Below are 253,511 nucleotides of genomic sequence, written 5' to 3'. Positions count from 1 at the left end.
TAGAAAAAAATAATACATTTTCTCATGAACATTCCATTAAAAACAGGATATTTTTTTTGATGTTTTCTCAGGGATGACGCCGGGATGAGAAACCAGTAAGGAAAGGCAAAAGTCGGGCGGTGCCGACTTTATAATACCCTACACCTACACTTTAAATACAAAAGGGGGTCCATATTTTATTCTGAACCAATGCTGATGGACCTCAGGGGATGTATTCAGATGGGTTAGATAAATTCCTATATCAAATTTCGAGCAAAGCAAATATGTCCAAAATGTAATAACAACGGTTGACATATGACAACAAATTACCCAGAATCTGACGATAATATAAATGGAAGCTACATCAAAATCTAACTCGATTTCGATCAAATTTCTTAGATATTGTGGTAGTCATTGAGGACAATTTTGGTAAGATTGGTCATAAATGCGTTTGCAATGGCTTTAGAAGTGAAAATCGGGCGATACACATAAATGACAGCTATATCTAAATCTGATACAATTTCTATGAAATACACCAGTAATGTTAAGAGTCATAAGAAAACCTTCGTGCCAAATTTCGAGAGAATCGGTTAACAAATGAGAACTTTGTTGCAATATTTCTCAAAATCGGACGAACATATACATGGGAGCTCTATCCAAATCAGAAAGGATTTCAACCAAACTTTATGGATATTGTGGAAGTCATCGAGGAAAGCGTTGTACAAAATGTTGGGAAGATTGGTCAATCAATGCGCTTGCAGTGGGTCTAGGAGTGAAAATCAGGCGATATGAGAGCTATATCTAAATCTGAACCGATTTCTATGAAATTCACCAGTTCTATCGAGAGTCATAAGAAAATACTTCCTGCCAAATTTCGAGAGAATCGGTTTACAAATGATCATTTTATTGCTGTATTACTGCAAATCGGGCGAACATATATATGAGAGCTATATCTAAATCTGAACCGATTTCTATGAAATTCACCAGTTCTATTGAGAGTCATAAGAAAATCCGTCCTGGCAAATTTCGAGAGAAACGGGTAACAAATGACAATTTTATTACTGTATTACTGAAAATCGGACGAACATATATATGGGAGCTATATCTAAATCTGAACCGATTTCTATGAAATTCACCAGTTCCATCGAGAGTCATAAGAAATTTCTTTCTGCCAAATTTCGAGACAATCGGTTAACAAATGACCATTTATTGCTGTATTACTGCAAATCGAAGGAACATATATATGGGAGCTATATCCAAATCTGAACCGATTTCTATGAAATTCACCAGTCTTAAGAAAATCCTTCCTGCCAAATTTCGAGAGAAACTGGTAACAAATGACAATTTTATTACTGTGTTACTGCAAATCGGACGAACATATATATGGGAGCTTTATCCGAAGTTGAACCGATTTTTTCCAATTTCAATAGGCTTTGTCTCTAGGCCGAAAAAATTTGACCGGATGAAAATTGCGACCTGTAGTTTGTACACAAATTAACATGGGCAGACAAACGGACAGACTGACAGACGGGCATAGCTAAATCGAATTAGAAAGTGATTCTGAGTCGATCGGTATACATATCAATTGGTCCATCTCTCTTCCTTTTGGGTGTTACAAACAAATGCACAAAGTTATAATACCCTGTAGTGTAGAAATGTATAACCGTAACCGTATACTTCCACCTGCTCGATGCAATCCCATGATTGTACGCGCCGGATTGAGGCGATAGAATCCTCTATCGGCAAGAGCTGCCTCCTCCGTGTACATGTTCGCCCTTTTTTCGTCATGGGAGAGGCACATCCGGAGTGCCTTCTCCGCACGCTTCTGGTCCGTGCGGGAATTGAAAAACACCTCGGACCTAGGTGCTGTTCGGTTGGCCAGAACCGCCTCCACCATCGGTCGGTGTTGGTGAGGTGTAACCGTTGCATGGAGTAGGTACATTTCCGATCTCCCTCTGGACTTACATCACCACGGAAGTATAGTTAGACTGAATATGTTGCAAGGTTCTGTGCGAACATAGACATCAGTGGGTGACAAACGTCGTCGTCAACGCCTTCTGCCTACACGTCGTCGGATATGGGACCCCCCGACCTCTCCCGTGCGGAAATATACGCAACTGCAGCAACCCAGCCTCAATATTGCCAGGCCAGTGCCCGGAAGTGTATCATTTTTTGCAATTGGCAAGATCGACAAGATTGTGGATTTTATGAGCCGGAAGAAGATATTGGTTGCAGTGATCCAGAAGACAAAGATGACCAACACCTGTAGCTTGCACAGTTGTCACGAATACAATGTGCTACGTAAGGATCGCTCAAGGAATGGAGGTGGGGGATTGGGGTTAGTGATACACAATTCCGTGCAGTATAGACCTATCTCGCCTGCGCCTGGTGCTAGTGATCCCTACATGGAGTGTATGGGGATAACAGTCAGGTCCGGTACAGCCGAGATAGAGCTATACATCCTGTATATACCGCCGGTTGGAAGTTGTGTCTCAATTAACGGCCAGGCTTACAAGCCCGACATAAGTGGGCTACTATCTGGCCATAATCGTCTTGTTCTAGGAGACTTTAACGAGCAGTGGGGCTTAGCTTTGGCAGAGCAGATTGAAGGCTCCACGTTTTGCACGGTGAATGGGGATTCCCCTACTAGGATTGTGAGGAGGTGCTGCAGCTCGCCAGACATTTCCGTTATTTCTTTGGGATCAGACCACCTCCCCATAATACTCACCATCGAACGACCACCCGAATTCAGTACCTTTGGAGGAGGAGAGCTATTCGGCGTATCCGTGGTCTCCGAGCCGAAGAGCAGCCATCACAATTTACCTTGGACGAAGAAACCTTGTTGACAACGTACAAAGCAATTGGCCGGTCTGTGGTAAGTGTGGTCCCGTCAGCTATAATATACAGATCCTGAAGAAATTGACCTCCCCCGGCAAACCAGAGTAGTTCTAGCTTAATTACGATCCGGCAAATACAGCCGCCTCCTACAGAGAAAGGATTGATGCCAACGTGGAGAATGTATGTCCCGATTGTGACCAGGGACCACACGACTCAGACCCAGATACCTCAGGACGCACCTTATCTTAGTCGCAGAGTTCCTTTATCTGGACACCAACAGAATCAAGCAGACGAAAAATAGAACACAACACACTGCTATAACAACAACCTGCCCGTCCTCTCCTGTAAAAGGATGCTGATAGGAAGAGGGAGCTTACCCCAAGATGGTTAATTGGAAGTATACGGCCATTTTGAAAACTGTACTGACGTATGGGACACTGGTATGGTGGAAGACCTTGGATAAGACGACTCGAATAAGGATAATCGAGAGATCAGTTTATATGGGTGCTACACAGGTTAAAGATTGATTTGCACTGTACTTGGTATAGTTGTTGGAGGTCGTAACAGAACAGAACCACGTGCAAAATTTTAGCCAAACTGGACAAAAATTGTGCCTTTCAGGGGATCCAGACGTGAAATCGAGACCCCGGTTTATATGGGAGCTATATAGGTTATAGATCGATTTCAACAGTACTTGGCACAGTTTTTGGAAGTCGTAACAGAGCACTAATACCAAATCGGACAAAAATTGCAGACGGAAGGGGCTCAATGTTTCAAATTAAGATATCGGGTTATATGGTGGCTATATCAGGTTATGGACCGATTTCAACCGTACTTGGCACGGTTATTGGACTCGTAACAGAACCGTACATGCAAAATTTTAGCCAAATCGGATATAAATTGCGGCTTCCAGAGGCCCAAAATGTCAAATCGGGAGATCGGGTTATGTGGGAGCTATATCCAAATCTGAACGGATATGGTTGATTTGCAATCCCCAACGACCTACATCAATAAGAAGTATCTATGCAAAATTTTGTGCAGCTGTACGCGTTCGAACACTATCGTGATTTCCACAGACGGACGGACGGACATAGCTAAATCACCAGTTTGGACCAGTTTGTGTTAATAGCATAGATAAACGCATCAAAATACAAAGGTTGCCTTGGCTAGGTAATTTTGTCAGAATGGATGAAGAAGCCCCAGCAAAGAAGTCTTTCTAAGGCGATCACGGTGGTACACTCAAACCGGGACGACCCGATGGAAAGATCAACTGATGTGAGATACCTCGAAACTTGGTGTCGGAGATTTCAGAAGGAATTCGGCTAATGAGACAAATCTGTCCAAGCCGATTCAAAAAAAAAAAAAGAAAAAAAATATTGTCCGTACCTAATGCTTGACCGAAGATAAAGCTTCTTTAACCTCAAAGCAGAGGTCGCAGAAGATTGTCAAAAGTCCATAGACATTAAGTGTACCATTAGACTCAGTGCATCGGATGGTGTAGTCCTTAGTATGTCTATAATGCACAGACAAGTCATCTTTTGTACCTGATAAAGTTTTAAAGAGTTGGTAGATTTTTAGAATATCATCCACCAGACCCCAACATCATATGAAATTAAAGATCTGACAATTGCGGTCTATTGTCAATGCGTGACACACACCTTTGAAACTCCGAACAATTTAAAGTAGGCTTCACGCAGGTGTAAGTGCAAGAGTTGCCTTTTCCTCTATGTTAAATTTGAGGTACAATTTCCTGTAGACAGGGGCCACCGTGAGTATCTTATAGACTAACAAGAACCTCATTCATTTAAAAGTTATTTACGCCTAAGATATTTTTGGGGGCTCGGGCCCAATGTCCACCCACTATCTGCGTCCCTGATGGCATCTACGCGATCCTCATTATATTCGGTGCATGTCAACGGGTCTAAAAAAATCGATTAATAAATTCACTTTATATGGACCTATTGGCCGCATTAAGCGGGGATGTCGAGGGTCCTAACATAACTAACTGTCCCAAGTTTCAGCACAATCAAACAATAAATGCGATTTTATTAAACAGGGATGTCGAGGGGCCTAACACCACTCACTGCCCCAAATTTTACCGAAATCAGATAATAAATGTGGCTATAATAGGCCTAAGACCTTAAATCGGCCGATCGGTCTAATGGCAGCTACATCAAGATATAGTCCAATAGAGCTCATATTCGAACTTAACTTGCCTATGGACAAAAAAGAATCTGTGCAAATTTTCAGCTCAATATCTCTATTATTAAACATTTTAACATGATTTCAACGGACAGACGGGCACATTTGCTGGTGTGCGTAATATTTCCAAGCCGATTGGCTTATGCTCTTGTACACGTACACAAAAATGTGCAATAGTGTGTGTGTATTTGCCCGCCTCTGTTTTTGAATTTTACGACGATCTAGCCTATAAAGTATATGTACTCTGGAATGGCAATAAGAATATACCCCCTTCATTCGGTGGTGGATATAAAAAAAATTTAAATACAGGGTAGCCCATCTATATGTCGCACAACATTTCTTAGGACACCATACAAAAGTCTTAAGAAACTTTTCGTTTTGTGAAGTCTAAGGACGTCATTATTGCAATATCTTGTGCTTTACAGATGTTCCATAAAAGTTGATCGAACCTGGTTATTTAGAGCAAGTAATACCAAACAACTTTCATGTGGGCCTTCCCATTCCTGGAGGTTTTTGTGATTTTTTCCCATCTTAAAGAAATTATACAACTTGTTCTGCTTTTGGAGGCCACCGTAGCGCAGAGGTTAGCATATCCGCCTATGACGCTGAACGCCTGGGTTCCAATCCTGGCGAGACCATCAGCAAAAATTTTCAGCGGTGGTTTTTCCTTCCTAATGCTGGCAACATTCGCGAGGTACTATGCCATGTAAAACTTCTCTCCAAAGAGGTGTCACACTGCGGCACACCGTGCGGACTCGGCTATAAAAAGGAGGCCCCTTATCATTGAGCTTAAACTTGAATCGGACTGCACTCATTGATATATGAGAAGTTTCGTGGCCAAAATTTGCAATTTTGTTTTGCTTTTGGTCTTTTTTATACAGTCGGTTACAGTTAGAATGTTACAGTAGACAAAAATAAATTAATTTTCGTCGAAATTAATTCAGTTGCTGTCCTTGCTCTCTGAACGGCTGATTAACGTACGATAAAGACGTTTTTTTCCAAAGTTGTCTTCTATGCATGTTTTCTGATAGTACAGAGCAAAGCAACTGTAGTCACTGTTGTTGTTGTTGCTGTCACTTCATCAGCTGCCCATTTTAATGGGCTGCCATCGCACGTTTAATAGCAAAATTTTGTACAATTTCCCCAATATATTTTCCATGGCTGCTAGAGAGTCATCCTTGTGTGTTCTCCTCCTCCAAATCCCACCATACCCGCCGACACCATACAACATTAACAGTGTTGTCTATTTGTCTATGACTTTTTGTTTTGTCTGACTTTTGTGTTGTAGGCTTATTGCTGTTGTTATTGTTGTCATTTGAAAGGGTCTGACACTGCCACCGCTATGCGATGAGCGCCAGCAAGAGTGCATAGGTGTCATTGTGTGTGTGTGTGCCTGTGTTGGCGAGAGTTTGTTTGCAACTCTTTTACAAAAATCATTTAATTATAAATGCTGCGCGCGCATAATTTGAGTGTTTGTGATTTGTTTTTTGTTTTTGTTTTCATTATTGCTCTTCTCATTTTGCATTTGGCCATAACAAATCAAATGGAAAAAGAGGAAAACCTGTAAAGAATATTTGGCCTCCTCGTTCATGCAAACATTGGCGGCGTAGTAGCCACATTCAAGCGAGCAGCAGCTAAAGGAAAACAGATGCAAATTCCATTGCACATGCAGCGCTATGAACAATGTGTAGAAAAGAGCGGTAAATTCGGAAAATGTGGCAAATAACATATAAAGTTGCCAGATTGTTTAAATGCTCGAAGCAAAAGGAATTTTGTTTTTAACACACACTATGGGGGTATATTAACATAGAATGGGGTTTTATTAATTTCGTCATTCATTGTACACATAATTGTTGAAAAAATCCGAGGCGATGTGTATGTCTTATCATCTGTCTGTTTTTTTATTATAAAGTGTTCGCGTACTCAAAAATTTGTGCAAATTTGTATAAATTTTAGTGAAAATCATAGTCGGTTTTTTCTTAGCCGCAATTTGCAGCAACAGGTGTTTTTTGAAAGCCAGCTGTTTATACCCTACACCACCACTGTAGTACAGGGTATTATAGATTTGTGCATTTGTTTGCAACGCTAAGAAGGAAAAGAGCTAGACCCATGGAAAAGTATACGGATCGGCTTAGAATCACTTCCTGATTCGTTTAAGCTATGTCCGTCTGTCTGTCCATGTGTTTTTGTAATCAAGGTACAGGTCGCATTTGTTGTCCGATTTTCACAAAATTTTGCACAAGTCTCTTTTTTGGTCCAAGGACGAACGCATTTGATTTTGAAAAAATCGGTCCAGATTTATATATAGCTCCCATGTATATCTTTTACCCGGTATGCACTTTTAAAGCTGTAGTAGCCACAATTTTGGTCTGATCTTTACCAAACAGAATGTTTTCTTTGACGTCACGATATGTATGCAAAATGTCATTGAAATCGGTTTAGATTTAGATATAGCTCACTTATTTATCTTTCATTCGATGTGGCTGCACAATTCTGGTTCGTTCTTTATAAAATTTGTCATGGGGTGTTTTTTTCAACGTCCTCATATGTGTGCAAAATTTCATAAAAATCGGTTCATATATAGATATAGCTCCCATATATAACTTTCATCCGATTTGATCTATTAAGGTTGTAGAAGGCACAATTTTGGTCCGATCTTTACCGAATTTTTTTTGACGTCCTAGTATGTGTGCTAAATTTCATCAGAATTGTATCAAATTTATATATAGCTCCCATGTATATCTTTCATCCGATATGGTCTGTTAAGGCTGTAGAAGGCACAATTTTGGTCCGATCTTTACCACATTTGGCACGAACAGTTTTTTTTAACGTCCTAGTATGTGTGCTAAATTTCATCAGAATCGTATCAAATTTATATATAGCTCCTATGTATTTCTTTAATTAATATTGGTCACATCCTTACAAAATTTTGCAGGAGATGTTTTATTTGACGTCGCACTACATGCAAAAAAATGTCATCAAAATCGATTATCAGATTAAGATAAAACTCCCATATATATCTGTTATGCGTTTCGACTTTTAAGGCTGTAGACATTTCACTAGGCATGTAAAAATTAAAGTCTGGATATAAGTGCTATATATTAAAAGTAATAAGTAGACTCGGTGGTGTAGAGTATTATATAGTCGGCTCCACTCGACTTTTGTCTTTCCTTACTGGTTTATTGTAATAAATTGCCAAAGAGACTAAGGGATGTTCTAACTCTACAGAAAATTTTTACTGGCAAATTTCTACTTTATTTTATTGAGTAAAAGTTGGCAGATATTTTTATACCCTTCTCCATAAGATGGGGGGTATACTAATTTCGTCATTCTGATTGTAACTACTCGAAATATTCGTCTTAGACCCCATAAAGTATATATATTCTTGATCGTCGTGAAATTTTATGTCGATCTAGCCATGTCCGTCCGTCTGTCTGTCCGTCCGTCCGTCTGTCTGTCGAAAGCACGCTAACTTCCGAAGGAGTAAAGCTAGCCGCTTGAAATTTTGCACAAATACTTCTTATTAGTGTAGGTCGGTTGGTATTGTAAATGGGCCATATCGGTCCAAGTTTTGATATAGCTGCCATATAAACCGATCTTGGGTCTTGACTTCTTGAGCCTCTAGAGTGCGCAATTCTTATCCGATTGGGATGAAATTTTGAACTACGTGTTTTGTTATGATATCCAACAACTGTGTTAAGTATGGTTCAAATCGGTCCATAACCTTATATAGCTGTCATATAAACCGATCTTGGGTCTTGACTTCTTGAGCCTCTAGACGGCGCAATTCTTATCCAATTTGAATGAATTTTGAACTACGTGTTTTGTTATGATATCCAACAACTGTGTTAAGTATGGTTCAAATCGGTCCATAACCTTATATAGCTGTCATATAAACCGATCTTGGGTCTTGACTTCTTGAGCCTCTAGAAGGCGCATTTCTTATCCGATTGGAATGAAATTTTGTACGACGTGTTTCGTTATTATTTCCAACAACTGTGCCAAGTATGGTTCAAATCGGTCCATAACCTGATATAACTGCCATATAAACCGATCTGGGATCTTGACTTCTTGAGCCTCCAGAGGTCGCAATTATTATCCGATTTGCCTGAAATTTTGTACGACGGATTCTCTCATGACCATTAACATACGTGTTTATTATGGTCTGAATCGGTCTATAGCCCGATACAGCTCCCATATAAATCGATCTCTCTATTTTACTTCTTGAGCCCACAAAGAGCGCAATTCTTATTCGAATTGGCTGACATTTTACACAGGTCTGCAACACAAATATAATTTAATTGTGGTCCAAACCGGACCATATCTTAATATCTTTTCTTATATCCTTTTTTTTGCCTAAGAAGAGATGCCGGGAAAAGAACTCGACAAATGCGATCCACGGTGGAGGGTATATAAGATTCGGCCCGGCCGAACTTAGCACGCTTTTACTTGTTTTTTCTTATTTTTAGTATTTTTGATTTACAATACTAGGTTAGGTTGGGTAACGTTTAAGTAGCAGTCTATACGTAGACTTTGTTATGGTTTGTTTGTTGATCTGGAAGTCAAACTTTCGTTAAACTTAAGAGTTTCTTTTAATGGCAATTCGAGTAAAACAGGAAGTACTTCGAAAAAGATTTCTCAATGTCAAAAGAGCTCAAAACCAATCGAAAATGAATACTAAAAATCGTCTAAATAGAAGAATCTGGACCAAAGCCCAGATCCCCCAATTAGGCACATATTTATTCTACTTCATATGTCCCCTAATCCCATGCAACAACTTTTTTCAACTAAACATGTTTTTAGCCTCCCCAGCAAATTTAATGAAATGGCGATTTCAAAACCATCTTTGCCAGAAAGGGGTATTTTGGGGAATTTTGTAAAAAAATTCGGGCAGAATTCTTTGGTTTTTCTTTAAAGGACACTTTTATCTGCAAAATTTGAAACGAATTGCTAAGATATCTCTATTCGCTTTTTATTAGAAGTTTTTTAATCTTATGTTAAATGGCCTTGAAATTTTGTACACAATCTCGATTACACCTCAGCTCTAATGCAATTTTACAGAGGCATCCCTACCCGTTCTCACACGGCGTGTTTTGTACTTGCTTTTTTCGATTTTCTCCCATTGGTCGTCTTATGGTTTTTCTATTTTTTTAAATTTTTGATCGGTTATAGGCATACAAAGATATGTTCCATTGTAACACTCCAGAACGGAGATACAGTAACCCTGTTGTAGATAAGGCCGTAGAAGCCGATGGATTACCAGCTAAGTTATTCAAGAAAACATGTGCCTGGCTGGCTTACCCATGATTGAAAACTTCTCATTGCACACACAATTTCATTAACCCTATTGTGTTGAAATTTGATAAGTTGGCTAGATATTTGGCCTCTATAAGTCTGACCATATACGTATTAAATTCAGCATCGTCCGAACACTTACAAGAAAAACTGGAAGACCGGTCGTTGTATGTTATTTTTAGCATCCTGCTATGACAAGTTATTTACTTAAATTATTGATCTATACTTCTATTTAAAATTCTACGAAATCAAATTGTTTAACATTTTTTGTTCTTTGAATGTGGCTGCTCTTTAAACTTTGGTTTTGATTTTCCTCTTTCGTCCCGCCTCCCTAACTTTTGTAGTGTTGCCTGTGAACACAATAAACACGAAAGCAATGAAGTGAAAATAGCGTGAAAGCATAAATAACTTTATGACAAAAAGAAAACGTTTTTAGAGATTATAAAACGAAGATGTGGGAGAATATATTTGGTATTTTTTATTAGCCAGCTTCATTGCATAGCAAGTCCTAGCTCTACTTCGATGCACATTTTGCGGATAAATTAAGGAATTCATCCTTAAAATGTGTTTAATTCAAATGCAATGGCTTGGAAAAAATGTGAAATAAAAAGAAATACATTTTGAAAATGGCTTTTTAATATAATTGAGCATAATATATATAAATAAATATAACGAATGTTTTGGCAACTTATTTTTGAAATTGAAAATAAAGAATAATATACAGTCCCACCAGGACGAATTGGGTCATAGAAAGATAAACTCTGCTTGCATTAGCATGTCGTATATTTAAGATACTTGCACAAAAGAGGATCACAAGGATCCAAAAGCAAGTAACGGTTCTACACGCATACAAACGATTTTCGTCTATTTAGTCTCTCATCCTTTATGCCAACAAAATAGAAAGGTTGATAGAAACATACATTTGTTATCGGATGGTTCCAAACTAGACGTTCAGGTGGCCTTTAGGGTGTACTCTAAAGATCCAGAACTGGTCATATCGAAAAGGTTACCCAACCGCTGCAGTGCGTATCAAGCGGAGATCCTTGCAATTAAGGAAGTGGTGGAATGGCTAAGAGAAGATGTCATAACGACAAGTGGCATAAGTATCTTTTCAGACAGCCAGGCAGACATTACATCCCTGGAGAACGTATTTCTGAACACAAAAATCGCCCTCGACTGTCGCAGATCTTTCAACGAGATAGCTGAACAGTTCAAAATTCACTTTTTCTGGGTGCCGGTCCGCAAAGATATCCCAGGGAATTGTAAAGCGGTCGAGCTTGCGAGACTAGGACTACCCTACACTTTCCAGGGGTGCTGGAATCTGTGGATATGCCTCTACCGACATGTAAGCTAAGTTTTCAGGACCAGGCCCGAAGGACAACGAATGATAGATGGTCACAAAGAGGGATCTGTGAGCATTCCAAAACTATATGGCCTAATCTTGACTGGAAGAGGTCTACCGCTTTGCTGTCATTGGCTAGAACAGATGTCTCAGTCATTGTGTCCATCAGGACAAATCTCTGTTAAATCGGAAATCGTGCCCACAACGACTTTTGCAGAAGCTGTGAGGACATCAGGACAAATCTTTGTTAAATCGAAAATCGTGCCCCCAACGACTTTTGCAGAAGCTGTGAGGACATCGAAGAAGAAGAAACCATAGAACACCTTCTGTATGTGTGTCCTGCACTGGCAGTCAGAAGGAGTTCCATTTTAGGTTCTCATTTCTTTAAGAATGTGTATGATTTAACGAATGTGAACATTCGCAAGATGTTGGGCTTTTTAAAGCGATGTGGAAGGTTCAACGGTAGGAACTAGAAGGCATCTTCCTTCCTCTGTTTTTGTGGTACAATGGACGAAAACGTATAAGTAAGTTTGATGCAGACTGCCACTTAAATCTAACTTAACCTAACCTAAACCGTTGGCTCCTCCTGCTTTGTTGTTATTCAGTCGGGTCACTGTTACTTGGACTTCATTCTGACTAGAAGGTTAACATTCTATACCATCACCAGGGATTGGTTCTGTGATATCCTCTTCGCCGCTATCGTCGGACACCAGCAGTTGGGTAAAGTGTTCTTTCCATATCCTAAGCACGCTATCCGTATCTGTTACCTTATTTTCTTGTTTGTCTATGCAGGAGGATGAGCTTGTACCAAAGTCATTGGTTTGAAGCATGATTCTTTGATAAAATTCCCGGATTTCATTCTGACTTCTGTACATCTCAATTCGCTCACACTCTGTTCTTCATATTTCCTTTTCCTTTATGTGTAATAGACGTTTCTTTACTCTCCTCTATACATCTTCTATGCCTGGTGCATTGCTACTGATTGCAGCAGGTTTGCTCTCTATGCGGCATTTTTGGCTACAGTGGCATTTCGAAACTGTTGACCGTACCATGACATTCTTGATAGTGGTGTCTTCTGGTACCCAAGTAGAGGGTTCGCGGGAATTTCCATGGCGAGGGCAATGGTTTGCCATTGCGCCGTTATATCATCGTGACAAGGACTGATTTCATCAAGTAGTTGGGCCAGTCCAATGAAGTATGCCTTTGCAGCATTTCCAAGTCAGTGTTTCATCACACCATTCATACCACGCTTAGACGGGTGCGAAGCTTTGCTGCCAAAAGGTAATGATGCGGTTCTATGTTCGCTCCTCAGATCAATCGTACATCTAACACGCTTAATGAATGTCTTTTCTGTATTACAACGTGTTCAATTTGGTTCATAACTTCTTGACTTCGCGATCGCGGGATGAGAGAGGTGGTGTGGTTTAAAGCAAGGACGACGAGTGTGAACATCTTTGGCCATCATGGCAAAAATAACCAGGACGATAAGGTCACGAAAAGTCTCGGAGTGTAAGAAGGAGATTAACGCCTTTCCTGAGGATGGCACGATCAGCATTGTATTGTAAGTTGATGAGACGTTGCACAGTGGGAGAAAATCGAAAAAACTAGTAAAAAATATGCCGGTAGAGATATCTCCTTGAAATTTGAAATGGTTAGAGCTGTGGTATTAGCGAGGCCATTGGTGATCCGGGCGCCTTTTGGTAGGCCCCTAAAGTTAGTCATCTCGGTATTTCGAAATGTAGTTGGGGCTGCTAAATCTTCATTTGCGATCCGATTTTTAAAATTCTTTTTTTCTGGGTACTGCTCAAAAATCCCTACAGTCTTTAAAAATAGAGTTATTGAGCTGAAACTTTGTACAGATTATTTTTTCGTCCATAAGCAGGTTAAGTTCGAAGATGGGCTATATCGGACTATATCTTGATAAAGCCCCCAAATAGACCCATCCGCCGATTCGGGGTCTTAGGTCCATAAAAGCCACATTTATTATCCGATTTTGCTGAAATTCGGGACAGTGAGTTGTGTTAGGCCACTCGACATCCATCTTTAATTTGGCCCAGGTCGGTCTAGATTTGTATATAGCTGCCATAATGACCGATCTCTCGATTAAAGGTTTTAGGCCCATAAAAGGCGCATTTATTATCCGATTTCGTCGAAATTGTGTTAGGCCCTTCGACATCCTTCTTCTATTTGGCCCATATCGGTTCAGATTTGGATTTATCTGCCGTATAGACCAATCTCTCGATTTAAAGTCTTGGCAACACAAAATGTGCATTTATAATCCGATTTCGTTGAAATTTGACACAGTGACTTATGTTAGGCTTTCCGACATCCGTATTGTATATGGTTCAGATCGGTCTATATTTGGATATAGCTATCAAAAAAAAAAACCAATAAATTGTTTTTTTGTGTGTTTTTTAAGGAAACTTCAAAGAATTACTAAGATATATTTATTCGTTTTAGTTTAGAATTTTTTAGTTTTTTTCATGTGAAAAAGGGTAGAGATATATCTGCTACCTGTTCTCGCCTCGGCATGTACTTTACTAGATTTTTTTCGATTTTCTCTTACTGTGCGTTGCACAGTGGTGCCGTTGATCTTTTTTGTTGCAAAAATCTAATCTTCTGAACCGAAGAAGATAATTTGAATAATTGAATCGAATTGAATAATGCCTCGAAGAAACCTGTTATATAAAATAGAAATGTGGATTTTTAGTGCCAAACAAAAATCGGCAACAGTTCTCTGAATCCAAGATACATATATATATATGTATTGATAATTGTTATTGTCTTATAATAATACGATATACATATAAATACCAAGGATATGACATGCATGCTTAAAGAGAATACGGTGTTATCGGCTTGCAACAACTTGTAATTTGTTGGCGATAAAGTCTAGTAAACATGTTTCAAATGTAAACCAAAACAAAAAAATTTAAGAAAATGGATGCTGATTGAAACAATTCACATTGTTCTTCAAATAGTCTTTTGCGGGAATCCAAACTAACGACTACAGCATACGGAAAAGTATTCAATTGCAAAATGTTTTATCTAAGATTTCTTTTCTTCGTAATACTGTTGACAGTTTTCAATGTGTGTGTAAAGTGTGATATTTCGATTACCGGCTAACAAAAAATTCAAATTAGTGGAAGACTAAAGGAAACGGAAATGTTGTGAATAGCATCTGCATTAGGACATTAATTAAGTGAATAACTAAATAAATGATAGTAATGAGTTCTCAAAGCGAGTGAATAAGTAAATGACGGTGAAAATAAATCTTCAAGAGTTTATAAGCTGAGGGAAACTAAATAAAATCTTAACTAGCTATTAAGAGAATACCGATATTCGATGTAAAAGTTTGCCCCTGTTCATGGACAAGTTTGATATTCGATATATGAGGTGGCATAAAACTAGAGGAAAGTCTACATGAAGAATGAAAAAAAAATATTAGCAGCTTGAATTGGCAAAACGATTCCACAGCCTGAAGTTCGATTCAAAAAGCCACAACTTCAATTGACCAGTGTAATATTTAATTGCTTCCTGAAATACAAAAGGATTATTTAAGCCTCATAGGTAAGCGAAATGTTAAAAGGGTCCCCAGTGAAGGACATAATTAATTTTTAACCAAGCAATTTAAAAATGCCTGACCAAGTGGCATCGCAAGTTTTTTTTTTTTAATCAGCCATTTCCTAATTATCTTTTAATTGGATCATAAAACATTTTGCGAATAATTAAAAAACCCATATAATTTGATAACGATAAACTGGGTGACAAGATTATGAATTATATTTTAATTGCTTTAGGGCGAAGCATAGTAAACAAGATTTTCATTTAAAATAAATTAAGGATAATAAGGGGAAGTAAGAGATATAGTAAAATAATGTTTAAAACAAAGATGGAAAATTTATTCAGCAAAGCTGAATTGAAGATCTGCTATAAAAAACCATATTCGGCCAGGCTGAATTGAAGGTTTCCAATAGAAAACCTTATTCAGCCAGGCTGAATTGAAGGTTTCCTATAGAAAACCTTATTCAGCCAGGCTGAATTGAAGGTTTCCTATAGAAAACCTTATTCAGCCAGGCTGAATTGAAGGTTTCCTATAGAAAACCTTATTCAGCCAGGCTGAATTGAAGGTTTCCTATAGAAAACCTTATTCAGCCAGGCTGAATTGAAGGTTTCCTATAGAAAACCTTATTCAGCCAGGCTGAATTGAAGGTTTCCTATAGAAAACCTTATTCAGCCAGGCTGAATTGAAGGTTTCCTATAGAAAACCTTATTCAGCCAGGCTGAATTGAAGGTTTCCTATAGAAAACCTTATTCAGCCAGGCTGAATTGAAGGTTTCCTACAGAAAACCTTATTCAGCCAGGCTGAATTGAAGGTTTCCTATAGAAAACCTTATTCAGCCAGGCTGAATTGAAGGTTTCCTATAGAAAACCTTATTCAGCCAGGCTGAATTGAAGGTTTCCTATAGAAAACCTTATTCAGCCAGGCTGAATTGAAGGTTTCCTATAGAAAACCTTATTCAGCCAGGCTGAATTGAAGGTTTCCTATAGAAAACCTTATTCAGCCAGGCTGAATTGAAGGTTTCCTATAGAAAACCTTATTCAGCCAGGCTGAATTGAAGGTTTCCTATAGAAAACCTTATTCAGCCAGGCTGAATTGAAGGTTTCCTATAGAAAACCTTATTCAGCCAGGCTGAATTGAAGGTTTCCTATAGAAAACCTTATTCAGCCAGGCTGAATTGAAGGTTTCCTATAGAAAACCTTATTCAGCCATGCTGAATTGAAGGTTTCCTATAGAAAACCTTATTTAGCCAGGCTGAATGAAAGATTATTTTATCTTTTTTGCTACATTATTCTCTGAATATATGCAATTACCTGATGTTCAAAAGTTGGACAAAATTCCTAAAAGTTTTTATTTCAATGTCGCTCGATTTAGTTGGGATTTCAAGTAAGAAATAGAGAGGCAAGTTCTCCTGCCTTATGAAAAAATAATTGAGTGATCCTTAACACAAACTCCACTATTTTATTAAGCAAAGTCGTGTATGTTATGGCCGAACTCCTATGGCAGTTATGTTTCTTTGCGTGACCCCATAAAAACAACTACACAATTTAGGACTATAGTTTATGTTGTCCCACAGGCAAACATAACCATCCCCTTTTAGTTGATAATATGTGAAACTAAATAAACTAAGGACGTGTAAACTTGCAATAATACCAAATTGACTAACTCCTGTGAAGCACATGATGCCTATGCCAATTAAAATAGTTCTCCATGGTGCCAGTTAAACTTATTCAAACTGAAGCTACCGGAAATGTAGGTATCATCATATGGTTAACTTGAGGAAATTTCATAAAAATATGAAAAAGTTTGTTAGTTTTTAGTTTCCTACCCATTGAAATGAAATACTGATAATTTATTATGCTTTACGCATTTGCATGGGATTATGCAGTATCCTAAGTGTTGCAATATAAACAAGCTCAAGCTTATGTTCAGGTATTAAAGTTGAAACTAAAATCCCTACGTAATGTTTAAGCGTCTACATCAACAGGTTGTGAATGAATTTCAAACAGATTTGCATTAAACTTCTTTAATCAAAAAGCATATCACAGCAGTATGCAAAAGTTTTCTTTCTTATTAAACGCCTTGAGGAAGACGCCAAATGGATAGAAGCAATTTTTTCAGAAACCAATTATAAAGTTTTGCGTTGGTGTATGTAAGCAATATAGAATTTGAATAAAAAAAAATTGTGTTTAGTATCAAATATGCAACAGGTTGATGATATTGGTTTGGCAAATATGCGAGTGGAAAAATTGTTGTTAAGAATTTTTTGTGGAACTGTTACCAATCAGAGAAAAAGATGTCATTTCCTTTGGGAAATCCGGGGAAGGGACAAATTTAAATGTATATAAAATATTTTTGAAATTTTCAATGTTAAAGTAAGTGGAGATATAGACATTCGATGTTATCATAAAAGTGGGTAAATACGAACACATGAAACAAGTGGATACTCGCTGTTGATGAAAGCTACTATCGAAGATAAGGTTGGCTACAAGGTAATTTTTGAAGACTGGCATAAAGTACATTGTGATATCACAGCATCAAGTGAAGTATACCAACATGCCGTGCGAATTCGTAATAATACTATTCCCATAATGATCAGTAGTTGTCACCTTTCCGTGGAGGAACCATAATCAGTGCATCACGTGGAAAAATTTTAAATTTGATATTGAGTTGCGAAGTTATCGCTAATCAGTAGTTTTTTATACCCACCACCGAAGGATGGGGGTATATTCATTTTGTCATTCCGTTTGCAACACATCGAAATATCCATATCCGACCCTATAATATTCTTGATCAGCGTAAAAATCTATTTAAAACGATCTAGCCATGTCCGTCCGTCTGTCTGTTGAAATCACGCTACAGTCTTTAGAAATAGAGATATTGAGCTGAAACTATGCACAGATTCTTTTTTTGTCCATAAGCAGGTTATGTTCGAAGATGGGCTATATCGGACTATATCTTGATATAGCCCCCATATAGACCGATCCGCTGATTTTAGGTCTTAGGCCCATAAAGGCCACATTTATTATCCGATTTTGCTGAAATTTGGGACAGTGAGTTATGTTAGGCCATTCGACACCCTTCTTCAATGTGGCCCAGATCTGTCCAGATTTGGATATAGCTGCCATATAGACCGATCTCTTGATTTAAGGTTTTAAGCCCATAAAAGGCGCATTTATTGTCCGATTTTGCCAAAATTTGGGACAGTGAGTTGTTTTAGGCTCGTCGACATTTTTCTGTATCTTGGCCCATATCGGTCCAGATTTGGATATAGCTGCCGTATAGACCGATATCTCGATTTAAAGTCTTGGCCCCATAAATAGCGCATTTATAATCTGATTTCATTGAAGTTTGACACAGTGACTTATGTTAGGCTTTCCAAAAGTCCATATGGTTCAGCTCGATTTATTTTTAGATATAGCTACTAAAAAAAACAATAGTTTGTAATTGGCAATTGAGCAAAGACTTATTAGTATTTGGTTCAAATCGGAACACATTTGGTTACAGCTGCTATAGGGCCTAAGTTATGCATTTTTCGCCGGTTTTTGACAAAAGGTGGTTTACATATATACCCTTTATATATAACGCCATTTTACTTGTTAATTGTTCGGATACAAACTTTAGGAAAAGCGTTAAAGTTGATAAGTTAATCTTATATATAAAAGATTAATATAAATATAAATTTTTTTCCAATTTCAATAGGCTTCGTCTCTAGGCCGAAAAACGTGTCTATTCCAAATTTGAAGACGATCGGATGAAAATTGCGACCTGTAGATTGTACACAAATTAACATGGACAGACAGACATAGCGAAATTGAATCAGAAAGTGATTCTGTGTCGATCGGTATACTTATCAATGGGTCTATCTCTCTTCCTTTTTACAAACAAATGCACTAAGTTATAATACCCTGTACCACAGCAGTGGTGTAGGGTATAAATATGTTTTTGTAACGTAATGTTATTGCTGATCGTTTATCTTCGAATAACGGATGGGCTAATAAAAGAACAATAATAGATAAATTCCTTAGAGATTGTAAATATTATTTTCATTTTCAACGTTATAGAAAATTTAATTTTCAAAATTTAATTTTCAAATTCTCCATAACAGTTTTTCATTACAAATAAATATTTTTCAGAGTTTGCAATTGTAATTTAGTTTATAATCTAAGCAATTTTAGCTTACTATAAGCATTCGGCAAGCCCCTTAGCAATTATTTTTCTCCATACCAAAAAATCGATAAAACCCACTTATTGGGGAAATAAACCAAACCCATAATTTCCTCTTCGTGTGTGTTTACTTTTTCCTATTAACACATTTCTATAGCTGTCAATTTTTTGGGACTCAAGAAACCCAGCAATTGGTTCTGTCCATACCATGTTACCACTTACATCAACTATCACTTCGAGTTTTCATTTCAATCGAAATAAATTGAAACTTATAGGAAGTGGTTGTTGAAGTATTTGGAAAACTTTTCGATTTTTCACCATACATAGGTTTTTTTCTCATTTTTATTGTCATTATATCTCAATTCTGTTCTTACCACATCCTTTTCATGTCCATCACTTCACTTGCATCGTAGCAAGAAAAAGGAAAGTTTTAAAATAGCATACATCATATGTGGATTTGAAAATTTAATATAAGAGTTGGTAGAAATGATGGTAGATGGTAAAGAAAGTCATATATCATAACAATTCCAAAATGGAAGGGTGGAGAAAATTCATAATTTTTACATGAGTTTTAATTTTTGTGTATTTCGAAATTTGTGTATTTGTACTGATCTACTTGATGTACATAATTTTGAAAAATAAACTTAAAATGTTTGTATCTCCAACACAATTGGTGCATTGGTTTGGTCATGTATGAGATGGTAAAAATATGATGATGTTCCAGCCAGAAAGTTAGTTGTAGAATCCATGGTGATGCGTTTGATGGATGGTGGACTCAAACTTTGTGAAAATTAGGAGATTCAGTAGGATTAGTGGCGGTTTGGTTACGTTAGGTTTAAGTGTCAGTCTGCCATCAGACTTATTTAGACGTTTTCATCCATTGTGATACCACAGGAACAGAAGAAGGAAGTAGCCTTCTAGTTCCTACCGTTGAACCATCTAGATCGCTTTAAAAAGCCCAATAACTTGCGAACGTTTACATCCGCTAAATCAGATATTTTCTCAAAGAAATGAGAACCTAAAGTGGAACTCCTTCTGACTGCTAGTGCTAGACACACACACAGAAAGTGTTCGATATCTCTTCTTCTTCGATTTCTTCACAGCTTCTGCAAAAGTCGTTGCTGGGAACTTTCAGTCTGTCAGCATGTTTTCCCATCAGACACTGACCTGTCATGACGGACACAATGACTGAGACGTCTGTTGTAGCCAATGAAAGCAAGGCAGTAGACCTCTTCAAGTCTAGATTAGGCCACATAGTTTTGAAATGCTCACAGCTTCTTTTTTGTGACCATCTATCATTTGTTGTTTTTCGGGCCTCGTCCTGAAAACTTAGCTTACATGTCGTTAGAGGCATACCCACAGATTCCAGTATCCCTGGTATGTCTAGGGTAGTTCCTGGTCTCGCAAGCTCGTTCGCTTTAGAATTTCCTGGAATATCTCTGTGGTTCGGCACCCAGAACAGGTGAATTTTTAACTGTTCAGCCATCTCGTTGAGAGAGGGCGGTTTTTGTGTTCAGAAATACGTTCTCCAGCTGTCTGAGAAGATATTTATGCCAATCGTCGCAATGACATTATATCTTAGCCATTCCATCACTTCCTTAATTGCAAGGATCTCCGCTTGTTAAACACTGCAGTGGTCAGGTAACCTTTTCTGTATGACCAGTTCTAGATCTTTAGAGTACACCCCAAAGCCTACCTGGTCGTTAAGTGTGGAACATTCATATAGAAGTCTATGTAACTTCTGTTACCTGGGATATCGTAGTTCCAATTGGTTCTATCACGAATAGTACAGTACTTTTTATCAAAAAGCGACTCAGGTAGGGTGTAATCCACACTGCCTGGAACATCGAATATTGTATCAAGGATAAAACAGTGTCCGTAGCCACCACATGGCCAATGAGGAAGCACCCTTAACTTCACGGCAGTGGTCGCTGCAATTTGGGTAGCCACGATGTACAGAGGCTGAAGATGTAGCATTAAACTCAGAGCATCAGATGGTGTCGTCGTCAGTGCAGCTGTGATGCACATACAAGCTATCCTTTGGATCCGGTTAAGTATTGAGTCCTATATAGCACTATAGGTCTGAGAATTGCAGTATATGACGCAATGCATGTCGAGCGGTCTAAACCCCAAATTTTGCCAATGGCTCTCTTGCAGGTGTATATGGCAAGAGTTGCCTTCTTTGACTTTTCCAAAATGTTGGATTTGAAGTTCAATTTCCTGTCCAGCAAAACACCTAGGAATTTTGCGCTTTCTGTATATGGAACATTCTCTCCAAACAAGGAGACAGCTTCCATATAGGCAACTTGTATCTCCTTCTGAAAAGAACTACTTCTGTCTTGCTCGGATTTATTCCTAGACCATTTTCGGTAGCCCGGAGGCCACCGTAGCGCAGAGGTGAGCATGTCCGCCTATGACGATGAACGTCTGGGTTCGAATCCTAGCGAGACCACAAGAAAATAAATTTCAGCGGAGGTTTTCCCCTCCTAATGCTGGCAACATTTGTGAGGTACTATGCCATGTAAAACTTCTCTCCAAAGAGGTGTCGCATTGCGGCACGCCGTTCGGACTCGGCGATAAAAAGGAGGCCCCTTATCATTGAGCTTTAACTTGAATCGGACTGTACTCATTGGTATGTGAGAAGTTTGCTCTGTTCCTTAGTGGAATGTTTATGGGCAAAATATGCAATATATGCCCTTTCGGTAGCCCACTTTGCTGTTGCACGTAGAGCTTCCTGAAGTATATCTCTTAGAGTGCTGGGAAACTTTCCTCTAACCGCAATTGCCACGTCATCAGCATACGCGACCACTTTTACACCTTTTCCTTGCAGAGAACTATATATTGTTAATGGCTATATTCCAAAGTAGAGGAGACAGCACACCTCCTTGAGGTATTCCTCTGCTGACCAATCTTTTTAGATCCACAGATCCCAAGCCTGCCGTAATGCATCTTTTAGTAAGCAAGTTATTAATAAACTCTCTTACGGTAGAGTTGATGCCTAGAAACTCCAACTCCTCCATGATTGACGTTGGTTTAACATTATTGAAAGTACCTTAAATGTGAAGAAATGCTACCATTGTTTATTCCTTGACAGCGATAGAACCCTCTATGTAGCCGACTAGGGCTATGGGCTGAAGGGCTATTTCAGTGAATTTGTCTTTACTATAAGCATGCTGCTATTGCCGAAACAGTCGATCTCCAATGATCTTTGCCCTAAGAGATAACGTCTCAAGAGTTTTCAGCATAACGGATGACAGACTTATAGGGCGAAAATCTTTAGCTTTCGTATAGTAGGGTTTTCCTGCTTTCGAAATAAAAATGACCTTCGTGTTCCACCATCCCACAAGCAGAGTATTTCTTCCTAAGCCAGGGAGCCAGTCTATCAGACGCATCTTGTAATTCAGCCGGTGATACATCATAAGGGCCTTCCGACTTAAAGTAGTCGAAACTTCTAATCGCCCCAGGGATTTCGGCTTAGACACAAAAAAAAAGCCTCCGATGAATGCATACCAGTGACAACATCTTCTGGCGCTACGTTGTCCGTCGGATAACTTCCCGGGAAATGTGTATCAATGAGTGGTTCTAGTGTTTCCTCACTAGACATTGCCCATATATTCGGTGGGGTATATTCTGAAGTCATATACCCCACCGTAATGGGTCTCGAGTACAGAATCTTCCTTAGCCTAGAGGCCTTAGCTGTATCCTTCATGGAGCTGCAGAATTCTTTCCAGGATTTGTTCTAAGCCTTTCTCAGCCTGCCCCTATATTTTCTTAGCTCAGCCGTATAGATGTCCCAATCGTGTGGTGCTCTTGTGGCTTTTGCTCTGTTGAAGAGTTTTCTGCAGCCCTTCCTTAGACCCACCAGCTCTGGGGTCCACCATATTTAGCCGAGGTACCACTTCTGCAGTATTTTCTCCACGGCTGAAACTAATATAACGATGATCAGAGAAGCTGTGGTCATCCAATACAACCCAGTCGCATATTCTTCCTCTCATATAATTCCGTTACAAGGGTAATATCCAGTACCTTCTGCCTGTTCGTGGTAATAAAGTTCGGTTTATCCCCTTTATTACAAATAACAAGATTGCAACTTATAATATATTCGATAAGCAGCTCACCCCATTCGTTGACATCCGAACTTCCCCATATCTAGTGATGTGCCTTAGCATCACTTCCTCCAATGGGGCGACTTAAGGTTTGAAGGTTTTCTATTTATTCCTGGCCGTTGTGGTTAGCAACGAATGTTTGTTTGTGAGTTAAAAGTTTGGAACCATCCTTCTGCTATAGAAATACCATGTTTCAGGTACAAGTCCGAGTTTATAAAATACTTCGATGCCTCAATTACTTTTGCCGGTCTAATGGTTTTAGTCATATAGTCATGACAATACTTCATACGACGTTTAAGATGTAACTGGACTACGTGAGCTTGAGCGAATGTTTTGCTAGGGCTCTGACAGTCTCACTGACAGAAATTGGCACATGCACCACAGCTCCCCATATAGCACTTTGTCTTTCAAAGCCAAGTGCCACAATTGTCATGAATGATAATCTGGCCATTACCAATTTTTCCTCTACAGATGTTAATTTTTTAAGAGCATTTGGGATCTCTGGGAAATATTTTTGGCTTCGTCCTTTTTTAACAGATCTAATACATGTCTTACAGACAGTGTTATTATCGTCAGGCGAACGAAATTTGTCAGAAAGATAAAATATTTCATTAATATTATTTAAGTTTGACGTTTTAATGAAAACCCTTTCTTGTGCTAAAAATAATTGTCTCTGAAATCAGTAAGGTGGCCGCTATTATTTGAAGGTCACCGTGGGACATGTCGCCTATGACACCGAACGCCCGGGATGACCATCAACAAATTTTCAGCAGTGAATATTGATACTGATTATTTGTAAAATATCCTGCCATGTTAAAACTTCTCTACCAAGTGGTGTCGCTATGCGGCACGCCGTTCGGACTCGGCATAAACGTAGGCCCCTTATCATTGAGCTTAAACTTTAATCGGATTGCACTCATTGACATGAGAGAAGTATCCCTTGTTCCTTAGTGGAATGTTCATGAGAAATTTAGTTAGTAGACCGTTGTTTTAATTGGTCCTAATTTATTTTTTGGAACTTTTTCTAAGTTCAAATTTTAAATTCATTGTAGGGGAAAATAGTTTGCCTTACGTTCACTGATAATGCTCAACCATATGTAACACTTAAAGTTTAACGCAAATAATTCATCTTCATCATCAGAACTTTAGGCAAAATGTGTGGGATGTGGTTGTTACTTTGCCTTGCATGTATGGAAATATGCATGTGTGATTATTTTAAAATTGCTTTTCTTGTGTGGGCATCATTTTGCACATCCTCTATGAACCACAACAACAAATAGATTGGGACGAAGAACTAATAATAACTATCGATTATGTAAGTAAATTGGCAACTGGTTATATTTAGCAGTGTAAAATATTTAGAATATGATAATTAAATGGAAAAGTACCATGTAATTTTTTTAATCGCTACATATTAAAAATTAATTTTGTTTAAAGAATGTTGTCAACTTTGTGGTTATAAAATTAATGGAAAAGTTTTTATGTAAGCCCACTTTTCCATTCATTCCATTTGTTTAAAGGTAATGTGTTCCTTCAAGGAGGCAGAATTGAACGTTCTTTCACCAAGAATACTTTAATGTTTCAACCCCAAAGTTGTTATAAAGTTAACTATATTCCACTAAATACCAAACTCCATAAAACTGCTTCCATAGGCTTTCAATAATATTTTTCTTTCGGTATCTGTTCCGAACTCATTCAAGCAGTCGATTCCAAGAAAGGTGATCCAAATGTGGTTACGAACTATAGAGGACTTTCCCTTATAGGTTCCGCTTGTAAGATTTTTAACAGTTTATTGCTGAACTATGTGGTTGAATGGATTTCGAAGAATAGTATAATGAATGAGTTTCAGTCTGGTTTTCGCAAGGATTATTCGACGATTGATAATATATTCATTCTCGTTAATATTATCAGTATTAGAAAATTTGGTAATAAACGGAGCTACGTTTTTTTTGTAGATTTTTCTTGTGCTTTCGACTTAATACCAAGGAACAGTTTTTTTACAAACTTTCCTGTATTGGTCTGCAAAGATAATACGACTTTTTATGCATCACGATGATGACAGTGAGAGCAAAACATGGGATGGAACTTCATTCTCTGAAACGTTCCCAGTGGAAACTGAAGTGAATCAGGGATGTTCTATGTTGTTCTCTCTGTATGTTAATGATCTTTCAGATGTCCTTTCATGTGGAGTGAATGTAGCTTATACTAATATTAAAGTCCTGCTTTATGCAGATGATATTTTTTTTGTTGTCTGACTGTCCTGAGGATCTTCAGAAATTGATCGATGCGTTGTATAGGTATTGCTTACTGTGGGACTTGAAGGTGAAAGTCCAAGATTGTGATCTTGGGGTTGAACTATCATTCAATCTCTCCTTTATGAAACATATTCATAAGAAACTGTATGCCTCAAAAATGGCTATAAATTCTTATTAGGGGCAGTTTTTTAATCATCCTGGAATTTCGAAGAAAATAAGATAAGGATATTTGACGCTTGTTCTCGATCCATTATGTGCTACGCTAGCTAGATCTGGGGATATGAGAGGTATGAAGATGCTGAAAGGTAATTGCGGTTTTTTGTCAAAAGAATACTCCAAACTACGTTTTACATCTAGAAATGGGCTACGGTACGATGTACTCATCGACTTTAAAGTCACACTTTAGATATATCGATAGAGCACTGAAGCTTGGCTCACCACCACATGTTCTTGCCGAGAGAGATTTTAAATTTAATATTTATAAGGCTAGAGAGTGGTCTAGTATTTGTCAGTCAGTTGTCAGTTCCGAATCCTGCAGTTTTAACATGTGTGTGCTGGGGGGATATAATTACGTCATTGAAGTCTTAAGACTTTCAAAACTTCTGTGTCGATGCCTTTCTTGCTCAATTTCATGATCTCTGTTTACAATTGAGTTACAGTATCTCATCAACAACTTTCACATTTTTTCATGTCGAGCTACTGGGTTAATAGTTTGTGCAAGACGTGGTCTGTTGGACCTTAAAGCAAAATGTTTCAAAAACAATACTGAAGGAATTTGTACCTTATGTAAAACGCATGCGTCTGAAAACACGGTCCATTTTATCGGTGCATGTCCAATATATCGTCATTTTAGAACACAATATTTCGGTCAAACTATACTTAGTGTGAATGAGGTTTTTACTATATTAAATGACACAAATTTTAATTCCCTCATAGATTTTTAGAACCAAGAACTAAGTACAGAAAACTAATTATAAATGAATTCAATGTATAAATCTCTCTGCTATTGAATAACAACAATGTACAATAACAAATATTAGAATTTAAAATTGCCAATATGGCATACAGCAATCTTGCAACGCAAGTTATAACAAAAACTTACGTCCAAAGAATTAAATCTATTAATAAATTTTTTTTTGTCATTATATCATCATGAACTATGTCCGTCCGTCTGACCGACCTACAGTTCACAGACTGTTGTTCGTAGTACTTATAGTTGAGATCATAAGTACAAATCCTATGTGAAATCTACTACTACTACCTACCGGACTGTTCGCTGTAAGCTTTTTCACTGAGCAATATCTCTTCAAACAAACTCCAACTCCGCTCTATGGCTTTTGCATTCATTTTATTCCCTTGTCAACGTGGCAACCTGCCGACGTCAACATGACCACCACACATGTGGTGGATTTTGTTTTGTTGACGAGTTTTTCATCTTCCATTTAGAAACAACAACATTGAAAGCTGTTTTTCTAAGATCTCCGTGCTCAGGGTGTAGCATCATCTTTTTCCATCTGTTTGGCTTTTAACGGTCGGTCATGCGAGTCAATTTTGTTTTTGTTTTATTGTCTTTCAAGTCGAGCTTAATGACCAAGCGAATGCAACATCCAAAGGAGAGATTGATAATTGAGTCTTGAAGAAAAGAAATTGCCAGTTCCTCAGACAAGGCAGGACACATGTCACCCCTCTGGTGGACGCGTTTCGATAATTGGGTCTCATTGTCTCATCGGTACCATCGTGAACTATGTTCGTCCGTCTGACCGGCCTACAGTTCACAGACTGTTGTTCGTAGTACTTATAGTTGAGATCATAAGCACAAATCCTATGTGAAATCTCAACTACTACTACCAGACTGTTCGCTGTAAGCTTTTTCACTGAGCAATATCTTTTCAAACAAACTCCAACTCCCCTCTATGGCTTTTGAATTCATTTTATTCCCTTGGCAAGCTCCACCTGCCGATTAATAAATAATATAATAGTTTTCCACTAAATACCCATTTATTATAATCTTCTTAATGCTTCAAATTGAAGCCTTTAACATACCTCTAAAATATAATAATAATTTTAAATTTTGCCTAAATTTAGTTTAGTTTAGACTCTTCACCATTTTAAACTCTATGTTACAATTACCTCTATTTTCTTGCTTAAAAATGAATTTTTTAATCCACTCATTGCAAGCACGTAAATAAACAATCATTAAAAACTCGTAAAAATAGTTGACCTTAAGTTCTCTTAGCTTTTTTAGGTCACTTTTGAAAAGGGTTTAACTAGGTGTGCTTCCTTAATAAGCTGAATATTTTAATCCTTTCACTGACGTTTTATATGGTTTAAGAGTCTTAATTTTGTTGGGGGCCATTTTCGAAGGCCAAAGAATAAGCCTTTACCTAAACACGTGTAAAAAGATAGTAAAATAAAGAAGACATTTAGCCCAAAAATCATTGAGAAGGATGGTAATAAATCATAAAGTACACTCAGAGAAATTTGTTAGTAAAAACAGCAGAAAGTCCGCCACTAAAAATGGGACTGCAGTAATTTTTTGCTAAAACAGCTAATATTTTCTGTTGTTTTCATATGGTAACAAAGAAAACAAAAACTGAAAAATTTCATAAATTGACTTCTTTAGCCTCTAGAGGGCGCAATTCTAATCTGATTCGGCTACAATTTTGCACTATGTGTTTTGTTATAACTTGCAACAACTGTGCAGTATAAGGGTCAATAGGTTCACAACCTGATATAGCTGCCATATAAACTGATCTGGGATCTTGATTTCTTGATCCTCTAGAGGGCATAATTATTATCCGATTTTTGTGAAATTTTGTACAAAGACTTCTCCCATGTCCTTTAACATATGTGTCAAATATGGTCTGAATTTGTCTATAACCATATACAGCTCCCATTTATCCGATCTCCTGATTTTGCTTTTTGAGCCCCTAATTCGAATTAGCTGACAATTTACAAAATTAATTCTTCTAGTTCTCCAACATTCATTTTAATTATGATATAGATCTAACAGCATAGCAATATCGGTAAAAAAAACTCGACATATGCGATCCATGGTGGAGGGTATATAAGATTCGGGGTCCTCATTGCCTATGCCAATACAATATGTATCCTTCTATTGTAAGGATAAAACAATCTCAGTCCACCAAACTACTGAGAGGTAAGTAAGTACTCGTATAATCACGATTCTGTAGAGTCAGTGAGCTATTCTCGGATTCAGGCCCCATTTCGAACCTACGGCCCGTCTACATAGCGCCCAACATCTGTGAGCCTTATCAGTACGCTCCTGAATGTGACACTTCTAATCCACTTTCATGTCCAAGATCACTCCTAAATATTTGGCCTTGTCAAACATATATCAATATCGTCTTCTTCGTGAACAGGCAGATTTCAGTCTTCTCTAGGTTAATATTGAGATCCCTAGGTCTTGGCCATTCCATGCCACCCTACCGGCCCTTCTGCATAGCTGGTTAAAATCCTTACCTCTTAGAAGTTTTATAACATCATGTGGTACGCAAACGGGTTCAAATCCCTCCTCAGTCAGCATCTGTAATTTATGGTGGTCGCCCATAAAAGTGGCGATAAAATTTCCCCCTGTGGCATGCCTTGTGCCACTTTCTGCCTTTTCTTATATCATGGGACCCACAATATATCCACCGGTCAGCACATTGTTAAAAGACCCCTCGATGTCAATGCTTAACGCCAATGTGTGAGTCTTGGCATCGAAGGGCTTATAGGCCTGTAGGCCTTTGGTATTACATATTTTGCCTTGCCGGGCTTGGTTATAAAAACCGCCCTTGCCTCATGCCAGGCTTTCGGAGTATATGCAAATCCCAGGCGCGCTGTGAAAATAGTGGCCAGATGAGGCGCCAGATAATCGGCCTCCTTTCTTAGTAACGCCGGATATATTCCATCAGATCCGTGTGACCTTAATGGTTCCTTGACCATGAATTCCGTTATGATAAACCTTCGATCAACCTCATTATTCCAAGATTCCGGTGTCTCCGGAAGTCTCAACATGCCCTTCGTTGTCTCTGCTCCCAACCCCATGTCGTCGAATAACGTTTCAGTTTGGACATGGTTTTTTGTCAATGGCGCCCCAAAGATGAAAAATTTGGGGCGCCATTGACGCTTTTGGTGTGTTCGCAGAAAAGCTCCAGGAGTCACGTTTTGCCGTTCTAATCATCTTATTGTATACCTTGAGCCGTGTGCAATACATTTCAAAAGTCCAACTATTTTTCAGTACTCAGCCCTATTCAAAGGACGGGTTATTTGTGCATCACAGCCGCACCATCTGAGGCCAATTTGCTGCGACCTCTGCTGTGAGACTAAGGGAACTTTCTCTTTGGCTATGTGGCGGTGGTGATACAATGCCCGATGTTCAAGGCAGTGTGGATTATACATCGCTTTTTGACAACAAGTTTGTGCCACTAATCCTGACTGTACCGATAGGAAGTATGATATCTCTGGTAGTGGAAGTTATATAGACTTTTGTACAGATAGTTTACTATGAAGAACTGGGACTGGTCACATCGAGAAGCTTAACCGAGCACTGTAGAAATTGTGGAAAGACTAAGATGTAATGTCATTACTAAATGGCATAGCAGCTATTAAATCTCTGGGGAACATATTCCCGAATCTGAACTGTTAAGTCATTTCTCCAGAATGTATCTGTTCTGGTTGCCAGGCCACACAGATACTCAAGGTAATTGTAAAACAGACGAGCTTGCTAGACTAGGAACCATCTTAAAAAAATTCCAGGGGACTCAATTTAAGCTTGAAGAGGTTTAACTCTTTGTTGTGGTATCACAATGGACGTAAACGTTAGTTTACGTCACTTAAGCGTAACCTTACCTACCTAACCATGCTAACGTTATCATACAGTTGATTTGTCAGATTTGTCAAATTTTACATAGAATCTGCCTATAAAACACGTCAAAGATCTTTCTTCATCTATGCGGATTGAGGGTCTTAAAGGTCCAAATTTGGATATATATTTGTCCCCTAATAAAGTACACCAATTATTTCAACGTTTTGGAATAATATTTGTTTATTATTAATTTTTAATTATTTCTTGTACACATACATGTATTATTGTTTACATCTCAACAATGTATACAAACATCTTAGCCACATCATCAAATTCATGTGTTTGTAACTCAGCATCATGTTCCTAATCCAACCAACAGGCACAATAAACTCTAACATGTTCTCTCATGCATAGTCTCATGGGGAACATGAAGTCATTTGCCACACACACGTCCATTGTGGCAGATGTTAAAGACGGTGCTTTGGCAAAGTCCATACTAAATTAATAAGTCCCTTGCGACGGTGAAAGACGGTTGTGAATCAACAGGAAACGGAAATACGGTCTAACCATTCATTTCATTTAAGCGAAGCAATAAAGTAAACAAGCGCATAGTGAAAGTGTTTTCCAGCAACTTTAAGCAAGAGATACAAAAGTATCAGTTTGAAGTTGTCTTCAAGTGTTTTACCAAGATTTAAAGTGGTTTTTGCATGACAAGCAAATGTATCTGGGTTATGTGAAAAATTCTGAAAATTGGTGCGAAGCTAAGAAACAAGTGCTCAATTAAAAAAGATTTTGGCATAGGTTCTTTAGAAATTCTAAAAGGAACACCCAAGGACATTTATGCTTGTTGGTAAACGTTTTGGAGAAATGAAAAAAAGTCAATGTGTTTGAAAGAGTATAGAGGATGTAAATGAATCTTCTAGTTCCTAAGTGGATTGTGCATAGCATAAACGTAAACACTACAAATGAGTCAACTTTTTTAATTAGTGGATGTTTGTTTTCTTTTTCAAAGAGGTAAACATTGCTGAATAAAGATTGCTGCTACTATTGATAGGTGAATTGTGAACTGTAATCAGGTAATTTATTATTGGCAACAAAAATAAAAATTGAAACATGTAAGGAAAGTGGAGGACAGTCGAGCACTTAAAACCCTGTACTAGTGGCACAGAGATTATCATGTCTACGTTTGCCACGCTGAAATTCTGGGTTCGAATCCTGGTGAGAGCATCAGAAAAATCTGTCAGCGGTGGTTGCTACTTCCTAATTCTGGTGATATTTGTGAGCTATTAAGGCATGCAAAAACAATCTAACAGCACTCAAACATTACTTTTAAAAAGGAAGCCTTTTATCACTAGAGTCCGTATTTTTATGCAAAATCGAAATTTTGTATTCATTTATTTGTGATATGCGTTGGTATTTGGCATATATACACGCAGAATCGAAGTTCAGAAGCCATTATATGTTTACAAAATTAAATTTTATTACAAAATACCACCGCATTTGGAAAATAATGGATATCAAAATTTCGATTTGCATAAAAATCCGGACTCTTATCACTGAGCTTAAATCGGACACACATCATTGATATGTGAGAAGTTTGCCCCGTCTGCTTAATTGAATGTTCGAGGTCAAATTTGCAGTTTAAACCACATGTATTAAGTCGTAATTAAGACTTAATACATGTATGAGGGGTGTTTGTTAAGTTTCTGGCTTAATAATGAAAATGCAATTTTTTTATTAAAAAGGCCGAATCTTGGGAATCATGGATTCTGCTAAAAATTTCTACCAAATTAGGTATTTGTCGCGATTGTTGGAAGTCGTAACGAAACACTCCAGAAAAGAAAGTGGGAACTACGGAGGATATAGACATAGTGGTAAAGCGGAGATCCTGAATGACTCGCGTGTGTCAGCATGTCCTAGTGCATGTATGGACAATGTCTAGTGACGAAACACTAGAACTTCTCGTTGATACACATTTCTCGGGAAATTCTCCAACGGACAACGTGGCGCCAGAAGAGGTTGCCACTGGTGTGCATCGTCGGAAGCTATTAATTGTGTCTGAGCCGAAAATTCTTTGAGCGACTTATTGACTCCTTTAAATCGCCTGGCCCTGAAGATGTATCACCGGTTGAATTACAAGCTGTGTCTGATAGACTGGTTCCTTGGTTTAGGGAGATATACTCTGCTTGTATCAGAATATCATATATACCTGTGGGATGGAGGGACACGAAGGTCATTTTCATTTCTAGACATCAACTCTACCGTAAGAAAGTTTATTAATAACTTACTTACTAAAAGATGCATTACGGCAGGCTTGGAATCTGTGGATCTAAAAAGATGGGAGAGCAGAGGAACACCTCAGGGAGGTGTACTGTCTCCTCTACTTTGGAATATGGTCATTAATAAAAAAAGTGTCGCGTATTCCGATGACGTGGCAATTGCGGTTAGGGGAAAGTTTCCCAACACTCTAAGCTATATACTTCAGGATGCTCTACGTGCAACAGCAAAGTGGGCTACCGAAAGTGGTCTAGATATAAATCTGTGCACAACAGAAGGAGTTCTTTTTAGCAGGAGATTCAAGTTGCCTACAGTGGAAACCTTCTCCTTGGGAAGAGAGAATGTTCCATTAACAGAAAAAACAAAATACCTGGGTGTTTTGCTGGGCAGGAAATTGAACTTCAAATTCATGCATTGGATGTATACTGGAGTTGTCAGACCTATAATGCTATATGGTGTTGTGCTGCTCAATATTTAACCGGATCCAAAGCATGCTTGGTTGTACATCGCGACATTAACTGACGCTATGAATTTAATGCTACTTCTTGTGCCTCTGGACATTATGGCTACCCAAATTGCAGCGACCACTGCCGTGAGGTCAAGGGAGCTTTCTCTATGGTCATGAAGCGGGGACTGTTTGTGGGTATGCCTCTAGCGACATGTAAGCAAAGTTTTCAGGACCAGGTCCGAAGGACAACGAATGATAGATGGTCATAAAGAGGGGGCTGTGAGTATTCCAAAACTAAGTGGCCTAAGCTGGACTTGAAGCTGTCTACCGCTTTGCTATCATTGGCTAGAACAGACGTCTCGGGCATTGTGTCCATCATGAGAGACCACTGTCTAATCGAAAACATGTTGATAAACTGAAGGGTGCCAGTAACAACTTTTGCCCAAGCTGTGAGGACATCGAAGAAGAAGAGACTACAGAACACCTTCTGTGTCTGTGTCCCGGATTAGCAGTCAGAAGGAGTTCCCTTTTAGATGTTTTGCTGCCCATCTCTTAATGAAGACTGTCGGCTTTTTGAGCTGGCGACCCATATTTCTCACCAGGTCGACCTTTGTGCCCACCCAGGTAGTATGGATACTTCCAACGAGCTTTTTGACGGTATAAATGTTGTATATTCTGCTGTTCAAAGGGCCGTGTATCTGTCCGTCTGACGGTTGTCTGTTGTAATCACTCTACTGCCTTAAAAAATTGAGAGACTATGCTGAAATCAGGTACAGATACGTCTTTTTGCCGCACGCAGGTAAATTTTTTGAACGGACTAAATTGGACCATATTTGGATATAGCTCCCATATAGACCGATCTGCCGATAAAGGATCTAAAGTAAATAAAAGCTGCATATATTATCCGATTTCGCTGAAATTTAAAACATTGAGTTTCATTAAGACTGCCGACGTCAGATCCAAATATGCTTCAGATTGGACTATGTCTATGTACAGCTGCCATATAGATAGGTCTACCGATTAAGGGTCTGAAGCCCTTAATCGGTACATTGAAATTTAAAACATTGAGTTTCATTAAGACTGCCGACGTCAGATCCAAATATGCTTCAGATTGGACTATGTCCATGTACAGCTGCCATATAGATAGGTCTACCGATTAAGGGTCTGAAGCCAATAAAAGCTTTATTAATTACCCAATTTCGCTGAAATTTGAGATAGTGCGTTGTTTTAAACCTCCCGACATCCGATCCAAAAATGGTTCAGATTGGACTATATCTAGGTATAGCTGCCATAAAGAGCGTTACACCAATTAAGGGTCCGAATCCTTTAAAAACTTTATTTATTATTCGATTTATGTTCTCCGAACCTGTTGTATGGTCCTTTCGCTTCACTTTTTCTCCATCGCCGTCCTCCAAACTAATTAGGCGTAAGTAAGTATGGGTCTAATCACGCTCCTATAGAGCCAGTGAACTATCCTCGGATTCCATATCTGTGAGCCTTTTCAGTATACTCCTAAATGTGACACTTCCTATTAAGCTTCCTACCCAATCCACCGGTGGGCTAGTTCCTGCACCCAGTAGCGACCACTATTTTCAAAAAAGTTTGAGGGATCTTACCAATTTCACAGTAAGAGAAGAATTTTGATAATTTTAGATTTTAAAAAAATGTGGGGTGGGCCCGCCAAAATAAAATCCTGGCTACGTCCCTGGTGACTCGTATTATGCCTCCTGTCATCCGACCAATATACGATCCAGATCAGACTTAATTTAGATATAGCTGTCTTAAAGACCGATCTTCTACTCTAGGGTCTTAATCGCATAAAAAGCGGATTTATTGCCTGATTTCGCTTAAACTGTGACTTGTATAAGATTTCTCGGGACCTGAATCAAATATGATTTAGATCAGCCCCTATTTAGATTTAACTACGGATATGGTGGTGGAGTTATAATAAAATAGGATGATAAATATATTCATGGTGGCGGGTATCCAAAGTTCGGCACGGCCGAACTTAACACATTTTTATGCCATCCACCATAGGATGGGGGTATACTAATTTCGTCATTCTGTTTATAACACCTCAAAATATGCGTCTAAGACCCCATAAAGTATATATATTCTTGATCGTCCTGATATTTTAAGTAGAACTAGCCATATCCGTTCGTCCGTCTGTCTTTCGAAAGCACGCTAACTTTGGAAGGAGTAAAGCTAGCCACTTGAAATTTTGCACAAATACTTCTTACTAGTGTAGGTCAGTTGGGATTGTAAAGGGGGCCAAATCGGTCCATATTTTGATATAGCTGCTATATAAACCAATCTTGGGTCTTGACTTCTTGAGCCTCCAGAGGGCGCAATTCTCGTCCGATTTTACTGCAATTTTGCACGTAGTGTTTTGATATCACTTCCAACAACTGTGCTAAGTATGGTTAAAATCAGCTCATAACCTGATATAGCTGCCATATAAACCGATCTTGGATCTTGACTTCTTGAGCTTTTAGAAGGCGCAATTCTTATCCGATTTGGCTGTAATTTTGCACGTGATGTTTTGGTATCACTGCCAACATTTGTGCGAAGTATGGTCTAAATCGGTCCATAACCTGATATAGGTGCCATGTAAACCGATCTTAACTTATTGAGCCGATAGAGAGCGCAATTCTCATCCGATTTGGCTAAATTTTTGCACGAGGTTTTTTGATATGACTTCCAAAAACTGTGATAAGTATGGCGCAAATCGGTACATAACCTGATATAGCTGCCATATAAACTGATCTGGGATCTTGACTTCTTGAGTCTTTAGAGATCGCAATTATCATCCGATTTGGCATAAATTTTGTGCAACGGCTTCTCTCATGGCCTTCAACATTCGTGTGCATTATGGTCTGAATCGATCTATAGCTTGATATAGCTCTCCTATAAACCGATCTCTCGATTTTCTTCTTGAGCCCCGAATCGGTCTATAACTTGATATATTGGGTTGCCTAAAAAGTAATTGCGGATTATTTAAAAGAAAGTAGATGCATTTTTAATTAAACTTAGAATGAACTTTAATCAAATATATAATTGCCATTTTGTTCGATAACCTTTTGCCATATTCCTGGCAAATTGAGTATTCCACGCTCATAGAACTTCTGGCCTTTATCTGCAAAAAACTGAACCAAGTGCTATTTTATAACCTCATCATTGCCGAAAGTTTTTCCATTTAAGGAGTTCTACAAAGATCGAAATAAATGGTAGTCTGATGATGCAAGGTCAGGGCTATATGGTGGATGCATCAAAAGTTCCCAGCCAAGCTCACTCAGTTTTTGACGAGTGACCAAAGATGTGTGCGGTCTAGCGTTGTCCTGGTGGAATATGACACCTTTACGATTGACCAATTCTGGTCGCTTCTCCTTGATGACCATGCTTGGACCATGATCGTTTTCGACTTACGTTGTTGTAAACAATCCATTTTTCATCTCCAGTTATGATTCGTTTTAAAAACGGATCGAATTCATTGCGTTTAAGGAGCATATCACAAGCGTTGATTCGGTTTGTTAAATTAATTTCTTTCAATACATGTGGTACCCATATTAAAATTGACGCCAAACAAACAAATGTAAACAAAATTTCGCGCACTTTTTTTCTAAAGCAAGCTAAAAGTAACAGCTGATAACTGACAGAAGAACGAATGCAATTACAGAGTTTACTACTATATTACCGACAATTACTTTTTGGGCAACCCAATAGGTCCTCCTTCTTCATCCTTATTCATTATTTTTGTTTGCCTAAAAAGAGATACTGCGCAAAGAACTAGACATACCCTCAACAGATGTATTTGTGGAGGGTATATAAGATTCGGCCCGGCCGAACTTAGTACGCTCTTACTTGTCTACTTTTTGTTTCTGCAAGAGGATATGCCTGTGCCAATGCCAATTATTAATGCCTACTGAATATTTCGATTTTTTCAGTCTCACATCTTAAATTTCTCTTTTTGTTCGTTAAGAATAGCCGCTTCTCCTATTCCCCCATACCTCTTTTCGCCTTAAGCCCTTAGAAACATAATCCGTACGCCGATTTGATTTCTTCATATAATCAACGTTCATAATGGAGAATTTGTGAAAACTTTTAAAAGTATCCATAGTGGAGGTTACCCAAGGTACATCAAGTTTGAATTTTTTTCTTTAAAATACCACATGTTTCAATGCTTCAAAGGATTTCTACGCACTGACAACTACAATTGACTAGCCTACTGGTACATATCACGCATTTGGGTGGCTTTTTGTAGCCTTCTTTGTTTTGGAAATCATTCACAAGTGATTTTTTTCTGATAAATTGAAACGAATTGAAAATTTTATGTAAACAAACTATTTTGCAAAACGATGGCTTTTATCATGTGTTGCTGATGAGCATCGATATAATCAAAGACCATTTCCTTTATGATGTTGATGATGTGCACCTGCCGTTTTAGGTGCTAATTCACTGATTTCAGACTACATGATACGGCGAAAAACATATTGATAACGAACAATCAATTACGTATTTTATTACATATTTAGTATGAGTATTTTTGTTTTTTTTTTTTTTGTTATTGTTCTGTTTTTTTGTTTTGCTTGAATTTGGGAAAGTTTTAATAATTGTATTTTGTTTACTAGATAGGCTTTCTTTGGCAGCGTAATCAAAAAATAATTGAGTTGGTCAAATGATGGAAATGTGATTCATTTGATAGGAAAATTAAAAATTCGTAGGCAATGCAAGGAGAAATTGTATTTGTGGCCAAAAAGTTAGGGTATGGTGGAGAATTTTCGTTACCTTGGCCAGCTACGCCCCAATTTAATGACTTTTTCATTTTTTTTGTGAACTTTTAATATAAACAACTTAATAACAACATATTGCCCACAAAATTGAAGCTTGCATTTTTTTTTGCTTTTAGTATTTCATGCATGAATGGATTTGATTTTAATTAGTTTTTCATTCTTGAAGTGAACACTGCTCAGATTAACCACCGGATTAACCGAATAGTAAAATTAGTTTTTCAGCCATTTCAATTAATATCAGCTCACATTCTTGTTTAATCTTTATGGGTAAAGGCTTCGCTTTAATTAATTTTTTTATGCGGGTTTTTTTCCCAATCCTAGCACCACAGTTTCCATGCCCCTTTTTCGATTGGCTGCTTTGCTCTTTAATTTTTAATAGAGCGTAAACACAGAGATACAACTTTTTTTTATGAATTATGTTTTATTTGGATAAACTTCTCGTGAAGCTTTTCTAGTGTCCTAGAAAAAAAGAGGTAAGCGAGAACATGTCATTTGCATATGCGATATAATCTCCGGTGAAACTTTGATGATTGTTGTATGACGGAGAAAAATCTTCTTTTGCTTTAGAAAATAAGAAGGACAAGTGGATTGCTCGAGGGCATGCAATGCAGTATGCAATATCAAGGCTAAAGTAAATGTGAGATAAGAAAATTAAGGGGCAAGCGAAATTTAAATTTAAAGTAGCAAAAAAGGCATTGCTTTTGCACTGAGGTCTGAAGTAAATGCGAGTTACGGAAGAAATAGAGGTCAGGACTTAGTATCGATGAGTGGAGTAGACGTCTTTTAATTTGGCTCCTCAAAAATATCTGTACCTCGGACTAGGTACTACCTATTGCGCAAAAGTTTTAAAGCCTTTAAAGAGTAGGCTCAAATTCGACTCCAAAAATGCAAAAGCTGCAGTGGTGGTTTCAGGCCGTAGCATGTCATTTGTCCCTCCTATAGATGGCACCTGTAGTTAAGAGTAATGTTTCAAGTGCACAACCTGTCGTCAGACTGACAAATGAGGAAGAGACAAATAAACCGAGGGATCTTCAGTTGGCAGAATGAATTCCATAAATAATAGTAAAGAATTTGACATCAAACTGTTAGCTTTGGTGCAGGAAAGTCCTCCTGCAGAAACAAACAAGTAAAAAGGCGTTGAGTTCGGCCGGGCCGAACTTTGGATACCCATCACCTCGGCTATATATGTAAACCACCTTTCGTCAAAATCCGGTGCAAAACTCATAACTTATGTCCTAAAGCAGAAAGATGTGGAGGGGCTTAACTTAACTCTTTGTCCCAAATTTCGGCAACATCGGACAATAAATGCGCTTTTTATAGCCCCAAAACCTAAAACCGAGAGATCGGTCTATATGGCAGCTATATCCAAATCTGGACCGATCAGTGCGATAATGCAGAAGTATGTCAAGGGGTTTAACTTTATTCACTGTCCCAAATTTCGGCGACATCGGACAATAAATGCGTGTTTTATGGGCCTAAGACCCCAAATCGGAGGATCGGTCTATATGGCAGCTATATCCAAATCTGGACCGATCTGAGCCAAATTCACAGAGGACGTCGGAGGGCCTAAGACAACGCACTGTCCCAAATTTAAGCAAAATCGGATAATTAATGTAGCTTTTATGGGCATATAACCCTAAATCGGAGGATCGGTCTATATGGCAGCTATATCCAAATGTGAACCGATCTGAGCCAAATTGACGAAGAACGTTGTAGGGCCTAACACAACTTTCTGTCTCAAATCATAGCAAAATCGGCTAATAAATGTGGCTTTTATGGGCCTAAGACCTTAAATCGGAGGATCGGTCTATATGGCAGCTATATCCAAATCTGAATTGATCTAATTGACGAAAAATGTCGAAGGGCCTAACACAGCTCACTGTCCCAAATTTCAGCAAAATCGGATAATAAATGTGGCTTTTAGGGGCCTAAGACCTTAAATCGGAGGATCGGTCTATATGGCAGCTATATCCAAATCTGAATTGATCTAATTGACGAAAAATGTCGAAGGGCCTAACACAGCTCACTGTCCCAAATTTCAGCAAAATCGGATAATAAATGTGGCTTTTAGGGGCGTAAGACCCTAAATCGGAGGATCGGTCTATATGGCAGCTATATCCAAATCTAAATCGATCAGGGCCAAATTGAAGAAAGAAGTCGATGGGCCTAAGACAACCCAATGTCCCAAATTTCAGCAAAATCGGATAATAAATGTGGCTTTTATGGGCCTAAGACCCTAAATCGGCCGATCGGTCTATATGGGGGCTATATCAAGATATAGTCCGATATAGCCCATCTTCGAACTTAACCTGCTTATGGACAAAAAAATAGTCTGTACATAATTTCAGCTCAATATCTCTAGTTTTGAAGACTGTAGCGTGATTTCAACAGACAGACGGGCAGACGGACGGACATGCCTAGATCGTCTTAGATTTTTACGCTGATCAAGAATATATATATTTTATAGGGTCGGAAATGGATATTTCGATGTGTTGCAAAAGGAATGACAAAATGAATATACCCCCATCTTTCGGTGGTGTGTATTCAAATTAAGGGGCAAGCGAAATTTAAATTGAAAGCAGCAAAAAAGGCATTGCTTTTGCACTGAGGTCTGAAGTAAATGCGAGCTACTGAAGAAACAGAGGGCAGGACTTAGTATCGATGAGTGGAGTGGACGTCTTTTAATTTGACTCCTTAAAAATATCTGTATCTCGGAATAGGTACTATCTATTGCGCAAAAATGTTAAAGCCTTTCAAGTGTAGCCTCAAACTAGCCTCTAAAAATGCAAAAGTTGCGGTGGTGGTTTCAGGCCGTTGCATGTTGCTCGCCCCTCCTATAGATGGCACCGGTAGTCAAGAGTAATGTTTCAAGTGCACAACCATCCGTCAGACTGACAAATGAGGAAGAGACGTATAAACCGAGGGATCTTCAGTTGGCAGAATGAATTCCATAAATAATATCATAGAATTTGGCATCAAACCGTTCGCTTTGGTACAAGCAAGTCCTCCTCCAGAAACAAAATATAAATCTAGAAATGGATACAGAAAGTGTGTTCAGGATGTGAGAAGACCATGTTTCCCAACTGCCACAGAACCAATCTTTTAAAGCGGTATAGAGTGTATAAAACATTGTCCAAATGGGGTTAGCGCCGCCGCAGTATCCTGCATAAGGTACCTCAAGGCGCCAGGTACCCATGAGTTACCAGCTGAACTATTTAATATGGGAGGCAACACATTGATCCTTGGACCAGTATAGTGTGGGCCCTTGGGGACTGGATAAACTGTGTTAAGGAATTGATGGATAAATTGTGCACAGGGGACATTTTATCGCCGCACCTTCATTCATACCATACGTAACAGTTGAGTGGAGCAGACGTGTTTTAGTTTGGCTCCTCAAGAAATATCTGTATCTCAGAATAGGTATTACCTATTACGCAAAGATCTTCAGGATTAGGCTCAAAATGAATTAAAATAAACCCAAAGACCCAAAAGCTACGGTGGTGGCATCAGCCCGCAGCATGTTGTTCGTCCCCAGCCTTTAAGTAAAATGATGTGTTTCCGATTCAGATTCAGACAGCGACAGTGTCAATAAACAGATATCTCAGCCTCATAGAGAGATGAGGGATGTAAGCAATAGTGAACGAGAGCTTTGCTAAGCCCTCAAGAAGACCGAGAAAACAAACTGGAACACGACCAAGGAGACTGTGGAGTATGCACCGGCAGCGTATTCGGGCGAAGGTACAGGATGCTGGAAGGTATAGAACTGACCAGGCTCTTTTACGAAATCTGGCGAGAGTATCAGATCTCCCAAAGAGCAAAAAACTGCTAAAACACTGAAAAAGAAAAAAATAGCTCTCCGCTTTCAAGTATTCTGGGGAGCCCAAGCCAGGCTTCCTTCAATGGAGACTCCAGACAGTGTCCTGCGGAGGGAGACAAAGTCGGAACAGGAACAAAAGAAGCGCGTCTTCATGGAGGAATATGACTTCCAAACGGAGGCCAAAGTCATCACGGAAGGGGGAATATGTTCCCTGAAAAAGATAAGTAGCCGCCCGCTTACACCAGAGTGGCAAGGAAGTACAAAAGAGAAGAGCTGGCGTATGTAGTCAACGATATCAGCAGTGCATGCGGTAGGATTTCATCAGATCATCGGTCCCGAGTGAAGGATCTGGTTAACGAGTGGATTTTCAAATATATGTGGAACTCTGAATAGGGTCCACTCATACAAACTATGAGCTGCGAGTATAGAGGGGATATATTGGTGCTGCGTTTTGCGTCAATTTTATTTTTTTTTTTTGAGAATGTATTAATGACGTCAAAAAGCTTCTTGGAAGTACCCACATTTTCGGAGAGGACGCAAAGCTCGATCTGATGAGAAAGATGGACATCCTTCAGCCCACAAAGGCAACGGTTTTCATGAAGGGATGGTCTTCATTAAGGAAAGGTGATGGTCTTCATCATTTTGCGACGGAACGTTATAACGACGATTTTACCTCTAGTTGCTGTTGGGTACAGCTCACCGGGGGCAGGGTCAGTCAAAGAAATTTGTTTGTGTCAATGATAGAGGGCGAAATGGCGATTTATATTTGTTTTAATAGGATTTATTTTGTTAGTAGTACTTAATCTAGGCGTTATCAGACCAGACATAAATTCTAGTCGTAGATCTGCATAGCCAGCCCTATGCGAATCCCGAAGAAGTGATTTACTTGCGGCGTGAATATAGTCCTAAGTCACAGTGTGGTGGTCGCAGGCCGATAGCATGAGTGTATGTTCGTGGGCCCAGCGGGTCTTATGTCTGAAGGACAAAGGCGCAGTGCTGGCTACGGGTATCTCGGGGACGTGGGGGTCACGCTCAGTCACGGGATAGGGGCTAGTAATCTGATGTCACCAGTGCGTGTTCGCGGGCTCAACGGCTCTTATGTTGGGAGGACGAAAGCGAGGTGCTGGCTTCAGGTATCTCTGTATCTCACTCAATCACGGGGTAGGGGTCGTAAACAGATGTCAGCAGTGGCTCTAATGTCAGATGTCAGCAGTGGCTCGTGTTCAGTGGCTCTAATGTCGGGAGACCAAAGAAACGTGGTTCACTCACAGCGTGGATATGACATTAAATCACTGGATGCTGGTCGTGGCCAAATATCATTTGGGTGTATTCGCGGGACTACGCGGTTTTTATGTCAGAAGGATAAAGGCCTTCGCCTACGTTGGTCTCTGTGTCATGGTTCACTAACGGCGTGGATACGGCACTAAACCACAAGTTGATGGTCGTGGACAAATGGCACATGGTTGTATTTGCGGGCTCAGCGGCTCGTATATCTGCAGAAAAACGGCGAGGTACTAGGTACGTTGGTCTTGGGAACGTGTGCGTCGGCTCGGCGGCTCCTATGTCTAGTGAACACCGGGCAAAATGCTGGAGACTATGTTACTTTAAAGGCTCTGACACTCAGGTTCAGCACACTAAAGTTATTAACTCCACTTAACTAGCCATCAGGGCAATAACAACCAGGACGGTAAGGTCACAAACAGTCTTAGAATGTAAGAAGGAGTTTAACGCCTTCTTTGAAAATCGCACGATCCGCATCGTTTAGGTGCCGGCCCATAGCGGAGTAAAGGCAAATGAAAAAGCAGACGATTTGGCAGTGGAGGTCAGAGGACTGCCGCCAATAAACTTAATTAACCCGAGTTAAGGGCATGGGCGACGAATGTGCATGTAACTCTGTAGAACAGCGAAACGGTTGGTAGGATGGCGAAACCCCTATGGGGGATCCAGATCGTGAAAAGACGAGGCTATTACTCAAAGGAAGTAAGTAGGTCAGTAAAGCTTTCGGTATCATAACAGGACACATAGGACTACGAGCTCACTTATGCAAAATCGGTGCTGCAAGTGACAGCATTTGAAGGGCATGTGAGGAAGGTGATGAGACGTTGGGGCATTTCCTTTTTCATTGCCCGGCTTTCACGGCTAACAGACACCGGCACTTAGTTGGGGACACAAAACCAGACATGAACCAAATTAGTTGCGTGGTATGGGAAAAAAATATAGGATTTTGTAAGTAGCACGGGATTCCTGACTTATATTTTCTTTTCCGAGGTTACTTTTTGTAAGTTTGAGCGCACAACAAGCCAATTTCTGGCTTAGGTGTATGTCCATAGTGGCATGGGGCGGATAATTATCCACAACTTCTTTTCAACCTAACCTAACCTTGCATTGAGCTTAAACTTGAATTGGACAGAACTCATTGATATGTGAGAATTCTTAAGGGAACGTTCATGGGCAAATTTCCATTTGAAATTCATTAAAAACAGACAAGAGAATCATGGTTTCAGATGTTACTGTGTTAAGAGATATGGGGCTCCAATTGGAATCCAGTATGTTTTCAATTCAATAAAATTCAGATTGTTCTGCTATACCAGCATCACCAAAATACAAAGCGAATACTATGCCCATATTTATGACCTACTGATGATTTGACCGCCATATAAACCAATCCCTGATTTATTGTCAACATAAGGTGCCAGGGTGAACTACGTTGTGTGTAATACAGAAATATCGCATGCCTAAATTCATGCCATTTTTATTTGTTCTTTTCATTGAACTTTTTGTTTTGATTAAATTTAACAAAAAATAGACTATAAACTATGATTCAATACGAACTACGTAGATACAAGAACAAGTTCTAGTTTTCCAAAGAAAACATCTACCATAAACATTTGTTAATAAACAATAACCACTGATTATTGGCGAATTACACAAACCAGAGGGTATCTAAACTAAATCGACTGTGATATCAAACCAAAATTATAGATGCTATGCACTAACACTTTTTTACTCATAGAATATGCAAATCAATAGTCTGTAAACGCACAATTCGTGAATATTAGCTTTTGATTGGGATTTCATAGAAACTCATTTTTGAATTTGATGAAATCCATAGACATACTTGTTAAATATGTTGTTGTTTATATTGATTTTAATTTGATGGATTCATGTGTGAATGAAAATTCACTTTAGATAACCAAATAAAAATGGTATTCAATTCGATTGGGCAGTTGTTTGTTTAGCAAGCAAAACAACAGGGGTTTGATGAATAAGGGTTTTTGCTAGATCGGAGTGGTTTTTATTGAGTACTAGCTGAACCGGGCCCGCTCCGCTGCTCCTTCTTTTGGTTTATATGGAAGAAAATTATTCTTGAACATTTATTTTCGACAATTAAAGAGATTTTAGTGAAAACCATGCTACGAAAATAGTAAATGTATATCGCTTGACTAACAGTATAGCGATATAAATGCTTTCATTTGACTATGAATTCGCTCGGAAGGTTTAGGGTCATTTAAGCTTTAGTGTAAGATGTACTCTATTCTTAAAAGACTTTATTTGAGCCGAATATTCTCATGAGTCGGATTTAGAAGTGTTTTCAGGGGTGAGATGGTCCTCCAGACACTTGGCCCTAAAAAAAATATCGGCATCATGTTATTCTCTCAAATGCCATATTTCCATTGATTTAAGGAGAGTTTATGGGATGAGCCATCCTCCAAGCTCTTGTGCCCAAAATTGGTTATCACATTCGCCACATATTGCCATGGTCGGTAAATTGGTGCTCTTTGGGGGATGTTTTGGGGAAGGGGCGAGGCGCCAAATACATGGTCCCATATTTGTATGTCAGATTCGCATTCGTATTGCATTGGTCAGTAAATAATTGCTGTTCATAGGGTGTTTTGGGGAAGGGTTGGATTAAATTTCGTGTTCTACTCCCCAGGGGAAGGGGCGATGCGCCAAATACATGGTCCCATATTTGTATGTCAGATTCGCATTCGTATTGCATTGTAAGTAAATAATTGCTGTTCGTAGGGTGTTTTGGGAAGGGTTAGATTAAAATTTCGTGTTCTACTCCCCTATATCTTTCATTTGAGCCCCACATGGTCGGTAAATATGCCCGATTTAGGTGTGATTGGAGAGTGGGGTGGTCCCCAAGCACTTAACCATAAAACCAATAAGGAAGGGCAAAAGTCTGGCGGTGGCGACTGTATAATGCCCTACACCTACCCTATATGTACAATGTGGGAGCTATATCCAATTCGGAACAAATTTTTATTGATCTCGGGATATGTTTTCATATGGGTTATTAAACAATCCGTATCAAATATCGAGCAAATATGTTCAAACTGTAAAAACTACGGTTGGCAAAAGACAACATTATCGCAAATTACCCAAAATCTTAATAATACGTTCTTTTATGGGAGCTATATCTAAATCTTAACCATATATATGTTCGTCCGATTTGCAGGAAAAATGGTCATGTGTTAACCGATTCTCTTGAAATTTAGTAAGAAGGATTTTCTCTTGACTTTCGACATCACTGGTGAATTTCATAGAAATCGGTTCAGATTTAGATATATATGAAAAATTGGTCGATATGCATATATGACAGCTATATCTAAATCTGAACCAATATCTATGAAATTCACCAGTAATATTAACAGTCAGAAGAAAATTCCATCTGCCAAATTTCAAAAGAATCTGTTAGCAAGTGAAAGTGTCCATTTGCAATATTTCTCGAAATCGGACGAACACATATATGGGAGCTATATTCAAATCTAAACCGATTTCGACTAAATTTTGTAGATATCGTAGAAGTTGTCAAAGAAAGCTTTGTACAAAGTTTTGGCAAGATCGGTCTATAAATGCGCTTGCAGTGGCTCTAGGAGTGAAAATCGGGAGATGTATATATATGAGAGCTATATCTTAATTTGAACCAATTTCGATCGAACTTTATGGATATTGTGGAAATCATCGAGGAAGGTTAGGTTAGGTTAGGTAAGAGTGGCAGTACTTTACAGACTCACTTAGACAATTTTAAGTCCTGCGTGATACCACAGTAGCGACAGACCAAGGCTTCTAGCGGGAATCGAAAGCGTTGAACAAAGTTTTGGGAAGATTAGTCAATAAATACGCTTGCAGTGGCACTAGGAGTGAAAAAAAAAGTGGCGCTATATCTAAATCTGAACCGATTTCCTCGAAATTCACCAGTATTGTCAACAGAATCGGTTAACAAATGACCATTTAATTGCATTATTACTGCAAATCAGACGTACATATATATGGAAGCTATATCCAACTCTGAAACGATTTCTATGAAATTCCCCAGTATGTCGAGAGTCACAAGAAAATCCTTCTTGCCAAATTTCAAGAGAATCGGTTAGCAAATGAACATTTTATTGCAGTTTTACTGCAAATCGGACGAGCATATATATGTGAGCTATATCTAAATTTGAATCGATTTTTTCCAATTTCAATAGGCTTCGTCTCTAGGCCGAAAAACATGCCCATACCAAATTTGAAGATGATCGAATGAAAAGTACGACCTGTAGTTTGTACACAAATTGACATGGATTGACGGACAGACAGACAGACGGACACAGCTAAATCTAATCAGAATCAGTGATTCTGAGTCGATCGGTATACTTATCAATGGGTCTATCTCTCTTCCTTCTGGGTGTTACAAACAAATTCACTAATTTATAATACCCTGTACCACAGTAGTTGTGTAGGGTATAAAGATATCAGTATCCTGCTCTACTCTCAATTATCATTTAGTTAAACCCCATATTGCCATTGGCCTCAAAATTGAGTATAAAATTCGTCTTCTAATCTCAAATACCTTTCATTTAAACCTCTTATTGCAAAAGTCAGCAAATATATCCTGTTTGGGGTATGGGCCCTAAAAACTAAATATCAATATCGAGCTCCACTCTCTTTAAGACCCAAATTGTCATGGAGAACAAATATGTCCTATTTGGTGGTTGTTGGGAGGGACGTCCCCTATACAGTTGGTCCCGAATGTTGATATTAGATTCGTTGTCTACTCCCAAATACCTTTCATTGGAGCTCCATATTTCTATAGTCGCCAAACATGACAGGTTTGTGGGTTGTTTTCGGGGATGGGTCGCCCACTCAGATTCGTGTTCTTCTCTTAAATTCTTCTTATTTGAACCCCATATTGCAATGGTCAGCAAATACGTTCTATTTGGGTGGTGTTATGGGGGTGAGGTGGCCCCATAGACACTTTTTCCCAAAAATTTATATCAGATTAATTCATTTGAGCCCCATATTGCTGTGGTCGCAAACTTGTTCTCTTTAGGGTTTTTTGGGGAGGTGCGGCTCTCCCAACACTTGGTCCCACATTTGGATATCAGATTTGTATTATACACTCAAATACCTTTTATTTGAGCCCCATGTTGATATGGTCGTAAAGTTGTTCTCATTTGGGCATGCTTTTGCGGAGGTGTGGTCCCCCAAAAACTTGGTCCCACATTTGGATATCAAATTCTACACTCAAATACCTTTTATTTGAGCCTCATATTGCTATGGTCAGTAAATTTGTCCTGTTTGGAGGGTGTTTTGGGGAAAGGAATGGGCCCCCAGAAACTTCGTCCCACATTTAGATACCAGATTCGTATTCTTATCGCAAATACCTTTCCTTGTAGTCCCATATTGTCATGGTCGGTAAATATGTCCGATTTAGGGGTGTTTTGGGGGTAGGGGTGGTCCCCCGACAAATGGATGTCAGATTCGGTTTCTAATCTTAAAAACCTTTCATTTGAGTCCCTTATTGTCGTGATTGGTCTATTTATATATTTGGTAGGTTTTGGGAGTGGGGCGGCCTCTTTAGATACTCCATCATTTTAGGTTTCTATAAGAGAGCACACAAAATTCGCTTGAATCGCACCGGCCATCTCCGAGATCTGGCGTTTCTGAAAATTAGGGTAAGGGAGTGGGTCCGCCCCCTTCAGATATCAAAAAATTTAGTACCCTATTTTGACCACGAGATCATTATGCACCATCTGTGAAAATTTTAAGAAAATCGGTTCAGCCGAACATACATACAAACAAATGAACACAAATATATATATAACATATATATTATAAGATGAAATATAAATAGGGAATGTTGTATGTGTAGAAGGAAAGAGTTTTTGTAGGTGATTCGAAAATTATTTTTCGTTTAAAATTATTTGCAAATTGTTTCCAAGAAATATTTACGTATTGGGTAACACTAAAGGCTTAAGACATACAAAGGCTTTTAAAAATTCTTAACTAAGAAATTTCAAGACAGCAAAATATATCTTTTTAAGTTAGAAGACCTTATCTGTAGAAAATCTTGAGATATTTTGAATTTTAGACTAATGTTAGCCTCGGAGGATGTAAAGATTGATGAGCTGAAAAGCTAAATTAAAACAAATGACTCTCCTATTAACAAAATGTTGTTCAAATTTCCTTATCTCCCTCTCAATTTATCGCACACAATTAAAAGAACAGCCCGGTCATTTGTTAAACTTTCAACTTTCTTTTAAATTACAATATTATGTTTTCTTCAAATATGTACTGTAGTAATTTGTTCCACTTTGTTCTTTTTTGTATATCTTGCCTAAATAAATCGCAAATAACCTTAATATAAAATTTAAATTTTATTTTAGAATAGACAGGGGACAAATGAACGAGTATTTGTCTAGCACACACGACTATTTGCAATTTGTCAAGGCCGAAATGACACGACGTTTCGTTTTTTGTCATTGCTTCGCTCTTTTGAAAAAAAAAAAATCACTTGACCCTTTTCAAATGCAACCCAAAATACCTAAACAAACACAACGATAAATGTCCGTAACGAGTTCCTAATGATGATTGTAGACGGTTTCTCACTTGGCCAAATGTTGAGTTTCAAAGATTAATTGTCGATTTTGGTTGAAGAATTTGTAAACATTTTTATATACCAACCATTATGGAGGAAACAAACAAATAAAATTGATCTATGGTAAGAAAGAAATTTAAACCATTAAGAGCATGCCATGCTCTTATCGCATGGATCGCATTTGTCGCTCTGTTTGCTCGATATCTCTTTTTAGACAAACAAAGAATAATGGATAGGAATAGTTATGCTATTGGATCTATATCAATTTATAGTCCGATTCGGACCATAAATGGAATGAATGTTGAAGACCATAGCAGAAGTGATTGGGTAATATTTCAGTCCATTCGGATAAGAATTGTGCCTTGTAGGGGCTTAAAAAGCACAATCGGGAGATCATTTTATATGGGAGCTGTATCAGCCTATAGATCGATTTAGACCAAATTGAACACGTATGTTGAAGGTCATGGGAGAACCCGTTGTACAAAATTTCAGCCAGATCGAGTAAGAATTGCGCCCCCATAACAAAACGCTTCATGCACAATTTCCACCAAATCGGATAAGAATTGCGCCCCTTAGTGGCTCTAGAAGTCAAGATCCAAGATCGGTTTTTATGGCAGTTATATCAGGCGATGTACCGATTTGAACCATGCTTAATACAGTTATTGGAGGTCAGAAATAAAAAAAAACACTTTATGCACAATTTCAGCTACATCGGATGAAAATTGCGCCCTCTAGCGGCTTAAGAAGTCAAGACTCATGATCGGTTTATATGGCAGCTATATCAGGTTATAATCTGATAGAAACCAAACTTAGCATAGATGTTTGAAGTTATGACAAAACATCTTGTGCCAAATTTCAGCCAAACTGTATAAGAATTACTCAATTTACAGGCTTAATAAGTCAAGATCCCAAATCGGTATATTTGGCAGCTATATCAGGTTATGGACCGATTTGAACCATACTTCGAACAATTATCAAGATCCAAGATCGGTTTAAATGGCAGGTATACCAGGTTATGAACCGATTTGAACCATACTTAGTATAGTTGTTGGAAGTCATAACAAAACACCTTGTTCCAAATTTCAGCCCAGTCGGATAAAAATTGCGCCCTCTAGTGGTTCAAGAAGTCAAGATCTAAGATCGGTTTATATGGCAGCTATATCAAGTTATAGACCGATTTGAACCATACTTAGCAGGGCCTTGAAAGTTATAATAAAACACTTCGTGCAAAATTTCAGCGAAATCGGATAAGAATTGCGGCATCTAGTGGCTCAAGAAGTCAAGATTCAAGATAGATTTATATGGCACTTATATCAAAACATGGACCTATATGGCCCATTTACAATTCCAACTGACCTACACTTATAAGAAGTAGTTTTACTCCTTCGAAAGTTAGCGTGCTTTCGACTAACAGACGGACGGACAGGCGGACGGACAGACTGACGGTCAGACGGACGGACAGACGGACGGACAGACGGACGGACATGTCTAGATCGACTTAAAATGTCATTATGATCAAGTGTATATATAGGTTATGACAGAATTAGTATACCGCCATCCTGTGGGGGATGGTATACAAATTAAAAGTCACCTATTTTCCGATGATCGTGCCGCTGCCTACTTTCCAGAGTTATGAAAGAAACAAAAGCTGGTACTCATAAGCAAGGGCATGGAACCATTCCTCTAGGCCGATTATCCTTTTTGTTTTTTTTTTGTCCACACTGTATGTCAAGAACGCATTCAATAACCTCGAGCAGGCGCAGACTAGAGCAGAGACGCTCCTCTATGGAAGATAAATGTGGGTCGAGACATTGCAGGCAGCATGCCGAGCGAAAAATCTGCTCTTGGTGCAGATGACGGCGGCTCATAGGGTCATATCATGTTGTTGTTGTAGCAGTGTGCTGTTTTCCATCTTTCATCTGATTAATTCTGTTGAAAATGCCGATCCAGAAATTCCGCGACTAAGGTGGGGATCGTCCAGAGGGATCTGTGTCTGAGTCGAGTGAATCTGGCTGGCCAGTTAAACCGGTGACGTATGTCGTGTGGTTCGAGGCCACAATTAGAACACAGATTCTACACGTTGCTATCAATCCAGTTGGAGTTGAGGCGGCTGCATCTATTGGATCTAAATCTAGCCAAAATCACTCTGGTTCGCCGGAGGAAGTCAATCTCTTCAGGTGCAATGGGAGGCGGTCGTTCTCCAAGAACCACATTCAACCGATAGCTTTTGACCGCATCTGCTACCGTGCCTGCATGATTGTTGTCTAGGTCCGCTTGATATACCGCTTAATCCAGAGGTTCTCTCTTGTATTGATAAATCTCACAGAAGCAGTTTTTTCCGCAGGAGATACAAGTTACCTACAGTGGCACCTGTTTCCTTGGGAGGAGAGAAAGTTCCAAGAAAGGCAACTCTTGCCCTATACACCTGCAAGAGAGCAATTGGCACAAGTAGGGGGTTTAAACAGTGCGTCACGCACTGGGTATACTCTGCAGTTGCCAGGCATATAATGGTATATGGTGTTGTGGTCTGCTGGACGCCGCTTCAAAAGTCCATCTACTGTTCAACAGTCAACCGGATTCAAAGGATGGCTTGCTTGTGCATCACAGCCGTACTGAGGTGCATTTAAAGCCATACAAAGTGCACAGCCATATAAAGTGCATTTTTTCCCTTGTAAAAGTTGGAATTACTCAGGCCATGAAGGGGGCCAGGTTCTGCACTGCGAGGCTACTAAGGAATGGCAACAAAGGTGGACGAATGAGAGTCGGGGTGATGCGATAACTTAGGTGATGCGATGACTTATCCCCGTTGTATAGATGTGGAGAGATGGAAACACGGCGACGGGAAATATTATGCTATACTTACACATTTGTTGGTAGACCATGGTTATTAACGGAAATACCTACATGGGCAAATTGTTTTTTTTAAAGCTAGAAGTTGAAGACGATTTAGAACACACATTTTTCCACTACAAGCGCTGCACAGTGCAAAAAAATCAAAAAAAAAAGAAAAAACTATTAAAAAATATGCCGTGAGAGAACGGCTAGAGATATCACTTTGAAATTGTTAGAGCTGAGGTGAAATATGCCGATTTTAAAACCATTTTTGAAAGGGGTACTTTGGGGACTTTTGTAAAAAAAATTCGGGGTGATTTTATTTTTGGTTTTTTAAGGACATTTTTATATTAAAAAATCCATATAAAAAAGTCTTTTTTAAGAACTATTCAGCAAAAAAATCCGAATTTAGAAAATCGGACCACAAATGAAAAAATGCCAAAGTGACCAACTTTAGGGGCCTGCTAAGAGGCGGCCGGACCACATATTGCCTTGAAATTTTGCACTCAATCTCGCTAACACTTCAGCTTTAACTATTTCGAATTTATACCCGTTCCCACACGGCATATTTTTTACTAGCTTTTTTCGATATTCTCCCACTGTGCGCTGGGTCGAAGAACATGGGGACTGGAAACAGCGATTGGCGACGTTTAGCCTGGGACAATAGTCCAGAGGATGCCGGATAACGAGTGGAACTGGTAGGCGATGATAAGAAACGCCGCAAAACTACTACGCAGAAAGAAGATAGACCGTTTTTAGCCGGTACCGTTGATAGCCACTGAGTCTGGCGTCAGGCAAGAGACGTACTCGTCTCATGCGTAAAACATATTCCCATCCTGACCCTTTAAAAGTCTTACACAGTTCAGTTTCCCTGGAATATATGAAGTAGTTTCTAGTTTTGAAAGCTCGTTTGCTATGTAAAGCACGGGCAATGTATCAAGGTGGCACAGTGTTCGCAGTCGCTGTGTGGCCAAAAGTACGCACCCTTCAACTCGTTCTTTTAATATTTAATATTTTAAATATTTAATGAAAATACGATATGGCAAGACTTATAAATTAGAAGCCAAAAAATATTTTTCGTTTAATAAATTCGAAAACAAGAACATGGGGAACTTTTTCTATTTCGATATCTACACTTATATTATTGTAACATATTTATACACGAGGGACAATCTCTAATATATTCTCACCTATTAAAATCTAATTTGAATTTTTTAATTAAATTATAAGTTATCTGCATTCCGCTATGCATTTATCACACCATGTTTTATGTCCGCAAAATATAAAACTCCAGTTAACGTTGGCTTCATGATTTCATCAAAAATCCATCAAATGTTATGCATTGGAGTCACGTTTTTGTGATGTCTCGCACAGGAAAATGCTCACATTTGACACACTTGCGAAACGCCATCTCCCTGGGGGACGCACATCAATATGATGATCTGTGATGAGCACATAAAGGATAGGGATATGGATGTGTGATGGCTAGATGATTGTGGTGACTCCACACAGCATATTTTGATGAGGGTTCGCCAACTAAAAAGGTAATTGGATGTGTAATGACTTGTTTGCAGCTCTTTTTTCCGAAATTCGTTCGTTCTTATATTATTTGCAGTTGTTATTATTTTTTTGTGTTTGTTTGTGTGTATTAATTTTTTTGGTTGTATAGTTGATTTATGACTTGTTCTGTATCAGGATTAAAAGTGACAGCTTTTTTAATTTTTTGTCAAGAATTGAATGATGTCTTTGGGGTTTTTCTTCTTTTTTTGCTCTATTTTATTGATTTTATAACAAAATATTTGTGGCAGTTTCATTGGTGCGTGAGGAGTTTTGTAAAGGAAAATAATGGAGATATATTTTATTAATAACTAGCTGACCCGCCCCCCCCCCCCCCCCCTTTTTTTATAAGCTATATGGAAAATATGAAATATGGAAAAATTTTTCCATAAATTTATGTATATTCGACAAGTGATATATTCAACGAAAGGGTGATAGGTGTCGACTTGACCCTCTAGGTTTTTTTCAATGCTTGGAGCAGATTAAATATCTGGTCTAGGATGAATCTATCAGGTCTAAAGCCGCACTGATAGGGCCCATTTATTTCGTTGATTTTAGATATCAATTTTTCACACAGTACGCTCGGTAGTATTTTGAATGCGATGGGGAGAGACCTATTTGTTTGCAGTTATCACATTCTGTCTTGTCCCCTTTCTTGAGTATAGCACATAGTATGGTGAGGTGCCTATCATCGGGTATGCGTTCTCCTAACCACATTGCGCAGACCAGCTGATGCATACGCCTTATCGGCGTGTCACCCCCGGTCTTAAACAGTTCAGGCGGCAAGCCATCGGCACCTGCCGCCTCATTGTTTTTTAGCCGGATTACTGCTACGTAGACCTAGTTTTGACTTCTAACCAGATTGCGCAGACAACCTGATTCAAACGCCTTATCAGCGCGTCGCCTCCGGTTTTAAACATTTCAGCCGGCAACCCATCGGAACCAGATGACTTATCGTTTTTCAGCCGGATTACTACTACGTTGACCGTTGTGACTCGGTGGTAAACAATCAGGGATTGGTTCTGTGGTATACTTATGGACACCATCATCAGATGCCAGCAGCAGGGAAAATACTTCTTTCTTTATCCTCAGCACATTCTCTGTATCTGTTAGCAGATTTCCTTCTTTGTCTCCATAGTAGGATGTGCCTGAAACCAAGCCACGATGTCGCGACATTTTCCGTGGACTGAAAAATGATTTGCCATTGCGCTGCTATACTATCGTGCCGTGTGAATCCGTCGATGTTGGAATCTGGTGCTGCTAACTACCATCTTCTTTGCCGCAGCGAAATCTATTTGCCTCAAACCATTATCGGTAGAGTTTACTCGTGTTAAAACTTCTCTCCAAAGAGGTGTCGCACTGTGGCACGCCGTTCGGACTCGGCTATAAAAAGGAGGCCCCTTATCATTAAACTTGAATCGGACTGCACTCATTGATATGTGAGAGTTTGCCTCTGTTCCTTAGTGGAATGTTAATGGGCAAATTTTGCATTTTTACTCGTGTAGGCTAAAATTTTCGACTATTGAGTGGGATAGTGGGCGGGATAGTGGTTATATTCTCCTTCTAGGCGCTCGTAGAAAATATCCTTGGTCTGTTCATCCTGGTCTTTCGTCGGGGAATTGGCGCAAATAAGTCAGATGCAAAGTGCTAAGTACTTAACAAATGCCATCCATGGTGGAGGTAGTATAAGATTCGGGTGATGGACTAACTTATATTTTTATCGTTCTACCGGTGGACTCGTGGCGCATTTTAGCTCACTACCTTTAACTGATGTTCAACTGGCGACCACACAGATAATTCGTAACCCAGCGTTTCTGGCTTGGCTGGTGGGACGTGTTGGCGATATTCTCAAATAGTTTGGCATGGCTGACCGTGTCGAATGCCTTCGATAAGTCGAGTGCCACGAGGACCGTCCTATCACATGGCCTGGGCTGATTAAAGCCACGGAAAATGTGTGCGGTGATGCAAAGCAGTTGTTGTGTTATGCAGTCTTGGCTACTGGTGAGAGAAGGGAGATGGGTCTGTACGACTCCCCCAAACTCGGGTCCTTTTCAGGCTTCAGTAGCGGGATCACTCTGCCCATTTTCCAGACATCTGGAACTATTGGGTTGCCCAAAAAGTAATTGCGGATTTTTCATATAGTCGACGTTGACAAATTTTTTCAACGGCTTGTAACTCTGTAATTGCATTCTTTCTTCTGTCAGTTATCAGCTGTTACTTTTAGCTTGCTTTGAAAAAAAGTGTAACAAAAGTATATTTGATTCAAGTTCATTCTAACAAAAGTATATTTGATTCAAGTTCATTCTAAGTTTTATTAAAAATGCATTTACTTTCTTTTAAAAAATTCGCAATTACTTTTTGGGCATCCCAATATAAGAGTGTTCAAAGACAGGTTGAGGAGGGTAGTAAGGTACTCAAGTCCAGATAGATCCAGTTTCTTCAGCATCAGTGTAGAGATTCCGTCGGGGCCCAACACCATGGATGATTTGGCGCTATGGATGAAATTCGTAACTTCGTCCACGGTAAATTGTGATAGCTGTCCATCGGCGTAATAGTGTAAATGCGTGGGTGTGTATGGCTACTACTGACGACTCCATAGCCCTTATGGTGGATATCATTCGCCATGAATTGATCATGCTTAACAGCATAAAGATGTGCATTGTTCATATTTGCAATTTTATTGCATATTTTTAAAAAAAACAAGAATTTCAATCTAATTATAGTTACACAAAATTTTCAAGCCAAATGAATTGCTCTTCCAGTGCTGCTTGTTTTTATTACCAAAAATATTAACAAATTGCAATAAATTTCTATTTTGAAATGTTGTTAGCCGCTATCTTGCTTTACAGATCTGAGAATTTAAAACTATAAAACACAAAACGGTATTATCGGTCAGCAGCATTTTTAATCTAATCAAAGAGCATGAATGTTGCCAGCAACATGTTTCCATTTTGCTCATTCTTTTGTCTAGATACATAATATGAGGAGTTTAGGAAATGTTTATATACATCTAAATCGATATTTATCTCAACATTGCCTTTAATAACAATTTGCTGGCATAAAGCAAGCTATCTTGTATATGTGGGAATAAGGAATATCATCACTCGCCATCATTACGGCAAACATGACGGAAGTTGATAACGGAACCACGGAAACCTTTTAAAATTGAAATATTTCAAGTTAAGCGGTCAAACAGTAACAATTATTCGGAAACGGAAATACCGGATATAAAATAAAAAAAAAAATACATAGAATTGTAACCATTAAAAAAATATGAATTTTAAAGTGGCACGAAATAGATGGATGAAATGATGAAAATATTTGTTTTTAAGCAAAATTGTGCCATATAAATGAAATTCCTTAAGCCAAAGCATTTACCGGTTTATGTTACCAGTTTAATGTTCACAATGCTTATCAATTGAATCTTTAGTGTGTGTGCAACCGGAAATTCTTGATAAGCTTTGTTGTGTATTATGTGAGAGAGGTTGTGTGTACGTAGTGCACCAACAGGTTGAATAGAAATATGTTCAGGATATGTTTGCAATGCTTAAAGTAGCCAGGAAGCATACATATATCCCATGTGTATTAAACTTTTATTAGTTATGTATTGAAAAAGAGTTTTCAAAAGGGGCGGGGAATGTGTTGAAAAAAAAAATATTAAAGTTTTTATTTCAAGGCAAAATAAATGTGTGTGACAAATATACAACTAACTGGATTAGATTGCGAAACCAGAAAGGAAAATGTTTTAAACAAGTGAAAGGTAGTAAGTGGATTGGAAAAAATTCAATAAAAAACGATTCAAATTTATTGGATAAAAAACTTTAAGGTGAGTCGATCAACAATTTTTTTAAGTTCAATTTAGGTATTAGTTGAAATACATATATGGAAGCTATATTTCAATCTGAACCGATTTTTTACCAATATTCATACCGTTCGTTTAGGCTTAAACAGTATTATGTTGAAAATTTCGTGAGGGTTGGCGACCTCCACCTTGATTACAAAAAGAAGGAAAAAAAAGAAGGAAAAACAAGTAAAAGCGTGCTAAGTTCGGCCGGGCCGAATCTTATATACCCTCCACCATGGATCGCATTTGTCGAGTTCTCTTCCCGGCATCTCTTCTTAGGCAAAACAGGATATAAGAAAAGATTTGCTCTGCTATTAGAGCGATATCAAGATATGGTCCTGTTTGGACCACAATTAAATTATATGTTTGAGACCTGTGTAAAATGTCAGCCAATTCGAATAAGAATTGCGCTCTTTGTGAGTTCAAAAAGTAAAATAGAGAGATCGATTTATATGGGAGCTGTATCGGGCTTTGGTCCGATTATGATCATAATAAACACGTATGTTGATGGTCATGAGAGAATCCGTCGTACAAAATTTCAGGCAAATCGGATAATAATTGCGACCTCTAGAGGCTCAAGAAGTCAAGACCCAAGATCGGTTTATATGGCAGCTATATCAGGTTATGAACCGACTTGTACTTTATTTGCCATAGTTGTTGAAAGTAACAATAAAAAACGTCTTGCGAAATTTCAGCCAAATCGGATAGGAATTACGCCCTCTAGAAGCTCAAGAAGTCAAGTCCCCAGATCTGTTTATATGGCAGCTATATCAGGTTATGGACCGATTTGAACCATACTTGGCACAGTTGTTGGATATCATAACAAAACACGTCGTGCAAAATTTCATTCCAATCGGATAAGAATTGCGCCTTCTAGAGGCTCAAGAAGTCAAGACCCAAGATCGGTTTATATGACAGCTATATCAGGTTATGGATCGATTTGATTCATACTTAGCACAGTTGTTGGATATCATAACAAAACACGTCGTGCAAAATTTCATTCCAATCGGATAAGAATTGCGCCTTCTAGAGGCTCAAGAAGTCAAGACCCAAGATCGGTTTATATGACAGCTATATCAGGTTATGGACCGATTTGAACCATACTTAGCACAGTTGTTGGATATTATAATAAAACACGTCGTGCAATATTTCATCCCAATCGGATAAGAATTGCGCACGCTAGAGGCTCAAGAAGTCAAGACCCAAGATCGGTTTATATGGCAGCTATATCAGGTTATAGACCGATTTGAACCATACTTGGCACAGTTGTTGGATATCATAACAAAACACGTCGTGCAAAATTTCATTCCAATCGGATAAGAATTGCGCCTTCTAGAGGCTCAAGAAGTCAAGACCCAAGATCGGTTTATATGACAGCTATATCAGGTTATGGATCGATTTGATTCATACTTAGCACAGTTGTTGGATATCATAACAAAACACGTCGTGCAAAATTTCATTCCAATCGGATAAGAATTGCGCCTTCTAGAGGCTCAAGAAGTCAAGACCCAAGATCGGTTTATATGACAGCTATATCAGGTTATGGACCGATTTGAACCATACTTAGCACAGTTGTTGGATATTATAATAAAACACGTCGTGCAATATTTCATCCCAATCGGATAAGAATTGCGCACGCTAGAGGCTCAAGAAGTCAAGACCCAAGATCGGTTTATATGGCAGCTATATCAGGTTATGGACCGATTTGAACCATACTTGGCACAGTTGTTGGATATCATAACAAAACACGTCGTGCAAAATTTCATTCCAATCGGATAAGAATTGCGCCTTCTAGAGGCTCAAGAAGTCAAGACCCAAGATCGGTTTATATGACAGCTATATCAGGTTATGGACCGATTTGAACCATACTTAGCACAGTTGTTGGATATTATAACAAAACACGTCGTGCAAAATTTCATCCCAATCGGATAAGAATTGCGCACGCTAGAGGCTCAAGAAGTCAAGACCCAAGATCGGTTTATATGGCAGCTATATCAAAACATGGACCGATATGGCCCATTTACAATACCAACCGACCTACACTAATAAGAAGTATTTGTGCAAAATTTCAAGCGGCTAGCTTTACTCCTTCGGAAGTTAGCGTGCTTTCGACAGACAGACGGACGGACGGACGGACGGACAGACGGACGGACATGGCTAGATCGACATAAAATTTCACGACGATCAAGAATATATACAGCGGTCAAAAAAAGTATTCATCATTCAATGTTTTTTTTTTTAATAAGTCTACAAAAGACAATTGGAATAAAAACATATCAAACTAATGATGCAGTAGTGCTTGTGTGATATATATGTACACAATTTCATTGTTTTTAAAGAAAATAAAGGCGTGCTAAGTTCGGCCGGGCCGAATCTTATATACCCTCCACCATGGAGCGCAGTTGTCGAGTTCTTTTCCCGACATCTCTTCTTAGGCAAAAAGTGATATAAGAAAAGATTTGCTCTGCTATTGGAGCGATATAAAGATATGATCCGGTTTAGACCACAATTAAATTATATGTTGGAGACCTGTGTAGAATGTCAGCCAATTCGAGTAAGAATTGCGCCCTTTGGGGGCTCAAAAAGTAAAATAGAGAGATCGATTTATATGGGAGCTGTATCGGGCTATAAACAGATTTAGACCATAACAAAAACGTATGTTGATGGTCAAGAGAGGATCCATCGTACAAAATTTCAGGCAAATCGGATAATAATTGCGACTTCTAGAGGCTCAAGAAGTCAAGATCCCAGATCGGTTTATATGGCAGCTATATCAGGTTATGAACCGATTTAAACCTTATTTGACACAGTGGTTGAAAGAAAAAATAAAAAATAAAAATAAAAAACGTCATGCAAAATTTCAGCCAAATCAGGTAGGAATTGCGCCCTCTAGAAGCTCAAGAAGTCAAGTCCCCAGATCTGTTTATATGACAGCTATATCAGTTTATGAGCCGATTTGAACCATTTTTGGCACACTTGTTGGATATCATAAAAAAAAACATGTCGTGCAAAATTTCATTCCAATCTGATAAGAATTGCGCACTTTAGAGGCTTAAGAAGTCAAGACCCAAGATCGGTTTATATGGCAGCTATATCAGGTTATAGACCGATTAGGACCATACTTGGCACAGTTGTTAAATATCATAACAAAACAAGTCGTGCAAAATTTCATTATAATCGGGTAAGAATTGCGCACTCTAGAGGCTTAAGAAGTCAAGACCCAAGATCGGTTTAAATGGCAGCTATATCAGGTTATGGACCGATTAGGACCAAACTTGGCACAGTTGTTGAATATCATAACAAAACACGTCGTGCAAAATTTCATGCCAATCGGATAAGAATTGCGCACTTTAGAGGTTCAAGAATTCAAGACCCAAGATCGGTTTATATGGCAGCTATATCAGATTATGGACCGATTTGAACCATATTTAGCACAGTTGTTGGATATCATAACAAAACACGTCGTGCCAAAATTCATTCAAATCGGATAAGAATTGGGCTCTCTAGAGGCTCAAGAAGTCAAGACCCAAGATCGGTTTATATGGCAGCTATATCAGATTATGGACCGATTTGAACCATACTTAGCACAGTTGTTGGACATCATAACAAAACACGTCGTGCAAAATTTCGTGCCAATCGGATAAGAATTGGGCACTTTAGAGGCTCAAGAAGTCAAGACCCAAGATCGGTTTATATGGCAGCTATATCAAAACATGGACCGATATGGCCCATTTACAATACCAACCGACCTACACCAATAAGAAGTATTTGTGCAAAATTTCAAGCGGCTAGCTTTACTCCTTCGGAAGTTAGCGTGCTTTCGACAGACAGACGGACGGACGGACGGACGGACAGACGGACGGACATGGCTAGATCGACATAAAATTTCACGACGATCAAGAATATATATACTTTATGGGGTCTCAGACGAATATTTCGAGTAGTTACAAACAGAATGACGAAATTAGTATACCCCCCATCTTATGGTGGAGGGTATAAAAATAGTATTTATTGGAACAAAAAGGGCCATTTTACAGCTGAACACAAAAAATTAAACAAAAAAAGTATTCATCATTGCAAAAAAACAAAAAAATAAATAACATAATTTAAAAAAATTAATACTTTGTTATTCGACCACCGCGTCTTATAACTTCTTTTAAACGGTTTGACATCGATTGGACTAATTTAGCGGTTATATTTTGGTCTATATTAGTCCATTCCTCCATTATCACCTGTTGCATTTGACTCTTGCTCGAAAAATTGCGCGTTCTCAATTTGCGTTCGAGATGTTCCCAAAGATGTTCAATTGGGTTCAAGTCGGGACTTTGAGGAGGAGTTTTAATGACTTTGGGGCAGTTATACAGCATCCACATCTTGGTATTTAAAGCAGAATGTTTGGGGTCATTATCTTGATAATATTGAAAGTTATTACCAAGCCCAAGTTTTACAGCACTATCTTTTAAATTCCTCTTTAAAATGTCAATGTAATACTTATGATCCATTACTCCATTAATAATTTCAAGATTTCCCGCTCCTGAAGCCGCCATACACCCCCAAACCATTAAACCACCTCCACCATGTTTTACAGTAGCAACTGTGTTTCGTTCTTCAAGCTCTTTATTTGGTTTTCTGTACACTATGACCTTTCCATCGCACCCAAAAAGATTAAACTTGCTCTCGTCTGCAAAAATGACTGTTTTCCAAAATGATTCGGGCTGTTTTACATACATTTTTGCGAAGTTTAGCCTTTTCACTCGGTTTATTTTATTTATAAAGGGCTTCTTACGTGCAGTTCTTCCTCTGTAACTATGCCTTTTGAGTGTATTTCGAATTGTTTGTGTAGTAACTTCCTTCCCTAAATATTCCATAGTGTTTTTACGAAGAATGGTCGCATTTGTCTTCGGAGTTTTCTGAACTTGCCGCACTAGCCAACGCACATCTCCAACTGAAAGTGCTTTTGGTCGACCAGATCTTGGTTTATTGTCAACAGTTTTCGTTTCTGTCCACTTTCTGATGATGGATTGTATAGTAGATCGTGGTCTATTTAATATTTCACTGATAGTTTTTTGAGTTAAACCATTCCTGTGGTGTTTTATTATCAAAACTTTTACCTCATCAGATTCCTCGTTTTGCTTACGACCCATTTTGACAAAAACTATATTTTCAATGAAATTAAATATTTGCTGTCAAGGGCAAAGCCTCCTTTACTAAATAAAACAGAAAAGGGGGATTCCCAAATAATATTTGAATTTGACTTTGATGATAGCGCATCAATGATGAATACTTTTTTTGTTCTGTTTTTGGTGTTATTATATAAAATTGCATTTTTTGCGCTAATTAAATTTATTTTTTGAATTTATTTTAAAACATATTACGAAAAATAAACTATTGCATAAAACTGCATTATTTGTTTACTTTAAATTTTCTTCAATTACCCAAAATAAGTGAATTTATTATCAATTTTGCTAATGATGAATACTTTTTTTGACCGCTGTATACTTTATGGGGTCTCAGACGAATATTTCGAGTAGTTACAAATAGAATGACGAAATTAGTATACCCCCCATCTTATGGTGGAGGGTATAAAAAGTAGGGTAAGTTCAGCCGGGCCGAATCTTGGGAATCCACCACCATGGATACTGCTAAAAATTTATACAAAATAAATTTGATTGGAGGGCATAATTTTATTCTGCATACCAAACTTAGGTCAAATCATCAAAAATTGAAGCTTCTGGGAACCGAACATCGAGAAACCGCTTTACAAGGAAGTTATATCAGGTTATAGACCGATTTGAACTTGGCACGGTTGTTAAAAGTAATAATAAAACCATGCATGCTCAATTTCATCCAAATCGAACAAAAATTGCGGCTTGTATGGACTCAATAAGTAAAGTCTGGATATCTGTTTATATAAGAGCTATATCAGGTTATAGACCGATTCGGACCGTACTTGCCACAGTTATTAAAAGTCATAATAAAACACTACATGCTCAATTTCAGCCAAATCGGACAAAAATTGCGGCTTGTAAGGACTAATGAAATAATGTCTGGAGATTTGTTTATATGAGAGCTATATCAGGTTATAGATCAATTTGGACCGTACTAGGTACAGTTGTTGGAAGTCATCAAGAAACAATACATGCAAAATTCTAGCCAAATGGGATGAAAATTGAGGCCACCAGGGGCTCAAGAAGTCAACTAGCGGGATCGGTTTATATGGGAGCTGTATCAGGTTATAGACCGATTCGGTCCGTAATTGGCTGAGTTGTTATAAGTCATAACAGAACATTATGTGCAAAATTTCAGCCATATCAGATGAAACTTGAGGCTTCCATGGGCTCAAAAATCAAATCGGGAGATCGGTTTGTATGGAGCTATATCAGGTTCTTGAGCGATTTTGACCGTACTTGGCACAGTTGTCGGAACTCATAACAAAACACTATGTGCAAAATTTCAGCCAAATCGGACAAAAATTGCGTCTTTTGGGGACTCAAGGAGTCAAATTAGGAGATCGGTTTATATGGGAGCTATATCCAAATCTGATCCGACATGGCCCATTTGCAATGCCCTACGACCTACGTCAATATTAAGTATCTGTGCAAAATTTCAAGCGATTAGCTTTACGTGTTCGACCACTATCGTGATTTCGACAGACGAACGGACATGGCTAGTTCGACCCAGAATGTCGAAACGATCAAGAATATATAAACTTTGTGGGGTCCTAGATCAATATTTCGAGGTGTTACAAACGGAATGACTAGATTAGTATACCTCCATCCTATGGTGCTGGGTATAAAAAACGACAGACGGACAAAGTGTACACAAATAATATGAGGACATGGATAAACCAAATCAGGAAAAATTTCAGAGTCGCACCATACACTGCATCCCAGCTATAGTAGTGGCGCAGGGTATAGTGCATGTTCATACCCTACACCACTACTGTGGTACATGGTATTTTAGTTAAGTGCATTTGTTTACAACACCCAGAAGGAAGAGCGATAGACCCATTGAACCGATCGACTCAGAATCAGTTTCTGAATCGATTTAGCTATGTCCGTCTCTCTATCAGTCTGTCTGTCCGTCTGTTCATGTCTATTTGTGTACAAACTACAGGTCGCAATTTGTATCCCATCGTCTTCAAATTTGGCACATATATTTATTTTTTGCATAGAGAGGAAGCCTATTGAAATTGGAAAAAATCAACCGTAGTTATCGCAGTTTGAACATATTTGCTTTGCTCGAAATTTGATACGGGTTGTTTGATAACCCATCTGAAAACATTCGCCGAGGTTCATCAAAATTGGTTCAGAGTTGGATATAACTCCCAAATTGTACCTAAAGTGTAGGTGTAGGGTATTATAAAGTCGGCACCGATCAACTTTTGCCTTTCATTGCTGTTTTAATCATTAACTACATAAAAATGTGTACTTTGTAGGCCCGGGCTATCGTTAACCGTTCGCCATTATATTTCCTATTGCTTATTGGGATCAAAATAAAGAAATAAAGGTTATGCGTCTCATGTACTATTGGTTTTTTTGGGAGACTCTAATGTATGTAAATACAATTTAAAAGTTATTTTATTTTACTTTCTTGGAATTTATTTTTCTATTCAACAGGATATTGTCCTATCCTTGACCATGACCAAACGGCAATCGATGATTGTCCGAGTAAGTTGGTTTGGCATGTTTGCTTGTTAGGTTAGGTTAGGTTTAAGCGGCAGTCTGCCATCAGACTCACTTAGACGTTTTCGTCCATTGTGATACCACAGGAACAGAAGAAGGAAGATGTCTTCTAGTTCCTACCATTGAACCATCCAGATCGCTTTAAAAAGCCCAATAACCTGCGAATGTTCACATCCGCTAAATTAGACAGGTTCTCAAAGAAATGAGAACCTAAAGTGGAACTCTCTCCGACTGCTAGTGCGGAGCACACACACAGAAGGTGTTCTATAGTCTCTTCTTCTAAGATGTCCCTACAGCTTCTGCAAAAGTCGTTGCTGGCAACTTTCAGTCTGTCAGCATGTTTTTCTATTAGACAGTGACCTGTCATGACGGACACAATGACTGAGACATCTGTTCTAGCCAATGACAACAGAGCAGTTGACCTCTTCAAGTCTGCTTGTTGCTGCTGTAGGTTTGCTTGTTGCTGCTTTAAGCTTTTGTGACTGACCGTATCAAGTGCTTTTGAAAGATCAATGGCCAGGAGGAAGATTCGTTTACAGGACCTTTCTGGTTTCAGGCCGTGGCTGATATGTGTGGTGATAGCGATAAGTGCTGTTATCATGCTGTTCATCTTCTTGAGTTCATGCTGGTGGTCTGCTGTAAGCAGAGATGAAGTAGTAATGCCTCTAGTGTCTTTGCAAAAGAGGGAAATAGACTGCTCGGCCTGCATCCTTGTTCTGCATGTTTTCCTGTTTTGACAATAAGGACCACCTGACACATTTTCCATGCTTCAGGCATCACTAGGTTGATGATAGATAGATTGATGGTGTCCCTCTGGTATTGAACTGAAAACTCGCCCAGATTTTGATGGATTGTCCCTCTTTAGGTCTTCTGCTACATCTTCAGCTCCGAATACCTGTTTTTTTTTGTAGACTGGTAGCTTCCTTGCCCTCCGTAGAAAGCTGCTTTTCCGTCTTGTCACTAAATGGGTGCCCGACAAATTGTCTACTATAATGGGCTGCAAACCGTTTCGAGTCTGGGATCTGATTTTCGTTGATGGTTATAGCGACTTAGCTTGACAGAATTAATTGTTGACCACAGTTTATTGATACTTGAGCCTGTGTTGCAGCCAACGATATGCTTTAACGATGCACGATAAGATAGAACTGAAAAAAAAAAACATCAAAATAAAATCGAACCATAATTGCCTTCGTAAACTGCAAAATAATAATCTTGTGTCGGCTAAAATTCCCGAAACAAAAAAATAAAAGTCGAAAACCCTTAAAACAGAAGAGATATTAACCACCTCAAGCGGACTTTTGGAAATCGGACCACAAATCAAGATTTGGCAGCCTAAACAAATTTTCGAAATGCTGAACTTCGAATGCCAAGCGGCACCCCGACTATAAGCCTTTGAATTTTGCACATGATCTAGTTAACACCTCAGCTTTAACCATTCAAAGAGTTATCCCTACCCGTTTTCAAACAACAGATTGTACATTTTTTTTGATTACATCCCATTGTACGATGTTTTCGCTTGTGTTCACCAACTAACGTTCTAATCTCTTGCTCAATGTCAGTTTTCCTCGTGCTGCTAAGATTGGTTTGGCAAAACTCATCAAGTTCATGCGTTTGTTTCGCTGCATCGCACAGTGGAGTAGAATCTAAAAAGGCCCTTGGTGGTCGGAACGTCTCTTCCCAGGGCCCAAGGTTTGCTTAGGTTCTCCCGCCTCTTGTGACTATAGGCTATGGACATACACCTAAGCCACTAGTTGGCTGGTTGTGCGCTCTAAGTACTAAAAAGTAATCCTGAAAAACAATCTAAGTTAGGAATTCCGCGCTACCATGCCCCCAATTTGGTTCAAATCTGTTATTGTGTCCCCACCAAAGTACCGGTATCGACGCAGTTCTAGAACACTGTGGAACAGCGAAACGATCGGCAGGACGACGAAAATCCTATGGGGTGATTCGCATTGTGGGATGAAGAGACTCTTGTTGTTGTTGTTGTATCCACATTTGCATGTGGAGGTGGCGATCCTCGTCAGGCTTTTGTGTTCACTGAGACTCTTCGCCACCGAACTGTGGTTTATGAATGCGACACCTACGCCATTGCTTCCTTAGGCCAAACATTTTTTAATGGTGATTTCGATTGTGAAAAAAAGTGCAGCATTTTTTCGACATGTTGCACTGAGATCGAAATTTTGTGTTCGATTCTCCAAAAAAGTGTAACCCCACCACCGGGTAAATGTTCGTTTGTAATGGTGTTGCCCACTGAAAGTGAAAAAATGCTGCATTTTCTACACCGTGGCTAGGCTAGGATGGAGAATGCCGCACTTTAAATCAGCTGCTATCATCTCATGTGCATGCCACCGTTCAAGAAAATTTTGGTTGAAAAGAAGAAGAAGAAAACAATTTGTAGAATGTTTGGCAAAATATTAAAAAGAAATACATAAAAAAAGGAAAAAGTAATCGCGTTTTATTTAGCTAACGACATATTAGATGCATTGCTACATTTTACAGCATTATTTGGTTGAAATTACAATATACGGGCATATTAACATGTTCGATTGAAAATGTAAAAAGTGTAAAACTATGAGAGGGATAAGGCAGCATTCCCAAAATGTTGTCCCGTATAAGTGCAACATTAGTGTAACATTTTTTTTCAGAATCGAAATCACCATAAGTTTGACTTCTAAAAAAACTACTTAACGTAAGGCAATACAGAATGAGACTTAATTTCAGTCATCAAAGTTGAAAATTCTTTAGCTTTTGCATGTTGCTTTTGTGGGATTTATTTGCATTGTTGAATTTTTTAACGCAACGCTTGTGCCCTTACGAGTCCTTTATGAGGTGATGTGTGTTGTAGTGATTGTTGGGTAAATGGTGTAAAAGGATGAGTTGGTGTAGTTGGTCTTCGGGGACGAGGTAGTAATCAGTGGACGTTGGGTTAGTCGAGGTGATTTATGTTGTCTTGACTGTGAAGCAGAACGATTGGGAAGTGTGATCGGTACAGAATCAAAGATGTTGACATATTTGCTATGCTAGAAGTGCAACACGCCCCAGATATAATAGCTGCTCAGGCCAGAGCATTTGGCTTCCTGCGCATGTGGCATTGGCCACTGCAGATATTATATTTGATCTAGGTGGAGTGGATAGCAAAGCGGATGCAACCCGTGCACATATGCAGCTATCTTCACAAGGCGGTTTGCTTTAAATGCTTGGAAAGCTGGTGCTTTACCTATTGGGTGTTTACTGACTGCGGTTGTTGTTGCTGTCGTTGTCGGCAGGTTGGTTGATTTCGGAGTCGCTCGACACTTAATGGTCGTTGCGCTTGACCTAGTGATAGACGAGGGAAAGCGAGGATAGGACTGTCTGATTCGAGCAGCAAGGGTCTTGCACTCTCTGCCCCAGTCATTCTCGCTTCTAAGGCCTAGGCAATTGTTGGCTTTCCGTGTGTGTCACCAGCGGTTATATCCATTACACTTTGCTAACGTTGAGCGGATGTGGATGTAACAGACTGAAATATTTTATCTCTGTTTCGCACGGAAGACACCTGGGGCCATTGTTGGAGCTTCGGGTGAGTTGGTCTATCCGGGTTTCTCTGCCTGCGGTTGGTGATGTGTGGCGGGTATCTAGACGCAGATGTGGATTGTTTTGCGCAAATATTCCTACATTATTTTCATTCCTGTTACTAGATCTGGGAAGGCCTGAATTGTCATTTCTTCGGTGGTGTAACCAGCTAGTACTTGCGTTAAATTTTGAGTGATGATGAGCGTATCCTCCAGGCGCAATCAGTACAGGGATTGATCTCAACTGTGGTTCAGGCCAGTGAAATTCGGAGCAGAAAACAGTACTAAAACAGAAAAAAAATATTGAATATTAAATACTGGGTTGGATGCTATTGTAGCGCAGAGGTTAGCATGACCGACTATGGCGCTGAATGCCTGGGTTCGAATACTGGTTAGATCAAAACAGAAAACAGCACCAAAACAGAAAAATATTGAATCTTGAATACTGGGCTAGAGGCCATCGTAGCGCAGAGGTAAGCATGTCCGATTATGACGCTGAATGCCTGGGTTCGAATGCTAGCGTGAATATCAGAAAAAAATGTTCAGCGGTTGATTTCCTCTCCTAATGCTGGCGACATTTGTGAGGCAGTATGCCATGCATAGAAACCATCTTAAAACTTCTTCCAAAAGAGGTGCTGCAGTACGACGCGCCATTCGAACATTGTCAATTTTGTAATAATGGGCTGGGTAGACTAAAATGGACACATTGACTACAGCTGTCCTTATCCTTCAATAAAATGTATTAGCCATTTTTTTGCCAGCATTTTCAATGTATTTTCTCTTTTTTATTAAGTTTTTTACACAACATGTCTATAAATTTCAATGAACACCATTTTAATATTCGCCATTCAAAGTGTCCACCATATTAGTCAAGTTTATGTGTGGGTCACAATTTGTTGGACAAGGATAACAACTCAACTCATTTGTTTGGTACTGTAAATAAGATACAGCTAAAGGAAAAAGGTTTTATCCTTGCAAAGACATAACTTTGAGTTATGCCTTTCATTTATATTAAATCGTTTATTTTTTGCTATTTAATCTCTTGCTTGCTTGCTAAAAATGGCTTTGCTAAGACCATACAACAGGAGCATTTTCTCCCAAATAACTTCGTCTAACACTGAAATTAAATTTTAATGCTTTCGACTTTGCACATTTTAAATCGTTTTCATGTTTGTTAAGGTGTTTTGGACTGTTTGGTGTTAGTTGAATAATTAAAGAGGCTTTTGTGGTGGCATAAATATTCAGATGACTAGTCATTCATATTCCCTGGGGTTAAATTAAATAAAATAGAATTAAAATGGTGCAAACATTTAATAATTCATGCAGAATTGAAAAACATAAAATTTATGTCCCACAATGACAGAAATTTGTGCAAATTGAATGGCTAGATAATATTCAAATTCTAAACTGAGTTATATATGCAGAAATATTTGAATTTTTAATAATTTTGTTGACAAAGGAAATAAACATGTTTTGTGAGAAAAAATGTTCTAAAGTGAAATTTGGTGGTAACTGTCAAGTTTCTATGGACATAGCTTGCTGGGACATACTGAAAATTATTCTTGAACTCCTTAAAAAACCTGAAGGACCAGATTCTAATGAAACTTTTTCAATATATTTTTTCATTTCAGCTTTTGACGAGTTATGACAATCTTGTGGATTTTTTCGTTTCTAAATTAATGACAATGATTTAAACTCAATATTGTGGGAGATAAAGGTAAGTTATAGGCAAAGAATTCTAATTTTGTTCCCTATCTGTCTACAAAAATATTGACTCTAAAAAATACAACAAATGATGGTGAAATTAAATAAAGTTCTAACGAATTTGCTTGCGTATGAGTTATATTAATACGAATTTCATTGGAGCGTATGATTATTAAAAATACATGGTTTCATCATTACAACACAAAAAATATGCATAGGAAAAAGAGCAGCTAGTGTGACAAGGTGTCGAATTTGGTTAGTGACATACTTACACTGTAAAAAAGTTCTAGCAATAAATTCGATATAAGTATCACACACCAATTTACGGCCCTTGAAGCCTTCAAAGCTTAAGGTATCCGACGATGACCTCCTTAACCAAGTTGAAACAAGTCATACCATGGTTGATGTTGCAGAAATTTTGCAAAAATTTTTTGATCACAAAGCTCGCGATTTATAGTCGATCTGGAACATTTGCTCGGTTGGTGTAATCTCGACGGTGAGGGCTTCGCTAGTTAAAGCCCCTGTTGGTGGTTTTCGGCAGTCGATTTATAGTTAATCGGGAACTTTTGGTAGGCGTTGAGGTGGGCTCGGTTGGTGTAATCTCGACGGTGAGGTCTTCGCAAGTTCAAGGTCCCTTGTTGGTGCTTTTGGTCGGTGGGGCCAACGACGGCAGTCGCCTTATGGTTGATCGAAAACTTTCGGTGGGCTTGGTGGAAGGCGTCGGTTGTCGGTGTGAGCTTCGGATGGAATCCTGTTGTGAGCAAATTGAGCGCTGGCTTGGCTGACCTCAGGAACGTCGTATTCGGCTGAAGTTGAAGAATTGGTTGGCGGATATGATGACGACGAATTATGGTTCGGTGGCAAGGAAAGGCAGATGCGCTCTTTACCTATATCGCTACTTCAAAGTCTACGGGATAAAACGATCTTAGGAGAACTTTCGTGACAACAATTCCCGGCAATTCTATCTAGAGCTACAACTAGGTGTGTATGCGAGTCAGGCGTGGATGCAACTAGGTGCGGATGAGAGCTAGTTGCGAATGAGATATGTACAATTAAATTATGCCCTTCAACTAAATTTATTTTGTATAAATTTTTTAGCAGAATCCATGGTGGTGGGTTCCCAAGATTCGGCCCGGCCGAACTTAGTACGCTTTTACTTGTTATTTTTTGGATGTTGCCAGTGGGATAGTAAAAATTCTGCTGTTTAAGAACTGATACAGGTTTCTCTTTGATATTTTGAATGGTTAGAGAGGAGGTGTTAGCGAGATATGTTTTTCAAGGCCCTGCGTGGTCTCTAACCATCCAAATTTCGAAGTTGTAGCCCTACCAGTTCTCAAACGATAGGTTTTTTTACCAATTTTTTTTTCGATTCTATCCCTTTATGTAACATCTTATCATTTTCCCCACATGCCTTACACACGGTGTCACTTGCCGCATCTATTCTGCATAAGTCCTTCCATAGGCCTAGGTACGGGTCACCTAGGCCTATGAAAGCACTATTGCCATAAAGTCTGCCTTCTTACTCCCTCTCAGTAATAACCTCGAACTCTCGTGATTCGGATCTCACCATAGGACTTTCGTCGTCTTATCAACCGACTCACAGTTTCACACCTTTGAATGGGCGTTCGTCGCCAACGTGCTTATCTTCTTCGCCCCGAAAGGTTTCGCTTTCGCAAAGTTTATCGATGACAGTCTTTTGAACACTATGTTCACTCCGGCCAATAGTGCCATTTCGGGGTAGGCGTTCATCTCCCTCTTACACTTATATATTGTACGTGATCTTACCGTGCTGGTTGTTAAAGACCTGATGGACTGTTTGATGTCCTTAATAATGTTCACACCACCGTAGCACAGAGGTGTGAACGTTTCCGCCTATGACGCTGAAAACCTGTGTTCGAATCCTGGCGAGAACATCGCAACAAATTTTCAGCGGTGGTTATCTCCTCCTATTGCTGGCAAGATTTGTGAGGTAGTTTGCCATGTTAAACAATTTTTCCCCAAAGAAGTGTCGCACTGCTGCACAATGTTTGGACTAGGCTTTAAAAATGAGGCCCCTTGCCATTGAGCTTAAAATTTGAATCGGATAGCAGTCATTGATATGTGAGAAGTTTGCCCCTTTCTTTAATGTAATGTTCATAGAATGTTTGCGATGCTGTTCACACTCGACGTCCTCGCGTTAATACCATTCCACCTCGTGCTTTTTCAGATTTCCGCTTGCAGGACCGTATTATGGTCAGGCAGTTGAAAACAGATCTCAACCCCTATGTCCCCAATGTAAAGCCGCAGTCCCACTCTGTTCTCTAACTTTGATCCATCCTTGTAGCATTAAAATCCAGATAGCAATACCAGGTTTCGTCAACCAAGACCTTGCAACTGAGTAGTGTCTCATACTCGATCTGAAGTTACGTCTCAGCCATCTGATCAAAAACCTCGACCAATTAATACAGTTTTCCTGTAGTTGCTTCGATTTTACAGCGATGGTATTATCTGCCCCTATCATCTATCTATTTTCCGATCGTCTTAAATCTCATTTATCTACAGTGGCCTCATACTTAATCTGTATGTCTATGGACCGGATATCAAGCATAATTTCCTGTATCCTAGTAGGCACCCCGCCTATGCCAAGACAACATATTATCAAAATCATTTGTGATGTCCTTATGTTGCTCTTTAATTCCATCGACGTAAAACATACTACTGAGGCGAAGGCTAGTATTGATCTGATCATACTGCTGTTGACCCGATTGAATATCCCCGGATGAAGACCCCAATTCAAGCCTATGGCTCGTCTACATTGTAACCAACACCTGTGAGCTTTCTAATTATGCTCCCGATTTTGCCTCTTGCAGTTCAGTATCCTATTCAATACATTTTCTAAGTATTTAGACTTGTCGCAGGGACGTAGCCAGGGAGGGGGGCTGTGGGGCCCTCTCTCCTTACCCCACAAATTGCTATTCTTCGGATGTTAGAGCGTATAAGTACCTGTTATTGTTTTGTATTTGTAATATGGGGCATAAAAAATCCTCCCTACGTCCATGCCTGGTCGGATACCGACATCTTAGAAGTCGGTATCCCACCGAGATGTTTACACGTTCGATTAGCTAAGGCAAAAATCTCACAAGTGTCGCTAGAATTTGGAAGGCATAACCAACGCTGACAAGTTTGATGTTCTCGACGGAATGCGTATCCAGGAATATGCTTACCTCTAATCTACTGTGGCCCCAATGTGAGGCAAGAACGGTTTTCATATTCAGAGGATGTATGCGATGTATCGAATATCTTGAACCTCTTAGTCATAACGACTTGTCACCTTGACTAACTCGAATAAATTTTGCAAATTACCTTTTCTTGTTTCCAACATATCCCAAACTGATTTATAGTTATATTGTCTCTATATATGCCTCAATGATGTACAATCAAAATTGTTAGCAAAAGTCTTAAGAGGTGATGAATATCTAAAATGAGTTTGTGACAGAATGAGATTTCTGTCACAAACAGCCATAAATATTAAAGTAAATAACTATCATACGCACTATTGTACGCCGCATTAATATAACTCATACGCAAGTGGATTTTGTTTGGTTGGTACAATAGTAAGGCTTGGGTTTGTTTGTAAATAGTTATTGTGTATTATTTGATCTTAGTTGACGTCAATATTTCAACAGCGGCGATGTTTCAGGGAAATAAATGTGTGGAATAACATTGTTAACTGCATATTGTAATTATGTGTTATTATACACTAGTAAACATAACGCACGTCAACATTTTCTTCATCAATTATGTAATAATTTCATATACTCATACGCCTACCTTTTTTTACTTTTCCATTGTGCTATTTCTTTACGGCTTTGATTGAGACTTTCCCTGTCTCTTACTGATTGGGCTAAGTGAGGAAATATTAAACGCTTTTAATGACACAATGAAAGATTGACATCTTGGTATTGTGGTTGATAGGTACTGTGAGTTTCTGACATGTTCTATAATAGAATATGTCAATCACTAAAGCAACTCAAAGATGAAACTTATCTCACATTAAATATGACAAAAGTTTGGCTTAATACCGTTAGACATTTATGTATTGAATGAGAATTGGATACATTATGAAGGCAAGCGATGTAAATGTTAATTGTTAAGGGTATTGCCATGAAAACATCTTTAAGGAGCATGTGCGAAAACTTTTCTGATAATAATGAGTACTGCACAAAAGACAAATTTACATGAAATTTTATCTAAGCAAAATTTTCCTAAAATACAAAATTTCCATGAAATTTTCTCTAAAGACAAAATTTTCTTTAAGACAAAATTTCCATGAAATTTTCTCTAAAGACAAAATTTTCTCTGAAGACAAAATTTCCATAAAATTTTCCCTAAAGATAAGGTTAGGTTAGATTAGGTTGAGTGGGTTGCGCACCACAGGTGAGTTACTTGGAAGGCAGTTTGGCCCATTGTGGTATTCTAGAAAGAAAGGGAAGAGAAAGAAGAGGAATGGAATGGAAAAGAAAAAAAACAGGAGGAATGGAGAACCCGAGCGGAGTCCCGGAGCTTATGGCAACCTTCGTTGGAAACATCCTTAAAAAAATCTCATGAGACCTACCAGAGGTATGTTCGCAAGTTCACCCAAATCACAGAAGAAATAGCTTCCCAGAATGGAGAGCCTACGTCCCTGCAGACCAAGACATGAACACAGCAAGTGCTCAATAGTCTCCTTTTCATCCTCATCGAGGCAATTCCTACAGAAGCCTACATAGTGCACGGTTATGACCCCTATTAAGGTACTCATCGACCTCTTATCGAACGCCAGCAACTCCCTCGTCGTCCTCCGGTTGATGACAGGCCAAAGCGGCTTTGCGTCCCATCACGCAACCAATGCCGCCCCGACCATACCCCCTACTTTGTTCAGTAACTCGACAAATGGTATTTAGACAAGACCGGTGACTGGTCCGCCCGGCGCAGACGAACCGCTCCTGGCGCACTCGCGTGCTGTATCATATCCTGGAATCCCCTCATGCCTAGGAACCCATATCAGCGTCCCATCATGGGCCCGGAGCCTATCCAGGGACTCCAAAAAATTCGCCACGCATCTCGACCCCAAGGCCTTGAGCACCGCCATACTGTCCACAAAAATTCCGCCATACTGTCCACAAAAATTCTGAGTGGTGTTAAATCCCTTACCAGAATTTCCCTTGCGGCCACTGCAATGACGCAGACCTCTGCCTGAAAGACCATACACTCGTCCGGCAGTCTCAGAGACATACCGATTTTAAGTGAGTGAGAGTAGACCCCCAATCCAGTCCCTGACTCCATCTTGGAGCCATCGGTCTAGATCGAGGTCTCATCCTCCCCAATTACAGCATTTGCCCCTCATTCATCCCTCCCAGAAAAACGAAACGTGAATGCCCTCACTCCAGTCGGCACTGGTGCCAGGTAGTCGAAGATTGTCCTCAGTCTATCCTTCACATCCATAATACCCAGAATAGAAATGTAGCCGCAACCATGCTCCTTCAGCATCCCGAGCTCCCTCAGCCTTAGCGTGACCTTGGTGACACAGCATTGCCTCCAGGTCTGCCTGCGGTGCGGATCTCAGTGCTCCCGTGACCTCGACGCAGGCCAGTCTCTGGACCTTCTCGAACTTCCTCGCATGCGTCCTCTTCTCTACTGCATTCCACTATACCAGTGCTTCATAGGTCAGCAATGGTCTCACGATGGCCGCATACATCCAATAAATAATCTTGGGAGTTACCCCCCACTTCCTACTGAACATCTTACTGCACGAGTAAACAATATTGTTTGTCCACTGGAAGATTATGGGGTGAATTCCCGTGCGGTCCAGTGCGGCGATTATCGATCCTATCTCCACATTATTGAAGGCTCCTGCAATATCCAAGAAGGCCGCCAAAGCCTACTCCTTCTGTCGGAGAGACCCCTCGACCTCCTGTACCACCTCGTGAAGGGCCGTCTCCAACGACCTGCCTTTGAGGTATGCGTGTTGTGCCCCATGAAGTTTTCCGGCGTCAGTCACCCCCTCAGGTCAATCAATCTATCCATTGTTTTCAGCAAAAACGATAACAGAAAATCCGCTCAAGCCAGGGCAGGGTGACTCCAAGGGACTCTGCAGCAGTGCCGGGATAATTACATCAGATCCGGCCGACGTAAATGGTCGGAAAGTGCTGTTTTAGTCGGCAACGATGTCCCTAATGAGGTCATCCGTTAAGGCCACATATGTAGGTATTGCGATATCTTGATCGCCGATCTCTTCGTGGCCACCTAGGAAATGAACCTCCATCAAAAGCTTCACCGTCTCTTGTCCACTCTCGGTGTAAGTCCCGTCCTCAGTGAGCTAGGCGTGTTGGGATTGTTCGAGAGCACTTTGATCAACCTAGATGCTTCACTTGTGCTTTCCATTTCCTCACAGAATTTCGCCTAGGAACTCCTCTTCATCTTCCTCGTCTCCTTCTTGAACTTGCCAAGGTCGTCGCTATACTCGTCGCAGCCCACTGCCGTGTTCTCTCTCTTGGCCTTATTAATTTCCAAAAGCAACATTTCCATGAAATTTTCTCTAAAGACAAAATTTTCGTGAAATTTTTTCTAAAGGAAAAAATTTCCTTGATTTCTCTAATTTCTCCAAGAAAAAATTCTATAAAATTTCCAAAGACAAAAATTCCATGAAATTTCCAAAGACAACATTTCCATATAAGTTTCTCAGAAGACAAAATTTCCATGAAATTTTCTACGAAACAAAATTTCCAAGAAATTTTCTTTATAGACAAAATTTTAATGAAGTTTTCTATACATCAAAATTTCTATGAAATTTTCTCTAAATACAAAATTTTCATGAAAGTTTCTGTCAAGACAAAATTTCCATGAAATTTTCTGTTAAATCAAGCTTTCCATGAAATTTTCTGTTAAGACAAAATTTCTTTGAGTTTTTTTTCTAAAAATACATATTTCCAAGAAATTTTCTCTAAACACAAAATTTTCATGAAATTTTCCCACAAGACAAAATTTCTATGAAAGTTTCTGTCAAAACAAAATTGCCATTAAATTTTCTGTTAAGTAAAGATTTCCATGAAAGCTTCTCTTAAGACAAAATTTCCTTGAGGAAATTTCCAAGAAATTTTCGCTAAAGACAAAATTTACATGTAAATTAAGATACCATAATATCAGAGATTATCTTTTTTTTAATAACATCACGCAACCTCTTTACATTGGCATACCAAAAATGGAAAATGACACCAACACTTAAACCCACAAGTGCTGTGTCATTAGATGACACAAAAAAACATTTTTTGTATTTCTCCGCCCAAAGTGTAATGCTGCTTGAGATTTAACGTCAACTTCATGTCAAAACCAAAGTATGTTTTCACGCATTCAATATATCCTACTCAGTGCAAGATAATGTTGGGAGATGTATGTACAACATAATGGAGAATAATAAAAGGGACATCTCGCAAATGATACCTTCAATAGAGCTAATGAAATTTCACATTTTGTTGATGGTTGCCATTAAAAACATACTTGGAAATGGTATAAAACCGAAAATACTGTTTTCTTAATAGAAGACCTGACCTGATAAATGAGATAGATTTGCTTTCCACGAATTTAATTGGTAATTTAGAGGATGAAGTTAGTGGAGTACATTACAATGACCAAAATGGGACATCTCAATGTAATTTAAATGAATTTTTGAAATGCACAGTGGGTTCGTGTTCTCAGGAAATCCAAATGTAGGATCGATTTTTATGACTGTATCCAAATCTGAATCGATATTACCCATTTCCAAGTCCCAGCAACTTAAACCAGTAAGAATATTCTGAATAAAATTTTCCAGCGTATAACTTCATTGATTCGAACGGTGTCATTTCAAAGATGGACAGGAAAAACTATTTACGGGGGGATATGAGGATTGCAATTTGATATTTTAAGGTGTTGTAAATTGAATGACTAGATTAGTATACTCCTAAAGTAAGGCGGTGGTGAGTATAAAAGCAGGCTCCTTTCGATATTCAACAACACCACTATATATTTATTATAGGCCTCTTAGTCGCTTAATACTTACTTAAAACACCGGAAAGACTGATCGATTTGAAGGTGAGGGAACGAGTGTTGCCAGAGAACTTCGGTGGGGTACAACCCATAGACCTCAAAGGTAGGTCGTTGGAGAAGGTCTTGCACGAAGCGATACAAGAGGTCAAGACATCTCTTAGACTGAAGTAGTACGTCATGATGGTCTTCCTGTATGTTGAGGGACCAATGTGGAGATAGCATGAGTTCAATAGTTGTCGCCCTGTATTTAATGATGGTCCATCAGAATATTTCTCAATGGACAAAAAATGTGCTTCAATAAAGGTTATAATTAACCGGATTTTAGACTTCTGCAGAGGATATTTGATTTACAGAATGCACATTGCAAATTTGTCCATGAACATTCCGTTAAGGAACAGGGGCAAACATTTCGCATATCAATGAGTGCTGTCCGATTCAAGTTTAAGCTCAATGATAAGGGGCTGCCCTTTTTATAGTCGAGTCCAAACGATGTGCCGCAGTGCGTCACCTCTTTAGGGAATAGTTTGTATAGGCATAGTACCTCACCAATATCGCCAGCATTTGAGGGAATAACCACCGCTGAAATTTTTTTCTGGTGTTCTCGCCAGGATTCGAATCCATGTGTGCAGCGTCATAGGCGGACATGTTAACCTCTGTGCTACGGTGGCCTCCTATTTCAAATTGCAAATTTTGCCCATGAACATTCCACTGAGGAACAGGGCAAACTTCTCACATATCAATGAATGCAGTCCGATTCAAGTTTTAAGCTCAATGATAAGGGGCCTCCTCTTTTATAGCCCAGACCGAACGGCGTGTGACATTGCGTCACCTCTTTAGGGAGAAGTTTGTGTAAGGCATAGTACCTCACAAATGTCGCCAGCATTTGGAGGGAATAACCACCGCTGAAAATTTTTTTCTGATGTTCTCGCCAGAATACGAATCCATGTATGCAGCGTCATAGGCGGACATGTTAACCTCTCCGCTACGGTGGGCTCCTACTGGGTGATCATTAGGGTGAGTACATTTTTGGGGGTTGTCAAAATCATAATCTACGACGTATTCTTAGAACATCAAATCAAAATTAAGTTCCCGAATTTTCACGAAAAAATGGTTTGGTAGCTGACGTTCTGCAAAAGTGGGGTCTTTCGCAGATAGTTGTCCTCTTCGAGAAAGGAAATCAGCCTGAGAAAAGCCCTGGATGACCGGGGATATTAAGGGACAAATGTGGAGATAGCATGAGGTCAACGGTTGTCGCCCTGTATTTAACGAAGGTCAATCAGAATAATTCTCGATGGACGAATAATGCGCTTTGAAGCAGGCTTTTCAACTTAAAATTCGGTATGGTCGGAAGACGGCAAACAAGGGGGCGCCTTATGAATGTGTGCTCTTGTTGGTGTTTTTCACTAAAAGATATAATTAACCGGATTTAAGACTTCTGCAGGAGATATTTCATTTACTGGATGCGCATTGCAAATTCTATTAAGGAACATAGGCAAACTTTTCACATATCGATGAGTGCTATCCGAATAAAATTGTTTTAAGCTCAACCCTAAGGGGCCTCCTTTTTATGGACGAGACCGAACGAAGTGCCGCAGTGCGACACCTCTTTAGGGAGAAGTTTTTACATGGCATAGTCCTCACAAATGTCGGCAGCAATTGGAGGGAATAACCACCGCTGAAATTTTTTTTCTGATGTTCTCGCCAGGTTTCGAACCCAGATGTGCAGCGTCATAGCCGGACATGTTAACCTCTGCATGCGACGGTGGCCTCCTTTTACGAAGTGGTCTACCTAGGACATGCATATGCTTGGAAAGCCTGGCAGGAGGCAAGGGTGGTATTTATACCCAAGCCGGGCAAGTTATGAGCCTTAGGTCCTTTCTACACAAAACCATTTAACGTATTTTGAATACCATGATAAATAGTAGCACATCCAGCGAGATATACAAATAGCTTGCCTATGTCAAGGGAAGGTCTGTGGAGACAGCTCCGCACGAGGTTGTGCATAAAATAGAAGAATCCTTCGACACCAAAATGTTCACACTGGCGATATGCATTGACATCAAGGGGGCTTTTAACCTTAGACCAGTATCGGGTGGACCGAGTCCTTAGAGACTGGATAAACCATATGCCTAGGAACGGGTCCTTAGGGACTGGAGTAACCATATGCTAAGGAGTAGGTCGATAAACTATGGGTATCATGAGATAAATATAAGGGAGAAAGTGATACAGGATATGCCACAGGAGGGCATTTTATTGCCACCGTTAAGTACTTATTATGGATGCTGACTGAGGAGGGATTTGAAACTGTCTGCAAGGCAAACGATGTTATATTACATCTAAGGGGTAAGGATCAGAACCGGCTATGCAGAAGGGCCAAAATGGCCTTGCGTATGGCATACGACTGGGTTGCACCTAGGGGATCTCAATCTTAATCCAGAGAAGACCAAAATCTGCCTGTTCACGAGGAAGACAACGGTGGATTTAACGCAACTCGTTTCGATATCTGACAAAGTCAACTACTTAGGAGTGTTTTTGGAAATTAAAGTGAATTGGAAGTGTCACAATCAGAAGCGTACCGAGAAGGTTTACAGATGTTGGGCCGCTGACGCCCCGTAGGCTCGAAATGGGGTCTAAATCCGAGGATATACCAATAATTAATTACGTCTTATTAGATTGCCGGACTGCGATGGAGAAAAATTGCATCGTATGTATAATTAAACAGGTTCAGAGAACATGTTGTCTTGGCATAGGCGGATCGATGAGGACCACGCTTACTAAAGCACTAAAGACCATCCTAGATGTCCGACCCATAGACATTGAGATTAAGTGTGAGGCAGCTACTGCGGCTATGAGACTTAAAGCGAAGGGATAATGGATAGGGTATAGGAGTATATCATACCGTAGCGGTACAGTCCCGGCTACGATAGGTAGCCGGGAAGGAATAGAAGAGGTTTCCATTCGGATACCTAAGTCGTCACTTGAGGTCGAGTGCGATTTTGGATTGACGGAACCCTGGTATTGACATCAGATCTTGCTATTGGGTTGCCCAAAAAGTAATTGCGGATTTTTAAAAAAAAAAGAAAATGCATTTTTAATAAAACTTAGAATGAACTTTAATCAAATATACTTTTTTTACACTTTTTTTCTAAAGCAAGCTAAAAGTAACAGCTGATAACTGACAGAAGAAAGAATGCAATTACAGAGTCACAAGCAGTGAAAAAATTTGTCAACGCCGACTATATGAAAAATTCGCAATTACTTTTTGGGCAACCTAATACAAAGATGGATCAAAGTTGGGTGTCTACATTTAGAACCAAGGTATTGAAATCATTTTTAGACTGCCTGACCAAAATGCGGTCCTGCAAGTGGAGATCTGGGCGATAACGGAATGCGTGAGGTAGTGTAGTGTTAACGCGAGGTCATCGAGTATAAACTTTTATGAATCGAGTATGAATCTTTACGGACAGTAAACTGGCCACCAGGGCAATCATAAACACCGCGGTAGGGTTGTAACTACAGGCTTCCCCTTCGTGTGCTGGGGTATAACTCGCGGAGGAAGGGTCCTTCACAGGATATTTATATTCGCAATGACTAGAGTAGGGAACACGGAGTTTGTTTCAGTTTTCAAAATCTGTTTATTTTAGGATAGGCTGCAAAGTGGTTAGTATCTAAAGGAGAGTACTTATTGCCAAAGCCTGGAACATCATTTGAGAATACGGGTCAAAACGGGCAAAGGTCGGGTGATGTGGGTGGAGACCTGGAACGGTACACCAACCTCCAAGATGGATTGCACAATAGCTGTGCAGCGTGAGTGAAGACCTAGTACAGTACTTCTAACATAGCTACCAGTCCGCGGTTGGAACTTGGCTATGCAGCGGTTATTGTCTACGGCAGGGTCAAGCTATGGATGCCGGAAACGGCACTCTCAGGGCTGTGGCTAAGGTAAGATTAGCAGGTCGGTTGCTGGGCGTTACACAATGACGAAGTTGAAGACATGGTACAGAACTTTCACTTTACGCACTGGCTGGGCTTATCAGTCAGTGACTTGATGGCGGTGTAGGCCTGGAACATCACTCTTAAGTACGGGGGTACCGCGGCGGGGAAGTTATGGGGCGATGAAGTCGAGGTCAGGATACGTCGGTCATCGAGTCTGATTGCGAAAGTACGGAAAATGTCTCAGGATGTTACGGTGCAGTGATCACGGAAATACCCTGTTCTGAGAAGGAGAAATAGGCGGTGACACTACGCGATGACCACGTAAGAACATTGGGGCTGGGATACATTTGGCGGGGTTACATGAAGAAGTGACCTCGAAAGTACGCTGTTGATAGGGAATATGACAGGCGTTGGTGCAGTGACCACGAACTTACATTATAGCTTTCGGGACACATAGGACTACGAGCTCACACATGCAAAATCGGAGGATGATGAGACACTGAAGCATTTTCTTTGCCTTTGCGGGGCTTTCGCGGCTAACTGACACAAGCAATTAGGTGGGGACACAATATCAGACATGAACCGAGAATTACTCAAACATTCCAGTGAAAATCTTACCATTTAATTGATTTAGACTCATTTAGAGAGTGATGATTTTTTCAAAAATTTTTGACGATATTTTTACTCAACTTTGATGATTTTTTGGGTATGGAAGACAATTAGGGATTTTGTAAGTAGCACGGAATTCCTGAATTAGATTTTCTTTTTCGAGGTTACTTTTTATGGAGGGTATGCTAATTTCGTCATTGCGTTTGTAACACATCGAAATATTGATCTAAGACTTTGACCGTCTTGACTTTCTAAGTCGATTTAGCCCTTTCCGTCTGTCCGTCTGCCTGTCGAAAGCACGCTAACTTTCAAGGAATAATGCTAGACGCTTGATATCTTGCTTGAATACTACCTATTAGTGTAGGTCAGTTGGGTTTGTTAATGGGCTATATTTGTCCATGTTTTGATATAGCTGCCATATAAACCGATCCCTGATCTTGACTTCTTGAGTCATTAGAGGCCGCAATTCTTATCCGATTTGGCTGAAATTTAGCATGAAGTGTTTTGTTTTTACTTTTAACAACTGTGCCAAGTATGGTTCAAGACAGTAAATAACATGTTATAGCTCCCATATAAACCGATCTCTTGATTATACTTTTATAGCCTCCAGAGGGTGCGCCCGATTTGGCTCAAATTTTATTTAACGACTTTTTCTATGACTTTCAACATATTTGCCAAATATAGTCGGAATCGGTCCATAACCTGATATAGCTCCCATATAAACAGCTCTCCCGATTTTGCTGGAATTTTGCACAATGACTTTTACCTTGGGTTCTAATAGCCACATCAAATATGGGCTCCATATATTCAAAGCTTGGTATAGCTCCAATAGCATAGCAATTCTTATACATTATCTTTTGTCTGCCTATAAAAAGATATCGAGCAAAGAACTTTAAAATGCGATCAATGGTGGAGGGTATATAAGATTCGACCAGACCGAACTTAGCACTCTTTTACTTGTTATTGTTGGCTTAGCTTATATCCATAGTTACATTAAAATCCACTCCCTCTTTTCAACTAGTAGAACCTAATGCTCGGTTTCGCTGAAATTTGGCACAATGAATTGTGTATGACCCTCGATAACCGTATGGAATATGGTTCAGATTGCACAATTTCTTGGTAGGATCCTTATTTAGAGCGATCTCCCGGTGTAAGGTCTAAGTGCCATAGAAGCCGCAATTATTACTCATTTTGGCTGACATTTGGAGCTTAGAGCTGTCGTCGTTTCGTCGTCAGTATTGCTCAGATGAGATACAGCTCCCATATACACCGATCCCTCGGTTTACGGTCGTTCACCCACAATTGGCTTATTTATTATCTGATTTTGCTGAATTGCGGAACAGTGAGTTGCGTAAGACCCACTACGTTCGAGCAGGATTTTACCTAGCTCAGACTATGGGTAATGGAACGGGTGATAGGTAGTCAATTTGTCCTCAATATTTCTTTCGAGTCATCTTGATAAGCTACAGTTTCAATCTAAAACAAAACATAGACCTTTCTGTGCAAAGTCAGATAAAACAGTATGACTATGATAATTACTTCACGTACAATATTCTCAGCCTGAGAGTTACTAGATATATAGTTTCAATGTTTTCTCATTAGACATCGTCGGTATATTCTATACTGTACAAGGTATGAACGCCAGAAGCTTCCCCTGCCTTAAAATTGCCTGTGTATCTTCAAAACAGCAACATATGTTAATTCAGAATATGTTTTAAGACTTGTTCTACCAACTCAATCTAAGGGAAAAGAATGTTTGTAGAGAATTTTTCATTGCTAAAATACTCTAAAACAAATACAAAAATGTAAAAACTTCATTTCCCTCTACCACAGAAAAGGTAAAATTATGCCTATTTTAGTAATAGAAACAAGTAAGAAGGCGTTAAGTTCGGCCGGGCCGAACTTTGGATACCCACCACCTCGGGTATATATGTAAACCACCTTTCATCAAAATCGAGTGAAAATTGCATACCTTATGTCCCACAGCAGTTATATTAAAATATAATCCGATTTGGACCAAATACTAATAAGTACAAGTCATTGTTCAATTATGTATAACAAAATATTGGTCTTTTTAGTAGCTATATCTAAAAATAAACCGATCTGAACCATATACAACATGAATCGGAAATCGGATTATAAATACGTCTTTTTTGGGGCCAAGACTTTAAATCGAGATATCGGTCTATATGGCAGCTATATCCAAATCTTGATCGGTCTGAGTGAAATTGAAAGAAGATGTCGGAGCCCAACACAACTCATTGTCCCAAATTGCGGCGACATCGGACAGCTATATCCAAATCTGGACCGATCTGGACCAAATTGACGAAGGATGGAGAGGAGCCTAACATAATTCACTGTCCCAAATTTCAGCAAAATCGGATAATAAATGTGGCTTTTATGGGCCTACGACCCAAAATCGGAGGATCGGACTATATGTCAGCTATATCCAAATCTGGACCGATCTAGACCAAATTGACGAAGGATATCGAGGGGCCTTACGCAACTCACTGTCTTAAATTGCAGCAAAATCGGATAATAAATGTGGCTTTTATGGGCCTTAGACCCAAAATCGGAGGATCGGTCTATATGGCAGCTATATCCAAATCTGGACCGATCTGGACCAACGAAGGATGTCGAGGGGCCTAACGCAACTCACTGTCTTAAATTTTAGCAAAATCGGATAATAAATGTGGCTTTTATGGGCCTTAGACCCAAAATCGGAGGATCGGTCTATATGGCAGCTATATCCAAATCTTGACCGATCTGGACCAAATTGACGAAGGATGTCGAGGGGCCTAACGCAACTCACTGTCCCAAAAATCAGCAAAATCAGATAATAAATGTGGCTTTTATGGGCCTAAGACCCTAAATCTGAGGATCGGTCTAAAGGCAGCTATATCCAAATCTTGACCGATTTGGGCCAAATTGACGAAGAATGTCGAAGGGCCTAACACAACTCACTGTCCCAAATTTGAGCAAAATCGGATAAAAAATGTGGCTTTTATGGGCCAAAGACCCTAAATCGGCGGATCGGTCTATATGGGGGCTATATCAAGATATAGTCCGATATAGCTCATCTTCGAACTTAACCTGCTTATGGACAAAAAAATACTCTGTGCGAAATTTCAGCTCAATATCTCTATTTTTGAAGACTGTAGTGTGATTTCAACAGACAGACGGACGGACATGTCTAGATCGTCTTAGATTTTTACGCTGATCAAGAATATATATACTTTATAGGGTCGGAAATGGATATTTCGATGTGTTGCAAACGGAATGACAAAATGAATATACCCCCATCCTTCGGTGGTGGGTATAAAAATAAACTTGTTTTGAAATTTTGCACAAATTGCATATTCTAATTCCTTAAAGCTCTATTTAAATGGAAAGTCTCTTCCTCGTGTTGTTTGAAAAAGGGAAACTAATTTAATTCATATAAAGCTTCAATAAATTCCCACACTGAATTGTACATTCCACATTTGCTCAAAAATATTCAATTGGGTGTTGTAACTAACTAACCGCAACAACACAAATTTTGGCTATTTTTAAAATTTTGGGACAGAATGTGGCATATGAATGTCAACACCACAACACGAGTCTTAAAACCACAAAGCCCGGAGTAGATAGTGTTTGCCGCAAGCAATAAAACCCTCAGAATATAGAACTCAAATGTTACGCTATTCAATGAAGTCAAGCGAGACCATACAGCTGCTAAGGCTTTAATGTTGAATTGTTGTCAAACACAGCATAACTGAAAAATTATTTAATATCTTAGTTTTTTTTTTATCTGAAGAGCAGGGAAAGGAAAAAGGACACTTGATCCCTTAGAGAGTTGAAATACGAAATTGCTCTAAGATTACAATTAAATAGGATATGTGGTTACAGCAATAGTTCTTTGGGGATTGTCTAAAGTATTATGATAAAACTGACATATAAAAAGCATCACTGCTGGAAATATTGTTTATTTACACACATAGCTGAAGAGATTTTTGTAACATTCATGTAATTATACCCTCCACCATAGGATGGGGGTATACTAATTTTGTCATGCTGTTTGTAACACCACGAAGTATGCGCCTGAGACCCCATAAAGTACATATATTCTTGATCGTCATGTCATTTTAAGTCGATCTAGCCATGGCCGTCCGTCTGTCCGTCCGTATGTCCGTCTGTATGTCCGTCCGTCTTTCCGTCCGCCTGTCCGTCCGTCTGTCTGTCCGTCCGTCTGTCCGTCCGTCTGTCCGTCCGTCTGTCCGTCCGTCTGTCTGTCCGTCCGTCTGTCCGTCCGTCCATCCGTCTGTCCGTCCGTCCGTCCATCCGTCTGTCCGTCCGTCCCTCCGTCCGTCCCTCCGTCCGTCCTTTCGTCCATCTGTCTGTCGAAAGCGCGCTAACTTTCGAAGGTGTTAAGCAACGGCTTGAAATTTTGCACAAATACTTTTTATACCCTCCACCATAAGATGGGGGGTATACTAATTTCGTCATTCTGTTTGTAACTACTCGAAATATTCGTCTGAGACCCCATAAAGTATATATATTCTTGATCGTCGCGACATTTTATGTCGATCTAGCCATGTCCGTCCGTCTGTCCGTCCGTCCGTCTGTCTGTCGAAAGCACGCTAACTTCCGAAGGAGTAAAGCTAGCCGCTTGAAATTTTGCAAAAATACTTCTTATTAGTGTAGGTCGGTTGGTATTGTAAATGGTATTGTAAATGCCATATAAACCGATCTAGGGTCTTGACTTCTTGAGCCTCTAGAGTGCGCAATTCTTATCCGATTGGAATGAAATTTTGCACGACGTGTTTTCTTATAATATCCAACAACTGTGCCAAGTATGGTTGAAATCGGTCCATAACCTGATATACCTGCCATATAAACCGATCTTGGGTCTTGACTTCTTGAGCCTCTAGCGTACGCAATTCTTATCCGATCAGAATGAAATTTTGCACGACGTGTTTTGTTATGATATCCAACAACTGTGCCAAGTATGGTTCAAATCGGCCCATAACCTGATATAGCTGCCATATAAACCGATCTTGGGTCTTGACTTTTTGAGCCTCTAGAGTGCGCAATTCTTATCCGATTGAAATGGAATTTCGCACGACGTGTTTTGTTATGATACCCAACAACTGTGTCAAATAAGGTTCAAATCGGTTCATAACCTGATATAGCTGTCATATAAACCGATCTTGGGTCTTGACTTCTTGAGACTCTAGAGGGCACAATCCTTATCCGATTTGAATGAGTTTTTGCACAAAGTATTTCGTCATGATATCCAACAACTGTGCCAAGTATGGTTGAAATCGGTCCATAACCTGATATAGCTGTCATATAAACAGATCTGGGGATTTGACTTCTTGAGCTTTTAGAGGGCGCAATTCCTATCCGATTTGGCTGAAATTTTGCATGACGTATTTTATTTTCACTTTCAACAACTGTGTCAAATAAGGTTCAAATCGGTTCATAACCTGATATAGCTGCCATATAAACCGATCTGGGATCTTGACTTCTTGACCCCTAGAGGTCGCAATTATTATCCGATATGCCTGAACTTTTGTACGACGGATCCTCTCATGACCATCAACAAACGTGTTTATTATGGTCTGAATCGGTCTATAGCCCGATACAGATCCCATATAAATCGTTCTCTCTATTTTACTTCGTGAGCCCAATGGGCGCAATTCTTATACGAATTGGCTGAAATTTTACACAGGTCTCCAACATATAATTTAATTGTGGTCCGAACCGGACCATATCTTGATATCGTTTTAATAGCAGAGCAACTCTTTTCTTATATCCTTTTTAGCCTAAGAAGAGATGCCGGGAAAAGAACTCGACAAATGCGATCCATGGTGGAGGGTATATAAGATTCGGCCCGGCCGAACTTAGCACGCTTTTACTTGTTATTGTGTAGGTCGGTTGGGATTGTAAATGGGCCAAATCGTTCCATATTTTTATATAGCTGCTATATAAACTGATCTCGAGTCTTGACTTCTTGAGCCTCTATAGGGCGCAATTCTCGTCCGATTTGACTGAAATTCTGGACGTGGTGCTTTGGTATCACTTCCAACAACTGCGCTAAGTATGGTTCAAATCGGTGTATGTGTTGATATAGCTGCCATATAAACCGATCTTGGGTCTTGACTTCTTGAGCCTCTAGAGGGAGCAATTCTTATCCGATTTGACTGAAATTGTGCACGTGGTGTTTTGGTATCACTTCCAATAACTGCGCTAAGTATGGTTCAAATCGGTCTGCGTTTTGATATAGCTGCCATATAAACCGATCTTGGGTCTTGATTTCTTGAGCCTCTAGAGGGAGCAATTCTCGTCCGATTTGACTGAAATTCTGCACATGGTTTTTTGGTATAACTTCCATAACTGTGTTTAGTATGACTCAAATCGGTTCATAATCTGGTATAGCTGTCATACAAACCGATCTTGGATCTTGACTTCTTGAGCCTCTAGAGGGCGCAATTATTATCCTATTTGGCTGAAATTTTGCTTGAGTAGTTTTGTTATGACTTCCAATAACTGTGCTAAGTATGGCGCAAATCGGTACATAATCTGATATAGCTGCCATATAAACCGATTTGGGATCTTGAGCCTCTTATATGGTCTGAATCGATCAATAGCTTGATACAGCTCCCATATAAACAGATCTCCCGATTTTGCTTCTTGAACTCCTACACGGCGCAATTCTTATCCGAATGAACTGAAATATTACACAATAGCATATTCTTTGTTTGCCAAAAAAATTATACTGCGCATAAAACTCGACAAATGCGATCCATGGTGGAGGGTATATAAGATTCGGCCCGGCCGAACTTAGCACGCTCTTACTTGTTTTGTTTTAACTTTTTTACACCATTGTGGTATGCAATTTTTGTTTTAGTTGGCAATGCACAGTGGTCGCTGCCATTGAACAAAATTCAAAAAATTAAAGTCTTATATTTGGACCCATATATGTTATGCATGTCGAAAGTATACCTATGGTTGACTCATTCTAACTGTACTCTTGAAGAATAGCACCGAGAAGCGAGAAGAATTAATTAGTTGGTTTCAGACGTGAGTTACGTAGTAAAAATCTAAGACTATCAGCTATGTGCGTCATTCTGTCTGTTGAAATCACGCTACAGTCTTTAAGAATAGAGATATTAAGAAAGTTTCAAGCGATTCTTTTTTTGTCTATAGGCAGGTTAAGTTCGAAGATGGGCTATATCGAACTATATCACGATGTAGCCCCCATATAGAACGATCCGCCGATTTAAGGTCTTGCAAATGAAAATTTGCCCATGAACATTTCATTAAGGAACAGGAGCAAACTTCTCACATATCACCGAGTGCTGTCCTATTCAAGTTTTAAGCTCAATCATAAGGGACCTTCTCACATATCACCGAGTGCTGTCCGATTAAAGTTTTAAGCTCAATGGTAAGGGGCCTCCTTTTTATAGACGAGTCCAAACGGCGTGGCGCAGTGCGACACCTCTTTTGAGAAGAAGTTTTTACATGGCATAGTACCTCACAAATGTCGCCAGCATTAGGAGGGAATAACCACCACTGAGAACTTTTTTATGAAGGTCTCGCCGGGATTAGAACCCAGGCGTTCGGCGTCATAGACTGACATGCTAACCTTTGCGCTACGGTGGCCTCCCATAAAACCACATTTATTGTCAGATATTGCCGAAATTTGGGACAGTGAGTTGCGTAAGGCCACTCAACATCATTCTTCAATTTGTCTCCGATTGATCCAGATTTGGATATAGCTGCCATATATACCGATCTCTTTATTTAAGGTTTCGGCCCCATTAAAGGTGCATTTATTGTCCAATTTTGCCAAAATATGGGACAGTAAGTTAAATAAGCAGATATTGTTCGTTTTTTAGGGATATTACGAATACGGATGTACAAGTTTGCCTCCGTAATAAAATCAGTTCAAGTAGGTTCAATAATTTATATAGCAACCTTATAAAAGAAACTTTTTACATATCCTATAGCAGTGAGCCACATATAGATTCTATATAAATTCTATTGTTATGACTTTCCCTTTTCAACAACCATTCTAATACTTCTTTACTTTTAATTGGCTCACATTTTCCCAAACCTTTGCAAGCCCTTTCCTGCCAATTTTCTTACCTCAATGTTAGCCAGTGTCTGGTTATTCCATTCCTTCCCATTTCCTTCAATCATTTACACAATTTACTTACAGCAATAAGTCTAAAACATCTGCAGACGATGGCTATCCCAATGACCTTTAACATCTGCTATCCAATCATCAACTAAAATCTCCTCCTAGTCATTTGTCCTATATGAGACACTTTTATTTATTTTTCTCAAACGACCAAATTCAGATAATTTGTGGGAGACGTCATCAATTTTCCATTAGATGGTAAAGGCGATTAGAGATGTGTTCCCTTAACTATACGAGTATGTACAATCGACATTACATATAATATCGATAGTCTGTGAAATGACTATGACCAACATTTAGTAGCAAAACAATGAGTTGTCCTTTTTCTGTCACGTTTATGTTTTACTCCTTACATATACCATCGGGCGCCAAAAACATCTGTAAAACCAAATAATTTGTTCATTGTATAATAGAAGGGCCATTCCGAAAGGGTTGCCATGTGGCTTCATATAAACAAATAAATAAAAACGAGCTAAATTTAGCTGACCCTAGTCTTGAATACTCATCATTATGATGAGCCCAGTTTATCGGCAGATAGTCATCTGGCGTCTATGGCCTGAAGAAGTTAAATTTTGGGGATTTTTTAAAAAAAAAAAAAATTACAACTTTTCAGCTGTTTTTGGCTTAAAGGACAAGAAATAGTAAACCAATCATGATATTTTTATAAAAATCATCCAAAACTTCTCTTTACGAGCTATCTTCATGCGAACCCGGTTCTAGGCAAATAGGCGGCTTGTTAAAACGTTTTTCTCAATAAAAGAATAGGGCGGACCGGGAAGAAATTCGCACCGCTGAGAGTATAGTTTTGTCGGCCAATTAAGGCCTCTGCAGAACTTCAGAATGGCAAAAGAACGAATTACTTAGAGGAAATCCTTCAATCTCATGGCGATCTTTGTTGCCGTTCATCCAACATATAGGATCGAGAATGGTATTCAACGACTCTGTCGGGGCACTTATCCTTGCCTCATAGATTGGCACTTCTGTGGTACCCTGTACCTTCTCTATCATCCTGCGAAGGGCATAGTTGTCCAGAGCTGTGTGCCACACCCGACAACTATAGCTAAGAATAGGCCGAACGACCGTCGTAAAAATCCAGTGCACCATCCCCATACTCAGCCTTAGCCAACAACTCCTTTCAATTGAGTTGCGACAGGGGTAGAGCGCACTCAGTGCTCTTTTTCGACATTTCTTCTCCAACTTGATTTTTAATTAAAAATCAGAATCAATTACTTGGCTTTCGAGAGAGCGGTAGCTCCGTCCCACCCAAGTCTCTAAAAAACACCCATCTTTCTTCTCCTGGTGAAAAGGAGCGGTTCTGTCTTTCTGGGTTTTACGCTAAGCTGGTTGGCCTCGTTCATCTCAGCAACTTCCTCAAAACTCCCTGAACAAGATCCTCAATAGTAAAGAGAAAACTGCCACCACAACGACGAAGTTGTCCTCGTAGACAAAAATTGTCGTCTAATTCCTATCGAAAGACCTCCGAATCTCATTGATTACCAAAAGCCACAATAGAGGATAAAAGACCCCTACTTGGGCAGTTCCTATGGTCACAATCTTCCTTTTCGAGCCCTTTGCCAGTGAAGTGTTGATAACTCGGCCTTTCAGCATCGTGTCAATTTACCCCTCATGTCAATCAGACGGCCATGTATGGACTACAACTTCACATTATTCAAAGCCCCTTCTATGTCGAAGAAAGCCGCCAGTGTAGTAGCCCACACCCAAATTCCCCTCCATGTAGCCCACGACATCATGAGGGGCACTGTCAAGTGACCTACCTTTAGTGAACGCATGGTGATTGGCGCGTACCAATGAAGAGTCGAGACTGTCCCTAATACATGTGCCAATTAGTCTCTCTGAAGTCTGCAAAATAAAGAATGAAAGACTTTTTGGCCTGTAGTCCTTGAGTAGAGATTTGCTCGTGTTTTCCACATTCGGGATAAAAACCACCCTAAACTCCAGCCAACCAGTCGGCACATAGTCGAGCAGAACTCAACTCCTAAAAATTATCTCAAGAAGTTTTATGACAATAGGTCCAGCCATTTGCAGCATAGCAGGCAATACGCCATCTGGTCCCATTGACTTGTAGGGTTTAAAAGAATTCACCCTCTAACACCCGCCATTTAGTCGGTACATAGTCCAGCAAAACGCAGCTTTTAAAAATCATTTCAAGAAGTCGTATGACAATTGGTCCTGCCCTTTGCATCATAGCAGGCAGTATGCTTTAGGTTCTGACTTTTAGGGTTCAAATGATTTCACTACCCAGATTATCTCCCTTCCATTATCGTGTCCTCAACCACGGACAGTGACTCGGCACTGTCTTATATGGGAGGACAATCAATACCATCCGGGTTAATTGACCCACCGACCACGTCCCGGCACCCAAGGAGATGTGTAGCAGCCAGTAGCTCGAGCGTCTTAGAGCTATATTCCGCCCAGGATCCATCACCTTTTAGAATGATTTCAGATCCTTAAAAAGTAATCTGCGGAACGTGGAGGATTCATTCACTTCCTCTATCGGCTCGCACAACACGCCCATGTGTTCCTCATGGACGATTCCACCTCGCTCTTGTACGTGTTTACGGACTCCTTACGATTTTAACAAATACTGCATATTTTAACCATCTGAAAAAACAGCGGACAATGTTTGCTGTTTTACTAAATATTACTGCTATCCCAATTTCAGCAGACTTTCTGTTGTTACAGGAAACTTTTTGGTGTTTTTGCACCCTCCACCATAGTATGGGGCCATAGTTATTTCGTCATTAAGTTTGTAACACCTCAAAATATTCGTTTAAGACCCCATTAAGTATGTTTATTTTTTATCGTCATGACATTTTAAGTCGATCCATGTCCGTCCTTCCGTCTGTAGAAAGCACGGTAACTTTCGAAGGAATGAAGCTAAGCGTTCGAAATTATACACAAATACTTATAGGTCGGTTGGGATTGTAAATGGGCCATATCGGTCCATGTTTTGATATATAGCTGCCATACAAACCGATCTTGGATCTTGATTTCTCGAGCCAATAGAGAGCGCAATTCTTATCCAATTTGGCTGAAATTTGGTAAAAGGTGCTTTGATATGATTTCCAACAACTGTGTTAAGTGTAGTTCAAATCGGTCCATAACCTGCTTTAGCTGCCATATAAATCGATTGTGGATTTTGACTTCTTGAGCCACTAGAGGGCGCTTCTCATCCGATTTGGCTGAAATTTTGGATGAAGTGTTTTGTTATTTCTTCGATAATGAACCCATCTTGGATCTTGACTTCTTACAGCACTAGAGGGCGCACTTATCATCCAATATGGCAGATATTTTGCATGAGTGGTTTTGTTATTACTTCGAACTACTGTGCTTAGTATGGTTCAAATCGGTACTTAACCTTATATTGCTCTCATATAAACCGACATTGAATCTTGACTTCTTGAGCCACTATATGGCCCAATTCCCATCCGATTGGGCTGAAATTTGGCACGAAGTGTTTTGTTATGACTTCCAATTACTGTGCTTAGTATGGTAATAATCAGTCCATAACCTGATATAGCTGCCATATAAACCGATCTTGGATCTTGATTTCTTGAGCCACAACAGGGTGCGCCCTTCTCATTCGATTGGGCTGAAATTTTTCATGAAGTGTTTTGTTATGACTTCCGAAAACTGTGCTAAGTATGGTTGAAATCGGTCTATAACCTGATATAGCTGTCATATAAACCGGTCTTGGATATTTACTTGTTGAGCCACTAGAAGGTGCAATTCTAAACTGATTTGGCTGAAATTGTGCACGAAGTGTTTTGTTATGGCTTCCAACTACTGTGCTACGTATGGTTGAAATCGGTTCATAACCTGATATAGCTCCCATATAAACCGATCATGAAGCTTGACTTCTTAAGCCATTAGCGGCCGCAATTCTCATCTGATTTGGCTGAAATTGTGCATGAAGTGTTTTGTTATGACTTCCAATAAATATGCTAAGTATGATTCAAATCGGTACATAACTTGACATAGCTGTCATAAAGGGTGATTTTTTTGAGGTTAGGATTTTCATGCATTAGTATTTGACAGATCACGTGGGATTTCAGACATGGTGTCAAAGAGAAAGATGCTCAGTATGCTTTGACATTTCATCATGAATAGACTTACTAACGAGCAACGCTTGCAAATCATTGAATTTTATTACCAAAATCAGTGTTCGGTTCGAAATGTGTTCAAATTTTGACAAATTTTGTTCAGCGATGAGGCTCATTTCTGGTTGAATGGCTACGTAAATAAGCAAAATTGCCGCATTTGGAGTGAAGAGCAACCAGAAGCCGTTCAAGAACTGCCCATGCATCCCGAAAAATGCACTGTTTGGTGTGGTTTGTACGCTGGTGGAATCGTTGGACCGTATTTTTTCAAAGATGCTGTTGGACGCAACGTTACGGTGAATGAACACATTTCGAACCGAACACTGATTTTGGTAATAAAATTCAATGATTTGCAAGCGTTGCTCGTTAGTAAGTCTATTCATGATGAAATGTCAAAGCATACTGAGCATCTTTCTCTTTGACACCATGTCTGAAATCCCACGTGATCTGTCAAATACTAATGCATGAAAATTCTAACCTCAAAAAAATCACCCTTTATAAACCGATCTGTTATTTTGACTTCTTAAGCCTATAGAGGGCGCAATTCTTATCCGATTCGACTGAAATTTTGTACAACGGCTTCCCTCATGACCTTTAACATACGTGTCCAATATGGTCCGAATCAATCTAAGGCCTGATACAGCTCCCATTTAAACCGATCTTCTCATATGCTTCTTCAGCCTCTACAAGAGGCAATTCTATCCGAATGGACTGAAATATTACCCAATGCCTTCTACGATGGTCTTCAACATTCAATTAATTTATGGTCAAAATCAGACTATAATTTGATATAGTTCCAATAGCATAACAATTCTTATCTATTATTCTTTGTTCGCCCAAAAAGAGGTACCGCGCAAAGAACTAGACAAATGCGATCCATGGTGGAGGGTATAAAAGATTCAGCCAGACTGAACTTAGCAAGAGCGTGGTAACTAGCTATTTACAAATTTCTCTGTACAAAAATTATGAGCATTCTGCTTATGTAAAAGATCACGCAAGAAACCACTTTACTGATCAGTTTTCTGGTGAACTACTTTAACTAATCCAAGTGCAAACCTCTTTGTGGTTGTTACATTCTTCGTTATACTCGTCTATGCTTTGCCTGCCAAAGACGATGTTACATTCGCCATCAAGTGTGGATGATATTCTGTATGAAATAGGCTTTTTTTCACTATGCAATCAAAATTGCATATTTTCTGAAGACTTAGTGCTTCAAGTATTGTATGTTTACGTGATAGTGTCATGACTTCAACATGATTGGAATTTTCCACAACATGATAAGATTTTTCCACAAATCAACATGGAAATAAATTCTGACTTGTGGCAACATTGATTGTCAAGCATTAGGTTCTTATTTGTGGGGTGTGTTTATTTGTTATCACGCTTTAAGAATGAGTTGACACAAGCAAGGAAACTTCTTCCCAACTTAGCACATATTTGTTTTATACAATATGTGTTACTATTTATATACACACTTAGATTTTGATGTTGACCCATTAGACAATAGCTGAGAATTGTTTTATTAGGGATAAATGCTATCAACATATTTGCTTAATTTAGAGAAATACTTTCTCTATTTTTCGAATTTGAGGGGTGTTGTTGTTTTGTTTAAAATGTGTGCAAAGAAATCCTTAGTGTAAACAAAAGCCAATATATTTGAAATGTATATATAAACAATTTGAATTCTGAGACATTGTTTTGCAAGGGAACTTGAAAGATTTCGTAGTTTTTTGTTTGGTTTTCTGAACAATTTGTTTTCCTTATACAGCTAATTTATGTATGTTTTCTTAGTAAACCACTATATTATGCCGGAGTTGGGATCAATGATTTATTCAGTAGCTTTAATTCTGCCGAATGGAGACAATATATGTGGCCTTTAGAATAACATTTTCCTGCAGATGAGACTATTGTTATACTTTCATTAGAATTAATTACCCAAGAGCAATTTGTTGCAAGTTTCCAAAATTTACCTTCCTGTTGGCCCTTTCTTTTATTCATTATACGGTGATGGGTATGACAAATCATATTCATATTTAATTTTTTTATCCAAAGTTTCAGCTACATTGCCACTGTTCAACAAACAACAAGAATTACCAACTTTCAAATCTCTACTTTGCTTGACATATTGTGTTGGTTTTTCTTTGCAACCAAGTTACAAGTTTCGTTGATAATGCGTTACGAACGAATAAAAATTCATATGTTGCTAAAAACTTAACTTTATGGGACCTGCTTCAGTACTTTTATCATGAAACTTGGAAAAAAGTCCTAAGTAGTTGCTTATTAAATTCCTGGCATCATTAATGAGAAGACACACAGTGTGGGTAATTGTATCATATTTGATTGTGTATATTGTTGGACAACGTAAGGCCATGCATACTAAATGAACAATTTATATTTTGCCTTATATAAAGAAATATTGCCTCCAATAAGTAGTAAGAAGAGGAAAAATTGTCATGGCTGAGGTTGAACAAATTTTCATTGATTTTAAATATTGAAAGCACATAAGTTAGGTTATGAACGGGGACCAGAATCCCATTCATCTCATGCCTTAGGAATTACATGTAAACCTATTATTGGCTTAATAGAAAGTCGCAGAAGTCGGTGCAAGGAATTTCTTAATTCTTACACATTCCTCAATCCTGTTCCCATTCATAGCCCTTTGGGTACTATGATTCATCCCCGGTACACAGAAAAAATCGGTTTCTATCACAAAATAAATTCATCCAAAAAATTTGTTAATTGAAACTGCCTCAATCACGAATATGATAATATCAATCACAGTTCTTGAAAAAGGTGATTGAAAAATTTTTCAATTAAAAAAATTATAAAAAATTTATGAAATTTCCAATTAATTTTTTAATGTTACAATTAAAAAAGTGATTAAATTTTTATAAATTTTTAATTAATTCTTTAATTGATACAATTAAAAAAATTATTGAAATTTTCAAAATGATTTTGAAATATTTAAATTTTGAAAAAAAACGCGCATTATGGGGCGCCCCCATTTGCAACATAGTTATGTATGGGTCCATGACCACTCCTTAGAAACAAAGCTCCTACGGGTGTTTTTCCAAAAATGAAACGGTAAATATCGTTCTCCGAATTAAAAAAGAAAGAGTATCGGGGCAGTAACTTTAAAAAATTACATGCATTGGGGAAGTAAACCCAACAGCTACAGCAGAACATTTATTTAGGATATATGTTATAATAATATCGATGGTAAAGAAGCGGTTATGCCATTAATATGCATATTTTCATCATTCATAAGATTAGAATTGTGTCTAGATTTTTTTGTGGAGTTTTATCATCTATTTATAAAGACTACTTGTCAAAATATCGAGCTGATATACTTTTTCAAAACGAACAGTTTTAACAGTGATATAGGGTCAAAAAAATTTCCGATTCCATTAAAAAATTATTGAAAAAAACTTACTGCGTAGACCACAAAATTATTTTTCTTTTTTTTTCACTCATTTCTTTCACGAATTCAATGAAAGCAGCTGTTTTTCGTTTGTAAAATCAGCTGTTTCCAATGAATTGGCGAACGAATTTGGTGACAAAAAAAGTTTGTGGTCTTGGTAGTTATTGTTCAATTAAAAAAGACTACATTTTCAATTTCCTTTTATATATAAAACTTTTTAAGATTCAATTAAAAATTTATTGAATCAATTAACTTTTGAATTGAAAATTTAAAAAATTTCAATCACGATCATAATTGAAACAAGTAAAAAGGCATTAAGTTCGTCCGGGCCGAACTTTGGATACCCACCACCTCGAATATATATGTAAAATACCTTTCGTCATAATCCGGCGAAAAATGCATAATTTATGCCCTCGTAGCAGCTATATCGAAATATGGTCACATTTGGACCGAATCGAAACCAATTGGACGGATATAGAAAAGCCTAACGAATGATCTGACCGTAATTGCAGAAAGATGTAGAGGGGCCTAACACAACTGACTGTGCCAAATTTCGGCGAAATCTGACAATAAATGAGCCTTTTATGGGCCCAAGACCTTAAATCGAGAGATCGGTCTATATGGCAGCTATATCCAAATCTGGACCCATTAGGGTCAAATTGAAGAGGAATGCCGAAGGGCCTAACACAACTCACTGTAACATTGCGAGATTTAACGTCTGTAGACTATTTTTAGTGGGGCTATGTTAAAGCTCATGGCTATACAGACAAGCCCGCGTTCGAATCCTGGCGAGAACATCGAACAAAATTTAAAGCGATGGTGATGCTCTCTTAATGCTGGCGACATTTGCGAGGTACCATGCCATGGATGGTCATGTAAAAAATTCTCCACAAAGAGGTGTCCACTGCGGCATGCCATTCGGACTAAAAAAAGTCCTTTATCATTGAGTTTAAACTTGAATCGGAAAGCTTTCATTGCCCCTTCTCGGTTCCTGAGTAAATTTTTACTCCACTCCCAAATGCCTTTCTTTTGAGTCCTATATTATCGTATTGGTAAATATTTCCGGTTTATGGGGTAGTTCGGGGGTGGGGTGGCCACCTGGACACTTGGCCTTTAAAGTAAATATACGCTTCATGCTCTATTTTCAAATACATTCCATAATGGCATGATCGGTAAATAAGTTCTATTGAGGATGGAGTGGACCCCATGGTCTTTGTCCAGAAAATCAATCAATTTCCACACATGGGGCAGTTCCACAACCACAGGACTTTTCAATTGGATATCAAAATTATTTTTTTCTCCCAAGCATTTTCCTTTGAGCTCTATATTGTCGTGATTTGTCTCTATACCCATTTGGTGGGTTTTGGACGGCTCCCGAGTCACCTGATCCCAACAATAAAAAACATGTTTTGTTTTGCCTGTGAGAGTGCAAAAAAAATTTTCGAACGAATCGCATTACCAATCTCCGACGATTTGGTGTTTTTGAAAATTAGGGTAATGAGGAGTGCTTTTTAGAGGAGGGATTGTACCTCAGACATTTCAAATCAAATATGGATATCTAATTCATGGATATCAAATTCGTGCTCCACTCCCAAATCCCTATAATTTTAGCGACATATTGCCATGGTCGGTAAATATGAACCGTTTGGAGGTTGTTTTTGGGCTGGGGCGACCACCGGCCCTTTGTCCTGAAAATAGATATCAAATTCGTTCTTTACTCCCAAATACGGTTGATTTGAGCTCCATATAGCCATACTCGGAAATGTGTTGCTTTTGGGCGTACCCCCAAATACTTGGCTCACAAATTGGATATCAAATTCGTTTTCTACTCCCAAATACCTTTCATTTGAGTCCCATATTGTCATAATAGGTCATTCAATCTATTTGACTTATTTTTGGAAGGAAAAGCGCCACCTAGATTTGAACGCAAATTTTAATGTAATATTCGTAATCTTCCATATAGACAATGTCGGATAATATGCCCATTTGGGGGTAATTAGGGGTGGGGCGACCTTCCAATACTTGGATCAAATTTTTAATGCCATATTTGTAGTCTACTGTCGAATACTTTTCATTTGAGACCCATATAGAATATATCCATATATAAATATATCGAATATATCTGTTTAGAGGAGTTTTTGGTTTAGGGCGGCTCGCTGGGTACTTGGAGCCAAATTTTAATACGATATTCGTTTTCTAGTCTCCAATAACCTTCATTTGATACCCATATTGTGCCTATGGTCCACTTTTGGTTTCGGATGGCGTTTTTGGGGTAAAGGGGCGGGACCGCCCCATCCGATATCTTAAAATTATATAGCCTATGTTTCCATCCAGACGAACTTACACAACCTATGAAAATTAAAAAAATATGTTTTTGGCCGTTTTTGATCCTACGGAACAAACAAACAAACAAATCGAATCCCATAAGTCGTGATGGGTGATATGACCATTTTTCGGAGGTAGAGTGACCCCCTATAATTCGATCTGATTTTTTATGCCAGATTAGTAATCCACTCCCGAATACCTTTCATTTGAGCCCCTTATTGACATTGAACCTCCAATATGTCTGTTTGGGGGAATTTTGGGGTTGGGGCGGACCGATGGGTACTTAAACCCAAATTTTAATATTATATTCGTATTCTACACTTCAATACCTTTCATTTGATACCCATATTTTCCCGATCGGTCCACTTTTGATTTTTGATGGCCGGCCCCTTCCGAAATCAACCAATTGCCTACTCACGAATACCTTTCATTTGAGTCTCATATGGTCATGATCGTCCAATAAACCTATTTTAGGGGGTTTGGGCTGCCCCCCATTTGTATCCTATTTTTAATATAACATTCGTACTCTACTCCTGAACACTTCCGATATCAAAAAATGTATAGCCTATGTTTTTAAGTTTCGTTATCATTCTTCAATTATCTAACTAGACATGTTGTAACTACGATATTGTACACTTTTACGTGAAAAAGTATTGCAAAAAAGGTTTTTTTGCTGCTATTAATTTAATGAAATACTTTTTATTATTTAGTTCTTTTATTTTTTTATAGCAACAAAGGTCTAAAAAACAGGGTATTCATGGTAATATGCAAATATATTCAAATGAATTTTTTTCATCCCAACTCAAGTTGAATACAACTACGTTACAGCATCATATCGTTGCTATTCGTTGTCCCTTTTATTGAATTTTATGCATAGAACCAAATCAAAAGCCTTCAAGTATAAATTGAATGTGTTGTTTGTTATTTGTTAAAGGAGCTTTTTTACCTTGTTAATGTATGGCACTGTAAGGTAAGCAAGTGACTCTATTACCTTAATGACTCGGAGGAATACTAGCAATGGTTTCTATTCTTTACCTTCTTAAAGGATTTAATATTCTTATCATAGATACATGTAGGTGTAGGAATTTAAATAGAAATATAACTAGAGACAACCTTTAGCTAGTGTGACCTTTTATACTCACACTTGTAGGATGGTGGCTACATTAATCTAGTCATTCCGTTTGTAATATATATAAATATTGATGCGGGATCTCAAAGTCGATTCAGCCATGTCCGTCCGCCTGTGGAAATCACGATTGCGGTCGAACGCGTTAAGACAGCCGCTTGAGATTTTGTACAGATACTTCTTATTTGATGTAGTTCGTTGATGGTTGCAAACGATTGCAGACTTCTTTAGCCTCTAGAAGCTGGTGTATAACCTGATGTAGCTCCAATTTTAAACGACCCCCGATTAGCCTTCTATTGCTTTTAGAAGCTTCAATTTTTCCTGTCTTGGTAGAAACTTGGTACGTAAAGTAAAATTATGACCTGCAACTACATTTTTTTAGCAAGATCCATGGGGATGGATTCCCAAGATTCGGCCTGGGCGAAATTAACACGTTTTTTCATGTTATACCCACCGTTTATCTAAGACCCCATAAAGTATATATATACTTGATCGTCTCGACAGTCTGAGGCGATCTAGCCATGTCCGTCCGTCTGTCAAAATCACGATAGAGGTCGAACGCGTAAAGCTAGCTGCTCGAAATTTTGCACAGCTACTCTATATTGATGTAGGTCGTTGGGAATTGCAAATGGGCCATATCTATTCAGATTTAGATAAAGCTTCCATATAAACCGATCTCCAGATTTGACTTCTTGAGTCCCTGGAAGCCGCAATTTTTGTCCGATTTAGCTGAAATTTTGCACATAGTGTTCTGTTATCACTTCCAACAACTGTGCCAAGTTCGGTTCATATCAGTCAAGGACATGATATAGCTCCCATATAAACCGATCTCTCGATTTGACTTTTTGAGCCCCTGGAAGCCGCAATTTCCGATTTGGCTGACATTTTGCATGTGGTGTTCTGTTATGACTTCCAACAACTGTACTAAGTATGGTTCAAATGGGTCTATAACCTGATATAGCTCCCATATAAACCGATCTCCCGATTTTACTTCTTGAGTCCTTACAAGCCTCAATTTTTGGCTGATTAGGCTGACATTTTGCATGCGATGTTTTGTTACGACTTCCAACAACTGTGCCAAATACGGCCAAAATCAGTATATAACCTAATATAGCTCCCATGTAAGCCGGTCTCTCGATCATCCGTGTTCGGTTTCTAGAAGCTTTAATGTTTGCTGGTTTGACAGAAGTTTGATATATACAATTAAATTATGCCCTACAACTTAAGTTTTTTTTGTATAAATTTTTAGCAAAATCCATGGTGGTGGGTTCCCAAAATTCGGCCCGCATGTCGTTAAACGCATAACCACAGATTCCAGTTCACCTGGAATGTGTAAGGTGGTTCGTAGGCTCGCAAGCTCGTCTGCTCTACAATTCCTTGAGATTTCTCTTTTTCTTCCAGATACAATAATAAAGGGTAATTTTTCTAGAGCTATAGGAACGTTTTCCAAAGAAAAATAAAACACATTGAATTCAGAAAAATGAATGACATCTTTGTTTGAATCGATAGTACGGTCCATATAATTTAATGTATGAAGATTATTTCATGCAAATGTTGACCGTGACTGCGCCTCAAATGGTCCATCCGCTTAGTCCAATTTTGGCATACTCTTTACAAGATTTTGGCCGGTATCTCACGAATAAATGCTTCAATGTTGTTTTCCAATATGTCAATTGAAGAGGGCTTGTCTGTATAGACACGAGGTTTAACATAGTCCCACGAAAAATAGTCTAAAGGCGTTAAATCACACGATCTTGGTGGCCAATTGACCGGCCCTGAACGTAAAATAAAATGTTTACCTTAATCGCCTCTCAATAAGTCCATTGTTATGCTTGCTGTGTGGCATGTGGCACCGTCTCGTTGAAACCACATGTCTTCCAAGTCAAGCTATTGCATTTTGGGCAAAAAAAAGTTGGATATCATCTCACGATAGCGCTTACCATTCACGGTAACATTACGATTCGCATCATCTTTGAAGAAGTACGGTGCAATGATGCCACCAGCCCATAAACCGCACCAAACTGTGACTTTTTATACCCTACACCATTACTGTGGTACAAGTTATTATAACTTAGTGAATTTATTTGTAACATCTATAAGAAAGAGAGATGGACCCATTGCTAAGTATTTCGATCGACTCAGAATCACTTTCTGATTCGATAAAGCTATGTCCGTCCGTCTGCCTGTCTGCCTGCCCGTTGTTTATGTTAATTTGTGCACAAACTACTGGTCGCAATTTTCATCAGACCGTCTTTAAAATTGGTTTGAGCATGTTTTTCGACCTAGAGACGAAGCCTATTGAAATTGGAAAAATTCGATTCAGATTTGGTAACCGATTCATTGGTTCAGTTCAGATTTAGATATAGCTCTCATATATATATATATCGCCAGATTTTCACTCCTAGAGCCACTGCAATCGCATTCATTGAGCAATTTTGAAAAAATTTTGTACAACGCTTTCCCCTGACGACCACCACAATGTCTAAGAAGTTTGCTAAAAATCGGTTCAAATTTAGAAACAGCTCCCATATATATGTTCGTCCGATTATGAGAAGTATTGCAATAAAGTGCTCGTTTGCTAACCGATTATCTCGTAATTTGGCCGGAGGGATTTTCTTATAACTCTAAATATTACTGGTGAATTTCATAGAAATCGGTTCAGATTTAGATCAAGCTGCCGATTTTCACTTCTAGAGCGACTGCAAACGCATTAATTGACCAATCTTGCCAAAACTTTGTACAACGCTTTCTTCGATAACAACCACAATATCTGAGAAGTTTGCTTCAAATCGGTTCAGACTTAGATATAGCTCCCATATATATGTTCGTCCGATTTGAGAAATATTGCAATAAAGAGCTCATTTGATAACCGATTCTCTCAAAATTTGGCAGGGAGTATTTTCTTGTGATTTTCGACATTACTGTTGAATTTCATAGAAATCGGCCCAAATTTAGATATAGCTTTCATATATGTATTTGTACTCAAGATCCACTGCAAGCACATTTTTTGACCAAGCCTGTCAAAATTTTTCACCACGCTTTCCTCGACGACTACCACATTGTTTGATAAGTTTGATCGAAATCGGTTCAGGATAAGATATGGCTCCCAAATATATGTTCGTCAGATTGTGGGTAATTTGCAATAATGTTGTCATTTGTCCACCGTAGTTATGACAGTTTGAACATATTTGCTAGAAATTGTCATTGTTGTCATTTGTCCACCGTAGTTATGACAGTTTGAACATATTTGCTAGAAATTTGATACGGATTGTTTAATAACCCATCTGAAAAGATCCGCCGAGGTCCATCAAAATTGGTTCAGAATTGAACTTAAAGGGTAGGTGTAGGGTATTATACAGTCGGCACCGCCCAACTTTTGCCCTTTCTTACTGATTTTAGTATGTATTTAAGAGCTGCATATGCCGAATTGAATGATTTGTGCGACACTATGACATTGTTGTGCTACCATGTGCTGCAGAAACTGCCAAACGTATGAAAGTGAATGTACATTATGATTGCTTCGCCAATGTTTTAAAATGTCTATGTGATGCCACAAAATAGGCTAAATAAACATCTTTTAAAGCTACACTTATTTCGCTCAAATAATTTCGAATTCAACACTATTGACAGATGATTGCAACAGATGTTTTAAGAGTGCGACATCAGCACGTGCGATGGTGGTTGTTTCCTGTAACTACCAACTGTATTCTCCGACAATATACAAGAATTAGAGAGTTTGATTATTACAATCATGAAAGTGGAATATCGCACTGATTGCGAAATGTCATTACTGAATTAATTTTTTCTCAGTGCACTTTGTAATTTGTTATTGTATGTTATGTATTATGCTTATCGCCACTCAAATATTTTTTAAGAAAAATCCAATCTTATTAATGCTAATAAAAATAATATGGCTTACATTCATTACTGTTGTACAACCAAGAACTTTTTCGCCATTATTAATTGCCTACTTGGGTTGTTTGACATTTCTTTTTTTTGATTCTTAAGTACTTGCCAAGAAACTTTTGTTGTTTCTTTGGTAACAAAGAAGAAATATTTTCGAGTTGTTAGAAACTGGCATTTGAAAAATATGAATACATTAGGCTGGTCAATTGTTAACATAAATTAGGGAAATTAGTCTCAAATATTTGCCAAACTTGTTATTGCCATCATTAGGGAACAATAAATGGACATGATTAGGGAGATGGTAAAAAAAGATTGAAGTTAGTTTTAGGAAAGAAAAAACGGGAGTGTAGTTTGCCCGATGGTTGATGTCCGCAGGATTTTTGGTTCAGTTTGTTGTATAAATTGGTATGATAGGTTAAATATGGTTGGTAGTCCTTGATAGGCACATATAAAGTACGTAGTCCATTGTAATATCACAGTATTGATTGACCAAAGCCTTTGGTGGGAATTGAAGCCATGAAAATATGGGGGATAATCTCAGCTTCAGGGGTGTTTTAATATTAATGATGTCTACATTAAAATTTTTGATTCTATGAAATTTTTAAAATTTTCTTTGTTGTTCTTAGTCTCCCCCGACCTTTCTTTGACATAGGCATGTTGTTTGTATTTAAGCAGTTCGCTGGATGTCCAACTCTTTATCATGGTATCCACAAAGCACCCCATGGTTTTGAGTAGTAAAGATGTAAGTGTCGCATAAATAGGCCGTTGGTGTCGCATAAATAGGCCGTTGGTGTCGCATAAATAACCTTGCCGGGCTTGAGTATAAACACAACCCTTGCCTCCTGCCAGGCTTTTGGGGTATATGCAAGTCCTAGGCACTTCTTTGTTTCCAATTTAAGTCAAATCGGATGAAAATTGAGGCTTCTAAGGGATCAAGAAGTCAAATCGGGGGATTGGTTTATATGGGGGCTTTATCAAAATCTGAACCGATATGCCCCGTTTGCAATCCCCAACGACCTACATCAATAAGAAGTACCTGTGCAAAATTCGAAGCGGCTAGCTTAACGCGTTCGACCGCTATCATGATTTCGACAGACGGATGGATAGGCAGACATGGCTAGATAGACTCAGATTATCGAGACGATTCAAAATATGTATACTTTATGGGGTCGCAGATCAATATTTTGAGGTGTTGCAAATGGATTGACTAGATTAGTACACTCCCATCCTATGGTGGAGGGTATACAAATTACCAGTTCCAGCATTATCTTCACTACGATAAGAGGGATGAGTGTTGCTGCAGGAATATTCTTTTTATACCCGACACCACTACTGTGGTACAGGGTATTATAATTTAGTGAATTTGTTTGTAACACCTAAAAGGAAGAGATATAGACCCATTGATAAGTATACCGATCGACTAATTTGTGTACAAACTACAGGTCGCAATTTTCATCGTCGATCGTCTTCAAATTTGGTATGGGCATGTTTTTCGGTCTAGAGATGAAGCCTATTGAAATTGGAAAAAATTGGTTTTAATTTGGATATAACTTCCATATATATGTTCGTGCGGTTTTGACAAATATTGCAATAAAGCGCTCATTTATTAACCGATTCTCTCGAAATTTGGCAGGAAAGATTTTCTTATGACTCCCGAAGTTACAGGTAAATTTCATACAAATGGGTTTGTATTTGGATATAGCTATCATATATATGTTCGTCCGATTTGCAGTAATACAGCCATTAAATGGTAATTTTTTAACCGATTTTCATGGAATTTCCCAAAATGTTGTACAACGCTTTCCTCGACGTCTTCCCCAATGTCTGTAAAGTTTGCTTGAAATCGGTTCAGATTTAGACATAGCTCCCATATATATGTTCGTCCGATTTGCAGTAATATTTCAATCAAATGGTCATTTGTTAATCGATTCTGTCGAAATATGTCATGAAGGATTTTCTCTTAACTCTCAATATTATAGATGAATTCCATAGAAAGCGGTTTAGATTTAAATATAGCTGCCATATATATATATATATATCGCACGATTTTAACTTCTAGAGTCCTATCAAGCGCATTTATTGACCCATCTTGCCAACATTTTGAACAAAGCTTTCCTGGACGACTGCCACAGTATCTGAGAAGTTTGGTCGAAATCGGTTCAGATTTAGTTATAGCTCCCATAGATATGTTTGTCCGGTTTTGAGAAATATTGCAATAAAGAGCTGATTCGTTAACCGATTCTCTTGAAATTTGGCAGGAAGGATATACTTATGACTTTGGACATTACCGGTGAATTTCATAGAAATCGGCCCAGATTTAGATATAGCTGTCATACATGTATATCGCCCGATTTTCACTTCTACAGCCACTGCAAACGCATTTTTAACCAATCTTGCTCAACGCTTTTCTCGACGAATACCACATTATCTGAGAAGTTTGTTCGAAATCGGTTTAGAATTTATAAAGCTCCCATATATATGTTCGTCAACTTTTTGGTATTTTGCAATAATGTTGTAATTTGTGAACGGTAGTTATTAAAGTTTTAACGTATTTGCTCGAAATGTGATATGGATTGTTTAATAACCCATCTGAAAACATGCGGCGAGGTCCATCAAAATAAGTTCTGAATTAGATATAGCTCCCACTTTGTAGGTGTAGGGTGTTATAAAGTCGGCACCGCCCATCTTTTGCCTTTCCTTACTGGTTTAAAATATTGACTGCGAACATTTTACTATCCTTACCACGTTATGGATTACATCGTTTCTAGTCACATTGCTGCATATAAAGTTTCAAGTAACTATTTATGACATTTTGTTTTTTAATGCCTATAATCCCTGCATAATAATGTACGTTAAAAAAAAACGAACTTAGTTTCTTCTTTCATGGCAGAAAAATCAACTTTTCCAAAGTCTCACATTCTGCAGTTTGAAAGTTTACCAACCACAGCTTTTTCCTCATTCTTCATGCACATCAAGCTAATAAAGTCTCTCATATATTTTTACAATGGCTTCAGTTTTTTTTTGCCAAAAAAATATTTTGAAGCCTAGAGGATAACATACAATAGCTTCATAATAGAAGTTTTCAAGGTTGCATATAAATCATCCTTCTGTTTATTAATCAAGCCAAAAATTCATTGAAAAATTCCATGGTGTTTGTTTGGTGTTTCTTTATCCACGGCAAACAAATCACATTGCAGACAGCAACATTTTCATTAGTTTCCGTTGGGTTTTTCTTACTACCCCCAAATTACTCAAGCGAGACGCTGCTTTGCGCTTGTGAAGCTTCTACACGTTTTTAATTAAAAAAAAGTATATTTTATATCTGCTTCTTACGTCTTGGACGTCAGAAAAGACGGTGTTTATTTGTTATTTCTGGACCGCCCTCTGTTTCATGGTTCGATGCAACGTGATGCTATTTCTGGCAGGATCATGTGATAAAGTTTTGGCATTTTCAAGGCAAAGATTCAATAAAAGAATTTCTCAATAACAAAACATGGTGGAAAATGAAGGTAAATGTTGTTTGCTCATCTATATTCCACTAATGCTAATGTTCAATTCAATAAGTTTGAAGAATTTTTCATTAGGTTATCGAATTGTTGTTATTTGACTTGGTTGAGTTTTTCAAAATTCAAGTGCTGCATGTGAGAACGAACATGGGAAAACAGTTGCTACATGTTTGCAGCATTTGGCTGTTTTTGCATGCTGATGTGTTTCCCAGCATGATACACAAAGTGGAAGGAAAATTGCGAATACGCAAAGCGAAACAACATCAAAAATTAAAACAACAGATGGGAACTTTTTATTAAGTTCTTTTGTATGGAATCATAACATAGTTTTGAATTTTTATGGCAGTGCAGCCAAAAAGAAAGTTTGAAAGCACAATTCAACATCGTTCAATATACAAGGTAGCTGGCACGAATTGCTACCAAGTTAACACGAGGCTATCTATCAAACTAGTAATGATAACCACATCATATTTGTTTTATTGCATCTGAGTTTATTTAAAATGAAAATTATTCGGGATGGCGTTCAATCGTAATAGTGTGAATGCGTTTATTTGGTTGGAAACTTAAATGGATATGTTTGTGTATCTCACCATAAATCATTATAATTATACTGGACGCGTTGCCAAACGCAATGGCCGTTCAAAAAACTGCATCACCACCTAAAATGGTTCGGCGAGTGAAGGCTCGAATTCAACGAAATCCCTGCCTTAGTGACAATCAAATATCTAAAGATATGAAAATATCCCGTATATTGCAAAATGATCTTACGCCAAAGAACAAAAAAAAAATTGTTACCCTCGGGAGAACAAAAAAGTTGCTGCTTTAGCACGAACGTAGTGGATTTCCAAACATTATGTTCTCTGGTGAGAAAGAAATCCCAATAGGGCAATTCGTAAAGTCTTAAAACGGCCGTGTTTACATATCAGGAGCACATGTACGAAATGTTGAGCCCAAAACGGCCATCCGATGGATTTTTCATTTTTTCATTCATCTCAAGTAATCTTAAATCTTTATCATTGAGCCTGGCATCAAAGTTAATCCAGCTTATTTTCGGGAAAATATTTTGGAAGCTGGCTTTAAAAGCCGTGGTCGTAGACGATAGACGTACCAAAAAAACTTGGCAACGTCACATAAAGCACGTGTACACCAAGAATGGCTAACAAATCATGTTCCGCATTTCATTTCGTTCACACAGCGGGCGTCCTATTCGCAAGGTGCTAATCCGATGGACTTTTCAACAAATAAATTTAGTTGAAGGGCATAATTTTATTCCACATAACAAATTTCTGCCAAACCAGGCAAAAATTATCAAATCGAAAGATCGGTTGATATGGAGCTACATCTGTTTATAGACCGATTCAGATCATACATGGCACAGCTGTTGAAAGTCATATCAGGACACTGCGTGAAAATTTTTCGCCAAATCGGACAAAAATTGCGGCTTGTAAAGGCTCAGGAAGCCAAATCGGGAGATTGGTTTATATGGGATCTATATCAGGTTATAGACTGATTTTGACCGTACTTGGCACAGTTGTTGAAAGTCATAACAGAACACTATATGCAACATCTTAGCTTAATCGGACAAACATTGAGGCTTGTAAGGGCTTAAGAATTCAAAGGGGGAAATCTGTTTATAGGCCGATTCGGATCATACTTGGCACAGTTTTTTGAAACTCATAACAAAACACTATATGCAAAATTTTAGCCAAATCAGTCAAAAATTGCGGCTTGTAAGGGATCAGGAGTCATATCGGGAGATCGGTTTATATGGAAGCCATATCAAAATCTGAACCAATATGGCTCATTTTTAATCCCTAACGATCTACATCAGGGGCACGCTTTACGCGTTCGACCGCTATCTTGATTTCGTCGGACGGACATGGCTAGATCAACTCAGAATGTCGAGACGATCAAGAATATATATACTTTATGGGGTCTTAGATACTTTATTGGGTCTTAGATCAATATTTCGAAGCGTTACAAACGGAATGAGTAGATTAGCACCCCCATCCTATGGTGGTGGCTACAATTTACATTCGTGCAGCTTGCACTTCGAGTTTTGACCGACTCAAAGCAATAGTCAAGGCAAACGGTGCCATATTGAGCAAGCGGGAATGGGTTCTGAAATATAGATCACTTCTAGCTGTATTGTTTAAATCAATAAAATTAAATTTTCTAAAAAAAAAATTGTTGTTAACTTGGTTAGTGGTCGTCAATACATTTTAAGTTGATATAGCCATGTCCGTCCGTTTCGTTACAATCCGGTGAAAATTGGATAAGTTATGCATTCTAATTCGGCACGGATATTGAGTGGTCCAATAAATATAAGTCACTGTTAAATTTTGTATTTCAAATTTCAACGAAATCGGTTAATAAATAAAGCTTTTATGAGCATCAGACCCTTAACCGGCATATCGGTCTATATGACAGCTATATCTGAACCATATTTGGGTTCTAGACGTAAAACTACTCACTGTTTAAAATTTCGGTGAAATCGGTTTAAAAATAAAGCTTTTATGGGCTTCAGACCCTGAATCGGGAGATCGGTCCATATGGCAGCTATATCTAAATATAGTCCGATCTGAACTATATTTAGGTCAGATGTCGGGAGGCTTTCAGCGAAATCGGGTAATAAATAAAGCTTTTATGGGCTTCAGACCCATTATCGGCACATCGGTATATATGACAGCTATATATAAATATAGTCCGATCTGAGCCATATTTGGGTCAGTTGTCGGGAAGCTTTAAGCTTCTCAATGTTTCAAATTTCAGCGAAATCGAATCAAAAATAAAGAATTTATGGGCATTAGACCCTTTATCGGCAGATCGGTCTATATAGCAGCTATATCCAAATATGGTCCCATCTGGCCCGTTCAAAAAACTTAACCAGCGTGCATCAAAAAGACGCATCTGTGCCAAATTTCCGCTCAATATCTCAAATTTTGAAGACTGTAGAGTAACTACAACAGACGGACGGACAGACACACGGACATCGTTAAATCTTGTAAGAATTTTACGATGATCCGAAATATATATACTTTGTAGGGTCGGAAATTGATATTTCGATGCGTTGCGCGGAATGACTAAATGAATATACCCCCTATCCTACGGTGGTGGGTATAATACTCCTTATCCACGTATATGGTCCAAATCGGTACATGTTTAGAATTGGTGCGATTAGACCAATACTTTATGGAGAACAAGTAAGGATAATACATGAGGTTCAGAGAACATGTTGTCTTGGAATAGACGGAGCGATAAGGACCACGTCCACTAAGGCACTGGAGACTACTCTAGATATCCGACCTATAGACATACAGATTAAGTGTGAGGCAACCATTGCGACTATGAGACTTACGGCGATTTGAGAATGGATAGAGAATAAGAGCAGGTCATACAATCGCCGCATAATCGAGGCGACGATAGAAAACCTGGTAAGAATAAAAGAGGTTTCCTATCGGATACCTGAAACGACACTTGAGCCTGAGTGCGTGGCACTGCTACCAGCGGCACAATCTCTGATTTACGGAACCCTAATATTGGCATCTAGAATATCATTTTACACGGATTGGTGAAAGCTAGAGTGGGCCTGTGGGTCTACATTGAGAACCCAGGGACTGAGCTCTGTTTGACTACCTGACATAACACAATTCTTCAAGCAGAGATCCGGGCGATGACGGAAAGCGTGAGGTGGTGTGGTGCTAACGCGAGGACGTCGAGTGTGAACATCTTTATGGACAGTAAACTGACCATCAGAGATATAACAACTAGGACGATAAATTCACGAACAGTCTTCGAGTGTAAGAAGGATATTAACGCCTTCTCTGCGGATGGCACGATCCGCATCGTTTGGGTGCCGGGCCATACCGGAGTAAGGGGGAATGAAAGGGAAGACGATTAGGCAGTGAAGGCCAGAGGACTGCCGTCAATGAACTTGGTTAAACCGAAGCCTTTCGGGTCGCGCAATCCAAGTTAAGATCGTGGGCTATGAACGCGCATGTAATACTGTAGAGTGGCGAAACTGTCGGTAGGACGACGAAACTCCTATGGGCATACCCGGATTGTGAGAAGACGAGGCTATTACTGAAAGGACGTAAGAAGGAGGTCAGTATAGCTTTCGGTATCATAACAAAACACATAGGACTACGAGCTCACTTATGCCAAATTGGTGCTTAAAGTGACAGCATGTGTGGAAGATGATGAGACGTTGGAGCATAGCCTATGTCATTGACACCGGCACTTAGTTGGGGACACAATACCAGACATAAACCAACTAAGGGACGTGGTATGACAAACAATTAGGGATTTTGTAAGTAGGACGGAATTCTTGACTTACAAATGTCTTTTTCGAGGTTACAAGTATACCTGGAGGCAAGGTGTTTCAGTCTCCGATTAAACACAAATCCACAGTAAAATTCATGCCTCGTATTACGGCAGCCATAATACGGGACGTCACCTACAGTTAGCGTTATGACGCCTTTCCCAATCGCCTGTATGACAGTTATATCGGCCTTATATCTTAAAATACATCCGCAAGTTCGTATATTGCACCTTCTTTGTAAAGAGTTCGGAAATTCCAGGTAGAGATACGCAACATTAGGAGAATCTCTTTGAAATCTTCTTTGATTTGTACTTACCACCAAAGAATGGGGGTATACTTATCTAGTCATTCCGTTTGTAACATCTTGGAATATTGATCTGGGACTTCTTATATCGAATATATTCTTGATCATTCTTGATGATGTGAGCTATGTAGTCATGTCGGCCGTCAGATCGTCTATCAAAATCACGATATCGTCCGAATAAATGAAGATATCCGCTTGAAATTTTCCACAGATACTGCCTATTGATGTTGGTCAATGGGGATTGCAAATGAGCTATATCGACTTTCATTATCATTTCTATTACGACTTTCAACTACTGCGTCAAATATGCTATAAGTCGGTGCCTAACCTGATATAGCTCCCATATAAACCAATCTCCCAAATTGACATATTCGGCCCTGGAAGCGACAATCGTTACATTTTACATCTTCAACTTCTGGAGGCCGCAACTGCTATCCTAATGGGCTGAAATTTTTTACGTAGTGTTGTGCTACTACTTCCAACAACCGTGCCATGTACGGTTCAAAAGTTCATAAAGTACAACTATGGTATGTAAAACAAACTTTTAACTAAAACCATGGTGGTGGTTTCCCAAGATTCGGCCCATCGAATTTAAAGCCAAATATACAAACATGTTTAATAATGAACCAATGGGTGGAAATTGGTCTTTAAAATGATCGCTGAACTCTCACTTGGCGTTAAAATGCAAAGTCTGCCCGAGATTCCGCAATTAAACTTTCAGTTGCTTATAATTCTTTAAAGTTTCCTTCAATAAATGTTGTAGTTGCCAATACTATTCTCCGCATCGTTGTTAGACATACATCTTACAAATTAAGAAATTTAACCACAAATAAGAGGATTTCGTTTAAAGAACTAATTTGGATATAGCAAACGCTGAGGGTGCCTAAATCATCCGGCATTTGTAGCCCTTTAATTTGGCACAATGGTTATGGCAAGGCAGTGGATTTTAGTTTTGCCTCCCATGGTGTTTTTACAGCATGCACATAAACAATGCCGCACGCCTTCAATTGCCTTTCAACCACAAAATGAGATTAGGTGTTCCTATGTAACAACAAGGCATAGTCTGCCTTGTTTTTCCAATTCCCATCTAGTATAGGGCTTGTTTAGTACTATTACAAGTGCGTTCAAAGCGAATGATGAAATCAACCAACACAGGCAGAGATAACTCTGTTGTGATAGTGAAGCACGTTTCCCAGAATGCCTCTCAAAGGACTTGTAGTACATTTGTGCAACGTATACAACATTGATGACGTCATCGTAGAGTTTATTAAAGAATAACGTGGGATGTTTAGCAGACGATGTCAAACACATTATTATTGCTTATAAAGGGTGATTTTTTTGAGGTTAGGATTTTCATGCATTAGTATTTGACAGATCACGTGGGATTTCAGACATGGTGTCAAAGAGAAAGATGCTCAGTATGCTTTGACATTTCATCATGAATAGACTTACTAACGAGCAACGCTTGCAAATCATTTTCAGTGAATGGGCCCTAGAAAAGTTGGCAGAAAATCCGCTTTTTTATCGACAAATTTTGTTCAGCGATGAGGCTCATTTCTGGTTGAATGGCTACGTAAATAAGCAAAATTGCCGCATTTGGAGTGAAGAGCAACCAGAAGCCGTTCAAGAACTGCCCATGCATCCCGAAAAATGCACTGTTTGGTGTGGTTTGTACGCTGGTGGAATCATTGGACCGTATTTTTTCAAAGATGCTGTTGGACGCAACGTTACGGTGAATGAACACATTTCGAACCGAACACTGATTTTGGTAATAAAATTCAATGATTTGCAAGCGTTGCTCGTTAGTAAGTCTATTCATGATGAAATGTCATAGCATACTGAGCATCTTTCTCTTTGACACCATGTCTGAAATCCCACGTGATCTGTCAAATACTAATGCATGAAAATCCTAACCTCAAAAAAATCACCCTTTATTTGAAATTGGAAGAGGGCAGTAGTTGACATCAATAGGAGACAAATGAAAGGATAGAGAAATCATGTATGACAAATGTTAGAAATTAAATAAAATTTCAGTTTTTATACCCACCACCGAAGTATGGGGTATATTAATTTTTTCATTCCGTTTGAAACACATCGAAATATCCATTTCCGACCCTAGGTTAGGTTAGGTAAAAGTGGCAGTCCTTTACAGACTCACTTAGACAATTTTAAGCCTATTGTAATACCACAGTAGCGACAGACCAAGGCTTCTGGCTGGAATCGAACCCACGATCACTGTACTGGTAATCCAAGCACGCTACCAACTCGGCGAACGGGGCGGTCTTACCGACCCTATAAATTATATAAATTCTTGATCGGCGTAAAAATCTGAGACCATCTGGCCATGTCCGTCCGTCTTTCTTTTGAAATCACGCTACAGTTATTAAAAAATAGAGATATTGAGCTGAAACTTTGCACAGATTCTGTTTTTGTACATAAGCAGGTTAAGTTCGAAGATGGGCTATGTCGGACTATATCTTGATATCGCCCCCATAAAGACCGATACCCCGATTCAGGGTCTTAGGCCCATAAAAGCCACATTTATTATGCGATTTTGCTGAAATTTGGGATAGTGAGTTCCGTAAGGCCCTTCGACATCTTTCTTCAATTTGGCTCAGATCGGTTCAGATTTAGATATAGTTGCCATATAGACCGATCCCTCGATATAAGGTTTTGGGCCCATGAAAGGCGCATTTGTTGTCCGATGTCGCCGAAATTTGGGACATTGAGTTGTGTGAGGCCCTTCAACATTCTTCTTTAATTTGGCTCAGATCGGTTTAGATTTGAATATAGCTACCATATAGACCGATCTCTCGATATAAGGTTTTGGGCCCATGAGAGGCGCATTTATTGTCCGATTTCGCCGAAATTTGCGACAGTGAGTTGCGTTAGGTTCTTTGACAACTTTCTGCAGTTTGGCACAGATTGGTCCAGATTTGGATATAGTTGCCATATAGACTGATCTCTCGATTTTAAGTCTTGGCCCCATTAAAAGGCGCATTTATTGTCCCATTTCGCCGAAATTTGCGACAGTGAGTTGCGTTAGGTTCTTTGACAATTTTCTGCAGTTTAGCACAGATTGGTCCAGATTTCGATATAGTTACCATATAGAATGATCTCTCGATTTAAGCTTTTGAACCCACAAAAGGCACAATTATTGTCCGATTTCGCCGAAATTTGGGACAGTGAGTTGTGTTAGGCTCTACGTCAGCCCTCTTTGGCCCAGATCGGCTCAGATTTGAATATAGCTGTCATATAAACCGATCTTTCGAGTTAAGGTCTTGGCCCCATAAAAGACGAATTTATAATCCGATTTCGCTGAAATTTTATCGGTCTATATTGGTACCAAAAAGACTAATATTTTGTTCTACAAAATTGAACAAATATATGTACTTAATAGACCACTCAATATGCGTGTAGAATTTGGTCTAAATCGGACTATATTAAGATAAAGCTGCTATGGGGTTTTTGTCCCCATAGCATCTTATGAATATTTCACCGGATTATGACGAATGGTGGTTTACATATATATCCGAGGTGGTGGGTATCCAAAGTTCGGCCCGGCTGAACTTTGCGCTTTTTTACTTGTTGTATTTAAATTTTGGTGACTGGAACACGAATTTCGCTGAAAGAACTCTGACCATGGCCCTTATTATATATGTCGTATTTGAATGTTCCTCCACGACTGCCGAAAATTCGCGGTTTTTTTCTGTGGATATTATGAACAAAACTACTGCTTGCAAGTATCATCTATTACAAAAAGCAAACACCTTAATATCAATGATATATCATCTTTAAATTTTGACAATCAAAGTCGAAAATTTGTCTTTGAATAATTTTGCCTTTAATACATTGCTCAGGTACATATAACTCCCTACAGTTTGTCGATATTTTCGCATTCTGCTATTGCGTGAAGAATTCTGTGTTTGATATGAGAACATGTTCAACATGTTGCATTTTCCCAGCAGTATTTAATGATTCCATCTCTTAGCAAATGAAAATGTCAACAGGTTCCTCATTGACATGTAAGTTATACTTCTCTGCACAAAAGAAATGCAATTACTTTGTCTATTTATCAGTATGTGTGTTGTAATAAATTCTTTGCATTGATGTTACCAAATGATTGCACCTGGAAAATGCAGTTATTCATACATCAGGACAATGTCACCATGATAGTGTTATTTCATTAGCCAAAGGTAAGTGAACGTAATAGAAATGTCAATATCATCTACTGGTGATGCCATGGCTCGTTTCTCTAGCAATAGTAAATGCAATTTTTTAATGACAATTATTAATTATGTTAGCCTGGACCTAATGTACAGTATAAATATAATATTGCATTTGTGGAGTTGTTAAGAGGTTTGAATCGAATTTGAGTTGTATAATATATGCCTGAATAAAATAAAATACAATTTATTAAAAAACAATTCTTTGCAATAAAACTCATTTGTTTTAAACAAGTAGGCCTGAGAGCCAATTATTGTATTGTTAGGTTATTTATTAATGTAATTGGGAACATTTCGGTTGTTGTTGTTTTAGCATTACCTATGAAATAAAAGTTATTAAACTGTCCTCCATAGGATGGGGGTATACTAATTTCTTCATTCTGTTTGTAACACCTCGAAATATTCATCTAAGACCGCATAAAGTATATTTATTCTTGATCGTCGTGACATTTCAAGTCGATCTAGCCATCATCCGTCTGTCTGTCCGTCCGTCTGTCTGTCGAAAACGCGCCAAATTTCGAAGGAGTAAAGCTTGGAGCTTGAATTTTTGCGCAAATACTTTTATTAGTATAGGTCGGTTGGGATTGTAAATGGGCCATATCGGTCCATGCTTTGTTATATCTGCCATCAGGGACGTAGCAAGGATTTGGGGGGGGGGGGGGGGGGCTGGCACCACACATTTCTTCATAATCGAAATTTGCCAAAATTGTTGTTACTGTAAAATTTGGTGAAGATACTTCTTTTTTCAATTATGGTAGCTATTGGTTGCAGGAACTGACACATAGGCGGTGGCATTTGGTCATAAAAGCAGAGCTGAATTTTACACTGATTGCCAACACAGTGCAAATATTTTTTGGGGGTTGTATTAATGGCTTCGAACGCTAAACAACGGCAACGGCTCTTGCTGCTGCTCCGTGTGCACAGGTTCGCATTAACGACGAAAAATGCCAAAAATAGACCTGCCTTAGAGGGCTCCCGTCCCTGGCTACGCCCCTGTCTGCCATATAAACCGATTTTGGGATTTGACTTCTTGAGGTTCTTGCACGAGGTATTTTTTTGTGACTTCCAAGTATGATTCAAATTGGTCTATAACGTGATAAACTGCCATATATACCGATCCTGGATCTTGAATTCTCAAGCTTTCAGGTGGCTTGAGAATTCAAGATCCAGGATCGGTATATATGGCTGTTTATCAGGTTATTGACCAATTTGAATTTTTATCCGATTTGGCTGAAATTTTGCATGAGGTATTTTGTTATGGCTTTTAACAACTGTGCTGAGTGTGGTTGAAATCGATCCATAACTTGATATAGCTGTCACATAAACCGGGTGCAATTATTATCCGATTTGGCTGAAAGTTTGCACGACGTGTTTCGTGCTATATCAGGCTATGAACCGATTTGAACCATACTTAGTACAGTAGTTGAAAGTCATAACAAAACACGATTTGAACCATACCAAATCGTTTTATAACCTGATATAGTTGCCACATAAACCGATCTGGGTTCTTGACTTCTTGAGCCTCTAGAGGCCGCAATTATTATCCTTTGGCTGAAATTTTGCACGACGTGTTTCGTTATGACTTTCAACTACTGTGCTAAGTATGGTTCAAATTGGTTCATATCCTAATATAGCTCCCGTATAAAACGATCTGGGTTCTTGACTTAAACCTCTAGAGGGCGCAATTAATATCCGCTTTGGCTGAATTTGCTGATTTTGTACAACGTCTTCTCCCATGATTTTCAACATACGTGTTAAATATGGTCTGAATCGGTCTACAGCCTGATATAACTCCCATATAAACCGATTTCCTTATTTTACTTCTTGAGCTTCTAAAGGATAAAATTCTTATTCAAATTGGCTGAAATTTTACAAAATAACTTCTACTATGGTCTCCAACATTCAATTCGATTATGGTACGAATCGGACCATAACTTGAAATAGCTCCAGTAGCATAGAAATTATTTTCTTGTATCCTTTGTTTGCCTAAAAAGAGTTACCGAGAATAGAACTCGTCAATTGCGATCCATGGTGAAGGGTATAAAAGATTCGTCCCGGTCGAACATAGCACGCTTTTACACTCTAAGACCGTTCATGACCCTACCGTCCTGATTGCTAATGCCCTGATGGCCAGTTTTGTTTGTAAAGATGTTCACACTCAACGTCCTCGCTTCAACATCACACCACCTTACGCAATCCGTGATTTCCTCGATCTCCGCCTGCAGGACCGTATTATGATCAGGCAGTTGAAAACGGATCTCTGGTACTGGGTTCTCAATGATGGCCTACTCTGTCCTCTAGCTTTGATCCATCTGTGTGGCATGATATACCAGATGGCAAAACTAGGATTCCGTCAATCCAAGACTGTGCCACTGGCAGCAGTACCTCGCACTTGACGTCAAGCTTCTTCTCAGGTATCCGATGTGAAACCTCTTCCATTCCAGCTGTCCTATCATCACCTCGATTATACTACGAAGGTGTGCTAGTATCCTCGAACCCTTCTTCATAGCCTTAAGTCTTATAGCCGCAGTTGCTGCCTCACACTTAGTCTGTATGTCTATGGGTCGGATATCTAGAATAGTCTCCAGTGCCTTAGTATGTGTGCGCATGCCTCTCACTCGACCTTACGAGTCGTCTCAGGTACCCGATCACAAACCTCTTCCGTTCCTTCCAGGCTTTCTATCATTGTACAGTGAGATAAAATAAAAAAAAAAAAACAAGTAAAAGCGTTCTAAGTTCGGCCGGGCCGAATCTTATATACCCTCCACCATGGATCGCATTTGTCGAGTTCTTTTCCCGGCATCTCTTCTTAGGCAAAAAAGGATATAAGAAAAGAGTTGCTCTGCTATTAAGACGATGTCAAGATATGGTCCGGTTCGGACCACAATAAAATTATACAGGGTGGCTGATGAAAGCCGCTACCAAAAAAAAATGTAATAACTTTTTTTCTATTTAATAATAATAATTTAATAATTAATTTAATTAATTAATTAATTAATTTAATTAATAATAATTTAATAATTAATTTAATAATTTAATTTAACATGAATAAAAGAAAAATGTATTCCATACACCGAAAAAAAAATGTAGCAATATTCATCATTGTAGCAATATTCATCAGCCACCCTGTATGTTGGAGACCTGTGTAAAATTTCAGCCAATTCGTATAAGAATTGCGCCCATTGGGGCTCACGAAGTAAAATAGAGAGAACGATTTATATGGGATCTGTATCGGGCTATAGACCGATTCAGACCATAATAAACACGTTTGTTGATGGTCATGAGAGGATCCATCGTACAAAATTTCAGGCATATCGGATAATAAATGCGACCTCTAGGGGTCAAGAAGTCAAGTTCCCAGATCGGTTTATATGGCAGCTCTATCAGGTTATGAACCGATTTGAACCTTATTTGACACAGTTGTTGAAAGTAAAAATAAAATACGTCATGCAAAATTTCAGCCAAATCGGATAGGAATTGCGCCCTCTAAAAGCTCAAGAAGTCAAATCCCCAGATCTGTTTATATGACAGCTATATCAGGTTATGGACCGATTTGAACCATACTTGGCATAGTTGTTGGATATCATAACGAAATACTTCGTGCAAAAATTCATTCAAATCGGATAAGAATTGTGCCCTCTAGAGGCTCAAGAAGTCAAGACCCAAGATCGGTTTATATGGCAGCTATATCAGGTTATGGACCGATTTAAACCATACTTGGCACAGTTGTTGGGTATCATAACAAAACACGTCGTGCGAAATTCCATTCCATTCGGATAAGAATTGCGCCCTCTAGAGGCTCAAGAAGTCAAGACCCCAGATCGGTTTATATGGCAGCTATATCAGGTTATGGACCGATTTCAACCATACTTGGCACAGTTGTTGGATATAATAACAAAACACGTCGTGCAAAATTTCATTTCAATCGGATAAGAATTGCGCACTCTAGACGCTCAAGAAGTCAAAACCCAAGATCGGTTTATATGGCAGCTATATCAGGTTATGGACCGATTTGAACCATACTTGGCACAGTTGTTGGATATCATAACAAAACACGTCATGCAAAATTTCATTCTGATCGGATAAGAATTGCGCACGCTAGAGGCTCAAGAAGTCAAGACCCAAGATCGGTTTATATGGCAGCTATATCAGGTTATGAACCGATTTGAACCATACTTAGCACAGTTGTTGGATATCATAACAAAACACGTCGTGCAAAATTTCATTTCAATCGGATAAGAATTGCGCACTCTAGAGGCTCAAGAAGTCAAGACCCAAGATCGGTTTAAATGGCAGCTATATCAAAACATGGACCGATATGGCCCATTTACAATACCAACCGACCTACACTAATAAGAAGTATTTGTGCAAAATTTCAAGCGGCTAGCTTTACTCCTTCGGAAGTTAGCGTGCTTTCGACAGACAGACGGACGGACGGACGGATGGACAGACGGACGGCCATGGCTAGATCGACATAAAATGTCACGACGATCAAGAATATATATACTTTATGGGGTCTCAGACAAATATTTCGAGTAGTTACAAACAGAATGACGAAATTAGTATACCCCCATCATGGTAGAGGGTATAAAAATATGCCATTTGAGAACAGATAGAAATATCTCTTTAAAATTTGAGGTGGTTAGAGCTGAGGAGTTGACGAGATCGTGTGCAAATACCACAAATGTCTTCGCAAATTGCAAAACACGAAGCCGATCTCGGTCAAAATTTCAACAAATTCAAATAGAAACACGTATATCCTCGAAACCAGTGGAGATATTGTACTTTTTTGAGCACTATCCAGCAAAAAAAGAATTTTGAAAATCGGACCACAAATGAAGGTTTGCAGCCCCAACAATTTTTCGGAATACCAACAATTTTTCGGTGACCAACTTTAGGGGTTTGCCAAAAGGCGCCCGAACCACCTAGGGCTTTGAAATTTTGAACGCAATCTCACTAATATCTCAACTCTAACCTTTCAAATTTCAAAGAGTTATCTCTTCCCGATCTCAAACGGCATAATTTTTCTAGTTTTTTTCGATTTTATCCACTGTGCGCCGCCTTGATTACATCTATCCATTCTCCCAACGCCTTAAGTCTCATAGCCGCAGTGGATGCCTCACTCCTAATCTGAATGTCAATAAGTCGTATATCTAGAATAGGCTGCAGTGCCATAGTGGACGTGGTCCTTATCGCTCCCTTATGCAAAGACAACATGTTCTTTGAACCTGTTGTACTATACTTACGTTGCACTTTTTCTCCATTGCAGTCCACCAAACTACTGTGACGTAAGTAGGCATTGGTGTAATTTTGCTGTTGTAAGGCCAATAGACTATCCTCGGATTCAGGCCCCATTTGGAACCTACGGCCCGTCTATTTAGTGCCGAACATTGGACAGACGGACATGGTTTAACCGGATTGGGAAGAATGTCTTTGTCGAACGGCAAATTTGATCGCAGTCGCAGTAGTGGCGCAATGTACAGTTCATTGTTTTGCCATAATCTTCTTCTTAAATACAAAATTCAATTTGTGTTTGTTTGTATGTTTGTTCCGTATAGACTCAAAAACGGCTGAATCGATTACCTTGAAATTTTCACAGATTGTGTAGGTCGGTCTGGAAGGAAACATAGGCTATATAACTTCTTCATATCGGAAGGGGGCGGACCCTCCCCTTACACCAAAAGTGCTACCCAAAAATAAAAGTGGACCGATCGGGACAATATGGGACTCAAACGAGAAGTATTCGAGAGTAAATTACGAATATGATCAGAAGTTAGAAATAGCCTTAATAATTTATTGATAACGGAAGGGGACTGTTTCCTCCACCGTTACCCCAAAAACACCACATAAAATCTGAAGTGGACCGATAACGACAATATAGGTATCAAATGATAAGTATAAGGGAATCTGGCATACACATTCATGTCGAAGTCTAGGGGGTCACCCCACCCCTACAAAAACACCCAAAATGGGCACATTAGTCAATCACGCATATATGGGACTCGGCTTGTTTGTTCCGTATAGATTGAAACTCGGCATAACCGATTTCCTCGAAATTTTCGGTCAGGAAGGAAACATAGGCTATATAATTTTTCCGTATCGGAAGGGGGGGGGGGGGGGGGGGGGGGGCGGACCCTGCCCCTCATGCCAAAATCACAACCGAAAATCAAAAGTATACCGATCGGGACAATATAGGTATCAAATGGAAGGTATTGGAGAGTAGAACACGAATGTGGCATTTAAATTTGAGTCTAAGTACCCACCGAGCCGCCCCAACAACAAAACTCCCCCAAACAGACATATTGGACGTTCATTTCAATATGGGACTCAAATGAAAGGTATTCGGGAGTAAATTTCGAATCTGGCATACAAAATCAGATCGAAGTATAGGGGGTCACGCCACCCCTCAAAAACGTCATTAGACCCATTATGACTATATGATACTTGGCTGAACCGATTTGCTTAAAATTATAATAGATTGTGTACGTTTGTCTGGCAGGAAATATAGGATATATAATTTTTTGTGTGGATCGGGTGGAGACTGACCCTCCCCCTATACCCAAAAACGCCACCCATATTCGAAAGTGGTCCGTTGGCTACAATAAGGGTATCGAATGAAAGGTATTGGAGACCAGAAAACGAATATGATAATAAAATTTGGGTCCAAGTCGAATTCGAATTCGATATCCGCATTCAGGGCGAAATGTGCCCACCTTAAAAAGATATTAGAGAGTTAAAGAAGGCGCAGCGGAGCGAGCCCAGTTCGCCTTGTGCCTTATAAATGCGTATTTTCCACTGGATCTCTAAGAAAATAATACATTCAACTTTGGGCATCATGTCGGCTCGACTTGTCATTAACCGATCGCTATTACATATGTTGCTTATTAGTATCTAAGGGAAAAATATTCTGGGGCGTGAGAAACTAATCCTTCTTGGTGGCGTAGCGGATTGGCTAATAATGTACATGGTCGTGTCTAATAGTTATTTGGTGCGTATGAGTTAATTTTTAATGTATACGACTTTAAACCTGTGATTGAAATCTTCTTCTTGTTATTTAACTTTCCCTCCTTCATTTTGTTTTGCTCATTTTTTTTTTTTTTTGCCTTCAAACTAATTGGTATTAAAAACAAATGCTTGCTTGTCTGGTTTCTTTATAGGTTAAATAAATACAACAAAAACATGGAGCTGTTACTAAATCAACTTAGTCGGAGTAAACGGGATGCCAATCTAAAGGAATTTCTAACACATCTATTTGTGGATTGCATGGTGAAGTATAAAAACGAATCATGGTTTCGAAATCAATCGGCACAAAGTACTGGTAAGAAAAAATATTCAGTAGAGGATAATACATTTCTAGATAAAATTAGACCTTATTATTACTACTGAAGCGAAATACTCTGAAAAAAGATTCAAAGAGATATGCTTTGTGAGCAACATAAAAGCTCATCACTTCTCATTAGTGTGAGTACTAATGTTTTGTCTTTCAATTGTATGTTCTTTTGTTTTTTTTTCCACAGAATTCCCCACCTCCATACCACGCTATGTAGAAGATGCTGTTCTGAATCAGGGCTCAATTAATTTAGAAAATGTCAATATTGCCGAAGAGGAACGCAATGAGTTGTACGCCACCATAAGTGCTGCCACTCTTTCGCCTAATTCAATTACTTCATTTACGGAGGCCGTGGAAGATGCATTCACAACCAATGGCATGTCAACAACCGGCCAATACTCATCAACAGCTTCCACCCCAACAGAGGAGGTGGCATTCTGTCCCTTGCGCTTTGATGGCTACCTGTGTTGGCCACGCACCCCAGCTGGCACTGTACTCAGTCAGTATTGTCCAGACTTTGTGGAGGGATTTAATAGTAAATTTTTGGCCCACAAAACGTAAGTAGAGCAGGATTAGAGCAGCAGCAATGGGGCTTATCTTTGAGGCAAACGCAATCAAAGTGGGTGTTAAGTAGGTAAATATCTGCGTAAAATGGATATTAATTGGCTTTAATGAAAGTGGAAAGGATTTCGTATAAGTATGGGGTTTGAAAGTACTAGACTAAGCCTAGTCGAAAGTATAGCATTAGACGAAATAATTGTGTAGGCAAACAATGGAATTCAACGAATGTGTTAGGAGGTAAGAATATCTTGAGGCATCATACAAATATTTTGAAATTAATGACTGACGGGAATTTGGAATTTTGAAATGGGTTTTTGAGGGGGGAATGTAAAGGCCACACTTAACACCTTAGAGTTTTAGAATAAAGTATAAGAAATTGAAAGAATTATTAAAGAATGATTTTCAAAGAAAAGTATTGAAACAAAACAAGATTCGACTCTATTTGTGCTTTAAGAAAATTTAGAAAAAATGTTCGAAGAAATATCCTAATCCGCGCCTTTCGACTTGAAAATGTATATGCCCATCTTTGCCGAAAAACAAATGCTAGAAATAATAGATTTTTTCAATTCGAGAGGTGCAGAAAAATGTTTGATGTAAGATCCATGGTTTGTTCGTAGAATTTTCTTATAGATAATGTTTTTGCTATACAATATTAATTTTTTTTCATCTATACAAATCAAACTGTCCCCATATCTAATATCCCATTTTTCTAGTTGCCTAGAAAATGGCACATGGTATCATCATCCCGAGAGCTTACAAGAGTGGTCCAACTATACAAATTGCATTGACTATGAAGATTTGGAGGTAGAATAATCACTTATATAGATTTCTCACTGTTACAACTTTCGATATTTCTATTATCTTACTGTCCTACGTTTCTTTTTTAACAGTTTCGAACATTTGTTAATGAATTGTATGTGAAAGGCTATGCAGTGTCCGCTGTGGCATTAATTCTCTCCCTTATAATATTTTTGGGTTTTAAGTAAGCACTGGCATCAGATTTATTAATCACATCCCTACATAAAAATGTAAACCATTTATTGTTATCAGATCCTTGCGTTGCACCAGGATTCGCATTCATGTTCATTTATTCGCCTCTTTGGCATTTACTTGCATCACTTGGATCTTGTGGTATAAATTTGTTGTTGAGGAGCCAGAAACAATACGAGACAATACGGTAAGTATATAAGAAAACTGTTAACGGTCTTTTTTATAAAAATGAAATGTTGACAAAATATCCTATAGAAAATGAAATTTTGATCAAATTTCCTATAGAAATGAAATTTTAGAAAAATTTCCTATAAAAATGAAATTTTGAATAAATTTCCTTTAGAAATGAAATTTTGACAAAATTTCCCACAGCAATGAAATTTTGATGAAATATCCCGTATAAATTAAAATTTTGTCAATTTTTTTTATAGAAATTGATAAAATTTCCTATAGAAATGAAATTTTGATAAAATTTCCTATAGAAATAAAATTTTAAAAAATTTCTGATAGAAAAAAATTTGATAAAATTTCCCTTATAAATGGGATGCATTGTCCCCTTCCCTACGTCCCACCTCCATGCCCGCCAAATGGATATGTAGTCAAAATTTAACTCAATTGAAAGGTATATGAGAGTAGGTTAGGTTAGTTTGCGGAGGGTGCGGATATTAATCCGCCCCATGCCACGATGGACATACACCTTAGTCAGTAATCGGCTAAAGTTACCTCGAAACAGAAAATCTAAGTCAGGAATTCGGTGTTACTTACAGTTGCTTCATGTCTGGCATTGTGTCCGAAAACAAATGACGGTGTCTGTTAGCCGCAAAAGCCGGGCAATGGCATAGGAAATGCTTCAAGGTTTTTATTGAGAGTAAAAAACGAATAGGATATCGAAATGTGCGGCCAAATCTTAAGACTTTGAGCCGCTCCACCCCTTAAACAATAGGGTGGTGTTTGCATATTTACGAGATGCTGGAGTAGAGTACGAAATCGATACCCGCTTTCGGTACCAGACCTCAGGGGGTCCAGCCCACCTACACAACTCTCGCCAAACTAGACTTATTCGCTGACCACCCCATCCTATGGTGGTGAGTATAAAAATCGCCCTAAGAAGTTGTATTGCAAGTGGTTCTGCCGTTTGCAACATCACATGTCATCCGTTTCCGTTGGCGTGCAGGTTTTAACGAATTCACCGCCGGTTCCGTTCATTTGTTATATCCTCAACCACAGACTGTGACTGGGCACTGTATTGTTATTAGAGGGATATCGTTATCATCAGCGTACATCGATCCTACGTCTATGACTGTGATGTCTGCGTCACAGGCACAAGCTCAAGCGTTGTCGTCCTTGTTCTGTAATCTTTAGGGATCCGAAAACCTTTCGGCCCTGCGGAGTCTAGAGGACTCGTTCACTCCCTCTATAGAATCACAAGAAGAGACTTAAGAGGCGGCCTTGTACGATATCTTTTTATACCCTCCACCATAGTATGGAGGTATACAAATTACGTCATAACGTTTGTAACTCATCGAAATGTTGATCTAAAACCTGTCCTTCCGTCTGTCTGTCGAAAGCACGCTAACTTTCGAACGAGTAAAGCTGGGTGCTTAAAATTTTTTACAAATACTTCTTATTAATGCAGGTCGGCTGTGATTGTAAATGGGCTATATCGGTCTATGTTTTTGTATAGCAGTCATATAAACCGATCTTGGATCTTGACTTCTTGTGCCTCTAGAGGGCTCAATTCTTATCCGATTTGACTGCAATTTTGCACGAAGCTTTTTGTTATAACTTGCAACAACTGTGCTATGTATGGTCAATTGGTAATTGGTCCATAACCTTATATAGCTACCATATAAACCGATCTCCAGATTTGACTTCTTGAGCCTCTGGAGGACGCAATTCTTATCCGATTTGACGGAAGTTGTTCTTATCTGATTCGGTTGACATTTTGCATAACGACTTTTCCTATGACCTTTAACCTACGTGTCAAATATAGTCTGAATCGGTTCATAGTCTGCTATATGTAGCTCCCATATAAACCGATCTCCCAATTTTTCTTCTTGGGCCCCAATAGGGCAACCCTGAAATTTTGCACAATAACTTCTACTTTGGTCTTCATCACCAAGCAGATAAAGAAAATGGAGAAAGTTGGGAACCACAACTTTGAGACAGTCAGTAACTTTATCTACCACGGCACCGCCGTAACCGAAATGAATGACGCCAGTTTTGAGATTAAGCGAAGAATAATACTGGCGAACAGATGCTACTTTGAACTAAGTAAGCAGTTTAAAAACAAGAAGTCAAGATCCCAGATCGGTTTATATGGCAGCTATATCAGGTTATGGACCGATTTGAACCATACTTGGCACAGTTGTTGGATATCATAACAATACACGTCGTGCAAAATTTCAATCCAATCGGATAAGAATTGCGCACTCTAGAGGCTCAAGAATCAAGACCCAAGATCGGTTAATGTGGCAGCTATATCAGGTTATGGACCGATTTGAACTATACTTGGCACAGTTGTTGGATATCATAACGAAACACGTGCAAAATTTCATTCCAATCGGATAAGAATTGCGCACTCTAGAGGCTCAAGAAGTCAAGACCAAGGATCGGTTTATATGGCAGCTATATCAAAACATGGACCGATATGGCCCATTTACAATACCAACCGACCTACACTAATAAGAAGTATTTGTGCAAAATTTCAAGCGGCTAGCTTTACTCCTTCGGAAGTTAGCGTGCTTTCGACAGACAGACGGACGGACGGACATGGCTAGATCGACATAAAATGTCGCGACGATCAAGAATATATATACTTTATGGGGTCTCAGAATATTTCGAGTAGTTACAAACAGAATGACAAATTAGTATATCCCCCATCTTATGGTGGAGGGTATAACAAGGCCACCTCTCGACAGACGAAGACTACACTATACAAGACACTGATACTACCCGTGCTGTTATATGGTTCTGAAGCATGGGTACTTGTGAAAGCAGATGAGGCAGTGCTTGGAGTATTTGAGAGAAAGATTCTTCGTAAAATATATGGACCCGTTTGCGTTAACGGAGAATATAGGCGACGTTTGAACCACGAGCTGAATAAGCTGTATGACGACGATAGCATAGTTACACGCATCAAAATACAACGGCTGTGTTGGCTAGGTCATGTTGTCAGAATGGATGAAGAAGCTCCAGCAAAGAAGTCTTTTGAAGGCAAACACTGTGGTACACTCAAACCGGGAAGACCAAAAGCCCGATGGAAAGATCAAGTGGTGGGAGACACCTCGAAACTTGGTGTCAGAGATAATAGAATGAGCGCAGAAGATCGAGGCGCTTGGAACGCTATTCTATTGGGTTGCCCAAAAAGTAATTGCGGATTTTTTAAAAGAAAGTAAATGGATTTTTAAATAAAATTTAGAATGAACTTTAATCAAATATACTTTTTTACACATTTTTTCTAAAGCAAGCTAAAAGTAACAGCTGATAACTGACAGAAGAAAGAATGCAATTACAGAGTCACAAGCTGTGAAAAAATTTGTCAACTCCGACTATATGAAAAATCCGCAATTACTTTTTGGGCAACCCAATACGTTCGGCTAGTGGAAGAAATATTCTGTCATAGCCAATTAAAGTAAAGTAAAATTGGTCTTCATCATCCATACCATGCATAGCCCGATTTGATATAGCTCCAATAGCATAGCAATTTTTAACCATTGTCCTTTGCTCGCCCTTTAAAAAGATACCGCGCAAAGAACTTGACAAATGTGATCCATGGTGAAGGGTATATAGGATTCAGCCCGGCCGAACTTAGCACTAGTATACTTATTTCTTTTGCGTTAATTAAGAATTTTCTGTAAAAAGCCAATCCGTCAGAGGATTCATGTTTCGGACATTTTATAGAGCCTCCTCGTGGTTTTTTAAGATTCCTCAAATCTCCGTTTAACCAAACAGACTGGGACACACAAAGGGACTGTAAAGGTTAAGCTTACTGCAAACCACACCAGTTCTGGCTCAACTACGTTCCAACAGACGCTACTTCCTTTATTTCTACAGCCAGATCCCTGTGAACGCACTCCACACATGTCAAAGTGTGCCTGAAACTGTACATTTATCAGACCATATTAAACGAATTTGGAATGAAGACACCACCTACTGTTAGAATAACAACAATATTGAGTTTTTCTCATTTCTCATTTCTTAGATCTTTCTTATTTTATTTTGCAATAATTTAATATCTTAAATGTAATTTTTCCTTTTTCATTCTCTGGCTTCGTAATGCTTTTCAAACTTGATTGCCTAAAACCCCCTATTGTCATAGTATTGGTGTATCTCCTTGCATTTGCTAATTCATTACTTCATGTTGGTCAACTACTTTTGGATGTTCTGCGAGGGAATGCATTTACATTTGGTGTTAGTGGTGGTAAGTTGAAATCTTTGCTGCAATGGAAATTACCTTTTGTATTACAGCATAATAAAAACCGAAAAAAAGTTCCTCGTAGATAGTTGTCTAACCATTTTGAGACTGTTAAGTCGTGAGTTTAAAATAACAGCATGGGTGTTGCATACACTTCCCCCTTTCAACCCCAAAACATTTAATTAATGTTCAATTTGCCAGTATCCTTTATCTTTTCCACCAAAGGTATTTGTCAAGGACACAGTTGTTATGCGTTGGTTCAAAATCTTTTCCTGGTTGTCTCCTCTGATCTTTGTGACGGCGTATGGGGTGGCTAGGTATTTTCATCCCGAAGATAACACACAGTAAGTAAAGATTGGGCTTAAAAAGAAGTAGTCCTTTCCTTGGCAGTTATATACATGGAAAAAAAGACAAAAAAATTATTTAAAATGTTTATTAATTTTATTTTTTTTTTTAAATTTTTTTTAAAAATATTTATTAATTTTATTTTTTTTTTTAAATTTTTTAAAAATTTTTATTAAAATTTGTTATTAAATATTAGTAAAATGTTACTAAAATTCATTGCAAAATTGTATTCAATAATGAAAACAATGCCAAATATTTTTTTATCAAACTTCATTAATATAACAATTTTTTATTACCAAAAAATCAATGAAAATTTAATTGAATCTTGAAAAGTATAATCAAATAGCGACAATTTTTTTTCGGTGAAAAAAAAAAAAATCCTTAAAAATCTTTTCTCTGGTTCCTTTAATGAAAATATTATTAACATTATTGAAACGTTTTTCTGCCCTTTTCTCTCCTTTTAACAGCTGCTGGATGAAGGATAGCTTCCTTTTGTGGATATTCTCAGTGCCGGTGTGTGTGTCCTTGGTTTCAAGTTTCTGTAAGTCCGCCTGTTCTACCCCTGGGGGAAATAAAAAAAAAATGTTTATGAGCATTGTTTTTATAAAATATCATTTTGGTGGTTTCCTTTACCTTTGTTTACCTTTCAATTGAACCTTAAATGTCGGTGACTTTATCCTTTCGTTTTTCTTAATGTTCATCGCAGTTTTCCTGGTGAACGTATTGCGTGTGATTGTTCGCAAACTGCATCCACAATCGGCACAACCAGCTCCTTTGGCCATACGCAAGGCCGTACGAGCCACGATTATTTTGGTAAGCATTTGTTTGAGTTGTCCTTTTGTCGAAATACTCGTACTCGTACTCGTAAATAAGAAAATATTATTTTATTGACAAAATTTTTTTGCTTCTTGATTCATTGCCTTTTGCGGCAGGTTCCCTTGTTTGGATTGCAGCATTTTCTGCTACCCTATCGTCCAGACACTGGCACTCCCTTGGAACGTTTCTATCAATTGTTGTCGGTTATATTGGTAAGCCTTCAAGGATTTGTGGTTTCGTTTCTTTTCTGTTTTGCCAACCATGATGTGACTTTTGCGGTGAGAAGTCTATTGAATCGTTTGATGCCCAGTTTGGTTTCTCCACCACCACCAACAAGTAGTACAGGTCAGGTGGCCACAACAACACCCAGCCGTGAGTTAGGAGTCTAAGCGACAGAGGAAATGAGTGAGCAAACGGTAGCTTAACCAAACCGCCCAAATGTCAAGGAACAGTCCACATCATAATCACTCTTTGACAAATTACTATATTGAAATGTCAACCATAATCCCAACCGAATGATCTTCCAGGACCAACCTTTTTCTTTTAGTTTTGTATTTATTAGATAACTATCCTTCTTCAAGGGTTATTTTAGCCGTTTGGCAATTTCTTCTCAAAATGAATCTTTTGTACATTTTGTAATACATACATGTTGAATTGTACTCACAAAATCCTTAACCCATACACTTGTAGTACCATGGACAAGAATCATATATAAACTTGTATAAGAATGTATATCTCACAAATAATAATGAATAAAATATCATATGTAACTGACAGTGGTTTCCACAATAAATGTAACAAATACAATACACGGAATGGAAAATTATATATAAAACGTTTAAGCACATGAGAAAATATTGAATTTGAATTGCAAGGTTACAGCGGGTAAGTATTGGTGTCAGTATAGAGGAAAGCAAAAGTCATGGCCATACATTTCATTTAGTTTTTCAAGGGATGCCAAATAATTTACTGGTATAAGTGCAGCCAGAAGAAAGAGAGAAGAAAATATTCGAAGTTTATTCAGAAGTCGTAAAATTGAAGGCCCAGCAGACACGGCATAGCTGTAAGCACCACACGGGCTGGAACTTTGAGCTCCGACTCGTGTAGTTTTCCACTTTATCATGGGAAGCTTAGCTAAAAGCTAACGGTCGCGTCTACAGTTTGCGGATAGCGGAAAGATGCATATTTATGAGGAGTAAATGTAAATGCTGCCGCGGGCAGTCAGTCATTTCAAGAGGAGAGTCTCAGTGAGGAGTCAGGTGGCACTGACTCTTACTTAAATACTGAGTGCCAATGATACTCAAGATTACTGGAGGAGGCCAGCGTCGGAGCTTGGAGCAAATGGCTAGAGGGATGCATATGCAAACACACATAACCCATGCGGTTGGGGAGCTGGGGCAGTGACTCGCCCCCGGAAAATTATTAGAACTAATCTGAGAACAAAAAGTAATAGCGTGCTAAGTTCGGCCGAGCCGAATCTTATATACCCTCCACCATGGATCGCATTTGTCGAGTTTTTTGCGCGGAATCTCTTTTTAGGCAAATAATTGAATGCTGAACATTGTAGAAGTCATTGTGTTGTATTTCAGTCTATTCGGAGAAGAATTGCGCCTTGTAGGGGCTCAAGAAACAAAATCGGAAGATCGGTTTATATGGGCGCCGTATCAAGCTATATATCGATTCTGACCATATTGGACACGTATATTGAAGGTACAAAATTTTAGCCAAATCGGATGAGAATTGCGCCCTCTAGAGGCTCAAGAAGTCAGATCCGTTTATGTGGCGGCTATATCAGGTTATGCACCGATTTGCACCATACTTAATACAGTTTTTGGAAGTCGTAACAAAACACTTCATGCAAAATTTCAGCCGAATCGGATGAGAATTGCGCCCTCTATCGGCTCAAGAAGTCAAGACCCAAGATCGGTTTATGTGGCAGCTATACCAGGTTTTAGACTGATTTGAACCATACTTCGCACAGTTGTTGGAAGTGATACCAAAACAACACGTCCAAAATTACAGCCAAATCGGATAAGAAGTGCGACCTCGAAACGGCGAAGAAGTCAAGACCCCAGATCGGTTTATATAGCAGCTATATCAGGTTATGAACCTATTTGAACCATACTTAGCAAAGTTATTGGAAGTGATACCAAAACACCACGTCACCGATTTGCACCATACTTAGCAAAGTTATTGGAAGTGATACCAAAACACCATGTGCAAAATTTCAGCCAAATCGGACGAGAATTGGGCCCTCTATAGGGCCCAATCTCGTCCAAGACCCAAGATCCAACAATCCCAACCTACAATCCCGACCTACACTAATAAAAAGTATTTATGCAAAATTTCAAGCGCCTAGCTTTACTCCTTCGGTAGTTAGCGTACTTTCGACAGACGGACGGACATGGTTAAATCAACTTAAAATATCATGACGATCAGGAATATATATACTTTATGGGGTCTTAAACGCATATTTCGAAGTGTTACAAACAGAATGACGAAATTTGACCCTCATCCTATGGTGGAGGGTATAAAAAGAAAAAAAAAAACAACTCACCTCACGTTGACAACTCATGCAAACTAAACAAGTTAAGACGCGCTAAGTTCGATCGGGCCGAACTATAGATACCCACTACCTCGGGAATATATGTAAAACACCATTCGTCAAAATCCGCTGAGAAATGCATACCTTATGCCCCATAGCAGCCATATCGAAATATGTTTCGATTTGGATCAAATACTTATAAGTACAAGTAATTGTTAAATTGTGTATAACAAAATATTGATATTTTTAGTAGCTATATCTAAAAATAAACCGCAGCTATATTCAAATCTGAACCGGTTTGGGCCAAGTTGCAGAAGTATATCGAGGGGCTTAACACAACTCACTGTGCCAAATTTCGGCAACATCGGTCAATAAATGCGCCTTTTATGCGCCCAAAACCTTCAACCGAGAGATCGGTCTATATGGCAGCTATATCCAAAACTGGACAGATCTGGGCCAAATTAAAGAAGAATATTGAAGGTCTCAACAAAACACACTGTCCCAAATTTTGGCTAAATCGAACAATAAATGCGCCTTCTATGAGCCTAAAACCTTAAATTCAGAGATTGGTCTATATGGCAGCTATATTCAAATCTGGACCGATCTAGGCCAAAGTGAAGAAAGATATCGAGTGGCCTAACCCAACTCGTGTCCCATGTTTCAGCAAAATCGGATAACAAATGTGCCTTTTATTGGCCTAAGACCCTAAATCGGCGGATCGGTCTATATGGCATCTATATCGAGATATAGTCCGATAAAGCCCATCTTCGAACTTAACCTGCTTATGGACAAAAAAAGAGTCTGTGCAAAGTTTCAGCTCAATATCTCAATTTTTTAAGACTGTAGTTTGATTTCGACAGACAGACGGTACTATGCCATGTAAAACTTTTCTCCAAGGAGGTGTCGCACTGCGGCACGCCGTTCAGACTCGGCAAAAAAAAAATGAGGCCTCTTAATGAGCTTAAACTTAAATCGGACTGCACTCATTGATATGTGAGAAATTTGCACCAGTTCCTTACGCTTCAGTACCGTATTGTTGCTCTGTTACTTCCCGTCTGTCGGGCCTACAGTTCATTGCTTGATAATTTGCTGCGTCAAACTCAATTCCAAATGAAAATGGCATATTGGATTTTAGTTTTGGCTACTATAAGCCTATTCCTGCAGCCATTAGATCAATATATCTTCGAGTGTAAATATCGCTTCTATTTTCTTTCTGTGGGATTTCAACATTTCAAATGGTTGGATTATTCTAAAAAAAATTAGCTTATCATTTGTTATCGATAACTTCGAAATTGAATAAGATAAAATTTATAAATAAACTATTTTTAGACAACAAAGTATTTTGTGATTTTCACGTTGCCATGTGAATTGAACCGGCGACGTTCAGTGTTATAGGCGGACATGCTAACCTCTGAGCCATTTTTGTCACCTATTGAGTAACTTTAACATTACTCGAATGGCATTGGCATTATGCGAAGTACAACAGCGCGATCCTAATAAAACAACCATGTCCTCTGAACAGAAAGCAAACGCCAGATGGCCATGCTGATATATTCCATGGTGTTGGATAACGCTAAAAAGCAAACCTTAGTGCATCAAACTGAAGTAAAATAAAAAAAAGGGTTGTTAAGAGACACAAAGACTTGTTTTTATTTGCGTCTATTGAAAAGCTGAAGTTAGAGATTTATACAACTGTACAATTGGTCTTTCATGTGAAGTACTAGCACCATCTATTATTACCATTGTGAGGCTTCTAAATGACTAAAAGTATGCACCAAAATTGTATACACAAATTATAAAATAAACCTCAACAGGGAATAAATAATAATTAATGTTAGCAAATAGAAACACCTGTCATTGACGGCCTCGGTAGCCGAGTCAGTAGCGATCTCAGTAACAAGTGCGCATATGTTGTGGGATCGACTCCTGCGGCAGTTGAAATCACACACAAAGGAAATGAAAATAATTGTAAAAGTTTTAGGGAAGAGATTAGGCTTGCATGAGGATTGCAGGTGAATAGAGATGAAAGAAGAGCAAAAGGAAATGGGGGAAGAAAGGGAAAGGGAAAGGATACAAAGAGCATTGTTAAAGTTCGAGGAAAAAGGCAAGGGAAAAAAATTGGTCGAGAGCTGCAAGTGGCAAACAAGGGTGAAAAAAAAGTAAAAGAAATGGAGTATATTTCACGGGACGCCCCATGGGCTCCATTTCTTTTACTTTTTTTCTCCCTTGTTTCATTTCATTAAGAATAAAAGCTAAAATATCAGCATTTTAAAAATAGACTATTACAGCAATTAATATTCAAAAAATTTTGAATTTTTTTGATATTAATTATGCGATTTTGAAGCAATACTCTAAAGTTTTCAAGGAAATAGGAATGAGTATTGCTTCGTCCAGCACCATTACAGAAAGGGATTTTCCTGACGAATCCAACGGTGTCCTCAGAATTTTGAAATTCGCAAAACTAACAATGTTACAGCAATTTCAAACTCACCTCGATTTTTTTTACCATTTTTCCAATATTAATTATATGATTTTGAGCTTGTTTTTTGAAGAAAAAACATGGGACTTGCACTAATCCGATTTTTTTGCAATAATCTACAATACTGTATACTCAACTCGAAAAATTTTTTCGCATCAAAAATTGAAAAATTTCATAAGGGGGTAGCCTTTGCTAAAAAAATGCAAAAAAAAATAAAATGTGAAATTTCACGTAATTTTGTTTATTGTTCGAATCGTTTTCGAATTTCGAACTGCGGAATGCTGGAAAATGATCGAAATTCGAAAAAATGAAGGAGTTACAGCGTTATTGACCTTAAAAATGACCTTGAATTTTTACGCTAAAATAGATTTGATTTTTGCGATGTTTTTCATAGAAAACTTTACACTATTCCTTCATCCAGCACCACTACGGAAAGAGATTTTCCCCACGAATCCAACGGTGTCTGAAAAATTGTGATGTTTGCAAAACTAAGGAAGTTACAGCAATTACAAACTCACGTTGGTTTTTTTGAATTTTTTGGATATTAATTATGCGATTTTGAAGCAATACTCTAAAGTTTTCAAGGAAATAGGAATGAGTATTGCTTCGTCCAGCACCATTACAGAAAGGGATTTTCCTGACGAATCCAACGGTGTCCTCAGAATTTTGAAATTCGCAAAACTAACAATGTTACAGCAATTTCAAACTCACCTCGATTTTTTTTACCATTTTTCCAATATTAATTATACGATTTTGAGCTTGTTTTTTGAAGAAAAAACATGGGACTTGCACTAATCCGATTTTTTTGCAATAATCTACAATACTGTATACTCAACTCGAAAAATTTTTTCGCATCAAAAATTGAAAAATTTCATAAGGGGGTAGCCTTTGCTAAAAAAATGCAAAAAAAATAAAATGTGAAATTTCACGTAATTTTGTTTATTGTTCGAATCGTTTTCGAATTTCGAACTGCGGAATGCTGGAAAATGATCGAAATTCGAAAAAATGAAGGAGTTACAGCGTTATTGACCTTAAAAATGACCTTGAATTTTTACGCTAAAATAGATTTGATTTTTGCGATGTTTTTCATAGAAAACTTTACACTATTCCTTCATCCAGCACCACTACGGAAAGAGATTTTCCCCACGAATCCAACGGTGTCTGAAAAATTGTGATGTTTGCAAAACTAAGGAAGTTACAGCAATTGCAAACTCACGTTGGTTTTTTTGAATTTTTTGGATATTAATTATGCGATTTTGAAGCAATACTCTAAAGTTTTCAAGGAAATAGGAATGAGTATTGCTTCGTCCAGCACCATTACAGAAAGGGATTTTCCTGACGAATCCAACGGTGTCCTCAGAATTTTGAAATTCGCAAAACTAACAATGTTACAGCAATTTCAAACTCACCTCGATTTTTTTTACCATTTTTCCAATATTAATTATACGATTTTGAGCTTGTTTTTTGAAGAAAAAACATGGGACTTGCACTAATCCGATTTTTTTGCAATAATCTACAATACTGTATACTCAACTCGAAAAATTTTTTCGCATCAAAAATTGAAAAATTTCATAAGGGGGTAGCCTTTGCTAAAAAAATGCAAAAAAAATAAAATGTGAAATTTCACGTAATTTTGTTTATTGTTCGAATCGTTTTCGAATTTCGAACTGCGGAATGCTGGAAAATGATCGAAATTCGAAAAAATGAAGGAGTTACAGCGTTATTGACCTTAAAAATGACCTTGAATTTTTACGCTAAAATAGATTTGATTTTTGCGATGTTTTTCATAGAAAACTTTACACTATTCCTTCATCCAGCACCACTACGGAAAGAGATTTTCCCCACGAATCCAACGGTGTCTGAAAAATTGTGATGTTTGCAAAACTAAGGAAGTTACAGCAATTACAAACTCACGTTGGTTTTTTGAATTTTTTGGATATTAATTATGCGATTTTGAAGCAATACTCTAAAGTTTTCAAGGAAATAGGAATGAGTATTGCTTCGTCCAGCACCATTACAGAAAGGGATTTTCCTGACGAATCCAACGGTGTCCTCAGAATTTTGAAATTCGCAAAACTAACAATGTTACAGCAATTTCAAACTCACCTCGATTTTTTTTACCATTTTTCCAATATTAATTATACGATTTTGAGCTTGTTTTTTGAAGAAAAAACATGGGACTTGCACTAATCCGATTTTTTTGCAATAATCTACAATACTGTATACTCAACTCGAAAAATTTTTTCGCATCAAAAATTGAAAAATTTCATAAGGGGGTAGCCTTTGCTAAAAAAATGCAAAAAAAATAAAATGTGAAATTTCACGTAATTTTGTTTATTGTTCGAATCGTTTTCGAATTTCGAACTGCGGAATGCTGGAAAATGATCGAAATTCGAAAAAATGAAGGAGTTACAGCGTTATTGACCTTAAAAATGACCTTGAATTTTTATGCTAAAATAGATTTGATTTTTGCGATGTTTTTCATAGAAAACTTTACACTATTCCTTCATCCAGCACCACTACGGAAAGAGATTTTCCCCACGAATCCAACGGTGTCTGAAAAATTGTGATGTTTGCAAAACTAAGGAAGTTACAGCAATTACAAACTCACGTTGGTTTTTTTGAATTTTTTGGATATTAATTATGCGATTTTGAAGCAATACTCTAAAGTTTTCAAGGAAATAGGAATGAGTATTGCTTCGTCCAGCACCATTACAGAAAGGGATTTTCCTGACGAATCCAACGGTGTCCTCAGAATTTTGAAATTCGCAAAACTAACAATGTTACAGCAATTTCAAACTCACCTCGATTTTTTTTACCATTTTTCCAATATTAATTATACGATTTTGAGCTTGTTTTTTGAAGAAAAAACATGGGACTTGCACTAATCCGATTTTTTTGCAATAATCTACAATACTGTATACTCAACTCGAAAAATTTTTTCGCATCAAAAATTGAAAAATTTCATAAGGGGGTAGCCTTTGCTAAAAAAATGCAAAAAAAATAAAATGTGAAATTTCACGTAATTTTGTTTATTGTTCGAATCGTTTTCGAATTTCGAACTGCGGAATGCTGGAAAATGATCGAAATTCGAAAAAATGAAGGAGTTACAGCGTTATTGACCTTAAAAATGACCTTGAATTTTTATGCTAAAATAGATTTGATTTTTGCGATGTTTTTCATAGAAAACTTTACACTATTCCTTCATTCAGCACCACTACGGAAAGAGATTTTCCCCACGAATCCAACGGTGTCTGAAAAATTGTGATGTTTGCAAAACTAAGGAAGTTACAGCAATTACAAACTCACGTTGGTTTTTTTGAATTTTTTGGATATTAATTATGCGATTTTGAAGCAATACTCTAAAGTTTTCAAGGAAATAGGAATGAGTATTGCTTCGTCCAGCACCATTACAGAAAGGGATTTTCCTGACGAATCCAACGGTGTCCTCAGAATTTTGAAATTCGCAAAACTAACAATGTTACAGCAATTTCAAACTCACCTCGATTTTTTTTACCATTTTTCCAATATTAATTATACGATTTTGAGCTTGTTTTTTGAAGAAAAAACATGGGACTTGCACTAATCCGATTTTTTTGCAATAATCTACAATACTGTATACTCAACTCGAAAAATTTTTTCGCATCAAAAATTGAAAAATTTCATAAGGGGGTAGCCTTTTCTAAAAAAATGCAAAAAAAATAAAATGTGAAATTTCACGTAATTTTGTTTATTGTTCGAATCGTTTTCGAATTTCGAACTGCGGAATGCTGGAAAATGATCGAAATTCGAAAAAATGAAGGAGTTACAGCGTTATTGACCTTAAAAATGACCTTGAATTTTTATGCTAAAATAGATTTGATTTTTGCGATGTTTTTCATAGAAAACTTTACACTATTCCTTCATCCAGCACCACTACGGAAAGAGATTTTCCCCACGAATCCAACGGTGTCTGAAAAATTGTGATGTTTGCAAAACTAAGGAAGTTACAGCAATTACAAACTCACGTTGGTTTTTTTGAATTTTTTGGATATTAATTATGCGATTTTGAAGCAATACTCTAAAGTTTTCAAGGAAATAGGAATGAGTATTGCTTCGTCCAGCACCATTACAGAAAGGGATTTTCCTGACGAATCCAACGGTGTCCTCAGAATTTTGAAATTCGCAAAACTAACAATGTTACAGCAATTTCAAACTCACCTCGATTTTTTTTACCATTTTTCCAATATTAATTATACGATTTTGAGCTTGTTTTTTGAAGAAAAAACATGGGACTTGCACTAATCCGATTTTTTTGCAATAATCTACAATACTGTATACTCAACTCGAAAAATTTTTTCGCATCAAAAATTGAAAAATTTCATAAAAAAATGCAAAAAAAATAAAATGTGAAATTTCACGTAATTTTGTTTATTGTTCGAATCGTTTTCGAATTTCGAACTGCGGAATGCTGGAAAATGATCGAAATTCGAAAAAATGAAGGAGTTACAGCGTTATTGACCTTAAAAATGACCTTGAATTTTTATGCTAAAATAGATTTGATTTTTGCGATGTTTTTCATAGAAAACTTTACACTATTCCTTCATCCAGCACCACTACGGAAAGAGATTTTCCCCACGAATCCAACGGTGTCTGAAAAATTGTGATGTTTGCAAAACTAAGGAAGTTACAGCAATTACAAACTCACGTTGGTTTTTTTGAATTTTTTGGATATTAATTATGCGATTTTGAAGCAATACTCTAAAGTTTTCAAGGAAATAGGAATGAGTATTGCTTCGTCCAGCACCATTACAGAAAGGGATTTTCCTGACGAATCCAACGGTGTCCTCAGAATTTTGAAATTCGCAAAACTAACAATGTTACAGCAATTTCAAACTCACCTCGATTTTTTTTACCATTTTTCCAATATTAATTATACGATTTTGAGCTTGTTTTTTGAAGAAAAAACATGGGACTTGCACTAATCCGATTTTTTTGCAATAATCTACAATACTGTATACTCAACTCGAAAAATTTTTTCGCATCAAAAATTGAAAAATTTCATAAGGGGGTAGCCTTTTCTAAAAAAATGCAAAAAAAATAAAATGTGAAATTTCACGTAATTTTGTTTATTGTTCGAATCGTTTTCGAATTTCGAACTGCGGAATGCTGGAAAATGATCGAAATTCGAAAAAATGAAGGAGTTACAGCGTTATTGACCTTAAAAATGACCTTGAATTTTTACGCTAAAATAGATTTGATTTTTGCGATGTTTTTCATAGAAAACTTTACACTATTCCTTCATCCAGCACCACTACGGAAAGAGATTTTCCCCACGAATCCAACGGTGTCTGAAAAATTGTGATGTTTGCAAAACTAAGGAAGTTACAGCAATTGCAAACTCACGTTGGTTTTTTTGAATTTTTTGGATATTAATTATGCGATTTTGAAGCAATACTCTAAAGTTTTCAAGGAAATAGGAATGAGTATTGCTTCGTCCAGCACCATTACAGAAAGGGATTTTCCTGACGAATCCAACGGTGTCCTCAGAATTTTGAAATTCGCAAAACTAACAATGTTACAGCAATTTCAAACTCACCTCGATTTTTTTTACCATTTTTCCAATATTAATTATACGATTTTGAGCTTGTTTTTTGAAGAAAAAACATGGGACTTGCACTAATCCGATTTTTTTGCAATAATCTACAATACTGTATACTCAACTCGAAAAATTTTTTCGCATCAAAAATTGAAAAATTTCATAAGGGGGTAGCCTTTGCTAAAAAAATGCAAAAAAAATAAAATGTGAAATTTCACGTAATTTTGTTTATTGTTCGAATCGTTTTCGAATTTCGAACTGCGGAATGCTGGAAAATGATCGAAATTCGAAAAAATGAAGGAGTTACAGCGTTATTGACCTTAAAAATGACCTTGAATTTTTACGCTAAAATAGATTTGATTTTTGCGATGTTTTTCATAGAAAACTTTACACTATTCCTTCATCCAGCACCACTACGGAAAGAGATTTTCCCCACGAATCCAACGGTGTCTGAAAAATTGTGATGTTTGCAAAACTAAGGAAGTTACAGCAATTACAAACTCACGTTGGTTTTTTTGAATTTTTTGGATATTAATTATGCGATTTTGAAGCAATACTCTAAAGTTTTCAAGGAAATAGGAATGAGTATTGCTTCGTCCAGCACCATTACAGAAAGGGATTTTCCTGACGAATCCAACGGTGTCCTCAGAATTTTGAAATTCGCAAAACTAACAATGTTACAGCAATTTCAAACTCACCTCGATTTTTTTTACCATTTTTCCAATATTAATTATACGATTTTGAGCTTGTTTTTTGAAGAAAAAACATGGGACTTGCACTAATCCGATTTTTTTGCAATAATCTACAATACTGTATACTCAACTCGAAAAATTTTTTCGCATCAAAAATTGAAAAATTTCATAAGGGGGTAGCCTTTGCTAAAAAAATGCAAAAAAAATAAAATGTGAAATTTCACGTAATTTTGTTTATTGTTCGAATCGTTTTCGAATTTCGAACTGCGGAATGCTGGAAAATGATCGAAATTCGAAAAAATGAAGGAGTTACAGCGTTATTGACCTTAAAAATGACCTTGAATTTTTACGCTAAAATAGATTTGATTTTTGCGATGTTTTTCATAGAAAACTTTACACTATTCCTTCATCCAGCACCACTACGGAAAGAGATTTTCCCCACGAATCCAACGGTGTCTGAAAAATTGTGATGTTTGCAAAACTAAGGAAGTTACAGCAATTACAAACTCACGTTGGTTTTTTTGAATTTTTTGGATATTAATTATGCGATTTTGAAGCAATACTCTAAAGTTTTCAAGGAAATAGGAATGAGTATTGCTTCGTCCAGCACCATTACAGAAAGGGATTTTCCTGACGAATCCAACGGTGTCCTCAGAATTTTGAAATTCGCAAAACTAACAATGTTACAGCAATTTCAAACTCACCTCGATTTTTTTTACCATTTTTCCAATATTAATTATACGATTTTGAGCTTGTTTTTTGAAGAAAAAACATGGGACTTGCACTAATCCGATTTTTTTGCAATAATCTACAATACTGTATACTCAACTCGAAAAATTTTTTCGCATCAAAAATTGAAAAATTTCATAAGGGGGTAGCCTTTGCTAAAAAAATGCAAAAAAAATAAAATGTGAAATTTCACGTAATTTTGTTTATTGTTCGAATCGTTTTCGAATTTCGAACTGCGGAATGCTGGAAAATGATCGAAATTCGAAAAAATGAAGGAGTTACAGCGTTATTGACCTTAAAAATGACCTTGAATTTTTACGCTAAAATAGATTTGATTTTTGCGATGTTTTTCATAGAAAACTTTACACTATTCCTTCATCCAGCACCACTACGGAAAGAGATTTTCCCCACGAATCCAACGGTGTCTGAAAAATTGTGATGTTTGCAAAACTAAGGAAGTTACAGCAATTACAAACTCACGTTGGTTTTTTTGAATTTTTTGGATATTAATTATGCGATTTTGAAGCAATACTCTAAAGTTTTCAAGGAAATAGGAATGAGTATTGCTTCGTCCAGCACCATTACAGAAAGGGATTTTCCTGACGAATCCAACGGTGTCCTCAGAATTTTGAAATTCGCAAAACTAACAATGTTACAGCAATTTCAAACTCACCTCGATTTTTTTTACCATTTTTCCAATATTAATTATACGATTTTGAGCTTGTTTTTTGAAGAAAAAACATGGGACTTGCACTAATCCGATTTTTTTGCAATAATCTACAATACTGTATACTCAACTCGAAAAATTTTTTCGCATCAAAAATTGAAAAATTTCATAAGGGGGTAGCCTTTGCTAAAAAAATGCAAAAAAAATAAAATGTGAAATTTCACGTAATTTTGTTTATTGTTCGAATCGTTTTCGAATTTCGAACTGCGGAATGCTGGAAAATGATCAAAATTCGAAAAAATGAAGGAGTTACAGCGTTATTGACCTTAAAAATGACCTTGAATTTTTACGCTAAAATAGATTTGATTTTTGCGATGTTTTTCATAGAAAACTTTACACTATTCCTTCATCCAGCACCACTACGGAGAGAGATTTTCCCCACGAATCCAACGGTGTCTGAAAAATTGTGATGTTTGCAAAACTAAGGAAGTTACAGCAATTGCAAACTCACGTTGGTTTTTTTGAATTTTTTGGATATTAATTATGCGATTTTGAAGCAATACTCTAAAGTTTTCAAGGAAATAGGAATGAGTATTGCTTCGTCCAGCACCATTACAGAAAGGGATTTTCCTGACGAATCCAACGGTGTCCTCAGAATTTTGAAATTCGCAAAACTAACAATGTTACAGCAATTTCAAACTCACCTCGATTTTTTTTACCATTTTTCCAATATTAATTATATGATTTTGAGCTTGTTTTTTGAAGAAAAAACATGGGACTTGCACTAATCCGATTTTTTTGCAATAATCTACAATACTGTATACTCAACTCGAAAAATTTTTTCGCATCAAAAATTGAAAAATTTCATAAGGGGGTAGCCTTTGCTAAAAAAATGCAAAAAAAAATAAAATGTGAAATTTCACGTAATTTTGTTTATTGTTCGAATCGTTTTCGAATTTCGAACTGCGGAATGCTGGAAAATGATCGAAATTCGAAAAAATGAAGGAGTTACAGCGTTATTGACCTTAAAAATGACCTTGAATTTTTACGCTAAAATAGATTTGATTTTTGCGATGTTTTTCATAGAAAACTTTACACTATTCCTTCATCCAGCACCACTACGGAAAGAGATTTTCCCCACGAATCCAACGGTGTCTGAAAAATTGTGATGTTTGCAAAACTAAGGAAGTTACAGCAATTACAAACTCACGTTGGTTTTTTTGAATTTTTTGGATATTAATTATGCGATTTTGAAGCAATACTCTAAAGTTTTCAAGGAAATAGGAATGAGTATTGCTTCGTCCAGCACCATTACAGAAAGGGATTTTCCTGACGAATCCAACGGTGTCCTCAGAATTTTGAAATTCGCAAAACTAACAATGTTACAGCAATTTCAAACTCACCTCGATTTTTTTTACCATTTTTCCAATATTAATTATACGATTTTGAGCTTGTTTTTTGAAGAAAAAACATGGGACTTGCACTAATCCGATTTTTTTGCAATAATCTACAATACTGTATACTCAACTCGAAAAATTTTTTCGCATCAAAAATTGAAAAATTTCATAAGGGGGTAGCCTTTGCTAAAAAAATGCAAAAAAAATAAAATGTGAAATTTCACGTAATTTTGTTTATTGTTCGAATCGTTTTCGAATTTCGAACTGCGGAATGCTGGAAAATGATCGAAATTCGAAAAAATGAAGGAGTTACAGCGTTATTGACCTTAAAAATGACCTTGAATTTTTACGCTAAAATAGATTTGATTTTTGCGATGTTTTTCATAGAAAACTTTACACTATTCCTTCATCCAGCACCACTACGGAAAGAGATTTTCCCCACGAATCCAACGGTGTCTGAAAAATTGTGATGTTTGCAAAACTAAGGAAGTTACAGCAATTACAAACTCACGTTGGTTTTTTTGAATTTTTTGGATATTAATTATGCGATTTTGAAGCAATACTCTAAAGTTTTCAAGGAAATAGGAATGAGTATTGCTTCGTCCAGCACCATTACAGAAAGGGATTTTCCTGACGAATCCAACGGTGTCCTCAGAATTTTGAAATTCGCAAAACTAACAATGTTACAGCAATTTCAAACTCACCTCGATTTTTTTTACCATTTTTCCAATATTAATTATACGATTTTGAGCTTGTTTTTTGAAGAAAAAACATGGGACTTGCACTAATCCGATTTTTTTGCAATAATCTACAATACTGTATACTCAACTCGAAAAATTTTTTCGCATCAAAAATTGAAAAATTTCATAAGGGGGTAGCCTTTGCTAAAAAAATGCAAAAAAAATAAAATGTGAAATTTCACGTAATTTTGTTTATTGTTCGAATCGTTTTCGAATTTCGAACTGCGGAATGCTGGAAAATGATCGAAATTCGAAAAAATGAAGGAGTTACAGCGTTATTGACCTTAAAAATGACCTTGAATTTTTATGCTAAAATAGATTTGATTTTTGCGATGTTTTTCATAGAAAACTTTACACTATTCCTTCATCCAGCACCACTACGGAAAGAGATTTTCCCCACGAATCCAACGGTGTCTGAAAAATTGTGATGTTTGCAAAACTAAGGAAGTTACAGCAATTACAAACTCACGTTGGTTTTTTTGAATTTTTTGGATATTAATTATGCGATTTTGAAGCAATACTCTAAAGTTTTCAAGGAAATAGGAATGAGTATTGCTTCGTCCAGCACCATTACAGAAAGGGATTTTCCTGACGAATCCAACGGTGTCCTCAGAATTTTGAAATTCGCAAAACTAACAATGTTACAGCAATTTCAAACTCACCTCGATTTTTTTTACCATTTTTCCAATATTAATTATACGATTTTGAGCTTGTTTTTTGAAGAAAAAACATGGGACTTGCACTAATCCGATTTTTTTGCAATAATCTACAATACTGTATACTCAACTCGAAAAATTTTTTCGCATCAAAAATTGAAAAATTTCATAAGGGGGTAGCCTTTGCTAAAAAAATGCAAAAAAAATAAAATGTGAAATTTCACGTAATTTTGTTTATTGTTCGAATCGTTTTCGAATTTCGAACTGCGGAATGCTGGAAAATGATCGAAATTCGAAAAAATGAAGGAGTTACAGCGTTATTGACCTTAAAAATGACCTTGAATTTTTATGCTAAAATAGATTTGATTTTTGCGATGTTTTTCATAGAAAACTTTACACTATTCCTTCATCCAGCACCACTACGGAAAGAGATTTTCCCCACGAATCCAACGGTGTCTGAAAAATTGTGATGTTTGCAAAACTAAGGAAGTTACAGCAATTACAAACTCACGTTGGTTTTTTTGAATTTTTTGGATATTAATTATGCGATTTTGAAGCAATACTCTAAAGTTTTCAAGGAAATAGGAATGAGTATTGCTTCGTCCAGCACCATTACAGAAAGGGATTTTCCTGACGAATCCAACGGTGTCCTCAGAATTTTGAAATTCGCAAAACTAACAATGTTACAGCAATTTCAAACTCACCTCGATTTTTTTTACCATTTTTCCAATATTAATTATACGATTTTGAGCTTGTTTTTTGAAGAAAAAACATGGGACTTGCACTAATCCGATTTTTTTGCAATAATCTACAATACTGTATACTCAACTCGAAAAATTTTTTCGCATCAAAAATTGAAAAATTTCATAAAAAAATGCAAAAAAAATAAAATGTGAAATTTCACGTAATTTTGTTTATTGTTCGAATCGTTTTCGAATTTCGAACTGCGGAATGCTGGAAAATGATCGAAATTCGAAAAAATGAAGGAGTTACAGCGTTATTGACCTTAAAAATGACCTTGAATTTTTATGCTAAAATAGATTTGATTTTTGCGATGTTTTTCATAGAAAACTTTACACTATTCCTTCATTCAGCACCACTACGGAAAGAGATTTTCCCCACGAATCCAACGGTGTCTGAAAAATTGTGATGTTTGCAAAACTAAGGAAGTTACAGCAATTACAAACTCACGTTGGTTTTTTTGAATTTTTTGGATATTAATTATGCGATTTTGAAGCAATACTCTAAAGTTTTCAAGGAAATAGGAATGAGTATTGCTTCGTCCAGCACCATTACAGAAAGGGATTTTCCTGACGAATCCAACGGTGTCCTCAGAATTTTGAAATTCGCAAAACTAACAATGTTACAGCAATTTCAAACTCACCTCGATTTTTTTTACCATTTTTCCAATATTAATTATACGATTTTGAGCTTGTTTTTTGAAGAAAAAACATGGGACTTGCACTAATCCGATTTTTTTGCAATAATCTACAATACTGTATACTCAACTCGAAAAATTTTTTCGCATCAAAAATTGAAAAATTTCATAAGGGGGTAGCCTTTTCCAAAAAAATGCAAAAAAAATAAAATGTGAAATTTCACGTAATTTTGTTTATTGTTCGAATCGTTTTCGAATTTCGAACTGCGGAATGCTGGAAAATGATCGAAATTCGAAAAAATGAAGGAGTTACAGCGTTATTGACCTTAAAAATGACCTTGAATTTTTATGCTAAAATAGATTTGATTTTTGCGATGTTTTTCATAGAAAACTTTACACTATTCCTTCATCCAGCACCACTACGGAAAGAGATTTTCCCCACGAATCCAACGGTGTCTGAAAAATTGTGATGTTTGCAAAACTAAGGAAGTTACAGCAATTACAAACTCACGTTGGTTTTTTTGAATTTTTTGGATATTAATTATGCGATTTTGAAGCAATACTCTAAAGTTTTCAAGGAAATAGGAATGAGTATTGCTTCGTCCAGCACCATTACAGAAAGGGATTTTCCTGACGAATCCAACGGTGTCCTCAGAATTTTGAAATTCGCAAAACTAACAATGTTACAGCAATTTCAAACTCACCTCGATTTTTTTTACCATTTTTCCAATATTAATTATACGATTTTGAGCTTGTTTTTTGAAGAAAAAACATGGGACTTGCACTAATCCGATTTTTTTGCAATAATCTACAATACTGTATACTCAACTCGAAAAATTTTTTCGCATCAAAAATTGAAAAATTTCATAAAAAAATGCAAAAAAAATAAAATGTGAAATTTCACGTAATTTTGTTTATTGTTCGAATCGTTTTCGAATTTCGAACTGCGGAATGCTGGAAAATGATCGAAATTCGAAAAAATGAAGGAGTTACAGCGTTATTGACCTTAAAAATGACCTTGAATTTTTATGCTAAAATAGATTTGATTTTTGCGATGTTTTTCATAGAAAACTTTACACTATTCCTTCATCCAGCACCACTACGGAAAGAGATTTTCCCCACGAATCCAACGGTGTCTGAAAAATTGTGATGTTTGCAAAACTAAGGAAGTTACAGCAATTACAAACTCACGTTGGTTTTTTTGAATTTTTTGGATATTAATTATGCGATTTTGAAGCAATACTCTAAAGTTTTCAAGGAAATAGGAATGAGTATTGCTTCGTCCAGCACCATTACAGAAAGGGATTTTCCTGACGAATCCAACGGTGTCCTCAGAATTTTGAAATTCGCAAAACTAACAATGTTACAGCAATTTCAAACTCACCTCGATTTTTTTTACCATTTTTCCAATATTAATTATACGATTTTGAGCTTGTTTTTTGAAGAAAAAACATGGGACTTGCACTAATCCGATTTTTTTGCAATAATCTACAATACTGTATACTCAACTCGAAAAATTTTTTCGCATCAAAAATTGAAAAATTTCATAAGGGGGTAGCCTTTTCTAAAAAAATGCAAAAAAAATAAAATGTGAAATTTCACGTAATTTTGTTTATTGTTCGAATCGTTTTCGAATTTCGAACTGCGGAATGCTGGAAAATGATCGAAATTCGAAAAAATGAAGGAGTTACAGCGTTATTGACCTTAAAAATGACCTTGAATTTTTACGCTAAAATAGATTTGATTTTTGCGATGTTTTTCATAGAAAACTTTACACTATTCCTTCATCCAGCACCACTACGGAAAGAGATTTTCCCCACGAATCCAACGGTGTCTGAAAAATTGTGATGTTTGCAAAACTAAGGAAGTTACAGCAATTGCAAACTCACGTTGGTTTTTTTGAATTTTTTGGATATTAATTATGCGATTTTGAAGCAATACTCTAAAGTTTTCAAGGAAATAGGAATGAGTATTGCTTCGTCCAGCACCATTACAGAAAGGGATTTTCCTGACGAATCCAACGGTGTCCTCAGAATTTTGAAATTCGCAAAACTAACAATGTTACAGCAATTTCAAACTCACCTCGATTTTTTTTACCATTTTTCCAATATTAATTATACGATTTTGAGCTTGTTTTTTGAAGAAAAAACATGGGACTTGCACTAATCCGATTTTTTTGCAATAATCTACAATACTGTATACTCAACTCGAAAAATTTTTTCGCATCAAAAATTGAAAAATTTCATAAGGGGGTAGCCTTTGCTAAAAAAATGCAAAAAAAATAAAATGTGAAATTTCACGTAATTTTGTTTATTGTTCGAATCGTTTTCGAATTTCGAACTGCGGAATGCTGGAAAATGATCGAAATTCGAAAAAATGAAGGAGTTACAGCGTTATTGACCTTAAAAATGACCTTGAATTTTTACGCTAAAATAGATTTGATTTTTGCGATGTTTTTCATAGAAAACTTTACACTATTCCTTCATCCAGCACCACTACGGAAAGAGATTTTCCCCACGAATCCAACGGTGTCTGAAAAATTGTGATGTTTGCAAAACTAAGGAAGTTACAGCAATTACAAACTCACGTTGGTTTTTTTGAATTTTTTGGATATTAATTATGCGATTTTGAAGCAATACTCTAAAGTTTTCAAGGAAATAGGAATGAGTATTGCTTCGTCCAGCACCATTACAGAAAGGGATTTTCCTGACGAATCCAACGGTGTCCTCAGAATTTTGAAATTCGCAAAACTAACAATGTTACAGCAATTTCAAACTCACCTCGATTTTTTTTACCATTTTTCCAATATTAATTATACGATTTTGAGCTTGTTTTTTGAAGAAAAAACATGGGACTTGCACTAATCCGATTTTTTTGCAATAATCTACAATACTGTATACTCAACTCGAAAAATTTTTTCGCATCAAAAATTGAAAAATTTCATAAGGGGGTAGCCTTTGCTAAAAAAATGCAAAAAAAATAAAATGTGAAATTTCACGTAATTTTGTTTATTGTTCGAATCGTTTTCGAATTTCGAACTGCGGAATGCTGGAAAATGATCGAAATTCGAAAAAATGAAGGAGTTACAGCGTTATTGACCTTAAAAATGACCTTGAATTTTTACGCTAAAATAGATTTGATTTTTGCGATGTTTTTCATAGAAAACTTTACACTATTCCTTCATCCAGCACCACTACGGAAAGAGATTTTCCCCACGAATCCAACGGTGTCTGAAAAATTGTGATGTTTGCAAAACTAAGGAAGTTACAGCAATTACAAACTCACGTTGGTTTTTTTGAATTTTTTGGATATTAATTATGCGATTTTGAAGCAATACTCTAAAGTTTTCAAGGAAATAGGAATGAGTATTGCTTCGTCCAGCACCATTACAGAAAGGGATTTTCCTGACGAATCCAACGGTGTCCTCAGAATTTTGAAATTCGCAAAACTAACAATGTTACAGCAATTTCAAACTCACCTCGATTTTTTTTACCATTTTTCCAATATTAATTATACGATTTTGAGCTTGTTTTTTGAAGAAAAAACATGGGACTTGCACTAATCCGATTTTTTTGCAATAATCTACAATACTGTATACTCAACTCGAAAAATTTTTTCGCATCAAAAATTGAAAAATTTCATAAGGGGGTAGCCTTTGCTAAAAAAATGCAAAAAAAATAAAATGTGAAATTTCACGTAATTTTGTTTATTGTTCGAATCGTTTTCGAATTTCGAACTGCGGAATGCTGGAAAATGATCAAAATTCGAAAAAATGAAGGAGTTACAGCGTTATTGACCTTAAAAATGACCTTGAATTTTTACGCTAAAATAGATTTGATTTTTGCGATGTTTTTCATAGAAAACTTTACACTATTCCTTCATCCAGCACCACTACGGAGAGAGATTTTCCCCACGAATCCAACGGTGTCTGAAAAATTGTGATGTTTGCAAAACTAAGGAAGTTACAGCAATTGCAAACTCACGTTGGTTTTTTTGAATTTTTTGGATATTAATTATGCGATTTTGAAGCAATACTCTAAAGTTTTCAAGGAAATAGGAATGAGTATTGCTTCGTCCAGCACCATTACAGAAAGGGATTTTCCTGACGAATCCAACGGTGTCCTCAGAATTTTGAAATTCGCAAAACTAACAATGTTACAGCAATTTCAAACTCACCTCGATTTTTTTTACCATTTTTCCAATATTAATTATACGATTTTGAGCTTGTTTTTTGAAGAAAAAACATGGGACTTGCACTAATCCGATTTTTTTGCAATAATCTACAATACTGTATACTCAACTCGAAAAATTTTTTCGCATCAAAAATTGAAAAATTTCATAAGGGGGTAGCCTTTGCTAAAAAAATGCAAAAAAAAATAAAATGTGAAATTTCACGTAATTTTGTTTATTGTTCGAATCGTTTTCGAATTTCGAACTGCGGAATGCTGGAAAATGATCGAAATTCGAAAAAATGAAGGAGTTACAGCGTTATTGACCTTAAAAATGACCTTGAATTTTTACGCTAAAATAGATTTGATTTTTGCGATGTTTTTCATAGAAAACTTTACACTATTCCTTCATCCAGCACCACTACGGAAAGAGATTTTCCCCACGAATCCAACGGTGTCTGAAAAATTGTGATGTTTGCAAAACTAAGGAAGTTACAGCAATTGCAAACTCACGTTGGTTTTTTTGAATTTTTTGGATATTAATTATGCGATTTTGAAGCAATACTCTAAAGTTTTCAAGGAAATAGGAATGAGTATTGCTTCGTCCAGCACCATTACAGAAAGGGATTTTCCTGACGAATCCAACGGTGTCCTCAGAATTTTGAAATTCGCAAAACTAACAATGTTACAGCAATTTCAAACTCACCTCGATTTTTTTTACCATTTTTCCAATATTAATTATACGATTTTGAGCTTGTTTTTTGAAGAAAAAACATGGGACTTGCACTAATCCGATTTTTTTGCAATAATCTACAATACTGTATACTCAACTCGAAAAATTTTTTCGCATCAAAAATTGAAAAATTTCATAAGGGGGTTGCCTTTGCTAAAAAAATGCAAAAAAAATAAAATGTGAAATTTCACGTAATTTTGTTTATTGTTCGAATCGTTTTCGAATTTCGAACTGCGGAATGCTGGAAAATGATCGAAATTCGAAAAAATGAAGGAGTTACAGCGTTATTGACCTTAAAAATGACCTTGAATTTTTACGCTAAAATAGATTTGATTTTTGCGATGTTTTTCATAGAAAACTTTACACTATTCCTTCATCCAGCACCACTACGGAAAGAGATTTTCCCCGCGAATCCAACGGTGTCTGAAAAATTGTGATGTTTGCAAAACTAAGGAAGTTACAGCAATTACAAACTCACGTTGGTTTTTTTGAATTTTTTGGATATTAATTATGCGATTTTGAAGCAATACTCTAAAGTTTTCAAGGAAATAGGAATGAGTATTGCTTCGTCCAGCACCATTACAGAAAGGGATTTTCCTGACGAATCCAACGGTGTCCTCAGAATTTTGAAATTCGCAAAACTAACAATGTTACAGCAATTTCAAACTCACCTCGATTTTTTTTACCATTTTTCCAATATTAATTATACGATTTTGAGCTTGTTTTTTGAAGAAAAAACATGGGACTTGCACTAATCTGATTTTTTTGCAATAATCTACAATACTGTATACTCAACTCGAAAAATTTTTTCGCATCAAAAATTGAAAAATTTCATAAGGGGGTAGCCTTTGCTAAAAAAATGCAAAAAAAATAAAATGTGAAATTTCACGTAATTTTGTTTATTGTTCGAATCGTTTTCGAATTTCCAACTGCGGAATGCTGGAAAATGATCGAAATTCGAAAAAATGAAGGAGTTACAGCGTTATTGACCTTAAAAATGACCTTGAATTTTTACGCTAAAATAGATTTGATTTTTGCGATGTTTTTCATAGAAAACTTTACACTATTCCTTCATCCAGCACCACTACGGAAAGAGATTTTCCCCGCGAATCCAACGGTGTCTGAAAAATTGTGATGTTTGCAAAACTAAGGAAGTTACAGCAATTACAAACTCACGTTGGTTTTTTTGAATTTTTTGGATATTAATTATGCGATTTTGAAGCAATACTCTAAAGTTTTCAAGGAAATAGGAATGAGTATTGCTTCGTCCAGCACCATTACAGAAAGGGATTTTCCTGACGAATCCAACGGTGTCCTCAGAATTTTGAAATTCGCAAAACTAACAATGTTACAGCAATTTCAAACTCACCTCGATTTTTTTTACCATTTTTCCAATATTAATTATATGATTTTGAGCTTGTTTTTTGAAGAAAAAACATGGGACTTGCACTAATCCGATTTTTTTGCAATAATCTACAATACTGTATACTCAACTCGAAAAATTTTTTCGCATCAAAAATTGAAAAATTTCATAAGGGGGTAGCCTTTGCTAAAAAAATGCAAAAAAAAATAAAATGTGAAATTTCACGTAATTTTGTTTATTGTTCGAATCGTTTTCGAATTTCGAACTGCGGAATGCTGGAAAATGATCGAAATTCGAAAAAATGAAGGAGTTACAGCGTTATTGACCTTAAAAATGACCTTGAATTTTTACGCTAAAATAGATTTGATTTTTGCGATGTTTTTCATAGAAAACTTTACACTATTCCTTCATCCAGCACCACTACGGAAAGAGATTTTCCCCACGAATCCAACGGTGTCTGAAAAATTGTGATGTTTGCAAAACTAAGGAAGTTACAGCAATTACAAACTCACGTTGGTTTTTTTGAATTTTTTGGATATTAATTATGCGATTTTGAAGCAATACTCTAAAGTTTTCAAGGAAATAGGAATGAGTATTGCTTCGTCCAGCACCATTACAGAAAGGGATTTTCCTGACGAATCCAACGGTGTCCTCAGAATTTTGAAATTCGCAAAACTAACAATGTTACAGCAATTTCAAACTCACCTCGATTTTTTTTACCATTTTTCCAATATTAATTATACGATTTTGAGCTTGTTTTTTGAAGAAAAAACATGGGACTTGCACTAATCCGATTTTTTTGCAATAATCTACAATACTGTATACTCAACTCGAAAAATTTTTTCGCATCAAAAATTGAAAAATTTCATAAGGGGGTAGCCTTTGCTAAAAAAATGCAAAAAAAATAAAATGTGAAATTTCACGTAATTTTGTTTATTGTTCGAATCGTTTTCGAATTTCGAACTGCGGAATGCTGGAAAATGATCGAAATTCGAAAAAATGAAGGAGTTACAGCGTTATTGACCTTAAAAATGACCTTGAATTTTTACGCTAAAATAGATTTGATTTTTGCGATGTTTTTCATAGAAAACTTTACACTATTCCTTCATCCAGCACCACTACGGAAAGAGATTTTCCCCACGAATCCAACGGTGTCTGAAAAATTGTGATGTTTGCAAAACTAAGGAAGTTACAGCAATTGCAAACTCACGTTGGTTTTTTTGAATTTTTTGGATATTAATTATGCGATTTTGAAGCAATACTCTAAAGTTTTCAAGGAAATAGGAATGAGTATTGCTTCGTCCAGCACCATTACAGAAAGGGATTTTCCTGACGAATCCAACGGTGTCCTCAGAATTTTGAAATTCGCAAAACTAACAATGTTACAGCAATTTCAAACTCACCTCGATTTTTTTTACCATTTTTCCAATATTAATTATACGATTTTGAGCTTGTTTTTTGAAGAAAAAACATGGGACTTGCACTAATCCGATTTTTTTGCAATAATCTACAATACTGTATACTCAACTCGAAAAATTTTTTCGCATCAAAAATTGAAAAATTTCATAAGGGGGTAGCCTTTGCTAAAAAAATGCAAAAAAAATAAAATGTGAAATTTCACGTAATTTTGTTTATTGTTCGAATCGTTTTCGAATTTCGAACTGCGGAATGCTGGAAAATGATCGAAATTCGAAAAAATGAAGGAGTTACAGCGTTATTGACCTTAAAAATGACCTTGAATTTTTATGCTAAAATAGATTTGATTTTTGCGATGTTTTTCATAGAAAACTTTACACTATTCCTTCATCCAGCACCACTACGGAAAGAGATTTTCCCCACGAATCCAACGGTGTCTGAAAAATTGTGATGTTTGCAAAACTAAGGAAGTTACAGCAATTACAAACTCACGTTGGTTTTTTTGAATTTTTTGGATATTAATTATGCGATTTTGAAGCAATACTCTAAAGTTTTCAAGGAAATAGGAATGAGTATTGCTTCGTCCAGCACCATTACAGAAAGGGATTTTCCTGACGAATCCAACGGTGTCCTCAGAATTTTGAAATTCGCAAAACTAACAATGTTACAGCAATTTCAAACTCACCTCGATTTTTTTTACCATTTTTCCAATATTAATTATACGATTTTGAGCTTGTTTTTTGAAGAAAAAACATGGGACTTGCACTAATCCGATTTTTTTGCAATAATCTACAATACTGTATACTCAACTCGAAAAATTTTTTCGCATCAAAAATTGAAAAATTTCATAAGGGGGTAGCCTTTGCTAAAAAAATGCAAAAAAAATAAAATGTGAAATTTCACGTAATTTTGTTTATTGTTCGAATCGTTTTCGAATTTCGAACTGCGGAATGCTGGAAAATGATCGAAATTCGAAAAAATGAAGGAGTTACAGCGTTATTGACCTTAAAAATGACCTTGAATTTTTATGCTAAAATAGATTTGATTTTTGCGATGTTTTTCATAGAAAACTTTACACTATTCCTTCATCCAGCACCACTACGGAAAGAGATTTTCCCCACGAATCCAACGGTGTCTGAAAAATTGTGATGTTTGCAAAACTAAGGAAGTTACAGCAATTACAAACTCACGTTGGTTTTTTTGAATTTTTTGGATATTAATTATGCGATTTTGAAGCAATACTCTAAAGTTTTCAAGGAAATAGGAATGAGTATTGCTTCGTCCAGCACCATTACAGAAAGGGATTTTCCTGACGAATCCAACGGTGTCCTCAGAATTTTGAAATTCGCAAAACTAACAATGTTACAGCAATTTCAAACTCACCTCGATTTTTTTTACCATTTTTCCAATATTAATTATACGATTTTGAGCTTGTTTTTTGAAGAAAAAACATGGGACTTGCACTAATCCGATTTTTTTGCAATAATCTACAATACTGTATACTCAACTCGAAAAATTTTTTCGCATCAAAAATTGAAAAATTTCATAAAAAAATGCAAAAAAAATAAAATGTGAAATTTCACGTAATTTTGTTTATTGTTCGAATCGTTTTCGAATTTCGAACTGCGGAATGCTGGAAAATGATCGAAATTCGAAAAAATGAAGGAGTTACAGCGTTATTGACCTTAAAAATGACCTTGAATTTTTATGCTAAAATAGATTTGATTTTTGCGATGTTTTTCATAGAAAACTTTACACTATTCCTTCATCCAGCACCACTACGGAAAGAGATTTTCCCCACGAATCCAACGGTGTCTGAAAAATTGTGATGTTTGCAAAACTAAGGAAGTTACAGCAATTACAAACTCACGTTGGTTTTTTTGAATTTTTTGGATATTAATTATGCGATTTTGAAGCAATACTCTAAAGTTTTCAAGGAAATAGGAATGAGTATTGCTTCGTCCAGCACCATTACAGAAAGGGATTTTCCTGACGAATCCAACGGTGTCCTCAGAATTTTGAAATTCGCAAAACTAACAATGTTACAGCAATTTCAAACTCACCTCGATTTTTTTTACCATTTTTCCAATATTAATTATACGATTTTGAGCTTGTTTTTTGAAGAAAAAACATGGGACTTGCACTAATCCGATTTTTTTGCAATAATCTACAATACTGTATACTCAACTCGAAAAATTTTTTCGCATCAAAAATTGAAAAATTTCATAAGGGGGTAGCCTTTTCTAAAAAAATGCAAAAAAAATAAAATGTGAAATTTCACGTAATTTTGTTTATTGTTCGAATCGTTTTCGAATTTCGAACTGCGGAATGCTGGAAAATGATCGAAATTCGAAAAAATGAAGGAGTTACAGCGTTATTGACCTTAAAAATGACCTTGAATTTTTATGCTAAAATAGATTTGATTTTTGCGATGTTTTTCATAGAAAACTTTACACTATTCCTTCATCCAGCACCACTACGGAAAGAGATTTTCCCCACGAATCCAACGGTGTCTGAAAAATTGTGATGTTTGCAAAACTAAGGAAGTTACAGCAATTACAAACTCACGTTGGTTTTTTTGAATTTTTTGGATATTAATTATGCGATTTTGAAGCAATACTCTAAAGTTTTCAAGGAAATAGGAATGAGTATTGCTTCGTCCAGCACCATTACAGAAAGGGATTTTCCTGACGAATCCAACGGTGTCCTCAGAATTTTGAAATTCGCAAAACTAACAATGTTACAGCAATTTCAAACTCACCTCGATTTTTTTTACCATTTTTCCAATATTAATTATACGATTTTGAGCTTGTTTTTTGAAGAAAAAACATGGGACTTGCACTAATCCGATTTTTTTGCAATAATCTACAATACTGTATACTCAACTCGAAAAATTTTTTCGCATCAAAAATTGAAAAATTTCATAAAAAAATGCAAAAAAAATAAAATGTGAAATTTCACGTAATTTTGTTTATTGTTCGAATCGTTTTCGAATTTCGAACTGCGGAATGCTGGAAAATGATCGAAATTCGAAAAAATGAAGGAGTTACAGCGTTATTGACCTTAAAAATGACCTTGAATTTTTACGCTAAAATAGATTTGATTTTTGCGATGTTTTTCATAGAAAACTTTGATTTTTGCGATGTTTTTCATAGAAAACTTTACACTATTCCTTCATCCAGCACCACTACGGAAAGAGATTTTCCCCACGAATCCAACGGTGTCTGAAAAATTGTGATGTTTGCAAAACTAAGGAAGTTACAGCAATTGCAAACTCACGTTGGTTTTTTTGAATTTTTTGGATATTAATTATGCGATTTTGAAGCAATACTCTAAAGTTTTCAAGGAAATAGGAATGAGTATTGCTTCGTCCAGCACCATTACAGAAAGGGATTTTCCTGACGAATCCAACGGTGTCCTCAGAATTTTGAAATTCGCAAAACTAACAATGTTACAGCAATTTCAAACTCACCTCGATTTTTTTTACCATTTTTCCAATATTAATTATACGATTTTGAGCTTGTTTTTTGAAGAAAAAACATGGGACTTGCACTAATCCGATTTTTTTGCAATAATCTACAATACTGTATACTCAACTCGAAAAATTTTTTCGCATCAAAAATTGAAAAATTTCATAAGGGGGTAGCCTTTGCTAAAAAAATGCAAAAAAAATAAAATGTGAAATTTCACGTAATTTTGTTTATTGTTCGAATCGTTTTCGAATTTCGAACTGCGGAATGCTGGAAAATGATCAAAATTCGAAAAAATGAAGGAGTTACAGCGTTATTGACCTTAAAAATGACCTTGAATTTTTACGCTAAAATAGATTTGATTTTTGCGATGTTTTTCATAGAAAACTTTACACTATTCCTTCATCCAGCACCACTACGGAGAGAGATTTTCCCCACGAATCCAACGGTGTCTGAAAAATTGTGATGTTTGCAAAACTAAGGAAGTTACAGCAATTGCAAACTCACGTTGGTTTTTTTGAATTTTTTGGATATTAATTATGCGATTTTGAAGCAATACTCTAAAGTTTTCAAGGAAATAGGAATGAGTATTGCTTCGTCCAGCACCATTACAGAAAGGGATTTTCCTGACGAATCCAACGGTGTCCTCAGATTTTGAAATTCGCAAAACTAACAATGTTACAGCAATTTCAAACTCACCTCGATTTTTTTTACCATTTTTCCAATATTAATTATACGATTTTGAGCTTGTTTTTTGAAGAAAAAACATGGGACTTGCACTAATCCGATTTTTTTGCAATAATCTACAATACTGTATACTCAACTCGAAAAATTTTTTCGCATCAAAAATTGAAAAATTTCATAAGGGGGTAGCCTTTGCTAAAAAAATGCAAAAAAAAATAAAATGTGAAATTTCACGTAATTTTGTTTATTGTTCGAATCGTTTTCGAATTTCGAACTGCGGAATGCTGGAAAATGATCGAAATTCGAAAAAATGAAGGAGTTACAGCGTTATTGACCTTAAAAATGACCTTGAATTTTTACGCTAAAATAGATTTGATTTTTGCGATGTTTTTCATAGAAAACTTTACACTAATCCTTCATCCAGCACCACTACGGAAAGAGATTTTCCCCGCGAATCCAACGGTGTCTGAAAAATTGTGATGTTTGCAAAACTAAGGAAGTTACAGCAATTACAAACTCACGTTGGTTTTTTTGAATTTTTTGGATATTAATTATGCGATTTTGAAGCAATACTCTAAAGTTTTCAAGGAAATAGGAATGAGTATTGCTTCGTCCAGCACCATTACAGAAAGGGATTTTCCTGACGAATCCAACGGTGTCCTCAGAATTTTGAAATTCGCAAAACTAACAATGTTACAGCAATTTCAAACTCACCTCGATTTTTTTACCATTTTTCCAATATTAATTATACGATTTTGAGCTTGTTTTTTGAAGAAAAAACATGGGACTTGCACTAATCCGATTTTTTTGCAATAATCTACAATACTGTATACTCAACTCGAAAAATTTTTTCGCATCAAAAATTGCACTAATCCGATTTTTTTGCAATAATCTACAATACTGTATACTCAACTCGAAAAATTTTTTCGCATCAAAAATTGAAAAATTTCATAAGGGGGTAGCCTTTGCTAAAATGTGAAATTTCACGTAATTTTGTTTATTGTTCGAATCGTTTTCGAATTTCGAACTGCGGAATGCTGGAAAATGATCGAAATTCGAAAAAATGAAGGAGTTACAGCGTTATTGACCTTAAAAATGACCTTGAATTTTTACGCTAAAATATTAATTATACGATTTTGAGCTTGTTTTTTGAAGAAAAAACATGGGACTTGCACTAATCCGATTTTTTTGCAATAATCTACAATACTGTATACTCAACTCGAAAAATTTTTTCGCATCAAAAATTGAAAAATTTCATAAGGGGGTAGCCTTTGCTAAAAAAATGCAAAAAAAAATAAAATGTGAAATTTCACGTAATTTTGTTTATTGTTCGAATTGTTTTCGAATTTCGAACTGCGGAATGCTGGAAAATGATCGAAATTCGAAAAAATGAAGGAGTTACAGCGTTATTGACCTTAAAAATGACCTTGAATTTTTACGCTAAAATAGATTTGATTTTTGCGATGTTTTTCATAGAAAACTTTACACTATTCCTTCATCCAGCACCACTACGGAAAGAGATTTTCCCCACGAATCCAACGGTGTCTGAAAAATTGTGATGTTTGCAAAACTAAGGAAGTTACAGCAATTGCAACCTCACGTTGGTTTTTTTGAATTTTTTGGATATTAATTATGCGATTTTGAAGCAATACTCTAAAGTTTTCAAGGAAATAGGAATGAGTATTGCTTCGTCCAGCACCATTACAGAAAGGGATTTTCCTGACGAATCCAACGGTGTCCTCAGAATTTTGAAATTCGCAAAACTAACAATGTTACAGCAATTTCAAACTCACCTCGATTTTTTTTACCATTTTTCCAATATTAATTATACGATTTTGAGCTTGTTTTTTGAAGAAAAAACATGGGACTTGCACTAATCCGATTTTTTTGCAATAATCTACAATACTGTATACTCAACTCGAAAAATTTTTTCGCATCAAAAATTGAAAAATTTCATAAGGGGGTAGCCTTTGCTAAAAAAATGCAAAAAAAAATAAAATGTGAAATTTCACGTAATTTTGTTTATTGTTCGAATCGTTTTCGAATTTCGAACTGCGGAATGCTGGAAAATGATCGAAATTCGAAAAAATGAAGGAGTTACAGCGTTATTGACCTTAAAAATGACCTTGAATTTTTACGCTAAAATAGATTTGATTTTTGCGATGTTTTTCATAGAAAACTTTACACTAATCCTTCATCCAGCACCACTACGGAAAGAGATTTTCCCCGCGAATCCAACGGTGTCTGAAAAATTGTGATGTTTGCTAAACTAAGGAAGTTACAGCAATTACAAACTCACGTTGGTTTTTTTGAATTTTTTGGATATTAATTATGCGATTTTGAAGCAATACTCTAAAGTTTTCAAGGAAATAGGAATGAGTATTGCTTCGTCCAGCACCATTACAGAAAGGGATTTTCCTGACGAATCCAACGGTGTCCTCAGAATTTTGAAATTCGCAAAACTAACAATGTTACAGCAATTTCAAACTCACCTCGATTTTTTTACCATTTTTCCAATATTAATTATACGATTTTGAGCTTGTTTTTTGAAGAAAAAACATGGGACTTGCACTAATCCGATTTTTTTGCAATAATCTACAATACTGTATACTCAACTCGAAAAATTTTTTCGCATCAAAAATTGAAAAATTTCATAAGGGGGTAGCCTTTGCTAAAAAAATGCAAAAAAAATAAAATGTGAAATTTCACGTAATTTTGTTTATTGTTCGAATCGTTTTCGAATTTCGAACTGCGGAATGCTGGAAAATGATCGAAATTCGAAAAAATGAAGGAGTTACAGCGTTATTGACCTTAAAAATGACCTTGAATTTTTACGCTAAAATAGATTTGATTTTTGCGATGTTTTTCATAGAAAACTTTACACTATTCCTTCATCCAGCACCACTACGGAAAGAGATTTTCCCCACGAATCCAACGGTGTCTGAAAAATTGTGATGTTTGCAAAACTAAGGAAGTTACAGCAATTACAAACTCACGTTGGTTTTTTTGAATTTTTTGGATATTAATTATGCGATTTTGAAGCAATACTCTAAAGTTTTCAAGGAAATAGGAATGAGTATTGCTTCGTCCAGCACCATTACAGAAAGGGATTTTCCTGACGAATCCAACGGTGTCCTCAGAATTTTGAAATTCGCAAAACTAACAATGTTACAGCAATTTCAAACTCACCTCGATTTTTTTTACCATTTTTCCAATATTAATTATACGATTTTGAGCTTGTTTTTTGAAGAAAAAACATGGGACTTGCACTAATCCGATTTTTTTGCAATAATCTACAATACTGTATACTCAACTCGAAAAATTTTTTCGCATCAAAAATTGAAAAATTTCATAAGGGGGTAGCCTTTGCTAAAAAAATGCAAAAAAAAATAAAATGTGAAATTTCACGTAATTTTGTTTATTGTTCGAATCGTTTTCGAATTTCGAACTGCGGAATGCTGGAAAATGATCGAAATTCGAAAAAATGAAAGAGTTACAGCGTTATTGACCTTAAAAATGACCTTGAATTTTTACGCTAAAATAGATTTGATTTTTGCGATGTTTTTCATAGAAAACTTTACACTATTCCTTCATCCAGCACCACTACGGAAAGAGATTTTCCCCGCGAATCCAACGGTGTCTGAAAAATTGTGATGTTTGCAAAACTAAGGAAGTTACAGCAATTACAAACTCACGTTGGTTTTTTTGAATTTTTTGGATATTAATTATGCGATTTTGAAGCAATACTCTAAAGTTTTCAAGGAAATAGGAATGAGTATTGCTTCGTCCAGCACCATTACAGAAAGGGATTTTCCTGACGAATCCAACGGTGTCCTCAGAATTTTGAAATTCGCAAAACTAACAATGTTACAGCAATTTCAAACTCACCTCGATTTTTTTTACCATTTTTCCAATATTAATTATACGATTTTGAGCTTGTTTTTTGAAGAAAAAACATGGGACTTGCACTAATCCGATTTTTTTGCAATAATCTACAATACTGTATACTCAACTCGAAAAATTTTTTCGCATCAAAAATTGAAAAATTTCATAAGGGGGTAGCCTTTGCTAAAAAAATGCAAAAAAAATAAAATGTGAAATTTCACGTAATTTTGTTTATTGTTCGAATTGTTTTCGAATTTCGAACTGCGGAATGCTGGAAAATGATCGAAATTCGAAAAAATGAAGGAGTTACAGCGTTATTGACCTTAAAAATGACCTTGAATTTTTACGCTAAAATAGATTTGATTTTTGCGATGTTTTTCATAGAAAACTTTACACTATTCCTTCATCCAGCACCACTACGGAAAGAGATTTTCCCCACGAATCCAACGGTGTCTGAAAAATTGTGATGTTTGCAAAACTAAGGAAGTTACAGCAATTACAAACTCACGTTGGTTTTTTTGAATTTTTTGGATATTAATTATGCGATTTTGAAGCAATACTCTAAAGTTTTCAAGGAAATAGGAATGAGTATTGCTTCGTCCAGCACCATTACAGAAAGGGATTTTCCTGACGAATCCAACGGTGTCCTCAGAATTTTGAAATTCGCAAAACTAACAATGTTACAGCAATTTCAAACTCACCTCGATTTTTTTTACCATTTTTCCAATATTAATTATACGATTTTGAGCTTGTTTTTTGAAGAAAAAACATGGGACTTGCACTAATCCGATTTTTTTGCAATAATCTACAATACTGTATACTCAACTCGAAAAATTTTTTCGCATCAAAAATTGAAAAATTTCATAAGGGGGTAGCCTTTGCTAAAAAAATGCAAAAAAAATAAAATGTGAAATTTCACGTAATTTTGTTTATTGTTCGAATCGTTTTCGAATTTCGAACTGCGGAATGCTGGAAAATGATCGAAATTCGAAAAAATGAAGGAGTTACAGCGTTATTGACCTTAAAAATGACCTTGAATTTTTACGCTAAAATAGATTTGATTTTTGCGATGTTTTTCATAGAAAACTTTACACTATTCCTTCATCCAGCACCACTACGGAAAGAGATTTTCCCCACGAATCCAACGGTGTCTGAAAAATTGTGATGTTTGCAAAACTAAGGAAGTTACAGCAATTGCAACCTCACGTTGGTTTTTTTGAATTTTTTGGATATTAATTATGCGATTTTGAAGCAATACTCTAAAGTTTTCAAGGAAATAGGAATGAGTATTGCTTCGTCCAGCACCATTACAGAAAGGGATTTTCCTGACGAATCCAACGGTGTCCTCAGAATTTTGAAATTCGCAAAACTAACAATGTTACAGCAATTTCAAACTCACCTCGATTTTTTTTACCATTTTTCCAATATTAATTATACGATTTTGAGCTTGTTTTTTGAAGAAAAAACATGGGACTTGCACTAATCCGATTTTTTTGCAATAATCTACAATACTGTATACTCAACTCGAAAAATTTTTTCGCATCAAAAATTGAAAAATTTCATAAGGGGGTAGCCTTTGCTAAAAAAATGCAAAAAAAAATAAAATGTGAAATTTCACGTAATTTTGTTTATTGTTCGAATCGTTTTCGAATTTCGAACTGCGGAATGCTGGAAAATGATCGAAATTCGAAAAAATGAAAGAGTTACAGCGTTATTGACCTTAAAAATGACCTTGAATTTTTACGCTAAAATAGATTTGATTTTTGCGATGTTTTTCATAGAAAACTTTACACTATTCCTTCATCCAGCACCACTACGGAAAGAGATTTTCCCCGCGAATCCAACGGTGTCTGAAAAATTGTGATGTTTGCAAAACTAAGGAAGTTACAGCAATTACAAACTCACGTTGGTTTTTTTGAATTTTTTGGATATTAATTATGCGATTTTGAAGCAATACTCTAAAGTTTTCAAGGAAATAGGAATGAGTATTGCTTCGTCCAGCACCATTACAGAAAGGGATTTTCCTGACGAATCCAACGGTGTCCTCAGAATTTTGAAATTCGCAAAACTAACAATGTTACAGCAATTTCAAACTCACCTCGATTTTTTTTACCATTTTTCCAATATTAATTATACGATTTTGAGCTTGTTTTTTGAAGAAAAAACATGGGACTTGCACTAATCCGATTTTTTTGCAATAATCTACAATACTGTATACTCAACTCGAAAAATTTTTTCGCATCAAAAATTGAAAAATTTCATAAGGGGGTAGCCTTTGCTAAAAAAATGCAAAAAAAATAAAATGTGAAATTTCACGTAATTTTGTTTATTGTTCGAATTGTTTTCGAATTTCGAACTGCGGAATGCTGGAAAATGATCGAAATTCGAAAAAATGAAGGAGTTACAGCGTTATTGACCTTAAAAATGACCTTGAATTTTTACGCTAAAATAGATTTGATTTTTGCGATGTTTTTCATAGAAAACTTTACACTATTCCTTCATCCAGCACCACTACGGAAAGAGATTTTCCCCACGAATCCAACGGTGTCTGAAAAATTGTGATGTTTGCAAAACTAAGGAAGTTACAGCAATTACAAACTCACGTTGGTTTTTTTGAATTTTTTGGATATTAATTATGCGATTTTGAAGCAATACTCTAAAGTTTTCAAGGAAATAGGAATGAGTATTGCTTCGTCCAGCACCATTACAGAAAGGGATTTTCCTGACGAATCCAACGGTGTCCTCAGAATTTTGAAATTCGCAAAACTAACAATGTTACAGCAATTTCAAACTCACCTCGATTTTTTTTACCATTTTTCCAATATTAATTATACGATTTTGAGCTTGTTTTTTGAAGAAAAAACATGGGACTTGCACTAATCCGATTTTTTTGCAATAATCTACAATACTGTATACTCAACTCGAAAAATTTTTTCGCATCAAAAATTGAAAAATTTCATAAGGGGGTAGCCTTTGCTAAAAAAATGCAAAAAAAATAAAATGTGAAATTTCACGTAATTTTGTTTATTGTTCGAATTGTTTTCGAATTTCGAACTGCGGAATGCTGGAAAATGATCGAAATTCGAAAAAATGAAGGAGTTACAGCGTTATTGACCTTAAAAATGACCTTGAATTTTTACGCTAAAATAGATTTGATTTTTGCGATGTTTTTCATAGAAAACTTTACACTATTCCTTCATCCAGCACCACTACGGAAAGAGATTTTCCCCACGAATCGAACGGTGTCTGAAAAATTGTGATGTTTGCAAAACTAAGGAAGTTACAGCAATTGCAAACTCACGTTGGTTTTTTTGAATTTTTTGGATATTAATTATGCGATTTTGAAGCAATACTCTAAAGTTTTCAAGGAAATAGGAATGAGTATTGCTTCGTCCAGCACCATTACAGAAAGGGATTTTCCTGACGAATCCAACGGTGTCCTCAGAATTTTGAAATTCGCAAAACTAACAATGTTACAGCAATTTCAAACTCACCTCGATTTTTTTTACCATTTTTCCAATATTAATTATACGATTTTGAGCTTGTTTTTTGAAGAAAACACATGGGACTTGCACTAATCCGATTTTTTTGCAATAATCTACAATACTGTATACTCAACTCGAAAAATTTTTTCGCATCAAAAATTGCACTAATCCGATTTTTTTGCAATAATCTACAATACTGTATACTCAACTCGAAAAATTTTTTCGCATCAAAAATTGAAAAATTTCATAAGGGGGTAGCCTTTGCTAAAAAAATGCAAAAAAAAATAAAATGTGAAATTTCACGTAATTTTGTTTATTGTTCGAATCGTTTTCGAATTTCGAACTGCGGAATGCTGGAAAATGATCGAAATTCGAAAAAATGAAGGAGTTACAGCGTTATTGACCTTAAAAATGACCTTGAATTTTTACGCTAAAATAGATTTGATTTTTGCGATGTTTTTCATAGAAAACTTTACACTATTCTTTCATCCAGCACCACTACGGAAAGAGATTTTCCCCACGAATCCAACGGTGTCTGAAAAATTGTGATGTTTGCAAAACTAAGGAAGTTACAGCAATTGCAAACTCACGTTGGTTTTTTTGAATTTTTTGGATATTAATTATGCGATTTTGAAGCAATACTCTAAAGTTGTCAAGGAAATAGGAATGAGTATTGCTTCGTCCAGCACCATTACAGAAAGGGATTTTCCTGACGAATCCAACGGTGTCCTCAGAATTTTGAAATTCGCAAAACTAACAATGTTACAGCAATTTCAATCTCACCTCGATTTTTTTTACCATTTTTCCAATATTAATTATACGATTTTGAGCTTGTTTTTTGAAGAAAAAACATGGGACTTGCACTAATCCGATTTTTTTGCAATAATCTACAATACTGTATACTCAACTCGAAAAATTTTTTCGCATCAAAAATTGAAAAATTTCATAAGGGGGTAGCCTTTGCTAAAAAAATGCAAAAAAAAATAAAATGTGAAATTTCACGTAATTTTGTTTATTGTTCGAATTGTTTTCGAATTTCGAACTGCGGAATGCTGGAAAATGATCGAAATTCGAAAAAATGAAGGAGTTACAGCGTTATTGACCTTAAAAATGACCTTGAATTTTTACGCTAAAATAGATTTGATTTTTGCGATGTTTTTCATAGAAAACTTTACACTATTCCTTCATCCAGCACCACTACGGAAAGAGATTTTCCCCACGAATCCAACGGTGTCTGAAAAATTGTGATGTTTGCAAAACTAAGGAAGTTACAGCAATTACAAACTCACGTTGGTTTTTTTGAATTTTTTGGATATTAATTATGCGATTTTGAAGCAATACTCTAAAGTTTTCAAGGAAATAGGAATGAGTATTGCTTCGTCCAGCACCATTACAGAAAGGGATTTTCCTGACGAATCCAACGGTGTCCTCAGAATTTTGAAATTCGCAAAACTAACAATGTTACAGCAATTTCAAACTCACCTCGATTTTTTTTACCATTTTTCCAATATTAATTATACGATTTTGAGCTTGTTTTTTGAAGAAAAAACATGGGACTTGCACTAATCCGATTTTTTTGCAATAATCTACAATACTGTATACTCAACTCGAAAAATTTTTTCGCATCAAAAATTGAAAAATTTCATAAGGGGGTAGCCTTTGCTAAAAAAATGCAAAAAAAATAAAATGTGAAATTTCACGTAATTTTGTTTATTGTTCGAATCGTTTTCGAATTTCGAACTGCGGAATGCTGGAAAATGATCGAAATTCGAAAAAATTAAGGAGTTACAGCGTTATTGACCTTAAAAATGACCTTGAATTTTTACGCTAAAATAGATTTGATTTTTGCGATGTTTTGCGAAAAATGGTAAAAAAAACACCGTTGGATTCGTGGGGAAAATCTCTTTCCGTAGTGGTGCTGGATGAAGGAATAGTGTAAAGTTTTCTATGAAAAACATCGCAAAAATCAAATCTATTTTAGCGTAAAAATTCAAGGTCATTTTTAAGGTCAATAACGCTGTAACTCCTTCATTTTTTCGAATTTCGATCATTTTCCAGCATTCCGCAGTTCGAAATTCGAAAACGATTCGAACAATAAACAAAATTACGTGAAATTTCACATTTTATTTTTTTTGCATTTTTTTAGCAAAGGCTACCCCCTTATGAAATTTTTCAATTTTTGATGCGAAAAAATTTTTCGAGTTGAGTATACAGTATTGTAGATTATTGCAAAAAAATCGGATTAGTGCAAGTCCCATGTTTTTTCTTCAAAAAACAAGCTCAAAATCGTATAATTAATATTGGAAAAATGGTAAAAAAAATCGAGGTGAGTTTGAAATTGCTGTAACATTGTTAGTTTTGCGAATTTCAAAATTCTGAGGACACCGTTGGATTCGTCAGGAAAATCCCTTTCTGTAATGGTGCTGGACGAAGCAATACTCATTCCTATTTCCTTGAAAACTTTAGAGTATTGCTTCAAAATCGCATAATTAATATCCAAAAAATTCAAAAAAACCAACGTGAGTTTGTAATTGCTGTAACTTCCTTAGTTTTGCAAACATCACAATTTTTCAGACAGGTGTGGGGGTTTTCCAGTTAGACGTGAAGCGGGGTTAGAGCGGCTGTTGCTTTGAGAAAAGAGAGGCGGTGACGTCACTGGCGGAATTCCCTCAGTCGATGCTGTGTGCACTGTAATAATATGGGATGAACTAGTCTTATTATTCCTCATAGAGCGAGGAATAATAAGTTAGATGACGAGAAGGTAAACCCAATGAAAAAGAGTTAGAAAAAAAATAACGCAATGGTAAAGTTCGGGTATGGATATAGAGACACTAGTTTTATTATGAGAGAAAGAGTAGAGATGTGTTGCTCACCTTGCTGCGGTTGTAGAAGAAGTGGGCAGTTCATTAGTAAAAGAATTGCAGATGAGCTTAAGTACTAAAAATGGCTTAAGATTAGAAATTCACAATATATACACTTAGTGCTAATAGATATTTTCTTACGTGCTACAAATTCATTTACAATTCACAATTTGACTTCATATACTTCGACTTATTCTACGATAGATTGTACTTAAATTAAAGGGACAAATTCAAATTTGTCCATGGCGCCGGCCTTGCGCTTGCGCAAGATTTGGTGAAGCGCATAACACTGTTGCCAACGACTTGATGGCTTCAGATAAAATTAAGTAGTTGGGTTGTGGAGTTAGTGGGCGCTCTTTGTTGGACTTTTGGGTCTTCAATTTTCGTTGGTGCTTGGGTGGTTGTTGTTGGTGGCTTCTTTGACCCTTTGGTTTATTGTGCCTTTTGGCTCGCCTTTGTTGTTGTTGTTGTTGGCCAGCCGAAGCTGAGTGCTGACGTTGGCCAAGGCGTGATTTGGCTGTGGCATTGGACTGTGCTGCTGGATTTCTTTGGGGCCGAGATGAAGTTGGTTGGTTAGATGAGTGCGACTTGGAGGCGGCGTTGGAGCTTTTTGACTTCAGTACAAGTTTTCGTGGGTGCAGCATTGTATGATGCTGAAACCCACATTTTCGGCACGTATCCGTCGACTGACACTCTACTACAGAATGGCTTTTTGCCAGACAATTTCGACAGTAACGGTGTTGTCGAACGGCGGCTCTCCTGTCTTCTACAGTCATCAGTATAAATTGTGGGCAGAACCTGAGGGCATGACGTTTTTTGCAAAGCATGCACTTGTATAAATCTTGGGCATTCATATTTGACCTGAAAGAAGACAGATGTTAATGATTTGGTAATGCAATCAACAAGTGACACAGAGCCTATGAGAACGAGATAAGATGAGTGATAAGATGGTTTAGCAAACACAATGATGCATCGAGATAGTATTATACTAGGATTTCTATTGGGGTTGGTTGAGCAAAGGTAAGTGGCATAATTTAACAATCGGTCGCGTAATGACTCCCGATGCAATTCTTACGTCGGCTACCCTAATGTTCTTGTCCGAACCATTGTGAGTCTTGGCCACTCTTCCTAATCGCCATTCGCTAGGCGGTAGTAGATCATCCATTACGACCACAAGATCGCCGACCCTTATGTTGGGTGAAGCGGTTTTCCATTTATATCGCTTCTGTAGCGTCCTCAGATATTCTTCCTTCCATCGTATAGCAAACTGGTGATGGATTGCCTTAAGCTTCAACCACCTATTCACCAGGGAAATGTCATCAGCACTAGGCTCGGGAAATGCCATGATTGGAGCACCTTTCAAAAAGTGTCCGGGTGTTAGGGCTGTGAGATCATTAGGATCCTCAGAGATAGCGGAGATGGGCCGTGAGTTTAGAACTCCTTCAATTCGAGCAAGGACGGTCGAAAACTGCTCGAAGGTAAACAAATGAGCCCCAGCTACTCTTTTGAAATGGTGCTTGAAAGATTTAACAGCCGACTCCCAAAGGCCACCCATATGTGGAGCATGAGGGGGTATGAACTGCCACTCGAAACCCTGTGTAGCATATTTTTCCGCAATGTCGCTTGCCGCCACCTGAATAAAACTTCTAAATTCTCTAAGCATTTTGCGACTGGCCCCTACGAAATTTCTCCCATTATCAGACACTACCTTTCTAGGTAGGCCTCGCCTCCCAAGGAAACGAGAGAATGCGGCTTCAAATGCTGCTGTGGAGAGCTCGGCACATGGCTCTAAATGTACGGCCTTGGTAGCGAAGCACACGAAAATGCTCACATAGCCTTTCAGGAGAGGGGATCGGCGCAGGGATGAAACCTTAATTTCAAAAGGTCCTGCAAAATCTATACCAGTCACGTGAAATGCTGGTGTAATAGTGCATCTGTCAGGGGGGAGCGGAGCCATTATTTGGACGCACGGTCTCTTCTTAAAAATGATGCAAGTCTTGCATTTATGAATGATGTTCTTCACTCTCGGCTTGAGTCGTGAGACGTAAAACTCTGTTTGAATCATACGACACATGAGAATGCACTCACCGTGGGCGAGAAACTCGTGCAAATGGAGCAAATATAAATGGCAAAGGCGAGAGTTCCCCGGCAGTATGATGGGAAATCGTTCGTTGTAGGGTAAAGAACAGGCCGCGAGTCGGCCATTAACGCGTAGGACTTTGTCCCGATCTAAGAAGGGGTTCAGACATTGTAGTGAACTTTTGTTGGACAATTCCTCAGCCCTACTAACCTGCTTGTATTCCTCAGGGTACCATTTCATCTGGGCTAACCTTATTAAACGGGATTTGGTGTGCCTTACCTCATCTTGGGTAAGAATGGGAGAGGAGTTTCTTGTGTCACCTCTAGATCTACCAAGGCAGTTATGGTAGAATCTGAATATGTAGGAGACTACCCTCAGTGCTCGCGGGTACGAAGAGAATCTGTGCAAGAGGTCTGAATCTTCTACTGTCTCATGTATAACCTGGATATCCAGGCGCTTCCCTATTTCCGGGGAAACCAAAGGGTTCCTGTTCGGCCATTCTGACGGTGGGTTCGTCAGCCAATTCGGGCCATGAAACCACAATGAGTTACAGGTGAGGTCCTGCGGCCTACAACCTCTTGTGCCGAGGTCCGCTGGATTGTCATGAGTAGGGACATGCCGCCATGTCCCCCCTGGAAGAAGGTCATGAATTCTGGACGTCCGATTTGCCACGTACGTTTCCCATGTCCATGGTGGTTTTGTTAACCAACCAAGGACAATGGATGAGTCCGTCCAGAGAGTTATGCCACTAATGTCTAGATCGAAAGTGCATAATACAAAATTGACAAGCTTTGCGAGGAGGTACGCTCCGTTGAGCTCTAGACGTGGCAGGCACACAGGCTTCAGTGGGGCTACTTTGCTCTTTGCGACGAGCAAATTCGAGAAAACAACCGAGTTGGAGGTTTGACACCGAATGTACAAGCATGCGCACATTGCTGCTTGAGACGCGTCAGAGAACCCGTGAAGCTCCACGGTATCAGAGGGATGATACTGTAGCCATCTAGGTATGGAAATCGCCCCGATGTGATTCAAATCATTCACTAGAGAATTCCACTTCAGCAGGGTCTCTGAGCCGAGTTCGTCATCCCAATCTAGCCCTTCTAGCCAAAGTTGCTGTATCAGTATCTTCGACCTGATCACTACAGGGGCAACCCATCCTGCAGGGTCAAACAATTGCGCGACGGCAGAGAGGACCTTGCGTTTGCTCATGGGCTGGTCTGTCGGTAAAGGGCCGAGGGTATAACTAAACGAATCAGTGAGCGCGTTCCATCTGATACCAAGTGTCTTGGTAGTGCTTGATTCATCGAAGCGTAGGAAATCAGAGTCATACAGACTCTCCGGTGGGAGATGCGCGAGCAACTGTGGATCGTTCGCAGTCAACTTGACGAGAGAAAACCCCGCTTGCTTAAGAACTGATCTCAAGTCCTCTTGCGCCCGAATGGTCTCCTCTATAGAGAAGCCGCCGGACAAAATGTCATCGACATATGTCTCTTTCCTCAATGCTTTCGCGACATTGGGAAATTCGTTCTCAGAGTCAGAGGCAAGTTGTAAGAGGGTGCGAATCGCCAAAAACGGTGCGCAATTCAGGCCGAAGGTAACTGTTTTCAGTTCAAAATCTCTCACCGGTCCCTTAGGATCCGGTCTGAAAAGTATTCGCTGATATGCTCTATCGATAGGATGTAGCCATATCTGCCTATACATCTTTTGAATGTCCCCACAGAACACATATCGGTATCTACGGCAGCTGAGGATCACAGATGTCAAATCGGTTTGTAGTGTAGGCCCAGTGTGGAGGACATCGTTCAGAGAGTAACCCGATTTGCTCTTGCGAGATGCGTTGAACACGACTCTCACTTTCGTGGACTTGTGCTCTGGTCGGACAACTGCGTGGTGAGGGAGATAAAAGGAATTGTATTTTCCACCGCAGTTAATCTCCTGAGACGAGGTCTCCTGAGCATGTTCGAGAGAAATATATTCGTTTAACACTGAATTGTACTCGGTGTTTAGCTCGGGATCATCAGAGAGCTTTGTCTCCATCCGATTGTACTGAGCTAGCGCTAGAAAACGGGATGAGCCAAGAAATAGGGCGTCGGAGAATTCTGCTTTGAAAGGCAGTCTCACGACGTATCTACCATCCGGGGATCTGGACGTAGTTTTACAGTAGAACTCTTCACAAAACTGATCTTCTTTGCAAAGAGAGGGAGCCATAGGTACCTCTTCTTGCTCCCAGAATTTTCTTAGAAGTTCGCTTATTTTCACATCTTCGGATTCAACCACGTTTGTGGAAAATGAGAAAATTCTCTCAGTTTGCATTGGACCGCTCAATACCCAGCCAAAAACTGTATTGTATGCTGAGGTATCGCCACATATATTCTTCCTGATACCTTCAATATTTATGAATCGTTCCGAATCATTGCCTAAAATCAGGTCTATTTGAGCGGATTTATTGAAATTTGGATCGGCCAGATCTAGCTCCTCCAACTCTGAGGGATTTGAGATTTCGAACGATACGGACGGAAGCCATTTTGTCATTTTAGGCAATACTATTGCCGAGACTGAAAAGCGGACATCGTATTTCTCCGCAACAATGACTAGTTGGCATTCTTTATTCGACGTCTGAGTCTGTTCGCCAATTCCAAAAATCTCAAAATGCGCTTTAGAAGTGGGAATTTGCAAGCGCTTCTGAATTCTCTGTGTTATAAAGGTCCGTTGAGACCCGGGATCAATAAGAGCTCTTAGCGTAAATAACTCCCCTTGATGTTCAACACGAACTAGAGCTGTTCGTAACAAAATCATGTCGTTGTTGGCCGAAAAATTGGCCTGAACCTGTGAGGATCGCCTTGCGGCTGAAGTTGAGGGAGCTTCATTATGAGACGTGTTTCTTGAATTTATGCCAGAAGATTTTATTTGACCCTTTTCATCCTCGTGACCAGAATGGGTTGTATTATTCTCAGTTTTTTCTTCTGGCTTACCTCTTAGATGAAGCAGAGAGTGGTGTGGCTTATGACAAATGATGCAAGTGTTCACGCTCTTGCAATTTGTCCTGAGATGAGATGAGGAGAGACAGTTTATGCACAATTTGTGTTTGTATGCAAAATCTATGCGTTGTTGTGCAGTATATTTCCGAAACTGTCCACAACTCCTTATTGTGTGGTCGGAACTGCACAGGGGGCAAGAAGAGCTTAGCTTTTCTTGCGAGTGATAAGTTTGAATCTTACCACTGCTTTGAGACGGGAGCGAACTTCTGGTCTTTGTGGCTTTTATGCTCGAGAGCCGTTCCACGATTTCATACCTGTTGATGAGAAATTCATCGAGCTGATTCCAGGTAGGAAGATCGCGATGAGATCTGAGGGATTGTTCCCACAGAGCCAGCGTTTCATCTGGCAACTTGGTCGAAACCAAGTATAGCAGTATGGGATCCCAGCTTTCTACATTGACGTCAAGAGTCTTGAGAGTGCAGAGACAATCATTCACGGTGGATTGAATTTTGTGAATTGCCTCACTGTTCTCCACAGAAGCTGAAGGAATGTTGAAGAGAATCTTTAACTGATTATCTACTAAGACTCGCTTGTTCTCATAGCGAGCCTTTAGAGCACTCCAAGCGAGCTCGAAGTTTTCGTCGCAAAGAGTGTATCTTTTGACTATGGCGCCGGCCGCACCCCTAGTCTTGTTCCGCAAATGATACAATTTCTGAGCTCTTGTCAATTTCGGATGGTTGACGTAAACCGCCGTGAACATGTCACGGAATGACGGCCATTCTTCGTAACCTCCTTTAAATACCTCTGTATCACATGGCGGGACTTTGATGTAACTGTTAGCAACATCTTGAGAAGAGTGGTTAACCGAAGGCTGGGGAATGTAAGCGGGAATAAGGCTATGTCTCGCGTTTTGGCGAGAATTTCCACCTGACATTCTTAGAATATCTAGGATTTGGGACCTCGCCGTGTAATAGGCCTCGGAGCTTGCATTGAAATTAATTCTAGCATTCTCCCGGAAGTCTTTGGTATTGACATTCCTTGGAGCTAGCATGAGACCTTCATAGGTAGCCTGCAGTCGTTGCCACCGATTCTCGAGATCTTCCAATTTCACTTCCAATACCGAATCAGTTTGATCCTGAATGTCACTCTGTTCAAACTGAGTGCAAAAGTTGATCAAATGGTCACAATCGAAAAGAAACTTGTCATGGCTCGACGAAGTTTTGATTGCGGAAGCGGAATTCGATAAAGGATTAGATACTGAAGGCTGTGACGCCAAGTCTGTCGTTGCGTTTTCCAAGTTCATCATGTATTAATTTCGTAAAATAAAGTGAACGAGGGAAAAGAGAGCGAGTAAGCGTACAACACAGTGTACGATGAGAAAGTGGGTGAGTTAGCGAAGAGTAAAGAGTTTTCAATTCCGGTCTGAAAACAAATCTAGCGTAGCAGAATTATTTGGTAAAAAGTCGTAAGAAATTTCGTTTGCCTCTGGAAACACAGGGAGATAGAAACAATTTTGATTTGCGATTGAATTGAGTGCAAGCGTAAAGCTCCGATGAATAGTCAAAATTGTTCCGCTAACAAGAGAGGTGACAATATTCTGAATAATTAAAGTAGCGGGTCTTGCATCATATGCCAAATATACATAATTAAAAATTCAGAATCTTTGCGGGCGTCTAAAGGGTAGTCTTAGACTCAAAGCGACAATACCAAAGGCCAGATTTCAGAGTCAACCCACATAATTCACAGTGAGGGACTGAAATCTCCGACATGAGCGTAATAGGATGGACAAGTGGTGTCTGAAAATTAAATTTCTATTGAATGCACCAAACTTGTGAAACGCGGTCCAATAGAGCAACCCCTACTGTATAGGAAAGTGCATTAAGAGACTTGGGCAATTAGGGTATTCAATAATTCACAACACCTGCAGATGGTAGTTGTTGAAATTTACTTGGAGTTGGTTTCTTGATCATATGTGTAAATCAATTTCCAAAAATTGTAAAAACACATACGCCTTTATAACCCCAAAAATTTCTTCAAATATCTCTGTTTAATTCATAAAAAAATTTTTAACTTGTTAAACAAGTTCACACAAAGGCTGAAAATCAGGTAAACAATACGTATATGATTTGTAATGAAAAGGGTTAGTTAATATATATATTGACTCTGTTAGTATGTAAACTATTCCTGCTTATCAATTCAGATTACATATGAATTGAAAGGTAAATCTCCACGAATGCACTGCCGCTGTATTTATCCAACATTTATTTATTTATTTTTTATCTTTTTTTTTCGAGTGTATGTCTGCTGGCGTTATATGAACACCACTGTTCTTCTACTCCCAAACTTCTATTCTATTTCTATGGACGGGTTGGTTTTCCGTCAACTTACATAAGCACGGAAATTTTTTCAGAAAAACATGACTCCCACAACATATTACCAACCCCCTAGTCTGGCAACACCGCGTATTTGGTGGTTTGTTTTGATCCTCATATGACCACTTCTAGTGAGAGCGAACCAACCTGCCTACATATGTACGTGTGTGTATCAGGTGGCTGAACGCGTGGGCTCTGCCTGTTGAGCAGCGACAGAGTCAATGCGTAGGGAGTAAGCAGCACGGACGAGACCCCTTGAACAAACATACACTCATACTTGCCAATAACAAAGCTTAAGCGGAGAATGGCGTTTATGTTTTTTTCACTTTGTTTATTTACGCTTTATGTCTTCAGTTTAATTTTCTCTTTTTTTCGTAACCCAGTTGCTTTGATAGGTTCGTGGTTGTTTTTTTTTTTTGTTTACGTTTGTCGCAGGTGGATGATGGTGATTATACTTGAAATGTAAATGGAGATAGAATCGTGCAATAATGTACGTTTTTTTTGTGAGGGAGCCGTGCAATAAAAACTATAGTGCTGTGATTTAGAATTAGTGTTTCAATAAGTGCGATATTATTTTTTTTACACTTCTTTTAAATTTTGCCCTTTGTTTTCCTTTTAATTATTTCATTTCCATTTAGCTTCAAATCTATTTAAATGTAATAAATTCTTCTTCTTGTAAGTGTGTGTCTGTCTGTCTGAGTGCTTCTTCTTTTCCTTTGCTCTTCATTCGTGGTTGGCATTGGCCTTTCCTGTTGCAGTTTAGTTATTTGTTCTCTTCTCAATACCAATCTAATGAGAGAGCTAACATTAATCTCTGTTCCCTTATACACTGTACGAAACGATCGTTGAACTTTATGTTGTATATAGAACCGCCTATGTATTACCGAATCTTATGTTTTTGGTATAAATTATGTACTTTTCCTTGTAATCATAATCCGTTATGTAGACTTTAAACGACTTTCATTTGACTTTAACGGGATTTATGGCTACGAACAAAATAACACTACTTTTAAGCAATTTTCAGAGACGGGTAAAAATATGTTTTGAATAACGTTATTTTCAGCACTTTTCACCGTGTCCAACACATGAGGACAGACAGAAACAACACTTCTTTGCACTTTTAGCACTTTCCTCTCACAATTGACGATTCTATCTTTTTATGTATATAGACATAGGCATTTACATACACACTTTTTGAGAGAAATAGAGACGAGCTGATAATCTCCGCAGTATAACAAATTTTATCTCTTTTTTAAGGGATTTTACGTAGAATTTCCCCTGTTTCACTCCGCATTTAAAAATGCGTTTTTTAATTTTCACATGCGATTTTGACCTTCTGTAAATTTTGTGTGTGGCACTATCTCCTTTTTTCTTTCTCTTTTTTTTTTTTTTTTGAGTGTGTATGTAATGTATGCTGCCTTTTTATGTCTTTTTGTTTTGTTTGACTTGACTTCTTAGACAACTTATGTGGTTTCACTTACCGAAACGATGACACACATCTACGTATGCTAGACACTGCAGATGGGATTTACCTCAATTGATGGTTAACTCAGTGAACGGTTTCGAAGGACCATGGACAGGAGTGGGGGTTTTCCAGTTAGACGTGAAGCGGGGTTAGAGCGGCTGTTGCTTTGAGAAAAGAGAGGCGGTGACGTCACTGGCGGAATTCCCTCAGTCGATGCTGTGTGCACTGTAATAATATGCGATGAACTAGTCTTATTATTCCTCATAGAGCGAGGAATAATAAGTTAGATGACGAGAAGGTAAACCCAATGAAAAAGAGTTAGAAAAAAAATAACGCAATGGTAAAGTTCGGGTATGGATATAGAGACACTAGTTTTATTATGAGAGAAAGAGTAGAGATGTGTTGCTCACCTTGCTGCGGTTGTAGAAGAAGTGGGCAGTTCATTAGTAAAAGAATTGCAGATGAGCTTAAGTACTAAAAATGGCTTAAGATTAGAAATTCACAATATATACACTTAGTGCTAATAGATATTTTCTTACGTGCTACAAATTCATTTACAATTCACAATTTGACTTCATATACTTCGACTTATTCTACGATAGATTGTACTTAAATTAAAGGGACAAATTCAAATTTGTCCAATGGGACTTGCACTAATCCGATTTTTTTGCAATAATCTACAATACTGTATACTCAACTCGAAAAATTTTTTCGCATCAAAAATTGAAAAATTTCATAAGGGGGTAGCCCTTGCTAAAAAAATGCAAAAAAAATAAAATGTGAAATTTCACGTAATTTTGTTTATTGTTCGAATCGTTTTCGAATTTCGAACTGCGGAATGCTGGAAAATGATCGAAATTCGAAAAAATGAAGGAGTTACAGCGTTATTGACCTTAAAAATGACCTTGAATTTTTACGCTAAAATAGATTTGATTTTTGCGATGTTTTTCATAGAAAACTTTACACTATTCCTTCATCCAGCACCACTACGGAAAGAGATTTTCCCCACGAATCCAACGGTGTCTGAAAAATTGTGATGTTTGCAAAACTAAGGAAGTTACAGCAATTACAAACTCACGTTGGTTTTTTTGAATTTTTTGGATATTAATTATGCGATTTTGAAGCAATACTCTAAAGTTTTCAAGGAAATAGGAATGAGTATTGCTTCGTCCAGCACCATTACAGAAAGGGATTTTCCTGACGAATCCAACGGTGTCCTCAGAATTTTGAAATTCGCAAAACTAACAATGTTACAGCAATTTCAAACTCACCTCGATTTTTTTACCATTTTTCCAATATTAATTATACGATTTTGAGCTTGTTTTTTGAAGAAAAAACATGGGACTTGCACTAATCCGATTTTTTTGCAATAATCTACAATACTGTATACTCAACTCGAAAAATTTTTTCGCATCAAAAATTGAAAAATTTCATAAGGGGGTAGCCTTTGCTAAAAAAATGCAAAAAAAATAAAATGTGAAATTTCACGTAATTTTGTTTATTGTTCGAATCGTTTTCGAATTTCGAACTGCGGAATGCTGGAAAATGATCAAAATTCGAAAAAATGAAGGAGTTACAGCGTTATTGACCTTAAAAATGACCTTGAATTTTTACGCTAAAATAGATTTGATTTTTGCGATGTTTTTCATAGAAAACTTTACACTATTCCTTCATCCAGCACCACTACGGAAAGAGATTTTCCCCACGAATCCAACGGTGTCTGAAAAATTGTGATGTTTGCAAAACTAAGGAAGTTACAGCAATTACAAACTCACGTTGGTTTTTTTGAATTTTTTGGATATTAATTATGCGATTTTGAAGCAATACTCTAAAGTTTTCAAGGAAATAGGAATGAGTATTGCTTCGTCCAGCACCATTACAGAAAGGGATTTTCCTGACGAATCCAACGGTGTCCTCAGAATTTTGAAATTCGCAAAACTAACAATGTTACAGCAATTTCAAACTCACCTCGATTTTTTTTACCATTTTTCCAATATTAATTATACGATTTTGAGCTTGTTTTTTGAAGAAAAAACATGGGACTTGCACTAATCCGATTTTTTTGCAATAATCTACAATACTGTATACTCAACTCGAAAAATTTTTTCGCATCAAAAATTGAAAAATTTCATAAGGGGGTAGCCTTTGCTAAAAAAATGCAAAAAAAATAAAATGTGAAATTTCACGTAATTTTGTTTATTGTTCGAATCGTTTTCGAATTTCGAACTGCGGAATGCTGGAAAATGATCGAAATTCGAAAAAATGAAGGAGTTACAGCGTTATTGACCTTAAAAATGACCTTGAATTTTTACGCTAAAATAGATTTGATTTTTGCGATGTTTTTCATAGAAAACTTTACACTATTCCTTCATCCAGCACCACTACGGAAAGAGATTTTCCCCGCGAATCCAACGGTGTCTGAAAAATTGTGATGTTTGCAAAACTAAGGAAGTTACAGCAATTACAAACTCACGTTGGTTTTTTTGAATTTTTTGGATATTAATTATGCGATTTTGAAGCAATACTCTAAAGTTTTCAAGGAAATAGGAATGAGTATTGCTTCGTCCAGCACCATTACAGAAAGGGATTTTCCTGACGAATCCAACGGTGTCCTCAGAATTTTGAAATTCGCAAAACTAACAATGTTACAGCAATTTCAAACTCACCTCGATTTTTTTTACCATTTTTCCAATATTAATTATACGATTTTGAGCTTGTTTTTTGAAGAAAAAACATGGGACTTGCACTAATCCGATTTTTTTGCAATAATCTACAATACTGTATACTCAACTCGAAAAATTTTTTCGCATCAAAAATTGAAAAATTTCATAAGGGGGTAGCCTTTGCTAAAAAAATGCAAAAAAAAATAAAATGTGAAATTTCACGTAATTTTGTTTATTGTTCGAATCGTTTTCGAATTTCGAACTGCGGAATGCTGGAAAATGATCGAAATTCGAAAAAATGAAGGAGTTACAGCGTTATTGACCTTAAAAATTACCTTGAATTTTTACGCTAAAATAGATTTGATTTTTGCGATGTTTTTCATAGAAAACTTTACACTATTCCTTCATCCAGCACCACTACGGAAAGAGATTTTCCCCACGAATCCAACGGTGTCTGAAAAATTGTGATGTTTGCAAAACTAAGGAAGTTACAGCAATTACAAACTCACGTTGGTTTTTTTGAATTTTTTGGATATTAATTATGCGATTTTGAAGCAATACTCTAAAGTTTTCAAGGAAATAGGAATGAGTATTGCTTCGTCCAGCACCATTACAGAAAGGGATTTTCCTGACGAATCCAACGGTGTCCTCAGAATTTTGAAATTCGCAAAACTAACAATGTTACAGCAATTTCAAACTCACCTCGATTTTTTTTACCATTTTTCCAATATTAATTATACGACTTTGAGCTTGTTTTTTGAAGAAAAAACATGGGACTTGCACTAATCCGATTTTTTTGCAATAATCTACAATACTGTATACTCAACTCGAAAAATTTTTTCGCATCAAAAATTGAAAAATTTCATAAGGGGGTAGCCTTTGCTAAAAAAATGCAAAAAAATAAAATGTGAAATTTCACGTAATTTTGTTTATTGTTCGAATCGTTTTCGAATTTCGAACTGCGGAATGCTGGAAAATGATCGAAATTCGAAAAAATGAAGGAGTTACAGCGTTATTGACCTTAAAAATGACCTTGAATTTTTACGCTAAAATAGATTTGATTTTTGCGATGTTTTTCATAGAAAACTTTACACTATTCCTTCATCCAGCACCACTACGGAAAGAGATTTTCCCCGCGAATCCAACGGTGTCTGAAAAATTGTGATGTTTGCAAAACTAAGGAAGTTACAGCAATTACAAACTCACGTTGGTTTTTTTGAATTTTTTGGATATTAATTATGCGATTTTGAAGCAATACTCTAAAGTTTTCAAGGAAATAGGAATGAGTATTGCTTCGTCCAGCACCATTACAGAAAGGGATTTTCCTGACGAATCCAACGGTGTCCTCAGAATTTTGAAATTCGCAAAACTAACAATGTTACAGCAATTTCAAACTCACCTCGATTTTTTTTACCATTTTTCCAATATTAATTATACGATTTTGAGCTTGTTTTTTGAAGAAAAAACATGGGACTTGCACTAATCCGATTTTTTTGCAATAATCTACAATACTGTATACTCAACTCGAAAAATTTTTTCGCATCAAAAATTGAAAAATTTCATAAGGGGGTAGCCTTTGCTAAAAAAATGCAAAAAAAATAAAATGTGAAATTTCACGTAATTTTGTTTATTGTTCGAATCGTTTTCGAATTTCGAACTGCGGAATGCTGGAAAATGATCGAAATTCGAAAAAATGAAGGAGTTACAGCGTTATTGACCTTAAAAATGACCTTGAATTTTTACGCTAAAATAGATTTGATTTTTGCGATGTTTTTCATAGAAAACTTTACACTATTCCTTCATCCAGCACCACTACGGAAAGAGATTTTCCCCACGAATCCAACGGTGTCTGAAAAATTGTGATGTTTGCAAAACTAAGGAAGTTACAGCAATTACAAACTCACGTTGGTTTTTTTGAATTTTTTGGATATTAATTATGCGATTTTGAAGCAATACTCTAAAGTTTTCAAGGAAATAGGAATGAGTATTGCTTCGTCCAGCACCATTACAGAAAGGGATTTTCCTGACGAATCCAACGGTGTCCTCAGAATTTTGAAATTCGCAAAACGTTGGTTTTTTTGAATTTTTTGGATATTAATTATGCGATTTTGAAGCAATACTCTAAAGTTTTCAAGGAAATAGGAATGAGTATTGCTTCGTCCAGCACCATTACAGAAAGGGATTTTCCTGACGAATCCAACGGTGTCCTCAGAATTTTGAAATTCGCAAAACTAACAATGTTACAGCAATTTCAAACTCACCTCGATTTTTTTTACCATTTTTCCAATATTAATTATACGATTTTGAGCTTGTTTTTTGAAGAAAAAACATGGGACTTGCACTAATCCGATTTTTTTGCAATAATCTACAATACTGTATACTCAACTCGAAAAATTTTTTCGCATCAAAAATTGAAAAATTTCATAAGGGGGTAGCCTTTGCTAAAAAAATGCAAAAAAAATAAAATGTGAAATTTCACGTAATTTTGTTTATTGTTCGAATCGTTTTCGAATTTCGAACTGCGGAATGCTGGAAAATGATCGAAATTCGAAAAAATGAAGGAGTTACAGCGTTATTGACCTTAAAAATTACCTTGAATTTTTACGCTAAAATAGATTTGATTTTTGCGATGTTTTTCATAGAAAACTTTACACTATTCCTTCATCCAGCACCACTACGGAAAGAGATTTTCCCCACGAATCCAACGGTGTCTGAAAAATTGTGATGTTTGCAAAACTAAGGAAGTTACAGCAATTACAAACTCACGTTGGTTTTTTTGAATTTTTTGGATATTAATTATGCGATTTTGAAGCAATACTCTAAAGTTTTCAAGGAAATAGGAATGAGTATTGCTTCGTCCAGCACCATTACAGAAAGGGATTTTCCTGACGAATCCAACGGTGTCCTCAGAATTTTGAAATTCGCAAAACGTTGGTTTTTTTGAATTTTTGGATATTAATTATGCGATTTTGAAGCAATACTCTAAAGTTTTCAAGGAAATAGGAATGAGTATTGCTTCGTCCAGCACCATTACAGAAAGGGATTTTCCTGACGAATCCAACGGTGTCCTCAGAATTTTGAAATTCGCAAAACTAACAATGTTACAGCAATTTCAAACTCACCTCGATTTTTTTTACCATTTTTCCAATATTAATTATACGATTTTGAGCTTGTTTTTTGAAGAAAAAACATGGGACTTGCACTAATCCGATTTTTTTGCAATAATCTACAATACTGTATACTCAACTCGAAAAATTTTTTCGCATCAAAAATTGAAAAATTTCATAAGGGGGTAGCCTTTGCTAAAAAAATGAAAAAAAATAAAATGTGAAATTTCACGTAATTTTGTTTATTGTTCGAATCGTTTTCGAATTTCGAACTGCGGAATGCTGGAAAATGATCGAAATTCGAAAAAATGAAGGAGTTACAGCGTTATTGACCTTAAAAATTACCTTGAATTTTTACGCTAAAATAGATTTGATTTTTGCGATGTTTTTCATAGAAAACTTTACACTATTCCTTCATCCAGCACCACTACGGAAAGAGATTTTCCCCACGAATCCAACGGTGTCTGAAAAATTGTGATGTTTGCAAAACTAAGGAAGTTACAGCAATTACAAACTCACGTTGGTTTTTTTGAATTTTTTGGATATTAATTATGCGATTTTGAAGCAATACTCTAAAGTTTTCAAGGAAATAGGAATGAGTATTGCTTCGTCCAGCACCATTACAGAAAGGGATTTTCCTGACGAATCCAACGGTGTCCTCAGAATTTTGAAATTCGCAAAACTAACAATGTTACAGCAATTTCAAACTCACCTCGATTTTTTTTACCATTTTTCCAATATTAATTATACGATTTTGAGCTTGTTTTTTGAAGAAAAAACATGGGACTTGCACTAATCCGATTTTTTTGCAATAATCTACAATACTCGAAATAATCTACAATAATCTACAACTCGAAAAATTTTTTCGCATCAAAAATTGAAAAATTTCATAAGGGGGTAGCCTTTGCTAAAAAAATGCAAAAAAAATAAAATGTGAAATTTCACGTAATTTTGTTTATTGTTCGAATCGTTTTCGAATTTCGAACTGCGGAATGCTGGAAAATGATCGAAATTCGAAAAAATGAAGGAGTTACAGCGTTATTAACCTTAAAAATTACCTTGAATTTTTACGCTAAAATAGATTTGATTTTTGCGATGTTTTTCATAGAAAACTTTACACTATTCCTTCATCCAGCACCACTACGGAAAGAGATTTTCCCCACGAATCCAACGGTGTCTGAAAAATAATGATGTTTGCAAAACTAAGGAAGTTACAGCAATTACAAACTCACGTTGGTTTTTTTGAATTTTTTGGATATTAATTATGCGATTTTGAAGCAATACTCTAAAGTTTTCAAGGAAATAGGAATGAGTATTGCTTCGTCCAGCACCATTACAGAAAGGGATTTTCCTGACGAATCCAACGGTGTCCTCAGAATTTTGAAATTCGCAAAACGTTGGTTTTTTTGAATTTTTTGGATATTAATTATGCGATTTTGAAGCAATACTCTAAAGTTTTCAAGGAAATAGGAATGAGTATTGCTTCGTCCAGCACCATTACAGAAAGGGATTTTCCTGACGAATCCAACGGTGTCCTCAGAATTTTGAAATTCGCAAAACTAACAATGTTACAGCAATTTCAAACTCACCTCGATTTTTTTTACCATTTTTCCAATATTAATTATACGATTTTGAGCTTGTTTTTTGAAGAAAAAACATGGGACTTGCACTAATCCGATTTTTTTGCAATAATCTACAATACTGTATACTCAACTCGAAAAATTTTTTCGCATCAAAAATTGAAAAATTTCATAAGGGGGTAGCCTTTGCTAAAAAAATGCAAAAAAAATAAAATGTGAAATTTCACGTAATTTTGTTTATTGTTCGAATCGTTTTCGAATTTCGAACTGCGGAATGCTGGAAAATGATCGAAATTCGAAAAAATGAAGGAGTTACAGCGTTATTGACCTTAAAAATGACCTTAAATTTTTACGCTAAAATAGATTTGATTTTTGCGATGTTTTTCATAGAAAACTTTACACTATTCCTTCATCCAGCACCACTACGGAAAGAGATTTTCCCCGCGAATCCAACGGTGTCTGAAAAATTGTGATGTTTGCAAAACTAAGGAAGTTACAGCAATTACAAACTCACGTTGGTTTTTTTGAATTTTTTGGATATTAATTATGCGATTTTGAAGCAATACTCTAAAGTTTTCAAGGAAATAGGAATGAGTATTGCTTCGTCCAGCACCATTACAGAAAGGGATTTTCCTGACGAATCCAACGGTGTCCTCAGAATTTTGAAATTCGCAAAACTAACAATGTTACAGCAATTTCAAACTCACCTCGATTTTTTTTACCATTTTTCCAATATTAATTATACGATTTTGAGCTTGTTTTTTGAAGAAAAAACATGGGACTTGCACTAATCCGATTTTTTTGCAATAATCTACAATACTGTATACTCAACTCGAAAAATTTTTTCGCATCAAAAATTGAAAAATTTCATAAGGGGGTAGCCTTTGCTAAAAAAATGCAAAAAAAATAAAATGTGAAATTTCACGTAATTTTGTTTATTGTTCGAATCGTTTTCGAATTTCGAACTGCGGAATGCTGGAAAATGATCGAAATTCGAAAAAATGAAGGAGTTACAGCGTTATTGACCTTAAAAATGACCTTGAATTTTTACGCTAAAATAGATTTGATTTTTGCGATGTTTTTCATAGAAAACTTTACACTATTCCTTCATCCAGCACCACTACGGAAAGAGATTTTCCCCGCGAATCCAACGGTGTCTGAAAAATTGTGATGTTTGCAAAACTAAGGAAGTTACAGCAATTACAAACTCACGTTGGTTTTTTTGAATTTTTTGGATATTAATTATGCGATTTTGAAGCAATACTCTAAAGTTTTCAAGGAAATAGGAATGAGTATTGCTTCGTCCAGCACCATTACAGAAAGGGATTTTCCTGACGAATCCAACGGTGTCCTCAGAATTTTGAAATTCGCAAAACTAACAATGTTACAGCAATTTCAAACTCACCTCGATTTTTTTTACCATTTTTCCAATATTAATTATACGATTTTGAGCTTGTTTTTTGAAGAAAAAACATGGGACTTGCACTAATCCGATTTTTTTGCAATAATCTACAATACTGTATACTCAACTCGAAAAATTTTTTCGCATCAAAAATTGCTAAAAAAATGCAAAAAAAATAAAATGTGAAATTTCACGTAATTTTGTTTATTGTTCGAATCGTTTTCGAATTTCGAACTGCGGAATGCTGGAAAATGATCGAAATTCGAAAAAATGAAGGAGTTACAGCGTTATTGACCTTAAAAATGACCTTGAATTTTTACGCTAAAACAGATTTGATTTTTGCGATGTTTTTCATAGAAAACTTTACACTATTCCTTCATCCAGCACCACTACGGAAAGAGATTTTCCCCACGAATCCAACGGTGTCTGAAAAATTGTGATGTTTGCAAAACTAAGGAAGTTACAGCAATTACAAACTCACGTTGGTTTTTTTGAATTTTTTGGATATTAATTATGCGATTTTGAAGCAATACTCTAAAGTTTTCAAGGAAATAGGAATAAGTATTGCTTCGTCCAGCACCATTACAGAAAGGGATTTTCCTGACGAATCCAACGGTGTCCTCAGAATTTTGAAATTCGCAAAACTAACAATGTTACAGCAATTTCAAACTCACCTCGATTTTTTTTACCATTTTTCCAATATTAATTATACGATTTTGAGCTTGTTTTTTGAAGAAAAAACATGGGACTTGCACTAATCCGATTTTTTTGCAATAATCTACAATACTGTATACTCAACTCGAAAAATTTTTTCGCATCAAAAATTGAAAAATTTCATAAGGGGGTAGCCTTTGCTAAAAAAATGCAAAAAAAATAAAATGTGAAATTTCACGTAATTTTGTTTATTGTTCGAATCGTTTTCGAATTTCGAACTGCGGAATGCTGGAAAATGATCGAAATTCGAAAAAATGAAGGAGTTACAGCGTTATTGACCTTAAAAATGACCTTGAATTTTTACGCTAAAATAGATTTGATTTTTGCGATGTTTTTCATAGAAAACTTTACACTATTCCTTCATCCAGCACCACTACGGAAAGAGATTTTCCCCGCGAATCCAACGGTGTCTGAAAAATTGTGATGTTTGCAAAACTAAGGAAGTTACAGCAATTACAAACTCACGTTGGTTTTTTTGAATTTTTTGGATATTAATTATGCGATTTTGAAGCAATACTCTAAAGTTTTCAAGGAAATAGGAATGAGTATTGCTTCGTCCAGCACCATTACAGAAAGGGATTTTCCTGACGAATCCAACGGTGTCCTCAGAATTTTGAAATTCGCAAAACTAACAATGTTACAGCAATTTCAAACTCACCTCGATTTTTTTTACCATTTTTCCAATATTAATTATACGATTTTGAGCTTGTTTTTTGAAGAAAAAACATGGGACTTGCACTAATCCGATTTTTTTGCAATAATCTACAATACCGTATACTCAACTCGAAAAATTTTTTCGCATCAAAAATTGAAAAATTTCATAAGGGGGTAGCCTTTGCTAAAAAAATGCAAAAAAAATAAAATGTGAAATTTCACGTAATTTTGTTTATTGTTCGAATCGTTTTCGAATTTCGAACTGCGGAATGCTGGAAAATGATCGAAATTCGAAAAAATGAAGGAGTTACAGCGTTATTGACCTTAAAAATGACCTTGAATTTTTACGCTAAAACAGATTTGATTTTTGCGATGTTTTTCATAGAAAACTTTACACTATTCCTTCATCCAGCACCACTACGGAAAGAGATTTTCCCCACGAATCCAACGGTGTCTGAAAAATTGTGATGTTTGCAAAACTAAGGAAGTTACAGCAATTACAAACTCACGTTGGTTTTTTTGAATTTTTTGGATATTAATTATGCGATTTTGAAGCAATACTCTAAAGTTTTCAAGGAAATAGGAATAAGTATTGCTTCGTCCAGCACCATTACAGAAAGGGATTTTCCTGACGAATCCAACGGTGTCCTCAGAATTTTGAAATTCGCAAAACTAACAATGTTACAGCAATTTCAAACTCACCTCGATTTTTTTTACCATTTTTCCAATATTAATTATACGATTTTGAGCTTGTTTTTTGAAGAAAAAACATGGGACTTGCACTAATCCGATTTTTTTGCAATAATCTACAATACTGTATACTCAACTCGAAAAATTTTTTCGCATCAAAAATTGAAAAATTTCATAAGGGGGTAGCCTTTGCTAAAAAAATGCAAAAAAAATAAAATGTGAAATTTCACGTAATTTTGTTTATTGTTCGAATCGTTTTCGAATTTCGAACTGCGGAATGCTGGAAAATGATCGAAATTCGAAAAAATGAAGGAGTTACAGCGTTATTGACCTTAAAAATGACCTTGAATTTTTACGCTAAAATAGATTTGATTTTTGCGATGTTTTTCATAGAAAACTTTACACTATTCCTTCATCCAGCACCACTACGGAAAGAGATTTTCCCCGCGAATCCAACGGTGTCTGAAAAATTGTGATGTTTGCAAAACTAAGGAAGTTACAGCAATTACAAACTCACGTTGGTTTTTTTGAATTTTTTGGATATTAATTATGCGATTTTGAAGCAATACTCTAAAGTTTTCAAGGAAATAGGAATGAGTATTGCTTCGTCCAGCACCATTACAGAAAGGGATTTTCCTGACGAATCCAACGGTGTCCTCAGAATTTTGAAATTCGCAAAACTAACAATGTTACAGCAATTTCAAACTCACCTCGATTTTTTTTACCATTTTTCCAATATTAATTATACGATTTTGAGCTTGTTTTTTGAAGAAAAAACATGGGACTTGCACTAATCCGATTTTTTTGCAATAATCTACAATACCGTATACTCAACTCGAAAAATTTTTTCGCATCAAAAATTGAAAAATTTCATAAGGGGGTAGCCTTTGCTAAAAAAATGCAAAAAAAATAAAATGTGAAATTTCACGTAATTTTGTTTATTGTTCGAATCGTTTTCGAATTTCGAACTGCGGAATGCTGGAAAATGATCGAAATTCGAAAAAATGAAGGAGTTACAGCGTTATTGACCTTAAAAATGACCTTGAATTTTTACGCTAAAACAGATTTGATTTTTGCGATGTTTTTCATAGAAAACTTTACACTATTCCTTCATCCAGCACCACTACGGAAAGAGATTTTCCCCACGAATCCAACGGTGTCTGAAAAATTGTGATGTTTGCAAAACTAAGGAAGTTACAGCAATTACAAACTCACGTTGGTTTTTTTGAATTTTTTGGATATTAATTATGCGATTTTGAAGCAATACTCTAAAGTTTTCAAGGAAATAGGAATAAGTATTGCTTCGTCCAGCACCATTACAGAAAGGGATTTTCCTGACGAATCCAACGGTGTCCTCAGAATTTTGAAATTCGCAAAACTAACAATGTTACAGCAATTTCAAACTCACCTCGATTTTTTTTACCATTTTTCCAATATTAATTATACGATTTTGAGCTTGTTTTTTGAAGAAAAAACATGGGACTTGCACTAATCCGATTTTTTTGCAATAATCTACAATACTGTATACTCAACTCGAAAAATTTTTTCGCATCAAAAATTGAAAAATTTCATAAGGGGGTAGCCTTTGCTAAAAAAATGCAAAAAAAATAAAATGTGAAATTTCACGTAATTTTGTTTATTGTTCGAATCGTTTTCGAATTTCGAACTGCGGAATGCTGGAAAATGATCGAAATTCGAAAAAATGAAGGAGTTACAGCGTTATTGACCTTAAAAATGACCTTGAATTTTTACGCTAAAATAGATTTGATTTTTGCGATGTTTTTCATAGAAAACTTTACACTATTCCTTCATCCAGCACCACTACGGAAAGAGATTTTCCCCGCGAATCCAACGGTGTCTGAAAAATTGTGATGTTTGCAAAACTAAGGAAGTTACAGCAATTACAAACTCACGTTGGTTTTTTTGAATTTTTTGGATATTAATTATGCGATTTTGAAGCAATACTCTAAAGTTTTCAAGGAAATAGGAATGAGTATTGCTTCGTCCAGCACCATTACAGAAAGGGATTTTCCTGACGAATCCAACGGTGTCCTCAGAATTTTGAAATTCGCAAAACTAACAATGTTACAGCAATTTCAAACTCACCTCGATTTTTTTTACCATTTTTCCAATATTAATTATACGATTTTGAGCTTGTTTTTTGAAGAAAAAACATGGGACTTGCACTAATCCGATTTTTTTGCAATAATCTACAATACCGTATACTCAACTCAAAAAATTTTTTCGCATCAAAAATTGAAAAATTTCATAAGGGGGTAGCCTTTGCTAAAAAAATGCAAAAAAAATAAAATGTGAAATTTCACGTAATTTTGTTTATTGTTCGAATCGTTTTCGAATTTCGAACTGCGGAATGCTGGAAAATGATCGAAATTCGAAAAAATGAAGGAGTTACAGCGTTATTGACCTTGAAAATGACCTTGAATTTTTACGCTAAAATAGATTTGATTTTTGCGATGTTTTTCATAGAAAACTTTACACTATTCCTTCATCCAGCACCACTACGGAAAGAGATTTTCCCCGCGAATCCAACGGTGTCTGAAAAATTGTGATGTTTGCAAAACTAAGGAAGTTACAGCAATTACAAACTCACGTTGGTTTTTTTGAATTTTTTGGATATTAATTATGCGATTTTGAAGCAATACTCTAAAGTTTTCAAGGAAATAGGAATGAGTATTGCTTCGTCCAGCACCATTACAGAAAGGGATTTTCCTGACGAATCCAACGGTGTCCTCAGAATTTTGAAATTCGCAAAACTAACAATGTTACAGCAATTTCAAACTCACCTCGATTTTTTTTACCATTTTTCCAATATTAATTATACGATTTTGAGCTTGTTTTTTGAAGAAAAAACATGGGACTTGCACTAATCCGATTTTTTTGCAATAATCTACAATACTGTATACTCAACTCGAAAAATTTTTTCGCATCAAAAATTGAAAAATTTCATAAGGGGGTAGCCTTTGCTAAAAAAATGCAAAAAAAATAAAATGTGAAATTTCACGTAATTTTGTTTATTGTTCGAATCGTTTTCGAATTTCGAACTGCGGAATGCTGGAAAATGATCGAAATTCGAAAAAATGAAGGAGTTACAGCGTTATTGACCTTAAAAATGACCTTGAATTTTTACGCTAAAATAGATTTGATTTTTGCGATGTTTTTCATAGAAAACTTTACACTATTCCTTCATCCAGCACCACTACGGAAAGAGATTTTCCCCGCGAATCCAACGGTGTCTGAAAAATTGTGATGTTTGCAAAACTAAGGAAGTTACAGCAATTACAAACTCACGTTGGTTTTTTTGAATTTTTTGGATATTAATTATGCGATTTTGAAGCAATACTCTAAAGTTTTCAAGGAAATAGGAATGAGTATTGCTTCGTCCAGCACCATTACAGAAAGGGATTTTCCTGACGAATCCAACGGTGTCCTCAGAATTTTGAAATTCGCAAAACTAACAATGTTACAGCAATTTCAAACTCACCTCGATTTTTTTTTACCATTTTTCCAATATTAATTATACGATTTTGAGCTTGTTTTTTGAAGAAAAAACATGGGACTTGCACTAATCCGATTTTTTTGCAATAATCTACAATACCGTATACTCAACTCGAAAAATTTTTTCGCATCAAAAATTGAAAAATTTCATAAGGGGGTAGCCTTTGCTAAAAAAATGCAAAAAAAATAAAATGTGAAATTTCACGTAATTTTGTTTATTGTTCGAATCGTTTTCGAATTTCGAACTGCGGAATGCTGGAAAATGATCGAAATTCGAAAAAATGAAGGAGTTACAGCGTTATTGACCTTAAAAATTACCTTGAATTTTTACGCTAAAATAGATTTGATTTTTGCGATGTTTTTCATAGAAAACTTTACACTATTCCTTCATCCAGCACCACTACGGAAAGAGATTTTCCCCACGAATCCAACGGTGTCTGAAAAATTGTGATGTTTGCAAAACTAAGGAAGTTACAGCAATTACAAACTCACGTTGGTTTTTTTGAATTTTTTGGATATTAATTATGCGATTTTGAAGCAATACTCTAAAGTTTTCAAGGAAATAGGAATGAGTATTGCTTCGTCCAGCACCATTACAGAAAGGGATTTTCCTGACGAATCCAACGGTGTCCTCAGAATTTTGAAATTCGCAAAACGTTGGTTTTTTTGAATTTTTTGGATATTAATTATGCGATTTTGAAGCAATACTCTAAAGTTTTCAAGGAAATAGGAATGAGTATTGCTTCGTCCAGCACCATTACAGAAAGGGATTTTCCTGACGAATCCAACGGTGTCCTCAGAATTTTGAAATTCGCAAAACTAACAATGTTACAGCAATTTCAAACTCACCTCGATTTTTTTTACCATTTTTCCAATATTAATTATACGATTTTGAGCTTGTTTTTTGAAGAAAAAACATGGGACTTGCACTAATCCGATTTTTTTGCAATAATCTACAATACCGTATACTCAACTCGAAAAATTTTTTCGCATCAAAAATTGAAAAATTTCATAAGGGGGTAGCCTTTGCTAAAAAAATGCAAAAAAAATAAAATGTGAAATTTCACGTAATTTTGTTTATTGTTCGAATCGTTTTCGAATTTCGAACTGCGGAATGCTGGAAAATGATCGAAATTCGAAAAAATGAAGGAGTTACAGCGTTATTGACCTTAAAAATGACCTTGAATTTTTACGCTAAAATAGATTTGATTTTTGCGATGTTTTTCATAGAAAACTTTACACTATTCCTTCATCCAGCACCACTACGGAAAGAGATTTTCCCCGCGAATCCAACGGTGTCTGAAAAATTGTGATGTTTGCTAAACTAAGGAAGTTACAGCAATTACAAACTCACGTTGGTTTTTTTGAATTTTTTGGATATTAATTATGCGATTTTGAAGCAATACTCTAAAGTTTTCAAGGAAATAGGAATGAGTATTGCTTCGTCCAGCACCATTACAGAAAGGGATTTTCCTGACGAATCCAACGGTGTCCTCAGAATTTTGAAATTCGCAAAACTAACAATGTTACAGCAATTTCAAACTCACCTCGATTTTTTTTACCATTTTTCCAATATTAATTATACGATTTTGAGCTTGTTTTTTGAAGAAAAAACATGGGACTTGCACTAATCCGATTTTTTTGCAATAATCTACAATACTGTATACTCAACTCGAAAAATTTTTTCGCATCAAAAATTGAAAAATTTCATAAGGGGGTAGCCTTTGCTAAAAAAATGCAAAAAAAATAAAATGTGAAATTTCACGTAATTTTGTTTATTGTTCGAATCGTTTTCGAATTTCGAACTGCGGAATGCTGGAAAATGATCGAAATTCGAAAAAATGAAGGAGTTACAGCGTTATTGACCTTAAAAATGACCTTGAATTTTTACGCTAAAATAGATTTGTTTTTTGCGATGTTTTTCATAGAAAACTTTACACTATTCCTTCATCCAGCACCACTACGGAAAGAGATTTTCCCCGCGAATCCAACGGTGTCTGAAAAATTGTGATGTTTGCAAAACTAAGGATGTTACAGCAATTACAAACTCACGTTGGTTTTTTTGAATTTTTTGGATATTAATTATGCGATTTTGAAGCAATACTCTAAAGTTTTCAAGGAAATAGGAATGAGTATTGCTTCGTCCAGCACCATTACAGAAAGGGATTTTCCTGACGAATCCAACGGTGTCCTCAGAATTTTGAAATTCGCAAAACTAACAATGTTACAGCAATTTCAAACTCACCTCGATTTTTTTTACCATTTTTCCAATATTAATTATACGATTTTGAGCTTGTTTTTTGAAGAAAAAACATGGGACTTGCACTAATCCGATTTTTTTTGCAATAATCTACAATACTGTATACTCAACTCGAAAAATTTTTTCGCATCAAAAATTGAAAAATTTCATAAGGGGGTAGCCTTTGCTAAAAAAATGCAAAAAAAATAAAATGTGAAATTTCACGTAATTTTGTTTATTGTTCGAATCGTTTTCGAATTTCGAACTGCGGAATGCTGGAAAATGATCGAAATTCGAAAAAATGAAGGAGTTACAGCGTTATTGACCTTAAAATGACCTTGAATTTTTACGCTAAAATAGATTTGTTTTTTGCGATGTTTTTCATAGAAAACTTTACACTATTCCTTCATCCAGCACCACTACGGAAAGAGATTTTCCCCGCGAATCCAACGGTGTCTGAAAAATTGTGATGTTTGCAAAACTAAGGAAGTTACAGCAATTACAAACTCACGTTGGTTTTTTTGAATTTTTTGGATATTAATTATGCGATTTTGAAGCAATACTCTAAAGTTTTCAAGGAAATAGGAATGAGTATTGCTTCGTCCAGCACCATTACAGAAAGGGATTTTCCTGACGAATCCAACGGTGTCCTCAGAATTTTGAAATTCGCAAAACTAACAATGTTACAGCAATTTCAAACTCACCTCGATTTTTTTTACCATTTTTCCAATATTAATTATACGATTTTGAGCTTGTTTTTTGAAGAAAAAACATGGGACTTGCACTAATCCGATTTTTTTGCAATAATCTACAATACTGTATACTCAACTCGAAAAATTTTTTCGCATCAAAAATTGAAAAATTTCATAAGGGGGTAGCCTTTGCTAAAAAAATGCAAAAAAAATAAAATGTGAAATTTCACGTAATTTTGTTTATTGTTCGAATCGTTTTCGAATTTCGAACTGCGAAATGCTGGAAAATGATCGAAATTCGAAAAAATGAAGGAGTTACAGCGTTATTGACCTTAAAAATGACCTTGAATTTTTACGCTAAAACAGATTTGATTTTTGCGATGTTTTTCATAGAAAACTTTACACTATTCCTTCATCCAGCACCACTACGGAAACAGATTTTCCCCACGAATCCAACGGTGTCTGAAAAATTGTGATGTTTGCAAAACTAAGGAAGTTACAGCAATTGCAAACTCACGTTGGTTTTTTTGAATTTTTTGGATATTAATTATGCGATTTTGAAGCAATACTCTAAAGTTTTCAAGGAAATAGGAATGAGTATTGCTTCGTCCAGCACCATTACAGAAAGGGATTTTCCTGACGAATCCAACGGTGTCCTCAGAATTTTGAAATTCGCAAAACTAACAATGTTACAGCAATTTCAAACTCACCTCGATTTTTTTTACCATTTTTCCAATATTAATTATACGATTTTGAGCTTGTTTTTTGAAGAAAAAACATGGGACTTGCACTAATCCGATTTTTTTGCAATAATCTACAATACTGTATACTCAACTCGAAAAATTTTTTCGCATCAAAAATTGAAAAATTTCATAAGGGGGTAGCCTTTGCTAAAAAAATGCAAAAAAAATAAAATGTGAAATTTCACGTAATTTTGTTTATTGTTCGAATCGTTTTCGAATTTCGAACTGCGGAATGCTGGAAAATGATCGAAATTCGAAAAAATGAAGGAGTTACAGCGTTATTGACCTTAAAAATGACCTTGAATTTTTACGCTAAAATAGATTTGATTTTTGCGATGTTTTTCATAGAAAACTTTACACTATTCCTTCATCCAGCACCACTACGGAAAGAGATTTTCCCCACGAATCCAACGGTGTCTGAAAAATTGTGATGTTTGCAAAACTAAGGAAGTTACAGCAATTACAAACTCACGTTGGTTTTTTTGAATTTTTTGGATATTAATTATGCGATTTTGAAGCAATACTCTAAAGTTTTCAAGGAAATAGGAATGAGTATTGCTTCGTCCAGCACCATTACAGAAAGGGATTTTCCTGACGAATCCAACGGTGTCCTCAGAATTTTGAAATTCGCAAAACGTTGGTTTTTTTGAATTTTTTGGATATTAATTATGCGATTTTGAAGCAATACTCTAAAGTTTTCAAGGAAATAGGAATGAGTATTGCTTCGTCCAGCACCATTACAGAAAGGGATTTTCCTGACGAATCCAACGGTGTCCTCAGAATTTTGAAATTCGCAAAACTAACAATGTTACAGCAATTTCAAACTCACCTCGATTTTTTTTACCATTTTTCCAATATTAATTATACGATTTTGAGCTTGTTTTTTGAAGAAAAAACATGGGACTTGCACTAATCCGATTTTTTTGCAATAATCTACAATACTGTATACTCAACTCGAAAAATTTTTTCGCATCAAAAATTGAAAAATTTCATAAGGGGGTAGCCTTTGCTAAAAAAATGCAAAAAAAATAAAATGTGAAATTTCACGTAATTTTGTTTATTGTTCGAATCGTTTTCGAATTTCGAACTGCGGAATGCTGGAAAATGATCGAAATTCGAAAAAATGAAGGAGTTACAGCGTTATTGACCTTAAAAATGACCTTGAATTTTTACGCTAAAATAGATTTGATTTTTGCGATGTTTTTCATAGAAAACTTTACACTATTCCTTCATCCAGCACCACTACGGAAAGAGATTTTCCCCGCGAATCCAACGGTGTCTGAAAAATTGTGATGTTTGCAAAACTAAGGAAGTTACAGCAATTACAAACTCACGTTGGTTTTTTTGAATTTTTTGGATATTAATTATGCGATTTTGAAGCAATACTCTAAAGTTTTCAAGGAAATAGGAATGAGTATTGCTTCGTCCAGCACCATTACAGAAAGGGATTTTCCTGACGAATCCAACGGTGTCCTCAGAATTTTGAAATTCGCAAAACTAACAATGTTACAGCAATTTCAAACTCACCTCGATTTTTTTTACCATTTTTCCAATATTAATTATACGATTTTGAGCTTGTTTTTTGAAGAAAAAACATGGGACTTGCACTAATCCGATTTTTTTGCAATAATCTACAATACTGTATACTCAACTCGAAAAATTTTTTCGCATCAAAAATTGAAAAATTTCAAAAAAAATAAAATGTGAAATTTCACGTAATTTTGTTTATTTTTCGAATCGTTTTCGAATTTCGAACTGCGGAATGCTGGAAAATGATCGAAATTCGAAAAAATGAAGGAGTTACAGCGTTATTGACCTTAAAAATGACCTTGAATTTTTACGCTAAAATAGATTTGTTTTTTGCGATGTTTTTCATAGAAAACTTTACACTATTCCTTCATCCAGCACCACTACGGAAAGAGATTTTCCCCGCGAATCCAACGGTGTCTGAAAAATTGTGATGTTTGCAAAACTAAGGAAGTTACAGCAATTACAAACTCACGTTGGTTTTTTTGAATTTTTTGGATATTAATTATGCGATTTTGAAGCAATACTCTAAAGTTTTCAAGGAAATAGGAATGAGTATTGCTTCGTCCAGCACCATTACAGAAAGGGATTTTCCTGACGAATCCAACGGTGTCCTCAGAATTTTGAAATTCGCAAAACTAACAATGTTACAGCAATTTCAAACTCACCTCGATTTTTTTTACCATTTTTCCAATATTAATTATACGATTTTGAGCTTGTTTTTTGAAGAAAAAACATGGGACTTGCACTAATCCGATTTTTTTGCAATAATCTACAATACTGTATACTCAACTCGAAAAATTTTTTCGCATCAAAAATTGAAAAATTTCATAAGGGGGTAGCCTTTGCTAAAAAAATGCAAAAAAAATAAAATGTGAAATTTCACGTAATTTTGTTTATTGTTCGAATCGTTTTCGAATTTCGAACTGCGGAATGCTGGAAAATGATCGAAATTCGAAAAAATGAAGGAGTTACAGCGTTATTGACCTTAAAAATGACCTTGAATTTTTACGCTAAAATAGATTTGATTTTTGCGATGTTTTTCATAGAAAACTTTACACTATTCCTTCATCCAGCACCACTACGGAAAGAGATTTTCCCCACGAATCCAACGGTGTCTGAAAAATTGTGATGTTTGCAAAACTAAGGAAGTTACAGCAATTACAAACTCACGTTGGTTTTTTTGAATTTTTTGGATATTAATTATGCGATTTTGAAGCAATACTCTAAAGTTTTCAAGGAAATAGGAATGAGTATTGCTTCGTCCAGCACCATTACAGAAAGGGATTTTCCTGACGAATCCAACGGTGTCCTCAGAATTTTGAAATTCGCAAAACTAACAATGTTACAGCAATTTCAAACTCACCTCGATTTTTTTTACCATTTTTCCAATATTAATTATACGATTTTGAGCTTGTTTTTTGAAGAAAAAACATGGGACTTGCACTAATCCGATTTTTTTGCAATAATCTACAATACTGTATACTCAACTCGAAAAATTTTTTCGCATCAAAAATTGAAAAATTTCATAAGGGGGTAGCCTTTGCTAAAAAAATGCAAAAAAAATAAAATGTGAAATTTCACGTAATTTTGTTTATTGTTCGAATCGTTTTCGAATTTCGAACTGCGGAATGCTGGAAAATGATCGAAATTCGAAAAAATGAAGGAGTTACAGCGTTATTGACCTTAAAAATGACCTTGAATTTTTACGCTAAAATAGATTTGATTTTTGCGATGTTTTTCATAGAAAACTTTACACTATTCCTTCATCCAGCACCACTACGGAAAGAGATTTTCCCCACGAATCCAACGGTGTCTGAAAAATTGTGATGTTTGCAAAACTAAGGAAGTTACAGCAATTACAAACTCACGTTGGTTTTTTTGAATTTTTTGGATATTAATTATGCGATTTTGAAGCAATACTCTAAAGTTTTCAAGGAAATAGGAATGAGTATTGCTTCGTCCAGCACCATTACAGAAAGGGATTTTCCTGACGAATCCAACGGTGTCCTCAGAATTTTGAAATTCGCAAAACTAACAATGTTACAGCAATTTCAAACTCACCTCGATTTTTTTTACCATTTTTCCAATATTAATTATACGATTTTGAGCTTGTTTTTTGAAGAAAAAACATGGGACTTGCACTAATCCGATTTTTTTGCAATAATCTACAATACTGTATACTCAACTCGAAAAATTTTTTCGCATCAAAAATTGAAAAATTTCATAAGGGGGTAGCCTTTGCTAAAAAAATGCAAAAAAAATAAAATGTGAAATTTCACGTAATTTTGTTTATTGTTCGAATCGTTTTCGAATTTCGAACTGCGGAATGCTGGAAAATGATCGAAATTCGAAAAAATGAAGGAGTTACAGCGTTATTGACCTTAAAAATGACCTTGAATTTTTACGCTAAAATAGATTTGATTTTTGCGATGTTTTTCATAGAAAACTTTACACTATTCCTTCATCCAGCACCACTACGGAAAGAGATTTTCCCCACGAATCCAACGGTGTCTGAAAAATTGTGATGTTTGCAAAACTAAGGAAGTTACAGCAATTGCAAACTCACGTTGGTTTTTTTGAATTTTTTGGATATTAATTATGCGATTTTGAAGCAATACTCTAAAGTTTTCAAGGAAATAGGAATGAGTATTGCTTCGTCCAGCACCATTACAGAAAGGGATTTTCCTGACGAATCCAACGGTGTCCTCAGAATTTTGAAATTCGCAAAACTAACAATGTTACAGCAATTTCAAACTCACCTCGATTTTTTTTACCATTTTTCCAATATTAATTATACGATTTTGAGCTTGTTTTTTGAAGAAAAAACATGGGACTTGCACTAATCCGATTTTTTTGCAATAATCTACAATACTGTATACTCAACTCGAAAAATTTTTTCGCATCAAAAATTGAAAAATTTCATAAGGGGGTAGCCTTTGCTAAAAAAATGCAAAAAAAAATAAAATGTGAAATTTCACGTAATTTTGTTTATTGTTCGAATCGTTTTCGAATTTCGAACTGCGGAATGCTGGAAAATGATCGAAATTCGAAAAAATGAAGGAGTTACAGCGTTATTGACCTTAAAAATGACCTTGAATTTTTACGCTAAAATAGATTTGATTTTTGCGATGTTTTTCATAGAAAACTTTACACTATTCCTTCATCCAGCACCACTACGGAAAGAGATTTTCCCCACGAATCCAACGGTGTCTGAAAAATTGTGATGTTTGCAAAACTAAGGAAGTTACAGCAATTACAAACTCACGTTGGTTTTTTTGAATTTTTTGGATATTAATTATGCGATTTTGAAGCAATACTCTAAAGTTTTCAAGGAAATAGGAATGAGTATTGCTTCGTCCAGCACCATTACAGAAAGGGATTTTCCTGACGAATCCAACGGTGTCCTCAGAATTTTGAAATTCGCAAAACTAACAATATTACAGCAATTTCAAACTCACCTCGATTTGTTTTACCATTTTTCCAATATTAATTATACGATTTTGAGCTTGTTTTTTGAAGAAAAAACATGGGACTTGCACTAATCCGATTTTTTTGCAATAATCTACAATACTGTATACTCAACTCGAAAAATTTTTTCGCATCAAAAATTGAAAAATTTCATAAGGGGGTAGCCTTTGCTAAAAAAATGCAAAAAAAAATAAAATGTGAAATTTCACGTAATTTTGTTTATTGTTCGAATCGTTTTCGAATTTCGAACTGCGGAATGCTGGAAAATGATCGAAATTCGAAAAAATGAAGGAGTTACAGCGTTATTGACCTTAAAAATGACCTTGAATTTTTACGCTAAAATAGATTTGATTTTTGCGATGTTTTTCATAGAAAACTTTACACTATTCCTTCATCCAGCACCACTACGGAAAGAGATTTTCCCCATGAATCCAACGGTGTCTGAAAAATTGTGATGTTTGCAAAACTAAGGAAGTTACAGCAATTGCAAACTCACGTTGGTTTTTTTGAATTTTTTGGATATTAATTATGCGATTTTGAAGCAATACTCTAAAGTTTTCAAGGAAATAGGAATGAGTATTGCTTCGTCCAGCACCATTACAGAAAGGGATTTTCCTGACGAATCCAACGGTGTCCTCAGAATTTTGAAATTCGCAAAACTAACAATGTTACAGCAATTTCAAACTCACCTCGATTTGTTTTACCATTTTTCCAATATTAATTATACGATTTTGAGCTTGTTTTTTGAAGAAAAAACATGGGACTTGCACTAATCCGATTTTTTTGCAATAATCTACAATACTGTATACTCAACTCGAAAAATTTTTTCGCATCAAAAATTGAAAAATTTCATAAGGGGGTAGCCTTTGCTAAAAAAATGCAAAAAAAAATAAAATGTGAAATTTCACGTAATTTTGTTTATTGTTCGAATCGTTTTCGAATTTCGAACTGCGGAATGCTGGAAAATGATCGAAATTCGAAAAAATGAAGGAGTTACAGCGTTATTGACCTTAAAAATGACCTTGAATTTTTACGCTAAAATAGATTTGATTTTTGCGATGTTTTTCATAGAAAACTTTACACTATTCCTTCATCCAGCACCACTACGGAAAGAGATTTTCCCCATGAATCCAACGGTGTCTGAAAAATTGTGATGTTTGCAAAACTAAGGAAGTTACAGCAATTGCAAACTCACGTTGGTTTTTTTGAATTTTTTGGATATTAATTATGCGATTTTGAAGCAATACTCTAAAGTTTTCAAGGAAATAGGAATGAGTATTGCTTCGTCCAGCACCATTACAGAAAGGGATTTTCCTGACGAATCCAACGGTGTCCTCAGAATTTTGAAATTCGCAAAACTAACAATGTTACAGCAATTTCAAACTCACCTCGATTTTTTTTACCATTTTTCCAATATTAATTATACGATTTTGAGCTTGTTTTTTGAAGAAAAGACATGGGACTTGCACTAATCCGATTTTTTTGCAATAATCTACAATACTGTATACTCAACTCGAAAAATTTTTTCGCATCAAAAATTGAAAAATTTCATAAGGGGGTAGCCTTTGCTAAAAAAATGCAAAAAAAATAAAATGTGAAATTTCACGTAATTTTGTTTATTGTTCGAATCGTTTTCGAATTTCGAACTGCGGAATGCTGGAAAATGATCGAAATTCGAAAAAATGAAGGAGTTACAGCGTTATTGACCTTAAAAATGACCTTGAATTTTTACGCTAAAATAGATTTGATTTTTGCGATGTTTTTCATAGAAAACTTTACACTATTCCTTCATCCAGCACCACTACGGAAAGAGATTTTCCCCACGAATCCAACGGTGTCTGAAAAATTGTGATGTTTGCAAAACTAAGGAAGTTACAGCAATTGCAAACTCACGTTGGTTTTTTTGAATTTTTTGGATATTAATTATGCGATTTTGAAGCAATACTCTAAAGTTTTCAAGGAAATAGGAATGAGTATTGCTTCGTCCAGCACCATTACAGAAAGGGATTTTCCTGACGAATCCAACGGTGTCCTCAGAATTTTGAAATTCGCAAAACTAACAATGTTACAGCAATTTCAAACTCACCTCGATTTTTTTTACCATTTTTCCAATATTAATTATACGATTTTGAGCTTGTTTTTTGAAGAAAAAACATGGGACTTGCACTAATCCGATTTTTTTGCAATAATCTACAATACTGTATACTCAACTCGAAAAATTTTTTCGCATCAAAAATTGAAAAATTTCATAAGGGGGTAAAAAAATGCAAAAAAAAATAAAATGTGAAATTTCACGTAATTTTGTTTATTGTTCGAATCGTTTTCGAATTTCGAACTGCGGAATGCTGGAAAATGATCGAAATTCGAAAAAATGAAGGAGTTACAGCGTTATTGACCTTAAAAATGACCTTGAATTTTTACGCTAAAATAGATTTGATTTTTGCGATGTTTTTCATAGAAAACTTTACACTATTCCTTCATCCAGCACCACTACGGAAAGAGATTTTCCCCACGAATCCAACGGTGTCTGAAAAATTGTGATGTTTGCAAAACTAAGGAAGTTACAGCAATTACAAACTCACGTTGGTTTTTTTGAATTTTTTGGATATTAATTATGCGATTTTGAAGCAATACTCTAAAGTTTTCAAGGAAATAGGAATGAGTATTGCTTCGTCCAGCACCATTACAGAAAGGGATTTTCCTGACGAATCCAACGGTGTCCTCAGAATTTTGAAATTCGCAAAACTAACAATGTTACAGCAATTTCAAACTCACCTCGATTTTTTTTACCATTTTTCCAATATTAATTATACGATTTTGAGCTTGTTTTTTGAAGAAAAAACATGGGACTTGCACTAATCCGATTTTTTTGCAATAATCTACAATACTGTATACTCAACTCGAAAAATTTTTTCGCATCAAAAATTGAAAAATTTCATAAGGGGGTAGCCTTTGCTAAAAAAATGCAAAAAAAAATAAAATGTGAAATTTCACGTAATTTTGTTTATTGTTCGAATCGTTTTCGAATTTCGAACTGCGGAATGCTGGAAAATGATCGAAATTCGAAAAAATGAAGGAGTTACAGCGTTATTGACCTTAAAAATGACCTTGAATTTTTACGCTAAAATAGATTTGATTTTTGCGATGTTTTTCATAGAAAACTTTACACTATTCCTTCATCCAGCACCACTACGGAAAGAGATTTTCCCCATGAATCCAACGGTGTCTGAAAAATTGTGATGTTTGCAAAACTAAGGAAGTTACAGCAATTGCAAACTCACGTTGGTTTTTTTGAATTTTTTGGATATTAATTATGCGATTTTGAAGCAATACTCTAAAGTTTTCAAGGAAATAGGAATGAGTATTGCTTCGTCCAGCACCATTACAGAAAGGGATTTTCCTGACGAATCCAACGGTGTCCTCAGAATTTTGAAATTCGCAAAACTAACAATGTTACAGCAATTTCAAACTCACCTCGATTTGTTTTACCATTTTTCCAATATTAATTATACGATTTTGAGCTTGTTTTTTGAAGAAAAAACATGGGACTTGCACTAATCCGATTTTTTTGCAATAATCTACAATACTGTATACTCAACTCGAAAAATTTTTTCGCATCAAAAATTGAAAAATTTCATAAGGGGGTAGCCTTTGCTAAAAAAATGCAAAAAAAAATAAAATGTGAAATTTCACGTAATTTTGTTTATTGTTCGAATCGTTTTCGAATTTCGAACTGCGGAATGCTGGAAAATGATCGAAATTCGAAAAAATGAAGGAGTTACAGCGTTATTGACCTTAAAAATGACCTTGAATTTTTACGCTAAAATAGATTTGATTTTTGCGATGTTTTTCATAGAAAACTTTACACTATTCCTTCATCCAGCACCACTACGGAAAGAGATTTTCCCCATGAATCCAACGGTGTCTGAAAAATTGTGATGTTTGCAAAACTAAGGAAGTTACAGCAATTGCAAACTCACGTTGGTTTTTTTGAATTTTTTGGATATTAATTATGCGATTTTGAAGCAATACTCTAAAGTTTTCAAGGAAATAGGAATGAGTATTGCTTCGTCCAGCACCATTACAGAAAGGGATTTTCCTGACGAATCCAACGGTGTCCTCAGAATTTTGAAATTCGCAAAACTAACAATGTTACAGCAATTTCAAACTCACCTCGATTTTTTTTACCATTTTTCCAATATTAATTATACGATTTTGAGCTTGTTTTTTGAAGAAAAGACATGGGACTTGCACTAATCCGATTTTTTTGCAATAATCTACAATACTGTATACTCAACTCGAAAAATTTTTTCGCATCAAAAATTGAAAAATTTCATAAGGGGGTAGCCTTTGCTAAAAAAATGCAAAAAAAATAAAATGTGAAATTTCACGTAATTTTGTTTATTGTTCGAATCGTTTTCGAATTTCGAACTGCGGAATGCTGGAAAATGATCGAAATTCGAAAAAATGAAGGAGTTACAGCGTTATTGACCTTAAAAATGACCTTGAATTTTTACGCTAAAATAGATTTGATTTTTGCGATGTTTTTCATAGAAAACTTTACACTATTCCTTCATCCAGCACCACTACGGAAAGAGATTTTCCCCACGAATCCAACGGTGTCTGAAAAATTGTGATGTTTGCAAAACTAAGGAAGTTACAGCAATTGCAAACTCACGTTGGTTTTTTTGAATTTTTTGGATATTAATTATGCGATTTTGAAGCAATACTCTAAAGTTTTCAAGGAAATAGGAATGAGTATTGCTTCGTCCAGCACCATTACAGAAAGGGATTTTCCTGACGAATCCAACGGTGTCCTCAGAATTTTGAAATTCGCAAAACTAACAATGTTACAGCAATTTCAAACTCACCTCGATTTTTTTTACCATTTTTCCAATATTAATTATACGATTTTGAGCTTGTTTTTTGAAGAAAAAACATGGGACTTGCACTAATCCGATTTTTTTGCAATAATCTACAATACTGTATACTCAACTCGAAAAATTTTTTCGCATCAAAAATTGAAAAATTTCATAAGGGGGTAAAAAAATGCAAAAAAAAATAAAATGTGAAATTTCACGTAATTTTGTTTATTGTTCGAATCGTTTTCGAATTTCGAACTGCGGAATGCTGGAAAATGATCGAAATTCGAAAAAATGAAGGAGTTACAGCGTTATTGACCTTAAAAATGACCTTGAATTTTTACGCTAAAATAGATTTGATTTTTGCGATGTTTTTCATAGAAAACTTTACACTATTCCTTCATCCAGCACCACTACGGAAAGAGATTTTCCCCACGAATCCAACGGTGTCTGAAAAATTGTGATGTTTGCAAAACTAAGGAAGTTACAGCAATTACAAACTCACGTTGGTTTTTTTGAATTTTTTGGATATTAATTATGCGATTTTGAAGCAATACTCTAAAGTTTTCAAGGAAATAGGAATGAGTATTGCTTCGTCCAGCACCATTACAGAAAGGGATTTTCCTGACGAATCCAACGGTGTCCTCAGAATTTTGAAATTCGCAAAACTAACAATGTTACAGCAATTTCAAACTCACCTCGATTTTTTTTACCATTTTTCCAATATTAATTATACGATTTTGAGCTTGTTTTTTGAAGAAAAAACATGGGACTTGCACTAATCCGATTTTTTTGCAATAATCTACAATACTGTATACTCAACTCGAAAAATTTTTTCGCATCAAAAATTGAAAAATTTCATAAGGGGGTAGCCTTTGCTAAAAAAATGCAAAAAAAAATAAAATGTGAAATTTCACGTAATTTTGTTTATTGTTCGAATCGTTTTCGAATTTCGAACTGCGGAATGCTGGAAAATGATCGAAATTCGAAAAAATGAAGGAGTTACAGCGTTATTGACCTTAAAAATGACCTTGAATTTTTACGCTAAAATAGATTTGATTTTTGCGATGTTTTTCATAGAAAACTTTACACTATTCCTTCATCCAGCACCACTACGGAAAGAGATTTTCCCCACGAATCCAACGGTGTCTGAAAAATTGTGATGTTTGCAAAACTAAGGAAGTTACAGCAATTGCAAACTCACGTTGGTTTTTTTGAATTTTTTGGATATTAATTATGCGATTTTGAAGCAATACTCTAAAGTTTTCAAGGAAATAGGAATGAGTATTGCTTCGTCCAGCACCATTACAGAAAGGGATTTTCCTGACGAATCCAACGGTGTCCTCAGAATTTTGAAATTCGCAAAACTAACAATGTTACAGCAATTTCAAACTCACCTCGATTTTTTTTACCATTTTTCCAATATTAATTATACGATTTTGAGCTTGTTTTTTGAAGAAAAAACATGGGACTTGCACTAATCCGATTTTTTTGCAATAATCTACAATACTGTATACTCAACTCGAAAAATTTTTTCGCATCAAAAATTGAAAAATTTCATAAGGGGGTAGCCTTTGCTAAAAAAATGCAAAAAAAATAAAATGTGAAATTTCACGTAATTTTGTTTATTGTTCGAATCGTTTTCGAATTTCGAACTGCGGAATGCTGGAAAATGATCGAAATTCGAAAAAATGAAGGAGTTACAGCGTTATTGACCTTAAAAATGACCTTGAATTTTTACGCTAAAATAGATTTGATTTTTGCGATGTTTTTCATAGAAAACTTTACACTATTCCTTCATCCAGCACCACTACGGAAAGAGATTTTCCCCACGAATCCAACGGTGTCTGAAAAATTGTGATGTTTGCAAAACTAAGGAAGTTACAGCAATTGCAAACTCACGTTGGTTTTTTTGAATTTTTTGGATATTAATTATGCGATTTTGAAGCAATACTCTAAAGTTTTCAAGGAAATAGGAATGAGTATTGCTTCGTCCAGCACCATTACAGAAAGGGATTTTCCTGACGAATCCAACGGTGTCCTCAGAATTTTGAAATTCGCAAAACTAACAATGTTACAGCAATTTCAAACTCACCTCGATTTTTTTTACCATTTTTCCAATATTAATTATACGATTTTGAGCTTGTTTTTTGAAGAAAAAACATGGGACTTGCACTAATCCGATTTTTTTGCAATAATCTACAATACTGTATACTCAACTCGAAAAATTTTTTCGCATCAAAAATTGAAAAATTTCATAAGGGGGTAGCCTTTGCTAAAAAAATGCAAAAAAAATAAAATGTGAAATTTCACGTAATTTTGTTTATTGTTCGAATCGTTTTCGAATTTCGAACTGCGGAATGCTGGAAAATGATCGAAATTCGAAAAAATGAAGGAGTTACAGCGTTATTGACCTTAAAAATGACCTTGAATTTTTACGCTAAAATAGATTTGATTTTTGCGATGTTTTTCATAGAAAACTTTACACTATTCCTTCATCCAGCACCACTACGGAAAGAGATTTTCCCCACGAATCCAACGGTGTCTGAAAAATTGTGATGTTTGCAAAACTAAGGAAGTTACAGCAATTGCAAACTCACGTTGGTTTTTTTGAATTTTTTGGATATTAATTATGCGATTTTGAAGCAATACTCTAAAGTTTTCAAGGAAATAGGAATGAGTATTGCTTCGTCCAGCACCATTACAGAAAGGGATTTTCCTGACGAATCCAACGGTGTCCTCAGAATTTTGAAATTCGCAAAACTAACAATGTTACAGCAATTTCAAACTCACCTCGATTTTTTTTACCATTTTTCCAATATTAATTATACGATTTTGAGCTTGTTTTTTGAAGAAAAAACATGGGACTTGCACTAATCCGATTTTTTTGCAATAATCTACAATACTGTATACTCAACTCGAAAAATTTTTTCGCATCAAAAATTGAAAAATTTCATAAGGGGGTAGCCTTTGCTAAAAAAATGCAAAAAAAATAAAATGTGAAATTTCACGTAATTTTGTTTATTGTTCGAATCGTTTTCGAATTTCGAACTGCGGAATGCTGGAAAATGATCGAAATTCGAAAAAATGAAGGAGTTACAGCGTTATTGACCTTAAAAATGACCTTGAATTTTTACGCTAAAATAGATTTGATTTTTGCGATGTTTTTCATAGAAAACTTTACACTATTCCTTCATCCAGCACCACTACGGAAAGAGATTTTCCCCACGAATCCAACGGTGTCTGAAAAATTGTGATGTTTGCAAAACTAAGGAAGTTACAGCAATTGCAAACTCACGTTGGTTTTTTTGAATTTTTTGGATATTAATTATGCGATTTTGAAGCAATACTCTAAAGTTTTCAAGGAAATAGGAATGAGTATTGCTTCGTCCAGCACCATTACAGAAAGGGATTTTCCTGACGAATCCAACGGTGTCCTCAGAATTTTGAAATTCGCAAAACTAACAATGTTACAGCAATTTCAAACTCACCTCGATTTTTTTTACCATTTTTCCAATATTAATTATACGATTTTGAGCTTGTTTTTTGAAGAAAAAACATGGGACTTGCACTAATCCGATTTTTTTGCAATAATCTACAATACTGTATACTCAACTCGAAAAATTTTTTCGCATCAAAAATTGAAAAATTTCATAAGGGGGTAGCCTTTGCTAAAAAAATGCAAAAAAAATAAAATGTGAAATTTCACGTAATTTTGTTTATTGTTCGAATCGTTTTCGAATTTCGAACTGCGGAATGCTGGAAAATGATCGAAATTCGAAAAAATGAAGGAGTTACAGCGTTATTGACCTTAAAAATGACCTTGAATTTTTACGCTAAAATAGATTTGATTTTTGCGATGTTTTTCATAGAAAACTTTACACTATTCCTTCATCCAGCACCACTACGGAAAGAGATTTTCCCCACGAATCCAACGGTGTCTGAAAAATTGTGATGTTTGCAAAACTAAGGAAGTTACAGCAATTGCAAACTCACGTTGGTTTTTTTGAATTTTTTGGATATTAATTATGCGATTTTGAAGCAATACTCTAAAGTTTTCAAGGAAATAGGAATGAGTATTGCTTCGTCCAGCACCATTACAGAAAGGGATTTTCCTGACGAATCCAACGGTGTCCTCAGAATTTTGAAATTCGCAAAACTAACAATGTTACAGCAATTTCAAACTCACCTCGATTTTTTTTACCATTTTTCCAATATTAATTATACGATTTTGAGCTTGTTTTTTGAAGAAAAAACATGGGACTTGCACTAATCCGATTTTTTTGCAATAATCTACAATACTGTATACTCAACTCGAAAAATTTTTTCGCATCAAAAATTGAAAAATTTCATAAGGGGGTAGCCTTTGCTAAAAAAATGCAAAAAAAATAAAATGTGAAATTTCACGTAATTTTGTTTATTGTTCGAATCGTTTTCGAATTTCGAACTGCGGAATGCTGGAAAATGATCGAAATTCGAAAAAATGAAGGAGTTACAGCGTTATTGACCTTAAAAATGACCTTGAATTTTTACGCTAAAATAGATTTGATTTTTGCGATGTTTTTCATAGAAAACTTTACACTATTCCTTCATCCAGCACCACTACGGAAAGAGATTTTCCCCACGAATCCAACGGTGTCTGAAAAATTGTGATGTTTGCAAAACTAAGGAAGTTACAGCAATTGCAAACTCACGTTGGTTTTTTTGAATTTTTTGGATATTAATTATGCGATTTTGAAGCAATACTCTAAAGTTTTCAAGGAAATAGGAATGAGTATTGCTTCGTCCAGCACCATTACAGAAAGGGATTTTCCTGACGAATCCAACGGTGTCCTCAGAATTTTGAAATTCGCAAAACTAACAATGTTACAGCAATTTCAAACTCACCTCGATTTTTTTTACCATTTTTCCAATATTAATTATACGATTTTGAGCTTGTTTTTTGAAGAAAAAACATGGGACTTGCACTAATCCGATTTTTTTGCAATAATCTACAATACTGTATACTCAACTCGAAAAATTTTTTCGCATCAAAAATTGAAAAATTTCATAAGGGGGTAGCCTTTGCTAAAAAAATGCAAAAAAAAATAAAATGTGAAATTTCACGTAATTTTGTTTATTGTTCGAATCGTTTTCGAATTTCGAACTGCGGAATGCTGGAAAATGATCGAAATTCGAAAAAATGAAGGAGTTACAGCGTTATTGACCTTAAAAATGACCTTGAATTTTTACGCTAAAATAGATTTGATTTTTGCGATGTTTTTCATAGAAAACTTTACACTATTCCTTCATCCAGCACCACTACGGAAAGAGATTTTCCCCACGAATCCAACGGTGTCTGAAAAATTGTGATGTTTGCAAAACTAAGGAAGTTACAGCAATTACAAACTCACGTTGGTTTTTTTGAATTTTTTGGATATTAATTATGCGATTTTGAAGCAATACTCTAAAGTTTTCAAGGAAATAGGAATGAGTATTGCTTCGTCCAGCACCATTACAGAAAGGGATTTTCCTGACGAATCCAACGGTGTCCTCAGAATTTTGAAATTCGCAAAACTAACAATGTTACAGCAATTTCAAACTCACCTCGATTTTTTTTACCATTTTTCCAATATTAATTATACGATTTTGAGCTTGTTTTTTGAAGAAAAAACATGGGACTTGCACTAATCCGATTTTTTTGCAATAATCTACAATACTGTATACTCAACTCGAAAAATTTTTTCGCATCAAAAATTGAAAAATTTCATAAGGGGGTAGCCTTTGCTAAAAAAATGCAAAAAAAAAAAAAAAATGTGAAATTTCACGTAATTTTGTTTATTGTTCGAATCGTTTTCGAATTTCGAACTGCGGAATGCTGGAAAATGATCGAAATTCGAAAAAATGAAGGAGTTACAGCGTTATTGACCTTAAAAATGACCTTGAATTTTTACGCTAAAATAGATTTGATTTTTGCGATGTTTTTCATAGAAAACTTTACACTATTCCTTCATCCAGCACCACTACGGAAAGAGATTTTCCCCACGAATCCAACGGTGTCTGAAAAATTGTGATGTTTGCAAAACTAAGGAAGTTACAGCAATTGCAAACTCACGTTGGTTTTTTTGAATTTTTTGGATATTAATTATGCGATTTTGAAGCAATACTCTAAAGTTTTCAAGGAAATAGGAATGAGTATTGCTTCGTCCAGCACCATTACAGAAAGGGATTTTCCTGACGAATCCAACGGTGTCCTCAGAATTTTGAAATTCGCAAAACTAACAATGTTACAGCAATTTCAAACTCACCTCGATTTTTTTTACCATTTTTCCAATATTAATTATACGATTTTGAGCTTGTTTTTTGAAGAAAAAACATGGGACTTGCACTAATCCGATTTTTTTGCAATAATCTACAATACTGTATACTCAACTCGAAAAATTTTTTCGCATCAAAAATTGAAAAATTTCATAAGGGGGTAGCCTTTGCTAAAAAAATGCAAAAAAAATAAAATGTGAAATTTCACGTAATTTTGTTTATTGTTCGAATCGTTTTCGAATTTCGAACTGCGGAATGCTGGAAAATGATCGAAATTCGAAAAAATGAAGGAGTTACAGCGTTATTGACCTTAAAAATGACCTTGAATTTTTACGCTAAAATAGATTTGATTTTTGCGATGTTTTTCATAGAAAACTTTACACTATTCCTTCATCCAGCACCACTACGGAAAGAGATTTTCCCCGCGAATCCAACGGTGTCTGAAAAATTGTGATGTTTGCAAAACTAAGGAAGTTACAGCAATTACAAACTCACGTTGGTTTTTTTGAATTTTTTGGATATTAATTATGCGATTTTGAAGCAATACTCTAAAGTTTTCAAGGAAATAGGAATGAGTATTGCTTCGTCCAGCACCATTACAGAAAGGGATTTTCCTGACGAATCCAACGGTGTCCTCAGAATTTTGAAATTCGCAAAACTAACAATGTTACAGCAATTTCAAACTCACCTCGATTTTTTTTACCATTTTTCCAATATTAATTATACGATTTTGAGCTTGTTTTTTGAAGAAAAAACATGGGACTTGCACTAATCCGATTTTTTTTGCAATAATCTACAATACTGTATACTCAACTCGAAAAATTTTTTCGCATCAAAAATTGAAAAATTTCATAAGGGGGTAGCCTTTGCTAAAAAAATGCAAAAAAAATAAAATGTGAAATTTCACGTAATTTTGTTTATTGTTCGAATCGTTTTCGAATTTCGAACTGCGGAATGCTGGAAAATGATCGAAATTCGAAAAAATGAAGGAGTTACAGCGTTATTGACCTTAAAAATGACCTTGAATTTTTACGCTAAAATAGATTTGATTTTTGCGATGTTTTTCATAGAAAACTTTACACTATTCCTTCATCCAGCACCACTACGGAAAGAGATTTTCCCCACGAATCCAACGGTGTCTGAAAAATTGTGATGTTTGCAAAACTAAGGAAGTTACAGCAATTGCAAACTCACGTTGGTCTTTTTCAATTTTTTGGATATTAATTATGCGATTTTGAAGCAATACTCTAAAGTTTTCAAGGAAATAGGAATGAGTATTGCTTCGTCCAGCACCATTACAGAAAGGGATTTTCCTGACGAATCCAACGGTGTCCTCAGAATTTTGAAATTCGCAAAACTAACAATGTTACAGCAATTTCAAACTCACCTCGATTTTTTTTACCATTTTTCCAATATTAATTATACGATTTTGAGCTTGTTTTTTGAAGAAAAAACATGGGACTTGCACTAATCCGATTTTTTTGCAATAATCTACAATACTGTATACTCAACTCGAAAATTTTTTCGCATCAAAAATTGAAAAATTTCATAAGTGGGTAGCCTTTGCTAAAAAAATGCAAAAAAAATAAAATGTGAAATTTCACGTAATTTTGTTTATTGTTCGAATCGTTTTCGAATTTCGAACTGCGGAATGCTGGAAAATGATCGAAATTCGAAAAAATGAAGGAGTTACAGCGTTATTGACCTTAAAAATGACCTTGAATTTTTACGCTAAAATAGATTTGATTTTTGCGATGTTTTTCATAGAAAACTTTACACTATTCCTTCATCCAGCACCACTACGGAAAGAGATTTTCCCCACGAATCCAACGGTGTCTGAAAAATTGTGATGTTTGCAAAACTAAGGAAGTTACAGCAATTACAAACTCACGTTGGTTTTTTTGAATTTTTTGGATATTAATTATGCGATTTTGAAGCAATACTCTAAAGTTTTCAAGGAAATAGGAATGAGTATTGCTTCGTCCAGCACCATTACAGAAAGGGATTTTCCTGACGAATCCAACGGTGTCCTCAGAATTTTGAAATTCGCAAAACTAACAATGTTACAGCAATTTCAAACTCACCTCGATTTTTTTTACCATTTTTCCAATATTAATTATACGATTTTGAACTTGTTTTTTGAAGAAAAAACATGGGACTTGCACTAATCCGATTTTTTTGCAATAATCTACAATACTGTATACTCAACTCGAAAAATTTTTTCGCATCAAAAATTGAAAAATTTCATAAGGGGTAGCCTTTGCTAAAAAAATGCAAAAAAAATAAAATGTGAAATTTCACGTAATTTTGTTTATTGTTCGAATCGTTTTCGAATTTCGAACTGCGGAATGCTGGAAAATGATCGAAATTCGAAAAAATGAAGGAGTTACAGCGTTATTGACCTTAAAAATGACCTTGAATTTTTACGCTAAAATAGATTTGATTTTTGCGATGTTTTTCATAGAAAACTTTACACTATTCCTTCATCCAGCACCACTACGGAAAGAGATTTTCCCCGCGAATCCAACGGTGTCTGAAAAATTGTGATGTTTGCAAAACTAAGGAAGTTACAGCAATTACAAACTCACGTTGGTTTTTTTGAATTTTTTGGATATTAATTATGCGATTTTGAAGCAATACTCTAAAGTTTTCAAGGAAATAGGAATGAGTATTGCTTCGTCCAGCACCATTACAGAAAGGGATTTTCCTGACGAATCCAACGGTGTCCTCAGAATTTTGAAATTCGTTTTCAAGGAAATAGGAATGAGTATTGCTTCGTCCAGCACCATTACAGAAAGGGATTTTCCTGACGAATCCAACGGTGTCCTCAGAATTTTGAAATTCGCAAAACTAACAATGTTACAGCAATTTCAAACTCACCTCGATTTTTTTTACCATTTTTCCAATATTAATTATACGATTTTGAGCTTGTTTTTTGAAGAAAAAACATGGGACTTGCACTAATCCGATTTTTTTGCAATAATCTACAATACTGTATACTCAACTCGAAAAATTTTTTCGCATCAAAAATTGAAAAATTTCATAAGGGGGTAGCCTTTGCTAAAAAAATGCAAAAAAAAAAAAAAATGTGAAATTTCACGTAATTTTGTTTATTGTTCGAATCGTTTTCGAATTTCGAACTGCGGAATGCTGGAAAATGATCGAAATTCGAAAAAATGAAGGAGTTACAGCGTTATTGACCTTAAAAATGACCTTGAATTTTTACGCTAAAATAGATTTGATTTTTGCGATGTTTTTCATAGAAAACTTTACACTATTCCTTCATCCAGCACCACTACGGAAAGAGATTTTCCCCACGAATCCAACGGTGTCTGAAAAATTGTGATGTTTGCAAAACTAAGGAAGTTACAGCAATTACAAACTCACGTTGGTTTTTTTGAATTTTTTGGATATTAATTATGCGATTTTGAAGCAATACTCTAAAGTTTTCAAGGAAATAGGAATGAGTATTGCTTCGTCCAGCACCATTACAGAAAGGGATTTTCCTGACGAATCCAACGGTGTCCTCAGAATTTTGAAATTCGCAAAACTAACAATGTTACAGCAATTTCAAACTCACCTCGATTTTTTTTACCATTTTTCCAATATTAATTATACGATTTTGAGCTTGTTTTTTGAAGAAAAAACATGGGACTTGCACTAATCCGATTTTTTTGCAATAATCTACAATACTGTATACTCAACTCGAAAAATTTTTTCGCATCAAAAATTGAAAAATTTCATAAGGGGGTAGCCTTTGCTAAAAAAATGCAAAAAAAATAAAATGTGAAATTTCACGTAATTTTGTTTATTGTTCGAATCGTTTTCGAATTTCGAACTGCGAAATGCTGGAAAATGATCGAAATTCGAAAAAATGAAGGAGTTACAGCGTTATTGACCTTAAAAATGACCTTGAATTTTTACGCTAAAACAGATTTGATTTTTGCGATGTTTTTCATAGAAAACTTTACACTATTCCTTCATCCAGCACCACTACGGAAACAGATTTTCCCCACGAATCCAACGGTGTCTGAAAAATTGTGATGTTTGCAAAACTAAGGAAGTTACAGCAATTGCAAACTCACGTTGGTTTTTTTGAATTTTTTGGATATTAATTATGCGATTTTGAAGCAATACTCTAAAGTTTTCAAGGAAATAGGAATGAGTATTGCTTCGTCCAGCACCATTACAGAAAGGGATTTTCCTGACGAATCCAACGGTGTCCTCAGAATTTTGAAATTCGCAAAACTAACAATGTTACAGCAATTTCAAACTCACCTCGATTTTTTTTACCATTTTTCCAATATTAATTATACGATTTTGAGCTTGTTTTTTGAAGAAAAAACATGGGACTTGCACTAATCCGATTTTTTTGCAATAATCTACAATACTGTATACTCAACTCGAAAAATTTTTTCGCATCAAAAATTGAAAAATTTCATAAGGGGGTAGCCTTTGCTAAAAAAATGCAAAAAAAATAAAATGTGAAATTTCACGTAATTTTGTTTATTGTTCGAATCGTTTTCGAATTTCGAACTGCGGAATGCTGGAAAATGATCGAAATTCGAAAAAATGAAGGAGTTACAGCGTTATTGACCTTAAAAATGACCTTGAATTTTTACGCTAAAATAGATTTGATTTTTGCGATGTTTTTCATAGAAAACTTTACACTATTCCTTCATCCAGCACCACTACGGAAAGAGATTTTCCCCACGAATCCAACGGTGTCTGAAAAATTGTGATGTTTGCAAAACTAAGGAAGTTACAGCAATTACAAACTCACGTTGGTTTTTTTGAATTTTTTGGATATTAATTATGCGATTTTGAAGCAATACTCTAAAGTTTTCAAGGAAATAGGAATGAGTATTGCTTCGTCCAGCACCATTACAGAAAGGGATTTTCCTGACGAATCCAACGGTGTCCTCAGAATTTTGAAATTCGCAAAACGTTGGTTTTTTTGAATTTTTTGGATATTAATTATGCGATTTTGAAGCAATACTCTAAAGTTTTCAAGGAAATAGGAATGAGTATTGCTTCGTCCAGCACCATTACAGAAAGGGATTTTCCTGACGAATCCAACGGTGTCCTCAGAATTTTGAAATTCGCAAAACTAACAATGTTACAGCAATTTCAAACTCACCTCGATTTTTTTTACCATTTTTCCAATATTAATTATACGATTTTGAGCTTGTTTTTTGAAGAAAAAACATGGGACTTGCACTAATCCGATTTTTTTGCAATAATCTACAATACTGTATACTCAACTCGAAAAATTTTTTCGCATCAAAAATTGAAAAATTTCATAAGGGGGTAGCCTTTGCTAAAAAAATGCAAAAAAAATAAAATGTGAAATTTCACGTAATTTTGTTTATTGTTCGAATCGTTTTCGAATTTCGAACTGCGGAATGCTGGAAAATGATCGAAATTCGAAAAAATGAAGGAGTTACAGCGTTATTGACCTTAAAAATGACCTTGAATTTTTACGCTAAAATAGATTTGATTTTTGCGATGTTTTTCATAGAAAACTTTACACTATTCCTTCATCCAGCACCACTACGGAAAGAGATTTTCCCCGCGAATCCAACGGTGTCTGAAAAATTGTGATGTTTGCAAAACTAAGGAAGTTACAGCAATTACAAACTCACGTTGGTTTTTTTGAATTTTTTGGATATTAATTATGCGATTTTGAAGCAATACTCTAAAGTTTTCAAGGAAATAGGAATGAGTATTGCTTCGTCCAGCACCATTACAGAAAGGGATTTTCCTGACGAATCCAACGGTGTCCTCAGAATTTTGAAATTCGCAAAACTAACAATGTTACAGCAATTTCAAACTCACCTCGATTTTTTTTACCATTTTTCCAATATTAATTATACGATTTTGAGCTTGTTTTTTGAAGAAAAAACATGGGACTTGCACTAATCCGATTTTTTTTGCAATAATCTACAATACTGTATACTCAACTCGAAAAATTTTTTCGCATCAAAAATTGAAAAATTTCATAAGGGGGTAGCCTTTGCTAAAAAAATGCAAAAAAAATAAAATGTGAAATTTCACGTAATTTTGTTTATTGTTCGAATCGTTTTCGAATTTCGAACTGCGGAATGCTGGAAAATGATCGAAATTCGAAAAAATGAAGGAGTTACAGCGTTATTGACCTTAAAAATGACCTTGAATTTTTACGCTAAAATAGATTTGATTTTTGCGATGTTTTTCATAGAAAACTTTACACTATTCCTTCATCCAGCACCACTACGGAAAGAGATTTTCCCCACGAATCCAACGGTGTCTGAAAAATTGTGATGTTTGCAAAACTAAGGAAGTTACAGCAATTGCAAACTCACGTTGGTCTTTTTCAATTTTTTGGATATTAATTATGCGATTTTGAAGCAATACTCTAAAGTTTTCAAGGAAATAGGAATGAGTATTGCTTCGTCCAGCACCATTACAGAAAGGGATTTTCCTGACGAATCCAACGGTGTCCTCAGAATTTTGAAATTCGCAAAACTAACAATGTTACAGCAATTTCAAACTCACCTCGATTTTTTTTACCATTTTTCCAATATTAATTATACGATTTTGAGCTTGTTTTTTGAAGAAAAAACATGGGACTTGCACTAATCCGATTTTTTTGCAATAATCTACAATACTGTATACTCAACTCGAAAAATTTTTTCGCATCAAAAATTGAAAAATTTCATAAGTGGGTAGCCTTTGCTAAAAAAATGCAAAAAAAATAAAATGTGAAATTTCACGTAATTTTGTTTATTGTTCGAATCGTTTTCGAATTTCGAACTGCGGAATGCTGGAAAATGATCGAAATTCGAAAAAATGAAGGAGTTACAGCGTTATTGACCTTAAAAATGACCTTGAATTTTTACGCTAAAATAGATTTGATTTTTGCGATGTTTTTCATAGAAAACTTTACACTATTCCTTCATCCAGCACCACTACGGAAAGAGATTTTCCCCACGAATCCAACGGTGTCTGAAAAATTGTGATGTTTGCAAAACTAAGGAAGTTACAGCAATTACAAACTCACGTTGGTTTTTTTGAATTTTTTGGATATTAATTATGCGATTTTGAAGCAATACTCTAAAGTTTTCAAGGAAATAGGAATGAGTATTGCTTCGTCCAGCACCATTACAGAAAGGGATTTTCCTGACGAATCCAACGGTGTCCTCAGAATTTTGAAATTCGCAAAACTAACAATGTTACAGCAATTTCAAACTCACCTCGATTTTTTTTACCATTTTTCCAATATTAATTATACGATTTTGAACTTGTTTTTTGAAGAAAAAACATGGGACTTGCACTAATCCGATTTTTTTGCAATAATCTACAATACTGTATACTCAACTCGAAAAATTTTTTCGCATCAAAAATTGAAAAATTTCATAAGGGGGTAGCCTTTGCTAAAAAAATGCAAAAAAAATAAAATGTGAAATTTCACGTAATTTTGTTTATTGTTCGAATCGTTTTCGAATTTCGAACTGCGGAATGCTGGAAAATGATCGAAATTCGAAAAAATGAAGGAGTTACAGCGTTATTGACCTTAAAAATGACCTTGAATTTTTACGCTAAAATAGATTTGATTTTTGCGATGTTTTTCATAGAAAACTTTACACTATTCCTTCATCCAGCACCACTACGGAAAGAGATTTTCCCCGCGAATCCAACGGTGTCTGAAAAATTGTGATGTTTGCAAAACTAAGGAAGTTACAGCAATTACAAACTCACGTTGGTTTTTTTGAATTTTTTGGATATTAATTATGCGATTTTGAAGCAATACTCTAAAGTTTTCAAGGAAATAGGAATGAGTATTGCTTCGTCCAGCACCATTACAGAAAGGGATTTTCCTGACGAATCCAACGGTGTCCTCAGAATTTTGAAATTCGCAAAACTAACAAAACTAACAGCAATTTCAAACTCACCTCGATTTTTTTTACCATTTTTCCAATATTAATTATACGATTTTGAGCTTGTTTTTTGAAGAAAAAACATGGGACTTGCACTAATCCGATTTTTTTTGCAATAATCTACAATACTGTATACTCAACTCGAAAAATTTTTTCGCATCAAAAATTGAAAAATTTCATAAGGGGGTAGCCTTTGCTAAAAAAATGCAAAAAAAATAAAATGTGAAATTTCACGTAATTTTGTTTATTGTTCGAATCGTTTTCGAATTTCGAACTGCGGAATGCTGAAAAATGATCGAAATTCGAAAAAATGAAGGAGTTACAGCGTTATTGACCTTAAAAATGACCTTGAATTTTTACGCTAAAATAGATTTGATTTTTGCGATGTTTTTCATAGAAAACTTTACACTATTCCTTCATCCAGCACCACTACGGAAAGAGATTTTCCCCACGAATCCAACGGTGTCTGAAAAATTGTGATGTTTGCAAAACTAAGGAAGTTACAGCAATTACAAACTCACGTTGGTTTTTTTGAATTTTTTGGATATTAATTATGCGATTTTGAAGCAATACTCTAAAGTTTTCAAGGAAATAGGAATGAGTATTGCTTCGTCCAGCACCATTACAGAAAGGGATTTTCCTGACGAATCCAACGGTGTCCTCAGAATTTTGAAATTCGCAAAACTAACAATGCTACAGCAATTTCAAACTCACCTCGATTTTTTTTACCATTTTTCCAATATTAATTATACGATTTTGAGCTTGTTTTTTGAAGAAAAAACATGGGACTTGCACTAATCCGATTTTTTTGCAATAATCTACAATACTGTATACTCAACTCGAAAAATTTTTTCGCATCAAAAATTGAAAAATTTCATAAGGGGGTAGCCTTTGCTAAAAAAATGCAAAAAAAATAAAATGTGAAATTTCACGTAATTTTGTTTATTGTTCGAATCGTTTTCGAATTTCGAACTGCGGAATGCTGGAAAATGATCGAAATTCGAAAAAATGAAGGAGTTACAGCGTTATTGACCTTAAAAATGACCTTGAATTTTTACGCTAAAATAGATTTGATTTTTGCGATGTTTTTCATAGAAAACTTTACACTATTCCTTCATCCAGCACCACTACGGAAAGAGATTTTCCCCACGAATCCAACGGTGTCTGAAAAATTGTGAAGTTTGCAAAACTTAGGAAGTTACAGCAATTGCAAACTCACATTGGAAAATTTCATAAGGGGGTAGCCTTTGCTAAAAAAATGCAAAAAAAATAAAATGTGAAATTTCACGTAATTTTGTTTATTGTTCGAATCGTTTTCGAATTTCGAACTGCGGAATGCTGGAAAATGATCGAAATTCGAAAAAATGAAGGAGTTACAGCGTTATTGACCTTAAAAATGACCTTGAATTTTTACGCTAAAATAGATTTGATTTTTGCGATGTTTTTCATAGAAAACTTTACACTATTCCTTCATCCAGCACCACTACGGAAAGAGATTTTCCCCACGAATCCAACGGTGTCTGAAAAATTGTGATGTTTGCAAAACTAAGGAAGTTACAGCAATTACAAACTCACGTTGGTTTTTTTGAATTTTTTGGATATTAATTATGCGATTTTGAAGCAATACTCTAAAGTTTTCAAGGAAATAGGAATGAGTATTGCTTCGTCCAGCACCATTACAGAAAGGGATTTTCCTGACGAATCCAACGGTGTCCTCAGAATTTTGAAATTCGCAAAACTAACAATGTTACAGCAATTTCAAACTCACCTCGATTTTTTTTACCATTTTTCCAATATTAATTATACGATTTTGAGCTTGTTTTTTGAAGAAAAAACATGGGACTTGCACTAATCCGATTTTTTTGCAATAATCTACAATACTGTATACTCAACTCGAAAAATTTTTTCGCATCAAAAATTGAAAAATTTCATAAGGGGGTAGCCTTTGCTAAAAAAATGCAAAAAAAAAAAAATGTGAAATTTCACGTAATTTTGTTTATTGTTCGAATCGTTTTCGAATTTCGAACTGCGGAATGCTGAAAAATGATCGAAATTCGAAAAAATGAAGGAGTTACAGCGTTATTGACCTTAAAAATGACCTTGAATTTTTACGCTAAAATAGATTTGATTTTTGCGATGTTTTTCATAGAAAACTTTACACTATTCCTTCATCCAGCACCACTACGGAAAGAGATTTTCCCCACGAATCCAACGGTGTCTGAAAAATTGTGATGTTTGCAAAACTAAGGAAGTTACAGCAATTACAAACTCACGTTGGTTTTTTTGAATTTTTTGGATATTAATTATGCGATTTTGAAGCAATACTCTAAAGTTTTCAAGGAAATAGGAATGAGTATTGCTTCGTCCAGCACCATTACAGAAAGGGATTTTCCTGACGAATCCAACGGTGTCCTCAGAATTTTGAAATTCGCAAAACTAACAAAACTAACAGCAATTTCAAACTCACCTCGATTTTTTTTACCATTTTTCCAATATTAATTATACGATTTTGAGCTTGTTTTTTGAAGAAAAAACATGGGACTTGCACTAATCCGATTTTTTTGCAATAATCTACAATACTGTATACTCAACTCGAAAAATTTTTTCGCATCAAAAATTGAAAAATTTCATAAGGGGGTAGCCTTTGCTAAAAAAATGCAAAAAAAATAAAATGTGAAATTTCACGTAATTTTGTTTATTGTTCGAATCGTTTTCGAATTTCGAACTGCGGAATGCTGAAAAATGATCGAAATTCGAAAAAATGAAGGAGTTACAGCGTTATTGACCTTAAAAATGACCTTGAATTTTTACGCTAAAATAGATTTGATTTTTGCGATGTTTTTCATAGAAAACTTTACACTATTCCTTCATCCAGCACCACTACGGAAAGAGATTTTCCCCACGAATCCAACGGTGTCTGAAAAATTGTGATGTTTGCAAAACTAAGGAAGTTACAGCAATTACAAACTCACGTTGGTTTTTTTGAATTTTTTGGATATTAATTATGCGATTTTGAAGCAATACTCTAAAGTTTTCAAGGAAATAGGAATGAGTATTGCTTCGTCCAGCACCATTACAGAAAGGGATTTTCCTGACGAATCCAACGGTGTCCTCAGAATTTTGAAATTCGCAAAACTAACAATGCTACAGCAATTTCAAACTCACCTCGATTTTTTTTACCATTTTTCCAATATTAATTATACGATTTTGAGCTTGTTTTTTGAAGAAAAAACATGGGACTTGCACTAATCCGATTTTTTTGCAATAATCTACAATACTGTATACTCAACTCGAAAAATTTTTTCGCATCAAAAATTGAAAAATTTCATAAGGGGGTAGCCTTTGCTAAAAAAATGCAAAAAAAAAATAAAATGTGAAATTTCACGTAATTTTGTTTATTGTTCGAATCGTTTTCGAATTTCGAACTGCGGAATGCTGGAAAATGATCGAAATTCGAAAAAATGAAGGAGTTACAGCGTTATTGACCTTAAAAATGACCTTGAATTTTTACGCTAAAATAGATTTGATTTTTGCGATGTTTTTCATAGAAAACTTTACACTATTCCTTCATCCAGCACCACTACGGAAAGAGATTTTCCCCACGAATCCAACGGTGTCTGAAAAATTGTGATGTTTGCAAAACTAAGGAAGTTACAGCAATTGCAAACTCACGTTGGTTTTTTTGAATTTTTTGGATATTAATTATGCGATTTTGAAGCAATACTCTAAAGTTTTCAAGGAAATAGGAATGAGTATTGCTTCGTCCAGCACCATTACAGAAAGGGATTTTCCTGACGAATCCAACGGTGTCCTCAGAATTTTGAAATTCGCAAAACTAACAATGTTACAGCAATTTCAAACTCACCTCGATTTTTTTTACCATTTTTCCAATATTAATTATACGATTTTGAGCTTGTTTTTTGAAGAAAAAACATGGGACTTGCACTAATCCGATTTTTTTGCAATAATCTACAATACTGTATACTCAACTCGAAAAATTTTTTCGCATCAAAAATTGAAAAATTTCATAAGGGGGTAGCCTTTGCTAAAAAAATGCAAAAAAAATAAAATGTGAAATTTCACGTAATTTTGTTTATTGTTCGAATCGTTTTCGAATTTCGAACTGCGGAATGCTGGAAAATGATCGAAATTCGAAAAAATGAAGGAGTTACAGCGTTATTGACCTTAAAAATGACCTTGAATTTTTACGCTAAAATAGATTTGATTTTTGCGATGTTTTTCATAGAAAACTTTACACTATTCCTTCATCCAGCACCACTACGGAAAGAGATTTTCCCCACGAATCCAACGGTGTCTGAAAAATTGTGATGTTTGCAAAACTAAGGAAGTTACAGCAATTGCAAACTCACGTTGGTTTTTTTGAATTTTTTGGATATTAATTATGCGATTTTGAAGCAATACTCTAAAGTTTTCAAGGAAATAGGAATGAGTATTGCTTCGTCCAGCACCATTACAGAAAGGGATTTTCCTGACGAATCCAACGGTGTCCTCAGAATTTTGAAATTCGCAAAACTAACAATGTTACAGCAATTTCAAACTCACCTCGATTTTTTTTTACCATTTTTCCAATATTAATTATACGATTTTGAGCTTGTTTTTTGAAGAAAAAACATGGGACTTGCACTAATCCGATTTTTTTGCAATAATCTACAATACTGTATACTCAACTCGAAAAATTTTTTCGCATCAAAAATTGAAAAATTTCATAAGGGGGTAGCCTTTGCTAAAAAAATGCAAAAAAAATAAAATGTGAAATTTCACGTAATTTTGTTTATTGTTCGAATCGTTTTCGAATTTCGAACTGCGGAATGCTGGAAAATGATCGAAATTCGAAAAAATGAAGGAGTTACAGCGTTATTGACCTTAAAAATGACCTTGAATTTTTACGCTAAAATAGATTTGATTTTTGCGATGTTTTTCATAGAAAACTTTACACTATTCCTTCATCCAGCACCACTACGGAAAGAGTGGTGGTCGAATCGTTTTCGAATTTCGAACTGCGGAATGCTGGAAAATGATCGAAATTCGAAAAAATGAAGGAGTTACAGCGTTATTGACCTTAAAAATGACCTTGAATTTTTACGCTAAAATAGATTTGATTTTTGCGATGTTTTTCATAGAAAACTTTACACTATTCCTTCATCCAGCACCACTACGGAAAGAGATTTTCCCCACGAATCCAACGGTGTCTGAAAAATTGTGATGTTTGCAAAACTAAGGAAGTTACAGCAATTACAAACTCACGTTGGTTTTTTTGAATTTTTTGGATATTAATTATGCGATTTTGAAGCAATACTCTAAAGTTTTCAAGGAAATAGGAATGAGTATTGCTTCGTCCAGCACCATTACAGAAAGGGATTTTCCTGACGAATCCAACGGTGTCCTCAGAATTTTGAAATTCGCAAAACTAACAATGCTACAGCAATTTCAAACTCACCTCGATTTTTTTTACCATTTTTCCAATATTAATTATACGATTTTGAGCTTGTTTTTTGAAGAAAAAACATGGGACTTGCACTAATCCGATTTTTTTGCAATAATCTACAATACTGTATACTCAACTCGAAAAATTTTTTCGCATCAAAAATTGAAAAATTTCATAAGGGGGTAGCCTTTGCTAAAAAAATGCAAAAAAAATAAAATGTGAAATTTCACGTAATTTTGTTTATTGTTCGAATCGTTTTCGAATTTCGAACTGCGGAATGCTGGAAAATGATCGAAATTCGAAAAAATGAAGGAGTTACAGCGTTATTGACCTTAAAAATGACCTTGAATTTTTACGCTAAAATAGATTTGATTTTTGCGATGTTTTTCATAGAAAACTTTACACTATTCCTTCATCCAGCACCACTACGGAAAGAGATTTTCCCCACGAATCCAACGGTGTCTGAAAAATTGTGATGTTTGCAAAACTAAGGAAGTTACAGCAATTGCAAACTCACGTTGGTTTTTTTGAATTTTTTGGATATTAATTATGCGATTTTGAAGCAATACTCTAAAGTTTTCAAGGAAATAGGAATGAGTATTGCTTCGTCCAGCACCATTACAGAAAGGGATTTTCCTGACGAATCCAACGGTGTCCTCAGAATTTTGAAATTCGCAAAACTAACAATGTTACAGCAATTTCAAACTCACCTCGATTTTTTTTACCATTTTTCCAATATTAATTATACGATTTTGAGCTTGTTTTTTGAAGAAAAAACATGGGACTTGCACTAATCCGATTTTTTTGCAATAATCTACAATACTGTATACTCAACTCGAAAAATTTTTTCGCATCAAAAATTGAAAAATTTCATAAGGGGGTAGCCTTTGCTAAAAAAATGCAAAAAAAATAAAATGTGAAATTTCACGTAATTTTGTTTATTGTTCGAATCGTTTTCGAATTTCGAACTGCGGAATGCTGGAAAATGATCGAAATTCGAAAAAATGAAGGAGTTACAGCGTTATTGACCTTAAAAATGACCTTGAATTTTTACGCTAAAATAGATTTGATTTTTGCGATGTTTTTCATAGAAAACTTTACACTATTCCTTCATCCAGCACCACTACGGAAAGAGATTTTCCCCGCGAATCCAACGGTGTCTGAAAAATTGTGATGTTTGCAAAACTAAGGAAGTTACAGCAATTACAAACTCACGTTGGTTTTTTTGAATTTTTTGGATATTAATTATGCGATTTTGAAGCAATACTCTAAAGTTTTCAAGGAAATAGGAATGAGTATTGCTTCGTCCAGCACCATTACAGAAAGGGATTTTCCTGACGAATCCAACGGTGTCCTCAGAATTTTGAAATTCGCAAAACTAACAATGTTACAGCAATTTCAAACTCACCTCGATTTTTTTTACCATTTTTCCAATATTAATTATACGATTTTGAGCTTGTTTTTTGAAGAAAAAACATGGGACTTGCACTAATCCGATTTTTTTGCAATAATCTACAATACTGTATACTCAACTCGAAAAATTTTTTCGCATCAAAAATTGAAAAATTTCATAAAATTTCGTCCAGCCTTTGCTAAAAAAATGCAAAAAAAATAAAATGTGAAATTTCACGTAATTTTGTTTATTGTTCGAATCGTTTTCGAATTTCGAACTGCGGAATGCTGGAAAATGATCGAAATTCGAAAAAATGAAGGAGTTACAGCGTTATTGACCTTAAAAATGACCTTCAATTTTTACGCTAAAATAGATTTGATTTTTGCGATGTTTTTCATAGAAAACTTTACACTATTCCTTCATCCAGCACCACTACGGAAAGAGATTTTCCCCACGAATCCAACGGTGTCTGAAAAATTGTGATGTTTGCAAAACTAAGGAAGTTACAGCAATTACAAACTCACGTTGGTTTTTTTGAATTTTTTGGATATTAATTATGCGATTTTGAAGCAATACTCTAAAGTTTTCAAGGAAATAGGAATGAGTATTGCTTCGTCCAGCACCATTACAGAAAGGGATTTTCCTGACGAATCCAACGGTGTCCTCAGAATTTTGAAATTCGCAAAACTAACAATGCTACAGCAATTTCAAACTCACCTCGATTTTTTTTACCATTTTTCCAATATTAATTATACGATTTTGAGCTTGTTTTTTGAAGAAAAAACATGGGACTTGCACTAATCCGATTTTTTTGCAATAATCTACAATACTGTATACTCAACTCGAAAAATTTTTTCGCATCAAAAATTGAAAAATTTCATAAGGGGGTAGCCTTTGCTAAAAAAATGCAAAAAAAATAAAATGTGAAATTTCACGTAATTTTGTTTATTGTTCGAATCGTTTTCGAATTTCGAACTGCGGAATGCTGGAAAATGATCGAAATTCGAAAAAATGAAGGAGTTACAGCGTTATTGACCTTAAAAATGACCTTGAATTTTTACGCTAAAATAGATTTGATTTTTGCGATGTTTTTCATAGAAAACTTTACACTATTCCTTCATCCAGCACCACTACGGAAAGAGATTTTCCCCACGAATCCAACGGTGTCTGAAAAATTGTGATGTTTGCAAAACTAAGGAAGTTACAGCAATTGCAAACTCACGTTGGTTTTTTTGAATTTTTTGGATATTAATTATGCGATTTTGAAGCAATACTCTAAAGTTTTCAAGGAAATAGGAATGAGTATTGCTTCGTCCAGCACCATTACAGAAAGGGATTTTCCTGACGAATCCAACGGTGTCCTCAGAATTTTGAAATTCGCAAAACTAACAATGTTACAGCAATTTCAAACTCACCTCGATTTTTTTTACCATTTTTCCAATATTAATTATACGATTTTGAGCTTGTTTTTTGAAGAAAAAACATGGGACTTGCACTAATCCGATTTTTTTGCAATAATCTACAATACTGTATACTCAACTCGAAAAATTTTTTCGCATCAAAAATTGAAAAATTTCATAAGGGGGTAGCCTTTGCTAAAAAAATGCAAAAAAAATAAAATGTGAAATTTCACGTAATTTTGTTTATTGTTCGAATCGTTTTCGAATTTCGAACTGCGGAATGCTGGAAAATGATCGAAATTCGAAAAAATGAAGGAGTTACAGCGTTATTGACCTTAAAAATGACCTTGAATTTTTACGCTAAAATAGATTTGATTTTTGCGATGTTTTTCATAGAAAACTTTACACTATTCCTTCATCCAGCACCACTACGGAAAGAGATTTTCCCCGCGAATCCAACGGTGTCTGAAAAATTGTGATGTTTGCAAAACTAAGGAAGTTACAGCAATTACAAACTCACGTTGGTTTTTTTGAATTTTTTGGATATTAATTATGCGATTTTGAAGCAATACTCTAAAGTTTTCAAGGAAATAGGAATGAGTATTGCTTCGTCCAGCACCATTACAGAAAGGGATTTTCCTGACGAATCCAACGGTGTCCTCAGAATTTTGAAATTCGCAAAACTAACAATGTTACAGCAATTTCAAACTCACCTCGATTTTTTTTACCATTTTTCCAATATTAATTATACGATTTTGAGCTTGTTTTTTGAAGAAAAAACATGGGACTTGCACTAATCCGATTTTTTTGCAATAATCTACAATACTGTATACTCAACTCGAAAAATTTTTTCGCATCAAAAATTGAAAAATTTCATAAAATTTCGTCCAGCCTTTGCTAAAAAAATGCAAAAAAAATAAAATGTGAAATTTCACGTAATTTTGTTTATTGTTCGAATCGTTTTCGAATTTCGAACTGCGGAATGCTGGAAAATGATCGAAATTCGAAAAAATGAAGGAGTTACAGCGTTATTGACCTTAAAAATGACCTTCAATTTTTACGCTAAAATAGATTTGATTTTTGCGATGTTTTTCATAGAAAACTTTACACTATTCCTTCATCCAGCACCACTACGGAAAGAGATTTTCCCCGCGAATCCAACGGTGTCTGAAAAATTGTGATGTTTGCAAAACTAAGGAAGTTACAGCAATTACAAACTCACGTTGGTTTTTTTGAATTTTTTGGATATTAATTATGCGATTTTGAAGCAATACTCTAAAGTTTTCAAGGAAATAGGAATGAGTATTGCTTCGTCCAGCACCATTATAGAAAGGGATTTTCCTGACGAATCCAACGGTGTCCTCAGAATTTTGAAATTCGCAAAACTAACAATGTTACAGCAATTTCAAACTCACCTCGATTTTTTTTACCATTTTTCCAATATTAATTATACGATTTTGAGCTTGTTTTTTGAAGAAAAAACATGGGACTTGCACTAATCCGATTTTTTTGCAATAATCTACAATACTGTATACTCAACTCGAAAAATTTTTTCGCATCAAAAATTGAAAAATTTCATGAGGGGGTAGCCTTTGCTAAAAAAATGCAAAAAAAATAAAATGTGAAATTTCACGTAATTTTGTTTATTGTTCGAATCGTTTTCGAATTTCGAACTGCGGAATGCTGGAAAATGATCGAAATTCGAAAAAATGAAGGAGTTACAGCGTTATTGACCTTAAAAATGACCTTGAATTTTTACGCTAAAATAGATTTGATTTTTGCGATGTTTTTCATAGAAAACTTTACACTATTCCTTCATCCAGCACCACTACGGAAAGAGATTTTCCCCACGAATCCAACGGTGTCTGAAAAATTGTGATGTTTGCAAAACTAAGGAAGTTACAGCAATTACAAACTCACGTTGGTTTTTTTCAATTTTTTGGATATTAATTATGCGATTTTGAAGCAATACTCTAAAGTTTTCAAGGAAATAGGAATGAGTATTGCTTCGTCCAGCACCATTACAGAAAGGGATTTTCCTGACGAATCCAACGGTGTCCTCAGAATTTTGAAATTCGCAAAACTAACAATGTTACAGCAATTTCAAACTCACCTCGATTTTTTTTACCATTTTTCCAATATTAATTATACGATTTTGAGCTTGTTTTTTGAAGAAAAAACATGGGACTTGCACTAATCCGATTTTTTTGCAATAATCTACAATACTGTATACTCAACTCGAAAATTTTTTTCGCATCAAAAATTGAAAAATTTCATAAAATTTCGTCCAGCCTTTGCTAAAAAAATGCAAAAAAAATAAAATGTGAAATTTCACGTAATTTTGTTTATTGTTCGAATCGTTTTCGAATTTCGAACTGCGGAATGCTGGAAAATGATCGAAATTCGAAAAAATGAAGGAGTTACAGCGTTATTGACCTTAAAAATGACCTTGAATTTTTACGCTAAAATAGATTTGATTTTTGCGATGTTTTTCATAGAAAACTTTACACTATTCCTTCATCCAGCACCACTACGGAAAGAGATTTTCCCCGCGAATCCAACGGTGTCTGAAAAATTGTGATGTTTGCAAAACTAAGGAAGTTACAGCAATTACAAACTCACGTTGGTTTTTTTGAATTTTTTGGATATTAATTATGCGATTTTGAAGCAATACTCTAAAGTTTTCAAGGAAATAGGAATGAGTATTGCTTCGTCCAGCACCATTACAGAAAGGGATTTTCCTGACGAATCCAACGGTGTCCTCAGAATTTTGAAATTCGCAAAACTAACAATGTTACAGCAATTTCAAACTCACCTCGATTTTTTTTACCATTTTTCCAATATTAATTATACGATTTTGAGCTTGTTTTTTGAAGAAAAAACATGGGACTTGCACTAATCCGATTTTTTTGCAATAATCTACAATACTGTATACTCAACTCGAAAAATTTTTTCGCATCAAAAATTGAAAAATTTCATAAGGGGGTAGCCTTTGCTAAAAAAATGCAAAAAAAATAAAATGTGAAATTTCACGTAATTTTGTTTATTGTTCGAATCGTTTTCGAATTTCGAACTGCGGAATGCTGGAAAATGATCGAAATTCGAAAAAATGAAGGAGTTACAGCGTTATTGACCTTAAAAATGACCTTGAATTTTTACGCTAAAATAGATTTGATTTTTGCGATGTTTTTCATAGAAAACTTTACACTATTCCTTCATCCAGCACCACTACGGAAAGAGATTTTCCCCACGAATCCAACGGTGTCTGAAAAATTGTGATGTTTGCAAAACTAAGGAAGTTACAGCAATTACAAACTCACGTTGGTTTTTTTGAATTTTTTGGATATTAATTATGCGATTTTGAAGCAATACTCTAAAGTTTTCAAGGAAATAGGAATGAGTATTGCTTCGTCCAGCACCATTACAGAAAGGGATTTTCCTGACGAATCCAACGGTGTCCTCAGAATTTTGAAATTCGCAAAACTAACAATGTTACAGCAATTTCAAACTCACCTCGATTTTTTTTACCATTTTTCCAATATTAATTATACGATTTTGAGCTTGTTTTTTGAAGAAAAAACATGGGACTTGCACTAATCCGATTTTTTTGCAATAATCTACAATACTGTATACTCAACTCGAAAAATTTTTTCGCATCAAAAATTGAAAAATTTCATAAAATTTCGTCCAGCCTTTGCTAAAAAAATGCAAAAAAAATAAAATGTGAAATTTCACGTAATTTTGTTTATTGTTCGAATCGTTTTCGAATTTCGAACTGCGGAATGCTGGAAAATGATCGAAATTCGAAAAAATTAAGGAGTTACAGCGTTATTGACCTTAAAAATGACCTTGAATTTTTACGCTAAAATAGATTTGATTTTTGCGATGTTTTTCATAGAAAACTTTACACTATTCCTTCATCCAGCACCACTACGGAAAGAGATTTTCCCCACGAATCCAACGGTGTCTGAAAAATTGTGATGTTTGCAAAACTAAGGAAGTTACAGCAATTGCAAACTCACGTTGGTTTTTTTGAATTTTTTGGATATTAATTATGCGATTTTGAAGCAATACTCTAAAGTTTTCAAGGAAATAGGAATGAGTATTGCTTCGTCCAGCACCATTACAGAAAGGGATTTTCCTGACGAATCCAACGGTGTCCTCAGAATTTTGAAATTCGCAAAACTAACAATGTTACAGCAATTTCAAACTCACCTCGATTTTTTTTACCATTTTTCCAATATTAATTATACGATTTTGAGCTTGTTTTTTGAAGAAAAAACATGGGACTTGCACTAATCCGATTTTTTTGCAATAATCTACAATACTGTATACTCAACTCGAAAAATTTTTTCGCATCAAAAATTGAAAAATTTCATAAGGGGGTAGCCTTTGCTAAAAAAATGCAAAAAAAATAAAATGTGAAATTTCACGTAATTTTGTTTATTGTTCGAATCGTTTTCGAATTTCGAACTGCGGAATGCTGGAAAATGATCGAAATTCGAAAAAATGAAGGAGTTACAGCGTTATTGACCTTAAAAATGACCTTGAATTTTTACGCTAAAATAGATTTGATTTTTGCGATGTTTTTCATAGAAAACTTTACACTATTCCTTCATCCAGCACCACTACGGAAAGAGATTTTCCCCGCGAATCCAACGGTGTCTGAAAAATTGTGATGTTTGCAAAACTAAGGAAGTTACAGCAATTACAAACTCACGTTGGTTTTTTTGAATTTTTTGGATATTAATTATGCGATTTTGAAGCAATACTCTAAAGTTTTCAAGAAAATAGGAATGAGTATTGCTTCGTCCAGCACCATTACAGAAAGGGATTTTCCTGACGAATCCAACGGTGTCCTCAGAATTTTGAAATTCGCAAAACTAACAATGTTACAGCAATTTCAAACTCAACTCGATTTTTTTTACCATTTTTCCAATATTAATTATACGATTTTGAGCTTGTTTTTTGAAGAAAAAACATGGGACTTGCACTAATCCGATTTTTTTGCAATAATCTACAATACTGTATACTCAACTCGAAAAATTTTTTCGCATCAAAAATTGAAAAATTTCATAAGGGGGTAGCCTTTGCTAAAAAAATGCAAAAAAAATAAAATGTGAAATTTCACGTAATTTTGTTTATTGTTCGAATCGTTTTCGAATTTCGAACTGCGGAATGCTGGAAAATGATCGAAATTCGAAAAAATGAAGGAGTTACAGCGTTATTGACCTTAAAAATGACCTTGAATTTTTACGCTAAAATAGATTTGATTTTTGCGATGTTTTTCATAGAAAACTTTACACTATTCCTTCATCCAGCACCACTACGGAAAGAGATTTTCCCCACGAATCCAACGGTGTCTGAAAAATTGTGATGATTGCAAAACTAAGGAAGTTACAGCAATTACAAACTCACGTTGGTTTTTTTGAATTTTTTGGATATTAATTATGCGATTTTGAAGCAATACTCTAAAGTTTTCAAGAAAATAGGAATGAGTATTGCTTCGTCCAGCACCATTACAGAAAGGGATTTTCCTGACGAATCCAACGGTGTCCTCAGAATTTTGAAATTCGCAAAACTAACAATGTTACAGCAATTTCAAACTCACCTCGATTTTTTTTACCATTTTTCCAATATTAATTATACGATTTTGAGCTTGTTTTTTGAAGAAAAAACATGGGACTTGCACTAATCCGATTTTTTTGCAATAATCTACAATACTGTATACTCAACTCGAAAAATTTTTTCGCATCAAAAATTGAAAAATTTCATAAAATTTCGTCCAGCCTTTGCTAAAAAAATGCAAAAAAAATAAAATGTGAAATTTCACGTAATTTTGTTTATTGTTCGAATCGTTTTCGAATTTCGAACTGCGGAATGCTGGAAAATGATCGAAATTCGAAAAAATTAAGGAGTTACAGCGTTATTGACCTTAAAAATGACCTTGAATTTTTACGCTAAAATAGATTTGATTTTTGCGATGTTTTTCATAGAAAACTTTACACTATTCCTTCATCCAGCACCACTACGGAAAGAGATTTTCCCCACGAATCCAACGGTGTCTGAAAAATTGTGATGTTTGCAAAACTAAGGAAGTTACAGCAATTGCAAACTCACGTTGGTTTTTTTGAATTTTTTGGATATTAATTATGCGATTTTGAAGCAATACTCTAAAGTTTTCAAGGAAATAGGAATGAGTATTGCTTCGTCCAGCACCATTACAGAAAGGGATTTTCCTGACGAATCCAACGGTGTCCTCAGAATTTTGAAATTCGCAAAACTAACAATGTTACAGCAATTTCAAACTCACCTCGATTTTTTTTACCATTTTTCCAATATTAATTATACGATTTTGAGCTTGTTTTTTGAAGAAAAAACATGGGACTTGCACTAATCCGATTTTTTTGCAATAATCTACAATACTGTATACTCAACTCGAAAAATTTTTTCGCATCAAAAATTGAAAAATTTCATAAGGGGGTAGCCTTTGCTAAAAAAATGCAAAAAAAATAAAATGTGAAATTTCACGTAATTTTGTTTATTGTTCGAATCGTTTTCGAATTTCGAACTGCGGAATGCTGGAAAATGATCGAAATTCGAAAAAATGAAGGAGTTACAGCGTTATTGACCTTAAAAATGACCTTGAATTTTTACGCTAAAATAGATTTGATTTTTGCGATGTTTTTCATAGAAAACTTTACACTATTCCTTCATCCAGCACCACTACGGAAAGAGATTTTCCCCGCGAATCCAACGGTGTCTGAAAAATTGTGATGTTTGCAAAACTAAGGAAGTTACAGCAATTACAAACTCACGTTGGTTTTTTTGAATTTTTTGGATATTAATTATGCGATTTTGAAGCAATACTCTAAAGTTTTCAAGAAAATAGGAATGAGTATTGCTTCGTCCAGCACCATTACAGAAAGGGATTTTCCTGACGAATCCAACGGTGTCCTCAGAATTTTGAAATTCGCAAAACTAACAATGTTACAGCAATTTCAAACTCAACTCGATTTTTTTTACCATTTTTCCAATATTAATTATACGATTTTGAGCTTGTTTTTTGAAGAAAAAACATGGGACTTGCACTAATCCGATTTTTTTGCAATAATCTACAATACTGTATACTCAACTCGAAAAATTTTTTCGCATCAAAAATTGAAAAATTTCATAAGGGGGTAGCCTTTGCTAAAAAAATGCAAAAAAAATAAAATGTGAAATTTCACGTAATTTTGTTTATTGTTCGAATCGTTTTCGAATTTCGAACTGCGGAATGCTGGAAAATGATCGAAATTCGAAAAAATGAAGGAGTTACAGCGTTATTGACCTTAAAAATGACCTTGAATTTTTACGCTAAAATAGATTTGATTTTTGCGATGTTTTTCATAGAAAACTTTACACTATTCCTTCATCCAGCACCACTACGGAAAGAGATTTTCCCCACGAATCCAACGGTGTCTGAAAAATTGTGATGTTTGCAAAACTAAGGAAGTTACAGCAATTACAAACTCACGTTGGTTTTTTTGAATTTTTTGGATATTAATTATGCGATTTTGAAGCAATACTCTAAAGTTTTCAAGGAAATAGGAATGAGTATTGCTTCGTCCAGCACCATTACAGAAAGGGATTTTCCTGACGAATCCAACGGTGTCCTCAGAATTTTGAAATTCGCAAAACTAACAATGTTACAGCAATTTCAAACTCACCTCGATTTTTTTTACCATTTTTCCAATATTAATTATACGATTTTGAGCTTGTTTTTTGAAGAAAAAACATGGGACTTGCACTAATCCGATTTTTTTGCAATAATCTACAATACTGTATACTCAACTCGAAAAATTTTTTCGCATCAAAAATTGAAAAATTTCATAAAATTTCGTCCAGCCTTTGCTAAAAAAATGCAAAAAAAATAAAATGTGAAATTTCACGTAATTTTGTTTATTGTTCGAATCGTTTTCGAATTTCGAACTGCGGAATGCTGGAAAATGATCGAAATTCGAAAAAATGAAGGAGTTACAGCGTTATTGACCTTAAAAATGACCTTGAATTTTTACGCTAAAATAGATTTGATTTTTGCGATGTTTTTCATAGAAAACTTTACACTATTCCTTCATCCAGCACCACTACGGAAAGAGATTTTCCCCACGAATCCAACGGTGTCTGAAAAATTGTGATGTTTGCAAAACTAAGGAAGTTACAGCAATTGCAAACTCACGTTGGTTTTTTTGAATTTTTTGGATATTAATTATGCGATTTTGAAGCAATACTCTAAAGTTTTCAAGGAAATAGGAATGAGTATTGCTTCGTCCAGCACCATTACAGAAAGGGATTTTCCTGACGAATCCAACGGTGTCCTCAGAATTTTGAAATTCGCAAAACTAACAATGTTACAGCAATTTCAAACTCACCTCGATTTTTTTTACCATTTTTCCAATATTAATTATACGATTTTGAGCTTGTTTTTTGAAGAAAAAACATGGGACTTGCACTAATCCGATTTTTTTGCAATAATCTACAATACTGTATACTCAACTCGAAAAATTTTTTCGCATCAAAAATTGAAAAATTTCATAAGGGGGTAGCCTTTGCTAAAAAAATGCAAAAAAAATAAAATGTGAAATTTCACGTAATTTTGTTTATTGTTCGAATCGTTTTCGAATTTCGAACTGCGGAATGCTGGAAAATGATCGAAATTCGAAAAAATGAAGGAGTTACAGCGTTATTGACCTTAAAAATAACCTTGAATTTTTACGCTAAAATAGATTTGATTTTTGCGATGTTTTTCATAGAAAACTTTACACTATTCCTTCATCCAGCACCACTACGGAAAGAGATTTTCCCCGCGAATCCAACGGTGTCTGAAAAATTGTGATGTTTGCAAAACTAAGGAAGTTACAGCAATTACAAACTCACGTTGGTTTTTTTGAATTTTTTGGATATTAATTATGCGATTTTGAAGCAATACTCTAAAGTTTTCAAGAAAATAGGAATGAGTATTGCTTCGTCCAGCACCATTACAGAAAGGGATTTTCCTGACGAATCCAACGGTGTCCTCAGAATTTTGAAATTCGCAAAACTAACAATGTTACAGCAATTTCAAACTCAACTCGATTTTTTTTACCATTTTTCCAATATTAATTATACGATTTTGAGCTTGTTTTTTGAAGAAAAAACATGGGACTTGCACTAATCCGATTTTTTTGCAATAATCTACAATACTGTATACTCAACTCGAAAAATTTTTTCGCATCAAAAATTGAAAAATTTCATAAAATTTCGTCCAGCCTTTGCTAAAAAAATGCAAAAAAAATAAAATGTGAAATTTCACGTAATTTTGTTTATTGTTCGAATCGTTTTCGAATTTCGAACTGCGGAATGCTGGAAAATGATCGAAATTCGAAAAAATGAAGGAGTTACAGCGTTATTGACCTTAAAAATGACCTTGAATTTTTACGCTAAAATAGATTTGATTTTTGCGATGTTTTTCATAGAAAACTTTACACTATTCCTTCATCCAGCACCACTACGGAAAGAGATTTTCCCCACGAATCCAACGGTGTCTGAAAAATTGTGATGTTTGCAAAACTAAGGAAGTTACAGCAATTGCAAACTCACGTTGGTTTTTTTGAATTTTTTGGATATTAATTATGCGATTTTGAAGCAATACTCTAAAGTTTTCAAGGAAATAGGAATGAGTATTGCTTCGTCCAGCACCATTACAGAAAGGGATTTTCCTGACGAATCCAACGGTGTCCTCAGAATTTTGAAATTCGCAAAACTAACAATGTTACAGCAATTTCAAACTCACCTCGATTTTTTTTACCATTTTTCCAATATTAATTATACGATTTTGAGCTTGTTTTTTGAAGAAAAAACATGGGACTTGCACTAATCCGATTTTTTTTGCAATAATCTACAATACTGTATACTCAACTCGAAAAATTTTTTCGCATCAAAAATTGAAAAATTTCATAAGGGGGTAGCCTTTGCTAAAAAAATGCAAAAAAAAAATAAAATGTGAAATTTCACGTAATTTTGTTTATTGTTCAAATCGTTTTCGAATTTCGAACTGCGGAATGCTGGAAAATGATCGAAATTCGAAAAAATGAAGGAGTTACAGCGTTATTGACCTTAAAAATGACCTTGAATTTTTACGCTAAAACAGATTTGATTTTTGCGATGTTTTTCATAGAAAACTTTACACTATTCCTTCATCCAGCACCACTACGGAAAGAGATTTTCCCCACGAATCCAACGGTGTCTGAAAAATTGTGATGTTTGCAAAACTAAGGAAGTTACAGCAATTGCAAACTCACGTTGGTTTTTTTGAATTTTTTGGATATTAATTATGCGATTTTGAAGCAATACTCTAAAGTTTTCAAGGAAATAGGAATGAGTATTGCTTCGTCCAGCACCATTACAGAAAGGGATTTTCCTGACGAATCCAACGGTGTCCTCAGAATTTTGAAATTCGCAAAACTAACAATGTTACAGCAATTTCAAACTCACCTCGATTTTTTTTACCATTTTTCCAATATTAATTATACGATTTTGAGCTTGTTTTTTGAAGAAAAAACATGGGACTTGCACTAATCCGATTTTTTTGCAATAATCTACAATACTGTATACTCAACTCGAAAAATTTTTTCGCATCAAAAATTGAAAAATTTCATGAGGGGGTAGCCTTTGCTAAAAAAATGCAAAAAAAATTAAATGTGAAATTTCACGTAATTTTGTTTATTGTTCGAATCGTTTTCGAATTTCGAACTGCGGAATGCTGGAAAATGATCGAAATTCGAAAAAATGAAGGAGTTACAGCGTTATTGACCTTAAAAATGACCTTGAATTTTTACGCTAAAATAGATTTGATTTTTGCGATGTTTTTCATAGAAAACTTTACACTATTCCTTCATCCAGCACCACTACGGAAAGAGATTTTCCCCACGAATCCAACGGTGTCTGAAAAATTGTGATGTTTGCAAAACTAAGGAAGTTACAGCAATTACAAACTCACGTTGGTTTTTTTGAATTTTTTGGATATTAATTATGCGATTTTGAAGCAATACTCTAAAGTTTTCAAGGAAATAGGAATGAGTATTGCTTCGTCCAGCACCATTACAGAAAGGGATTTTCCTGACGAATCCAACGGTGTCCTCAGAATTTTGAAATTCGCAAAACTAACAATGTTACAGCAATTTCAAACTCACCTCGATTTTTTTTACCATTTTTCCAATATTAATTATACGATTTTGAGCTTGTTTTTTGAAGAAAAAACATGGGACTTGCACTAATCCGATTTTTTTGCAATAATCTACAATACTGTATACTCAACTCGAAAAATTTTTTCGCATCAAAAATTGAAAAATTTCATAAGGGGGTAGCCTTTGCTAAAAAAATGCAAAAAAAATAAAATGTGAAATTTCACGTAATTTTGTTTATTGTTCGAATCGTTTTCGAATTTCGAACTGCGGAATGCTGGAAAATGATCGAAATTCGAAAAAATGAAGGAGTTACAGCGTTATTGACCTTAAAAATGACCTTGAATTTTTACGCTAAAATAGATTTGATTTTTGCGATGTTTTTCATAGAAAACTTTACACTATTCCTTCATCCAGCACCACTACGGAAAGAGATTTTCCCCACGAATCCAACGGTGTCTGAAAAATTGGGATGTTTGCAAAACTAAGGAAGTTACAGCAATTGCAAACTCACGTTGGTTTTTTTGAATTTTTTGGATATTAATTATGCGATTTTGAAGCAATACTCTAAAGTTTTCAAGGAAATAGGAATGAGTATTGCTTCGTCCAGCACCATTACAGAAAGGGATTTTCCTGACGAATCCAACGGTGTCCTCAGAATTTTGAAATTCGCAAAACTAACAATGTTACAGCAATTTCAAACTCACCTCGATTTTTTTTACCATTTTTCCAATATTAATTATACGATTTTGAGCTTGTTTTTTGAAGAAAAAACATAGGACTTGCACTAATCCGATTTTTTTGCAATAATCTACAATACTGTATACTCAACTCGAAAAATTTTTTCGCATCAAAAATTGAAAAATTTCATAAGGGGGTAGCCTTTGCTAAAAAAATGCAAAAAAAATAAAATGTGAAATTTCACGTAATTTTGTTTATTGTTCGAATCGTTTTCGAATTTCGAACTGCGGAATGCTGGAAAATGATCGAAATTCGAAAAAATGAAGGAGTTACAGCGTTATTGACCTTAAAAATGACCTTGAATTTTTACGCTAAAATAGATTTGATTTTTGCGATGTTTTTCATAGAAAACTTTACACTATTCCTTCATCCAGCACCACTACGGAAAGAGATTTTCCCCGCGAATCCAACGGTGTCTGAAAAATTGTGATGTTTGCAAAACTAAGGAAGTTACAGCAATTACAAACTCACGTTGGTTTTTTTGAATTTTTTGGATATTAATTATGCGATTTTGAAGCAATACTCTAAAGTTTTCAAGAAAATAGGAATGAGTATTGCTTCGTCCAGCACCATTACAGAAAGGGATTTTCCTGACGAATCCAACGGTGTCCTCAGAATTTTGAAATTCGCAAAACTAACAATGTTACAGCAATTTCAAACTCACCTCGATTTTTTTTACCATTTTTCCAATATTAATTATACGATTTTGAGCTTGTTTTTTGAAGAAAAAACATGGGACTTGCACTAATCCGATTTTTTTTGCAATAATCTACAATACTGTATACTCAACTCGAAAAATTTTTTCGCATCAAAAATTGAAAAATTTCATGAGGGGGTAGCCTTTGCTAAAAAAATGCAAAAAAAATAAAATGTGAAATTTCACGTAATTTTGTTTATTGTTCGAATCGTTTTCGAATTTCGAACTGCGGAATGCTGGAAAATGATCGAAATTCGAAAAAATGAAGGAGTTACAGCGTTATTGACCTTAAAAATGACCTTGAATTTTTACGCTAAAATAGATTTGATTTTTGCGATGTTTTTCATAGAAAACTTTACACTATTCCTTCATCCAGCACCACTACGGAAAGAGATTTTCCCCACGAATCCAACGGTGTCTGAAAAATTGTGATGTTTGCAAAACTAAGGAAGTTACAGCAATTACAAACTCACGTTGGTTTTTTTGAATTTTTTGGATATTAATTATGCGATTTTGAAGCAATACTCTAAAGTTTTCAAGGAAATAGGAATGAGTATTGCTTCGTCCAGCACCATTACAGAAAGGGATTTTCCTGACGAATCCAACGGTGTCCTCAGAATTTTGAAATTCGCAAAACTAACAATGTTACAGCAATTTCAAACTCACCTCGATTTTTTTTACCATTTTTCCAATATTAATTATACGATTTTGAGCTTGTTTTTTGAAGAAAAAACATGGGACTTGCACTAATCCGATTTATTTGCAATAATCTACAATACTGTATACTCAACTCGAAAAATTTTTTCGCATCAAAAATTGAAAAATTTCATAAGGGGGTAGCCTTTGCTAAAAAAATGCAAAAAAAATAAAATGTGAAATTTCACGTAATTTTGTTTATTGTTCGAATCGTTTTCGAATTTCGAACTGCGGAATGCTGGAAAATGATCGAAATTCGAAAAAATGAAGGAGTTACAGCGTTATTGACCTTAAAAATGACCTTGAATTTTTACGCTAAAATAGATTTGATTTTTGCGATGTTTTTCATAAAAAACTTTACACTATTTCTTCATCCAGCACCACTACGGAAAGAGATTTTCCCCACGAATCCAACGGTGTCTGAAAAATTGTGATGTTTGCAAAACTAAGGAAGTTACAGCAATTACAAACTCACGTTGGTTTTTTTGAATTTTTTGAATTTCGCAAAACTAACAATGTTACAGCAATTTCAAACTCACCTCGATTTTTTTTACCATTTTTCCAATATTAATTATACGATTTTGAGCTTGTTTTTTGAAGAAAAAACATGGGACTTGCACTAATCCGATTTTTTTTGCAATAATCTACAATACTGTATACTCAACTCGAAAAATTTTTTCGCATCAAAAATTGAAAAATTTCATGAGGGGGTAGCCTTTGCTAAAAAAATGCAAAAAAAATAAAATGTGAAATTTCACGTAATTTTGTTTATTGTTCGAATCGTTTTCGAATTTCGAACTGCGGAATGCTGGAAAATGATCGAAATTCGAAAAAATGAAGGAGTTACAGCGTTATTGACCTTAAAAATGACCTTGAATTTTTACGCTAAAATAGATTTGATTTTTGCGATGTTTTTCATAGAAAACTTTACACTATTCCTTCATCCAGCACCACTACGGAAAGAGATTTTCCCCACGAATCCAACGGTGTCTGAAAAATTGTGATGTTTGCAAAACTAAGGAAGTTACAGCAATTACAAACTCACGTTGGTTTTTTTGAATTTTTTGGATATTAATTATGCGATTTTGAAGCAATACTCTAAAGTTTTCAAGGAAATAGGAATGAGTATTGCTTCGTCCAGCACCATTACAGAAAGGGATTTTCCTGACGAATCCAACGGTGTCCTCAGAATTTTGAAATTCGCAAAACTAACAATGTTACAGCAATTTCAAACTCACCTCGATTTTTTTTACCATTTTTCCAATATTAATTATACGATTTTGAGCTTGTTTTTTGAAGAAAAAACATGGGACTTGCACTAATCCGATTTATTTGCAATAATCTACAATACTGTATACTCAACTCGAAAAATTTTTTCGCATCAAAAATTGAAAAATTTCATAAGGGGGTAGCCTTTGCTAAAAAAATGCAAAAAAAATAAAATGTGAAATTTCACGTAATTTTGTTTATTGTTCGAATCGTTTTCGAATTTCGAACTGCGGAATGCTGGAAAATGATCGAAATTCGAAAAAATGAAGGAGTTACAGCGTTATTGACCTTAAAAATGACCTTGAATTTTTACGCTAAAATAGATTTGATTTTTGCGATGTTTTTCATAAAAAACTTTACACTATTCCTTCATCCAGCACCACTACGGAAAGAGATTTTCCCCACGAATCCAACGGTGTCTGAAAAATTGTGATGTTTGCAAAACTAAGGAAGTTACAGCAATTACAAACTCACGTTGGTTTTTTTGAATTTTTTGAATTTCGCAAAACTAACAATGTTACAGCAATTTCAAACTCACCTCGATTTTTTTTACCATTTTTCCAATATTAATTATACGATTTTGAGCTTGTTTTTTGAAGAAAAAACATGGGACTTGCACTAATCCGATTTTTTTTGCAATAATCTACAATACTGTATACTCAACTCGAAAAATTTTTTCGCATCAAAAATTGAAAAATTTCATGAGGGGGTAGCCTTTGCTAAAAAAATGCAAAAAAAATAAAATGTGAAATTTCACGTAATTTTGTTTATTGTTCGAATCGTTTTCGAATTTCGAACTGCGGAATGCTGGAAAATGATCGAAATTCGAAAAAATGAAGGAGTTACAGCGTTATTGACCTTAAAAATGACCTTGAATTTTTACGCTAAAATAGATTTGATTTTTGCGATGTTTTTCATAGAAAACTTTACACTATTCCTTCATCCAGCACCACTACGGAAAGAGATTTTCCCCACGAATCCAACGGTGTCTGAAAAATTGTGATGTTTGCAAAACTAAGGAAGTTACAGCAATTACAAACTCACGTTGGTTTTTTTGAATTTTTTGGATATTAATTATGCGATTTTGAAGCAATACTCTAAAGTTTTCAAGGAAATAGGAATGAGTATTGCTTCGTCCAGCACCATTACAGAAAGGGATTTTCCTGACGAATCCAACGGTGTCCTCAGAATTTTGAAATTCGCAAAACTAACAATGTTACAGCAATTTCAAACTCACCTCGATTTTTTTTACCATTTTTCCAATATTAATTATACGATTTTGAGCTTGTTTTTTGAAGAAAAAACATGGGACTTGCACTAATCCGATTTTTTTGTAATAATCTACAATACTGTATACTCAACTCGAAAAATTTTTTCGCATCAAAAATTGAAAAATTTCATAAGTGGGTAGCCTTTGCTAAAAAAATGCAAAAAAAATAAAATGTGAAATTTCACGTAATTTTGTTTATTGTTCGAATCGTTTTCGAATTTCGAACTGCGGAATGCTGGAAAATGATCGAAATTCGAAAAAATGAAGGAGTTACAGCGTTATTGACCTTAAAAATGACCTTGAATTTTTACGCTAAAATAGATTTGATTTTTGCGATGTTTTTCATAGAAAACTTTACACTATTCCTTCATCCAGCACCACTACGGAAAGAGATTTTCCCCGCGAATCCAACGGTGTCTGAAAAATTGTGATGTTTGCAAAACTAAGGAAGTTACAGCAATTACAAACTCACGTTGGTTTTTTTGAATTTTTTGGATATTAATTATGCGATTTTGAAGCAATACTCTAAAGTTTTCAAGGAAATAGGAATGAGTATTGCTTCGTCCAGCACCATTACAGAAAGGGATTTTCCTGACGAATCCAACGGTGTCCTCAGAATTTTGAAATTCGCAAAACTAACAATGTTACACCAATTTCAAACTCACCTCGATTTTTTTTACCATTTTTCCAATATTAATTATACGATTTTGAGCTTGTTTTTTGAAGAAAAAACATGGGACTTGCACTAATCCGATTTTTTTGCAATAATCTACAATACTGTATACTCAACTCGAAAAATTTTTTCGCATCAAAAATTGAAAAATTTCATGAGGGGGTAGCCTTTGCTAAAAAAATGCAAAAAAAATAAAATGTGAAATTTCACGTAATTTTGTTTATTGTTCGAATCGTTTTCGAATTTCGAACTGCGGAATGCTGGAAAATGATCGAAATTCGAAAAAATGAAGGAGTTACAGCGTTATTGACCTTAAAAATGACCTTGAATTTTTACGCTAAAATAGATTTGATTTTTGCGATGTTTTTCATAGAAAACTTTACACTATTCCTTCATCCAGCACCACTACGGAAAGAGATTTTCCCCGCGAATCCAACGGTGTCTGAAAAATTGTGATGTTTGCAAAACTAAGGAAGTTACAGCAATTACAAACTCACGTTGGTTTTTTTGAATTTTTTGGATATTAATTATGCGATTTTGAAGCAATACTCTAAAGTTTTCAAGGAAATAGGAATGAGTATTGCTTCGTCCAGCACCATTACAGAAAGGGATTTTCCTGACGAATCCAACGGTGTCCTCAGAATTTTGAAATTCGCAAAACTAACAATGTTACAGCAATTTCAAACTCACCTCGATTTTTTTTACCATTTTTCCAATATTAATTATACGATTTTGAGCTTGTTTTTTGAAGAAAAAACATGGGACTTGCACTAATCCGATTTTTTTGCAATAATCTACAATACTGTATACTCAACTCGAAAAATTTTTTCGCATCAAAAATTGAAAAATTTCATAAGGGGGTAGCCTTTGCTAAAAAAATGCAAAAAAAATAAAATGTGAAATTTCACGTAATTTTGTTTATTGTTCGAATCGTTTTCGAATTTCGAACTGCGGAATGCTGGAAAATGATCGAAATTCGAAAAAATGAAGGAGTTACAGCGTTATTGACCTTAAAAATGACCTTGAATTTTTACGCTAAAATAGATTTGATTTTTGCGATGTTTTTCATAAAAAACTTTACACTATTCCTTCATCCAGCACCACTACGGAAAGAGATTTTCCCCACGAATCCAACGGTGTCTGAAAAATTGTGATGTTTGCAAAACTAAGGAAGTTACAGCAATTACAAACTCACGTTGGTTTTTTTGAATTTTTTGAATTTCGCAAAACTAACAATGTTACAGCAATTTCAAACTCACCTCGATTTTTTTTACCATTTTTCCAATATTAATTATACGATTTTGAGCTTGTTTTTTGAAGAAAAAACATGGGACTTGCACTAATCCGATTTTTTTTGCAATAATCTACAATACTGTATACTCAACTCGAAAAATTTTTTCGCATCAAAAATTGAAAAATTTCATGAGGGGGTAGCCTTTGCTAAAAAAATGCAAAAAAATAAAATGTGAAATTTCACGTAATTTTGTTTATTGTTCGAATCGTTTTCGAATTTCGAACTGCGGAATGCTGGAAAATGATCGAAATTCGAAAAAATGAAGGAGTTACAGCGTTATTGACCTTAAAAATGACCTTGAATTTTTACGCTAAAATAGATTTGATTTTTGCGATGTTTTTCATAGAAAACTTTACACTATTCCTTCATCCAGCACCACTACGGAAAGAGATTTTCCCCACGAATCCAACGGTGTCTGAAAAATTGTGATGTTTGCAAAACTAAGGAAGTTACAGCAATTACAAACTCACGTTGGTTTTTTTGAATTTTTTGGATATTAATTATGCGATTTTGAAGCAATACTCTAAAGTTTTCAAGGAAATAGGAATGAGTATTGCTTCGTCCAGCACCATTACAGAAAGGGATTTTCCTGACGAATCCAACGGTGTCCTCAGAATTTTGAAATTCGCAAAACTAACAATGTTACAGCAATTTCAAACTCACCTCGATTTTTTTTACCATTTTTCCAATATTAATTATACGATTTTGAGCTTGTTTTTGAAGAAAAAACATGGGACTTGCACTAATCCGATTTTTTTGCAATAATCTACAATACTGTATACTCAACTCGAAAAATTTTTTCGCATCAAAAATTGAAAAATTTCATAAGTGAATGCAAAAAAAATAAAATGTGAAATTTCACGTAATTTTGTTTATTGTTCGAATCGTTTTCGAATTTCGAACTGCGGAATGCTGGAAAATGATCGAAATTCGAAAAAATGAAGGAGTTACAGCGTTATTGACCTTAAAAATGACCTTGAATTTTTACGCTAAAATAGATTTGATTTTTGCGATGTTTTTCATAGAAAACTTTACACTATTCCTTCATCCAGCACCACTACGGAAAGAGATTTTCCCCGCGAATCCAACGGTGTCTGAAAATTTGTGATGTTTGCAAAACTAAGGAAGTTACAGCAATTACAAACTCACGTTGGTTTTTTTGAATTTTTTGGATATTAATTATGCGATTTTGAAGCAATACTCTAAAGTTTTCAAGGAAATAGGAATGAGTATTGCTTCGTCCAGCACCATTACAGAAAGGGATTTTCCTGACGAATCCAACGGTGTCCTCAGAATTTTGAAATTCGCAAAACTAACAATGTTACAGCAATTTCAAACTCACCTCGATTTTTTTTACCATTTTTCCAATATTAATTATACGATTTTGAGCTTGTTTTTTGAAGAAAAAACATGGGACTTGCACTAATCCGATTTTTTTGCAATAATCTACAATACTGTATACTCAACTCGAAAAATTTTTTCGCATCAAAAATTGAAAAATTTCATGAGGGGGTAGCCTTTGCTAAAAAAATGCAAAAAAAATAAAATGTGAAATTTCACGTAATTTTGTTTATTGTTCGAATCGTTTTCGAATTTCGAACTGCGGAATGCTGGAAAATGATCGAAATTCGAAAAAATGAAGGAGTTACAGCGTTATTGACCTTAAAAATGACCTTGAATTTTTACGCTAAAATAGATTTGATTTTTGCGATGTTTTTCATAGAAAACTTTACACTATTCCTTCATCCAGCACCACTACGGAAAGAGATTTTCCCCGCGAATCCAACGGTGTCTGAAAAATTGTGATGTTTGCAAAACTAAGGAAGTTACAGCAATTACAAACTCACGTTGGTTTTTTTGAATTTTTTGGATATTAATTATGCGATTTTGAAGCAATACTCTAAAGTTTTCAAGGAAATAGGAATGAGTATTGCTTCGTCCAGCACCATTACAGAAAGGGATTTTCCTGACGAATCCAACGGTGTCCTCAGAATTTTGAAATTCGCAAAACTAACAATGTTACAGCAATTTCAAACTCACCTCGATTTTTTTACCATTTTTCCAATATTAATTATACGATTTTGAGCTTGTTTTTTGAAGAAAAAACATGGGACTTGCACTAATCCGATTTTTTTGCAATAATCTACAATACTGTATACTCAACTCGAAAAATTTTTTCGCATCAAAAATTGAAAAATTTCATAAGGGGGTAGCCTTTGCTAAAAAAATGCAAAAAAAAATAAAATGTGAAATTTCACGTAATTTTGTTTATTGTTCGAATCGTTTTCGAATTTCGAACTGCGGAATGCTGGAAAATGATCGAAATTCGAAAAAATGAAGGAGTTACAGCGTTATTGACCTTAAAAATGACCTTGAATTTTTACGCTAAAATAGATTTGATTTTTGCGATGTTTTTCATAGAAAACTTTACACTATTCCTTCATCCAGCACCACTACGGAAAGAGATTTTCCCCACGAATCCAACGGTGTCTGAAAAATTGTGATGTTTGCAAAACAAAGGAAGTTACAGCAATTGCAAACTCACGTTGGTTTTTTTGAATTTTTTGGATATTAATTATGCGATTTTGAAGCAATACTCTAAAGTTTTCAAGGAAATAGGAATGAGTATTGCTTCGTCCAGCACCATTACAGAAAGGGATTTTCCTGACGAATCCAACGGTGTCCTCAGAATTTTGAAATTCGCAAAACTAACAATGTTACAGCAATTTCAAACTCAACTCGATTTTTTTTACCATTTTTCCAATATTAATTATACGATTTTGAGCTTGTTTTTTGAAGAAATAACATGGGACTTGCACTAATCCGATTTTTTTGCAATAATCTACAATACTGTATACTCAACTCGAAAAATTTTTTCGCATCAAAAATTGAAAAATTTCATAAAAAAATGCAAAAAAAATAAAATGTGAAATTTCACGTAATTTTGTTTATTGTTCGAATCGTTTTCGAATTTCGAACTGCGGAATGCTGGAAAATGATCGAAATTCGAAAAAATGAAGGAGTTACAGCGTTATTGACCTTAAAAATGACCTTGAATTTTTACGCTAAAATAGATTTGATTTTTGCGATGTTTTTCATAGAAAACTTTACACTATTCCTTCATCCAGCACCACTACGGAAAGAGATTTTCCCCACGAATCCAACGGTGTCTGATAAATTGTGATGTTTGCAAAACTAAGGAAGTTACAGCAATTACAAACTCACGTTGGTTTTTTTGAATTTTTTGGATATTAATTATGCGATTTTGAAGCAATACTCTAAAGTTTTCAAGGAAATAGGAATGAGTATTGCTTCGTCCAGCACCATTACAGAAAGGGATTTTCCTGACGAATCCAACGGTGTCCTCAGAATTTTGAAATTCGCAAAACTAACAATGTTACAGCAATTTCAAACTCACCTCGATTTTTTTTACCATTTTTCCAATATTAATTATACGATTTTGAGCTTGTTTTTTGAAGAAAAAACATGGGACTTGCACTAATCCGATTTTTTTGCAATAATCTACAATACTGTATACTCAACTCGAAAAATTTTTTCGCATCAAAAATTGAAAAATTTCATAAGGGGGTAGCCTTTGCTAAAAAAATGCAAAAAAAATAAAATGTGAAATTTCACGTAATTTTGTTTATTGTTCGAATCGTTTTCGAATTTCGAACTGCGGAATGCTGGAAAATGATCGAAATTCGAAAAAATGAAGGAGTTACAGCGTTATTGACCTTAAAAATGACCTTGAATTTTTACGCTAAAATAGATTTGATTTTTGCGATGTTTTTCATAGAAAACTTTACACTATTCCTTCATCCAGCACCACTACGGAAAGAGATTTTCCCCACGAATCCAACGGTGTCTGAAAAATTGTGATGTTTGCAAAACTAAGGAAGTTACAGCAATTACAAACTCACGTTGGTTTTTTTGAATTTTTTGGATATTAATTATGCGATTTTGAAGCAATACTCTAAAGTTTTCAAGGAAATAGGAATGAGTATTGCTTCGTCCAGCACCATTACAGAAAGGGATTTTCCTGACGAATCCAACGGTGTCCTCAGAATTTTGAAATTCGCAAAACTAACAATGTTACAGCAATTTCAAACTCACCTCG

General features: G+C 36.2%; 2 protein-coding genes across 10 annotated transcripts; one reads left to right on the top strand and one right to left on the bottom strand.

Moving 5' to 3' along the window:
* Nucleotides 1-14,655: 14,655 nt before the first annotated feature.
* Nucleotides 14,656-134,268, top strand: LOC106083463 (calcitonin gene-related peptide type 1 receptor). 8 transcript variants are annotated; one of them, XM_013246519.1, is made up of 13 exons: nucleotides 57,264-57,397; nucleotides 57,818-57,967; nucleotides 70,850-70,935; nucleotides 126,112-126,272; nucleotides 126,472-126,841; nucleotides 127,559-127,649; nucleotides 127,736-127,827; nucleotides 127,896-128,022; nucleotides 132,157-132,258; nucleotides 132,454-132,596; nucleotides 133,065-133,138; nucleotides 133,304-133,410; nucleotides 133,530-134,268. In XM_013246519.1, the coding sequence occupies exons 4-13, from the start codon at nucleotides 126,134-126,136 to the stop codon at nucleotides 133,800-133,802; spliced, it is 1,518 nt and encodes a 505-aa protein (XP_013101973.1). In that variant the 5' UTR covers nucleotides 57,264-57,397; nucleotides 57,818-57,967; nucleotides 70,850-70,935; nucleotides 126,112-126,133; the 3' UTR covers nucleotides 133,803-134,268. The 8 variants fall into 8 exon arrangements, with proteins under 8 accessions (XP_059222396.1, XP_013101990.1, XP_059222395.1 ...); XM_013246528.1 differs by having other exon boundaries at nucleotides 57,264-57,616; XM_013246511.1 differs by having other exon boundaries at nucleotides 57,264-57,632.
* A 38,020-nt stretch (nucleotides 134,269-172,288) lies between these two features.
* On the bottom strand, nucleotides 172,289-181,868 carry LOC131997315 (uncharacterized). Of its 2 annotated transcripts, none has more exons than XM_059368084.1 (2): nucleotides 181,646-181,868; nucleotides 172,289-173,201 (listed from the first exon to the last, which is right to left on the bottom strand). In XM_059368084.1, the coding sequence occupies exon 2, from the start codon at nucleotides 173,192-173,194 to the stop codon at nucleotides 172,571-172,573; it is 624 nt and encodes a 207-aa protein (XP_059224067.1). In that variant the 5' UTR covers nucleotides 173,195-173,201; nucleotides 181,646-181,868; the 3' UTR covers nucleotides 172,289-172,570. The 2 variants fall into 2 exon arrangements, with proteins under 2 accessions (XP_059224067.1, XP_059224066.1); XM_059368083.1 differs by lacking the exon at nucleotides 181,646-181,868 and adding an exon at nucleotides 181,252-181,450.
* Between the last annotated feature and the right edge of the window lie 71,643 nt (nucleotides 181,869-253,511).

Source organism: Stomoxys calcitrans, chromosome 4 (genome assembly GCF_963082655.1).
Source record: "Stomoxys calcitrans chromosome 4, idStoCalc2.1, whole genome shotgun sequence".
Taxonomy (NCBI): domain Eukaryota; kingdom Metazoa; phylum Arthropoda; class Insecta; order Diptera; family Muscidae; genus Stomoxys; species Stomoxys calcitrans.
This window is presented reverse-complemented; position numbering and strand designations above follow the sequence as displayed.

Coding starts and splice junctions, on each gene's coding strand:
- LOC106083463 (XM_013246536.1), top strand. CDS start 126,134: ATGGAGCTGTTACTAAATCAACTTAGTCGGAGTAAACGGGATGCCAAT. Junction 126,273..126,471: donor TCAATCGGCACAAAGTACTG/GTAAGAAAAAAT, acceptor TTTTTTCCACAG/AATTCCCCACCTCCATACCA. Junction 132,259..132,453: donor TACATTTGGTGTTAGTGGTG/GTAAGTTGAAAT, acceptor TCAATTTGCCAG/TATCCTTTATCTTTTCCACC.
- LOC131997315 (XM_059368084.1), bottom strand. CDS start 173,194: ATGAATGCCCAAGATTTATACAAGTGCATGCTTTGCAAAAAACGTCAT.